General features: G+C 43.5%; 3 protein-coding genes across 14 annotated transcripts; 1 reads left to right on the top strand and 2 right to left on the bottom strand.

The window, feature by feature from the left end:
* Nucleotides 1-38424: 38424 nt before the first annotated feature.
* On the bottom strand, nt 38425-65375 carry LOC125331337 (D-threitol dehydrogenase-like). The gene is made up of 8 exons (XM_048315168.1): nt 65155-65375; nt 57977-58213; nt 57261-57338; nt 55819-56035; nt 50951-51159; nt 50358-50430; nt 45042-45159; nt 38425-39027 (listed from the first exon to the last, which is right to left on the bottom strand). The coding sequence occupies exons 1-8, from the start codon at nt 65371-65373 to the stop codon at nt 38832-38834; spliced, it is 1347 nt and encodes a 448-aa protein (XP_048171125.1). The 5' UTR covers nt 65374-65375; the 3' UTR covers nt 38425-38831.
* Nucleotides 65376-74408: 9033 nt separating this feature from the next.
* On the top strand, nt 74409-82336 carry LOC125331416 (2-epi-5-epi-valiolone synthase-like). The gene is made up of 5 exons (XM_048315374.1): nt 74409-74664; nt 76974-77607; nt 79233-79466; nt 80136-80388; nt 81008-82336. The coding sequence occupies exons 1-5, from the start codon at nt 74492-74494 to the stop codon at nt 81145-81147; spliced, it is 1434 nt and encodes a 477-aa protein (XP_048171331.1). The 5' UTR covers nt 74409-74491; the 3' UTR covers nt 81148-82336.
* Nucleotides 82337-87135: 4799 nt separating this feature from the next.
* Nucleotides 87136-188613, bottom strand: MITF (melanocyte inducing transcription factor). 12 transcript variants are annotated; one of them, XM_048315372.1, is made up of 10 exons: nt 188351-188613; nt 132778-133024; nt 106417-106644; nt 105217-105300; nt 103789-103884; nt 98159-98276; nt 95560-95634; nt 94485-94560; nt 93247-93394; nt 87136-91164 (listed from the first exon to the last, which is right to left on the bottom strand). In XM_048315372.1, the coding sequence occupies exons 1-10, from the start codon at nt 188452-188454 to the stop codon at nt 90763-90765; spliced, it is 1578 nt and encodes a 525-aa protein (XP_048171329.1). In that variant the 5' UTR covers nt 188455-188613; the 3' UTR covers nt 87136-90762. The 12 variants fall into 12 exon arrangements, with proteins under 12 accessions (XP_048171329.1, XP_048171318.1, XP_048171325.1 ...); XM_048315361.1 differs by having other exon boundaries at nt 95560-95616; nt 188351-188610; XM_048315368.1 differs by lacking the exon at nt 188351-188613 and adding an exon at nt 180820-180842.
* Nucleotides 188614-232303: the final 43690 nt, after the last annotated feature.

Below are 232303 nucleotides of genomic sequence, written 5' to 3' on the forward strand. Positions count from 1 at the left end.
TTGGCAATCTGAACTTTGCCAAGATCCAAATGCTTGATATTTAACTTAAGATTCCTCCCTCTTAAGGTCAGAAGGCACCAGTAATATTATCTAGCAACACAAAATCAGCATCCACTTGGAGAAAGGAGGTTTTAAATCAGTCATTTCTCCCTCTTACTCGGGTAAGTAAGAGGATTCCAGGTGCCAGTTAATTAAGTCACCACTGACAGATGAGCCAAGTGATAGACCTGCATCCCCATGCTATCACTGCTAGTTTGGTAACCTCAAGGCTGCTGCTGCACAATAGGGATCTACAGCTGCTGGTGTTTGCTAATCAGTCAGGCTCCTTCTGCCACCACCTGATGGAAAAGTCCCAAGGGGACTAGCAGAAATGTAGCTTTTAAGGTTCCAAAGACACTGGTTCATGGAAAAGGACCTGCTCTGGGGTTTCAGACCATAAATACTTTCAGCTGTAAGCCCTGTGGGGTGGTTCAAAGCTTAGGGAACAGCATCAGTGCAGCCCTGCACAATGGAAACTAGCCCAAACCACCTTGCAAGCCACTTCCAAATCTTTGAATCCATGTGGAGAAAGTGGCTTGAGCGGTATGAGAGGAAATGGCATTAAAAGCCCTATGAAAGCCATTGGTAAGGCAAAGCCAGCAGAGCTGCAGGGGAGCTAAAGGAGCATGGCAACAGCCAAAAATTCAGAGACTCCTTCAGCAACCAGGAGAGAGACAAACCACCACCCAGGCGGGTCTGACATCAGGGTTTTGAACAGGAGCCTTCAAAGTTTTATTATGAGGCTCCTTTTCGTGAGGCAGGGCACAGCAAATACTCCATTTAAGGCTTCCATGGAGTAGAACCAGAAATATCCAGCCTTGCAAATATCCTCCCCAGCCAAGCGCGGAGCCGAGACATGCAAAATGAGCGCCCGTCAGCTCCGTGCCAGCGCAACAGAAGGCAGAAGTGCTTCAAGGAACTTGTGACAGGTTCTCTGGATGCACCAATTCGAGATGGGCCAATCCCTGCTTGAAATGTGCAAACTCTCACACTCCCTGGCATGACCGCACAGCCAAAATGCACATTTTTTAAAGGATTCAAAGAAAACACGACCAAAGGGACAGGAACGCAGAAGAATTTGGCAATGGGGAGCAGATGCTTCCTAGGGAGGAGACAGGACTTAGTTCGAAAAAGGTTTGAGGGAAACTTTATATATAGAAGTTGAATGTAGTTGCTGAAATCTGTTTTATGGAAGAATATCTAACTTACAGGGAGGACTGTACCCTAAACAGTCACACCTAGAGGAGCAGCTCTGTGGAGGTTCATTCAGGGGAGTGAGGCAACTTAAATGGTACAAATATCAGAGTTCTGGTTTACCTACAGCAGCTGCTGCTGGCAGCCACCAGCACCATCCATCACAAGCCAGGTTAGCCAGGTTTTGTCATCGTTGCTCTTTAACAACCCCTCTGGAACCCCACGGGTGACGTATCAGGAATGGCTGCAGCCAGAGGGTGAGCTGGTGTGTGGGGTTGGAGTGGGAAAGAGAGGGAATCAAAACACATTTAAGGCACAAAAAGAAAGGGCAGAGACTCCAGATGAACTCCAAAGTTGCTGGCAAGGAAGAGAAGAAACCTGACCAGCAGTCATGAGGAGGGAGGTGGTACAGCCCAGGCTTGTTCCTGGCTAGTGGGATACAGAATTTGGTTGAAATTTGCCTGAGAACTGTAACGGTGCCAAGAACAAAATGGAAAAAAAAGGAAGGACAGGCTGACTTGGGAGAGATGGAGTTTCCTACCCAAGAAAAATAGCAGGTTTGAGGGAAAATGTCCCAGGATAGAATAGAAAGTCCTACAAGCGAAGGAAGAGAAAGAGCATCACTATTCTCCTTTACTGCACTAAAAAAGTGTTTGCATCCATAGGCAAGAATGAAATACTTTATTCCAAATGGACCTCAGTTACATCTTGAGCTGAGCTTTTGCATCCTTTCGTTAAAAAAAATAAGACATTTGAGGTTCTCTGGGGCTCAGCCCTTTTCATACTGGCGTTAATTTTATTTTTCAGGCTGAACAAGATCACTCCTCATTCACATTTTAGGGCCTCCTCATAAAATTAGCCTGGGAAAGCAAGACAATTGGACTGAAAAGTTTTGGACTTGCCTTGGCTTTGGGACACTGTAAAAAAACTTATGTTTCCTTGGAAATGCTCCCCATTTGACCAAACTAAACCTGCTATATTTCCACTAAGTGTCACAAGACCATACCTCCTTCCAGCGGGACCAGAAAATTTCCTTCCTATAAAGCTGGTTTTAAAGACCAGCTGCACTCTTGAGGCTCCAGCACAGCCTGCAGCCTCCAGCACACCCCATGCCAGAAACCAGCCTCTCTACAGACTCACAAAGGCTGTAAAATATCTTGTGCAGCATGGAGAAAAAAAACCTAAAAACCTAAAAAATGCCAAGGAGCTTTGCCAAACACTTTCTGCTTCCTCACACCTATGCAAAATGCTTTGCAGTCTTTTTGGGGGGGACATCAGACCCTCATGGGTCAGCCCAGATCTGTCCTTTGCAGAGAACAACTGATTTTGAGTTAGCTGTGCCTCACCCTCAGCTCCTGCAAACTGGCATCTTCAGGCTGGAGTGAGGGTTCCTGCCAGTGACTGCCAGGGAGGACGTGCTCCTCTGCATCAGCAGGTGATACAGAGGATGGACAAGCATCCTGAAGGCACAGGATGGATGGTCCCAGCCATCCCACAGCCAAAGGGTTATCCCTTCCCAGGTCCTGCCTCATCCCTTGCATCGCCTCCTGCACCTTGTGCAGGCGTCAGTGCAGGATCTGCCCTGATAAAGGGATCCAGAACCACCACATCTGATGTGGGCCTGACTTTTGTCAAAACCTATCATTACAGCTCTGTTTCCCTGCTGTTTTGAACCTTTGTACCTACAACATTGAAGCCTCAGATTTGTCAAAACACGCAAAGGTGCTGCCAGAGGCTGAGCAACTCATTTTAGTCCCTTTACAAAGCCATTTTAAGGAAAGAAACAACATGTCAGGGCAATGCCAACAACTGACTGTACCAACAAGGAGAGATTTGACGTACCTTTCTCTGCTGCAGTGACTGTTATAATAAAAGACAGCAGTGCATTAGTGAAAGATTTATGCTCGTATTTCAACAATGGAAAACATGAGCTTTGCTGTATTCTCATTCACACCGAGACAGGCAGCGAGGGCATGTCATGTAACACTATTTCCAGGAAAGATGTTACAATTGAAGAAATGCTGATTTGCTGGTACAGTAAGACAATTCCTGGAAGCAGGACAGGCTCTTGTGTTATTATCATTGCAGAGGGAGAATTTGACTGAACAGCCTCTTCTCCTGAGCTGTTTAGGAGGGGCGGCTCTCCTGCTCCTGGAGGGTAGGGAGAAAAGGTGAGCCAGGAAGGCTGGGAGAGCTGCCGTGGCCCCCTCTGCGCAGCACCAGCCTCCCTGGCACCGTCAGAGCCCTCCATGCCAGCAGGCACAAGTGCCAGCTAATTGAATTTGCTAATGATACATTCTCTCGAAACCCTTCGCACTGATCCCACCATTTTGCACTTGCAATTAAATTACAAGCACAAAAAAAAAAAAAAAAGGAAAAAATGCCATGTGGTGTCATTTGACATTTAGATGTCAAAGTAACTGATTGACAGGGAAAAAAATCAACAGCAAAAGGCCCGTTCCTGCCAAAGCCAGTGGGGAGGTTGCCAGCGGCGTTGGGAAGAGCAGGATTGGGGCCCTTACAGGCCAAAGGGATGAGGCAAAGCATGGGGTGAGCAGACAAGCCCCGTGCCAGGCTATCCTGGCCCTGGGAGATGCAGGAGGAAGGAATCAGCCACCTCCTGGAGCATGCTTCCCCATCCCTAGCCCTCCAGCACAGCGGTTGGGACCTTCTGGGGGAGCATACTCCAATACCTTCATGGGAGGATTGCTCTGGGAAGTTGGGGTTCTCCCACCTTGTCAGAGGTTTTGACCTCACAGTGGTTTTTTTTCTCTCCCTGTTTGGGATGAAGAAAGGAGGGATTGTTTAAAAAAAAGTATTTATGGGCTGACCACTGGGGAAAAAAATGCAGAGTTAAACAAATCACTAATTTTGGTAATTTTGAAACCCTTTCTTCAATTTTTTTACCTTACAAATTCTTACTGGTTTTAACCTAAAAAGGAAAGTAATGACTATTTCAAAGAAAAAAAATTTAACAGTCAAAACATGGACAGGTTCCATATTTTGAAAAAAGCATTTTTTCACCACAAACCTTTTCAAACAGAAAAAATTCATCAAAATAGGCCCCATCCTGCAAAAAGACTCACAATGTTTAATACAACATTTTTCCAATGGGATTAAAGGTTTAGACACGGAGATTCCTGGTGAACGAGGGAGACCTGCCTTAGGGGCGTTGAGGTGGGAAGGGAACTGCATCCATGTCCCAACAGCCTCCATCAGCATCTGGATGTGGTCCAGGAGTGCAAAAGAGCATTTGGGTTGGGAAAGGGAAAAGAGAGGGGGAAAAAAGGGAGTTGCAGGTGCACGTTTCCTCATTCACAGCTCTCACATGGATGTTGGGTAAGTAAAGGAGATTTTGGGTCACCACTGCAGGCAGCCCCAGCTCCAACCACACAGTGCCCTGCCTCTGGAGGCGTGCAAGTTCCTATAAGAGAAGAAGAAAAAACAAAATTTATAAGACAAAAATAGAAGCTCTCTCCCCTGCAGGCTCACTTACACACTGTCCGTAGCAAACACAGCACATCAGTGAGCCTCCCTGCCTGTCCCCTTCCTGCCTGCAGCAGTAAAGTCCCACAGATCTTCAGGATGTGGTTTTGGTGGGTTCCCACTTCTCCCCCCAGACCAGCACTGGACAGGCAGAGGGTGCTGACGTTTGTGTGTTTTAATGGAATAGACAAGGTATGTACGTGGAGTTAAAAGTAAAGCTTTGGGGCTTTTTTCCTGCTTTAGATGCAGGTGGGGCTATAAAACCCTGTTAGCATGAGTCAGAGAGCCAGACTTGGCAAAGCTTGGCTTGCCACTTTAAAAACAGAGCACTAATTAAATCAAGTAACAACAAGGGAAAAAAATATCTCTTTTTTTCCAATAACTAATCCAGCCTGAAATGAATTAAAAATATTTTACCTGGACGCTATTCATGTACAGAATAAAGCAAAAAAACATGCCTGAAAAAAAAAATCACTTGGCAAAAACCTAATGCAAATTGATCTAGCATGAAAGTGCAGACTCTTTTTTAAGCAGTTTAGATAGACTTAATCATGAAGCTGAAAGCCTCCTCCTTCTCTAAGGAGAGGTCAGATGAGTAGCCCTCCACTAGGTGTTCTTTGCAAAGGAGAGAGGGTGAGACTGTCAGAGTCATTCCAAGTATCCCATTACAATCTGACAGGAAAAAATGTATCCTTTATCTTCCAGTGTATAGTTTGCACCCCAATACTGCTGTGAGTGGGTTCATTAAGGTGAGGTTATGGCAGAAGTTTAGAATTTGGGCTGGTCCTGTATCCCCTGTGTAGAGGTCAGCCTTCACTGGGCGACACTCGTTTGCCTCAGAATTGTCCCTGACACAGAGATGCTGGACTGGTCCTTGCAGTACATCATACAGGCACAACCAACCTGGAAGATTTTAATAGTCATTACAGTGATTTCTTTCCCCAAGTGTTCCAGATTCACACAAACTTCAGGAAAATTAGATCCATTTTCAACCCACATCAGTGCAGAAAAACATTCATTCTTCCAGCACTTCACAGTTCCTTGGCACTATCCTTACAGATTTTTTTCCAGGGTTGTTTTTTTCTTTCCCCTAATAATATGCTGTTTATAAAAAAAAAAAAACCAAAAAACCTTCAGAAATGTCAGTATCAGTGAGACACAGAAAATCAGTGTGAAAAACACTCAGTAAAAATACTGGGATGTGACAGGAAGTAATCTATTTTTAAAACCAGCTAATTCCTCCTGAGCACACCGCACTTGCAGAATTAGTTAGCAACAGCCAGGCTTCACACAGGAGTCATGGGACAAAGCTGTACAGTTGTGCAGGACATCTGATCAGCTCATCATAGGATGCACTTGCCTATAAAATTACTTGGGGCAAAACCCTGTGCAAATCCAGCTCAGTGTACATGACAGCCGTGCCATTAACTCCAATAGAAACCTGCTCGCCCGAATAAAACGGGAAAGACTTGCCGGGGAATTTCTCCCAGCACAGCGAGAGGTAATAGGTACAAAGCACACAGCCTGCAGTTATTCGCTCTGGAAATTTATTTTTATTGGGAGCTATTTACAGAGGTAGCTGCAGCTGCACACTTGTGGATGCATGGGCCAGCCTGGACCGTGGAGTGCGATCCCGAGGGCCACCAAGTCACACAGGCTCCTCTCCCCAGGGTTTACTGCTGCAGGCTGTGTTCTTGTGCTCTGTGTGCACCCAAACCTGCCAGTTTGGGACAAATCTGGCTGCCAAGGAAGGTGATGTCGGGTCTGCTCAGCTGAGTGGGTAGAGGGCACACCATGGGCTGCATCACCCATGAAGCCTAAGCATCAATCCCATTAATGGTCATTAAAATTCCCAGCTGGCTGGAAGGAAAACAGACATTGGTTGGCATGCAGAGAGTTCAGGAGAGGGAGGAGGGAGCACTCCCATGTTTCTCCAGGTCAAACCTGGTTTGGGTACGGGTCACCAAAGCATGGGGACACACAGCCACAGCAGCTCAGTGGGCACCGTGCCGAGCCCCCTCACAATTTGTCCCCTCACTGTCCCAAGCACCTCACGTGAACCTGGCTCCCTGATATTTCTGCAAGGAAAAGAAAACTCAAGGACCATACCTGAAATTACAGAGGAAAGTAGTGTCACCTGAGACTTTCCAAGTCCCATCCTGGAGTCTTTCCACTAAAGGCTTCTTTGGGTTTTTTTCCAAGTGCTCATTTAAATTACATTTAATAACATAGGCACGTCACATTTTGTTTATAGAAGTTTACTCTTCAAGTCAGTAGGGAAAATAAAAATCTATCGACTGTGGGTTTTAAACAATAAGAACACAGATTTTTTTTTATTAGCACTTCATTTCAGTGCAGACAGAAACATCTCTGACTATCACTGTTGTTTACTGTTAAAGGCACAGCTCCTATTGCCTTTCCACACATAGAATATTCCCATGGCAATCAATGGAGGTTTAGCATAAAGAGCAAAATATACTCCATCATGTTGTCTCTCTATGTAGTAAATGCTAATTTCTTGCCAAATACAAACCTGAAAATTTCTTGCAGTACATTGCAACACAAACCTCTTCTCAGTGTGTAATTTAGATTTTCAGGATGTGTACATTCCCAGAGGAGAGTCATTTGTGTGTGTGCGTGAGCACATGTATAGAAGAAATGAAATGTTAATGATTTCTCCATCTCTGTTTCTTTACTTTTTAGCTTTTCCTATGAGTTTTCTTCTGCCCTTCAGAGTGCTAATTGTGCCTGTAAAAGTCCAGGAAATTTGTGTCATAAATAGTTTCTGCTTATTATAGCCAATGAAATACATACTGAGACAAATATATGGGACTGAATCACAAGTTATTTCACTGAAGTCAGTGGGGTTACTCTGCATTTTGACTTCGATTTGGCAAAGCATGTGGTCTAAAGTTGGTCTTGGAGACAGGAATAAAATTAAGCACATGCATACATTCTTGTCTGGGGCTTTTTTTAAAAATTGATTCCATACAGGGAGCAGAATTTAGCTAAATATATTGAATATTGCTTCCTTCTGATTTTCATCACTATAGATAATAGCTTGTATTAGGAAAAGTGTGCCATAAGTATCAGGCATTTGCCAGAGAGTGGGCAAATAGGAAATAATGATGCTGCTTTTGAATCAGTAGTAGTGCTGATTTATGATGGCCAGGTTACTGCCATCTGGCCATTAATTTTTCTGGTATGTTGGAAAATAATTTGCTGTTCTGTGTTAACTAATTAATTTTTTACTCAGGAACAACAAAAAATTCTTTGGATTCTCAGGAGCTCAGAAGTATTACTGTTTCTTTGCCTGTTCCCTGGTTTTCAGGGTGTGTCACTCTCTCTGGTGGGTCTATTCAGCTCTTAAAACTAAGTTGTTCTCTTTTTTTCATGTGGTACAGAACGGTGTGCATGTGTGTTTTTAAACAAGGGCACCTGCATAAAAAATGTCTATCCTCATTAGATCCATTTTCTCAATTAAATTCAAGTTTCTATGTCCAAAAGGCATAAATCTGGGTATCGATTTAGCCATAAAATAATGAAACTCCCAGCAGTCTTCTAAACCCATTTTACTTGGATGAGCGTATAAGCTTTTAAAATATCGAGTTATTCCAGTATTTAATACACATAACTGCTTCCAGAGGTCTGAAGGCAATAAGGCATATCTTCCCCACTCCATTTGAAGCACTGCAGTGAGAGCCAGCCAGTCCCTCACTACTGGTTTTAAGGCTTTTGACAATTTTACTCAGTGTGAGTTTGATACTTTCTCAACAGGGGCTATATCCCCCGAAGCCAAAATCAATAACCTATCAAATCAAATCTCTATAAAATACCAATGGGCTCTTGGTGGTTTGGTCCCATAAATACAATTCAGCCTAACTCTACACTTTCAAAACAGGCTGATTCTAGATTTTCTGACCTCTTCCAACAAGTTAACTGTGCCAGCAACAGGCACTTCCAAAAACTTCTTTCTAGGCAACAAATAATGATCTGTTCCTCGTAAAGTAAAGAATTAAAACCAATTCCACTCACTTGTATTCAGGGATAACTCTGTGTCTGGTTTCTTTTTTTTTCCAAATGGGACAGAACTTTGCTCCTCCAGTGCCTTCTTTGCTGGTTCAAAGGACATCCACAGCTGAGCAAGTGCAACCTTTGTGGGGATAGCAGGAGCCTGGTAAGAGACTTATAGTCCTCTTTCAGGTTAAACTGGATTTCACAGTGCACAGATAAATGTTGCTAAACAAGAAGGTACATTGGCCTCTTACTCAGCCCTATCTATGCTCAGGGCAGTTTGAAAATATAGAAAGAACAGTAAATTGAAGCAAAATTTTTTAAATGCCACTTTGTTTTATTTGAATCTTCTCCACTCCTCACACACATGTTGAAGTTGCTGCTTGATAAAGCAGAATCTCACAGAGATGAGCATTTTATGAGCAAAGAAACCTCCTCTCCTACTGCAAAGTTTAGCAGTGCAAGGAGTAACTTACCTTGCTAAATAAAAGCAAATTCTCATGTGGTGTTTTTCCCCAGCTGACAGAGTTTAGCAAACAAGTCTGACCTGCCTAATGTAACAAATATTCTTCTAATAACTAGGAGCAACATCTCAAACTCAGTGGGGTTGGAAGGTGTTCACTCTGTTGATGGAAGCTGTGGTTCCTTTGCTTTCCTCACCTTTAGCACCACGAGCTCGGTCCACTGCCACTATCCTGTTATTCCAGGATTTGCACTGATGCACAACTGGGGCAAAGCACCTGTACTGGAGGTTTTCAAGTTATTTCAAAAGAAATTAACTCTCAAGTTTCACTGAAATTACACACACCAAACACTGAAGTAACACAGCAATGAATTAACCTCCAAATACAAGTGTTCTGATTATTAATGAACATGAAATATGCTTATTCCTAGAAGTTCCTTGTATACCACCTTGAGTTCTGCTCAGCAGCAAGATTGGCTTCTAAATATAGCCTTGAGGTCAGCATGTAAAAACTGTAAAGTGTGGCCACATTTCAAATGTGGTTGTATATCATAAATCAAAATTAATACCTACAACTTTCATTCAAATTAGTGTCTTTTGGCTCTGCCTCTCCTTTCTTCTCTCTGATTAATGCTTTTCACATAAATATAGCAAGGTAGTTGCTCTTTTTTTCTCGGAATGGCATTTACATAGTTCCCTTACAGCAAACATCACAGGATCTTATTTATGTGTTGATCTCTGGTGTCCTGCAAAAAACCAGTTCCCTAATGCAGCACTATTCCAAATGGGTTCTTACATTCTTGACTCTGTTCTGCAGAATTAATAAACATGTTTTCTTTTATGTTAATAATAAAAAAGTTAGAGTGGTTGTTCAGATCGACTGATATTATCTGGAGTATTTCCTTCCACTACTAATTCCATCTCTGCAGCTAGCAAGGACGATGGTCAGATTTGGAGGGCTGAACAGCTGCCGAGCAGGACCACAACCTTTGTTTCATGCCATCTCTTGTTTTGACCCCTGCTTTCTGGTCACCGGAGAGATGATTGACTAAGTACACAGCAAAGTCCTTTTTTAGTGTGGAGGACTGGAGCACGGCATGACAAACTGTGATGTCTGAGTTTTGTGTTACACCATCTGGCCTGCCACTTCCAGAGCCTCACATCAGAGTCCTGATGATGTATGTTTAAGCCTGGCACTATCATTTATCTCGTATCTTGTGTTTAAACAGATGCAAGCTGAATATAACAGGAAAGGAGACCTTGGTGCAGGAGTTGCTGAAGAAAGCGATGCTGTTGAGCTGTCTACAGACTCCAAGATTAAGTGTAAAATCTGACAGGGAAGATATGTATTAAAAAATATGTGTTGACAGAATGATTTAGCTAATATTTTAAAGGCAAAACATCAACTGAATTTCCATATCACTTATAATGTTAGTGAACAAGGTACTACAAAGCAGGCTGTCCCCTTCTGTCACCAGCATCTTATTCACAACTTTATTTTACAGATCAAGAATGTTTTAATAAAAGGAAGCTCTGGAGCTTGATTTTCAGCTGTTGTACATCAACCCAGCTACACTGATAGCACCGGAGTAGCCACATTAATGAAGTGACACAATTTACATCAGCTGAGAATCTGTTTCGTAGTTCTAATACAAGTTTTTGTACACAGGGATAACCTGCTGCATTGCCAAGAATAAAAGACCTCCATGATCAAAATGAGCCCATAAAATGCTGTGGGTGGGAATGCATTCAGCCCAGGAGGAGGAGAGGAAAGGAGAGGGGTCTGCCCTGTGCCACAAGGCCGTGTGGTGGTGCTGGGTGTAGGGTTCCCACTGTCCCAATTTTGCTCAGCTCTTTTTTAACTCCATCCCACATTAAAACTATAGAATCAGAGAATGTTTTGCGTTGGAAGAGACCCTAAAGACTATCTTGTTCCACTCCCCTGGCATGGGTAGGGACAGCTTTCACTAGACCAGGTTTCTCCAAGCCCTGTCCAACCTGGCCTAGAACACTTCCAGGAATGGGGCAGCCACAGCTTCTCTGGGCATCCTGTGCCAGGGCCCCACCACAAAACACTTCTCCTCCTGGATCTAGCTTACATGAATCAGCAAATCCAATAGAGGAAAGACATTTCACACCAGCTTTGGAGTCATCCTCTGAAGCCTACACAATGTTCAACAAACTGTAGAAATTCAACTAATGGCAATACTTAAATTGGCAGTCCAGGTCTGCACTCCTAATCCACAGAACGAGGAAGACCTAACCAGATGGGTATTCAGCCCTTTTTAGGAAATGAAAAATTAATTGAGGGGTGAAAATCTAATTTCACTGACAGCAAAGGGAGTGCTGAGTAACTGCACTGTATCTTGGATAGCTCTGACCCAACACCCAAAAGAGAAAGTATCCCAGGGCAAACAAGCTAATTGATGCAGGAAAATGGGAACTCTGGAGGAGAAACTGGAAGTTGGAAGGGGAAGAAAATGTGGTGAATTGAATAAAAGAAGTAGGTAATTGAGACGTGAGCAGTTTGGGATGACTGAACTGCACAAAACCTGGATATCCCTCTTATTCCCCCAACACTGCTGTAAGTGACAACAGCACTTCCGTGATGTCCATGGCACATCCCAGTGCTGAAACTGGACAAAGAGCAGCCCCAGTGCCAGGGGAAGGAGGCAGCAGTCCCTGAGTGACATACACCCTGCAGCAGCTCCTGAGCAGACAATTTTCAGCCCTTATTAAAATGTTAGCAGTTTATTTTGTGAATGGAGCAGTACTTTCATTGCATGCACAATTAGCCTTTTCGTATTAGCAACTTCCTAGCAACTCTGTTTCTTAAAATAGGGACTTACAGTGCAAGCTTTTATCTTATATAATCCCTTAGAAAAAGATAGCTCAGACACCTTTTGGGGGTTTTATACATCAAACCTTCAGCTTGAGACCTGTCTTTATCAAAGGAACTAGCAGCTCTATCTAGGGTTTATGTTCTTTAGAGGAATTCCAAATTGCCTGTTTTTTATAGACTACCTACATAACAACCTCCTACAGTATTTAAATTTTTGTAATTTTCTACTCCTAATGTGATCTTCACATTTAAATGCACACAGATTATTTTACATTTATCTATTTAATATCATAGTTATGCCTTTCTTTAAATGCCTGTTATTCAACAACTTATTAATAGCGAGCTGGTTTTTTTGAACAGAAGCCATTTAAATTTAGTTAGTTTATGGTGATTTCTTGTATCTTTTCAGCCAGGAGAAAAGCCTTAATAGCCTAGAAGACTATATTTATAAAACATATTTGTCTATTTAACCCCAGATATATCATGATTATGAGAGGACTAAAGTATTTTTCCTGACTTTTCTCTATACAGATATTCCATGGTGGTGCATTAATAAATGGGTCTCCTCTGAAACAGGCTTGCTGGCTATTACCAATCCATACAAAGAGTTTTGGTATTAAAATAGTCCTTCACAGAGTGTTTAAGCTGTCTTCAGAGACAAAGGTCACAACTAGAGACAAAAATCACAGCAAAGCTGGGCTTACCTTGGCTGTCGCATTATGGGGTCCAAGTGAAACTGTCCCTCAGCCATCAGCTGCCAGATGTGACCCCACCCATGGTGACACAGAGCACCCCAAGGCCTGGGCTGTGCACGGGGGTGAGCGGCTTAAAGAAACATCACCTTGTCTGTGGAGGGTATCTACCATCTCCTGGGCAGGAAAAGATAAGGCAGGAGAAGCGATGTGGGGTCATTTTGCTCCACACTCAGCCCTGCAACCTTCTGACTCATGTGGACTTCATTTTGATGCACAGGTGGGCTGCGGTCTGGAGCAAAGCCTTGGCATGGGCTGTATGTGATGAGCAGAAAAACTCACAGGGTCTCAAGGGTGCCTTTGGCCACTGTTCTGCATGAGTGGAATGTGTGTTTTCCCGGCTCTGTAACACATGGACAGGAAGAGAGGAGGGTTGAGGGAGAAATGGGATCAGCTGAAGTGGCATTTGTAATGACCTGCACAGGACCATCAGTGGTAGCTCCAGCTGACAGTGTCGCTGACTTCACCCACACAGTTGACTCCAGAGCATCTCCCAGGCAGGAGGGAGGTGACCCCCTCACTTCTGATGGGTATCTGAACATCATTCCTCTGGAACAGGCTGAACAGGAGGAAATGAAGGGTTTCACAAAGATGGGAACAGCCCTGCGCCCTACATTCCCACCAGATGATTGTGAGAAAGATTTGGCTGTAGGGGTGGCTCTGAATGCAGGAAGGGCCTTGGACAGGGAGCATCTCACCCACCTCCTCCCTGCAGGACCTGATCTGCTTGCAGATCATGCAGCTCCTGGATCCTCCCCTGCTGTGGGTACCTAACAGAGAAGCTTCAAGGAAGTCCTTTTTCTCCTTTTTATTTATCCACTGAGCATACTTTGCAAGAGCTAATTTATATTTGAGCAGCAGAGTGTATGAAGGTCCACACAAGGCAGCTCAGCCACCAGAAAAGTTAATATGTGCTTTGCATTTGCGGTCTCTAATTACAGAAGGGAAGGAGTGGAGGTGCAGCCATGGCTCTGCACAAGCCACTTTGCCTATTCGAGAGCTAATTAAATATGTCTCCTGTATATAAAATATATCATCTCCAGATAACAGCATACTGTTAAATTCTTCATCTTATTAAAAGCTTGCATTAATGCTTTTCCAACATAAATTTTAACTGTGGACAGGTACTATTTGAGGAGCCTGACAATAGGACTGACCTAGATTAGGCTGACAGTGCCAAAAGATATATCACCTCTAGCTGTCTGGGGGAGAAAAAGGATGAGGAATACATTCCCCATTATTGCCTAATGCTGATGTGCCAGCATTATCTCCAGAAACCCAGTGCTGCTTCTCCTCCTGCTCCCTTGGTGTGGTAGGTGGCTGTACCATACTGAGGAATGATATTCTCTGCTTGCTGCCTCTTATTTCCCATCTTATAATTCAGCTTCAGGGAGATTTAATGGGGCATTGGGTAATGATTTTAAAGCCATTGGTAAGTCCCCCTACAGTTTACAGAATTACAGGAGGAGTCAGATAATTCCAGGTGGTTGGGTTTGTGCAGTGAGTTCTTGTAGGCATTTGGGTCAGGGCTGTCTGCAGAGGGGCAGAAGGAAGCCTGACTCAACACTCAAGCCTTCACAAATTAAATTCTTCTCTAAAGTTGCTTGGATTCTTGCTTGCAAGGGGCAGTGATGGCAGGTTTAGAGACCTCAGGGTGTTTCACCACACAGGGAACATTTTTTTTTCTTTTAGCATATGTGCACAGAGCTGAGCAGAGATCTTTTCAAGGCATCCTTGTAAAAAAAGGAGACAGCAAGTGGGCTTATAAAAAAACCTTTACTGTCACACAACTTCTAATGCAGAAAACAAGACTGCTGAAGAGCAGCAATATTTCTCACATGCATTACTGAATATTCAAGAGATATGAAAATAGCTTTAAGAGTCTAAGAAAATAGAAATTCCAAATATTAATAGGAACTCTGCCATTGATTTTAGCACAGAGCTTGCACTGACACTGTGAGATTGCTCTGTGTTAGACACTTGATTGACACAGTGATGGCTCATTCAAAGTGTATGCAAAGTCAGTGCAACTGTATTAGGCTTTTCTCTTGACTTTGGATTTTTTAACTTTTACCACTGACATCCCAAGGGCCATTGTATTGACAGAATAATGCTTCTTTCACAAAGCTGCTGTATGAGACACTTTCCATTTTGGGAAGGGGGAAGGGAAGACTTTTCACTGCTGTCCTCCCATATGAAGAGCTCAAGATAGAGTGAATGAGGTGCAGCTGCAGAATCTTCAGCCCACGAAATTCTTTTTGGACTAATTGGTGGGTTGCACATGCAAAAATTCAGTGAAACCCAATGTGAGCTCCCTCTACAAACCAGCACCTCTGAACATGAGAGCTGATACCTACTCTGCTATGTGGACAATAAGGACAAGGATCAGTTTTGGAGCCACACCTCTTTAAGAGCTGACTGGGCTGTTTCCCAGAGCTGGCTCAAACCTCCTCAGCAGGAGAGCAGAAAACCAGCATTGTCACATTCCAAAAGAGGACAAAACTGCTTCCCAGGACAAGAATGCCATTTGGCATGTTCCTTCCCCATGTACCCAGCCAGTCATCTGCTGAAAGGGATCCATCCCTTCCCCAGGCAGTGAGCACACGGTCCCTCAGTCATTGACCAAGATACCAGTGCAGGCAAAAGTGGCCTACAGAGGGGAAAAACATCCCATTGCCATCTGCTTGTGCTGTACAAGTGAGTGAAAAAGAAAAGGAAGGGAGAAAAACTGATGGAGGGAAGGCCTCTCTGGGGGAAAAGTTATTCCTCGAGCACAAGGACAATAAAGAAAAATTTATTGCATCTAGGGATTCTGTCTGATAAAAAGAAAATTCAGTGCAAAGCAAAACTGAGGATTGGAAACACAAGAAGTAGAGGGTCTCAGGATCACTTCCTAAGCAGTAGTAAATGGCTATAAATGCACTGGATTTAATACCAAACAAGAATATTTCAGGGATCTATCAGTAATATCCTACAGAAACAGATGTTTCCACCTACTCAGAGATATGGACAAGAGTCTCGGTTACCCTAAATCCTTCTCATGCTCTTCTAAATATATACCCATCATATGCCCCTTAGAGTGTGAGAATGATGCAAGACAGACTTCACGTGTATGAAAATTTTATCCTGGATTTTTACAGGGAAAAGCATAGTTTACCATTAAACTTTTTTCTAACAGTTCCAGTGGCTGTGGAAATTCACCTCCTCATTTTGGAAGGTGCATACAAAAATATGTCCAACTCAAGGTAGAAAAATGAAAAGTAACAATGAACTATTACAATCTGCTTGATCAGCTGGAGCACAGAAATAAAAAAATGCTACCTCTTAAAAGAGTAGTTGGAATTATCTTGATTTTTACATAGAAATAAGTGACAACAACCTCCAGATAGCACCACTTCCCACCCGCATATTTAACTTAAAAGTCAAGATTGAGTGAAAAAATATTGCTGCCTTGAAAGATAAATATATTACTTATATTAGCTATATCAGGAATATGTGCTAGAGTATAAATATTTAAATTCAGGTTTGGAAACCATATATTTTGAAGAAACCTAGGCCAATAAATATTGGATTACAAATTCATATTCACAATTTTCTTTAAAAAAAAGTTACAATTTCTGTTTCAGTAAAATGGGGTGATATTAATTTATCTGTGTTGTACAAATGCTTTATTTGCGCTCTGTTCTCCAAGCTAACATTTCCTAATGCCTTTTAACTACTAGAAAAAGTGAAAACATTGCCCTAGAATATTTCCATTCAAATTTCTTAGATTAAATGATATGCTTTTAAAGCTCACTCTGTGATCAAGACTGCTCCTGCAGCACTGCAACCCAGCTAGTTGAGAGGCATGAAAAGCAATAGAGTTGCTTTAACAGAGCAGTACTAGTTTGGAATAGATAAAACAGGAAGGTTTCACAGTCAGCAGCTTACGAAGCCCATAGCCAACAGAAAGATCCTCTTGAAAGGAAGATCTTTGCAAATTTTTGAAAATGAAGAGGTGGGAGGAAGAGACTATTGTACATAATTAGAGCAGAAAGGGCTTGAAATGTCTTAAAATATAAGACGTGCCAGCCTGTAAAGAACATGAGCAAGGAGGAGGCATTTCCTTTGGCCTCCTCTTTCATTCTGACCTACTGTAAAGATTACTGCATTTAGCTCCAGGGCAGCTCTTATGGGTCATTTTTACCTACAAAATTATGCCTCCATAGCCTGGGGTCTCATATGATCTGATGGTTTCTGCATTAATTACTGAAGAGCAGGTTCCTCCCTTCTTGCTCGGATAAGCTGCTGTTGGTCTCTGATGGTGCAGGCTTTGAATCAGAGGATTTGTAGCTGTGTCATGGCAGGAGCTGGGAAATGATAAACCAGGAGTAACAAAGAAAAGACTGAAAATTAACTTGTCTAAAAGCACTAAAAGTTTAAAGTATGCAAAGGACGTTTTTATAAAGTTTAGGAAGAATATAGACTGCAGTCACATAGATTGCATGGAATGAAATGCTTGAGTGGTGCTAACAGTAAAACAGTGAAGGAAGAAAATTATCTGATTGTCCCATCCTGCAAATCAACAGCTGCAATTGTTCATGCTAGGTGAGATCCCAGGGGCTGAAATATCATGTCACTGAAGTTAGACTACTGTCCCCTGGGGCTGGACCCCCATTTCATCTCAGGACGGAAGGCAGCACCTCCAGGCAGGCATCCCAGGAATGCTGAAATCCTCCCCAGAACAGCTGACGGTACAAAGAACAGTACATCACTCTGGATTTCAGAACGAGATTGCTGGGTTTAGTTGCTCTTTTTGGGTGGCTGCCCAAGAGAATTGATTGCCAGAGAGCAAAGGCTTGGGCTGACTGTGAATCAGGAGCTAATAAAACGTCCCAAGGGACAGGTGAAGGCATGCCAATTGTTTTGGAAAGCGTAGGCTTTTAAACATGACATGACTACCAAGAAAACCCAAAAAAAAAGAGAAAGAACCCAAGAAAAAAAGAGAAAAAAGAAACTAGTTTTTGTCATAACTAGCACAATAAAACATATTATTTCAAGGGAAAAAAAGAAAATAAGGGGTTTTTAATGCAAAATCTGACTAGAAAACCATTCAATATTTGAGCATCCACAATGCTGACTCAAATAGGTAAGACTTTTTTTCCTCTGGGAAAACCTCATTATCTTTTACATTCCCCTCCTTTTCTGTCTAGAACTGACTGCTGTGACAATGCAGTGTAACTCTTGTCCATTACTGGACCAATGACAGTAGCAAAGAAAATGCTGTGTACAGTTAGTGCCTTGATCCAGAGGGAAACACTCATGACAAAGGAGTTCAAAGAAGCGTTGGGATAAATTCAGTTTCACTAATTTAAGTTACTTTACCACTCTTTCCACCAAGTTTACCTCAGCACTGATCACCCACTGCATTCACATGGAGTGTGGCCATTATGTAAAATTAATTTTGACAATTCATCTCTCTCTCTCTGGGACAGAGCAGGCTGACCACTGTGTTTCCAAACCCTCCCCTTCTTGGGAAGTTTTAGCACTTGTTCATTAATACTTAGCTTAAAGGGCAATTTGCTGCCCACTAGAGTGTGGCCAGCATTTTTAATAAATAATGCATACTGTGTAATGAGGACAATAAAAGCCAAGGTAAAAAATGTAAAACATTTTAAAGGGATGTCTTGATAAAATCTTCCCATCACCTTCTCTAAATACTTTACTAATGATCTAGCTTGGGGAGATTTTTTTTCCCTTAGGAAAAAGTTCATAATGTACTAATGATACGCTGTTAATTGTTGATGTAGCAAAGTTCAGATGTGTTATTCCAGCTTTTATCACTGAGAAAATGTGTTTGTGTCACACACCAAAATGTTCAGGAGGGTGTAAGAGTTACATATCTGGGATCCTCTGCAGCTCTGCACTGTCTGGGACAACTTCAGCCTCTCAGCACCAGGGTGGATTCCAGTTTTCAGTGGTGGAATATGGAATAATGAAGTGAAATAATAGCATTAACCAATACCTAATTAACACACCATCTATTTAATTTCTAGCTCCACCATTAGGTTACTATTAAAGTATATTTAGTCGGCCTGTGTAAAACCACATTATGGCAGCTTTTCAGAGTCAGGCTATTCACAGGCCATTTACAATGTTCATTTCTCTTCTCTTTAATGTCATAGATTTAACTTCATGAAGGTCTAGTGCAGGTTAGTGCAGAAGATGGACGATTACAGCCTAATAGGTTTTCCTCTTGGCCCCTCCAGAGGGTGTATTAGAAACCTGCACAGATTCAGAGCAGCAATGTGTCTGTCTCCTCCTGGCCTTCCAAACTGAGGGGGAGCTGCATTTTTAGGTAAGAGGAACTGGGATTTTGGACAGAGCTGTATGTTTCTCTGCTGGGCAGCAAAGCATTTAATACTTTTGGAAACTCAGGCATGTAAACACAGCCAGTGCCTGAAAGAAGACTCTACATCCAATGAAATGCACAATGTGTAAGGTCTGGGTCTGCACATTCACAGTTAAACTGTTCTGTCTGCCTCAAGCCTGACTGTGGTCACAGGTATTATGGTCAGCAGCTGAGACCTCGGGGAGTCACAGTCCCATGTTCTTCCCTGCCAAGACACCCTGCAGTGATGGTCCATATCCTCAGCTGGTAACTTCAGTAAATCATTCAAAATACTGCCTAGCCCACAACATAAAGGACAGCTGTGATTTAGTAAGGCTGCAGAGCAGTCTGTCTGTGTTACCTCAACCTAGAAAAGGATGAGTTTTCAACAGACCTCCTCAGGATATTTTAATTTGTGTAAGTGCATTCAAAGCATGAAAGCAGACGGACAATATGTGAATTATGAACTAATTGGGGGAAGATGAAAATGAGAAGGTAAATTTCATTTACATTATCTCCCTTTTTATGCTTGCTAAGGTCTAAGGTAAAGGCATGGTCTCTTTCTGGTCCATAAAATATGGATTGCTATTTTCAAACTACATCAACACTGCTAATAGCCATTCCCATTAGTCAGCCGTATAATAGCATTATGATGCTATGAAATATTGACATGATAAAACAATGTAGCCAGAGGTTACTGACAGTGCACACCCTGATATTGACAAATAAATGCTGATTTTTAATGCACTCCTTTTGCCACCTTTCTACCTGGCTGGCAGTGTATAAAAAACATTTTTCCAGATCCTTCACTCACTACTGTTAATAACGCCAGCTGATGGCAGAGGACCACTGAAATTAATGGGGCTATTCGCCTGGTGTTTTTCAGGGTGGGAAAAAGATTCAGAACTTTGGTTAAAATGGGGCCAGCACTGCAGATTTTATATCCCAGCCAATGTAGTGAGAAAAAAAATCCTGTTTGTGGAGGCAAAACAGGGGTGGAGGTTCAAGGAACCAACAAAGGAGTTGCAAACTTGGTGGACAATGTCCAGCTTTTGGGAAATGTAAGCACACAGAAACGATGAAGGGAGGAAAAAGTGACAGACCTGGTTGCTCCAGCACCTCTTTCTTGCATCCACATGTCTTCTCTGGAAGGGATCTGCCCTATACTCTGTCTTCTTCAGCTACTCGTTGGATATCTCCTTCAGCTACCTGCAAAGTCATCTTTGTGCAAGACAAATATATATAAACACATATCCAGCTACCCCAAGGGAGTCTTCTGCTGGGAATTTTTAAATATTAAAATCAATTATATCATCAGTTCAATGCCTAATTTTATACCCTAAATCATATCTGCAGTAGTATTTATTTAGTGTTTAGGCAAATTTCATGTAACATTTGATAATACAGTATAGATGAGAGGGAGAAGCCCAGTTTCCAGAAATAATGATTACTAGTCACCTACTAGAATGTATTCCAGAAACATTGAGCCTGAAATTATATCTTTAATTAAATACATATCCTCTGGACCAGAGGCACTGTACCATTCATTAGTGTTTTCTCCTCCTCTTGTTTTTAATTTTACCCAGTTTCACTGTGTTGACTCTTCCTTTATAACCAAAACATGTCTACATAAAATTTCAGATGTGGCCATCTTTCTCTGTCAGTCATTTAAGTGTTGTTTCTTCATTTACAGCTTTATGTCCCATCAGAATTTGGAATAAAGACTCTTGCTAGGCAATGGTGCTTCACTCACTGATGTTTGTAGAGCAATCGGATGTACCAAGTTCTAAGGTGCAGAGGACCTCTCCTGCATGTATTTCTGCTTCCTTTACACCCGAGAGGAGCCCAGAACAGTTTTTTGTGTCTCCTGGATGATGTGTCTGCTGGACTCACTCCCCTCCTCCCAGGACTCTACCCTCTCATCCCTCCAAACCCATCTGGTTTAATGATGACTAATTTCCACTGCACATAAATCACCAGCTCCCCCTGGTTTTCCTGGATGAATCCTTATTCTGTGGTACATACCTCCTTATCTGTTTCTGTAACCAGCTGTCCTTCCTTTGATGGTTTCTTCCAGAACTGCTACACAAATCCCCAGACTATATAAATCCCATCCTGTGGAAATGTGGTGGTTTTGCCACCGGGGTGTCCAGCCCACTCCTGAGATGATAGGACCCGAGGAAGGGTCTGTAACAAGCACTGGCTTTGATGTTGTCTTCCCACACACTCTGTCGCCTCATGTCTGAGGCTGTTTGTCCCGCAGGAGGGTACAACAAGGGCAGCCTGAGGAGAGCTTGTCTGGTGGGGCTCGTTCCAGGAAGATTCGTGTTTCTGGTCTCCATTATCTGCAGGAGTCAAACAGAGGACATGTCAGAGCGAGTTGCTGGGGAGTGCTGAGCTAGGGAGAACACAGCTGCCTCTGAACAAACACAGCTCCTGTGTGCCTTTAACAACTTACACTTCACAGGCAAGGTCTGGCTAAGACAGGAAATTTCCCCACCAGATGCTGCAGCCCCTACCTGCATCACAGACCACACAAGGGAGCGGAGCAGCGCGGGGTGAAGAACAGAGGGAGGGAAGGATGGGGTCACTGCTCACCTCCTGTGGTCTGGCACTGGTGGGACAATGAGATCTCCTCTTGCTTCCCACCAACGTGTGACACACATCTTGCTTAAGATACAAAGAGCGGCTTTTGAGTACAAAGGCACAAGGATGCTCCTAACTTCTGCACAATAAAAACAAGGATGAAAGGAGAAACAGGAGAAATAGGAGAAAAAGGAGAATAGAAGCAATTAAGAGTTTGCAACTGTCACTGTTGTAGTGCCATAGGGCTGACAGAAATCCTGGAGGAAGCTTACATCCCTGCAAATCCCAACTGCTTTCTCTGGTTTTATTCAGGAGACAACTCATGAGAACAGGAGCTCAAAACCAGACCTTCCTGTACGATATACCATTACCAGATTTTAGCACAGGTCTGAAACCTTTCTCAGACTAGGACTGGATCCTTGGAATATCTCCTCCTGAGTTAGCACTTTCTCTGCTGATCTGGCTCCTTACCTGAGCAATACTTAATAGCTATGAAGTAGCAGGGAGCATCCCAAGTTTTGTGCTACACTGCTGAGCTGGTGGGTGAAGCATGGGCAACTAAAAATGCAGTCAGAAATAATTTTTCAGTCACAATAGATAAGTGATATGCAAAGCAGTTGCTTGTCCTTACTACTTACCTTGGTTTAGAAGCTGATGGCAACCCTCCAAAGAAATAAGTTTAAACTGAACACTGAACTCAGTTTAATTAGTTTTAAGGTATTGACACCACAGCAAGAGCCATCAGACAAAACTTCAGTGCTGGATCAAACATACGGCTTTATCTACGTCCGATGTGAGGCTTTTGCAGCCTAAACCCAAAAAACTTCTTATCACTTAATGGCTTGGCTCAAAGGAAAGCTGATTTGGGATGGTAAGTGGATTGACTCACCAGTTTGTGTTTTAAGACTAATCCACATGTGCTGCACTTCACAGTGCTCCTTGGTGAACTACTCACCCTGTTCTGAAGCTTTCAGTATAAGCTATCTTCTGTGACAAGTGCAGGGAGATGCAGTGAAGAGTTAAAAGTGAATCTCCTGCCTCTTTGAACTGTTTTCTCAGTACTTCATGTACACAGATACACTTTTGATGTGTTAACTAGAAAATCTGACTGAAAAAGAACAAAGCAGCTGTCACTGAAAGGAAGACACTGACGAAGAACCACACAGCCTTTTATTGAAGAACTGTCAAGATTGATCCTACAGCACTCAGTTTGTCTGTAGTATTTATCAAAGACCTAGATCAGATGAAGGAAATTAAAAAAAAATAATAAAATTCTATCCACTGGACATTTATAAATGGTATCTGAAAATGCATTACACTTAAAACACCTATGAGAATGGTTTTTTTAACAGTTCAGGGACTGGAATATAAGCACACTGGCATTTTTCACAGGTTTTGGAGAATAATAATTTGCCGTTGTTGAGAAACCCCCTTAACTGCTTGCAAAGTTTTAAAATCATTATTAAATGATTAAAAATCATTCTGTGCTAGTAAATAAATAAACTCATAGAAAGTTCAAAATCTCTTGAAAAGAGAAGCAAAGCATTCAATGCACTCTTCTAAGCACTGATATTCACGTCATGGTTGCACTGCAAGAGCTGAAAACAAGATCAAGGCACAAGAGCACCAGAACCTCCCCAAATATCTGGGCAGGGTGCAGATGGCCACATGAGCAGAGGCATTAAGGTGTTTGGCCAAGGTCACACCAGGAGGCCTTTGGACAGTCAAACCTGCATCCCTGAGGGTTTCAATCCAATACTCCACCACAAGGCCAGCTGCTAATTGAACATCCTTGCTGGCCTAGGGATGAAGCGTGTGATGCATTTCTCACAGGACGGTCAATGAATGGCATTGAAAGGATATTGAAAGCCAAAACCCTCTCTGGATCAATACCACAAGTCCTGATCCTGAGCTCCTGGAGAAACCAGTGCTCCATGGTGGGTAGCACAGCAAAACCTGTGGTTACTGCGTGGTGTCTCTTGGCAAATGCTGACAGTTAAGTGGTGTCAGCTCTGAAGTTGTCTCCAACACAGAGACAGTAAGACCTCTACTTAAAAGTAATAAAAATACCTTCCTTTTTTCCAGAAAAAGCAGTTTCTGCACAAGGTGCTCTGAAGTATTATTCAAATGTTAATTAACATTCAGATTCTACTCATCTACACACACATATGCTTCAGGAGAGGAGGACAGGTTAGGGTTTCTGTCAGCCATGGACAGAAATTGCACTAAATGGAAATTGCACTAAGGAGACATGGAAAGCTTCATTTAAAAAAGTGCTTTGTGCCATTGCCCTTTGTGAAATGTACCAGTAACTCCTGGAAATTCTGGTGTGGAATTCTGCTTCCTGGGTCTTCTCTGGCACTGTTTCACATGGACTACAAGGGGGGTTGCTGGCCTTTTTTAGCCAAGCCTCGCCTGAAGAAATTGGAAAAAATCTGCACCTCATTGAGTCCAGGTCTTTACACCACCCTCACAGATCTTCACTCATGATGGTTAACACCTCCTAGCTCCCAAGGCTGCCAGCATTCCCACCTCTCCTCCAGAACAGTAAACCCACATCCCTGAGCAGGGTAGGGCGTATGGCCAAGAGAGGCAGATACATGGTGCATCTGAGAGCTGTCCATAGGGGGGTCAGGCACTCTCCTTGCACTGCCAAGAGGAATGTTTGCTAATAAGGTAGTCAGGCCTTCATCAGTAATTCATGTGCCTATGGATGAGCACAGCTCTGGCCTGCCTCTCCCATGAGAAACGGCCCTGGGAGACGTGGCAGTGGGTTAGGCAAAGCAGGGGTTAAGGAGTTGGATTGGGAATAGACGTGTGTCTCAGTTTGACAGTCATACGCTAACTGGGGATGGGTGAACAGATGCTCTCCGAATGCTAATGTCACTCATGGTGTTCTACTTTGGGCAGACTTTCTCCACCAGTACAAGTCATTTGGGAAGCAGCTGAGCTTGGAGGAGCTGGTGGCCATTCTCCTGGGGCACTGGGGCTCTGCCCAGCCAGAGCTCACCCCAGCACTCGTGGCCAGGCTAAAACACTTTGCTCAAACATTGCTTAAGTGCCTTAAGCCAGCATTGCCTTTTTTTGCCAGCCCTTAGCAGGGGGTGTAATTTCTCTAAGTCACTTGGGAATGAGGCCTTAGCCATTCAGATACTCTTGGAGGAATTAAAAAAGTACATTGGACTCGCCATGTATACTGTAAAAAACATTTACAAGTCCTTAGCCAGCATATCTTCATCGATTTAGACACCAGTTCTGTATTCAGACCGGCTCCTACTCAGACTCCACTTCTGAAGCAACTTTTGAAGCTGAAGTGTCTGTGCTATCAAAGCCAGTGCACGGTCAAGACCTCGAATAACGGGCTGCTCAGATCGAGGATGTACCACAGGGACCTGCGACACTGTATAGTGATCATTAACGAGGCTGACTTAAACTGCACTGGGAGAAAATAGAGATTTATATAAACTTTGAGCAGAAGACCCTGAAATTTTAAAATCACATTGGAGCTGTCCATAATAAACAAAATAGCAGAGCCCTTCCCTAGCTCTACCCAAGCGAGAAGCAGGCAGAGGCTTGCTCACATATGATGCTGTCAGTGCAGTAACACTGATTTACACCACTGAGAATCTGTCCCAGAGATTTGACTTTTTCTGAAAAACACTTCCCGCTGTGGCAGACATAACGCCATATCAAAGGCATGTGCTGTAATACACAATAAAGATATAGCTTTCATAATTTTCAATTACACTTCCTCTGCAATGATGTTAGTGAATCTCACCCAAAAGTAAATTATTCAGTGCAGATGATATAGAAATCGTTTGATGAGTGTCACTTTTCCATTTAAAGTTTTACCAAGATCTTCTTGGATAAGGGTCTCGGGTTTTTTTTTTCACATGACACATTTTATATTTTGTTTCTCTCCCTTACCTTCATTCAGCAGGCTTTTTCAACTTTTTAATATACTTTTCTTACAAAACATTGAGTAGCCATTCAAATAGGTCTATTCAGGAGAAGTGCTCTTTCATTCTGCCAGAAATACCAGTATATATGTTTTATTTAGTTTTAAGAATACTATTTTTTTTCATTTTGAGATCTTTGAAAGCTGGAGCCAAATATGAAAAGGCAACCTTCTTTCAAAGTAGGCTTGGAGGGAGAAGTATTGTGGGCTGCACTGGAAATCCTTTTCTTTCATGTAAATAAATAGTTCATTTACAAGAGCTTTTTAAATGGAAAAAACATATCCAATACACCAATACATTTAAACTCACTCATATGGTAAAATATAGCAAACTGAAAAGCTGAATTCCAGAATGTTTTTATCTTTCTTTTCATGAAGTTACAGTTACATTGAAATCTAATTCCAAACAAATTCAATGTCCCTTCAACTTCACAGGGTTTTTTCCTACTTGCTGTGCTTCAGAGATGTACAACAATTAATCATTTCATTTTTCAGTCTGGTCTTTCTCTTCTACCAAGCTATTCAGAATCCTGCCCATGTGACATGGCCAATAAAGGATGTCCAAGTTAACTTTTTATATGATGCAAACTCTTACTTTTATGTCTGGATGACTAATACATTCCTTATTACCTCAGTCATACTGGTCAAGAAACACCAGGTACTAGTCCTATAAGGGTTCTGTCAATTATTCCTGGTTGGAAATGGGTGGGTACCCTTAACTCCAGCCATAACTATTTTTTCACTCATGGAAGCAAGGGAAGGAGCTGGAGGAAGAAAAGGAAGCTTGTACTTTATTACAGTGTTTAACCAACAGACAAGGAAGCCTCTGTACCACTGTATTAAGTCAGCAAAAAAAGACCCATCTTTATCTACTGATGGAATGGTGGAATTCCGCTGATGAGCACATAGGTCAAGAGAGACCAATAAGAGCCTTGAACAGGAAAAGCAGCAGCTTGTGTCTGACACTAAAAGGGGCAATTGCAAAGGAGATGAAAGGTGATGGAAGCCTGGACAAAAGAGATTTAGCGTGTGTTGATGTACAGGAAAGGTTGCATCAGCCATGAGGGGAGGAGAGATGACTTTTTTCACTGTTTTCCTCCTTCTGCCTTGAGCACTGTGCCTGCCTGCATTTCCCTGACTCTAAAAAGGGCCTGGATCTATCTGCAGCTCATGACAGGTGACACATACCCATGAAAACCTCCAGGCTGCAGCATCTGTCACTGAACACATCCAAAGCTTAGCAAAGTATACCTGTTCATCCTGGCTTTTATCCTGCACTTGCCTTATTTTTGTACTGCTCAGGCAGTGCAATGCAAGTCAGGTTCCAGCTTCTTGTAAATAGCCCACAAGCAAAGGTCAAAGACAGACTTCAATCTTGTGCCTTATACTAATGGTGTTTTCCTTGATGCTCTAGAAAAAGCTTCCTGAAGATTAAGAATTCTCACTAGTGCACAGACATGGACAAGATTTTGTCCTCTACAATGATAATCTGGCAGCAGAGACATGCAACGCCTTTTGAAAAAAATCGGGGAGTTTTTCAGTTAGAAAATATGCCACTAACGTCTGTAAGTCCAACTGAAGTTCTGCATACGCAAATGATGCACAACTTTGGCAGAAGAAGCCAAAAAAGTAATTTATAGGTGAGTGATAAAGTAATCAAACCTGCGCAATCTTTATGGGAAGAGCTGGAAATGAGTTGGTTTACCTTAAAGGAAGGGATGTACAAGAGAAGCAGGTAATAGAGATCAGCCAGGACTTTTGGTCTCCCTGAGTCAAAACATAAAGGGAACATTAAAAATGGGAAATTGAAAACTGATGGTTACTTGTATTTTCCCAATTTCTTCAAGTGCAACAGAAAGCCCTCAAAGCCTACAACCTTGTGAGAGTCAAGAAGGGACTGGACATCTGAACAGACTTCACTATCCAGAGAAGTTTTAGCTCTCTTAGCAGCCCTCTGGTAAGCACAATGTGCCACCATTTTATCCGTTCTTAGACTGTAAATGGCAGACCAGTCTCCTTGCTGCTGGACTTTCCAATACAAATGTGAGAGTTCCCAGACTTCTGGGGCTCATGGACCACCATAAAACCACTGATGCCCCCGCAGATTGCCACCCTAGCAATGGAGAACTGATAGACTTGCTGGTGTTGCCATCCAACACAGATCCATACATCAGCTACAGATCACATCCCCTTGCCATACAACCAGATTGACAGCCCATGCTGGGAAAGCCAGTACAAACTTTGACTACTGTTGGCATGCTCCTTGTGCAGACTTCAACTCAAATGTGCACAGTACTCAAAGAAACAAGGCCACAGCCCAAAAGACAACGGGACACCCCTTTCCGCAAGCCGGCTTATCTCCCTAAGCCAGTGATCTATCAGGAACGTGATTCCTCCCTACCACAACCCCTCATCTCTGAAAGAGGATTTGTAATTCCCATTCTTGATTTCCTTTCAACCTGTTTCTCTAAAACAATCTTCCCCTCAGGCAACGTGAGTCTCCAGCCTTTGTTTGGCTGAAGATGTAAATATTTGGGCACTCACTGATTTGATATATATACATATTTGTTGGAACATTTACCACCTGCTATTCAAAGTTAAATCCATAGATTACAGAAAACAAGTTCTTTATCACTTTTTGTCTAATGTAAAATTAAAGACAGCTGAAAGCCTACAAGCTTTCTCTTGCTTGTGAATCACTTGTAGCATAATTACCCCTCCAAGGCTTGAATAGCAGTGAAGAGCCAGACCTCTGCAAAGGCCCATCATCCCAGCAAGAGCTTCAGGAGTTTCTCTGCTCCTGAGGACATTAAATCAGAGGTCATTAAAGCTGAGGTCCCAAACTAATGAAAACTCCTCGGCTGTACTCTGTGTGAGCTCTCATCTGCCAGTGCTAAAAGCTCCCTTGTCTCCTGAAGCAGGGAGACCCAGGATCTCCATAAAGCATCATGTGCCTCCTTCTGAGACCAGTGCTGATACCACTGTAGTGTTGCTTTGCACAGGGTTTTCTCAGCCCCATTCTCAAAGCTGAAAGAAATTTATGGAGGTCCATTAGATCTTTAAACAGCCAAACCCTTCCTACGTGTGAGGTCAGGTCTACCAAACTGGCATTGATTTCCCAGGGTGGCTTTTCTTCCATAAGGCACTGAAGCCATTCTAGGAACAAGATCTATCCCTTGCTATGGGCAGGTTTCTCCTCTCTCCAGGTGTTTTGGAAACTGCCTCTAACTCAAAATTAGCTGAAGCATCTGGAGGCAGTGCAGTGAGTTTCTGCCAATGCTCAAAACCAAACTAACAAAACACCACCAACCAAAAATCCAAGAAGATGTGTTTTCCAGGAAAATTGTGCTGTGTTCTTGTGGTTATTGTTTACAGCAGGTTTTCAGATGGTGATCTGGGGTGGTATGAGCAGAAGAGAGCAAATTACATAGGAGCAGGACATGTGTGTGGAGTGTAGGGTAAACTGATACAAACTGCAGCAATGCCATGACTTCCAGTATCAAACTTGGCTTGATGGTCAGCGCTACACACAGGCCTCTTTAGGCTTATTTCACTCTGGAACGTTTCAAAATATGCTTGAATAAAAAAATTACATCCCTAAAAGACTTACCAGGCTTACTTCAGTCCCTTGTGACTCCTCCCAGCAAAGAGGTACCAGCTCAGTTTCAACACTCACACCATCCATACTCTAAGCACAAAACCAAACTCATCACCTGGTAACTGCTGTTTTGCACTTAACTGTATGTGTACCAAGATTTTGGAATACCCGGCTGTGTGTATGGGACTGACACGACACACACCTAACAGGACACACAGCAGCACAAGCAATATCCTTCAACCTGGAAGGTTTAGAAATCTGAGAAGCAGAAGAGCTGATGGCTGGTCATTAAACTGACTGCTATAGGAGAAGAAGAGTATGTCTCTGCTCCCTAATGAAAAGGATAGACAGATATTGAAGAGGAGTAAGTTGGACTTTAATTAGTTTTTGATGTCTGATCTATAACTCCCTAAAAGTTTTGTACGGGAGTAATAGGGAAGCATCAGAAAATTCCACTGGGATATAGATGAGGTCCAGTTTGCAAAAATATCCTCTTCATAAAGAAGCTCAATGCCCTCTTTTACTTGGCAAACCATCATGAATTTATGATGCATTACATTTGGAAGGCAACACGGCGCACAGCTGAGGCAAGTAACTGAAACGCCGGGAGAGTAAAAGCAAAATGTTCTGAGAGTGAGGGTGCATATGGGGATGTATTTGAAAAAAATTATATCTGTATAAATATACACACACATTTGCTAGAGAAAATGTATATGTATTTATAAAAAATCTAAACTTCTCACCAGTCAAAAGTTAGAAATGATGCAAAACGCATCTGCTTTGATAAGTCTGTTATAAATCTCTTAGCTTGAAGCTTTTAACTGACCCTTTCCAGTTCATGAATATTTTAAGGGAACCCAGTTTAATTTAAAACAACCCTGGATCAATATATGCATTTATTCTGGCACTGTCCAAATTCCAGATCCTTGTATTATCAAAAATTGTATCATACATCTCTAGTTTGGCTCCAAATATAGGGTTCATTCAAGGCTGGAGCTCAAATTAGGGGTAAACCTAATTGGACTGAAACCTAAAAATGTTTGTATGGAACCTGGACAAGGAAGACAATTTGCCAAACTATATCTAGAGCAATCCCATGACAAAGTCTCCCCTATCGCCCGATGCTGATGTTCAGAGAAGCACAGAAATGTCCAGGGGAATGGGTGGCTTCCATCATCGCTTTGGGATGGCGTTCAGCTTGGGATAGCAGCACTTCTGCATGCAGAGGAAGGCCATGCTCCCCAGCTTCAGAAACTTGCCTGCTTGTTCCCCAGAGCACTAATGGGGAGAAGAGGTGCCTGCGCCACCAAGAACTGGCACCTCCAACCTCACTGGGAGCACCCTCCATGTGAAAATAATTTCAACAGCCCCAAACTGCAACTGCCCTGAACACCCTTTGGGAGAAGCCCTCCTGCCTGACATCAAGAACTGCAAGAAAGAGGATGAGAACTGCAAGGCTGACAAATAATTCTTTGAAGATTTTTAGAGTCTTGGAGCACTGGCATGACTTTGCAAAGCTTGCAAAAAGCAGCTATTTATAAGAAGAACTCCAAACGTACTGTCCACTTTAAATATTAATGGCATTAACAACTCTTCACTGTCCCACAGATCAGTGTTCTCCACTTCTCATCTTCACAATAAGAGGCCTTTCTTAATAACTACAGTGAAAATTAAATCCTGCCTTCCTCTAAAAGTCAATGAGAGTTTTGCTCTGACTCATGATTTATTGTGTACTTATGTTTTTCCTTCCTAGTGCTGTTCATTTTTTTAAAAAAGTTCTCTTGAAAGACACTAGCATATATCCTACTGCAATAAATATGTTTTTCATTTTAGAACCTCTCTTTCCACACATCTCTATCCACTGCAAAATTCATTTGGTGCCACTAACACAACACAGATCCTGTATTAATCCAAGCAGGATTCTGTTATCACCATTAGGTTTTGTAGCAGCGATGGCTGCCTGGCAGTCATCCTCTCACCTGGTGCCAGATCCTGCACTGGGACACCCTTCTGGACACAGCACCCTTCAGAGACTTCCCAAAAGCATGGACACAGATTTACAGGTGTCTCTGGGGAGGGCTGTGGTGTTTTTTTCTTCTCAGGCATCATTTTGATGCCTGAAAAACAATTTCCATAGGAAGGAGAGCCTGAATCAGCTTCCAGATGCCTTGGTTAAAAGGAAAGCTACTGGTCATTTTAAATCCAATTAATAACAGCTATTAAGTCAAGACTGCATCACAGCACCAACACCTCCAGCCTGATCACACATGCTACTGGTGATAAAAAGGCAGAATGGATTGATTTTGCATTTGAGGTGTATCTATGGGGATTTATTCTGTGCACAGATTGTGTAACCAACCTCTAAGGAAATACCTACATAAACATCCAGCCTGTGACTTCATTAAGCTGCTCCCTGACTCCATGGGAAGTCCGGAATAATCTCTATAGAAAGAGCACGATCAATATGTTATCGAGAAGATAAGTCAGTGTCAACGCTAATGTTTAAATATTCATCTACTTGTACCAACATCTTGTCTGTTACTGAAACAACAGGAATATTCAAAGATTAACTCTACATAAAAGACTCGGTAATTTTTTTCTCCAATTCCTTGTTTTTCTCTCGTCAGTTCTACGAACAGTTGTTAAGTAGAACAGGTTGGCATTTTTTCATCAAAACGTTACTTATTTGAAAAATGGGTCTTGGAACAAACCAAGACTTTTGCAGGAAATTTTCATTTGGGGAAATTTTTCAGCTTGTTGTCAAGAAAAGTGAAAACTGAAAAGAATTCCTTTTCCAGGATACACAATAGTTCTGAATATATAATCAAAAGAGCTAAAAGAACCAGACGGTATTTGTTTTAATCCAAAGAATTTGAAGGGAGAGAATATAAAAGGACTCATATTAACTGCAAGCACATTTATGAGGAGCTTCGGAAGAGAGAAGATTTGCTTCTTCATTCAGGACTACTTAAACTAACTCTAGAAAGTACCAGAGGAGAGAAGGAGGGAGGATGACTCCCGAGCATCTGCGACCCACTCAAGCCATTTCTAGCACTGAGAAGAGACTTTCCAATATTTCTGCAGTGAAAGATGTGTTTAAAATTAGAAATTAAAAAAAAAAAAATCTTTGTAGACGACTCAGAAGCCTGTGAAATGCTTGGACAGAAAGATGCTGAAGTTCATTGAAGCTTGTGTTCTGCGTGGTGCTGCTTGGAGGATCTAAATATAACCAATGTTTCTGCCACCAGAGGCAACAGTCCCCTGCAAAGGAGGAGAAAAGTGGTCTCCCAGATGATCATCACACTGTCTTGAGAATTCCTGCTGAAAGGCATTGACGTGGTTTCATGCAAGATGCTGAGCACATCTACCTGAGGTCTGGCAAAAGTAATATATAATGGTGAACCCAGTCCTACATCCAATTCCTCTGTTACAGCATAGGCACTTTGCAGCGTGTCAAAAGTAAACCAACACTTCCAACACCTTATTCACAGGTAAGCATTAAAGTAGAGCCTGTTACCATTTCTTAGGTGAGATTTGAACATCAGAATTGTAAGAGTGAAATGACAATAAGAGGCGTAACAGAGACAAACCACACTCCCCACAAGGGAGGCTTGTAATGGAACAGCATAGCTTTTGCCATTTTGTTGCTTACCAAAAGCCTTGTTTCAATCAGGGCTGTAATTAAAGCCCTTAATTGTTCTGAACAGTTTCAAGTGAATGGCTTCTCTCATGTGTTAACATATCATGTGTGCAACAACTGTACACGTAAGATAGTGTCAGGAGTCTGTCTGGACATTGGAAGTAGCCTATGAAAACATAAATCTATTTCTCAGTATTTTAATATAAATCTGAAAATGCCAGTTTACACATCTAAGAAGCTGTTACAAGCTGTTAAGAAAAAAAAATATGTATCTTGTGAATTAATGAGGCTTCCTAAAGACACAAAATGTGTCTGTACACAGCATGCTACGCCGGAGAGAGGGGAGCAAATAGAGCATGGCAGAGAGTACTGGCAGCTGCAGTGTGGGGTTGTGTCCCAAAGGACATCTTCCAGGCGAGGGAATATCATCCCCACACCCAGCATATATTCAAGAACATCTTCATGTCTTCAAACAGGAAGGAACTGAGGTAGGAGTTACTTGTACTCAGCCATTGACAAGAGCCTTCCTGCTTTTGCTCTGGCCGATGCAGTCCTGGTACCAGAAGCTACATGGATTGTGATGGAGTCATTTGGGCAAGTAAATGAAGCTTAAATCCAAGCCTTGGCATTGAGAGGCATTTCTGGGCAACCCGCACTCTGCTTTGTCCTTCTCCAGTGTTCTTCTTTTACCTCGTGCAATGAGGCAGCAGAAGGAGCACTGGCAGCAGAGCAGGGAAAAGAGGTCAGGTAGGACAGGTGGGGAAAGGAGAGCTCTAGAGAAAGAGAAAAGAGGTGTGAATGGAGAAAAGACACCAAATGAGTGAGAATCGAGCAGCAAACACTCACTGTTATTCAAGAGTTTTGAAGAATTCCAATCTATTGTGGTGAGAAGGCATATGCTGTAAGACTGCATTGGAGTTCTCCAAGGAAGAGCATGTACTTTCTTTCCCTGCTTTAAAGAATTGAAACAGCATGGAAATTAGTATATAATCAGACTATATATATTATGATTACAGTGTAAAACACTTATGATATTAGGCAAAAGTTATCTAATTTTCAGTCCTCAGCTTGCATTTCCCCTCCCAACACCGGTTTAACTCTCTTGAAAGTTCATATCTTTCTTGTACCTCGTACTACTGCTCCATTTTTTTTCCTCTGAAAAGTTGCAGGAAAGGCAACAAGAGCCTCTCAGATTTTCCTGCTCCCTAAAGCAGTGAGAAGGGCAATCCCTTTCTAACTTGTTAGCCAAAGATGTGGGAATTTGCCAAAAAACCTTCTGCCCTAATAAGGGCTAATTTCTTTAAGAAAATGTTCCAAAATAAGTTTTGCTGAACTTCCAGTAAAATACTGGCATGTTTCTGAGGAAGAACTGGTAGACTCACAGTGCTGTGATGGACTTCACAGGGAAGTGCTGGCAATGGGATGGACTCTGCAAGCTGGGCATGTCAGAGCCTGGGCCTCCCAAAAAGCAGAAAACCATGAGAATTTGTGTCCTCACAGCACCTGGTAGGTCCAGTTTCCTTCACAAGCAGCAGCGAGCCCTGAGAGCCACATCTCGCAGTGCAATGTCTCCTCTCCTGCTTCACACTGAAAATTTGAATGGTTCCCAGCACGTGTGCTGCAGTTCTATGCTGGAACAGAAATGTAAAATGCACCTGGATGAAACACTTCACTGACCTGCTGCCCTTGGCCTTGCACACCCACATCCTTGAGACACCTGTCTCCCAGACATCTTCCAGCACCAGAAACATTATGTTGCACTCCAGGGCGGGGGGTACAATCAGCAGGTACTGCAGGTCACTGTCCTTGGGTCACCAGATGCCACCCACAGCACCTCTGCTTTCAGAGGTGCAACCTTCAAACCTTTCTTTCTGGGTGAGCAATGACGGATGGATGAGCTAAAGGTGTAACATCCCCCTTTTTCTCTCAGACAACAGTAACATTCAGCCCCACTTCCATGTCAAGCTCAGGTCTGCATTTTAACATATACATCGAGGAGACTGTGTAAAAAAACCCCCTGATATTATGCTTTTGAATAAAGAATTTACCTAAGTAAATAATTATTTTTAAACCCAAGATTTAAGCAGCTTTAGTATTCCACATTATGCTAATGTTTGACAATTACTAAGTGTGGGTATCAGCCAGCATTTTTTTTTAAAGTTTAATTTAAAGCAATTTGACATGGAAAGGTTATTACTTTAGTTGCCAATAAAAGCTGTACTTTTAACATAAGTGTACACCAAGCCCTAGGGTATGTGACTATTATCTTTTCTGCAATTATGTGGTGTTCTACATAAATGTTTAAAAAAAAAAAAAACTTAGAAATATCAAAAGTACTAACTTAGCTGCAATATAAAAGTTGAATAGCAGAGCCGGGAAGCCCGGCTCCCGCAGACACAACACAGGTTGAGGTTTCCTCCTAGAGGTACCACCGGGAACGGCGCCTCCGCCTGCACAGCATCGCATCCCCCGCACCGCATCCCCCACACCACATCCCCCGAACTGCTCCTCCTTGCTCTGCATCCCCCCCCAGACCGCATCCCCTGCACCACATCCCCCGCAGGTCTTCCATGCTAGGAGGCGAGAAGGCTTTTCTCACATTCGTCACAGAATCACAGAATGGTTCTGGCTGGAAGGGGCCACAGAGTGTCTCCTGGTCCCACCTCTATGCTCAAGCAGGGTTATCCTCAAATACATAGCACAGGATTGCAGCCAGACAGTTCTGGAATAGCCCCAGTGAGGGAATCTCCACACTCTCTCTGTGCAATCTGTTCCCATGGTCGGTCACTGCACAGCGATGAAGTTCTTCCTCATGTTTGGGTGGAACTTCCTGGGAATCAGTTTCTGCCCATTGCTTCTTGTCCTAATGCTCAGCATCACCACCATCCTCTCGACACCTTCCTTTTGGATACTTCTAGTCATTGAGTTAAACCTCTTGAACTTTGTTTTTCCCTTTAAAGTGGAAATCGGTGCTTCCACTTGGCTTTAGGGCTGTGTCTCCAGAAGAGACCCCATGGCCGTAGCAATGAGCCTCCCCCTCGGCACAAGGCAGGGTGTGGGGAGCCCCATGCCCAGGGAGCAGCCACCCCACAGCTCCCAACCCAAATGCCAAGTTTGGCGCTATCAGACAGAAGCAGCACTGCATGGTCACAGCCCTGCCTTTGAGTGGAAATCCATCACTTCCCTCAGGAAATCCTGTAGGATAGGATGAAGGGCCACAATGCCATTGCCAGAGGTCCCAAATGGATGAAGCCCTGGGTTCAAGGCCAGGTTGGATGGGGTTTTGAGCAACCTGGTCTAGGGCAAGGTGTCTCTGTCCATGGCAGGGCGTTGGAACTAGTAGGTCTTTAAGGTGTCTTCCAACCCAAACCATTTTACGACTCAACAGGTGTGGAGGAGATTAAAGTGTTTCCTTAGGAAGAGACAGGCCAGCTCACACATACAGGGGCAAAGACATTCCCCTTCTGACACATGGTCTCCTCCAGGATGTTTCTCTGGCCAAAATGAGGATGCCATGAAAAACAAAAGTGCTATGACAGTATTTGCCAATTAGCTTGGGAACTTGGCACCATCTCTGTGTTCCCTTGGGCTGCTTAGTTTTGGGCCCCTCCTGTGTCATGGAGTGAGAGACAGCCCCTTCCACCAGCCTCACTGGGCCAACATGGGGCAGGGCCAGGGCCCACATGGGCACACAGCAATGTCCCCAAACAGGAGCCAAGCCCCACATCAGCCTGTGCAGGTAAACTCACTCCTCTGCTCTGCCCACTCAGCCCTTCAAAGGCAGAGCCTGGGGGCAAACAGAGCAGGCGAGACAAGCTCTCGTCCAAACACCAGAGGCTGCTTAGTTAAGAGATCATTTTGATTGTTTTTTAAGTCTAGGTGAGGTTTTTTTTAATGTCTGGGTTTTGTTTTTAACTTGAAACTTGTGAAAATAACAGCATGACCTTTGCTGGCTGAAAGTCTTCCCAAAACCAGCCAGCACTAGGGCAGTGAAGTTCAGCTTCCTGCAGTGCCCTGCCAGTGCCTTTTGGTGCTGAACTGCAACCATCTCCAGGAAAGGAACAGGGGTTCAGATTCAGCAGTCTGTTCAGCCCCAGCAGCCCGTTCAGCCCTTTGTCTTTCTGCTGAGAAAGTGAAAACACTGCTCGTAGTTGCAGTGCCAACTGCAGTTCGTGTTTCAAATTAACTAAAGTTCATTATTTTACACTTTAGGTAGAAGCTGCAACAAACCATTCACCAGCAGTCCAAGCAACAGTATACAAGCCCCTCTAGGATCCCTTGGAAAAGCTCCTGATGAGTTCACCAATGTTTGCACATTAACCTCTGGGTGAAAAGCCAGCCAGAGGGATGTGAGAACTCTGCCGAGCCCTCCAGAGCATGACACAAAATGATGCAAGTGTGGGAGCTAGGAGAGAAAAGGTTTTGTGAGCCCAGAAAAATAATAAAACGTTTAAATCCTTAATTGTTTTTCTTGAAGATTTATCCAAAATCAAGCTCTACTTAAGCCTGTGAGTTTGCAGAGCATTGTCAATAAATTAGATCATGCACACAAGGCAAGGATTTCAAGCCAAAAAGCTCTAGCCCTGAGTCGCTTAACAGCAACACTCCCCAGAAAAACGGCTCGAGATGAAACATGAGATATGTATTAATTATCAATGGTCTAATAGAAAATTTAATGAAGACAAGTATCTTCTTGCACTTTATCCACGATAACGATGATAGTACGTCAGCGAGGCGCATACCTTACAACGTAGCAGTGAATGTCAAGTCTGAAGCCATTATAGCAATTCCCCACAATAATGGCCAGCCAATGCATGGGCTTGTAGCACTTAATCAAAGTAATGACATCCATCCACAATTATTTATGTTATGGTAACAAAGAGCTGCCAAATGGAAAACAAATGACATGAGGATTTGTGAGCGAATTTCTTCCCGTAAATTCTCCTTAGGTTATGCTTAAGGGCCCTCAGGATGGAAGTCTGTGTATATCCAGAGCAGTATCAGAACCGTGTGGTTATTGTGCCACATTTTACTGCCTATAAGCAATGAACCCAATGCTATCACCAAAATGAGCTCTTCAGCCAACAGAACTGTATCAATATCATTTGAGCTGGCCTTGGTTTACATCCAACAGTTGTCTTCAGAATGTTACAAGAGGAAAAAAAATTATTTGGAAGACGACCTTTGCTTACTTCTGTCTATCAAGGAAAACAAAGACCCAGTTGTATCAACACTTAAACATGCATTTAACTTAAAGTATATGAGCAGTCCCTGCTTACCTCAATGGGTTTGGATTAGAGCCATTATAATTACCAACCATGAATCTCTATTAAGTGCAGCACTGTTCTTTCAGGGGCATTTACGTGGGTGTTTGTATAAAAACACTGTCAAAAACTAAAGAACACCAGTAAATATAAAATGGCAACACTCAGGTTCAAATGTAATGAACTAATTTATTTTTTTTAACACTACATCCAACTGTTTTTCACCACTCACAGATGTCACTGGAACAACTTGAATACAAAAAAATTGCCTAAGAACAATAAACTACACAGACCAGCTAATATTGCTTTAAAAATGCCCCCTGTTAAACTTAAATAATAGCCAAATCTCACTGCAGTAAATGTACTTTTATATCATTAAATACTAATTTAACAGAAATGTGACTGCGCAGTGAAAAACACGAAAATGCTGGGAGTGAAAGATTGCCCCTTTTTTGCCTTATTTTTCCTGTGCATTATACAAGTGTCCAAATTAACACCCAAAAGAAAAAAACCAATATTTTCATATTAGCTGGCCACATAGTAGCACAAGCCAAAGCTGGGACTAAACTAAACTCTAATATGACCTTTCCAAAGCTCCTGAGGGGGAGAGACTGGCAGACACCCCTCACCACAGGCTCTGGCCACCCTCGATGACCAGGTTATGGCCCGTCATGTAGTCTGAGGCTTCGGAGGCCAGGTAGACGACGGCAGCCTGCAGGTCGGTGGGCTGGGCCAGCCTCCCGGCGGGAATGTCGGCCAGCCAGCGCTGCACCAGCGGCCGCAGCTCCTGCGAGCGGATGAGCGGCGTGTCAACGATGCCCCTGCAGCGAGCACACGGACCAAGGGTTTAGCAATGGGTCCTGCCCAGAAGGAAAGGCAGCACCTAGAGGTGTTTGAGATGTTAATTCAGAAGGAAAACAGTGTAATAGCACAAAGGAGATGAGCACATCCAGCCTGCCGTGCCCTTGCTGAAAGTCATGGTGCGAACTTCCATGACGCTCTTTTCCCATCATCACCTTTCGCTGCTGATGGGCAGCTCAGAGGTTTCCTTTCAAGTAAACACACACAGACACAATCTTCTTAGCTAATAGCACAATCCCCTTACTTTTAGGTTGCTCATAATCACCAGTTTGAATTTTTTTTCTAGAAAAGAAGCACAGCATTGGAAGCAAAAGTGCCTTGAATCGGGTCTGTCGTGGCTCTTGGGAACTGTTGAACTTCTACCAATTTCTCATCACTCTACAACTGTCACACACCGTGTTTGTGTACAGCCCAGAGACTGAAAACAGACCAACTCCTCATTGTCAGAAAACAAGCGTAACAAAGGCCAGTGCCCTTCTGGGCACCTGACCCTTTCCACACAAAAAAAGGAGAGGCAGAAATAAGCACAACATGCTCAGTGTGATCTCCCCTAAACCAACACCTGACAAATCACACTGATTTACTTGTCTTGCCTCTTTTACACTAATGAGTGACTCCACCATTTACTAAAACTCTGGTAAGTTTGGTTTTTTTCAGGTGCCCTAAAAAATGATGCTGCAGGAAACACAATGCAGGGTGAAGATTTGGCTGGCTTTTATGACTTTAACTGCAACTGATTTGTCATACTCCTCCTTAACAACATATTTGTATTTTGTGAAATGTATAATTTTTTCAGCCCCTGAACAAATATATTTACATAACTGTGTCTAACAAGAAATTACATTTAACTTCTCAGAAATGACAATAACTAAAACCTGAACTGCCAATTCCACTTCATTAGTGTGGTAGAAATGCATTCCAAATGTTAATAAAAATTCCAACATGCTGATAAATTAGCGCTTCTAAGGAGCATGTGACACCTTGGTTAACATATTCAACCTCAATTATATTTCTCTTCAGCACCCTGTTATCTGGAACCTTTGCTGGCAATCAGAGGTGCTGTTTTTCAGCGGCCAATTTTCTAGATAATGTAGCTTATCAACACTGTGGGTAAACTTGCCAATGAAATCAGGCTGCACTGAACCACACACACGCTAATTGCATCTCTTTTTTATGCATATTTACAGACTGTCACTTCAAAGAAATCAGTGGCCCATTGAGGCAGCCAGTTAGCTGGAAGAATTGCCTCTTGCAAATGAAAATTAGCAAACAAGCTAGTGATAAATATGAAATGAACAAAGTATAAAAATACCCGTTTTGTTCTGAAACTTCATCGGCATCCCAATTTAGACTTCCAAGGAAATAATTTTTTGAGACAGACTGGATTCTGGGTATGAGATTTACCTTTTGTTTTAAATGAAGGCTGAAATCCACTATTTACTCTGTTATGAAGTGGAACTAATTCAAATTTTCCCCCAAATATTTCTGTTTGCACTAATCAGGCAGGATTTAAATATCAGCTTTATATTTTATTGTAATTGTCAATAAAGAGCAGAGCAGTTCAGAAACAGAGCGATGCAGCTCACTTAAGTTCTGGCAATGTAACAAAATCAAGCACATTCCAGTATAGGACTGCGAATGGTTTATTTATTTCCTTCAAGCACAGCCCCCTGCTCTCCCTCCTTGCATTCCCAAACTCTTCAAGAACTGGTTTTCTTCAGAGAGAAACGTGCTTTGAGCAGCAGACATGAAATACATTGAACTCCTTTCCCTTACATGCCTCTCACTGCGCTTACAAAACCATCACCATCATCATCATTCTGGCTTTACACTATCCAAGAGCAGAACAAGATCCATATGATTTTCTTATTTTTTTCATTTACAGATATATTTTAACCCTGAGGGAATGCAGATTAGGGAATAAAACACACAGTCCTCCATCACAACAGATTTTGCTAAAAAGAGGACGTTTTTCAATCTGTTCAGAAAAATGATCTTTGGTCTGATCACTGCAGCCTGCGAATCACCACGCTGTGCCTCTTGCTGGACCTTTCTTTAGGTTCACTCCATGTAGCAAAAATTTAAACATATAACCAAACTTCACTGCAAATTTTTGTTATAGAAATGAGAAAAAAATATAAGGCAAAACTTAAAAGTTGCAAACACACATACTGATGGCACTATAAATATTAGGCATGTCATTGATACTACACATCTTCTGGGAAAGCTTTGGTGCCAAGTTGGGCAATTTAATGTTGTCGAACCCTTTTAGGCAGATTTTAGTTGGCTCCTAACCAGTTCCAGCAAAGACAACTGCCAATGCATTAATTCCCTACCTCATCTCGTATGCAGTGCTGAGCCTATCAGTACTTTCTGTTGCATGTCAATGTAATATCAAACTGCTGGTTCCTCAACATTAGAGATGAGCATCAATATTTCATTATTGATACCCAGGACAATTTGAGACATGACGGTAAAAAAAAGACCGCAAAAAAAAAAAAAAAAAGAGAGGAAAAACAATTGCCTAAAACATTTCCACTTCGAGAGACACATTAGGAAAAATATCACTTACCAGATACTTAACTGGAATTGTTACGTGCACTCAATCCCCAAATGAGAGCAAAAAAAGATTCCATCTGTGTGTAACTTGATTTCTTTCAGATGAGTTATTAATTTGAATGAGTTAAGTACACTCCACTTAATCAGGAAGTGTTTAATCACAAGATCCACTTAATTGGGACATCTCCCAAGGAATTAAGATTTAAGTCCAAAGATACTTACCAGCAACGACTGCTGCTTAATGGGGATAGTAATGCTGCTTAATTGGGATGCCTTCAGGTGATGCTGGGGTGCTCCTTCTCCTGCCAGCTCTGCCTCTCCTTCCCCTTTATGGGTTGTTCCCCAAACCTGCAGTGATCCTGCCCTGCCTGCTTTCTGGGTCCACAAGCCTGGTGCTGTACTGTGTGGCTACCTTCATGCTGCCCCAGAGGAGCAGGGCAGGATGCAGGGCACACAAAACCTCTTTGTTCATCAGCCCAAACCCAAATCCCTGCAGCCCATCAGTGGGGAACGTGGTTTATCCCCCAGGGCTGCTGGCCTGGCTGCAAGTTGACCTTAATACCAACTTCCAGCTGCCCATCCCAAAGGTCATCACATTATGGCATTTCATGTCTTGCTAATCAAGAAGAAGGCAGTAATTAGCCAAAAAAATGAAGATTGATTCAGTGTAATGGCTGCAAAAATGACGTGTTCTAATGCTGCACATGCCAAAAACCAGACACCTTCCAGAATCCCCTCTTCCATCACACCCAACACTCTTCCATGTCCTGGGACCAACAAAGAGACTAAACCCTGTGGGCAGCTGGGCATCAGCCACCAGTCAATATTCTGTAAAAGTCCCTGTCCACATCCCGGTCCCCTCTGCAGTTCAACCCCCCTATCCCTTTCAGGAAGACTCCAGGACCTTCTTCATTCTTTTGGCATCTGTTGTGCAGCAGGCTGTGAGGTGATGGCACTGGACGGTGGCACAAGGACTGAGCACAGTTTCCACGATAGCAACAGCCTAAGCCATCCAAAACACCCAGGGAATCTCTTCTCTCCCTGGGCATCAGGTTTGCCTGGCCAGCAAGAGAAGCCTGCATGTTCAATTTTATAAATGCAATAAATCATCCTAAGAACTCTGTCATAATATTTTACGCATTGCTAACTTTTATGCATTGCTCTGCATAAGTTTTATGCACTCATTAAGAAATTAAGTTGATAAAAAGTGACCAGATAGGAAGAGGGGGAAAAGGCCAAAAGGTTTGCATGGTGAAATAATGTTTAAGGCCAGACTGGAGCATTTGGAGCTTCAGACAGAGGCATGCTGAGAGTGCCTTAAAGCTTTAATGCAGCCACGAATGGGAGGGGCAAAGTACTTAAGGACACAGTTATTTTACTTATCCAGAGCTGATCTTGGGTACCATCATACCCCATATCTACATCTGTGCTCCTCAGACTCCTTAAAATCCCATCCTGTTATGACACTGAGGCTCCTGTTGGTGTTGGGTACTCAGATCAAGTGGGTTGAAGGTGTCCCTGGTCCTCGGTGAGTCCCATCAAGAGACAGTGACACTGGTGGGGTCCACAGTTCGGGGGATGGGTCCAAATGTGCACTGAAATGCAGGTTCACATCTCACACAGACAGAAGTGCAAATGTGAATAGCTATTCACTCAGAATATTTTGCTCATGTGATGAGGGATCTGAGCTCTATGAGCTACTGCAGGCTCCTTCCTCCTGCCCAGAGCTCCCTGGGCAGCCCCACCACAAGGCGCTCAGCCAGAGCTTGGAATCTCTGTGAGGGAAGTTCTGCTGGTCTCCAGAGCAGCTCAGTCCAGGCTCCCACCTGCATTAGGGAAAACTGCTCTGTCCAGAACAGGGAACATAAAAGACAGCAAAATATTTGTTCTCCATGCGCCCTTGTTGGCTGTTTCTCCAAAAAAGCAACACATCACCCCTTCCTGTTGTAGGATTTTAAGCTCAGAGCTAGAGTTTAAGACAGGTAGAGATTATCAAAATGCAACCCTGTGTTGCTTTGAAAAGTAGAAAGAGAAGCTGTCTATTTTTTCTCCGTGCTCTGACAACTGTCTCCAGGAACATAACTTCTCTAGATGTGAGTGCTTGCTTCCAGCTTGTACAAAACAGTGAGTTTTGATCATTCGGTGCCTGTTTATTAAATTTATGTAAGCCCCTAAGAAACAGGTAATTCCTCCTCTAAGAGCCTTCTCATCCATAATTGCTGTGAATTTGGCAAAACCATCCCACCTCTGTTGGTGCAGATTACCCGTATGTTTTCAGATACAATTTCTGCCAGGTCCTGCTGAGCTTCCCTAATTCCCTTCATCTCCCCAGCTCCTGAAAGCCAGTGTAAATTCACTAGCACTAGTTGTGGGAACACCATTACCGTGCTGCTAGCATTGGCATGGGGAAAATCCCATTAGGAAGTAAGATGCTGTTGAAAGAATCTGTGGATCACATAGAGCGACGGCTGGAGTCACTGGTATAATTAGTAATAAATAGTCATAAGGAAGACAGCTAGCACAAGCACGGGGAGAGCAGACCAGCAGTAAAAACAGAGGCACTTGCCATTAAGCTCTGTGATTTTTTTTTTCCCTCCACTTCGTGGATTAAAATATGTGATTTGTTTTCCCTAATTTGATGTACATTATTATCTTCGTTATTACAATTTAACTCCTGGGTTAAAATCCTGCCCTTCTTACTTACTCTGATTGACTTCAATGGTCTACAGAATTTGACCGCTTCCAATTAACGCTATCCACTTGGGTTTCTACTCAGCACTATCATGCACTGCTAATTGTTTAATAAAATGACTGGTTGGGCATGTGTGTGAGAAACAGGGAGAGACAAAGTGGATCTGGTAGGAAAACTTTTCTTTGTGAATAAGTACCCAAAACATAGAGCTTGAAGTCTCTAAAAATAAGGAAAATGTAATTTGTAATAAATATATATATATATTTACAAAACTGCACCTGGCCTCCTGTGACTGTCAGAGCTGAACAGCAGCTCAATAACAGCAATAAAATGTAGCTTTTAAAGTGCCTATATATTTGTCTCAAGTAAAAAGGGAAAAGAAGTATTGTCTATTAAGTGTCAAAACCCTTTCTTTAACCACAGAAGGCTTGGACAGACTAAGGAAATATTTCATCTGGAAGGGAAATGCTAAAAACTACCCTTCACATTATTGGAAAACCTATTATCAAATGCTAAAACCTCTCCTTAAATCCCTGAGTATACACAGCAACAGAACAGGCTTGGTTCTAAGTATTTAAACCTTTGTTAAGGAAAAGACAACATAAAAAGGGATGCAATCCACCTGCTAATTAGAAACTTTATTTGCTGAGATAGTGTTCATTTGAGCTTTGTAGAACATTTCATTCCCTTTGTACTTTCAAAATGAGACTACATTTTACTTACGGGGAAATGCAGTTGACTTTTACTCCTCTGTCAATCCACTCGGTTCCCAATGTCTGTGTTAATTTTACGACCCCGGCTTTGGAGGCGTTGTACGCCAACTGCTTCTGTGGGTGAGGGACTACAAGGGATTCAGAAGGAGAAAATTATTTATTCTTCCCAAATTAAGATACCTTAGGCACTACACAGACAACTCCCTGCATTGAGATGAGCTATTTGCCCTTTCCCCAGGTACCAGGCAGGGAGCAGCAAGAATTCAGCCACCTACAACACAAATCCCTAAGTAGTATTTTGCCATCTAACAATTTTGTCTCAGCAGATGAGCTATTTGAAAACAGCGGTGAAAAAAAAATAAAGACACTTGAAAGTTACCTTATTTGGGCAAAGACAAAACCAATGTATTGAAGGTATATATTTAAAGATGATATAAATATAAGATATTAAAGATTATTTATTATAAAGATATATATTATAATACAATATTTGACTCCTCTGAAGAAAGATAAATAATCATATACACATATGCACATTCATATATTATACACATATGTATGTTTATATACTTGTACACTGTAATACTAATAAAATATGCTACCATAAAATTATAAAATATTATATAATTAACAATATAATCTCTATTATAGATTATGTATTCCAAGTTATGTAATATATTAATATTATTTAAAATATGATATATAATAGATAATATATGATGTGATAACTGAGTGTAACAGTAAATTGTTTGATATGACATTATATGATAAAATATGATATAAGTGCATAACAGATTTTATATAACATATTATATATAGCTTCTTGGAACAAATTATTCTCCCTAATTTTTAAATTATCCCTACTCTGAAGCAAACACATCTTATTATCTAACGGGTGTTTGTGTGCATGTGAACACAGGTGCATCCCAAAAATTCAGAACACCCACCACTTTCAAAATCTGAAGCTTTTGAAAATGTTTCAGAGATGTCACATGTCAGTCAGAGACAGAAAATGATCAGCTTGCTAATTACAATGTTCAAGCTTGTTAGTGCTGTGTGCTCGGGTGGCTCTGCCCCTCTCCAGCTCAGTGAAAGCTACTTAAGGACAAATCCCCTGTGGGTGTAAAGTGCTTTAAACCCACGGGAGTCAATCCAAGTCAGTCCAGGTGTTGGGATTTACACCCACAAAGTGTCTCTCCTTGGACTTTTCTGGCTGCCATTCGGACTTCATTAATAAACCCAGTGCAAAGCATCAATCCGTAATTAGCTCTGTATCAGCACCGAGCCTCACTGAACTGCTCACTCTGGTGGAGGGAGAGTGGGGAACATCAGGGCTAAATATCAGCAGCCACAAAGACAGGCAATTCCAGCCTGTGGGGTTGGATAATGCTGAACCCTGGAAGAAAGGGAATCACAGGGTTTGCGCAAGGCTCAGCAGCAAAACCCCAACTCCCAGCATTTTGATAAAAGCACATAAGCAGCACTGGTAGCTGGCATTAAACTGGTCTTAATAAATTAAGCTGATGCATCAGTTCTATATCACTCCCACCCATGACATCCCAACGCACCCACTACTGATTTTATTGACTTAAAATCTTGGGTTTGAATATATCAATGTAAGGGGTGTAAAGGAGGTGATAACTGAGTTCCCCAACCTCTGAAAGAGCCAAAAGCCGTGCTATGAATTACTGAACATGTGAACAAGGACCTTTGCCTTGAACAGAGATGTTTGTGAATAGATTTAAAGCACACACTTGATGGGAGCAACAATTAGAGGGGTTTTTTTCTGCATGTGCTGCAGGTTTGCTCAGAATTCAGCGGTCTCTTCCTTGCTACAAAGAGCATTTCATACCATGGCCCTCCTCTGCCAGCATTTATTCTGTGCTCTTTTTTGTTCAATATGAAATGATTTGCATTTTGACCAGCAGAACTGCTTTGCCCTCAGTGTGTGCCTGTTGCCCCCTGACGCAGCACGCCATGGGGGCTCTCAGAAATATGTGGAACGTAATTTCTTGATTAATTGCCATGCATCAGCTCCAAGTTACATACAACTTCGGTAGTTAACCTTGTAACCTCCCAAAAGCAGTTCTTTGCTAAACTTTCCAAACATGTCTGTCTGTGATAAATCATTTTAGTGATCACTTGCTAAGAGGAGACGAGTTCTGGCACTGGCTCTGCACCTACAGTGCATATGGGTGAGAACAAGTTGCTGCAAGCAACGAGAATCAGCTTCTAACGTGGGGTGGGTGATGAGACAGAGTTATCAAAAGTCCTTCCATGGACTTTTGTCTTTATAAGAGTATCTAAGGAAGGTAATTAGGAGGATGAACTTTTTCCCTGCTGAGACACTCAGCCCCTCTCAATAGGAAGAACTCAAGAAGAAGTTAACGGGTGCTGTGAAGCTCTGGCTCTGGATGGGATTTCTGCAGCAAAGCACCCCACGCCACTTCCTCTTCCCTTACCTAAGGCGGTCTCTTACAGAGAGAAGAGTGAGTCTGGAACCCTCCAAACTCATACAAAATGGGGCTCGTGAATAAATCTATGCCTCCAGCAGTGTCACCAAAAAATCTGCATTGCTAAGGCTTGAGGGCAGCAAGGACACTCACTCCTGTTCAGGACGGAGATGATAGAAGAAAGCAGATCAAAATTCTGCCAAGATTAGCTGCATTATGTTTTAAACAGTTCTGACTTTGGCTGGGACAGTTGGTTTTTTTCCCAGTAACTGTTACAGTGCTGTGTTTTGGATTTAGGACAGGAATAACGTTAACACATTGATGGTTTAGTTGTTGCTGAGTGGGTCTTACTTTAAACCAAAGACTTTTCAGGGCATCATGCTGCCCTGCTAGCGAGGAGGCTGGAGGCACAAGAACCTGGAAGGGGACACAGCCAGGACAGCTGACTCCAGCTGGCCAGAAGGATATTCCAAATCACATGGCATCATGCTGAAAAATAAGACTGGAGTGAGCTGGGAGACTGACTGGACATGGGTCAGTGGGTAGTGAGAAACTGCACCGTGCACCACTTGCTTTGCATGTTGTTTTATCCTTATTATTATTTGCCCTTCCTTTTCTGTCATAATAAGCTGTCTTTATCTCAACCCACAAGTTTTACCTTTTTTCCTAGATCCTCTCCTCAGTCCCAGGGGGGAGGGAGGGAAGGGCTGTGGGGTGTTCACTGCTGCTGTGGTTATACCACAACAACCTGGCACTCTGCTTTTGCACCCTTGTTTGGTACATCGGGCTCCCAGCCTGACCTTGAAGCAGCCACACAATGTTAATGAGAGGTGCACACAGACAGAGCAGAGCAGACCACTTCCCACTGAAGATATTCCCTGTAAAAATTACAGCTCTGAGTTACACCTGTGTGAACCACCGAGCCGCAGCAGCCGAGCCACCGCTGCTGGAGCGTACGCCTGGAATAATTCCAGTGGAATACCAGAATCAAAATGCACATATGCAAAATGTATGCAGCTTATCTTCAATTAATTAAAGCTGATTCTGAGCAGTGTATCTGGAAAAATCACAAACAAAAACCTCCCTATCCTGCTAAGTGTCTCCTCATTTTCCTGTATCTCTGAGGAAGGACTCAACCTACAACAACAACAAAAAAAATATCCCCTAACTATTTCTAGAAACATTTCATACTATGCCAGTTGGCCAACATACTTAAATAACCAACCAACCAACATATTTATTTAACATTCAGCAGATGGACATGATATGAACATCGTGGTTTTCAGTCGTAGTTTCATAACTACTAGATTTTTTCAATGCCAAGATTCAAACAGGTTCAGAAGGTAAACACATCTCTCCATCTCTTAACTTCTGGCCTAGCATGCACTAACTTTCACTGACATTTAAATGCATCTTGGGATGACCCTTCCAGGCTGCTCTCAGGGCTGCTTTCCAATGTTCCTTCCTGTTCTAGGACTGGTACTGCCCTCAAATGTGATCTCCAGGTGGAGCTCTGGACCTGGCCCGCCAGCCAAGGAGGTGCAGCTCCAAGCTGGGGCTGGGATGGATGCTGTGTTGGAATGGCATCACAACCCAGCTCAGCAGAGCTGTGCCAAGCCCCAGTGGAAAAGTTGGAAAATACCTCTCCTTAAGCAGAGCACACCACTGCTGGGCTGCAGCAAGGCTGAGAGTTCTGTGCCAAACCAGCAGATCCCCTGTTTCTGCCAATTCCGAGAGCTTCCTAACTTTCTCCAGGATGGACCACCTCCCAGGAAATTTTGCTTTGTGACAATGATGTGGATAGTGACAGCCCAAGCATAGACCAGAGCCTGACTGCTTAGAGCAGAGCAGAAAAGCCTGAGGTATTTGAAATTTAAAGCCTCACAGTCTTTCCAGAACTACTTTTCTTTGGGGGATTTTGTAACTTTACAAAGCTGGGATGGAGGGATGGTGCCTGTGTTTAAGCATAAGTAAAACAGCTGGTAAAGACACTTCAAAAAAATATTAACAACAACATTATAAATGGATTTTTGAAGAACCATTTAAAGTTACTGTGCAATAAACTGAGTAGAATGTCATAGAATGTCAAACTGGGCACAGTAAAAATAAACATTATTCAGAAGGAAAATAAAAAGACTGCATATTTATGTAACATTCAGCAGATGGACATGATATTAATACAGGGGTTTTCAGTTGTACTTTTATAGCTACTAGATTTTCTTGCCTAACTTGGCAACCCAAGGCACCATTTGATTTTTGGATTTGGACAATACTGCAACAGATGTCCAGACCAATAAAATAAATTCCTAAAGGGCTATGCTTAATTTGTGTAATTGATCAATTTTTGTTACATGGGCTTCAGCTCAGCAGCCTTCCAGATTAGCTCAGCAGTAGGGATTGCATTCCATATGTTACAATGGTTTATTGGTGCTTTTGATGACACTGCTGATTCAGCAGCATTGGTGCAGGCACCTGTTGGCGATGAAAATGTTATAAAACCCATGGGTACCAGGGCAAATATTGGCACAAAATCTTTTGGGTGGCTTGTAAGCATCTTGTGGGCTCAGCTTCCCACATGCCAAGGAGTTTGCCAGGAACAGCATGGAGGGAAGCAGCACTTCTCCTGTGGTATCCATGCACTGGAGTCAGAGAATGCGACTCCACCTTTTCAATAAAAAGTAATAAGTGCTCTAAAACATTGAGGACAGATAAATGTTGAAAAATGATATCAATAAAAATTTTGTAGTACATTTCCTCTAATATGAAATGTCAGTGATTTACTCCTTCCCAATACAGGTTTAATTGATTCAAATAGCATCGGTAGTAATTAAAATATGGATTCTGAAGCACAACTGTTAGCTCTCATCACTCACCTATTAAACTTGCCATAGATGCTGTGTTAATTATCTTCCCATATCCTTGATTCAGCATAATGCGGCCTGCAGCCTGTGACAGAAATTAAAGGAAAGACCAGTGACCCTTTCTGTGATTGTGCTAATAATGACATGATAATAAATTAGTCTTCACTTTTCAGAAGAGTTGATGTGCTAACACATTTTTTTAAGCACTTGATATAAAAACTTGGTATAAAAATGGCTGATGCAGGAAAAAATTCCATTGCCATTTCACACCTCTTCACTGTTGGCAATATTTTTTCAAAATAATCACTAATGTTGGGATTTCCCCCCTCCAAGCCTTCTGGTTTTCAAATAACCACCCTTCAAAAAAATTTTGGCCATTCTTTAATGCCTGGGCTTGGGTAGCCAACAAGTACCAGCTGCTTTTGAATGTATTGACCGAAATCTGTAATTCATATAAAGCAAATCTCACCTAAACTCCACCAAAACTAGGACCAATTTTATTGTGATAATTATTAATAAAATGTTATTAGATCTTGAGATAAAGTAAATACTTAGAATGTTAATATCCTCTTGCAAAACTAACCAGTGCAGTATTTCACACTTACTTGGCAGCACAAAAATAATCCTCGTAAATTAACATTGAAAGTTTTGTCCCATTCCTCCAGGGAAGTCTCTTCACTTGCAGAGTTGAGATTGATTCCTGCATTGTTGCATGCAATGTGGACTGTGCCCCAGTGAGCCACAATTGCATCCACCATCCTTTGCACATCCTCAGGCTTGCTTACATCTGCTGCCAGGGCAAGGCTTTTAATGCCTGCATTGAAACGAGAGTGATGGAGTCAGTACAGGAATTCACAGGGAAAGAAAAAATTCTATTTTATGATTATTTTTTTAATTCATATATATAGAGAGAGATTTTTTACATGGCTGTATTTTAAACATATAATTATATTTTATATGTATATTCCACCTTAATTCATTGCTCCACAAGCAGTAGCAAAACGTGTGTTTGTTGCTGCAGTACCGTTATAAAGTTGCTGACTGGTGCGAGGTTTGCTTGCTGGAGCCCAAGCTGGAGCCCAGGTGTGGGAGCGAAGGCTGCCACTCCGGCAGGACGAAGCTTGGAACACTGCACCATCTTCTGTCCAAACCCTCAACTGCAGCTCCCCCAGCCACCGCCAGCTCTACAGATGCTTTTCCTACGCCAGGTCCCCCCCAAGATGCTACAGAAACCAAATTAATTTATCCCAAAATGCTCTCTGGATGGATTACAGCGCCCAGAGAGCTGGGAGGCTGACAAAACCGAACCAGTTTTAGGTGGGAGTTAAGTGGTAATACCTGCAGCTGCACAGGTATGGTACTCACAGTGCCTTATTAATTGCTAATCACACTGCCAGAATAATGCAAACATTTGGAAGTGAAGAGATTTACGAAATTTGAAACATGCAGAAGTTTTGCTTTTTTCCTAAAATTATCCAGCCAGTGACTTCCGCACCAGTGCTGATTCGTAAATAACTTCATTTAATTTATTATGAAAATCAGCTTTAAATACCCTTATTATTATACAACTTAAGAAGCCTGCTGAGGCACCCAATGCCACTGGGATTATGCCCATCCTGAAAGCCAAACAAGGCTGCACCAATAAAGGCTGTGGTGAAATGGGTCTTAAGGAAGGAAGGAGGGAGGCAGCCACTGGGGTTGGATCATGGATCAGCAGACTGGGTAGGAAGTTGCAGCTGTTAAAGCAAGATTTTTTTACTTCTGTATAAATGACAAATTTGTTCCACACTGGTCCCTCTTTCAGATCATTCTGATAAAACATTTTAAAAAAGGGATAAGCCTATTCTAGGAGGAGACTCTCCCAAAATGAAGCTGAGATGGAGGCTTCCAGGAAAGCAAGACAAAGCAGGAATTGCCCAGTGGTGTGTGAAGAAAATGGCAGGAAAGAGGCTTTTGCATGGAAAAGCTCCTCCTCATCTGCAGTGCCTTCAGGAGCCTGTCAGAGTGCACAGCCCGAGGTGATGCTGCTTTGGGGTGCCAGGGCGTGGGAGCTCCTGTCCCCTTCAGCGATGACACTGTTCTCTTGATTTCCATGGCAGAGAAAAAATACAGACAACTAAAAAATGGATGCACGCTCTGCCACAAAACAAGATCTCTTCTTTTATTGCAGGTTTTATGCTAAATATGCTGAAAGAATAAAAACAGCCAGACGGCCCCTGTTGGTCCTCCTAATTGTTATCAAGACATGTAACGCACAGGGAGTTGCTGCAATCTTTCAATTTACAGACAAAATGGGTGCAAGCCTGTTACTAATGGTAACAGAAAGACTCTTCACCTGCCCTCCAACTCTCACCCCATTTAGAGCTTCATCTTATAGGTCAGTTCATAAAAACAAGACAAAAGGTGCCACGTGTGAGTGTCTAGCGAAGAAGCAGTGAAGCCATGCTCGCTTCAAACCAGAGTCCCACACTCGACCTTAATCAATTCAGCTGATATCCCTGCACTCTGACAGGGGGGAGGAAACCACTTTCTGTGTCTTCACAGTCCCCACAACCCACCTGTTAAAAATAATAAATAAAACAAACTGTGGAAAAATAGCTTCAAATCTACAGACAAGACCAGAGGCAAGACACCCAGCACAGGACGGCTCTGCTGGGTGCATGATGGGGCCAGCGCATCTCCACAGCACTCAGTTGGGTTTTGTGGGGCTCGTGGAGGCAGGTTTGTGACGAGAGGGGCAGGAGAGTAGCCCAGGGGCTCTGTGATGGAGGGAATCACTGTGCCAGATCCTCCTGAGGTGTCCTTCTGCAGGGACACACACGTCCCCCTGCCACGGGCTTCATCTCTGGTCTCTCGGTATAAATGGAAGTAACACGTTGCATATAGGCAAGGAGATCAGGAGTGACATTGCACAAGGCATTTGCATAGTTTACAGTGAAAATGCACATTTTAAAAATCCCATCAGACTAATTCTTCCCTTAGGGTAGAGGCAGTGATTCCCCCTGAAGACAGAGGTGTGTGTAGTGGAAGGTAACCCTTAGGATTTTTTGGTTATGTTTCATCATTTTTGGTTCTTCTGTCAGGATCCATTAGCAACTGTTGAAAAAGGTATTCACACAGGATCTAAAAACAAAGACCCCTGTAGACAAGGGATGTACACCCGAGCTGTCTAACAAAGCTAAAACTGAGATCACAGGCGTTCTGATGTTTAAAACTTGTCATGAAATGATGGCACCATCCCAAAAGGCAGGAAAGGGCTCCTTGGTATGAGAAGCAGAGTGGCTCTAAGCAAGCTAAGCAAAATGTTTTGAAAAAGTATCAGTATAGGAATGACTTGGAGCACTGAGCTTCCAACTTTGAGTTAGAGATCTACAGCCATAGAGGAAATATTACAGCCTCTTTGTCCTTATTACAGCAGGAAAAATACGTATTAATGTTATGATTGCTTCAATTTACTCAAGTGAATATTTTGAGAGTAAAGCTAGCTGAACCTTTTTGTCAAAATTTATTTCCAACAGAGCATGATACTTCTTTGAAGCCAAAATGTTTCGTGGAAACATTGATTTCAACAAAAAGTTTTCAAGGGAAAGCTTCTGAGGTCCAGGCTAGACTCTCTAGTTACCTCTGGAGAGAAAGAGATTGAAAACCTGACCTTTTAGATCCTTTCCGAAAACGGGCATTTGGATATAATTCCCTTTCACAAAAGCTTTACAAAGTTTGGGGGTTGTTCCAACAGGGAATGACAATAAATTTGAAACCTCAAAACCCATCATGAGATGGAAGAGATGTGCCCTGACCAGCTGCACTGGTCAAATTGATAGATAATATTTGACCTCAAAGGATAAAGATGTGTAAAGAGTGAGAAGTGAGATTTTCTTTACTTTAGACTGCAATAATATTTGCTATGCCTCATGACCTCTCCAACTGCATTTTGGAACAATCTCCCACCTCCTCCAGGCTGGCAGCCCACAGCTGAAGGAGCAGAGATGTAGGGCAGCCATTGAAGGGTGGATGATCAAACACCTACTGAAAATGCCCTGGAGATGTGCTAAGTTTGTTTCCCAATAGGCTGTTGGCATCCAAAGTCTCATGGCTCTATCAAGTAGCCTACTTCTATCCAAATAGCTCTGCTTGATATGCAGGATGTTTCAGGGAAAAAATGTCCAAAAGGCGAGTTAAGGTGATGGGCACAGCTACTTTGTGCCAAAACCATATGGCTCCGGTGCATGAGAGAGAAAAGCTTCAGGGAAGGAGTGACTGGATGACCCAAGAATTTGTAATAGGAACTGGACTCTTCCTTCTCGGTCGCTATTTGGGATCAGAGCTTTAATCCTTGCACCGACACTCGAAGTGTCTCCTGCTTGCTGGAGCTGGGATTGTGGAGACAGGGATGTTTTGTTTCAAATGTTCTCTGGAGAGGCTCAGGACAGGATTCAAACCAGAATGACACCATTCCTTGCCCCTTCCTGAGACTGGGTGAGATAAATACATCTGCAGGGGCTGGTTTTGCTGGAGAGTATATGGTTTCTATGGCCCAATCCCTTGCAGAAGTCAGAGTGGAAACAAATACTGGTGACTTTATCCAGATGGTAAAGTGAAAATTTCCTACGTAAATGTCCATCTTTAGAGAGAATGAAGTACTAAACTTTGAAGAAGGCTCAGGAGCAATCTCACAGAAGGAATTATAAAATGAGTAATACATCCTTTCTTTTATCATTAAAATTATATTTCCAGTTTTCTTTTTCCCCTTTACAATTGCAGTTTAGCACGGCTCGAGGGGGAAATTCAATTTTATGTTACATTTTCTGGTTTTACTGCTAAAACAGGAGTGGCTTGTAGAGGATTTTACCTCTTATTTGGGATTTTAGTTATTATTTCTATTAGTTATTTTGTTCCTATATCTGACCTTGTATACATGTTTGAAAGAGGACTTGAAAAATGACTTTTCTTCAGTTTAAAGGGCACAATGGGACATCCAGACTGGCACTACAACTACCTTGTTTTGGTGTTTTGGCTCATGACACAGACATTAGGTCTGGAAGAATGGGTAGGTGAGTTTGTAGGCCATATTCACCCATAGTGAAGCCTGAGGTGCTGCACGATTTACTTTGAGCAGCACCATCTCTGTTCAGTGCTGGTTATACAGATCTCACTTGTACAAGGTGACCCTTCTCTGTTCCTGTCAGCCATGGCTCACCACTTTGGGCACTTTTGGAGAGGAATTTTGTTTGGATCACTTTGCCTCTCTAATAGAGTTTATATTGATAAATAGCTCTCTCAGATAGTGTGGTATGAATGACTGCTGGGACAACACCAACAGGGCAGGAGAAGCTTTGTGCCCATGGCATGAAAATCCTCTGCTCCTCCTCAGTTCCCTACCAGGGCTTGATAAGAGGAGATTGCACGGCAGAGTAGGGTCAGGTTTGAAGAAGGAAAGCCACCCATTACAGTGCCCATCACACTCAGTGCTTACCTTTGAGGCTGAGCTCACACACCACCGCTTCTGCCTTGGCAAGGACCAGATCCACGACAGCTACTTTAGCTCCAGCTTCCCCCAGTGCATGAGCAAAGGCTCTCCCAATTCCCTGCCCTCCTCCTGTGACGTAGGCAACCCTGCCATCCAAACGCAGCCGCTCCAGGATGCGACGCCGGTTGCAGCCCCAGAAGACGTCATCTCTCACCACTTCTTTCTGAAACAAGAACATAAACGCCTTGCACAGCAAAGGGCAGAGCTCACCGACCGCTCTGAAGGACTCTGCTGGTGAGAACAAGGTGGGAGCATGAACAGGGATCCATGTCTTCTTGGCCCATTAATTAATATAAAAACTATCACTAATTCAAGCCAAAAAGCCCCCTTATCCATACAGATATTAATCTCAGGTATAGCACTAAGGTGCCAGGCAATGGAGCAGAAGGGCTGTGCTTTGGGGAGATGCTCCAAACACTCCGCTTTCAGGAGAGTAGGGTATGGCATTTCCTTGCCTGGCTCCCCATGGGAGATGGATTGGAAACAAAGTCTTAAAAGCTGACTGGTTAAGTCTTCCCGTTATTTCATCCTCAGGGCCCAATCTTGCCCTTAGGCTCAGCTAAGAGACTAAGAACAAGGTTCCAAAGGCAGGATTTGGGTCAAGCATAGTGCAATAAAAATATCTTCACAAGGCTGGTGCACAAATAAAGATACCAGCCAATAACTTAAACCAAGCTGTCATCTGATCAGCTGCCATACATCATTTCCCCCTGACGGGAATCGAAATGCAAAATACAAGATGTTTAAAATATTGAGTTTGAAATGCCAGGAACTACCAGTGGGTGTAGCTTGGGGAGTGCTCAGAAACCACAAAACAACCGGGTTGTTTGGTTCTGGGTTTACTGAGTTAGGCCATTATGATTCCAGATGGGAATTTCATTACAGCTGGATGACGCCCACGACAGAAAACAGAGAAAGATACAAGCACCGTTTTTTCCAGGACAAGCAAAATGTAAGGCCATGAAAATATCCAGCTCAGAGAGCACAGGAGGGCATCCTGTGCTGCCTTTGGGAAAAAAAATAACTACTTCGGAAATATTGTATTGGTTCATTACAGCTGGTCCTCAGCTCCATCTTCCCACACTCCTCTGCATGGGAAGGATAGGAGAGCACCAGGCACTGACACCTGGTGAGCAGCATACCAGTGACTCCAGAGATTCATCACAGGACCAGCTGATCTGGAAGACTTTGAAAGGAATCAGGATTTAACATCTTTAGTGTAACTCTGGACTAGTGAGGCTAAAAGGTGGCAAGCCCTAAGCTGCTAAGTCCATGATCACAGCAGGAAATGTTTGGGTTCTTGCCACCAAACCCCTGAAAATTATTTTGTCCTTGTCCTTGGCAGGACAAAATTTTCCCAGAAATGCTCATAGAGAGGAAATACCCACCTTGGATTCAATCACTGCATCTGGAGGCACAGGGCTCCTTCGAATGAGGCTCAGTCCACTCTGCACAGGTAAAATCACCTGCAAATATAACACAGTTCTCAGCTGCTTTGTACCTGGCTTTCTGTCACCCAAATTCCAGTGATGTGAAGGATAGTTCTCAGGCCACAGTAGCTTTTTCCCTACTCCTATTCTTTAGCTGAAGTTCCCTCCAACACAAACATGTCAGGCATTTGTATTTGCTCACATTCCTCTTCCAAACTCATTGCTTACACAAATGCCAGGGGGAAAATTGCAATCTTGTCTCTCCAGTTTCTAAAATCACAACATATTGTTTGTGCATCCTATTACTTCTTTTATTTCTCTTCTGCTGGAGTAGGATTTTGCTGACTCCTGTTGTGCTGGTGATGCCCTACAGCCCCCAGAGCCTTTAAAGCAGAGTGGTGATTCTTTAGTTGTGCTGTAGAGCTGATTATTCACTCATAAGTGCTCTCCTTTTATCTTGCCTTTAACACTCCATAAGATGTAGACAGAGTAGGGACCACTCCTGAATATAGAAACTCATACCTGGAGCTCAAGTGAGGTGAATTATAATAAAATCTGAGTTCATTTTAGGTCCTTTGGATAATGGCACTGACAAAAGAAACATTTTGAAGAGTACTTTGCAAAATCCATAGATACAGCGCCATGGGCACCTTAACCAATGGCATTGCACTAACCTGCTCAACACGAGGATCTGAATTAATCACTGAATTTAATTTTCTGACAGCTAGTACATTTTCATCTGATACGTTCTCCAGGTAGACTTGTCCTTTCATGAGTGTATTCTCTACACAGATCACTGCATCCATGCTCAGCAAGTGGTTATCCATGACAAAGCTGTAGTACTGAACAGCATTCCTTTGATCAGCATCAATAAAGACTATATCAAAGTGCTCATCCTCAGCATGTAATGCCTGGGGAAAAAAAATGGTGTTGGAGAAAACACTAATTATTTACCTGAAAGTTTAACATGTTGCCATTAATTTGTCCTTTATATAAACCCCAAACCAGAGGGAAACTTGTTCAAGCTAGACTTGCTTGTTCTGGGAGTTTTCCATGCTTTGCAAACAATTCTTCAGCAGTGAATCTCTGAACTTCTCAAGGAAAATGAGGATATAAAAGAGGATGGATAATCCCAGCTTGTGGTGTTGAGAGTCACAGCAGAAACATCTGCATACCTTGAGTCAAAGCAAATTGATCCATCAGGGTAAGACTGGCATCAAACCCTGCCACTGAGGTGCTGCAATAAGTTCTCTCTTCTCAAAAGAGAAACTATCAACAAATAGAAGAGTGGCAATTATATCAGTCTGGGGAAAAAAGAGGCATAAGGCAGATCTGGGAATTGCAAACTAGTGTGTCCCACTTCAGTAGCAGGAAAAGGGTTGAAATCCCAATTAATAATAGAATTATAAAGCACATGAAAGAACAGGTCATGATAGAGATAAAGCAGCACAGCCCCTGTGAAGGAAAATGATGTTTCTTTAATCTAAAAAAATGCTTTGGATGGCTCAGCAACAGAGAGGATAAAAGAGAACTAGCTGCTATCATCTAATTGGATTTTCAGAAATGTGGCACACCTTCCCTCCAAGCAGGCTGCTGATGATAATGTATAAAAGTGTTGATGGATGACCAGATGGGAGCCTTTACAGCCTTCTCCTGTGGCAGTTAATGCACTCGCTGCCCAAGAGGCTGCTATGGAATATTTCAGATTCCATCTGGGACTATTTAACTGCATCTGTGTGCATTGCAATGAAACAACAGCTCATCCACCTATCTCAGCGAGCAGAAATGCTTTCAAGTCTTTGCATTTCAAGGGAAACGAGAAGCAGTTCTGTTTTCTACCACAACTTTTAACTGTACTTCTTGCATCCAGATTTTCGTTTTGTGTTTGAAGATATTGTGCACAACAAGTGATAAGCCATCCCTTGGGATGTACCAGCAAAAGCATCAACAATGGCAACAGAATGTGAAAAACTAATTTGGTTTTGGGAGTAAGGTTAATGGCTCCCAAAGAGAGATTTCAGGAGCCTTTCTGAGGCAGGGACTGTGTGGATCAGACAAGGAAATGGAGGAAAGCAGATCATTGAAGCTCTGCACTCCTCTGTTGTGCAAACTGGTGCCATTGTGAGCTTGTTACTGGTGAGGGAATTCAGCTTGGACAGTCATATTTAACTGCAGATGCTTGATAGCGCAGAAGCTCTGCCAAAAGCATTCATGAGTCCACATTTAGGATGCTTTTTGATACTACACTATAATGAAAGAAGACCTTAAGGCCAAATATATGCTGGTTTATAATAAATGTAGAAGAAACTGGGACATCTGGATTCCTGGAATTCATCTTTTCATTGCATGGCCAATAAGAAAACCTTGCCCTGGTTCCCTCTTGAGCCACATTGGTTGAAAGCAGCAGGAACATTTCTGCTACTGTGGAAGAGTATCTTATGTCATGTTGCACCTCAGTTGGTCTGTCCAATGTAGATACTTCAGGAAGGGTCAGAAGATGAAAGCTGGGCAGAGGAGCCCATCAAGAAGAGAGATTAGAGGTCTTATTCCCCAGGGAGAAGAGCCAAAGCCAAATTCAAGTAATTATCATGACTTATCACTACTTTCTGACTTGTAACCTTCCTGGGTGGAGGAGGTGGGGGGCAGACATCCAGAAACAGATGTGGCCATCGCTGAACATATGCTCCTCCTGCTCCGTGGGATGGCTCCCTAATGAAAAAGAATCTCACTTTTATGCATTAACTTCATTAGGTCCATATGGAGTTGTGCAGCTCTCTGGATATTAGCTGGATTTCTCATTTCAGCCCTCTTTCTGTACCGCCTACCTGCTGACAGCTTATCTCTTTCTTATCTGTCTTCTGACACAGATAAACCACCTTTCAACATCCCAGCATCCATCCCAGGAGGGTGCCTGGGTTGGATGTGTAACTAGTGCACACCTGGCTTGTCCTTGCACTGCCAGGCCATGGTTTCTAAGGCATTTCTCTTCTGCCACTTCACTGAGTCCTGAATGGCCAACCAGGAAGGTCACTTAGGCACCTTTCCTGTCTTCCAGATACCCAGTGCCTGACACAGGTAAGGAATAGCCTGAGTTTGTACTGGGACCTGCCATCATTTAAGCTTCTTGTTCCCACAGCTTCCTAATTGCTGCTGGGTTTTCCATATTTAGCTAGAAACAGCTCCAGGGCTATAAGAGGAATCCACGAAATTCCTTGAACCAGCCTTGCCTCTAGAGCAGCCTCTACATAGCAGGATAACAGCCACACGGAGAGGAAACTTCCCTGTTTCCTGGAGCCCCTTGGCTAGCAAAACACAGGTCACCCAGACAGGTGGTCCCCATGGCCAGGGCACCACACAGGAGAGGGTTTCCTCACTGCCAGCACCTGCTACTGAACCAAGACAGCCAGAAAGGGAAAAATCCGCTCTAACTGCAGAGCCAAGCACTGGAAAGATGGGTGCAGAGGACAATTCCAAGCTGTCCAGCATGGATGAGGAGATTTAAAATGAGGGACTGACCTCCCTGGCCCTCCCAGCACAGACTGGGCCAGGCCCTGCCTGGGACCTCACAGCACTGTGGAGATGCCATTGTCCTTTGCTTGGAGAGGCAAACCCCAAATGCCTCCAACTGTGAGGAAAGCTGAGATCCAGAAGGAAATAATCTGCCTGCAAAATATCCTGCTGAAACTAATTTCCTGAGTGTTTACAGTGCAATCCCTGCTCCTTGCTAAAGAGTCATCATAGATGGTAACATATGGCAATAAGAGTTTTAATTCAGAGCAAACTTGGCTAAAATTAATGCTTTTTCTTACAGTGAGTCATTAACTTCCTTTTGGATTAAAAAAAAAAGAAGTGTAACACTGCATTCCACTGAGGAGATGTACCAAAAGTGACCATGAGAAAGGGATCAGGGAGAGGACATCTCGAATAAAAACATGAATGAATCTTCTGTCAAAGCTCAGAGAAAACCTGATTGGAGTCCTAATCAGAGACAACACTCTCATAAGGCACATACAAACTCAATCAGAAAAAAAATGACTGCCCAGTTCCTTTGATATGTATCATACAGTCACCATATTTGTAATAAAGATGTACTCAAAACTTATTACCTTTCCTGTGCCTTGTTCTTGACCTAAATGTAATAGCAATCCATCCTTGGGGTGCACAGAATACATGAAAAAGTACAGTCTCCTTTTAAAACACCATTAGAATATTTTACTGTGTGTAGACATACACTCTTGTTACTCCTAAATGCTATTCTATTGAGTACAGTTTATATTCACCGGCAAAGCGAAATCTCTAGGGAAGCCAGAGAGGGAATGCAATTTCTAGTAATAACAGCTCACAACAGTGAATACTATCCACTTATCCCCACAATTTCCAGCTATTTTGGACTCCTTTCTGAATTAACCTTTCATATCAAAAGGAGCAATTCTAGAGCACACTAGAGACTCCGACACAATTTCATGCATAATTTATTCACTCAGTTCAACATTAAACGCAGAGTCCTTGACTTTGTCAAGGTGGATTCTGTTGGCAGACTTCACAAGCAGCAAAACAGGAGAAATGAGATCTGCAGCTCAACCTCTTCACCTATTCTGTCTGCTAAAAGGAGGGAAAAAAGAAGAAAGCAAACCCTGACATGCTTCCACAATGCCCTACAATCAACAGAATCGGCTGCAAACACCATGTTATTTTTTGTGTTGCATTTTCAATTTTAAAATAGAAGGATCAAAATAATGGATGGGAATAATTTCCTGATAGTTTGCATTCCCTCCAGACTCAATCCTGCATCCATTGTTCATCAAAAGCCCACTGGGAATTGAAGGAAGCTCTTTGTGCAAGATCAGGCTCTTGCTGGCAGCAGATCCACAGCAAGGCACATTATCCAGGCATGGCTCAACAGAGCTTAGACTTAAGGGAAGATTTGTTGGGAAATGTTTTTAAACGATGGCCCAGGACATGTTGAATAGATAGCTAATTCCCACTGAAGACACCTGTACCTGAGAAGAACCCCAAGAAAGGCTTCGCCTCAGCCCACATTTCAAAATGTTAGGTAAAATTCCTGAGGCCCTTGGGCACAGAGCGTGCTGTGGTTCATGTGGGCTCTGTGCTCTGGTGGGGACCTCCCCCAGCTTGACAGTGTCTGTCCCTCTTGTGGGGGGAAGGTGGGAGTTTATCATCATGCCCTCAGATACCAAATGAACCCTACTGTGTATTTGAGCTCTCTGGCTCCTGTCAGACACTTAGCATCTCTTGGCAGGTCAAAATCCCAGATGTTTTGCGCTGGCTGTGATCTGGGACAGGAGGGAAGGAAACAGGCCAACCCCACCAGTGCTGTGTGATAACACAAGGGAGCATCCAGAGGCGTCAGAGAGCCTGGTCAAGGTGCTGCCATGGACTGGTGTGCTGCCTTTGCACTGCCCTCCACTCACTCTCAGCCCTGATGAGCCGTGGATTTAGGAGGAAGAGCCAAAGCCACAGGGGTGACATAATGGCCCCACTGTCTGTGGTGCGCTGGCACCAATGTGTTGCATCCTTGTGGTAAAGCTGCAAGATCTGGCAGCTTCCTTGTAAAGGGCAGCAGCCAAAGATGTGGGGGCAGCACTGGACACATCCTGCAGCACCTGGATGACATCCCAGGGGCTGGGATGCAACTCCTGAGTAGACTGGTTTTACACCAGAAGGGAGAGATCATACACCTTCTGACAGTTGGGACATGCTGAATCACAGCTTCATGCAGCAGAAGAGGAATTCCCTGACAGGTAGTTAATCTATGGATCATAGGACATTTTCTTGCTTCGAAAGGGCCAGGGCAGTGAGGCAAATCCTACTTCCAGGAGTTGTATTACTGCAAAAACTTGAGGAGCAGCAGATAAGCAGAAATCCTGCCCTGTTGCACTCAGCTTAGAAGCAGAATTCAGCCACTATCACCAAGCAAGGAAACTGCATCAGACAAAGACCAATTGGTGGGTGACCATCTCCGCCCTCTAATATCTCCAAAGGGACAAGAATAACACCTAAGGATGTAGACACTGTAGGCAACAAGGAAGATCCTTGCCAGAGCTTGTTCCAGCTCTTCTAAACCTCACTGTGCTCTTTAACAAGTGTTAGACTGCTCTGCTCTAGACCAGCCTCCCCACAGACCGCGGGGGACAGAAATGTTCTCCACTTCCTCTGTGAAGCTGAGCTGTGAGAGCCCTGCTGTGCCATCCCTCACCCATCTCCTGCCTCTGACTGCCTTGTCCTCCTGCCTCTCTTTGGGCAGTAAAGGAAGCCTGCTTAGTCTCCAACCTACACTGGTCATCTGGGAAGGAAAAGGCAGCACACTGTCCACAGCCTGAGCCTCTTCCACACACCCAGGCATCCCATGCAGCTGCCACACTCCAGCTGGGCAAGCCTCAAGGAGCCCAAAATGCAAAGCCACCAGAGAGGCCACCGAATTCATTGCTTCAGCATTTACAGCCATTGTGGATTAAACCTGTAGGACAATCCTGATTGTCCTGATACCAATGACAAAACATCTGCCACACTGAATAGCAAAAGTTCAGAGCCCAGTGCAGAAATCATGCACAGAGAGGTGTCCCCATGCTGGGATCTCTCCTGCCAAACACGAGCATCTCTGTTCCCAACAGCTCCAAGAGGTATTTGAAGTTCTGAGCACCTGCAGAACTGGGGTCAGGATGTGCCTTCATGTTGCAATTGGAGGATATAAAATCAATTGCAACATTCTGTTTTAAGGATTTAATTTTCATGTCTTTGCTCCCTTCTTTAATCTCTACACAGCATGTACTCTGCCTGCCTCTAGATATTTTAATTCAGTCACAGTAAGTCAGTTGCACAGAATGGGCACTAGAGAGCAACAGCAATTCAATTAATTTCACACTCACTGCGGGGAGCTGGGATTTTAAATGCTGCACATTGCAGGTGATCTGTAACATTTCGTTTATTCATATACTTGCAAAGCTCTTTGTTTCTTTCTTATCAAACTTGGAGGTCATGAAAACCAGAGGTCAGAAAGCTCCTGGCCATTTCATTTTAGAAATAAATATGGTACCTGCTAATGCAAATAAAGTTACAATTGAGCTCACACTGACACATCCAGATTGAAAATGAAATCAGATCAAATTGATTTGTATTAATAATAGAAAGGCTTTTAAATGAACCTGCTATGGGCACCACCTGTCTCATGCTGGACCAGCAGCAATGTCCTGGAGATCCATAAACTGGAATTAAATGTGAACTGCTGGCAATCATAAGATTTCTCTTTCTTGGGACAAAGGCACCAGTCAGAATGAAACAAGTACAGCTAAGGCATTATTTGTCTGAGGCTTATCACATTGCTCTGGAAGTGAGAAAGCAGGGTCTAATTCCTCTAAGAGTTTGCAGTGGGGAAAAATAGTAAGAGGTTTTGGTAGAATTACAAACTTCTCCAGGACTTTCCCAATTCTTGTGAACATTGGGAGCAAGCTGTCCTTCTCAAAAGCTGGCTCAGCAGGGTACAGATACACTCTTCCTGTTTGTTATACTTGGAATTAGGGATCCGCAGCAAAGCCAACCCATGTTGAGTTAAACTGCCATTGAAGCCTATCGACCTACACTGAGAGCCTGTGATCCCTCTGATCAAAAAGCTGCAGGATTTTAGTTAAAAGGGAGAAAAACTCTCTTGTGTGACAGAGCTGCCCCATCATACATCGGAAATAAGAAATAACCTCAGTGTAAGAGTGTGTTCACACATTTGCAAGCACTCCAGGGCCACCATCCAGCATCTTGTGGGCAGGAAATAGGACCTGTCTGAAATCCTTTAATGTGCTCTGCACAAGAGATCCCAAACTCCCCTTCCAGCTGACTTTACCTCCAAGGTGTCTGCCACTGGTCCCACTCGCATGCTTATCTTTTTGCCATCTGAGGAATAATCAAATGCTTCCTGGCTGTTCACTCCGAGATACGGCGCTTCTGCACAGGCAAAGATTTTGCCATTGTCTGGCAATTCTTCTGCAATTGCAAGGATACTGTAACCTTTAAGCTTGCCAATTAATAAAATCTTACTGGCTCTGGTCATATGAACAAACATCCTAAAAATTTGGCCTGTGGAAAGACAAGAATGAAAATTCAAAAATAAGACCATGAGAAAGACTATACTTTGTTCACAATGAAAATTAGATGTGCCTTTTAAGTGATCACTAAAAAAAAAAAAAAAACCTAATCTTAAAACACTCTCAAATAAAGGTTTAACAACAGAATCTGACAAAATTTCATCTAAAATGCAGCTAAAAGACAACAGAATAAAAGGACTGGTTTTAAATGTAGAACCTTTATCATCAATGCTGCTATTGTTCAAGTGCTTGTTAAATAGTGCTTGAAATATTGCATATTTTAACATTCCCCCCATATGAAAATGGCTTTGAGATGGTTCCATATTCTTTCTGGAATCCAGTATTAAAAAAAAAAGTCACTACATTACCTTGCATTTGCTCTTAGAGTCATTATCCCTAGACAGCACCATCATTTAAGAAATTTATCATCAGTGGTGTCCTTCGAACAATGTATTAGTGTAATAGATTATAAGAGTACTTCACTGAGATGATATATTACTCCAAAGATGACAACATCTGGGAAGAATGAATCTGGGAATAGATTTAGTGTAATAGGCTTAATAAGGGGATACAAGCCTGGGTATTGCTACTTGTAAAGGTGCAGGGCTTGGCCACAGCCACCTCCACCACAAAAAGCACATAAACCCCTATCAGACACCCCGAACCCAAACCAAAAGTATTTCTCCATCCCTTTTCCTTCCAAGAAGGGTGATGATCTCTGCTGCTCACTAAGGGATGGGGCTGGCTCTGTGAATTACAGCACCTGGGTGCATGGCCATGTGTGGGTGAATACAAGGGCACAAGAGGCAGGATACAGGGAAAACTCGTGCCAAAGGAAGATTAAAGCCTACAGGAAGCTCATCTGTTTCTTTTTAAGTAATTTTCCACATTTTCTGAGCATTTCCATGGCACTCATCCTACCCTTACTCAAGACAAAGTAGAGAATGATAACTTAAACTTCAGTGGCAACCTTTACACCAATCTGGTGCAATTTTACCCTCTTGGCTGACCAACTTGCCATTCAAAGAGCCAGAGGAATGTGTTTCCTGCAGCCTGACTCTGCTTTCGGCTCCTTCAGCATCCCCGGGGATGTGGTCAGGTGAAGTTTTTCTGGAAAAAAAAAGACATTTTGATGTTATGATAACAACCAAAATCTGAGAGCCGAACATAAAAAGCAGCAACCAAGAGGGAACTCCTGGAAAAGCTCCATCGGTGCGTGACCACGAAAAATTAGCCCAGAAGCATTGCAAGTATCCTAAATTCCAATCCTAAGGGGGCCTGCCTTGGCAAAAAGCACATCTCAGTGCTGGGAGCCACCCCAGCCATAGGGGCTTGGGAAGAATGGGGCATGGAACTAAAGGAAAGAATTCCACACTGTTCAACCCCCAAATTTTCCCATTTTCAGCTGGTCCCAGACAGGTACTCTATCTATCTGCTGGTTTGGAGTAAATTACTCTAGTTACCCTGGCCAGGTTTTGTTCAGTTCTACAATGATTATTTTCTTTCAGCCAAAAATAAGGTTTTGTTTAAGAATAGGGAAAAAGATATAAAATCTAAATTTTTTTACAAGACAGGAAAAAGAAATGTTTTTCCTCACAAAGTGCTCAGAAAAGCAGGATGCCTCCAGATGCTATTTCACAGAAGCCAGGCCTGTGACAATGTCCCTGGATGAAGTGAGATGCTACCTATTACATAGAGAAGGCAATAGATGACTGGAAGAAGTCCATAGCCTCCAGACAGGTTAGATTAGCCTATCTGAAGAAAGTAACAACCAGAAATGAATGGTGATCATTCTTCAGGCCAGAATTTAGAGCCATTTCAGTGGGTTTTTTTCCTCCAGCTCCCCCCTCCACTCCTCAGTAAAATGAGAAAGAATTCATAACCCGTGTCAGCCACACTCAGATAATCCAAGACTTAAAGAGTAGAACATTTCGTATAACCTCTTTTCTGCCCCTCACAAATGCTTTAACAACTTTAATAAGATAATGTATAGCTATTATCCTACAGCAAGTGTAAGTCAAACAACTATCAGCTATTATTTCAGCAACAGAGCGAACGCTCAGCGTTCCCATAATCCACAGCCTGGAACAGTTTACACATTGTCAATTTTAGACAGAACTGGCTTTTTCCACATATCAAAATGTACACTGATAAATGGGAATTGCTTAGCAGACCCCACATGGCTGGGTAATATACTGTAGCTCAAAAAAGAATAATGAGGACTTCTGAATTAATGATACCTTAAATTAGTTTAATTAATTAGTTTAGTTACTAGAGTAATTTAGGTAGCAGATTAATTAATGTTTGTTGAGTGCTTGGAGATAAAAGCCACATGTAAAGCTGTTATTAGAGGGTGGATCCTGAGGTGCAGGTTTTCCTCACTCTTTATTTATCCCAGCACCAACTGGATCCAGGGGCTCGCTCTTCAAGCCTTCCAGCAGGCACTGTGTGGAGGTTGGTGTTCCCCAGGATATGCTCCAGCTCAGACACTGCCATAGACAACAGGCAATTGGGAGAATATCTTCCAAAATTTAGAGCTAAAGCTTTTTGTTCTCACGTCCTCTCCTCCAGGCTGTGGTCTCTCACACACATCCATGCACGCTTTGCTACATGTTTGGGTGCAGTTAAGTCTCACTCCTCTTCCTCCTTCCTCCCCCACATTTCTGGCATGTTCTGGACAGAAAATCTAACAACATATTCATCCAACCACCAACAAAAGCACAAGGCTACAAAGGAGAATCTGTACCTCTTGGAAGTTGCCATTGCATCCAGGTAAGGGTCTAGTCCAAGAGCAACATCAAGAGCTTTTTGTAAGTAATTCCTGAGCTGCTCAGGTACACGAGAGTCATTGAGGGCTATTTCTTTGGCTTTGAGAAGGTTCTCAGCAATGTGCCCAGAGAGGGTTTCTGAAATGGAAATTAAAAGGAAGAATAATGATTTTGTAACTGCTGAAATCAGTGGAAGTGGAATTTAGAGTACATAAACACAAGTGTGCATTTTTTTATACAAAATACAGGATTTTGAAGGACTATGAAAACAATTGTGAAAACCTTTTCAAATTGAAAAAAATTGTATACTTCTAATAGATTTTTGTCACATGTATTCTACCTTTTCCCCCTCAGTGCTGATCAAGCATAAGAATATTTTAAACACATTAATTTTGCTTTTAAAGCTCCAAGACAAACATCAAACACCAAACAACTGCATACAACCCCCACTCCTCCAGGTACAATTTTCCTTAGAGGAAAGAGAATGCTTCTGAAACTGCTCCTGCCAAACCCGGCAGGAGATGCAGGCAGTGGGTGACACTTTGTTAAAAGGAGGATCTGTGTCAGTGGGGTGCAGAAGTGTCCCCGAGATGTGTCTGTGCCAGGGAGGCTGCTGTGCACCACACAACGTCAGGGTTTCACAGGCTGTGGAAACACCTCCAGGATCTAAATCACCCTGCTCTGGGGGCCAAAGCAATGCCGCCCATGGCACTGAACCTGCCCTGAGATCCCAGAAAATCCTTATGGCAGCAATCCACCATGGATCACAGCCAGCCATGACCCCAGAGAGCAGGCGTGGTTCAGAGAAAGTCCCCCATGCCTCAGGTGTAAGAGCACGTGCTGGGTTATGAAAGCACCTGTGAGACACAGGCCAAGAGGCTGTGAGGGTAACTGGGGTGGAGCAGATCGCCCCTGGCAGGGTTTTATCACCTGTGATAGAAAAGCTGCAGAGAACTAAGTGGAGTGAAGGAAAGGAGGGTTTCCAGTGGCTTTCCCGTACCTGAAGGGAGCCTATACGAAGGATGAAGAGAGGCTGTTTAAAAGGTATGTAGTGACAGGACAAGGGGGAATGGCTTCAGGCTGAAAGAGGATAGGTTAAAATTAGCTATAGGAAGAAATTCTACACTGAGAGGGTGGAGACACCCCAGCACAGGTTGCCCAAAGAAACTGTGGCTGCCCCATCCCTGGAAGTGTCCAATGCCAGGCTGGACAGGGCTTGGAACACCCTGGGATGGTGGAAGGTGTCCCTACCCATGGCAGGAGGTTGGAACGAGATGAATTTAAGGTCCCTTCCAACCCAAACCGTTCAGTGATTCTGTGATACGATGCTATGATTTACTTCTCATCCCAGTCTCCAGCCATCAGGGGCAGGTTGTATCCCTTCCAGCAGTAATACAAATAATTGCAATTGCAGGAATAACCACCCCCTTCCCAAACCGTGTTGGTTTGCTGACCTCAGCCCAGCTACATTTCGAGTGGAGAGGACATACACTCTTCTTGCAGCATTTTCACCACTACATGAGGGAGCATCCCGGGGTTTCCACTGCACAGCTGCAGAATGCTGGAGGTTGGGATCTGCTTATCCTCCCTGCCAAGCACTCTGAGGCTTTTTGTTAATTTAGGGGGAAAAACATATTTATAATCCATGTCGGCTTTTAGTAATCATCACGTTATGCTTCTGGGTAAGTGACAGACAGGGATTGCCTGTCACACAAGGGGAAGGAAACAAGACTTAACTGCAGCTGTTTCGTAACCTGTGTTGTAACACCAAAGGTGAGAGCCAAGAGGTGCTGTGGGGAGAGGGCGCGGGCAGGGCATGTCAGGAGCAACCCTCCATCCCAGATTACACAACCTTTGCAGAGAGTGCTGCATTTTTGCAGCCTGGTGATGCTTTGGGCCAACAGCAGAGGTCAGAATTGCCCTCATTTGTGCAAGCACCAGACAAGTCAGAGCACAGCTCAGGGCTGGCTGCCCAGCCCAAGGCTCTGAGCACTAAGGTGAGCTAAACTTTATGTAACTACACCTTTTTTTAAGGTTATTCCAGGAAAAAGTGCTTCATTTCAGTGCTCAGTTTTACACAACCCCAGCAAAACTGCTGGACTATATTAAGAACTAAACTAGATTGCCTGATTGCTTCCTTATGGCTCTATGCATGCACAGACATCTCTTTCCTTTCCCATCTAGTTGTGCATTATCAACGGGAAAAAAGAAAAAGGGCTTGCTCTGAGGAAGAAAATGCTGAAAATAGCCCTACCATGAAGGAGCAGGAAAGGGCTGCTTTAAGTCTCCAGCAGCTTGAAAAAGAAAGATAAGGTGAGAATTCTTAAAATGGACCATTCTTGCCAGCAGGATGGTTCCCAGCACCTTCCTGGGCAGGTGCTGAGAGCACAGCCACCCTGTTTTACAACCAAGCTGAATAATAAATTGCAGCTTCTGCTCCCTCTGAAATCAGGCACTTTTGATTCACACCAAAGTCAGGAGCCAGGATTGCAAGGTTGAATGCGTGGGATATCAGTGACCCCTGAGCAGAAAGGCAGTGCAGTGCCATGGAGGGACCTGCTGCTCCAGAATCAAAATTAAACTCTGCAGTTTGTGCTCAGATGGCACTTTTTAGGTGGGGAAAAGAGGAGGACACTTTACTGTTTGCAGGGGGCTACCCAGAAGGAGGCACGGAGACAAGACAGTCTGGATTTGGCAAAAACAAAGCAAAGACATGACACCAAAAAGACCAAATCTTTGGTTCCCATTTCTGAGCTATCCTCATTTCTCCTTCCAGCCTCTAGATCTGTTTTTCAGCCCCAGCAATGCCTTCCAAAAGAGCCCCCCTTCCCAGCCAGGGCAGAGCACTGAACCTGATCCACCTGAACACTTTGCTGCCAGACTGGTGCTCCTGTGCCAAGCACTTTGGCAGGAGCTGCTCCATGCTAAGCACTTGGAAATCCAGTCTGCTAAAATCGTCCTGAACAGTTCCAATCATCATATTCAGCAAGGCACCTCAGGCACTGACAGCCTATCCCAACCCTCACCTCTTTGCCTTAGTGTGTAAATACATGTCGGGGCACAGGGCACGTCATGGCCCATGGGGGGACAAGGGTGGGCTGGGAGTGTGGCCAAAACCTGAATGCATGGCCATCAAACATTGCAGGGGTCCCGAGGAGAGCTCAGCCTGCTCAGCATCCACAGTGCCAGAGCCTGCAGCAAAGCCAGCAGCAATAGCCTGGGGACAGGGAGCAGCTTAGGGATGGAGTGGAAGCATGAGGAGAAAGAGTGGGAGGAAGCAGCCAGAGAGGGGAAGCTGCTGCTCATGGCAGGAAACAAGGATCTAAATTCTGAACTTCAGGGGAAAGCAAGGAAAACATACACTAGCTGATGTGTTTTCTACAGGTTCTACTGCTAGAAAATAAGTAGAAAAGCTGAATCTCCCCATTAGGGAGAGAAATTATTTATAACAAAAGCATCACAATCCATCAGATATTAGTCACAGCCAAAGCTCTCTCGACATTGCAAGTGTCCACCACTCCACCATTCCTTTCTCCTGGGACTGTCCTGCTCCCTCCACTCCAGGTTCCTGCAGACCCATCTCCTGTGCTCGCCTCTCTCCTCCTCCTGACAAACTCACCCTCTGCTCCTTGCTGCCAGAGTCTGCAGGTCCCATCTCCATGGGGAAGGTGGGGACCCAGGACTGCGGCATCACAGTGTTCCCTCCTGTCACACCACTCTCCTGGAGCTCCCCACCCCACACAGGGAGTTTACCTGAAGGGTAATGCATGTTCCTTCTTGTCTCCTGGCCTCAGAGGATGCTGTGGTGAGTCTGCTGCCTCTGAAGAGCAGGAGGTCAGTGCTTGGGTGCCCGGCAAAGGGGCAAAATCTCCTCCCTCAATCACTGGGCAGAGTCCCAGTGCTGGGGAGAGGCTGCACAGGGAGGATGGCCCTGGGCTGGGGCTGCACCCACCTGTCCCACCCAGACACAGGAAGCAGGTGAGATTCAACAGCATCTGACATGAAAAAGCACAACAAAAGAGCCGACTTTCAATGCCTTTGCTTTACATAAGAGTAAGTTCACATCCTGACCATGGGAAGCTGCTGGCTCTCAAGGAAGTAATTGGCAGTTTCATAACCTTCTAGTTACATATCACAGACATGCCCCAGCTAAACCACCAGGTGTGGGGCCAAAAATATCCCAGGACTCTGAACCCCAGGTTATCTATTAGTGGTCCTTAGCCATAACGTCACCACTGCCCCGACAAGCCAAACACTGGGGTAACCCCTGCTCTGGGGTCCGGGCCTCTGCACGGGCTGGGGCAGGTGGTGTCACTTGGGTACCAATTGATCTGCACCCCAAGGAAGGGTCCCAGGAATGAACTGGCTGAGGGAGGCACCAGGAGCAAGCAGTGGGAACATCCAAACTATCCAAAAGCCTAAGGTGGCCTGCAGCAGATCTGGGCAGAAAGGGCTGGTGAGGAATTAAAGCAGAGTCCTTAAAGAACACGTGATGGAGCTGAGGTGGGCTGGCCAGCTCCTTTTCACTCAGATGAAACACGAACTGAAGCTCATGAGGAAATATGGGCTCTCCCATAACCAGAACAGCATCTTTCACCTCTGGGATGAACCACCTGGGCTCATTCACTCAAGGACCCACTTGATGTACCTGCAAAGTGTGCAGAGAGAGCCCAGGGCTGGGCAGGGGAGGTGAGCAGGCTCGGGGAGCTCACACAGGGCTCTTGGCAGCCCCTCTGCAGGATGGAAGGTACAGAGACATGGCAAGCAGCTGGACTGTGGAAAGTTAGTTTGTCAACTTCTCAAATGTAACAGAAGATATTTCAGTGCCCCCAGAATAGCACAGGGAAGTATAAATAGAAGATAAGTAAATGCACACGATGAAAGGGTAAAAGAAAAGCAAATAAAAGAAGTCTCAATGCTGAGTGTATTGCTATTAATTAAAACAAATAAACAAGATGAGAAAAACAGACTTCCTGGCATACCTAAGATTATTCTGTTTTATGATTTAGCAAACAACAAACTGCAGTAGAATTGCAGTTCCTGCAGAAAGCAATAAAAATTGTGTTTAGATTGGGAGTTAAAATTTCAGATGAGTATTTGGTAAACAGGCTACAAGCTTTTGTATGCCATCTAATCCACACCCACCACCTTTAAGGTGACTTTGGGCAAGTTGTTTAACTTCTGGGACTCTATTTTCTGCTTCTACAAAATGGGGTTAACAGCCTGTCCTCTTTAAAAAGCACTTTGCCATCTGGAGATGAAGCCCACAGTGAGGACTGGAGTCAGGAGTTAGATACTTCCTGGAGCACAGCTACATGGTTTTGGAGATTGCTCCTGTAGCTCTTTCCCAATATTAATTTTGAGATAGATGGAGGTTCCAAAGTGAGTTTGGCTGCAATTAAGCCTTCAAAGCAATGACACAGTCTTGTCCAGTGGGTTCTTTAAGACCCACTTTTTCCTGCCTCTGCTTTTACGTCTGCATTTGATTTTCTTGATCTTTGTTTCAGAACAAGGACAGCTTTCAGAAACACAGCTGAGAAGGTGGCAAAGACGGGTTTGTGCCTTCAGGCACTGCTGGTGAAATCAAAGGAAGATCTTCCTGTGCTCAGCATACAGAGCTGTATGCCAAGGGAATGCTTCGCCTGGCAACCTGAGCCTGGGGCCCTCCAAAATCCCCAGCTGGAAGATCATATGGAAAAGTGAACTGTGCATCCCCCAGTCACGTGGGGATCAAAAATCAGCTCATGCCCCAAACAGCCCTTCAGGAGATAAATGCTCTCTGATAATTTTTTTAAACCCACCATAAAAGCTAAAATATGTATTATATATATAGTTTTGTTCCTCAATGCAAGAGAATCCCAGGAATGTGAGCTCAAGAGAGGTTCAACCAGCTGGTATTGATCCCCATGCTTCTGCTCCTGTCTCATCCTATAAGAGCAGCTTAGAGCTGCAGCCATATCAGAGGTTCTGCTCAGTAAAGGAGGTTCCTGAATGATGTGAAGAATCACACAAACTGCCTTTCATAACTTCAAATTTGCTGTAGGGCATCATGTTGGAAGTTAACGTATGCACTCCCATTGTACTACTTAAGCATTATAAAACCAGCTGATTACACAACCCCATCCTGGTAGTCGCACGTGTCTTCAAACGTTCCTGCCACCCCAAATGTGCATCCCAGATTAGGTAATCTCAGTTTTGTAATTAGTCTCTCACATGGAGACGAGACTTCCCCTCCCAATGCCTGGTCACCCTGGAGCCTTTAAAAAGCACCTCAAAGGCACCCAGTGATGGGAGATCTCTGGATAGGGAGATTTCAGCTTCTGGAAGCATGCTGGTGTCAGAGGAGGCTGGTGCTCCAGCAGTCCCAGGAGCCACCATGCCCCAGGAGCTCCAGCAGACGGACTTCCAGCTGGTGCGAGTCAAGAGCACGTGGTGCCGCATCAAGAAAGGAGAAGCCCTTTCCAATGATGAGGACGAGATCACTCTCTCTGAGGCAAAAATGTGAGTATAGGAAGGAGCCCATGTTGCTCTGGCCAGCCAAAGTGGGCAGTCTTCTTGGTGGGATGGAAAAAGCATCTCAGGTGCCATGGCGGCTTCAACCCACAATGACAGAATTGCAGAATAGTTCAGGTGGGAAGGGGTCTTTGAAGGTCAAGTCCAAACCCCTGTGATGGGCAGGGACACCTTCCACTAGACCAGGCTGCTCCAAGCCCCATCCAACCTGACCTGTGGGTACAAACCTGTCAGCATGTCCTTGGGAACACGTTCAGTATGGCAGCATGGGGGGTTGCTGTGCTCCTTGGCACAGCTCGGAGTTGCAGAGGGAATTTTATCAACAGCCTCCATTTTTGTAGATGAGAATTTTCTTTAAACTTCTGAAAAGCTTATGCAGGGACATCTGTGTGCTGCACTTGGGCTCTTTTCCTCCTCTTCTGTGAAACTGCAATCTGTGTGTGCAAAATCTCACATGGAGGCATGGTGGACGGATGGGTTTATGGAGGTGGTTGCAGACAAACGAAATGGGTAGGTGGGAAAAATAAACTGTCACTGACAGGAACAAAACCCTTAACACATCTCTCAAACTGCAGAAGTCACCTAATGCTACTTCAGACAGAGCAGAGACACAAATTTCCCCCAGGGATACATACAGCTCTTTGCTGTTAGTACATCTCTCCAGTTAATTATCTTTTAATTACAGGATACTCCTTTTCACGAGCACATGGAGCCCCATTCATGATGCAGATCTTTCTTAATACAGCTCTCTTTTGCATGTCAGAGTTTTTCTAGCCTTTGTCATACTCAGATTTTAATGGCACAAGTATAATCCTTTTCTCAGTCAGGTCAGAGGGACCTTCACCAGCGCTGGCAGTGGGCAGTGACCGGGCACGAGCATCACCCAGGCAGAGCTGCAGCAGGAAGAGCAGGACTTTGGCAGACCCAAAAACAGCCTGCCGGACCTCAGTCAATACAAAGATGAGCCTAGGGCCCAAGAACACCCAGAAAAATCCTCAGCTGACGTATTGTCCTACAAGGGAATGTTCAGCCCCAAATCCACTGATTTTCATGCAGCAGAGGGGTGGCAATGGGTACTGGTTGTACCATCCAGCACCCAAAGCTGATTCCACCAAATAATATTCCAAACCATCCTGTCTCTTAGAAGGGTCACACACCAGAGATGGATGCACATGGAGTTAAGTGCAGCTATAAGATGGTGCATTAAAATGTACACAATGATGCTTTTTTGCAATACCACATTTGAAAAGACCAGAAGAAATTTTCTGGAAGATATAAATCCTCACTGTTTTTTTTTAACAGCTATGAAGGTTAAGGGCAGACTTAGAGACAATTTGGTAAAGAAAGCAGAGAAACATCTATTTCGACCTCTAAGTGAATGTTCAGGCATGTGAAAAGAAATTGGGCATGTAGGGAAATCTGATTATCCAATGAGCCAGCTGCTCACTCAAAAAAAAACAAAACAAAGGCTCACAGAAACTTTCATTTTTTCCCCAACTGCAGCTCAAGAAACAGTCTTATATAAAATACATTTTGCTCTTTTCTTCTGCCTGTTTTTTTTTTTCCTTTTTTGATTCCCAACTTGTTTTTCCCCTGGCTCACCCATCCCACAGAAGGAAGGCATTGTAGGGCTGTGTTTCTCACTGCTTTAGACAGATAATTAGTTTTGGCTTTTATCTACCCTTGAAAACTCCAGTACAGAAATGTTTCCCAACCCCCGAATAATTTTCTTTCCCTCTCCAGGAGCACTTCCTATTTCTATCACACCTGTTTCAAGGTAGAGATTCACTAATTTGACTAAAGCACTGTAGAAATACTGGTCGGAATGGAGATGAGTGGCTGTATATAGATTGACAAGAATAAATTAACTCATATCACCCCGATATACCATCAGAGGATGCGTCTTCCATAAATATGGAAAATTTTGTCAACCTCTTCTCTTCCCCACTCCCTTTTTGGAAGCTGAAATGATTGGGCTGGGTCTTTTTTTATGGGTTTTCAACTTCCAGCATGAAAAACATGTTCCAGCCCTTCCTGGTCCGTATATTTTCAGTGCTATGTAGGAATTCAGACATTTAACTCTTCACTAAGACCTTGGAGAGCTTCTCCATTAATAAAATTGCTGACCCCTGACACCTGGGAGGGTGTCCCACCCTCACAGCCCCACATTTCTGCAGTGCATGGGCAAGAGACTCCACATTCTTCACCTCCCAGCTACATTCTTAAACTAGTTCAGACACGCAAAGGTCAAAATAGGAATATAGTGATTTCAAATCATGTTTTCTGATCCTTGCCAGAGGTGAGTGCATCTCCAAAGGAGGGATTTCCTGGATAATTGAAGCTCCCATCTATTTTTGCTACAAGGTGGTAGAAACATACAACATTCTGGAACCCTCTAACACCACCCTGCTCTGGGGTCACATCACTGACCCCCAGCAAATAGAGCTCACCACCGCCAGCAAGAGGAAACTGCGGCGCTTTATCGTCATAGACGAAGTTGTCGACAAACTTTACGGCTCCAAAGTCAGAGAATACTTTGAAGAGAACAACGTCCAGCACAAAATCCTCTCCCTGCCAACCACTGAAGAAACAAAATCCATGGACTTGGTCTTGAACATCTTGCACGAGGTCCAGAACTTCAGCCTTGACCGGCGAACGGAGCCCATCATCGCCATCGGCGGGGGCGTGTGCCTGGACATCGTTGGCCTGGCCGCGTCGCTCTACAGGAGACGCACCCCCTACATTCGGGTCCCCACCACCCTCCTGTCCTATGTGGATGCCAGCGTGGGGGCGAAGAATGGGGTGAACTTTCTGCAGTGTAAGAACAAGCTCGGGGGCTACACCCCCCCCGTGGCAAGTTTCCTGGATAGATCCTTCATCCAGAGCATCCCTCGGCGACACATCTCCAATGGCCTCGGGGAAATTTTAAAGGTATGAACTTTCGCAACTGCAGTTTTCAGAACTGAAATCATGCAATGGTTTGGGTGGGAAGGGACCTTTGGAGGTCATCAAATCCAATCCCTCTGCAATGAGCAGGGACACCTTTCACTAGATCAGGTTGCTCAAAGCCCCATCCAACAAGTTCTTGAGTATTTCCAGGAATGGGGCACCTACCAGTCCTGGGTTTCACCACCCCCATTGTAAAAAATTTCTTCCTCACAACTAGCCTGAATCTATCTTCTTTCAGTTCAAACCACTATCCCTTGTTCTATCACAACAGGCCCTACTAAAAAGTCTGTCCTCATCTTTCTTATAAGCCCCTTTAAAGTATTGAAAAGTAAAATGTCCCAGAGTATCCATGGCATTGTATAAACAACTTAGAGAAATCAAGGTGGGCCATCAAGGGTGCATGGGGACTTTCAACTCTCATTGAGTCTATATATATATATTTATTTTACAGCTGCTAAATTTGTTAGAACACCCCTTACACTTAGTGTCCAGTGCTAACCCTGTGGAGGAAACTCCAAAACTCACAGTCAGAAGGAGACAGAGGAAAACCAGGGAAGAAAAGCCTCATCTTTTCATTGAGACTGATCCATAGCACTCTGTAATGAACTCCTGGCAGAGAATCTGAGGCTCATTTTACTGGGGATTAATAATCTGCAAGATCATTTGCACCTACCTCACTGGGTATGTCGAGTGTGCTCAATCAATCTCCTGCGAGGCAAATACTTCTAAAATTACCTGGAAAGTGCACAGTAAATGGCTTTATGTCTGGAGAGCTTTGGAAACTTTTGATAAAGCAGAGTTCAAGCTATTAAAGTGTATTAGAGATGAGTTCATCAGCAGCAATTTTCAGTGCTTGCATAGTGAGAAATCCCCAGGATATATGGAGGTTTCTGGCAGGCACTCTGAAACCCTCAGGTCACCATTCCCCACTGCATGGGGGGATAATGCCTGACTCAGAGAGGGAAAAAATATGTACTTTTAACAAGCAAATCACTTCTAAACCCTCATATTCTCTATACTGCAGTGTTTTCCCACCTTCCATTGCCTGAAGAGCAACCCCAAGGATTAAATGAGACTTGTCCTGGGATTGGCCACCACCCAGTCCCGGTCCTGGGGATGGCCACCATCCAGTCTCGAGTTTCCTTTCAGGCACACAAATAACCAAAGCTCGTTACAAGCCACCTGCTGGGCTATGGGAGCACACAACAAAATCCCAGCACAGGCAGAGCTGCCCAGTAGTGGGGGAACTTGCACACCAGTGCTCCCATCATCCCTGCCATTTTACCAGAGTCACACTGGGCATTTCCACGCTGCCTTTTGCACACACCTTCACTCAGCACAGCTGACAATGTGTGACACAACCAGGTCACATTCCACAGACACCTGTTAAACATACCTCAAATACATTTGTGCTAACCAGGAGCTGCGTCTACAGAGACACCTTTTCAGGTTACAGAGGTACAACTTGTCCATGTACCACATGTGCAGGTGTTTCTTTGCTAGTGTACAACATGTTATTGCAGTCCAATCCACTGAAACACTCAAGTTTCCAACAGCACATAAAAGTATCAATTATCCTTAATTACCTCTTCTATTCTTTGTCCCAGATGGCCCTCATGAAACACAAAGGGCTGTTTGACTTGCTCAAGAACCATGGAAAATACCTGCTGGACACCAAGTTCCAGTCCTGCAACGGCTTTGCTGACCACAGGGACGCTGCACTGCAGACTACCAGGATTGCCATCGAAACCATGCTGGAAGAGCTGGCTCCCAACCTCTGGGAGGATGATCTGGACAGACTGGTTGACTTTGGCCACCTTATTAGCCCAGAGCTGGAAATGGTGAGTGACAGACTTTATATTGCAACATCCACTTTCAATATAAAATAAAAAAATTCAATAGGCTGCATGAAAACCTTGTGAAAAGGAGCTGAGAAACTCCAGATTTGGACGTGCTATCCCAGGTCACCCAACACACCAGCCTGGTCTTGTTGAAAAAAGGGACCCCTTCCCCTGCCTCATTTCCCCCACACCTCCACTGATTTCCAATCCAGACCTCACTCCAGTTGTTGCTTCTTACTGGGCACTTACTGAAACTCAAAGACAACCAGATTTCAGTGAAGCCACTAGAAATCACCAACATGAACTGTAACAGCACAAAGGCATGGAGACCATAGCCCATATTACTGGGGAGAAATTGCAGTTGAGGAATGAGAGGCAGACACCTACACTTTATCCAATATTCAGAGTTCATCCCTCCATCTCATGGTGTTTTTTCAGTGATTTAGATGGGAGGAGAATTAGATCCTAGATCCTTGTGGGATATTTTAGCTGCAATTAATCATGTGTAAAACGGATCATCCTAGCAACCCGTAAATCACGAGATGCCAACATCCAGCAACCGCAGTGAGTCAAATGTCGATTTTCAGGGACACTTTTAGAAAGAAACCCTACTTATTTCCTATTTGCCACCCCAAACCTTTTCTGCCACCCACCTTTGCTGTGTTCCAGAGGGTTTTGCCGTCGCTGATGCACGGGGAGGCTGTGAACGTCGACATGGCATTCATGACGTACGTGGCCCACGCGCGCGGGCTCCTCGCTGCCGAGGAGAAGGAGCAGATCCTCCAGTGCATGCGGGGCCTGGAGCTGCCGGTCTGGCACAGCGGCTGCAGCTGGGCCCTCATCCAGAGAGCCCTGCGGGAGCGCCTCAAGCACAGCGGGGGACAGCTCCGGATGCCCCTGCCCACCGGCCTCGGCATGGCAGGTACTGCCTGAGGGACCCCAGGGAACCCCCTCAGAAGGCACTTGGCGGGCAGTGACATCCTGGGAAATGTGCTCTGTGGTTTGCAGTGGTGCATTTCTTGTGCTCTTTTTCACATCTTGATAAACCCATCAAGAGACAGGATCCGTCCTGTGTACAAGCCCCAGAATTCCATTAAGGACTGAGGTCTAATTAATTGCATTATGATTAACCAATTCACCTTGCAAAGGTAAATGCAGTGATCTGGCAGACAAATCAGCAAGGGCAAAAGAGAAAAACAATTCCTTTGCCATACCAGAAAAGATTTGTGAAATAGTCCTTGGCAAAAGAAATTTAATATATTAGTGTGCCTAGAACTAATACTTGCAAACTAAATAATATCTGTTCAATATCTGGGATGAAATACTCATAAGATTTAAAAATAAAAGCCAACCAACCCCTAACACAGAAGCAGGTTGTGGTCTCTGGCATCTGTTTCCTTTTCACACCACTTCCACGAAGCTCAGTCTCTACACACAAGGCAACAGGCTCCCACAAGCTGGAGGGGCTCTGCCACAGTCAGTGTGTGCAGGCAAGAAGAGCTCCTCTGGATGTCCTATTAACTACAACTCTTATTTTCCAGAGATATTCAATGACACCAGTGAAGAGACCCTGGAGAGAGCATACAAGCTGTGGGTCAGGGACTGCAAGACTGTGCTGGAGGAAGAGCTGCAAGCCCAAGGTGGTGGTCCTGCCCCAAGCCTGACCTATTTGCCACTGTAAGTCGGTGGGCAGAACTGAATTTTGAACAAGATAAATCCAGAACCACCCGTGAAAATGCATATGCCCCAGAGCAGTGTGGGTCAAGCAGAATATTGGCATCTGACATGATTTACCTTTTTCAATTGCTTTGTTTGAAAGGGAATCTATTATTGTTCAAGAAGTGATTGCTCACAAGTGAAACCACCAAGTGCCTGTAGTGTAGCTCATAATAAACTATCTTCTTTCAGGGAAAGTGAGCAGGTTTATTCATTTATTTAGTTAATCCAAGCTGGGAACTGCCATGGCCCTTCCCACTGTAATGCACCATTGCTTGTGCTTGGATCCCTGACATGAGCAGGTGTAGCTGAGTCATAGACCATGGTATGGCACCATGCAAAGTTTCTATGCTGCATAAAATATTTGAAGTGGGTTGTTTCCTTCACTGGTTATTCTTTTCTTCTTGTTTTCTCTCATTCAAAAGAGAGAAAAAAAGAAGCTCATCTGCCAGCCTTTGCACTCAGTGTAAGGGAATGACACACTGATTAGAGGCACCATCACAAGTCACAGATCAGTAAATATCACTGCTGTGAAGCACGTGGGGGCTGTCTCTTGGCAGCATGGCAGCCCTTTGTCTTGGGACTCTCAGATACTGAGGACATGCTGGCAAGTCTCCTCTTGCTGCCCAAATGTATGTGGTGGTTTCACTGTGTAACCCCTGCAAGCCACCAGTGTGACAAACAGGGCACAATTTGCAGCACTGCTGCCTAAGAACAAAGTTGGCCTCCTGGCAATATTGCAGAACCCCCTGGTGTCCCCATATTTGCCACAGGGCTGCTTGTACCTGTCAGTCCCTGGCTCCTTTCCCATCTCGTCCCTTTCTGGTTAGATACTAGGCCAGCTGGGGAAAACCAAGAGAAATTAGAGAACTCCAAGCAAGTTCATAATCTTCAAGCAGCCTCAGTGTCATGTCTCGGGATCCTGGCAGACTCAGAGCAGATTATATAATGGATGTTGATGGTGAAAAATGTAAAAGTAATGCCATCCTTCTCCCTGGAGGTCCAATCAAAGGAATTGCAATCAACAAACAGCCTTTGAATTATTTACAACGTTATTTGTTTTTTCCCCTGGTGCTTACTTTTCCTACACCAGTTTGTGCTGATGTGCTGGCTTCTGTTTTGCTAAAGTAATAAAAGCTACCAAAATTGAAAAACTTTTGAAATAATGATTGCATTGCTGCCCGCAGTGTGTGCCTGAGTACATTTGCACATGCTTGAGAGACAGAAAGAGACTGCGGAAGCGAGGCATACAGCTGACATAATAAATCCCTTTTCCTCTTGAGCCTGGAGAAGATGTGCTTAAAACTATAGAGAAGGCCCTCCTCAGCCTTCTCCAGAGCAGTGCACCTCTCCAGTTTCAGGACAGGGTTTCACAGAGGTGGTACCATCTTACCAAGAAGCTTTAGAGCACATCCTCAGAGCCACAGCTTCTTAGAAATAAACCCATAATTCCCAGAGTTAAATAAGCCTGGGACTGAGGATATCAGTGAACTTGTCTCCTTTTTCCAGACCATCAAACACAGGCTCATTCAGTGGGTTTCTGACAGTAGCTACTGTGTGGGGAGAGTATCACTGCTTCTCTCAGGGATCCACCAGCACCACCAGCTTTGCTAGAACTAACGGGGACAGTGCAACAGGAGAGCAGGTGAGGGCCCATGAGTGTCTGAAGGGAGGGTCAGAGGATGGACCAGGCTCTGCTCAGTGGTGCCCAGCAATAGGACAAGAGGACAGAGGCAGAAACTGATGCACAGAAAGTTCCACCTGAACTTAAGGACGAACTTTGTTGTGCAGTGACTGAGCACTTGAACAGACTGTCCAGAGAGGGTGTGGAATCCCCTCACTGGGGATATTCCAGGACTGTCTGGACACGATCCTGTGCCCTGTGCTCTGGGATGACCCTGCTCGAGCAGGGAGGTTGGACCAGATGACCCACTGTGGTCTCTTCCAGCCAGAAACATCCTGTGACCCCAGCTCTTTAAGAGCATGAGAGAGCCCTAAGGACAGCAGTGTGAAGGGCAAAGGTGTTGAGAGTCATTTAATGTGCTTACAGTGATCACCTGGGCACACTCACACACAAATGGTCCTCCTCCTCTCCAGCAGCTGTGTGGGCCATTTTTCACACCAGATAACCTAGAAATGAATGAAGCACAACAAGGATTATCATCTGCCCAACAGTCGGTGTCCTGCAGCACAGTGTCTTATTCCCATCTACCTCTGAGGAGGAGGTACAATACCAACATCAACTTGAGTTGCTTGTTTTAAATGTCCACAGACAGACCCTCAGGAGCCCAAAGGCATTTAGCACTCCATTTCCAGGGAAAGCCAAGGTGCAGCTTTAGCAGAGTCCAGGTGAACTGAACTAAACAGAGTCACAAAACCACACATGCACATTAAAAGCCCAGCATCCAGCACCAGTGTGTTACTGGTGACAGTGACCTGGCTGTGGGTCACCTGCCAGCCATTCCCCCATGCTGGCTTTGCCTCTGCCTCCAGAAGCCAGTGGTTGTGTCTGTGACAACATATCCAAGGAGCGGCTGCACAATTAGGACTGAAAAGTGAACACATGATTATTATTATTTTTTGCCCTCCCTTCAAGCTGTGGGTGACAGAACACAATCAGCCCCTGACGAGCTTGGTTGCTTGGTAGCAGACAGGCACATTTTTAATTATATACTAAAATATGCTACAGAACATAAAACGGCTGTGTGACTAATATGTGTGTATCAAGAAAGGCACATGACAGCAGCAAAATTGCTTCAGTGTCTGATAAAAAGTGCCTCTGCCAGGCTTGTCATCAAAAGATCAAGGGAAAGGGGTGGAAAGTATTATTAATAAAACAGTGACTTTTTAAAATACCCCTCATTGTTTGAGGTGCATTTTTTTTTTTATGTCTAGCATGAATTTAATTCTTTTCCATTTATTCAGCTTTGATTTCGTTCCTGCTTTTTCAAACAGAACTATTATATTAGACCTAAAATCTTTGCTTAGTCTCTCATGACGCATTGCTCCAAAGAGAAAAGCGGAAAGTCCCAGCTGGGTCCTTGCAGTGCAGGTTCTTCATGGATTTGTTTGAATAAAACTACTTTAGTGGTCAGAGAATAAGAAATTATTTTATTATTTACAAGTGCTGAAGTAATTTCTTTTGCAACAACCTGCTCTATAAACTGCTTTTCAGCAGGGAAAAAAGAAGAGAAATATTAATAAAGTCCCTTCCAACCCAAACCAGTCTATGATTCTGTGGTTCTGGAATTGATAAAGGAATATCTAAGCAGTAATTAGTCATGCCCTGTGAACAGTAGCATTCAGTGTACTCAGTGTAAAATGGGAATCATTTTACAAGGCCAGAGGTCTTGAAGACATTAAAAGATTTTGACTAAACGTATTTAAAGTGGCTAAAGAAACAGCAACTGCCCCGTTCCTCATAAAACACAGCGCCTGCTCCCCTGCTCTGCGCCTGCCCCTCTGGAGCCGACACCTCTGGTGTGAATTACACGCTGCACTCAGAGAAAACAATCTACAAACGACTTAATTAAATCTCAACTCGCCTTGGAGCAGGATGGGTTTGCTGGGCCGTGCCGGGCACCACGGGGAGATGGTGCCGGGTCTGTGCTGGGAAGGACACAGCCCCACAAGAGTGTGCTGTTCCCCACTCTTTTAATTCAAGTCTAACTCCTGCTGCTGTCACAGGCACACAGGAGGAAAGCCAGCGGGAGCAGGGAGCTCTGGAGAGGCACTGCTGAACAGCAAGAGAGCAGGCAAAGCGTTTGAGCAAGACCAGAGCCCCCAGAACCGCATGCCCCATCCACCAAACCCTGCCTTGAGGCAGCTTCCACAATAGGTACATCACCCCCACGGTGACATTTATATACATATTAGAGAACAATCAATATTTAGATACTTTGCATATAAATATTTTTGTGCCCTGGTCCTTCCTGCTGACCACAGCAAGCCTTCTTCTTGCCTTGCACAGCTCTTGGACAGCACTAACACAAAAGGGTCTGTCACATGAACTATCGCTTCCCTCTATGGTTCCAGAGCACAGCTCCTGTTAAGAGATTCACTCCCAAAAACTGAGCTGGAAAAGGAGCAGTTTCAAGGAAGGGTGTGTTGGAGGGACACAAGGGTGAACCTCAGGTCACAGGCAAAGACAACAGCGTTGCTCAGAGCACACGCATTGATCTGTGAGCCAGCATCCTGTAAAGCCTTGTTGGTTTTAATAAGTCAGGAACACTTTTTCAAGCCATTCCCCTGCAATTTTAAAGAAGTGTATGTCAAAGGAGATGGAGCAAGAGTGTAGGACAACTTTCAGTGCTGGGACCACCCCCAGATGTGAGAGCAAAAGGAGCAGCACTGCTGAGCCCAGCGAGGGAGAGCAATCACCACCTGCCTCCCAGCATCGGGAGCTGCCGGGCTCCCAGGTCTCCTGGGAAGGAAAGCACAACGAGGTGACACGGTGGCAGTGTCCTGCTGTGCCACCATGCCACACAGCCGAGCCCTGCAGCGTCCCCCAGCCCGGCCACAGGGCTTCCCAGCAAAACAGACCACACCGGGCACAGCTGGACTTACTTTTAATATCCACTTTCTTACCCTGCACTGAATTTTTCAGGCTTGTCCAGCACAACTGGAAAAGATTCTAAGCAGAGCTGCCACCAACTCTTTACTGTCACAGAGCTACTGCCTACAGCCAATACCCCCATGATGGGTGTTCTGTTCCTTCTGGGTTCTCCAACACAGACAAAACTTTTAGGTGCTGCCACCCACAGCAAGAAATTCACTCCAAGCTGACCACAAGAAAAACAACTGACCAACAAAAGCAAAGTCAAAATACATCTAAGAACTCAAACTTAAAATAGAAATTATATCCTAGGCTGCTGATAAATAGACTTTTTAATGCAGTACTTCTACATTCTAATATTATGCTTACCTTCTAAAGAAATTACATTACAAAACCTGCTGGAAACACTCATGAGCTTTTACTCAAGTATTTTCTACAAAGAGGGAGTGGGGCTGTTCAGCTGTAGTCCTAGTAGAGTCAGGCATTTTTTGTTGGGTTGGTTTTTAAATTGAGCTAGTAATATTTAATTCAACTGAATTAGGTATTTTCTACTCCAAATAGGTATCAGACTTTCAAGTCACAGGTCAAATTCAATACTTCTGTTTGTACTCAGGGCTCAAGCCCCCTGAGATAACACTCAATAACCCCCAATGCTGCTGCAGCAAGGTCCACAGAGAGCGGGAACTCAATGCTGTGAGCACAGGAAGCAAAAGGCTGTTGAAGAACAAGACCAGAAGGGATGAGAGCACAGAGACAGAGAGAAATAATGAAGATGGGAAGACACAACAAGACCACAGCTGGTTCCTCACCAGCAGAAGCCAGGAGCAGCTGTTTGCATGTTGGGTGAGAGGAGGTTTGGGAGGAGTGGGCAGAGAGAGGACGGGGATCCTGCCATGCACAGGTCAGCTGGAGAAGGGGGTGAGGTGCTCCTGTGCAGGACTGCTGGGGACAGGTGACCCTGCAGGAGTGAGAGCAGGGCAAAGGGGGCAGGTACCCTGAGGCCTCACAGAGCCCATGACCTCACAGGGCAGCTGATGGGCTGCAAGGACAGGGAGGGAGGGAGGCAGGCAAATGACAAGAGCCCATGGGAGGGGACAAAGGCAATGACATTTTTCCACATCCAGCTGTTTTATTCCTTACTCTGGACCATAAGCCCTGGGTCTTTCTACCTTGGGGTGTATTTGCAAAGCCCAGGTGGAGTCTGGCTTCATTCTCCTGTGTGACTGCCACACAAACACAACTGGACAGCTCTGGTGGAACCAAGGATGCCAACCAACACCAGGTCAGGGACATGGACACATCCATGGCCAAGTCACAGACACGGAAGCACTGCAGGGACTTCAAACACACAGGAAAACAAGATCCACTCACATGGAAAACGAGTGACTTACACAGATGTATGTGAAAAACCAAATGCTTTAATCCATCTATCAAGAACAACAGTTCAAATTATTTCATTGGATACATTAATATTGATCCATAATTTACAGTGCTATGGACCATACACAAATTATTGCTGCAGTCAACAGCAGATGAATATCAACATTACAGTACCAAGCATCATAGCAAGAGGCAGTAATTAATGTCACTTTTTCAAGAAATATAGGTATTTATACTATTATCAACATCAGCTTCCCCCCCAGTGCATTTTATATCAAACAACATAAATGTAAGTGCATTATTTTGTGCTTTGTGCTTTCCTTATGTACCTTCTTTTTGCTTTTACAGGTTGTAAGAGTTAAATATTGCTTTATAGGCCAAAAGCAGTAAGGAAGAACTTCATGGTACTCTGCATGTCCCTGCCTGTTGCATGGCTTTGGCAAAGTGAGAATTGGTCAGTTCCCCACCCACCTGCTCAGGGAAGCCACTGCTGCCCAGCGTCACACAAGTCACCATCACCAGAGCGGGCAACACCTTCCGTCCATCTCACTCCACTGAGCCCATGCCAAACCCTGCCTGTGACTGCTGTCTGTCCTCTGCCACCAACCCCTGCAAAATGTCACAGCCACACCCTCCACGGTGCTCAAACGGGCAAAAGCACCCCCCCATTAGCACCCACTGGGGTCTGTGTCTCCTGGAAGCGTCCCCACTGCAGTGTCACCATTTCAAGGGTGGGCACACTCAGAGGAGGGCTGTAACCTAAGGAAACATGGGGGGAAGAGTGAGCAGGGCATGGCCAGGTTCTGTTATCCCAGAAAATACAAGGTATAGAAGCACACAGCACAGCTGCTGTGGCCACAGAGACTTCTGCCAAGGAATCCAGCTCTTGATGGAATGGTTGGCCTTGAATCCTAACTCACCTCCACACAGCATGTAGCAAAAAAATCAGAAGTCATGGCTGTCAGTGAGTACCAGTGGTTTCACATAAGCTTGAAAAATATTCATATACCACAGTCTAGAGTTGAATTTCTGAATGCCCAGGGCAGGCACCAAACCAAAAGCCTCACTCAATACATTCAGTGGTTCTCAGTTACTACACTCCAGCATGCACACCCCGATTTGTTGTACCAATGCTGCAGAGCTGTCCCATTTTCTGAGGAAGGGCAACACAGCCCCATGTTACAGCTCAAACATTTTCTACAGCCCTGATTTTCCTACCTGTCACCCCAGCCAAACAGCAGCACCAGAAGCCTGCACCCCCATACTCGACTCGGAGCTATGGCACAGCTGCCTTGCTGGGAGCATTCTCTGCCACAGGACCACGGTGACCACAGCACATCCTGCAGCCTCCTGGGTCCTGCCTGGGCCAGAGCTTCTCTATCCTAGGAAAGACACATTCCCAAAAGCTGTCTGGGGTGGGGGGGAGAGGTATCATTACAACCCAACTCCAGCTCCTCCTTCAAAAACTATAAAAGAAAGAAAAAAAGCCACAACCCGGTGGTTGCATCAACGCTAACACATTGCTGGCCGCTCAAGCGGGAAGCGAGGGCCGGACACAGCCACGGGAAGAGTGACAGGAACACAGACCCCGAGTTCCACAGCTGCCACTGCAGCCCTGCTGAGACTGAGCCCCCTGTGCTGGGAGCAGCGGTGCCAGGCAGGGCACACCAGGAGCAGCAGTGCCAGGCAGGGAACACCAGGAAGCCTTCCCCCGGGGAAATGGCCAGGAGAGGGCTCAGCAAGCTGCACCGTGGGAACTCCCATCACTACCCCCTGGCCACCCCATCCTACCCAGTTCACATTTGGTTTCTGAACACTATCTGCTGAGCCCAAGGTTTCCTTGGAAAGCCGGCCAAACTGGCACTCAAGTTACTCACCGTTGCACTCATCCTATGTAATTTCCAGTGTAGCACAAAGGAGACCGGGAAGCTCTGGTTTTCTACATGTAGGCACCATGCTACACCTCAGCGCCCTATACACCACCACCCTAAAGCTCTGTCTATGCCACACTTCAGTCAGTGCTAGTCGAGGAAGACTACAACTAGAGTTTAAGGCACTTCATTCTGAACGAGCTACGCCTGCCAGGCAGCTGTAGGCTGCTGTGGAGAATTCCATTCCCTCCGTCTAGCTCGGAACACCACCTGTCACCTCCGTGGAACACCTAGGCTGGATATAATACAAGGAAAACTACCGTTATTGCATAGGACTACACTTGAGTAGATAATGCACCGAACTACTTTTACAACATGGTTGCATGTTAAAAATTAATAACATTGTTATCAAGTAACAGTTATTTGCAGATACAGTAATTTACTCTTTTTTTTTTTTTGTTGTTTTTTTTTTCTCTTACATCAGCCCCAGTGCTGAAATAGAACACAAATTGCTCTAACGGGTATATTAACTACATAGTTATGTTTCCAAGCATATTACTACTTTTTTTCTGTATCACTAAAAATAAATATGTAAGTTCAGTTTCTCTACAGAGTTGTTTTATTACCTAATCTAAATTTTTACTCTACCTTAAATGCGTTTAAAAACATTTTCAAAGTGAGACTGTAATATACAAAATATTCTCAAAATCTCTCTTAAAACACAGAACCCTGCATAAAAGCTTCCTTTCAAGTGTTTACAAAGAACGCAGAAAACTTCCAATGAGTTTTAAAAATGTCAAAAAATCGCTGCAATATTAAGAGGCAAAAATCTTACAAATGAAATACAAATAAATTTAAAACAAAAAGTTGAGGATAACTAAGGAATCCATGCAAATCAAAAGAAACTGTACAATGCAATTTAAAAAAAATAAAGCCAATTAGATATGTACAACATAATGTGCCCAGCTCATAATATGCATCTTTTTTTTTTGTCCGAAGAGTGTATCCCAACTTACAGTGCTCCTGCTTGGTTTGCCATTGGCAAAGCCATCCATGTGTGTTACGAAACAAAATAAAAATTTAAGAGGAAAAACTTGAACCATGATCAAAAGGAAAACCCAAATCAGCTCAGAGTAAAATTTATACTCTGAGACACTCACATCTCCCTGGAGTTTCAGCAACAGCATTTTATATCACAATCAACACAATCAGGATGTCTTAACACTTGGGTTTAGTTTGTTTTCTGAGTGAAGTCGGGTGGGTATTTTCCCTAAACACTTGTCATGTAAGACCAACATTTGAGGGACACTGTATCTTTAAGGCAGCACTATTCAATTAATACAATTACAAATTGGACTTTTTGTTGTTGTTGTTTCTTTACATTCATTAACTTTACATTTTGTTTCCAAGTAAATAGGTTGCATTTACAATCCTACAATTGCCCCCTCCCCCCCCAGTAGAAACAGACTCTTCATCTGTAATTCTATTGCTTTGAGTAGATTTGACCAGTTCAAAGTTCTTGGCGAATCCAGTTCACAGATTCTGTACATATGCTGTACAATATTTTGGAGGCATTGGTAGTTTAAAATAGAATATACAAGTTTCTTCACAAAAATTCTAAAAAAAATCCTATATATATAATATATACACACACGCACACACACTGATGAAGCACAAGGGGGAAAAAAAAAATCAAAAAATTCTACAAAAGGTAAATTATTTTCATCTACTGATCAAGAACCAAAGCAGTTTATGAAAGGTGTGCCAACAGATGCTAACAAGCATGGTCAGTGTCCTCCATGCTCACACTGCTCCGCCTGCTACTCGTCTTTGACGCCCCAGGAGACACGGAGGAGAGTAGTGGGTCAGTCACTCCCACGGGGGAGAGGGTATCGTCCATCAGGATATCTTCCAGTTTGGATCCCATTTTGGCAGGAACACTGTAAGTGCCAGCTGGTTCAGTCACGTTTCCCAGGTTGTCACTGAAGGTGATGGTGCCGTCAGTGAGGTCCAGGGTGGTGGTGCAGGACAGGTCTGTGTGGTGTGACATCATGTCTTGGGTGCAGTTGTCCAGCACAGGCTCCTGTTTGATGACCCTGTTGACCATGTCAGGGGAGCAAAGGCCTGTAGATGGGACAAGGGACAGTCCATGTGCCCGGGCTTGCATCTCAAGTTCCTGTGAGGGAGAATAAAGAGCAAATGAAAATCTGGAAGTAAAATCCCTCATCTTATGCTCGTCTTGCAGCTTCCAGTTTCCTTCTCCCGTACACATTTCCTCCCTTTCCCATAGTGACAAGTGCTTGTACCTTGCACACTCCAGCCCTGCAGATTTTCTCCAAAGGTGGGTGAACACCACCCCACACAGGCCCTTCACACTCCTCCTCAGCACCTATACCAGGAGCCAAAACCCAGCACCTCGCAGCACAGACATGATCCCCTCAGGCTTCTTCTCAAACCAGTGCCAGGATAGGCAGGTTTGGCATCAGGTAGAGTGAGGAAAACATTTAAAAATAGGGGAAAAAAACGAAATAGCAGAAGCATGTGTTTAGTACTTTTTAAAAAGTCGTATGTGAAGGCACAGCATGTCTACATGATCCTTGTCAATCCCCACTGACACAGGAGGGGACATTTCTCACTCTTCAAGTCTGGCAGAGCTGGAAGAGGTCAATCAAAACTGAGCAACAACACTATTCCTGTGCAGATAAAGTACAAGGAAGTCACAGGAAGGCTTCAGACTTCACACAGAGCCAGGATTCTTCATATCTCCATGGAAAGTTTAAATCCCACCTTCACATTTAATCATACAGATGTACTTGACTGAAGACAGATAATAGAAGAATTCATTTAAATGCCCTCTCACAAATACATCAGTAAAAGAGATGTTTTGCTTCTACTTCGCCATTATATTAGGCAATCACGATCTCTGTTGTGATTGTGCTGTTTCTGGATATTCCTCTCACTGAGGTTGATTAATACCCTCTTCCATCATTTCCAGGCTAAAACAAGCTTGTAATGGCACACTGCAAGATCAGAAGAGAAGGTGGAATGAGCAAGCACTTCTTCCATGAGCTAACGTGCCAGAATCAGGAGTTCCTTATTCCATGCTTAATCAGAATCAACACAAAAAGGGAAAATACACACTTGAGGTTATTTGCTGCCAGATGTATTGCCTGTTACTCAAAGATCTGGGTTTTATGGTATTTTGATTGAAGGAGCCAGAGCAGATGCAATACAAAGCAAGATAAAAGATGTTTAAAAAGTGATCTCACCTAGCTTTGAAACACCACTGCTTGGTGTCACTCTGCAGAAGAGTTGTGTGTTTTTATCATCTCATTCTAGCAGCAGATTGCTCAACTAAGTACAAAACTGTGCTGAGGCTCAACCCGGCCTGTTCTATTTTAAAGCTGTTTACTTCCACACTTGACTCTCAGGTATTTGCAGCTTCATTATCTCCCTGGTGGATTAGCTGGGCTGTTGAGAGGTCTCCTGGCAGGCCACAGCTGCATGCAGAGCTCAGCTGTTTGTGCTGCAGGGCAGCAGCAACACAAGGATATCTGGGATATCACTGTCTCCATGTTAGGTGTTCTTACACCCAGTTCTGGCACAGTTCTTTAATTACCCTTCTATGGAGAGGGGTGGCTATCCAGAAAAAAAACCTGTGTAGGCTTCAGGGTTAAGGTTTCCCATCCAGCTTGAGGTGAAGACAAAGGAATTCATTGGAGAAATGGAGTTTTCACCCTTAAATTTCTATGTAGCTCAGAACATTGGGAACCTGGGTGAATTTAACAAGGCAACAACCCACGGAGAAAACATATTCATGCCACCTACTGCTTTTCAGTGCTGAAGAGAACTGTTGTACAGTCCTACAGACTTCAAGGAGAAGGGAAGACTCCCAAACAGCTGAACCTAATTTCCTGACTATCAACAAATATGTGATATGTGAAGTCCCAGTTCCTTAGCCCTGGCAAACAGAAGAATGTATCACCATATAAAATCTTTTTTATGGTATGGTTTGGGCCTGGTAGAACAAAAACAGACCACTCTTAATTGCTTTTACTGGGGTGTTACGATTCTATTTTACCTTTTTTTTAAACTAAGATATCTTTGGCTCTTTCTGGAAAAATCTCTGCAGGCATCTCAGCACTGGCCACCGTTAATTTAAACGCTGCTTCCTTCTAACCCACACCCCACAAGTCACCACTATTTGCAATCACACGCTGCAACACCAAGAGCATTTGCAGCACGTTTCTCAGCAAACCTGTATTCTGAGCAGCAGGTGCCTGTTGGCATGTTCCAGCTTCTTCTGCCTGTTCTCCAGCTCCTTGGTGCGCTGCTGTTCCCTCTGCAGCTTGCGGATGTAATCCACCGACGCCTTCAGGATCGTTCCCTTGTTCCAGCGCATATCCCTTTGGGATCAACACAAAAGGACAAGGTAAGGCTCTGTTTCATAGCTGCTCCCTTCACACCTGTACCTGTGATTGCACCTTCTCTAGACGTGACACCCAGCTACTATTTATTCCAAGTTTGTGGATACAGAAGGCATTTGCAGTGCACTAGAGGGGGCTGGAGCACAGCCCTTGGTTAGCGCATTTGCTTCACAAAGAGAGGCTGCTGCATCACCATCGCCTCACATCATCTTACTTTCTCTAAATAAGCAAAAAAAAAAAATCTTACTACAGACTGTCAGAGCAAAGATCCACCTGTCCTGTAGGTTGATACTGAGAGATATTGTCTTGCTGGCCTTGGAGGAGGCTGCAGAGCCTCTCTGCAAAGTAGCTGTAAAGTTGCTCCACAAGCAACTGCCTCAAAACACTGGAAAATCTCCCCAAAAGCATCACAGGGCATTGATGCAGATTTAAGTGGACTTTCAAACTCCAGAGCAAGAAGGTTCCTTGCTAGCAAGTCACCATTGGGAAAGTGCAAATACAAGCTAAAAGCAGTAAAATCAGTGTAGAATTATCATAAAGAACATCTGGGAAATTACAACAAACACTTGCAAACAACAGGCACACAGTTACACTCTTTATTTTCCTTCTTTTTTTTCCCTTGGAGGGAATGGGAATGTGATGGCTTCCCAGAGAAACTGCCTTCCATTTTCACTGAAAGATGGACCAGTTCTGTCTTGTCAAGCTGTAACATCTAATTAATTAAAAGAATCATTTAGCAAGACATGCAACCATCTAAGCAGCCAGACCAGTACAAGGGTTCCCATCCCCACAACTCGGCCTCTGGTATGGCAGTCAGTCACTCCCAGCACCAAACCCAGCTTGAGACAAAAATCATCGAATTAATACAAACACAAGCAGGTTCCAAAAGGGGAAAAATGGACCCCCCCAAAAAATCTTCAAAAAATGTAACAGCATTTCTACAGTCACAGAGCCCTCAGAGTAAGAAGAAAACATTGAAATTTGGGGGGTTTTTTTGTAAGTTCTGGTTCTTCCCTAGGATTTTTTTACCTCCTCCCTCCCACACTCTCCCTGGGCATGTTATACTTACGGATCATTTGACTTGGGTATCAAGGTGCCCAGTTCTTTTATACGGTCATTAATATTAAATCTTCTTCTTCGTTCAACTTTAGGAAAAACAGCATGAATGTTACAAGCAATATTCACACTTAATTACAACTTATTAAGTGTTTCATCAAAGATTTCTTTAAGCACCATTGAAATGTCTGCCTGAAGCTTAAAATCCAGTGATAATTTATTTTGCTCTCCTACACATAGGCACACTAAGACAGAAGTTCTGTCTATACTGTAAATTTTGGGACTGCGGAAATCAGAGAGTTTAAAACTAAGACTAAAAATCAGGATGACTGAGAAGCAAACATTTTTCTAGCGAAAAGCATCACAGATAAATTCAGAGACAAATACTTGGATGCTCAAGGAAATCCCAAGACAGAAAAAGGGATAAAAGGCACAGTGTCTTTTTTAAAGTACTCTTCCATGTGCAACACTTTGAGGATCCTAAAGTCAGATTTAAATACCAATTTTCCTGCATTACCTTTTCAAGCTATGGAAAAGGCTTCTGAGCGGCTCAAGGCACGAAACAGTTTCTATTTTCTACTACTATAATGTATAAAAAGATAAGTTATGGATCCTTTAAGTCATAAGATGATCATTATTTTAAAATGCTTTTTTTTTCCAACTTGGAAATGCAAATTCCTTTCAAAAAATGAAATTTATAAAATTGCCACACTCAGGACCCACAGTGTTGTTTAAAGTCACAAATTGACCACATATCTAATACAAAACCAAATTAAAATTAAAAGAGCAAAATCGTGCAAGGTGGATTTGTTAAAAGCAATTGGGCCACATATTGCACACAGCAATTCCATTGATAACAACCACTTGGTTTATTGAAAAAAAAATTAAAATAGAATTAAAATTCAATAGCAGATTTAAGCACACTTTTCATAAGAATTTGAGGTATTTGATCTGTGGGCATAACACAATGATCTAGTGCTTCATACTATGTGCAGTACCTCATTCAGATTTAAAACATCAGTATTTGAACACTTAATGCCCAAAATCATTCCAAGAATCAGTGCAAAATGTGAGGAACCAAAACTTACTCAAGTTGTGATTGTCTTTCTTTTGCCTCTCCTTAGCCAACGCTCTTGCTTCTGACTCTGTAGGAAAAATACATGCTGTGCATGTGAATGAAGTAATTAGAATTAAAATAATTCAATCACAACGTTTCAGCCTGTGAAATATCTGCACAGGAAGCCTGACGGATATTTGTCACACCAATTATTACCCCCATTCCAAGGAGCAAGAAGGGCCTCTGGATGCCAAAACACATCGCTGGGACTGAGCTTCACCTCTGCACCTGTGGAGCATCTCTTCCCACACTTCCCAGAGTGACTTCCACAATGGGAACGTTTCCCACGGAGGCCCTGACTCAGCAAGGTGTTTGAGGACAACAACTGCTGAAATCCAACATACCTTCTCCTACGTCTGCACACGTATCCCACGGGAGCTGAACCTGAGGAACAGCATGCTTATGGCATTGCTGCCTGCTCGGGACGTGACACAGGCAGGAGTCAGAGCCTCTGCTCACCCAAACTAAGGCTACATCCTTCTGTGGCACGTGCACACACATCACCACAACACTCAAGGGATAACTTAAGTGACCTGTTAAAAACAGTGTATTTTCCAGCTACACTAACTGTTCCTACGACATGAACAAAAAAAAAAGGGTGAAAAATTCAACACCTTTCTTAGCAATAAAGTTGGAAAACAATGGTTCTTGCTTCAGGAAAAGCAAAAAGGAAAGTAATGGCAGCCATGCCGCACAGAACTTGTCTCCTCAGCTCGGAACTGCCCTTCACTTGGCTCCACACACTTATTATCTATTTTTGATTATTCTATTACTGTTGCTATTAAATCCATATAATTATTAACTATATATAATTATTAACTTCAGCATGCAATAGTATGGGAAACAGCACAACTAAATTTCTTCTTTTCAGTTCTTATTTGATTCTAAGCTTCTCAAGCAATTTAAAATATTTTTCATTTTTTGAAAGGTGAGGTCATTAATCCTTGCCCTGTTGCATTCAAATCCCCAAACCAGCAAGCACTTTGCAGTTCCACAGTAGGAGCAATGAGTGTATCATGTTTTATCACATGTTCCATTGTGGAAACAATCCCTCGCTGTCTCCAATAAGTTTCTTTCCTGTATTATTTTATTTCGATCAGAAAAAGACTCACCTAAATGAATTCTGTGTACAGGTGAGCCTAGCATATAAACATTAAACTTATTTCAGTTCTGTTTTGATGTATTTGATAGATTGAGGACTTCCATAAGACCACTTCACTCACAACTTCCCTTCTCTTTCTGCCTTCTTGGCCTGAAGCCTTAACACAAGCACCTGCAGCAAATCCACCAGTCTGCACATCCAAGCTGGGCTGAGTTTGCAGTCTACAGCCCCTGAAACTTTCTAAACTTGGGGCAATGAAACTGCCTGTAATGCCAAGACTTTGAGCAGCTCTCCTCCCTTCCCACCCTCCTCTTCCACAGTTCCATCTCTGTACAAACTCTGCTATTTTCTAGTAGCCACAAATCATTGTGTGCTCCGTGTGTCTTCTTCCGGTGCCGAGCTCAAATTCTGCACAGTCTTATAAATGCAAATATCTGCCAGCTCAGAGAGGTGGCATTTCCTCCTGGCCTATTAAAATTGCTCTGCTTAAACTAATTCCTGCCCAGAACCTGCTTTGCAGCTGAGTCAGCCTGTGAGTTTTCACAACAGAAACCCAGAAAGATGACAGACAAGAAAGAAACCAGGCCCCTACCCTACTGCATAGTCAGTGACTCTGCTGGGCTTAAGAACAGGCATTTCTGGCCATTAATACGATTTTGCCATCAGTTCTAGAGTGGATCTCCATCTGTTCAGCTGATTCATCTCTTCAACCTTACCTTGTACATGTACCCTATGTGTGGTTATATCCTTCCAAGCAAGCAGAAATAAAACATGCAAGAATATGAAACTTTGCTTCAAACTATCTCACTCCTGTACACATGTGCTTGAGAGAAAGAGGCTTTAGTGTCCCACTCTCCTTCCCCTGCCTCCCACAGCTTGTTCTGAGCATTGCTGCAGGAACCAGCATAAAAAAATTTAAGGAACACATCATTTTCATCTTAATTTAGTGATGCATATTCATAGAATCATAGAATGGCTTGGGTAGGAAGAGACCTTAAAGATCATCAAATTCCAATCCCCCAAGTGCCTAATTTTACATTTTAAAGGATTTACATGTCCAGATTTCACATTATAACAGGTTGTTTGTTCACTACTGCCCACCCCTACTGAAGTAAAGCCCCAGTGTGTATCATTCCTTGACATGAATCCCACAGAGACTCCAGATGTGAAGTTTAGTTAAAGTTTGGTGTTGACAGAGCAAACAGTGACCCCAAACTAGAAAACAGCTCTGGAAGAGATGCATGGAAGCTTCCTGGAACACAGTATTTTCAACGTGCAGGCGGGACGATAACAATTAAGGACTTTTCTGAATTTTTGACAGTGAACACACACATGCCCACACATGAACACAGGCTAAAAGTAATTATTCACCCATATATTCTTTCTCTTAACAGAAATTATGTCCAGTATCACCTGAATTCAAACCAATGATATTATTACTCCAAGGTGGTATTTTAGATGTATTTACCTGTGAGCTCCCTTTTTATATTAGGAAGATTAGCTGGACATGAGTTGCTGATGTTTAGTCCTGGAGGAGGCATGCTTTGGTTGCCATAAAGGTCAATCAAATTGCCAGACACAGGCAACTGGAAAAGATAAACAAGGAAAAGGATCATTTGGTTTGCCTTTATGAATGCCTTTGTACAGAAGAATAGAGTCAAGATGTGCTAAGAAATCTGTGCTCTTTTCCATGTGCAAACAGAGCCTGCAAGAAGGTCAGCAAAATTCACAGATACGCACAGGCATGAGGGATAAAACATCTACACTGGGAAAATTCTGTTCTCTCTCCTCAAAAGTATGCAGACTTAAAATATTAAGAGGTAACAGAAGAGGTAAAATGCTGATGATATTGCTGGATTGTTGCTCCTTATTTTTCACTAAAACTATTACATCTATATCCCCAAAACTTCTCTGGTATCTGAAAGAGCCTACAGAACTCTCCCAGAGAAACCCTCCTCTTTTTCCAGGGATACGTGAGTGGAAGTACTTTGCAAGTTGTCACATGCTGGAGGAAGAACACTGTATTAATTAATCACATTTTTCATGTGATTTGAAAGCTACCTACACAGAAAACATTTCAGTTTACTTTGTTTTTCGGCTTACATAACAAGAACGCGCATCAGTAGGAGGAAGATTATTTTTACAGTAAGTTTCCTCAATTACTTGATCACTCTGCTGTATTTTTTTAGGTATTTAAGCAAGAAGCTTTATACAGAAATAAGACAGTATTTCAACAAGACCTATCAAACCTACCCCTTTATATTGAAACATATTTAAAGAAGCTTGCAATTATCCTGAGTGGATTATTTTACCTTTATCTCATCTCTTACTTGTTTTTGAAAAGACAGGTATAAAACACTCTGGTATCTTATCTGAGTGGCAACACTTCTTATCATCACTGCTGCAAAGAAAACCAATCCCTCCAAGACACTGATCCTGCAGAGATTAGAGTAAGTATTAACTTTACACCCATGTAAATAATGCTGGTGAATACAATGCAGTGAGTCACAGCCAGGACTATTAAACTCCTACTGATGGGCCTTGCCAGACTGGGACCTAAGAAAATTTCTCTGCCATATGGAAGCAGATGAAATAGGAGTTGATATGTAAAGTACCACCAGCTAGAAGCCATGCTGATAGTTGTTGAGAACAGATAGTGGCCCACGACAACACAAAAGTCCCCTGACTCAATCTTTAAGAGACAGAGGAAAAAATGTAAGTGAATTCTCACTGAGAGTTAGCAAAGAAAGAAAGAAAGAAAGAAAGAAAAAGAAAAAAAAAAAAAGAGTATCTAATAATGCTGCTCAGATCACAGCTGTCCTGGTTGTGACCTGCCCACATCAGTGTCAGGGTGACCACTCAAACTCACGGCTCTACAAGGCTGACCCTTGTCTCTTTGGGTCCCCCAAACACATCCCTGACACCGGCACAGCGAGAGCGTTACACACCCTTCTGACTTGGATGTGCTCATCCTATTCATGCTCCTAAGCATGGGGAAAGCACAAAGACCTTGTTTGTAGCCCAAGGACTTGAAGTTCATAACCAGACATGTGAAATGTAATTAGGAATTTCAGGGAATTTAGAAAAAAAAAAAAAAAGGAGATTTTTTGTTAGAAAACTAGAAACTGGCATCTCAAAGCCTGGGTAAAGCAGCCAGGCTGTAAAGAAACATGGAGAACACCATGCTGCTTTCTTTACTGCAAGATGGACCCTGATGGCTACAACAGTTTGTGATTGATTTTTTTCCCCAAAGGTGTCCAACACTATGCCAGATTTCCATGTCAATAAACAGGACCAGTGTGAGCAATGACCACAAAAGGGGACAGTGAAGGCAGGCAGCAACTGCTGAATGTGCACATGTGCATGGCTGCTAAAGGCTGTCCACAGGAATGCTCATCAGGGAAATTCACATTTGGGGGAGGGAGATGCCAACAGTCTCCACTTGAATCAGTGATCCACGAGCAAAGAGACTGATCAGCTTCTTTCTTTGACTGCTTTCCCCAGCATCCAAACTCCACAGGTCAAAGCTTCAATTGTAACGTTTTCCTACACATGGTCCATGCTTGGTATGAGTCTCTGAGAGGCCTCTTCTCCAGGACGGCTGCAAGTCACATCTTTGGGACTAACTCATATTAATTCCTTCCAAATGAAAACATAAAGTACATGCAACACTCTGGGTCACCTCACATAAAATACCTGCAGCTAAAGGTAAGTTAAAATCAAGGCACATCCTCAGTTCACAATTACATAACAGTTCCCAGAGGAATAAAATCAGTTGACTAAGGTAAACCCAATAATCATTAGTGCAGGGTTTAGGGAACTGGCAAAGGGGAGAGGACCCCTGTGCTGAGGGCACTGGCTTGAGATGTACAAGACAGCAGTGTGGTGAGCACACAGAAGCAGCCACTAGACTTAAATGGGGCAAAAAAAAATCCCTAAAGGGGTTTATTATGTGCCCATTGCAGTGACACCCGGGCATTTATTTCAAATTATTCTTACTGGAAGAAACTGGAAAAAATTACACATTGTCTGCAAACATTTCAGATCTAGGACCCTCGAGCCTTTCACCACCATGCTCAAGTACAAGATAGGAAAATGTCAAAACTTCCACAGCCATTTCATAGGGAAGATGGCATCTCACACTTTGAGAAAGACATGGAATTTTCTGGAGCTAAGGATGCTCCTTCCCTGTCTTCTCCAAATTCTAGCATGTTTCCAACCTCAATATAGTTTTCCTTACAGCTTTCTTAGCTATTTCTGGCTAAGAAGAAATTTAAATACAGCATCAGCCAGATCATCCACCTTTATTCTTCCAAAAAGCAAATGAAGGAAGAGTGGCTTACGCCAGGCTTAGTGTGTTATCTTCATTGAAACAGCATGGTTGAAAATGCTTTCACTTGTGAGATTTCATATTTCAAGGTCTTGGTATCACAAATTGCACAAACACACTAAGTAAAACAAATTTCAATCTTCCTTTCACTTTGCATCTGCTTCTTTTTTTTCTAATAATGGCTTTTATATAACAGAAATTTGAAATATGGTAATTATGACTGCAGATTCATCATAGTGTACATTCATGGGAGTCTGAGGCTTTCATTTCTCCTCCACTACTCCAACAAAACAAGCACCCACATTCTGTCTAAAATCACTGAGACATCATCTGTGTGATCAACAAGGCTGTTTCTAAGGTCCCAGTACACACTGGAATGGATTCTGCATCCCAGCTTGCGCAGCCCACAATGTATTGTGATGTTCCCTGACCTACAAGAACATGTTCAGCAGCACTCCCTGTAACAAAACTCCTCTACAGTGGAGTTTGAATTCCAGAAGAAAGCCACATTTAGACAGAGCTTTCTATGCCAGGCTCTGGCTGCCGCTGATTAGCTGGATGAATTAATTGCCATCTCCACAAGAGCACTTTACACAGTACTCATTAATTCAATTACCAGGTCATATCTAGGCAGAAAACCTTCTCTATAAATTAGTCACCATTCTGTGATACTTTCCACCACAGATCTTATTCCACCAAATACCAAAGCTGACAAACACTCTGACAAGCAGTTGGTTGCAATGGGCCATTTTCAACTTGAGGTACTTGGAAACTTCCTTAGATTGCTCTGCACAGAAATCTCTGATTTTGCTTATCAATTAAGTACTGTTATCAACTGTAACAAACTGGTCCTTTTGTTCTTTGTTGGTTATGGAACAACAACTGCCTTTGTCACAGTCTCAGCACAGCTATTTATAGGTTGTGTCTCTTCAGAGACCATTTCCTCCCTTGATTTCTCCCACCTCGATTTAGCTCAGTCTGTAGGCACTAATTCCTTATTAATAAAATGCTGTGTGTTTTAAGAGCTAAGCTCTGTCCCAAAAGAAAAGTGCATGGTTCATTTTTTTCCCTAAACCAATTGTTGAGAAACATGGTTCAATCTCCATCTCTTCAGGATTGGTACCAGGCTGATTCAGAGACTGAAATATGCTTTTTTCCCTCCAGTTATTTAAATGTATTAATAAAGAAGTCCTAATTTGTTTCATATCCTTATTTTTCAAACTTCACCACACAGAGTGGGAAAACTTTGAAATTCCACAGTAAATGTGGATCAGGCAGCCTTTACAAGGCTTCTTGCCAGGCAGTGAGCAGGAGGGATGCAGACTACCCTGAACACTGACTACAGGCACTCCTTGCACCAAAAGAGTGCAGAGTATCCTTCTGTCCCTGTCTGGAAGCAAAGAGCCATGCTGGGGTCCCTGTGAAACAAGAGAAAAAGAAAAGCACAAAGATATCCAAGTCCCTTCTGAATTAATCGTCCCAACCCAATGGAACTTCAGAGAAAGGACTCCAGAAGAACCTCATCCTTCAACGAAGAAAAAAAAAAAATTGAAAAACAGATTAACTTTTTGAAAGCTATCTTCTGACCGTTTCTTGAGGTTTTCTCTCAAATTCCAGGACAGCTGCACTTTGCAAGTCAGATTAAAGAAAAATTTATTCTCTCTAGCAGGACAGTGCAGCTATTTCCCTGCGTACCCAAAGGGCACTATTTAGAAAGGGAAGCGGGTGGGCCGCTTCCTGCGTCATCCACCACGTCTCTGAGAGGGCTGTGGGAATCTGTGGGAGCACAGGACTAGGTTAACATGACACCAGACAACTACTGTCAGCAAATGTAAACCTATGCCACAAAATCAATGCTCTGTGGTAAGCTGTAAATTTTGGCACTAGATAAAACAGAAGCAGACGCCAGCACTGGCAGACATCTACTCAGCCAGATCTAACAGCATTTAAGCCTAAGGCAAAAAATTCACCAGAGCTACCCTCCACAGAAGATCAAAATCAGATTATGCCAGAAGTACGATCATATTAATTCTCAAAGCAATGTGAACCAAACCAAAAGAGCCACTTGGAGGAAACCTGTGCCTTCCCTCAGTGCTTTCTGCACTTCTGTGTTCTTGGCTTTTATCACAGGCTTCCCATGTCCCCTGCCTTGTTCAGTTTTCAACCTTCTGTATTCCTTCCCCTTTTGTTTGTTTCGAAGATTGCTTTTTAATTTATTTTTTCTCCTGCTAAATTCTGTAACATCTTTGCTGTCATCTAGCTGGGGACTTCTCTCCAATTGAGCACAGGCTGAGCTAAAGCTGTGATGTTAGAGATAACAGAGAGTGTCTCTGGATAGGGATGCTAACACATAGCATACAATTTCTTAGTCAAATATGACAACATTCAGGAACCTGGGATGCCAGAGGTTCCTTCTTTTCTGAAGCCAAGTATAAAGTCCATGGCAATATTTAATATCAGTGGGAATGAACTACTCCTGGTAGCAGTTTACTCCTCTGTTGCAATCCTCCCACCACTAACCTGGAAATAAGAAAAGCAAAATTGTCCTTTGTAGTCTCTCAACCTGACTCCAACTCGTATTTTTAAATGCATGTTTTTCATTGGAACTGTATTACCTTAAGATCTTCAAAGAAAAACCAATTACACTCCATGGAACAATGCAATAACTACTTAATTGCAAGGAAGAAAAGTTCTGCTGCAGTTTTGCTTCCTCTCAAGGAGAAACAATTAGACTTAACAGGGAAACCAGAAGGAAAGGACCATTGTACCGTGTTTGCCATTTGCAGGGCTGGGTCCACTAAGCCGAGGATTTCTTCATTATAACTGGACTCCAAACTGATTATGTCATCAATCACATCATCCATCTGTAGCAGAAAAGGTGGACAAAGAAACAGAACAGTTTTCAGCATCACTGGGACACAGGAGCCTGACAAAGCACTTCAGCCCCACAGCAGAGGCGCCTGTGCAGTTGTGCAACCCCTCAGCCATGACTTCTGCTATCCAGGCAGCATACCGGGGTCATGGCAGAGCTGATGCTTCATGGTCCAACTCCCTCCTCCCACCAGCAGTTACCCTGCACTATCTGCCCACGGACACACTGTTTCTTCCAGCAACAGCAGAGGAGGAAGCTGCCCGTGGAATAAGTGACTGTAAGGACACGTCTCCCTCTCCCCACTGCAGCATCGCTGCCTCTCCTCCACTTCTTCCCTGCATGGGACCAAAACCTGGGCACAGACAGGAACAGCCCTGGACACCTGCAGGGAAGGAGAGGGAGCAAAGATTTGCTGCTGGCCCTCAACAGCAGAATCCATTGGATTTGTGTCCCTCATACACCCTCCTGGGAAGCACCACTCAGGGGCAGCTCAGAGCTGATTTTAGGTGGTACAAAACATCTTCTTTCAGAGGCTGGGCTGGAAGGTGCCTCCACAAGCTCCTGCACAGGCAGGAGGAAACAGCCCTTCACAGCACCCACGCACGTGCTCCAAATTGTCCTGCAGAATTGACTATTTCAGGGCAGGACTGACTATTTCCTTTTTGCTCATTATAAAAAAGGAGCTTAAATGACAGAGATCTACAAAATCAATGCATAATGGTGATGGTAAAAGTAGCAGTACATGGGATTTTTTTATCAGCTCCAGAAAGTGTGATCACAACAAATTACATCAACTGGAAGTGAGGGCAAGAAAGGAACTAACAGTTACAGCCCATACCCAAAGTCTTGTTACTGATTCTGGTAAGAATAAAAACCCCTTAGTTTTAAGAAAAATAATGAAAATACAAAAGGGTCCACCTTTTTCCACCTGAGGATGAGTTACCACAGATGGATTAAAGCCTTCTCATAAAATTTTTTAAAACGCAAGTGTGATCTGCACAGAAATGTGGACTTAGAGGTTATCAGGGCAAAGCCACATCCATGCAGTCTTGGAAAATCCAGTTAGAAAAGATTTCCTGATACAAGACCTTAAAGCATGGTTGATGTGCTCTTCTGCTGTGGCGTGACAGTGCTAGAACAGCACGAGCCTTTTCCAGGTATCTTCAAGCAACTTTTAACATCAATGCTAATAAACAACATTAAATATGTCCTATATTCAACTTCTTAAAGACACTGTGGGGCAAGTTTATTTTTCAACATATCATGAAAGAAACATGCTCATGAGAAAGGGGAACTGTGCTCCACCTCCTGTGTCATCCAGTACCTGCATGCATGATGCTCGTGAGTGTGTATTCAGAGCCGGGCACTCACTCTCAACCCTGCTTTGCTCTTCAAATTTATAAAATCCCTGCAGAAATAAGGGAAAAAAAAAAACAAAAGAAAAGAAAAAAAAAGAAAAAAAAAAAAAAAGAAGAAGAAGAAAAAGCAAAGCATGGATCCGAGTTCATGGCACAGTCTCAGTCCCAAAAAGAGCACGAATTAGATAGTGTCATGCACACATGTTCCCGATGACACAGCAAAGTGAAGCTGTAAATATCCTCAAGAAAAAATTGTCTGGGTACACTGGGACAATAGGATGGAAATATCTGATTTTCATTTTTTTTGAAACTATGGAGCACAAGTATTTCCCTTGCATGTGCAAAATACGTTCTGTGATAACTGTTTCTCCGAGCTGTGCAACATTTTGCTCACGGAACGCATCTGTACTAAAAATCTGGCACAAAGGCTTGAAGGAGGGAATGAGGGGACAAGAGGAACTCTACAGTTGCCTCCTACTTTTCATGTTACAAAAATTCGGACATGATTCTTATACTTGTTAATATCTTCCCAACCATTTTCCTTTGAAGCCTGAGCACACATGTAACACCTAACTCAGTTTTTGCCAGCAAAGATTAAGACAAGATTGCAAAGGACTTCTAGGCATAGGCTATTGAAGTCCTGTATTTGCAGCACTGGAACAGCAGTCAGTAACATTTTAGGGCATATTAGCTAGGATAATCTGGCCTTCCAGCTACGCAGGAGACTTACTCAAATTTTACCATAAAAATACCTAAAATATCTCAAAATAGCTTTGTGCAGTTATTTTTGCTATACTCTTTGCACTTTCTAGACGAATGAGCCATAAATAACATTATTGCAGAAAGCTACATCTTACAAAGCTGCTTTGTATTCTCCAAAGGTCAATTATTCACTGTGTGCATCAAGGAATAGGATGGGGAAAAAGAAAAGTAGTTTTAGTAAGTATAAACTAGCTAAAATAATTCAAACAAGAGGAAGCTAGAGGGACATGGGTTTTTTGCCAAAAATATCTATTAATCAGGTGGACACAGAAGTAGCAGTTACATTTCCACAATGAACAGAAAAGATAAACAGAACATACAGTGAGCAAATATGGTTTAAAACAACTTAATTAAAGCAGATTACAACTCCATTTTACTGGAAACACCAACAGGAGAGTTCTTACCTCTTTCTCACAGTTGGAGTTGAGGGTGAGCATAGCCATGGGGCTGTTGGGTGCGCTGCTCCCCGTTCCAGGTGGCATGACATGATCCCCAGGCTGGTTTGGACATGGCAAGCTCAGGGCTTGGTTGGCATGTTTATTTGCTAGAGTGGTAGACAGGTACTGCTTTACCTGCTGCCGCTGGGCCTGCTGAATGTGGTACTTGGTTGGATTCTCAAGGTGAGTCTGCACCTGTACAACACAATTTAAAAAGGATTTTATTGTTTTACGACATCATTGCAGGTGCTATGGACCTGAGCTATACATTTGTGACATAAGGACCAGCTATTTGACAAAGCACAAACCTGTGAAGCTCCAAGAAGTCCACAGTGCTTCACAAACTGGCATTTGGTAGCAAGGAATCAGTTTACGATTCGGTCTTTCAACAACTGACTTATTGTCGCTACACCAAGAAGTTCCAGCTATTTTTCTACAACGTGAGATTTCTCACTTAAGACCAACGCTCGGGTTTTCAGTTCCTACAGACACTCCAGAACAGTCAGTTCTGAGTTCAGACCTTCAGCTATGTGACATTTAGTTTTCACTAAAATATGGAGAAACGAGTAGTATTGCAGGACTCATTTTACTTGTTAGTAGCTAACAATTAAAACCAAGAAGTATGGATTGCTATCCTTAATCCACTGTCAAATAACAGAGAGATAACAGGTTTGTTATCAGTGGTTTAGGTTTTGAATGTTTGGGGTTTTTTTAAATTCATACCTTGGTTAAAATAAAAGAAGAAAGGAAGACACCTTTTTCTGCCTACAGATTATTTATATCTCAGATATACAGCATAAATCATACACAAATAAGACAGCCTGTTTATAAACACATCATGCAAATAAGATGCAAGAAAAGAAGTGTTTCAGTTCAGATCAATCACTGTCGTCAGCAACAGCTATTTTTGTGTTTAAGATAAGCTTCTCAGTACTTAGAAATTTTTTACATACAAAATATGAAAATCCTCATACTGAACAACTGTTGCACACCCTAAATAAGCAAGAGAAGAAAGGCCATTTTTTTTCCCCATTAAAATTTTCCACCATATCCTGGAAACTCTTTGTTACCATTCATTGATCATTAACGTTGCTTTCGGAAGGTAGAAATCAACCCAAAATATAGCAATACACTGAGAAGTTATTTTGTTTTAAAACAGTTCCATTAGAGCGAACTTTTGCTGTTACAAGAGACCATGCATGGCCCTCACTTACTGGTGTGAAAGAAATTAAATAAAGAACCCAAGACACCAGAGGAAAAGGGTTTCCTGTACACTGCACACCTTCTTAGCAACAGGTTTTACAACAAGTCTCCAATAACTCACCTGATAATGGTTATACTCAAGCATTTCCAGCATGCTACCTAGAGGTTGCAAGAGAAGAGACTGCAATATCCTTTGTCTATGCTACTCCAGTTTGAGGGATCCACATATGGAAGCACAACAAAACCCAGAAGAGCAGAAGAAACTTGATGGCCACTGCTCAGACTTTTAGTAACCTACACTAATTAGCATGCAAGTGGAGAAACAAACAGTTCACACAAGGCCTCTTCTTGGAAGTTATGCAAGTTTAAGTTAAGCTTTAAGTATTGGTATCTTTTTTTTCCCCCAGCTTTGATGTCATGCTTTTTCATAAACATAAAAGGACCTTTTAAGCAATGTGCTATCAAAGTCAGATTGACAGTTCGCTCAAGGCTAATTCACTATTCAGCTTTCGTTCCAGTCGTACTAACACACAATGGTAGTTTTCTTTAGCAGGAAGGTTAAAAGTTTTTAAGTACAGAGTAAGAAATAACTGAATAAATGCCCTGTGAGCCTAACACATATTCCCTGGCAGTGGCTGCCCTGGATAAACCCACAGGGCTCTGCAGTCCTGTCCTCAGCTTTTGCAGCACAACCCAGGACTGGCAGCAGAATGTGAAGCACCTGAAAAGGCTCTACCCCATCTTCAGCTTCCCTGGCGCTTCAAAGCCATTAATTCTATCTCAACCTAGAGTTGCAAGAAGTTTTCCAGTTCAGGAATGGCTGACAAAGAGCTAATGCATGTTCCAAGTGCACTTATCTGCACTTGGGCACAGTCCCTACACCTTCCAGAACTGATATTTTCATTCTATCCAACTCCTTGACAGAAGTCTGTACTCAAACACAGGTATAAAAAGTGCCCAACTGGCATTATCTTCTGAAGCCTCAGCTCCCAGGGAAGCACATTAAGATAGCATTTCTAGAGAGTTTAATCTGCTTTGTTGCACTGTATCAATAGACAACACTGTGCTGTGATAAGTACAGCACTTACTTTGTCAGTCCCAAACTGCATTACCAATTTTCCTATCATCAGTGCTAAGAGCTACACTACCCAGATAAGTCTGGTTTTTACTAAATTTTCCTCTTCCAAGTAGATAAAGTCGGCAGTAAACAAGCTATTTATGTAACCCTTATCTTTGAATATGTTATTTTAAAGAACAAGCCCTCCTCGCCTGACAAAATCTGCACACTCCTTTTCCTCCACAGGCATCAGGTGTCACTGCTGTTCTCCATCTCGGGATGGGGCAAAGTCCCTCCTTTCTGCACCCGCCACCTGTCCACTCTGCACACTCCAAGGAGAGAGACCAACAAAGCTCCAAGATCCACATCTCAACACTGTATCATCAAATACTACATTATTTATAACATAAACCAAAACACTTAACTGAATCCACTACGTGTCAAGTCTTGAAACACACACTGCCTAACTGACAGGATTTTTGTTGGCAAAACACAAACTTACTTCACAAGGACATACTCCCCCTCTGACTTTGTTGTGCTATTCTACACTAAAATATTTTATTTTGCTACTCAATTATTAATTTAGGGGTTTTTTTAATGGCCTGTGCTGCTTTCAGCATGCCAGGGAAGGCAAGTGCTGAGTTCACATGCCACAAGCTCACACAAGTCCAGTAGTGAACCAAAGAACACAGAGAACTGCCTTTTCTGTCATTAAGTTGCTCCAAAATGACACAAAGATGATATTCAAGGACTAAATATTTCTTTTAATCCACAGCTGCTCAAGCACACTTCCACATTCAAATACAAGCACATACAATTATTCTCCAAATGGAGGAGCACGTGATAACAATTCCCACAAGAACAGGAGCTCCCACAGGACTGAAGCAGCTTTAAACGTGCTTCTTCTTGGACAGATGTACCAGTTTGAACTGCTCCTGCTCTGACTGAGTGTGAGGCCCAACTGGCTACACAGAGAAAACTTGAGTTTGATTCGCTGTTTTGTCACTGGCTGCCCTCTTGAGCTGCCTTAAGAGTTCCATCACGGAAATCTGGTGGGGACTACCTTAATGAACTCCATGCTGTTTGTTGAGACTGCCTTTAGCCTAGAGCATCCTATTCTGCAGACTCTACAGCAAAGGCAACCCAAATGTGCCTTCTTGGGCAAATGTCCCAAGATGCCCCAGAGTCACCCTGCAGATAAGCCATAAAGCATTCTTCCTTTTTGACAACATATCTCATGAGCAAAGAGTAGCAAACAAACCCCCCCCCACAATGAAATTCCACTACCCTGAACTTGAAACCGTAAATAAAAGCTTTGACTTAAGATCTAATTTTGGTTCTCAGCCCCTTCTAGCATTTTGGGTGAAGAATAGTTCTTGTTGTTCATTCAAATTCATGAGACACAAAGTGCAAGATGGCAAATTATTGGTTTGGATACACTTCCTAAGAAATGTGACTGAATGAGAACATGAAAGGAAAAATAAATCAACTTGAAACCAAATCCTCTGGATCTCCAAACCTCTATCTCCAGCAATCTCAACCAAAGTTTTGGCGCACAGTTACTCAATTGAGTAGAACACTGGTTTTTGGGCATTTTGGTATTGACAAACAAGAAGTAATGTAACAATTATTATCATCACCTGCAGAACTTCAGAAATGAGCTAAGACAAGATGGCAAAAACGCTAAATTTATCACAGGAGGGTAACACAAGACTTTGGCTACAAGAGTAAAGCACTGCCTTAGAAGTAGAGCCCCAAAACTGGTTCAGTTCCACAAGAGCCTTCAATGCCACCTCAGCAGCATCTCCACGGTCTCCATGGGCTGCCCCCAGTATCAGGCACTCCTGCACTATGAGTCTCTCTGTCAGCCTTTCAAGTTTCATCTGCCCTTGCCATGCTGACACTGAGAAGGATCTTTTTTCCTCAGATGAAGCACAGAGAAAGACAGCAGAAAGAAATTAACTTGACTGCACCCATGTGTAACCCAGCTCAGGCCCTACAAGGCTGAGCTGGGCTAGAAAAGGGTTGGATGGAGCCACCCTGATTACTTGGCACTCATCCCTCACACTTAGAAGTACCCTGGAGAACACCATTATCTGAAGCAGGGGAAAGGCTTTCTCATACCTTCCACTCATCTTGACATCTACTGCTAACTCCAGTGCATACATCCAGTTCAAGTATCTGAGTAGCTGCCCGTCTTCTTGCACATCACAGAAAGAACAGTAATAACCCATATAAACAGAGCAGATTCCCAGCCCTTGGGTTTGGTATCAATCAAGCAAACATTTCACCAATGGCTTTCACTAGCTTTAAGCACACACATCATATCAGTGGGAATTTTAGGTGTACTTCAGACTACATTCTTCAAAATCTGCATTATATTACACAGTGACAGAACCTCTGAGTAGACCCACACTTCCTTCAATTTCCAAAAGTAAAAATATTTCCCATTAAGTGATCGGGGGCTCAGGAATTTAAACACAAAGCACACGGCTCAAGTAGTTCCTCTGCATGAAGCCAACACAAACAACTGAAACAATACTGCTGATACTTGCTCCTTCTGTCAAGTCTTGCTGGGAATCACTCAGACTTAATTTGCTAACGACTTGCTAATGATGGCAAGAACTTGGAACAGTGCTTCGAGGCAGCAGAGCAATGCACCACCACTTCCAGTGGGTATGCACCGACCAAATTCCTTCTGGAGAGGCACCCAGGAGAGCTCACTCTTGGGCAGGCAGAGACCAGGGCAGTCTAATGGCTTGGTAAATGTGTTTTGCACAGCGTAATCCAGAAACTAAACGGCTAACAATAAAACTAACAGGGAATTTACACCAGAATAAAAATATTTAATGAACTGTGGCGTTTACTACCAATCATCCTCTAGGAAAACTTCAAGGTCAGAGAACCACAGAAATACTGAGGTTGGAAAAAACCTTTATGATCATCAAGCTCAACCATAGCTGGAAGTCAATTAATTGCTGTAGGATCAAGCTCTGAGCCACTGGTACATCTGGATGAAGGTAACCAGGCTCAGTGAATTGGTCTGGGTTACTCATACACTGCTGAAATTTGTCCTTGCACAGGTTTGATTTCTTTGCAATGGGTAACTTCTGGAAGCAAGCACAAACCCAGCAGGTCTTGTGCTGAGAGTATTTCTTCAAGGTGGAACACCAAGTGTTGGTTTTCCCATGTCAGTTACTACTTCAAATCACAATATCTTACTTATCACATCTCCAAGTACTGCTGCTTTCAAAGCAAAGCTGAAGATGCCCCAAAATCCTCTCTTGGTGCAACACAAGTGACCAAAGGCCATCACAATGCCAGCAGCTCCAGGCTGCCCCACTGTTCTGGCCCCCACGAGCTGGAAAGGAGCATATTCCTGTTCCCAAAACCACACAGAAGATTTTTCTCACCAAAAACATCACTGAAGCTTCCTGTGACAGTAAAGCTGGAGCACTCAATGCTCTATTTAAGTAGAGATAGGCTCGGGCACAGGGACATACCAGAGATGTTCAGAGGACAATGAACCAAGGGGGAGGAAGACTCTTCTCCCCTCCCCACCCCCCCCCCCCTTTTTTTTTTTTTTTTTTAATTAAAAAGACCATTTGTTTCAAGCAAATTGCCTAAGGAGTTACAGTTTACAATTACAAGTAAAATACTTTTTGGTCAGTTTTCTCGGTTCAATAGAACTTTTTGTTGCCTAGACAGCTAAATGTCATGGGATTTTTAAGAAAAGTTAGAATTCTGTGTCATTTAACAATTAATGGTACCCAAAGAAAAATGATACAAAACCACATCCACTGACTGATGTGTTCTTCAAGGGCTCCAGGCTTCAGCTGTGTCCACTGCACATCCATGCCTGTTAACCACGCTAGTCCTGGGCTTCAAAGCTGTTTCAACCCATCACTTCCAAGTACAAAAACCCTGCAACAGCAGGAACAAGTTCTTTTCTAGGACTTTGAACAAAAATAGGGAGCTGTATAAATAACCGTTCTTTGTGACTAGGGGAAAAAAAACTGAGGAGGATGACACATGAGAAAGATAATCAATTAGTGCCACTTACAGTAAGAGTGATTTACTCTTCTGAAGTTTTCCAGTACAGGTTCAAGATTCTATTAATCATATTCACCACAGTTTGGTCACCAAGACTGAAAATCCTAAAGACCATAAAGCCCCTTCAATTAACTTCATTAACTATTGACCGTGGGTTTCACTGCAATGACAGGAAGTACACTCCTACCACCCAACTCGGAGCAATCCAAATAACCAGACAATGGTTTAACTCATTCTCAAAGACATCTTCTCACATGCTGCATTCAAACATTAAAAACAACATCACATTTTCCCCCCTACAGACGTCAGCGGCCTGAAGTAGCTTCACACGAGAAGTTGAGTCCTCTTGCTTGCTGAGACCTTCCCAGTTCTCCAAGATGGAACAGCCACCTCATTTATAATGCCATCAAAATTGATTCCCCATAGGGCCACTGTGAATTTGGTAAAAGATAAATCTTTTCAGTAACTTCTCCAGCTGCCATTCTCCCCTTAATGCCAAATTCTCTAGAGTACATTTGTTCCCCTTTCTTTTAGCACATTACCCAGGAAAAATGGCCAGAACAACACTGACCAGAAAGCCCAAGAGCAAGAAAAAGATGAAAAGTAACTTATACTGACTGGGGAATGACAACTATGCTGAGCTTATTCCATCATTTTACCTCAGGACACAGCAAACACAAGGAAACTACATCAGTTAGCACAACAAAACTCTCTGGTTACCTAATTCACCCCAAACCCCTCTGCACTTGAAAACCAAAGCAGATAGGACAAAGTTATTTAAGATCTAGCATTATGATTGCAGTCCAAGTAAGTGGATCCAACAGTCATCTTCAAGCACAAAGTTATGAAAAAGAAAAGGCACATTGTACAGAATTATCATCATTTACACAATCAGGGATTGTTTAGTCCATCACCAAAAATTCCTCTGCGTAATGTGACTTTTCATCCAAGGGAAAGACATGAAGCAAACAAGAATAAAGTTTTTGTAGATTAGTATTTAAAAACTGTGCTTTAGCTATAGAAGCACATGACAATGGTATCTAAGGAAATTAAAGAAAGGTTAGCCAAATGTATTCTAGGAGATCGGAACTGATGTAATTTGCAAGTTAGTGGCCTGCTGGCTGCCATTCTATGAGTGTGGCTTTCAGTCAGGACTAGGTCCTTTGAAGTCCTGCTACTTTTCTGTTAGGAAACCAACATTTCAGCTGTTTACTTCCCAACACACATGCCACAAATTTTTATTTTATACAATTTCTGAGACAATACCAAAAACCACTGCAACATTTTAGGACAGACAAGGAACTGACTCCATAAAACGTCAGGCACAAATCTTTTGCAATGATTTTACCTACCCCAGGCGCTTCAGAGCGTAAATATTTTGACTTCACAGGGAACAACAGCAGCCACACAACTGCATCTGACACACAAGTTTGAGTTATGGTACTACCACAGTGAAAAGCTTAATTCAAGCACCACATATTTAGGTCCACTTCTGCCACCCTTCTCTCTCTGAAGGAAGCTGAGAAGCACTTGCATCAGCACGAGAGGGTTTCAGATTGCTCACAGTACGACACCAATGACTCCTCCTCACAGCAATTGTCAAAGATAGACATAAAGTTGCTTCCAAAATGTCTTGCAAGACTTGGCATAGAGATGTGAATTCAAGAGGGAGCACAGTCACAGGACTACAGATATTTCAGCTGCCTGAAAGCCCAAAACCAGTTCAGGCAGATGGTCTGAAGCCACCTCTTCTCCCTTGCAAAGCCTTCCATAGCACAAGCACAATTCCCCACCCTTCCTACAGCCCAAGCAGCCCCAACACAAGATTCACCAGACCACTCTAACACAGATCCCTACTGGCTTATAAGAGTCACATTAGCGGGGTAAAATAACTTGTCCAACCTTATCTTCCTCTGGGGGTTGCCAAGCACAGCGTCAGCCAGCGCCAGCTTGGAGTGGCAGTCACGTACTGGCAGCCTGGGCAGGACTGTCAGTGACATTTCCCAGGGGTCACTGACCCTGCCACTGTTCCAGCCCTCAGTAACCCCTGCTAAACCTGAGGGACAGAGCATGGAGCTCCCAGGTCTCTGCTGCACTGTAAGACAGCTGGAAAAATGGGTGTTTTAATGAGCTCACTGCATTTGCCATGGCATGGAAGAGGTGCAGAATACCCATCCTCTGCCCAGAAGGGCCCTGACAGGTCGGACTGCAGCTTAAATCACATCAGCCTTCACATGTGCACAGGGTTTGGAGATTCTGGGTATATTTCTGGAGCTGAAACCCAAGACAGAATGCACTCTGCTATACAAAAGGAGAAACATGAGTTTTCCCTCAGCTGCTGAGAAGCCCTGAGGATGCAGTTTCCACAGGTGAGAAGAGGCATCCTTCTCCTCACCTGGTTTTGCTCAGGTTGCTCATCCATCACTCATTTGTCAAATGTGAAGAACACAAATGGGGCTGGGTAAAAATAATGGCACCTTTCATAGAAAATGAATAATGGAGAAAACGGAAATCAGTTTTATAAAAGATGTTGGGTAAAAAGCAACCAGAGCTAAGCTTAAAACAGTAGGAGAGACAGCACATGCTGAATTTTAAATAAAATTCCTGAGTATCGACTTCCTAGAGATGTAAAGTTACCCATGTGCAGAATGGCACAGGTTGTTTGCTTGTCCAGACTTTAAGAAATGAAATTCAAGTAGATTCAAGATTTTAATGCAGTAAATCTACTTTGCCCCTGCATGAGCTTCTCTTAATGTGCTATGCAATACTGATTTTCACAGGTGAAAATTAACTTAAAATTAGCTATTTTGCCCAAACTGTAAATAAAAAGTGCAAGAGTGGGAAAAGCACCCAACCTGTTGCTTTCATAAATCTTAAAACCTCATACCCTCAAACCTGGTCTCATTTGTCACTATAAGGTTTGTGAAGGGTTGCTCAAATATATAGCATATGGACACAGACCTGTGCCGAGATAACTTCCAGTGCTGAGGAGTGCAATTGTTGGCATTTTGGGGCTAAGCAAGAAGGGAGTTTGATTTACAAGTCTTTCAAATCCTCAGCATTAGCCTGTGAAAACGAATTGGTGTTCAGAATACTGCCTGTGGGTCACTGAAGCATTTATTTACAAAACTTCAACATCCAGCACTGAAACACAAGAGACATAAAGATGGCATGAGATCAAAATCTATCAAACACCCAAATGCCACACACAGAAACAGTTGTATCCTTCTCTTCTTTAAATAAAAGCCATTTGTAAACTCAAACACAACTCTTGGGTTATTACAGAAAAAAATCTCCTCTTTTTGGGGGCACACTGTACATCAGCAGGATGTCATAGAATAGTTCGGGTTGAAGGGACCTTTAAAGGTCATCAAGCCCAACCTCTACATCTTATTGCTAACTTGTCCAAAGACATCTACACTTCTGACCTACTTGTCTGGAAAAGATCAAGTGAAAGACTGCTCCATTCATCAGTCACATAATTCCACAGGACATGTTGGGCCGCTCTCAAGGTCACTTACAGAGCGCACACCAAGAGCATGCCACCAATCATGATCCGAATGTGAAAATACAAACCCAACCTTTGCATGCTGGAACAGCTTTTAGCATTGACTGGAAAGTCTTCCTACCAAAGCTTTCAAAGAAGCATCCCAAAAATAAGAGTGAAAATAGTTTTGGAAGGACCATTTATTTTAACAAAGCACTTGGCAAGACACTGGCTACAGCACAAAGGACACTTGTCCTGGAACACACCTGTTTGGAGGGGATCTGCTTTACAGCAAACACACAAAGCCACCCAGAAGACAGCAAGAAAATGAAAACTGTGTCAATTCAAACCAGTTTTACACTGCTAACATGCTCTGAGCTTCTACATGTCACAGCAAATAAATAATTTGAAGGACTTAGCTGGGCTCTATACCACTTTGCCTACAGCTGATGATGTCTCATGTCAGCCCCAATATGGAAGGCTTGAGTAAGCAGAAGAATAAAGCACTCCAGATACATCCATTTTATTCACACCCCTAATATGATCATTAGACACAGCCTAAAATAATAATAAATCGCTGACTTCACTTACATAAAGGAAATGCAAGCTGGCTTACCACTGAACTCCTTGATTTTTATCCTTCTGCTCAACGAGCTGTGCTGTTATTTATGACTGTATTAAAACCTACTGAGTTACAATAAAAGAGTTTTGGTACCTCAGAGGGCTTGATCATCATGTCCGCTAAGGTAAGATAATCCAAGTCACCTTCATGCAAACCCAACTGGTTTTGATTTGAAGCATTGTGCTAAATACCAGAACAGCGGTTTTTTTGAGGACTTTGGCAAGCCACAAAGGTAGGTCACTCCTTGTGTGAAGTGGCATGACACCGCTCTGGAGGAGAATTAACCCAGGGAGCCAAATTGATGCCACACAGAGCATTCAAACTGCAAGCCAACACTGTCAGGGTTACTTTTGAATGATGGTGGCTCTTCCTTGGGAGTAGAGTACTGAAATCCAACACTTTCCCATAAAGCAACATCACATCTTTTCTTTCCTGACATGTCACTCACAAAGTAGATACCAGAGCAGACACCACAGCAGCCACAAGAGATGAAAAGTAACAAGAGTAAGAAATTAAGTATGCTTATTCCCCTCTAATTTTAAACCCAGAAACCACAATGGAATTTAGTGTTTTAGTTATTTCTTAGCTAAAGGCATGTTACCATAATAATTCTGCAACGGAAAGACATATTTAGGACAAATAGCCATTAGGCTGCATGACCTCACCTCTGCACCCCATGATCTTATTCCCGTAGCAGTCAGACAGTAGCGACCGTCTGGCTCCCAGAAAAAATAAGAGTAACATGGGCTCATTTATTAAACAAGGATGCCAACACTTCAGCCCTTTAAGATCTCAAGCTTTACATGCATGGAGTCATGACATCACAATCTATTTTATACCTACACAAACAAGATACAGCCCCTTGGCTGATTTTGTAATCTTCCCCACACCTGCCCCTTCATGTCTTCCTGGGATAAGCTATTGAAAATCCTCCTCCTTATGTTATTTCACATTTGCAAGCAAATAATTATTTACACTGTGAAATGAGAAGTTGCTGTCCACACAAGTAACTCTTGATGAGGCCAAAGGATGGGGCACTGGCAGGACCATCAACTGAACAAGTGAAATCTTTTGACAAAACCCCAGTCAGCTGTCAGGAGCCCTGTTTATATTGCAGTTGTAATAAAGAACTGCACTCAGGTTCATTACTTCAACAGATGTTGCACAAGCATGTTCCTTACCACAAAAACTTTAAAACTGAAAAATAGGTTATATAAAGAGACAGTTGCAATTCTCCCATGATGTTTTTCCAGCATATGCACAAACTGTCACAGCAGCACTTGCAGCACGTGAGCAAATATAAAACCTCCAGCCAGCAAGGGACTACAAGCTCTTGATTCTCTCCTGTGTGAAGTCCTGTCAAGGTAAGGGTTAGGGCTCTTTCTGCAAGACTGGAAGCACATTTTATTACATAACACCAGAAAAATTTCACCTTTCCAAACATCTTACAGAAAACTCTTTTTAATGATTTCATCTGAACTTCAAAAAAGCACAAGCCATCGACTCACCAGGGGAGGCACACTCACAAAACACAAAGGAGAGTGCGTGTTATATCATTCCAGTTCTCCAAAGGTTAGCTGCAAATACGAAGCACCGAGAAATTCAGAAGTAATAGTTTGTCAGAAGATCAAAATGTCTTTTGAGAAAGAAATTCAGGGCTTCCAGGCTTGTCTCAGAAGAATCCTGTTTTAAACCACACTTGACCCACACTAACGTAACCCTTGAAGTGCTATTGCAAGAACAGAATGACGTTCACAAGGGGAAAGAGGCAAAGTATCTTTCACTAAAGCTGTATTTATGCAAAAAATCATGCATCTCCTTTTAATGCTGAAAAATACAAACATGACAAATTATGACATGTATTTCACAACATACCTCTCAGCACTGATGGACAACACACACAAGGTTTTAGCTGCTCAAGAAACTGTATAGGAACATAACACAATTCAAGGCAACCAGATGCTAGAGTTAGGGATGTAATTAGAGACTAGATGGGGATTAACTAGATCTTAACTCAGACTTCCCCACCTCCCTTGCCCTTTTTTAAACCTCAAGTATAAACCCATTTTAGCATGTCACTACTTTACATGATGGAATAAATTTTTTTAGAGATCTTACTGCTTAAAAAATGCAAATTAGCTCACACTGTAGAGTTTATTTTAAATCAAGTTTGAACAGATGAAAAGTAGAAGTTTAGGGTATTTGAACATCTGCTGGAGCCAAGGAGATGCCAATACATCCACCATAGCCAACAATGTGGTCTGAGATGTGGGACCCACAGGGGAGTGGTTCAGAACACGATGATGCATTTCATGCCATTGGTTTCAGACCAGCTCTGGTCTGCTCTCTCACACTGGACTCCCAGGAGTGGCTGGATGACTCATGGTCTCCTCATTTAATTTCCTCTAACAAGAATCTAATTAATACTCATCAACAGCACTGGGCAAAAATAAGCTAATATGCAATATGTAAGGGCAACTGGGAATTTACTTCAAAATCATGTTGCTGCTCCACACTGAAGGCAGAGCCAACCCCAGAAGGTGCCAGGGCTGACGTCCAACTGCTTGTTCTTGCCCTGCCACAGCAGCTCCCTGTGACACAGGTACAGATGTTTGCAGGACTACACCAACCCATACAATCAAAACCACTAAACTGATTTCTAAGAAGTCACCTTCCCACAGCATGGGGGTTAGACTAGATGATGTTTAAGGTCCCTTCCAACCCACATTATTCTAGGGTTCCATGACTGAGTAACAGCTAAAGCTGCTTCTGACTTACTCCATCAAGTTGCCTATCGATTATGTAAAGCTGGCAGCAATAGCTATCTGGGCATTTTTTCTGGAATTGCAGCTACCAGAGAAGAAAATGCAAAGTTGAACTGTGTTCCTCTAACATTTATCTGTCATTGTTCCCTGGGTCCAGTGGCAGTCAGCACATTCCTCACTCTGCATCCAGAGAGGAGAATCCAGATACTGTGTTCAGATCATGCAGAGCCACTGAGACCCAACTCAGTCCTTGCAGCCTTTAACCAAAGCAGACAAACGGAATTAATACATTTCCTTGGGGAAGGTGCAAGTTCAGAGAGAAGGCTTTTCTAAGGATAATCCTGCAGAAGCCCTGGCTGGAAGCTTTTTCCTCATTTCTTAGATGCAGGGAAAGGCAGAAGGCAATTCAGAACAGTGACCCACAGAGAAAGTGGCACTTTGCACAGAGTGACCACTGATTGCATAAGCAGCACTCCAGAGCAGAAGGCACCACTTTTCTTCCCTCAAAAAGCCAGTGTACAAAAAGGATAAACTCTTTTGAAAAGCCACAGTAGCATGATTAAATAGTAATTTTCCTTTTACACAGCAAACCGTACAGGGCTGAACCCTTAAGGAATATATGAACTTTCATGTGAATGGAGACCATTAAGTGCCCGGCAATGAATGGTGCCTGTGGTCCAGAATTCATTTCCTTTTAGAAAGCAAAGAGGATGGAAGGCTTATGATTGCTACACACAACTGCTGACTCATTCAAGGTCATTTTATTCCCTCCCTAAGCAAACTGTTTCTTTGAGACACAGGTATTTCAGCAGAGTATGGTTTTGGTGGCAGTCAGGAAGCAGAATTGTATAATAGACAAATTAATACTACAGAAAAATGCTTTCAGACAGCTCAATGGACAACTTTTCAGTCAGTAACTTATGATAATATACATGACTGCCAGTTTTTTAAATAGACGTCTCACTTCCCAGAATTTTCTGCTTAACAAGACAGAAATTAACTTTAAAGCACTATTTTAATAAAGCAGGAATTAATTTTAAAGAAGTTTCTGAAATGTTAACGTTGGTCAAAGGGACAGCCCTACTTCACCTGAGGCTGTAGCAGAACTAGCAGCAGGTCTTCCCCTCAGTAAAAACAAGCTGTCTCACCAAAAGCAGGTTCATCACTTAGGTGCTATCAGGACACAGATGCTGGTTAAGGGCAACAGCACTCTGGATCACTGATATTGGTAACCTGGAATAAGTTTTTCCTGACAATATCACTCCCAGGGCTGCCCAAACCCAAAAGGGAAAAAAAAAAAAAAAATCCACACACCTATAGAAAAAACACAAGCAGAGAAGTCACAGCCTGAGGAACTTAAAAGTAGTCTTAAAAATGTAAGTTTAGTGTGTTGCCTGCAGGTCCTTGGCACAACCTTTATCAAGACCTGAGACAGGCAGAGAGGCTGTTTGCTACACCTCAGCCTTCAAATGTCTTCCTTTCAAGGAAGGGACTATTTCCGAGAAGAGAATTTCCATTAGTTGCTTGTTTATATCGTCCTCTGAAAGAACAGAAAGATTTAATTCACAGCCAACCGTTACATCCACAAACTAAAGTTTGATGGTTTCAACCAGGAACTTCTTGGTGACTTTTAGGCAGGCAGCCTGAAGTACAAGCTTTGATTCAGCTTGCTTGACACACAAGCTTCCTCACAGATTAATGGACTGGTTTTGATTCTAGGTCAGGATAACTTCAGGCACCTGATTGCTGCTGGTGCCCTGAGCTTCCAGCACTGCCCGACGCTCCGGATCTGCGGCGCGTGCGTGGCCTGTGATGCTCCCTGGTGAGCAGATCCGCCCCTCTCTGCACTCAGAAGGAGAGGATGGACACACAGATAGATACAAGAAGCACATTGTTCCAAGACAGAACACCAGTTCTTTGAAACTTTGGTTTCCTTAGACACACAAGACACACTCCTGCTGATGTCAGTGTGTCTGTTGGGAGATAGGACACGGATTCCAGGCAGGTCAGTAACAAAAACATTGTCAGAAGTCACGGATTCATAGAGGTGGGGTGCCCGAAAACAGCTGATGCCTTCTATGCTCTGCAAGCCACAGTTATTTAGAAATACACTAATATTTGCTACTGTTTCCTCAACGGCATCAAATACTGCTCCAAATTATTTTCCTTTACTAGCTGACATTTTCTACAAAATCCAGGATTTGCAGCACAAAGCAGGAAGGGGGTAGAACTCAATGCAGTGTGTCTCACACAGCTTTGAGGATTGGAAATGTTCAATGGAAAACGTTGCCTCTTAACATTTTTTTAATGCTCTAGTCTTACATGCTGAAAAAGTTTATTACTTCTGCTGGACACCAGTAGCAGTTTTATTTTAAAAAGGCAGCCTGCCTTAGTTTTTGAATGCAATAGCTATCACATACAGCATTTTTCCTGGTTAATGGCTTAAAGGCACCTCTGGGAAAATAAATACAATAACACAACCAAACAACACGATTAGAATAATGTGTCAAAACAGGGTTTAACATCTGAGTATTAGCCTTCATCAGTGAAAGGAATAGTCAAGAATGATGAATTCCCTGGCAGCTGAGAGCTTTCCCAATGAATACACAGTCTTGGAAACCATAATGCCATCTGCTGAGAAATGACGGAAGTGCAGCACCATGAATTCCTGTTTCATTACTGCAACGCTGATGTGGAAGTGCCTGCTGCTGGGGATCAACTCGAAAACAACCTGTTTGGGCTATAAAACTTACACAAGAATTTTCAAACAACTGACTGGAACTTCAACTACTGATATTCAGTAAGTCTAGGACACGAAGTCACAGAGGTCCATAATAAATATTCTTCCAGTACATTAAGATAAGAATATGATGTGTGAAACCCAAACTATTAATTTGGCATGGACATTCCAACTTTACAAAATCTGGTGTTAAATAGTTTTGTTTGTTGGGGGTCATTTCAGGGTTTAAAAGATACTCGATTTTCTGTTCCATATTGTTACAAGCTGGAAAAAAACAAACCTAGTTTAAAATCAATTTAAGCTATCTGAGTTTATTAACAGGACTCAAAATAATAAGCTAGCAGGTAACTGGCATCCAGTGGCAGCACTTCCAGTGACAACCTGTGGGGCTGAGCTGTTATCCCAACACCCCAGAGGCCTCCCTGTGAGTGTTCGCAGGAGCAAGTTATTTTCATCATCAGTGACAAAAGAATTACTGGCAGCGTTATATTTCCACAGAGGCCATCACATGTAATTTCTTTTTTAATTTACTAATCTGCCAAGCGTATAAAAGCAGACACGTGGGTTTTGCTGGGTCACCAAAGCACCCGTGGAACACAAGATCCCCCAGAACAAGCACTACCCCAGGGGATGGAAGAGGAGCAGGAGGATGTTTTTTCTTATGTGCACTGAAACACTATATCCAATTCTGCTTCAAATGATAGCGAGGAGTTCGATGTTCAAGTCTTGTAGAGGATTCCAGACCTGACAAGCCTACCATCAGCAGAAGGCCAGCACAGCCTGCTTTTCCTCTAGCCCACAACAGTTCCAGAATTGTTGCTACCAAAGACTAACATTAATTACTAAAGGAAGAATTATAGTAAGTTCATTCTTCAATTCAGGCAGACTGACCCAACCAGATCTACTGGCCAGCAACTGTTGCTGTAACAAACTCAAACTGAACACTGAGATGCTCTCCCAGACAGTGCAAAGGCAGCAGTGTTGATCCAGTGTTAGCCTGATCCTACCATTTAATTTCCAAGTAATGGTAATCCCATCTATGAAGAAAAAGAGAGACTGCTGCATGGTTTCCTAAGCAAATACAAACTAGACAAGTTCTGTCCTCAGCTCGGGAAAAATTTTCCACTACAAGCACTAAAGAGATAGGTTAATAAAATGGATCATTTTACTCCAAGAACAAGGCCTGTACCTGGCACTCACTTCTGAGAGACAAAGGGTTAAAACAGTTACCCATTTCCTCAACTGGACAACTACTACTATTGTAAAGTCCTTATTCAGCTGAATTCCATCAGGCCATGCTTTCTTAACACAATCTGACACGTACCTCTTCAAGATCTTGGATTTTTTTTTCCTCTTCTCTGCCTCTCAGCAGTAGACATCAGAAATAAATACATCCAAAAAGCCAAATGCTAATCCAAACAAAGTAATATTTAATTATCAAGTTGGGGAGACGGATGACCAGACAGAACAATTTCTTTTTATAAAAAACAAAACAAAACACACTTGCCAGGTCCTTTGCAGACTACACAATACTGGGTTTTGTTTCAAGTTCATAACTTGGCTCTTAAAGTAGTTGATAATGAACCAGCAGGCATTATTTTAAATGAACCAGTTTTATTAAATGAGCCAGAAAGGAAAGAGGCAGGGCTAATTACCAACATTCCTTGATGAATTACCTAGCGGTGTGTGGTAAATCTCCAGGCGTCTTTGTCTTTATCCCCAAATTTATCCCTTACTTATTTCTCAAGAGGTTAAAGGACATGGGGCTAATTAAGGAACCAATCCAATGACAGACAGAATCATTCAAGGTAAGGCTGGTTTTCACTCTTTCAAGCTTTTGCATCTCTGCCTGGTACTTCTTAATCTAAATTTTTTTTTTTTTAAATTACTGCTGGGGAGGGGGAGGAAAAGTGCTAATCTTGTCACGGTCAGGCAGGTTGAAATTGCCATGCAGTGCTGGGCAAAATGCTACATATTTGTAATTTAGCCAATAAGAAATTCCTTAAGCCTCTCTTGAATGGCAGGAATGTCTCCAGCTTGTCACTTTGAATTCATTCACTGCACAGGTTCAGCATCTCAGAGAATAATGCTGCCAAACCGGCTGCAGAACTGAAATATTTGTGAGTATACCTAATACCCAAAGATTACTTTAAGCAGATCTGAGTTTTCACATTTAAAATCTAACGCCTATCAAAGGTGTCAGCAGAGGCCCCCCTGGATGTCCCCCGAGCCCCCACATTTTCCAGCACTGTGTGTGGCTCTGGGCACTATTTTCTGCTAAATTAAGCCATGGCTTCAGCAAACACAACTGCAGTGACCAGCACTCACCCCGTTCTTACAGCCTTGGCTCCAGGACTAAGGTGGTTATTAAATTCATGTTGCCTGACAAAGGACTTGGTACAAGCTGCTCAAACCTGTTAGCTGGGGGCTCTGGAGCCTCATCAATGCTCTTAATACCCACAACTATGGGCACCTACAAATCTTAATCTGCAGAAGATTAACTCATCTTCTGCAGGTCCAAAACAGCCACTGACACGTGGTGAACCACCATTTTCCCAAGGTCTGGTAACTCAGCCAGCAGATAATATGTCTAGACCATAAAAAAAAGAGTTCTTTGAAGCTGTAACAGACCGAACTTAGCAAGCTCTTCTTAATTTTGTGGATGTTACCCTGCCAGCGGGAAGACAGCAAATCCTCAAGACCACCAACTAGGATACAAACCACCAAGAATTTCCAAAAAGCAATCAGAGCTTGGACCTCCAGATGTCTGTATCATTTTGTCTGAGTACATCCTGATTTCCTTTGTGCCAGAAATATTATTTCAAACTTCCAGGTAACTACTGTGAACCTACAAGGGCAAGAGCTCTGTGATGAGGAGCAGTTTCTCAGCTATTTTCCCAATCTGCTCACAACATCGTTTTCCCAGGAAACGCCCCCATCCCCAGCAGCACAATCCAGCAGCAGCACAGTTTGTCTCACAGCTCTGGGAGCTGCATTTTTATGTCACAGTGACCACAGCTGAAGAAACAAGATGGAAAGATCAGACATCTTCATCAGCAACAACCATTTCTCTCAAGAGCCCAGCAACACACGTGTTTGCATGCACAGGAAAAGGGCATTTGGGACGAAGGGTGAGAGCAGTGTTTTGCACTAGCAGTCAACCATCAGATACTTGTTCACAGAAGTATGTTGCCCCCTCGAATTCCATGCATTTTTAATGTCTAATACCCTGGGTGTTAAGCAAGAGTTTACATTTTACCTCTATTACTGACTGCAGATCTCAAGGACCAGTGCTTGTTTTTTAAAACAGCTGTCAACCCACTGAGCAAGCAAAAGGTTTAAGGCCTGAGACACACTTTTACTTACATGAAGGCTGAAGACACAAGGCACACTTCAGTGTTTCTGTAGTTATATGCAACTTCTTCTTTGAAGAAGTTCTATGAAGAATTTGCTGATGGCTTAAAGGTATGTCACCATAACCTTAGTTTAAATGTTTTATCTGCAGCTCACCAAGACTCAGTCTGGCAAATCACTTGTCTAAGTTCTTGATTGCAAATACACATCACGCTTACCTAACACACCAGCACACACTACTATCTACCATTGTCAGGTGAGATTAAATTAACTTTTAATCAGATAAGTGTGTCCACAAACACACATTTGCTGGGGCAGGCACTACCACGCATTTATCTTGCCATCCCATTGTTCCTGCTCTTCAGAACTGTGAGATAAGTCCTCTACACAATGAAGTTTTATGGTAATTATTACACCAAGAACACTACTGCCAGCTGCTGAGCCTTCCCTGCCAGGCAGAGCTTCCACAGGTCGCTCTCTGGAATAAGCACACTGGAAAAAGAATAGGAGGAGGTATTTTTTGGATATATGTCCAATAGTCATTAATATCAAATGGAAGAAATGCTGGGCATTTCAAAAATGAAGAAATGCAGGGTTTCTGATGCAAAGAGCTTATTGTGGTGGCACATTTGAGGTCTGAATGAATAATGACATAAAGGTGAAGGAGAGAGGCTGTGCTGGTGCATTCACTCATTCGTGACAGAGGCAAGGCTGGCTGCCTGCTCTCCTGTCCACTCAGAAGAAGTGGGGATGTGGAAACATGAGCACAAACTGCAGCAATGGGATGGCACTGAGTAAAAGACAACCACACCCACTCTGGTATCAGCAGTGATCAGTCCACAATACTGCCATGAGGCGGGCAAAACATGTTGGAATAATAAAGCAAGAGATTGAAATCAGTAAACAGTATCTGGCTGTAGGCTTTGAAAAGGTTCCACCTCGCTTAGGACAAGAAAGAAGGGCCACAATGAAATTCTGGCACCAAAAGAGCAATTAACATCTAACATGAAGACACCAACCCAGGCAGTGTAGCAGGGGAAATCCTAATTGAGGGCTTTAGTGGCAGACAATTTAAAAAATATTTAGCATATTATAAGCATTGTTGTATGGAAATGGACTATTAAAATGTCTTAATTACAAACATTAAAAATGGGTTTGTGGCCTATGCTTCCATACATATGCTTTTATATACAAATAAAATAAACACTTAGATATTTTGGGGTGAATAGCAGTATGTGCACAAGTAGAGATTCTTGTTCAGAGGGCAGAGACCTCAACATGTAGATCCCCAAAGCAGGACCACCTTCTCCAGATCCCCTGGAGCAAGGGAACTGCTTTCTTATTCTCCAAAAACAAGCCAGAAGGGGATGAAATGGACCTTTTACATCATCTGCTGGTGAGGAGACCTGCTTTTACCTTATTACCTGCAAAGAGTTTATGCGGTGCTCAGAAGATACCACTGCAGGTTCTCACTGCAGCCCTCGAGGCTGTTCTTTGCAGTAGTATCACGCATCTCCCATCTGTGCCAAAGAGAAGTTACATTCTTCAAACCCCAATGGCAGACAAAGAAGGAGGAAGGGGTGTGGTAAGTCCAGCAGTTCTCTATGGTGCTATGCATTTGGTGTGACAACACTCAGGAGGAAGGGGACGTGCAGCAGCCTCATCCCTGGGAGCATTTGCATCCAGCAGCAGGGACACACAGCACATCCTCATTTTAGGTTCCACCAATCCATGACCTCGTACAGCACATTGAAAACATGACAGCAAGTGTCACATCCACGCACCAACTGAGAAATGCCAACAAGTAACATGGAGGGACAGAGGGAAGAAATGTTCACCCTCGATTTTCCACCTCCCATCTGCTTAGTGAAACATGCAGAGGGCTGGGTGTCAGCTGCCCACCAGTAATGTTTTCAATCCTGCAAGAGCTGGTAATGTTTTCAGTGGAACTGATTTGCAATTCTGTGGGCCGGTGCTGGCCCTGAGCCTCCCTTGCTGCCTCCTGAGGATGCTCCTGTGCTGCTTCTCCCATGGAGGACACAAGCCAGCCACAGTTTCTGCAATGCCACACTGGGCAGGCGGGTCCAAAGGACTTAAGGGATTGTGTCATACTTGTTCTATACAGAAAATGTGATCCAGAAATAAGGCAAAGCAATGCAAGACACACGGCATAGCTACAATTCAGTTTTTGTTATGTCTCTACATGAGCAGACAGATGAGTCCCTACTCCTCTGGATTTCTGCAGCTCACCTTCAGGATCACCGCCAATTCTGTACAGGAGACACATGGACTTACAAAACTAAATAGAAGAGAGGAATCTTCAAAGGAGAGCTTTAATCAACATGTTGGTTCTACTTCTATTAGCAGAACTTCTCAAAGACTAAATCAAAAATCAAGCAGAGCATCCTGCAGTCTTTCTTGTGGTAATAAGGCCTGATGGCTGGTCATTTCAGCCTGTAGAGTCATTCCTTGGTTTTTTACTCCTGGGTATTACAGATGTTTTAGAAAAGGAAACCCCTTTTCCTTTTGTGTCTCTTGAAAGCACATAAAGGGTGGTGTGCTCCAAACCCAGACTGCTACAGTGCAGCTTTGGTGAAGACGCCAGAGGGACATCACGTAAAACTCTGGTCATACAAGTCAGTGTTTCTGTCTGCTGAACAATAAAATTCTAAGATCAGCTACCTGGATTGACATAGAAGACTGAAAACTATCCTATAGGTGAGGCCAGGGTACCACAACCTATCCCAAAGGCAGGGAGTTGTCCTGCTGCCGCCAGGAACTCGCCAGTAATCTCCAGCAGGAGATTACTCAGTTTACAAGAACCCTGAAAGTTGCTTCGTAGGAAAGGAGCAGGGAATGGGCGAGGAGGAGGGCATGAACAACATGAAAAGGAGAGCCCAGCAACTCCATCACGTCAGCAGGAGATGCTCCCTAAATAACTGCTCAGACTACAGGAGAAACACTAATTCAGTGATTTCTAGTAGGAAGACAGGAAACGATGAAGTCCAAGACAGCTCTGGGGAAGCTGATCAAGAGACCAACCTCACTAGAGACCCAAGAGCATATTCTCTAAAAGCCACGGATTTCACAAACAAACCCATCTCCACAAGGTATGGGATCAATAGCAGCACTGTTTTGCAAAGGAATGATTGAGGAACACCAGGTCTAACCTGTCACCAGGCCTCGGTGATTGCAAGCAGGGACCTGAGCATGACCTCCTCAATTCCTGGGCTAACCCTGCCCACAGAAATGCAGCAACCAGTTCCCAGAGACCAGCTCTAGAATTCTGAAACTCAGATCTGACATGGTGCTTCTGCTCCAGCAGATAAGGACTCCCACCAGACAAGAGAATAACTTCAGTCACCAACAAAAAGAACAGCTCCGTAATATTAATTAGGTGTACAAAACTAAAATACACCTGGATGGAAGAAGTAGTATGAGGACATCTTAAGATGAACTCTTTGCAAAGATGCTAATCCTTTTAAATTAAAAAAATTAAATAAAATAAAAACATAAGCTTAGTTTGTACCTCAGGAATGGGCCCTGATTTTTTAGGGCTTGAAACTACTCCAATAAATAACTTTTTATGTTATATCCCTATGCCCAAGGCAGAGAAAGAAGCTGAATTACAGAAGAAGCAAAGAATTCCTGGTGACATCCCTCTGTAGTGCTGCAGATGGATGAAAAGGTGCTTAAAGACAAACCAGCCCATGAAGCCAACCCCAGCTCTGCAGAAGGTTAACCAAAAGCTGTAACAAATCTTCCTTTTGCTATTAGAGTTGAAGAGATACTGTTCTGAAAGCATCAAACCTACTCCCAGTCCATCTCTTAATTAGGCAGCACAAAGCAATGCAAAATTTGAATTCCAGCAGGTCATCTCCTACCTTGCCAAGCTACATTACTTGGCAGAGAAGTGATGCAATGAGAAGTCATTACTGAAGAAAATGAAATCCCATTTATTCACATGGCCTTGAGCATACTATGTTATGCAATTTGGAGATTCCTATGCAATGTGACATAGATTAGTACATATTTCTCTTTCTAAATGGACATCTTGAAAACAAATACAAAATCCAAGCTCATTAACACCTCTGGCTTCTTTTTAAACCAGTCATTCTGAATTACCATCCTCAGATATACAAGTATTATTCTCCTTCTCACACTGTGAGATATGGGTGAAAGGGCAAGTCACACAACATAATTAAAAGCACAAAACACTGGCAAATTCAACAGGCTTAGAGTGGGATTTTTTGATGCAAAGTACCAAAACAAACAAACAAAAACAACAACAAAACCAGCTGCTAGATTTGGTCTTGTTTGTGAAGTAACATTGAAAAAGATCACTTTTAAACAAAGCTGCCTTGCAGAGCAACGTTTCTGAAAGTGTAAAAATCCCCTTTTTGTCTATCTCATTCTTTAAGGTCACTAAATCCAGACCATCTGGATAATGAAGTTAGCAACTTAGTTCCCTATTTATCTATTAAAACTTCTGTACAGCTCATATGGAAAATTTGTCTGCAGCTAAAAAACAACTGAAGTGTAAAAAGCAGCTGCAGGGAAATGATGTCACTGCAGGCAGAGCTGGCTGTCAGCACACTGGCACCAGGAAGATCCTGAGTTATTGTTAATCTCAGCTTTTGAGCCAAATATCCTATCTGGAAAAACAAAACAAAAAAAAACAAAAAAAAAAAAAAACACCCAAAACAATCCCCCAAAACCACGAAGAAAATTATATGGATCTTTCAGCCAAGTCCTACTCTCACTGAAGCTTCGGTGGTAATTTTCAGGAAGATCATGACTTCAAACCTGACATTTCGTACTATATCTTTCTTGTACAGAACTGGTCCACTGTTATGAGTAAGGATAAAAAGGTGAATCTTTCACTGCTCTCCTCCACCAAAAACATAAGCAGCAAAACTCTGCAAAGCAGTCTCTCTCCTCTCACAGGCACAGAGCAAGAGGACTTGTTTTTGCTAACTTTGACTGTTACTTATGTAAATGTGGGTGACGAGAAGACAGACAATTTTGGTCCAGCAGGTTGCTCATATTTCCACACCTATCACCTTCAAAATGCAATTCCATTGCCAAAAGGTACCTGTTGCCAGTTGTAAAATTTTTATTTTACAAGCTTCTTAAGGACACATTCTCTTAATTTTTTATTCTACAGGGTAATGCACTCTTATTTGGGCTAAAGATGAGTGTAGGAGAGGTGTCCTACCTCCTTCCAGGAGATCCTTCTCCATCCATCAGAGGGAAACAGGGGACAAACACCCCTTTTGGAATCCTAAAGGACGAGGGTTCAGGTTCAAGTCCTTCGGGTGAAGTTCCCTAGCAATGCTCCAGCAGGTTACAGCTTTGCACACAGACCCTGTGACAAGCCAGGTCCCAGGAAGCCCATTTGCAATAACTGAGCATCACCTTTTGGCTGCAGAGATTTCAGAAGTTTGTCCCTCAGAAAACAAGGGCTACCTTCGCTCCTCTCCCATAGAAAGAGGCATTTGCAAAATGAACAACAAAGACAACAGCTAATGCTTCTTCAAGATGTTACACTCGTTCCTTATCAGTAAAACATCATCAAAACATAAATGCTTTCCTACAAGTTTTCACAGAGGTTTAAAAAATACCCTAAAATTCATGTTGTAACACGTTAGGATGAAAGGATGTAGAAAATGTAATATATGCTTATATAGCTAGGTGTATTACAAAAAAACTCTAATTCATAGCACCTACACATCTGCTGGATCTGAATTATAACTACAGTCATAACATGGAAACAAGCTTAAGAAATTGTTATATACAAACATTGTGAGTAATACACAAACATTAGACAAAACAGTTCTTTCCAGACAATTTCAGACTCCTTACTATAGACACATGCTCACATCCTCAAAGAATATTATACTTAATTTTCAATGGAAAAGAGTGTGTGTATGGAGAGAGAGAGAATTCAAAATTCAACTGCTGCCTTTTTGCTTCTAGATCACATACTGGACTATGACTCTACTGTCCCAAATCAGTGTTAGTTTTAGCGCTGACAACACAACACAACACCATAATGCAGATTCAATAAATAAAATTACCCTGTGTTTTCCCCATAGACCTGTCACACAGACCACCTCGAAATCTTGAGCTGGCAAGTCTATTTTAAAATTGAATCTTTGACTGCATATCATTGGCATACAACAGCAGCAAGCAAAACATGAGCAGTTTGTCACCAAGCTCAACTAACTTATGTGGTAAGAATATGCTTGCTGACTAAACAACAAACTGTAATAAAAAGATCCAGCAATAATGCAGAACAAACTCTTCAAAACTGGTGAAAATCATATTTTCATGAAATATGTCAGCAAACTTCTCCAAAACATTTGACATTGTTTTACTCACACATTTCACGTTGCTTCAGCCTACTTGAATTTAAGCAGTGCGTGAAATTATCTCTTTTCTTATAGCTGTTCACGTTTTCCCCCAAGTAATTAGCAAGCTACATCCCCTTTGACAGAGGGACACTAACAAGCTCCTACAGTTTCCAGTGGGACAAGGAATCCAAAGCTACTAATAGCAAACAAGTCATTTAAACAAAAAAAGGATTACAAAGACTCGTTGCAAGTAGCTGGAAACTCACCCATATTTCAGATTAAGGCTTTCTGAGGAGCTCTTTTGTAAAGAGTTTTGACTCCATCTTACAAAACCATTTCATTGTTTTCCTTTAAAAACCAAAACACCGATTTGTTATCTACTAATAATTTCTTCATATTTAAAGTAATTAAGTGCTAGAAAGATGGGGAAGCATTTTCCAAAGAGAAAATGACGGAAACCTTAGTTCTGTTACAAAACCGCCCTCCGGAGATCTCAAAGTTGAAAGGAAACAAAAGTTACACAAACTTTTCAAAAAGTTCTTCCATTCTTCACTCCCAGGCCACCAAAACAAGCTGCAAACCAAGCCAGAGTGCAGCTTATTTGCAAAACTCCGTTCCCAAAAATGCCTAGAACCACATCCCTGTTAAATAGAGCGGGTTTTGAGGAGCTCCTGAGCGGAAAGGTGCGTACCTTGAGGACCTCCATGGGCACCTGGGTGGCGGGGGGCAGGCTGGTGGGGACGCTGACGTTGATAGCAGGTGTCTGGCTCACGGGCACTCGCTGCTGCATGAACTGGGCTGCCTGCTGCTTCTGCTGCTGCTCCCGACGCTCCTGCTCCTGCATCTGCTCACGCATGAGCTGCTGTCGGAGCAGGATTCGTGAGGTCATGCTGGAGGAGCTTAAGGGAGGCTTGGAAGCGCCAGGATGCTCGGAATTGCTGTGGGAAGACCAGAGAAAGACAGCTCAGCTTCCACAAAGCGGGGTGGAGGCTCCAGCGGCACCGCGAGAGGGGAATCCGGAGCCGACCTACTTCAGGTACTTAGTGGCCACATTAGGCTGCCTTAACTTGACTGCAGCCAAACCATTCCCAAACACCAACATCCAGCTGTAAAGAGCCATTTGCTCTTTCAAATCTTACAGCAACCACCCACGAGAAAAACAAATGCTTTTACAGATAGTAGTAGGCACAAATATTCCTTTTTTTAAAAAAGAAAAATAATAAAGATCTGTAGCAAGTCTAATGATTGGTATGGATAACACTCCAATCCAATGATCTAGCTCAAAGTAAAGTAAATCTACCTCTCCCATGGAAACAAAACACAACATAGTTCACTTATTTCCTGCAAAATCCTACCTTAGGGTTGGACTTGCTGGCAGTGACTTTTCAGAGTTAGAGAACAGACCTCCACAAAAAACCCAGCTCCCACCCAGGCCTACCAGCATCTTCTGAGCACCATCAGATACAAAACCAGGCAAAATAAACAACAGTAACAGCTTTATTCCAGTCATACTTCACAGAGAGCAACAGTCTGGCCCAAGTCAGCACATAGCACAGCTTCACCACCTAAGAGATACTTCCAAGACACTGGCAAGCAGAGCATGGGACTTTGCTATGGACTGCAAGGACACTTTCTGGAGCAACTCATCATTTTCTTAGCCTGCAGAACCAAAATCCATGGGCTATGCCTTGGGAAGCCAGCAGTAACCCTCCTGGCTGTAGGAGGAGGCTGCTCTTGAAACCCCCACCTCTGGCTCCAGTGCTGTTACCTGTGGGATGCTGGCAGGAGACAGGAGTCTGGGAGCCAGCATCCCTTCCAGGTCTTGCTCGGAAGCTGCGGGCACCGAGTGCTGCTTGTGATCGGACAACCAGAGCCAGCACTGCTGGAAGTTTTCTGTCTTTGTTTAGGACTGATGTTGAACACAGTTCAGGGCAGAAACAAAAAAAAGGAGAACCCACACTTACTGCCCCAAGAGATCAAACTGCTCTTCCAGAGCACACATTTTGGGGGCAGGGAGGCAGGGGACCATCTTGCTATTTAAGACCTGTCATGTTGAAACATTCACAGAGACACTGATCCTTTTGATAAAACAAGAGAAAACCTTTGTGGTGAAACTAATGCAGCTGCGGAATAATCGTACTAATTAGCTGCTCAAGACAAGTCATTGACTGTGATACTTGTAAAAAACACTCCCTTTTCAATTAAGGGTGAAGCATTCTCACATCTAAATCCAGCAGCTTGTTTTCTGGCTGCACATCTGAACCACTCTCACATTCCCAAACCGAAGAGATGCTTTATTTCCATGACCAGGATAGTTATAGATCAGTGGTCTCTCCATTGTTTTGATTACACATTCCTACCAGGAATGTTTGAACATGCACCCCCAAAATGTTTACTTACTTATTTATGAACTATATACATGTATTACTGAAGTGCTCATGTTTTCTTTCTGCCCACCAATAATAACACTGTGCATCCCACCTCAGAGACCACTGCAATACATGAGAAAACAAAAGGCACCCAAATGCTGCTTTCAAGGAAGGATTCATTCTCCTCCTGTTGGAAAAAGGCCAATTTTGTACCACACTTGTCAGCATTCTCCTTTGTGTGCTACTGGCAATTTTTAGATACCTAATGCTGCAAAATTGGTAACCCAGCAGTTCCTCCTACCTTCTTTCATTTTGAACTGTTTCTCCACCTACCAAAGCCAAGTGTGATGGAAACCATCTCAGAAGAACCTTCCCATATAAAAAAATGGTTGAGGGAAGAGAGCAAGCAGGAAGGACAAATTATTTCCACAGCATTTCAAACAGCTCCTGTCAGGAACCTCATCTTGCCCACGCAATTATTTTACCTACTCGCACCAAGTGTCCTTCCAGCTTCCTGCAGGTGATTCAGGGCTCTACTGTTAATCAAAAATTGCAAACAAAGCTTCAAGTATTGTGTCTTTTAATGAGACAACAGTCCTAGAAAATGCTGTTCTTCCAAATTCTTCCCCAAAGAGCAAAGATGCTCCCAGGCTTCATTTCTTCTGCAATTCTGCTCAGTATTTTACATGGCAAATAGGCAGATGAGCCCTGAATGCAGGCAGTGCGGACAGCCACGTGCTGCCAGACTGCAGCTACTGCCACAGAATCATGGAATTGTTTAGGTTGGAAGACATCTCCAGGATCATCAGGCCCAACCATTAACCCAGCACTGCCAAGCCTACCACTAAACCACGTCCCCAAGTGCCACATCCACGTCTTTTAAATACCTCCAGAGATGGTGACTCAACCATCTCCCTGACAGGCTGTTCCAGTGCTTGACAACTCTTTCAGTGAAGAAATTCTTCCTAATGTTCAATCTAAACTTCCTCTGGCACAACTTGAGGCCATCTCCTCTTATCCTATCCATTATAAACTGGGAAAGGCAGATGGGCACCCAACCATCACACCATCAGTGCAGGTGAGTTAAAATAATGCTTATGCTGGGATAAAAGCAGCTGCACAACACCTGCCTACCTAACCAGATGCTTCTGTCACAAGCACTGGGAAGGAACACGGACAGACTTCCCGTTATTTATTCCCAGAGGGCTGTAAAGCTCCTCCTGTGTGCACAACAGTCTCCCCACACCAGCATTCCTTCCACTCGCCATGAGCAGCACTGATCAAACATGGAAAACTCTGAAACTTTGGTATCTCATCCTCTAAGTCTGCCCATGCACCACACAGCTCATCCCCTCATCCAGCTTCCCTTCTCCACCATGTCTGCTCATCTCCCCAAGCACAGAATAGAAGGAACAGAAGATGGTTTGGGTTTCACGACCATAGACCTCCACAGAGCAAACAGGAGGTCTGCCAGAAACTCACTTTTGCAACCTAAGAAGCAATTAAAAACTTGTTATTTCAAAAGCTTCATCCAGACAGTTTTGAAAACGGTTATTTTTAAAGCTTCTTGACCTTTATGCGCTGGTGCACAGACAGATCTCCCATGACCAAGCTCGGTGCCATGTACCACAGAACAACCCAGCAGGGGACACGTGGATCCAAAACTCCCCTACACGAACTGATTCACCCCCAGATTACGTGGAGCCAGGAGCAGAGCCCACACACAGCTAATACAGATGCAATTCAGATACTTCCTGCAAACAGTTTATGGAAACCATCTAATTGCAATAAATGAACCCGACTCATCCTTTTAATTGACACATGATTAAACCAGTTATCCATTAGCACTCTAATAAGCACAGCGTAATACAGACTGGGAGTTATTAGTTATGTGTCATGTGCTGATCCAATTAATCACGAAGTGATAACGCTTTATTAAATAAGTTTAAATTACATATCCTTTGCACAGATGCCTGGGAAATGTTAGTTACTGCATACATGAGTTATTATGCAGGTGGCCATTGCATAATAAAAGGCAACTGATCACATTAAAATCAAGTTTGATTTTGATGCCATCAACCCACAGAGACCATAATCTTCCCAGATGTTTACTGATTATTTTATCTCTCTCCTTAGGCAAAAAGACAAACTCGTCTTTTGTTGGACAGTTTTGTTTTCAGATTCTATAAATTGATCAAACAAATGCTCTGGGTCAGATGCATTAGTTATGAGTTATCTGATGCACAAGCATTATTTTGCACTACCTATGCATTGAATAAGAAACTTCCCTGGAGACTTTGAACTGGAAAAAAAACTAACTTTGCTTTTTAGCTACTTTAGAAACTTTTACTATTTTTGAATTTTTTTTAAGAAAAAAATGTCTCCAATGTAATGTTTCTTAGACAAATTGGACAAAGAGCCTTCAAAGCCACTTGTTCTGGGCAGGATGCTCTAAATTGAGAAATGGCACATAAGACGGAAGCTGCTGCTCTCCTCCCTCCATTCATGCCAACTGTTTGTTAATGGGTTAGTCCACGGAGAAATCAGCCAAGAAAAGCAGATTTAGCACCTCAAGAAATCCACTGAGCTGCACCAGATCTCAGAGGTAAGAAATAACACCGGATTTAAATGCTTTTGTTTATGTCTTACCCTTATCCCAGTCATAATTAGTCATAGAGAAAATAAAGGCATCCACATTTGAGTTGTAATGTTGGCAATCTCTCATCTCCTTGCTTTAAAGATTAAGATTGTTCTATGCTAATGGTGGCTACTTAAATACTTGACCTCCAGGAAGACATTTTCAGAGACCACCACACAGCTCCCAACACCCCTCGTAGAAAATCACTAGAGTTTCTTCAAAATTAAAGTTGATTTGTACAAATTCTGTTTTCCATCTCTCTACCAAGCAGTAAAACCTCACGAAACTTTTTGTTCCCTGTATTGTATATGTGGCTGAAGCAACAACACCTGTACGAGCTTCTAACCTGCCAGCCAGCAATGCTGTTTGCCTCAGAAAGGGGTGACAGAAAAGCGAAGAATAGCAAAAGAAAAAAAATAAATGCAAGGAGAAGCCAGATTACACACACCACCACCCCCACCCCCCAAAAAAAGTCTAATACGAAACGCAAAAAGTCCACAAACAACAAAAAAACCCCCACACAGTCTCTTTTCCCCCATCTTCAGCCAAGGTAAAGGATTCCAACTACTACAGCATTTTCCCTGGAGCACTTTGTACTTCATTCCTAACATTTAATAATTGACTGTGGGTTACAGCGACGCTCCGCTCACCGCGCCAACTGCCTGGTGCTGCTTGAAGTATCAATGCACAAAAAACAAGCCCAAGATCTGGCACCCTCCTATGCCCTGACTTGCCAAGGACAGAGCAGTTACAAAAACGGTGTGGAGACCTTTATCAGCCTTTATAATAAAGCCAGGACTATGTTTCAGGCTCCTACATGAAAGGTTTCCGGACTTGAAGGTTACATGTTTAAAGAGACAGGCTGCCTGCCCCTGCTCCATCATCGAGTTAAATGTTTTCTGTGCCTCCTGTGCTTTTGTATCCTGACCTGCACTGTCCTACACCATGGGCTGCACCCACAGAACAGCCCACAGCCCAAAAGGCACCCAGCCATCTGCCGGATTGCATTGAGTGCACCTGGTTGGGTAAGGAAGGAAAAACCCTGCAACATCCACCATGCACACCAACTACAGCAAGGAGCTAAGGGTTGAATTTCAAATCAAATTAATTCGGTGGACCAACCTGCTTGGAAAAAAAACCCAAAAAACAAAAAAACCACACATGCACACACAAAAACCCTCTCCAACAAAACCCAACCTCACAAACAAAAATATTCAATCCTCAGCTAAGAATTTTTTTAAGTTGTTGTACACCATGTAGTAGTTTTCCATTTTTCTTCCTGTCTTTAAAACACACCTTCACAAGTGGCTGAACATAATGCTTTCTGAACTTAATGAAAACCTCTCTCATGACCCAGGAGCACTCAGTAAATAATTATTAAGCTCCGGAGGCGGCTTTTGCATGAGTGTTGACTTAATAAAATGCCGTAAGTTGATCTGCTTGAATGCCCATTTAGTTGGGGACACAGCTTGCAGTATAGCCTGGAAAGCTTGATCTTGACCAGATTAAGGAACAAGGTAAAATTAAGAGGTTCAATCCAGAAACAACAAAGGTCACATTTTACAATCCTTTACTACCACTGCTGATAGAAGGGAGATGAATAATTGCAAACCTAAAGTATCCTCAAAGACTTCCATATTATAATAGTGACAGTGCACCAAGTCTTTTTACACCGAAACTGAATCTGTTAGCCCAGAGCTGTGTTTTTGCCACGAAGTTTCAGAAGAAGAGACATATATATGTATATATATTTAAACACAGTATTATGTGTCTTCCCCTCTTGAAACCCACCATCATTAGCTGAGCTGGTCAGCCCAGCTGCTGGGGCTCTGTAGAGGACAGTGGCCAGTCCCAAGCACGGTATCTTTAATTCCCAGAACACAACCTCCACCACACCAAATCAATCCCGCAATAATCTGCTCACGGTGCCCCGGGAAAGCATCACTCACAGACAGAGGCTGTCAAAGGAGCAGGGCATGAACATCTGAACAGCTTCCATCTTTCCCCCCAATTTTGTGTCCAAGGGCTTTTGCTGAGCACCCCCGGGAGAAAGTCAAGCGGCGTCCGGGCCGGCTGTGTCTCCAGGGGAGGCTCCAGATAAGGACCTGGCAACTCCAATCCCCACGGAGCAGCAAGGCGGGCAGCGGCTCCCGGCACTGCAGACCTGCGCAATCCAGCACCTACCGAGGAGAAAACAACGGGCTTGAGGCAGCACGTTCAGGGGTATCATGAAAGGACTCCAAAACAGCCGAGGAGTTTGGAGTCAGCACCTCGCTACATCCCGTCTCACCTGCATAGGAGCGCCGCACAGCCTCCTGGTGGGCACGGATCCGCAGGATCTGCGATGAATTCCCGGCACAGCCGTGGGCTGAGCAGATCCCAGGGGCTGCACCACCCTCACCACCCCGCGAGGAATGGGAGAAACCGAAGACACGGGCTGGCATTGAAAGCACTTCTGCCATTCATTAATTAAAAGGGGTGTGATCAGGCCATTAACACCATCAGTGGATAAGGGCTGTCTGTTAATAGCACCGTTTTCTCACGATCCTTATCACCAAAAAGATGAAGGGAAAGGGTGGGTGCAAGACAAATTTGTTTTCTGGGATGTAACTTCTTCACATTCAAAGCTCACCCAGGCAAACCTCCACCTAGGAGCCACTGGACACGCATCTCTCAAGAGCTTGAACCGCATCTGTAAAGGTACAGAGTCGATACGACAGTGCACACACCATTTCCTCAGCTCCACCTCTGCTCAAACAGGCTGAAACCTTCACAAAAGCAGCATGCAGGGTACACAAATACCTCAAAAATTGTTCCAAAAAATTGTCCAAAATTGTTCCATGAAGGGCTAAAGGAATTTAAAATATAGCTGACTGTGTTACCCAATACTGGTTTAATGCTTTTTCTCAAACTTTCAAAGTTTCCCTCACAAATTTAGAGAAAATATTACCAAAATATAAAAGAGAAAAAAAATGCATGAAGCAGATTTGTCTTTCACTTAAAAGTCTGACCTTGTTAAAGACTTTTTGAACCATTTTTCAGACACCACATCTATGGGCACTTCCCTCTCTAAAGGGCTCTACACAAATTTGCAAAACAAAAAGCCAGGTTGCTAAAACAACCAAGAGGTGATAAAAGAAAAAGCGAGGAGATAACACTCCACTAGCAATCTCTGTAGTTTTTGTAATGCAAAATTTACCTTTTTTTATCTGGGTCAATAGAGCCGATAACACCGTCGCTGAGAGGGAAGATGACGTATAACCACCACACTTTTTGATACTTTACAACTACATAGTGCCCAGGTCTGGCTTCACAGCACCTTTCTGTCATATCTTGGCTTAGAAATTATCACTTCCACAGCTGGATAGCAAGTTTATCCACAGAGGCAGTTTTCAGCAGAAGACAAGGCTCAACCATATTGTGTCCATAGCTTGTATCCATAATTCACATGACCAGACTCCTTCCCAGCTAAAAAGCCACCATGCTCCTCAAGGCTTACCAGGACCAGCAATTCCCAGCCTAAACCCTTCATCCAAGGTTTTCTGCTTATTGACTCCACTGTTACAGCACTATTCATTGCTTTCCAAAGAGGATGAGGCAGCTGGAAGCCTCATCTCCTGCAGATGACATCCTCGCTCTGGCATGCTGAGCAAACAGGATCTTGAGGAGCAAAAGGGAAAGTTGTTTATGGAAGATTTGCTTTAAATGATTAAGAACCCCAAAGAGTCATGATGAAAACCACGCAGTGAATTCTGTGCTTGGTATGCTGACATTATCAGCATGTAGGACTTGCTCACAACAAGGGAGTACGACGTGCAAGGGAAAAAACAACCCCTAACACATCACTGCAGTAACTTCAACATTAAACCAGTCTTGGACAGATGTTATGCAAACTCTCGCTTCAATCTCTAGCCACAGCACTAGCTGTCCATTATGGGACCTGATCAGATCAGTGTCTTTAGCAACTCTTCTTTCTAACAAATCAACTCTCCAGGCTGCAGAAACCAATGCCTCAGCACACCCATGCTTGAAACGAACTTCAATGTTGAGTCCTTAAGCATTGCTCATAGTTCTACATTTTTGTCTATTTGTGGAAGAGTTTATTGGGGCAAAGAGGATTGTGTGACTGTGCAAGCTGAACAGCTGGGGGTGGGGGTAAAAAACCCCTTATTCAGCAACAAGTTACTCTACCAACCATTTGGATATTTACACTTCAATTACAATTTGCAATTGCAGGACAGATGTGCCAGACTTGCTGCCTTGGGTTTTCACAGCACAGACAGGAAGGTGGGATAATCTCCAGCCATCCATGTAAGAGAGCATTAGCGATGTTTACAAACTCACTAATTGAGGCCAAGCAAAATGGAGGAGTTGCCCAACTGCAAACAACTAAAGACAGGTGGCCTTCAATTCTCTTGCTTAGGCCACTCAATGCCCCCCACAACATCCCTGACAATGAGATAGTCCCAAACCAAGGCTCCTAGAGGAAGCAAACCTCTTCAGTCCATCGGTATCACCAGCAGCATCCCCAGCATCCTCAGGCACATCCAGCAAACAGCCCTTCTGTCATCAGGTACCTCTCCCAAATCCCAAGTTCAGGGATTCCCCAAATTGGTTACAGTTTCTGTGTTCTTACAACCTCGGGGTGTGCACTGTGTGTCAGGATGGCTGGGGCAGGACAGTGCAAATGCCAACAGCTGTAAATCCTATTTTAAATTTGTCACATTTGCAGGAACTGCAATCTTTCACAGAAATATTTAGCCTTGATTTAAAGCCTTCAGCAGTAGGGAACTGCATCTCCAAGGATTGTTATGGTAATTCCTCCTCTTCCCTCATCAAAATAATTCTGCATCTTGTTTCAAACCAGAAACTGCTCAGGAACATTAGAGAGAGGATGAGGAAAATAATTACTTAAACGTAGTATAACTTAAACATGTAAATAAAAGAAATACCAAATGAAAACCATGGTACAGAATGAAGTCTCATTCAAAATAGAAACATGCAAGCAACATTTATACTTCTTGATTTCACAGAGTCAAAATACATACAAAAAGATCCTCCTTAATCTATTTATAGGTCTTTCAACACCTCAAATATGGCCCTGATAATACACAGCCTTAATTTAATTTTGCAATCACCCTTCTGCTCTGCACGTCTTATGTTGCATCTAAAATGCACAAGCACATCTCAAAGACGAGACATCAGGAAAAATCCTCAGAAATAACTTTATGCAACCAAATACAATCTTAAAAATTAACACAACTGCTGGGTTTCTAGAAAATGGGATTTTCTCAAGTAAAACTGTTCAGCACAGCCCATGTTTTGCACGCTTTAGTGACACCTGAGCCATGCTGTCTGTGTCACTTGCTGCAGGAACACCACTTCTTACTTTTCAAAAGATATTACAGCCTTTGGTTTACTTTTGAAAAAAAGCAGCCAACTCAAAACTATTTACAAGCCTTTCTGTTAGACCCTCCTAATCTGTTCTGCGCTGCCAGAAGCACAGCACTTGAATGGCTATTTCTGTTCAAAGCTATATTTGTTGTGGAACTACTGCAGACTCCTGAATCATGTAAACAGAGGCCAGAGCCAAAAAATGTTTCACTGGACTTGAAGTTCACATCTGCCTTAGTTACTAAGACAAAAAAAAATAAAGGCAGGGCTTAGGCTATAACCAATAAATCCTGCAAAGACTAGGGTTAATAATGAATTCCTGCAACAGAGCTTTGTTTAATCTGGTTTACTTAGCATTTGCGACCTTGGCAAAGTACCTGTGTGAGCACCCGCCATTGTTGTGGAGCAGCGTTTCACACCTTCTGTTATTTTAGGCTCCAGCAGGCGACTGTACAGTGCTACATTAGTCAGGCAGGTTCATAAACACGCAGCAAAGTCACCTGGAAATGATGTGCAGTTCCAGACTTGCTGGAGCCCAGGAGCCAACTGTATTGCTGTCCCTAAAAAGCAGTATTGTAGCAGCTCTCAGTCAGGACCTGCAGCTGCACCTTTCGGCAAAACAAATGCTTGGCAAATGTGTTGCTGGAGCAAAGTGACCCTGTCATTTCCTCAGCTTCTTGGCTCAGAAAAGTTAATGCTACAAACCATGCCCTCACCTCAGCTTGCCCATGTGGATGAAAACTTCACCTGAGCACTCACCACCTTCTATTCCTCATGATCCTTCTCCAGCAGGAACAATCTCCAATATTCTCAACATGCTGGAAACAAAAGGCAGCCCAATATTCCCAATAAACTGGAAACCATGAAAACCCCCAGAACAACAACGAAAACCCACACAGATGTTTGATCCAACTTCCCACAGATTACACAGACCTACCACTTCAGGCAGGGACACATTCTGCCCAGTGGTCTTTGGCACTGAGCTGCAGCAGAGGTACTACAGGCAGGAGGACAAGCAGCATGTGTTTGGGTAAGAGTGGGACATCACAGGTGGATCAAGGAGAACAAAAAAAATGTTTCTGTCATAACCCACATAAGAAATCTGGATTTAAGTGTAGTAACCTTTTTTTTTTGGTCATACAAGCATTTGCTGAATTCAGAAGTTTAGTAGCTGCCTGATACTTAGTTGCCAATATATGTCTAATACAATGAAAATATTTTTCCCATCAGAGAGGTTGATACAAAGCCACATTCAGGAACTGTAACTGGCTTTCCACTTACTCAGGGGGAAAAAAAAAATCTTTTTTTTTACAAACTCCAGAACAAACAAGATGATTTTCTATTTTCTTGCTTTTAAAAGCTGACAATGCAAGTACAAATGGATAATACATTTTATCATCTATGTTACTGTAGTTTATTTTTGTACAAATCTTGACCTTCATCTTTAACTAAGATATTCTACCTTAAAAGTGTTATACTTCTGTGTCTCTTCCCTTCATACAGCTACAACCTGGATATGGAATTCCTAATCTTAATAGAAGGATATATATTTAATTTTGCCTTGAATTGACACTACAGACTATTTAAAGTTGCATTAAAGCTGGTATTATCCTGTAAACACTTCCAGAGTACCAAAAATGAACATCAGCTGTCAGGATGCCAGTTACTCAATTAACACTTGCACAGCCAAAGCACTTTGCAATCCTATTCACAAGCTACCAAAAAAAACCTCCCCAAAACAAAAACAGCTAAAAAAGCAACTCCCATGCCTGGGCTAGCGAAAGACAGCTTCTGCAGGATTTCTCATTTGGCCAGCTCCCAGACATCTCCCTTTCCACACTAGATGGAGCTTTGTCCCCTCTTCCCCAGCTGTCTGGCAGTGCCCTGAGCTGGGATAAAAACGGTAAAGAGGCAAAGGGTGAAACAGCAGCAGCGCCACCCCAAACAAACAGCCCGCAGCAGTGACCTCAGGAACAGCGGGACACCAGCGAGGACCTGGGCTCTCACCGTGCCCTGCTGGCTCCCTGATTTTAACACAGCACTGGTTTGCCATTTTCGAGGAATGAAAGATTTCAGCAATTCCAAATCCCTATCCATGCTGAGCTCCTACCAGCGTTTAACACGACTGCAAGGCACTGCCTGAGCTCACACCACAGTAAAACTACACTTCTTTTCCTTCCCTTATAGAGGGACAGCATTTAAGCTTATTCCCAGATTACACACTTGAGTTGCTCACTGGCTTTCCTGTATCCCTCTTCATACTCCCAGTTATTATCTTTCAAAATATGCTCTTCAGTCTCTTCTCTGTTAACCTGAAACATCTGTCCCAAATGCCTCTGCTCAGGCTCCAGCCTTGGATTCACTGACACTTAGGGGAAGCAACTAATGGATAAAATTCCCCTTGATTTGTATCTGCTGGATTTGGTCTGTATTGTTTCAGATCACAGGTCAAGAGAAACAGCTCATCCTTCTGGTGAGCTGCCACAACTCCATTAGGATCTTTCAAAGCACAACAGGATATGGTACATCATCAGTACTTCTCTGATGAATTTAAACTCAATGGGACTGAGAGAAGCCCAGGAGAATGAGTCACTCCCTATGTCACAAGTGGCCTGCACTGCAAATCACAAAAAGCAGCAGCCTCAGGCTGTATCAGACAAGGCAATGCCAGAGAGGATGGAGAAGCACCGGTGTTCAAAGTGCAAAACCTCTGTGTGCCTTGTGGGCAAGGGCTCCTGCTTAGGCAATGTGCTCAAGAACAAGGAGCTAAAATTGAGGGGACAAGGAAAACAAGCCCACATTATAGTGGGAAGCTAAAGAAAAGTTTGGAGGTTGACAGGGGTGAGTGTTGCTGTCTATAAATATAGCAGAAAAACAAACACCCAGGAGAGAACAACCCTGGCACGTCACCAAAGTGATATAAACCAGCTATGAACAAGATTAAATTGGTATCAACAGTCTCATTCTGAGAAGTTCAGACCTGAAACCATTTCCAGCTAGAGGACTGACGAAGGAACAACGTGCTCCTTTGCAAATAAAGACTGGTTGCCTAATCAAAGTAGGTCACTGTGGAATGAAGCAGCCAGTAACAAATTACGGGACACAGAATCACAGAATCAATTAGGTTGGAAAAGACCTTTATGATCCTCAAGTCCAACCTTTGACCAACCACCACCTTATGAACCAAAGCAGAGCACTGAGTGCCATGTCCAGTCATTTCCTGAGCACAGAAGATGCCTGGCAGCCAGAGGCTCCAAAGGGCAGATGCAGAGCAAAGCAACTCTTTGGCAGAGCAGATGGATCTGAAGTAGTACTGGAATATTGCACACAACAGGAGCTCTTGCCTTCACATAGACCATGCTGAGCTAAAGCAGTAAATAATACCTCAAAAATGCAACCCCTCCTTTCTAAATTAAAGATTAGAGGTTCCCCAAAACGAACATAAAATCAAGAAATACCTACTACAAAAAGAGACATCCTAAAGTAGATAGAAGGCATGCAGAGCAGGTTTCATCCTGAGCAGATTTAAGAGGGATACCTTTTGAGGACAAGACAGCAGCTGGAGGGTCCAACAGCCACACATCGCCTGGCCAAGATAGCATCACCCATCATGACTTCCAACACAAGGCTGTAGAGCAGAGCCTCTTGGGGACACACAGCCTGGGCAGTACAGACAGGAGCTGAAACCACATCTCTAAATCCCAGTATCCTCCATCCTCTGTAGCCAACATCCATGTCCTGTTATCCTACCCAGCACTGACAAGCAACACAAGACATAACTGAAGGTGAACCTGCCAGGCTCTTACAACTCCTACTCATATGTTTAGTAGAGAAGAACCTTCAGTTCACTACAGCAACATGAAAATCCAACCCCTTGACACTCTGTAATTGTTCAACATCCTGGACATGCCATCCAAAATTTCCACTGAAGTTCAGGAGCGCAACATAATGAAAACACCCTCACTGACCATGTTATTTACAGCCTGGGAACAAAGAACTCCAGCCTCCAGTGCGCTTTTAATACAGACTAATTTATTCTGAAAAAAGTAATAATTAAGTACACAAAACCAAAGTATGGAACCTGAAAAACACCTTCCTGTCTGGCAGAGCAAGTGCTTTCTAAGGACACTTACAGTAGCTCCTGCTGCTAAAATCGTTTATTAAAAATAACTGGGGGAAAGCAAAGATGATCTTGAAAATACACAGCAATGCTAAGCTGAAAAAGTTACACTGAAAAAACCCCAAAGCAGGTCAAATGCATTAATATATTCTTGTGATTAAGTCCATATCCAAGTAGTTTGAAACTGAAGTCTTCAATATTTGAATGATTATGCACATTTTTAAAAATCTTACAAGTGTTTAGTACTACTAAAAAGCCAGCACATTAAATCTTTATATGGGATTGAGAAATTCCCTGAAACAAGAGGAAAAAAGCCCTAGGCAAAAAACCATAATAATCAATTTTCTCCACCCATCCTACCACATGCCTCTGCAGAACCAGCATCAGGTAAATTGGGGATTGCAGAGTCAGCCAGCATAATGTAGTTCCCAGGCCAAAGGGCTTGTGCTTTCCAACAGGTCCAAGACCTCGGTACTGTGGTGGCCCAGGACAGAAAATGCAGATGAAGCATTAGCAAGTGCCAGGAGGGAGGTACTGACACCAAAACCAGCCTGACAGTTACTGCTTCAGGTAAATTGTACCACTCCTTACTTAAGGGAAACCTCAGGATACTGCCATTAAAAATAAAAAGGTAATAAAAGGCTACTGTGATCCCAGTATATGTAAAAGGTGATTGTTTGAGAGGGTGAAAAGCCCTTTCCACGTCCACATAGAAATAACAGCTGGAGTTGGCAGGGATGGGCTGAATCACTTCAGCCTGGTGAAAAAACAGGTTTTAGGAAGAAAAAAACCCTGATTTATCATTTTCTCATTGCATTATTCAACAGCAGCATCATTTTATCAACTTCTCAAATACTACCCCTCCAAGAGGCAATAGATAAGGCTTTTTCTATAAAGTCTTCCATAATCACTACAGCACACAAAAAAAAAAATTATGTTGGCAGAAAATTGCTAGGTTTTCTACAGCAAAGTCCATCTATAATTTTTCATTTGAGATTAAATGCAATAAAATTCCTTAGAACTAAAAAACCAAATATGCAAATCTAAGGTGGATCCCAACCTGCAGGCATTTTTGTACCAGTTAACATTTCACATGCAAAAAAATGTAAACAATAAAATTGAAGCCAGAATGAAGTTCTTTCCTCACTTCAATTAAAAACATGAATATAACTATTTATCTTAAAATAGTTTGAGCAACCTGGTCTAGTGGAAGGTGTCCCTGCCCATGGCAGGGGAGTTGGAACTGGATAATCTTTTAAGGCCCCTTCCAGTCCAATCCAATCTATTAGTCTATGATTCCCAGTGGTGTTGGGGAGCTATAGATGCATGGGAAGACGACAAGGAAATGAAAACCAAAATGAAGCGCCTACAGAAAACATTTAAAACTGCATTTCCACATGGCAACAAAGAAACGTGCAGCTTGGAAACACCCTTCCATTTCTGTTTAACACAATGGTGGTGGGAATTCCTGCCAAAGTAAACTTCAAAAATTTGTTTGCCATGGAGGAAAACCAAGCAAACTGGAGTTCTGTGTGCAGAATCCTTGTTCAATAAGGTGAAGGTCTCTTTGTTCCCTTTAGTGCCTGGTCATTTCAAACTTTTGTACCTACGTTGTTTTCTGTGCTTGCAAAACCTTCAAAACAATTAAAAGAAATAAAACTGGAAGGTGAAAAATTTTAATAACCCACTCCTAAAAATCAAAAGAGCCTTCCAACATGCCATGTGTAAAAATATCACCAAGTGTGACAACTTTCTTATTGTATCAGTCTACTTCCAAAAGTCTGGCATCTTTGAAAGCAAAGTATTATTTCACACAGTGCAGAGAGAGAAGGTTTGTTTTTTTTTAAGAAAATGTTTGCATAAAATCCAGGAAAAAAAGATGTATTTACAACGTTAATGCAAATTACATAATCTGTCCTCTTAGATGGCAGTTTCTGACCATTAACAACCGTAAATACAGATAAAACCTGTCATTCAATTATCGTGCTAAATGTCACATTTCTGTAAGCAGCACGATAAAGCAGCTCAATCACTCCTCCCTTGCTGATCTGTTATCTGAAAACCACAGACAGTATCATTTCTGACACTAGAAAAATAATTGCAACCTTCTAGGCTGTAGCTCAATTGTCTCAAGAGATCCTCTATGCACTAGCAAGAGTTTTCGTTTCACATCTCTCCTTTCCATTTAGGTCTTCTGAAATTCCATGGGTTTAAGTTTCTATCTTTGGCACACAGACATCTGGGCAAACAGCAATTCCTGAAATTTGTTACTCATTCAAGATATTTCTCGAGGTATTTGTCATAGCAACCTCAGGATGTAAACTCAAATTGCAAATCAGACTTTTAACTGCTGCAGGATTGGGGAGAAAAAGAGGCTGATTGCGATTATTAGACAGCAACTCTCACTGAGCATTTAATTCCAACATTAAATTCAGTCATGTATTCAGCACATCACAATAGAACTCAGGTGGGACATGGTCCCAAACCCAAGGAAATCAATAGGAGTATTTCATTCTGATTTCCCATAGAATCTTTGGGCATGCCACAGCATTTTGAGCCAGAAACCTGCCTGCCCTTGCTGCACCTGAGGAAACTGCCCCTGCAGGCAGCATGGATCCCACCACGCACAGAGTCAGCTCTGCAGTCCACGGCATCTGCCATGGAGCAAACCCTGACCCAGCTGGCTGCACATGAAGGCACATGCAAAAGGTCTTGTGCATGCTTGTTCAGCTGGTTTGAAAAAGAAAAAAGAAGTGAGCAAGAAAATATTGGAGTTTTTGTGGTTCCAAGCCAGGTAATTTCTCCATTTTATTCCTACCTGGACCAGAAGAAGAGAGGGAAAACTAAACCAAAATGATCACATAGCACTGCTTGCTCTCCATCTCTGCCAGCCAGCTGCAGGAGCTGATGTGCAGGCACAACACCGGCTGGCACCAGGAGAAACAACTGCTCTGTGGAGTTCTGCTGCAGCTCAGAGAAGAAAAAGGACCAAGGACTTACCCAGGGGATTCATCCTTTCACGTTTCAATCCAAGGCAAGGCAAGTGCTCCCTGGGACCTGAGCTCCTGATGGCCCCAGAATCAAGACTAGACAGAAAGGTCTTAGTAAGCACTGGCTTCCAGAAACTGCACTTCCACTCCTACCATCCACCTCCTAACCCCGCTGCTGCATTTGTGGCTGCCTTTGTTAGAACACTTCTGCAAATGAAAACAGATGAGTAACTATTGCTGCTTTAGCAAACTCCCAAGCCCATGGTCACTAATAATAGCTTTGTTCCTTTTATTACTAAACAAAACCAAAAAAAAAAAAAAAAAAAAGTTTAAATGCTTGCATAAAATGCACATTGCTGAATGTTTTCTTTCATTGATCCAGGGCTGTTTCCCCATATGAGCTTAGGCCCAGGACTCTCGAACAATTTCTGTGATAGATACAATGTGAAGCAACCTCAGGCTGTTTGAAGGGGCTTCCCTCACAAAAAAAGTTTAAAAATCACATTTGGTGCTCTTTCATTGCGACATTGAGAGTTCAGTTAAAAAAATAAAACTGGACAGAGACACTGTTGCACAAACTGGAAGGCAGAGGCAGGTCTGAGCTCCCTGGCAGGAGACAGCCCGGAGCTGATGGATCCAGGGAGGCAGAGGTGCTCTGCCAGCTCCTGGGCACGGCGCCGGCCCCGACTGCGCCAGCAGCAAACAGGTGGGACAGAGGGAAAGGGCAGCATGTGGGGAAGAGAAAGTGGAGAAGGGCAACAAGAGAGGAAGAAAATGGAGAAGGTATGAAGCCATTGCTGTGAAGAGAATGACCGCAGGAAAGCCTCCCCTTGTGCAAGAAAAAAGAAACAAGAGAAAAGCTACCAGAACTACTTTTTGGTACAAAATTCTGCTTTTCCTCTCTACAATCAAATCAATTACAAGAACTTCTGAAAGCAATAAAAATAACTGGGTCCCAAATCACCCCAAGTCTGCCATGCCGTATTTGATGGAGCCTCCCACTGCACACCCCCTGTGGTCTGGGATCTGCTGTAGCCTCCTGCTCCTCTGATGCTCATGCCCACGGCCAAGAAGAGGCCATGTCTCTCCCCTTCCTTCTTTTGGGTGGTTTCATATCAATCTTGGATTGAACTGCAGCACAACTAAGCCCAGGGCCTCTGTTATCCTGCACAATGGTGCAGGAAAATGACTCAGAGCTGCCGGGCTTTGGCTGCCCATGCTGGAAGGTGAGTAGAATCAAGAACACAAAAAAAAAAAAAAAAGATGCTGAATATTCAAAAGTCAGGCCACAGCATTTTCACATTTTTCACATCCTAAAGCTTCTAGGGGTTTTTAGCTTATTAATTTCTATTACTGGTCTGACTGCTGCTGAATGATCCCAAGCATCGCATGGCAGATGTTTCTTTTCACAGGAAGTAACCAAGCTAAAAGCAGCGAAAGCATCCTCTTGTTCTTGTGTGAGCCCTTTTTTATTTTTTTTTCCTTAGTTTATTTGAACAATAGCACCATGAAACAGCCTACAATAATGACTGTTACAAAATAGGAAGCTGAATTATTAGGCAAGCTCTGTCTGCATAACTCAATCAGCCTAGGGAGGATATGACAGGCACGACCAGGACAAAGGACTGGACTCTGTGACCCCAGGCATCTTTCAGGACTCTGTTTCTGAATTACTAAGAGCTGAAGTTTACTTTTACTCCTTGATTAGAGGCACCATTCCTATAACTGCAGCAGCAAAGCACAGGCATGTCCCAAGGAAGTGGATCACCAAGTGTGCATGCAGAAAGCAAACACTTTAGACAGGCTGGGATGAGAACTTCACCTGAAAATAAGGTTCAAAATGGAAATTCAAAGTTTAGTATTTAACCTTTTGAGCATTCTAGGGGGACAGGTAAATCATAAGGTAGTCTTTAAGCAAATACCCATCAACAGTTTTTGCAAACTAACAAAAAAATAACGGGTAAAAGATGTCTCTAAGCAGCTGCAAGGTTCAACAGCACAGAAGTTCTACAATCCTGCCAAGAGCATCATCAGGACCAGCTCTGGAGGGATATATTTTGGACCAGACGACCAGTAACCAAAGGCAGCCACCCACCATCCTGTCATTACAACAACCCTACTGAAACTATGAAGAGCAGGTCTAAGTGCTTGGCTGAGCAACACTTTGGAGCCAACAGCAACACCAGTGACTGAGCAAGAGCAATACAGGAACCTGCAAGTGAATCATTAACGAGCAATGATTTCTCCATTACTCACTGTGGATATAGAGTTACTGCGGGTAAGATTTGTTTCTAAAAAAAGGGAACAGCCACCAACATGAGCACCAACACATTCATCAAAGCCCAGAACAATGCGGGAAGAAAAGAGGAAGGCACAGCTATGGGTCAGGCTTTGTCCAAAAGAGCTGCTCATCGAGGAAGGCTCTGTGGAGCAGAGCAGACGTGCTGGGAGCAGCATCTCACACCATCCCCTGCCACGGGGGTCACACTCGGGGGCTCGGGTCAATTGGGCGTTGATTTTGCATCACACCAAGAAATTATTAACTCATTCTACAAAAGCCATACAACTGTCAAGCTGCTGATAGAGATCAATAACCAACTACTAAAACATCAACAGTTTGACCTCTAGGCAAGTGTTTCCATACTTCGTCACCTATGTTCTACAGTAAATGCTCCCAGTACATTTTCCCCAAGCATTTGCAGTCTGTGCTACTGAGAATAAGCAACAGGAGAACTGAGCTGACATTCTCAGCCAGTCTTTAGGCAAGATTAGCAAGCAATTAAAGCTGTTGTATGAGGAATTTTAAGTGCTCTACAACTTCATGCCAAACAAGAGCTAGTCAAGCACTGGAATTTATTTTTTGCAATTCTGTTCTACACAGAAACAGAGACAAATTTAAAGAAAAGATTTTTTGAAGCAAGGATTCAACCAATTACCAAAACATCTATTATAGTTTAAATACTAATATATGCTGAAAGAAAATCTGCATCAAAAAGGGACGTGCAAAGCATTATGATTGCTTCCTACCAGAACATTTCAATTTCAACTGAACTCGGGGGGGGGGTGGGGGGGCCTTAATCACTTTTTGTTCTTTTGTTGGTAAAACATAATTAATGGTAATGCTAATTGCACCCTAGCCACTTTGGGTGCAGCACATCCTGGGAACACTTTTGAAGGCCAGAACTGAATCTCAGCCCCAAAAGCAAATGAGAGCTTTGCCATCCCTTACATACAACCAGATCTCCCAGGACAGGGAGCAGAGCATACAGCTTTTGTCCCAAGAGCAGATCATTTAGTCCCAGCTAAAAAGTGTTTGTTAAGTTGCCAGGAAGACAAGACAGAGCAACAGAGAAAGCCACACATTTCATCAGGATAAGAGTTACAAGATGTTCAAGAGGAAAAGCTTGGTTTTAAGTACAACAGAAAATAAGGCAGATTTGGGGAACTGTCACCCCCAGCAACAATTGCACAGCTCGCATGGGTCTGACAATAAGGACTGAAAATAATGATTTTCATAAACACGCTAACTAGAGCAGAAAAAAATGTTACAATGAACAAAGCAAGTAAGCAAAGTTAAATAAGGTAAGTGAAGCCTGAGGTACAGTTTCAGACTGATCTGTTCACATAAAGAATGCTCTAGTTGAAGATTAGGGGTGAGAAATAAGAAGTCATTAACTCTTCTTCAAGGTTCATGATTCAAATCTGACAAAACACACACTTCAGTGTTTCCAAGCTTAAAGAAAATTCCAGCAGGGTCACAGAAGAAGCTATTTTTAGCTGGCTTAATCTCTGTGCACTCAAACACAGCTTTTGTACATGCACATATTTTGTCAGCACTTAAATAAAGAAAAAAAAAAAATCTCTGCTACCAAAAACTTAATCATCCACAAGTTCTGAAAATGCAAATGAGCTTTCCTCTTAATATTAGCTGCTTTTGACTGAACAGCACTGAAAAACAGCCTATAGCTTTTCCAGCCAAAACTGCCACCGGAAAAAAACCCCCAGGTCCTGGAAAATATTCAGTGACAAAACCGAGAAAGAAGAATGTGGGAAGTTACCAGCAATTAATTTCTTCAATAGGAAACAAACTCTTCCCACCCACAATGTACCTATCAGTACAGCTGAGAATGTTCTGAAACCCAGAACATCCAGGCAGTGAAGTGCATTGGGAAGTGCCCGGCGCTGGCAGCCGGAAGGAAAGGCAGCAGCCCCGCAGCCCTGGCACTGCTAAGCCCTCTGACAGAAAGGAAATACATTAGAAATCAGTGGGCCTGCCTTGGTTCCTGGCTGGCTGCTCAGTGCCAAGACAGTTTAGATCTGGGGCTGTTAGAAGGGCAAAGTGACGGGGTCAGATATCTGTGTACACTAAGCCAAGGGGTTGGTCAGACGACCTTCAGGGGTCCCTTCCAACCTATTCCAAATTATTTCTGGTCCAGAAACAGTGACATTTAATCCTTGTCTCTTAATTTACTTACCATATACTTTAAAATGTTTTGTTCATCCATGTTAGAAAGGTTTCAGCTACAGGACCAAGAATGACGTGGCCCAGGCACTGCATCACCCACTGGAAAGATCAATAAGAACATTTATAGTTGCAACAAGACTCTTGCTACTCTTCAGTAACTCCTCTGTGCATGTATTGCTACACAGGCTCTACACAAGTCATTTATTCTCTGGGCCCTTGTTGTTAAATTCTTTATCAATCCTTGTAAATTTGTCTGTTGACCTATTGTAATTTTAAGAGATTGAACATTTATACCAGCCAAACTCTTTTAACAGAATTAACTAGAGGTATCATGTAAGCTTTTAATAATGTTGACAACTACTAAAATTCAGTTAGCTAAGCCAACAAGGAACCACTGAAACCTTACACATGTTCTCCTCTCCTCATCAAGCACAGAACTTCATGTGGAGGCAGCAAATTTCCTGACTGCTTCCTTAAACACTAATGGATCAAATCTGACTGCAAAGGAACACTAAGTGGCTGAACTCCCCTTCTTCCCCCTGAAACAAGAGTCAACCTTCAGCATTTCTCCTGCTCAAACCCAAAACATGCACACACACACAGGTTGTTCAGCATATTCCACAACAGTGTCAGTGTCCCAGAACAATTTTATCACCTTTAAGCAAGTTTAGGAAAAGATTATGGCTTGGAGAAGCACCTTCTTTACTGAACATCAGTATCAGTGACAAATCCGCAATACTGAGTTAATAGTTACTCAGACCTGAAAACAGAAGTACTTGACTAGTGTAAATGCATTGGAAAAAATTCACCAGACTCAGTCAGAATCTCTCCTTGTTAGTTTTCTGTAAGTGACAGAAATCTTCAAGCAGTCATAATTCATAACTAGCCATCATTTCTCTTAAGGTATGCCCCAAGGAAACTTGATGTACATCCAAACTTCTGCAAGCTTGCTCCTTTCTGTTGGATGCATCTTTCATTTTCCCTAAGAGTGAAAATCATGTTCTGGAAAGGCTACAGCATGCCAGGGATTCTTAAAATAGAAAGGCTGTAGCTGGTGATACTGCAAATATAAATACAGCTATTAGTATAGCAGAGGAAATAATTGCAGTGACATGGACCCAGAGCAGCCCAGTGGCCAAACTCTGCTGGCAAGCTATCCATGGCTTCCCAAAACACAAGCAGGAGAAAGAGAACTGCCATTTAACAGTCTGAATGGGCATAATGCACACCAAATGAGTTGTGGCAAATTCACAGCACAATCTTGGGCTTCAAGGTTTCTAAATTTAGGTGTTTCAGTGCAGGAAGGGAGGTAGGAGAGCTACAAAAATGCTTTAGTAATGTAGCAGAGTGAGCTGATTGCAGGTCTGTGTAATTTTGACCTTGCCGTACCAAAAAAAAGTTGGCAGCTGGGGCATTGTGTCCAAGTGCCACCTTGGCATGAGCAGGGAAAAGCACAACCCTGGCTTTCTGTAACTGCAGCCTTCAGAGAAGGATACAAACACCAAAACAAGAACATCAAAGAAGAAAATGGACTGAGAAAGGCTTATCCACCAAACTACCAAAGCCTGTGAACCTTAAAGTCTGCTTAAAAATCTTAGATGTCAACGTTATCAAAGCACACCACCAGTCAGAACTGTGGCCAAGTCTAATATAATAATGTCATGTTTATTTTTATCCCTGACTCCAGACTAGGTGCTCCAGCTATATTTGTGGTTCTTGTAGCATTTCTTAGGAAACACACACACACTGACTGAGCAGAGCAGTAGAGGGTATATTAGACAATCTATTCCAGACAGCAGCCTTGCTGTATCACCAAGCTAATAAGCAATTTCAGTCAACAGAAATACCAGAGCATATCTTGAGAAACACTTTCTCCAAGCATTTTTAAGTAACTGTTTCTATTGGACTAAGGACAAACAATATTGCATAGGTTTTGGAATAATTTAGTGAGCCTTGTTTGATTAACTAAAAGAAAACAAAAATATTTCATAAACTTCATTTAATAGGTGACTAAGCCCCCAGACATGCAGTGGTCTGGCCAGTGGTCAGAGCCACTCAAGCACAGAGTCCATGTGGCAGTGTCACTCAAGCCATCAGACCCTGCACAGACATCGGCACAGACATCTTGACACAGCAAGTCTTCCCAAAACTTCTGAAGAAAACACTCATGAGCTCTCCAGTTTCTGCACAGCACAGAGCACTGGTCACTGGTGGGGAGAGGGGAGACTCCAGTGCCCCAGCACTTGCCTCTGATTTCAGCTGCATTGTCACTCACTACAGCACAAGTATTAATTTCTATGTAGAAAATAGACATGCCAGCAAATCCTACAGAAGCCCCCACTTCTCACATCACCTCACTAAGTCAGGCTTTGAGCTTCAAGATAAAGTTGCCTGCCTGTCTCTATCCTCTCTTTTCCTCCTTCCAGCTTGGTCTTTTTTATCCCTCACCCCACACTCAGGATGACAGGCTGCAGATACCATGAGCTGGACTCAGGTACCCACACAGAAAAATCATTGTTTAAAGATCTTGGGCCAGAACTCCGAGACTCAAAGGACACGGCTCAGACCACCCTTGGTCAGTCTTGACAGTATTCTGTACAGCTCCTTTGCCTTGCCTAAATATAAAGAAAACCAGGACAGATGACTGCAGGATACATCCACAAAGTACTTGTTAAGAGCACCTGATGAACAAACACACTCAGCCGAGACAGCAGAAGTTATATTCTTATAATAACAAAAAGCGATGTGCTCGCAGCCACAACGATCACGGGGGCATGAGCAATTCAAGAGTTTGCAAGGAGACTGCTTCATTAAATCAACAGCAACACTTGGAGGGGAAAGCATAAGCTTTTAGCAGACAAATTCTTCATTAGGCTTCCCAGTGCTCACAGCACACACACCACCACCAGGCTCCAAAATACACCTTTTTGGTTTTGGTGCTTCTCACACAAGACAGAAGCAGGGCACTGGACAAAGCTATTTCTCTCCTGTGAGCTCTGCATGGTAATATTCCAGTTCCTGCATCTACAATCTCACGTGATTCAGGAAAACTGCCAAACTATCAGAAAACACTCTGCTTGATGGCTGACCAAATCTAAAATAACATGAAGTGTACTGCTGTTCCAGAAGCATGTCAACATATGGATCACCTTTAGAAACACAGAGTTTTGTCATATGCTACTGGTTGCATAAACCAAGAAAAATGCTGCTATTGTGGAACAACTGAGATGTTGCTATGATTAAGTTCATAAGGCATTAATTGATTCATTTCCACCGCATTTTTCAGAAGCCCAGCTCTTAGATGCAAAGCCAACTCCGCTTAAATTCAATTCGTTTTGGGGAGGGAGGGGGTGGGTGGACAGGAAATAATAATTTATGAACAGAATAGAAAAATGCAATCAAGCCTCAACTTCCAATTCAGTTTTCCTTTGCTGTATGATGGGAACATGCAAATTCAAGTCACCACATCTGAATTCCTCCTCTTCCATGACAGAGGCACAGCAAGGCTTTAACATCACTGGCATCATGCAGTACAGCCTTCATGCTAAATCCTGGTTATCCCACTTCTAGCCACAGAAGCAAACAGTTCTGAGCAAATAGGCAGAAATAAATCACAGTGAGATGACAGCTACAAAGCACACATTATGGTTAGTTTGGGTCATGGACATAAGGATTAATGGATAGCAAACAGAGAATAAAACAAAAAAACTGGCAAAGAGGTCAGAATCACTTGTCACCCTACCTTGAACACAAAACAAACTCATGTCCTGCCACAAGTGCTTGCTCTCCCATCCTAACCTGGTCTCAAAAGTGGACAGTTAGCAAAATCTTTACAATTTCCACTTGTTAACAAAAAGTTCTTAATACAGAAAGCAGCCTCTCCTTGTCCTGCAAGCTGAATTTGTAACTATCACTACCATACTTTGCTTCTGTATTATTTTCCTATCCTTTGCACCACAAATTAAGTAAGTTCACAAAACAAGCGTTGTGGGGATCATCCTCAGGTTTGTGCTGTACAAAAGACTATAGAGAGGTACAGCTGGGATTCCTTTATACTGTGAAAAAACAAAGAATCAAGATCTGGCTATTAGGCATAAAGCCACAGAAATTTCATTTCTTCAACAGTACAAGGAGAGGACAGCGAATAAAGTGAAAAGAAGAAAATGTAGCACAAAAGGAAGAAGGTAGCACAAGAGGCCTTCTCCTTCAGGAGAGAAGGGCACAGGAAAATGCAAGAAAAGAAACAGATACAGAAAAGAAGCTGCCAGGACACAGGCGGTGTATGAGGAACAATCCCAAGGGATGTGGCACAGGGGGAGTCTGAAGCATCAGCAGCATGAAAAAGACAGGGCAGGTGAGGTAAGAGGCAAAGAAAGACAGGACCAGAAAAGTGTGGAGAGCACAACAGAGTATCACTGTAGTAAAGGTGGAAGAATACTTGTCAGGGTGTATGCAGAGATAGATGGGACAAGAGATGAATATTTATGAACCCAGGAAGAACTTAACCATCAGATCTTAAAGAAAGGGAAGTAATGTAGAAAAAGAAAGCACTGAAGAATTGAGAAAGTAAGAACAAGAAACCCCAAAGGCTTTTGGGTTTTTTCTGTTCAAGGAAAGGACAAGTGTTGCATAACAAAATCTAAATGGCAGCTTCATGGAGTGAGCTGTCAGAGTTCACTCTCTGTGCATGGGACCGTGAGAAGAGCACTTCCCAGACCCAGACATGAGCAGACAGTACAGAAACTTCCCTTCCCAGGAACCTGAAGGATGAGATGCAGCCTGCTGTTGCTGGTGTTGTCTGCCAGGTCTCTCCAGCTCAAAGCTCCAGCACTATTGAGCTATCCCTACCTGTCAGAGTATCACTGCCAGTACCTTAAGGCCACGATTACCAGTAATTGCAACTAATCCAGCTCTAGCTGCATGGAGGGAAAGGTTGTTCATGTTCTGAAATATTTTACAATAAACTCACATTTTACAAGCTCACAGGAGAGTTTTACTTGATGGCACTAACATCAGATGAAATAACTACAGGACTTGTCGAGGACAAGGATTCTGTTCCTCACTGCTGCTCGTCTCCATCACCTGAGGGTAAGCTGCTCCCTTCTCTCTTATTTCCCCATTTGCAAAGCAGGAATGATGATAAAGGCCTCTTCTATAAGGCATTTTTCGAATTAGAAAACACAGCCACTGTTGTCCAAGCGCAAACAATGGTCCCTGTTTGAAAAGAAATGGAGAGGGGCCAAATGCTTGGCTGTATAATCCAAGCAGAGCTGCACCGAGGGAGTGCAGTCTGGCAGAAGGTACATGGCAGGCCCAGAGATGCTCAGCAGCACTGGCACAAAGCAGAGGAAGCACACCCTGCTCCCTGACCGCTGTCCCCCTTCCTCCCTGCACCACCCACAGCAACACTCCACGCACGCAACGTTGCACCACTCAAGCAGCTCAGTGCTGACCGTGTTTAAGCTCCAGACATGTATATAAAAATAATTACGAAAAATGCTGGGATGCTGGAAAATTTGCTTTCATATTCACAGCATGTTCCTTTTGCCTCTGCAGTTGTCTTCTGACGCCTCTGCCCAGATGCAAACCGAAACTGGTTAAGTAACAGTGCAGTTCACCCTTGATGATGCAGAGTTTCTAATGAGGGACTTCCCAAGAAAATAATACCCAGACTTTGAGTAATAATTATTCATACATGTTATAAATAAACACAGCTCCTAATACTTTTAATTAGATGGTTTCCACCGACAAGTTATGTTCCCTTTAAATATTTACATTGTGAAAAGAAACCATACAGCATTTATCCAGTGATGGAGGAGTTGAAGAGTGGACTTACGTCAAAATGGACTTGCTGGAGACCCTATTACAGCTTTCTCTTTCTGACTAGGTAAAAAACTGATGAGGACCAAAAGCATTAATACACTCTATTGTACACATTTGAATAAAATTAATTGTTTAAATGAGTAAAAGTTTGCCCATCTGCATTAAAAGTTACAATAACATTTCAAAATATTAAACAAAGCAGCTGCTGAATGACTTGCAATTCCTGACAGCTCCCCGTACTCAGAGGCTTCTATTTTGCCACATTCCCTTGAGCACATTGGGTATTTTACCCACTGTCCCACTACCTAAAACCAGTTTATTTATCAAAGTCACAAAACCTAAGGCTCTGTCTGTATTTCCCCTTCCATATCAGTATATCAGGGGGGTTATGCATATTCACTCATATATACACCAAATCTCTATCTGCTACTTAATTATTTGTTTGCACTGCCACAGTGCACAGGGGCAGTCAACATCAATCAGCATCTTGTACAAACAGCACCACACAAATAGCAAACATGACCACTCATGTCCTGAAAAACTTTAATTATAGAAGACAGACAACATAAGAAACATGAGAGGAGACAGAAGAGTGCCAGGAGACAGTAGCAGTCCTTACAATAGATGCTAGCCAAAGGGTTTGTCTTTTTTAATAATGATAAAAAAACCCCAACCACTTCCTACTGTGGATCTCTTCTTCCCTTCGAAGGAAGGAGAAATATCTTTTCCGTATGAAATGGTCGATTCATTTTGATGCAACAAGGCCAAGACGAAGTTTGACTTGAAACAGCATTGTATCTGGGAGTCCTCCCTCTCCTTCCTCCCCAGGTGCAGCTCTGCTGATCCTTTCCCCTCATTTTCTTGGAATGAAACTGATTTTATGCCATACTGCCATAGAAGTGTTGCAGCACAAAGTATCTCAAGATCATCTTTACCTGCCAGTTTATCCCCTGCACTGCAAGCTAAAGATCTCGAGGGAAAGAATGGAAGACAGATGGCAAAAAGTAAGCTAACAAGTCTCTTTCTATAAGAGCCCCTTGTTAAACAACAACCCAAAGAAACTGGAGAAATGGGGCAGGAAAGGACTGTGAGTTAAGAAAGGTGGGTAAGCAGATTCAGCCAGACACCTGCTGCAAAAGCTTTGTGAGATGACTCACGCAGTGTTCTGCTCCCCTCTCCAGCTTAGCTCACCACTGGATCAGAGGGATGTGCTACATATCAGGAAAGAAAGGGTGGAGTTGACAGAACATTTCCTGGGCAATCACAGGAGCAATAAGCAGCCTGTTTGTCCACCCAGTGCAATTACAGGAACATCAACACTGCTCAAACACACTCAGCATGCAAGAGAGCCCTGAGAACTGCTCCATCAGCCTCAGCTGCAAGAGGCTGGATAGAATCTGTTCCTGGAACAGCAAGCTCCGGAGTACCTGGCATCCACCGGGAACAGTGAAGAGGCTCCTGTGTGCCACCAAGAGCTGTAAAAACACAACACCCACTCCCTGCCATCTCTCAACTTACAGCACAGTTCCCTAATAAAATCATTTGAAGTGGTTCACAAACATAACAATCATGGAATGCGGTCTGTTGGACACAGCAAAAGCTTTGGGAAGGTGAAGCAGATGTGCTATAACACAAGACAAATCTGGAATAATGACTTCCGAGGTGGGAAGGGAGAAGGCTAAGAACATGTAGGAAATTATGGCAGCCAGCTCACTTTACTAACAGACAAAACCAGCTCCATGTTTCAAGAGCAAGTATGGGAAGAAAGGGATGGGAAGCATCCTGGGGAGAGAAGATGGACATGGAAGGATAAAGAAAGTTCTCACAGCTACAGATATATTTGACATACTTAATTTCAAGCCAGAAAGAATGAGCAACAGACAGATTCTAAAGGCTTTGAGTTCCTCTTTGTGCTGCATAAAAAACCTAAGGATCTTGTAGGGATGTAGTCCCACTTATACCACCAGAAGAGCCAAAGGCACATACACAACAAAGAGAGGGACTGAAGCCAGAGAGAGGAGATTAAGCAGAAACTCACCTTGACATCAGCTCCCAGCCAGCTGCTGACGCCTGCCCCAGAAACCCTCCCGAAAAAGCTTCCTCCAGGCCGGAATGTCTCACGCTCCCCTGCTGTCTTGTACCCCGTGGAACAAGACTCCCAATACCCCATCACCTCCCCTCACACATCCAGCCAATACCTCCACATCCTGTGCTATTCATCTTTCTCATCTTCTCTTCATCCTCATAGCAGAGCTATTACCTACAACACTCCTAATCACAGTTAATTGGGTGCCTGCTATATGGAAGAGATCCATAATCTTCAAAGCATCTCCCAAACAAACTGGAGCAGAAGAGATTTCCCCCTCTGCTCAAGGCATTTGGCAAGAGCACAACAGCAGATATTACACCAAGTAGCCTTTTTGTTTCCAGTCCCTGAGTCACAACCCTATGCATCAAAGATTGATTTCACACCTATCTGGGATGAATGAGCTTTCCTAAACGTTTATGACATGCTTAAGAAAAAAAAAAAAAAAAAAAAGGAAGGGGAAGATATGACTCACCAAGTATTTGCTAATCTATAGCTGATCTTCAGAAGTTATTACATTTCTATCGTGTTTCAGAAACAAACATGCAGATTTCAACACTTATCTCAGACCTACAGCACAGCACTCTAGAGTTAAGGGTTACCACAGCTGCTGGATGGACAAACCACACACAGTAGCCTTTTCCAGGAGACAAAAAAAAACATCAAGGCACACAGATCAGTCAGAAATAAAAGGCTTCCTTAAAATTACATACTCATAGATTCAAGGCTTTTTTCTTGAACTCTGCTGTAATCCCTACTCTCTTCTATTAGTGCAAATGGCAGCACAGACTCAGCAGATTCAAGTTTATTTTATTTCTTTTTAACCACCAAAATTCTTCTCAGGTTTCCAGAAGGACCATGTTGTCTCTTCCCATCCTCGAAGGTATTTGGCAAAAGAAGAGGCAACGCCTGTACCAGAGCTGAACAGATAAACTGTCTCCCTTGGCTGCCTGAATCACCGTCTTAAATTAAGCTCAAGAATATGGAAAATCCCAAGCTTTCCTCTGCCTCCCCATATTCCTACTCCCTGTTTCAAGGGGGAAGTCCTACACAACTTCAGGAATCAGTTTTGCCCCCAGGTACAGACAAGTGAAGTACATGACAGCAGGCTCCAGATTCCTTGGCCCAGCTATGTTTTTTTCTCCCAACAGCTGACCCTAAAGTTACCTTAGGAGATGAATCCACACAGAATCCAACCACACAGGTGGTCTTTATGCAAGGAAAGGGACTGCAACACTTAGAGCCAGACTCAGAGCAGTAGTTCCTTGTTTAGGGAATCCTGCAAATAGCCCAGCACAGATTTTTTGCACCACAAATGTTGAAGCCTGTAAAAGCAGAGCAGAAAGAAATGCCACCTATGGAAAAAGTTTTAAATTGCTGAAAAATCGATTTTTCTATGAAACCAGCAGGGTGGGGAAGGGACAACTCCCAGGGAGGTTGGACCTACCACAGCCAGTAGTGCCAACGAACTGAACTCCGAATTTGGAAGATGAGAATTGACACTACAGACCACACCACCAATCCCAGCAACCTTCACAACAGCTATTATCAAGGTCAATAAAAGAAAGTACAAAACTCAGTTACTAGGGAAGCTTATCCCCTGCTATTCCCAAAGCACAGAGCTGTGTCCACTCTAGCAGATGCTCACTTGCCTCAGAGTTATCCAAGCACATCCAGCTCTGCCTATAGCTCAGCAACAACGCACCAGCAGTGATGTTCACAGGACACAGGCAAAGGGTTCCCTCTCCCAAGCTAAGCCATGCACATTGTTCCACATGCTTTCACAGAAACTCTTTTTTTCCCTTGATCGTCCAAAGATTTAGGACTGTGCTGTCCCACATACAAGAAACAATGCAATCTTAACAACAGAACTTAAGACATGCACAAAAATAGAGATGCAAAACCTCACCACCATTTCTCTAAAATTGTAACTTATTATACATAAGTTACTGGACACCAAAGCAGACAGAAGACAAGTAATTCTGCAGCGTTCACACCTGATGCAGAACCTCCATGTTCCACTGCCGCCTGTCAGATGTGGTGGGACACAGAATGGACATCATGGCAATCAAGCTGTGTTCCTTAACCTCCACCAAAACAAGGTGGGGTTTTTGTTTGGTGGAGGGTTTTCTTGTTTGTTTTGGTTGGTTGGTTTGGGGTTTTTTTTATACTTTCCCTCATTTTTTCCCCTTTACTTCAGCAGACCCAAAGCCTTTTTGCTAGTTTTGACACTTTCTTTTCCCCAGCCATATTTTTACTGTGTGTGGGCACTTGAATTCTCTTTGATTACAAAAGAATTAAGCACTCGACTACCTTAAAAACCGTGTTTCTTTTCAGTATGTTGTTCCTATTGTATTTCTTTTATGTTCCACTTCAATGGCTACTAACATACCAAGCCCAGGTCTTTGTTTTTTTTAAATGAAGCAGATCTCCTGACAGCACTGGCAACAGAAGCATTGCTTGAACAGAGGAACCAACAGTTGCTCTTAACAGTGTATGGTAATGAACGAGACAATCCCCATTAACCCTGGCTAATAACCACAGTTTCACACCCTACGAAAGTCCTGCTGCTTAGCAAAAGAGGAACAGGCAACCTTCAATTAACTCTTTCTTTCTTGTTTAAATATAGTTTCCTGAGTTTACTGGTGACCAAATCCTTTGCTTAACTCGTGAGAGTTTCATTTTAGTGGGAAAACTCCAAGAATTCTGCTTTCATTCAAATAAAATCTGAAATTGACTTCGGGTTCTCTTATGGGCTTAATGTCGCTAGGGAAGAGTCTGCATCTTTTGCCAAGACATTAAATCTTCCTCCCCACCAGGTAAATTCTCACTGGCTAACAGCTGGAAAAGAGCTGGATCACTGACACACACAACAATCCGACAACTGAAAATAAGCAGATTGATCTGTTATTCCCATTCTTGCCAGCAAGTGTTGCTGTTTACCAAGTGAAAGCAAGAATGGGGAAAAAAACCACAAGCAAGAAAAAAGTATTGCTAAATTTTCTTATTGTGTTTGTACCCAAATCTTTCCATGCAGAATTCTGATTCATCAATTGAAACTCAGTGTGGCTTCAGAAGAACGTGCTTTCAATAGCTTCTGAAAGCAGAAAGCTTGCAGACTATTTTCTGAAAAAAAAAAAAGAACATGCATGTGATCTTCTGCAGTGTTGATAAGCACATAGCAAATGCCCAGGGAGAAAATTTGTGTGGGGAGATAACTGTAGAAACTATTCTTAGTAACAGAGTTCTGCATCTGTTAAACTAACTCTGTTGGCACTGCGCTGAAAATTTATATTCACGAACACGTGTTCCAAATGTTGTGAAAAAGATACTATTTTAAATCCTGGTTTATGTAACCTGAAACATCTCTGAGAGCTCATGGAGGTATTTTCATTGCGTACCAAGGAGGAGCAGAGCCTGGTGGTCCCTAGCACAGGGGGGATTCAAACAAGAGCCACTGGTGTGAGGGCAGCAGAAGCCCTCACGTTAAAATCACCGCAAAAGACAGAGCAAAGCCCCACCACCCACAGAAACAGGTTATACAATCACAGGCCTAAACGTGGATGAAAACTAAAGGCTTTAAAACTGGGGTTTTGCTGTTTGAACCACAGTCACAGCACGGGGAACTCATCTTTAGCAAAACATTTAAGCAAATCCTCGATGTTCAGTATACCATGACATTACAGTCTCTGATCATGCACCAACATAGGATTCCCAGGCAAGCAATAAAGCCCTTAAGAGGCCTGCAGATGAAAAGAATATAGTGCAAGCCTCGTGCATGAATAAGATGGCAAATTCATCTGAAGACAATGATTAGATCCCCAGTTTTAACAGACAATTTTATTGATCAAATTTCAATACTTGTTTTAGCCATCTTATTTCACGCCGCAAACTACTTTTGGTAGGAGAAAAGTTCATTACAGACTTTTTATTCCCTTCTAGCATCAGCCATTTTTTCAAGTCCTCCCATAGCGTTTTATTTTTGGACACTCTGGGAAGCTGGGGTAGAAGGTTCCTCTCTCCCCAATACGACAGTGCCTCCAAAGGTAGAACAAGCAGAAACCGTGGCAAACTACGCATTTTCAGTAACTCCTTTGTGGTTGTGCCTCTAAGTACCAAACAGAGCTGGACCCCTGGATGTAGCTGTAAATAACTGCTGTCAAATGGAGTAAGACCATTCACCTCTAAACCTCATCAAATGGCTGAGAATGGTCTCTGTGTTTGACAGCACCTGAAGACCACTGTGACACCTTCCTGCAATTTTAAGTGAACATGAGAGACTCAAAGTCTGAAAGATTTTGGAGAAAGAAAGACAGAGAAAAAAAATAAAGCCTGAAAGTTGCAGGGACTCCAGCAAAACTGATTTTTATTCGGTTAAACAGCCAAAAGCAGTATTAGATTGTACCACCCACACCAGACTTGCTCATAACCCCTTCCTCCTGGCTCTCAGGGGCCATATTCTGGTACCCATTTTGAAAAGCAGCCTCCTTCTTTAACCACCTTCTATTAAAATGCTTTTTCATAAAACTGATGGTACAGACAGGCCCTACAGTAGTTGCAGAGAAGGTATTTTTTCCTGCTAAGCCATCCTCATGGCAACAGCCAGAAATACCCTTCAGTAACCCCTACATGTCAACAAGCTCCATTCCAGCCCAGGCTGTTTGGTATAGCAGTTCTTTCACAAGTCTCTGGTGGGACTGTAAATTCTGGCAGTGTCAAATGCATTTCCTTTTATTACAAAACCATTTTGAAGCCATCAGAAAGATTTCTCATTTGTAAACTAGCACTTCTATATTTAGGATGTTACTTGGATTACAGATTTATTTTTTTCTTCCTGACACTGCAGAAATGGAGGAAAATAAAAGGCAGGAACACTAGCAGAGGCGAGCAGGCAACTTTTCAAATACTGGAAAAGGGTTTAAGTTCTTGGAGAAGGGGACTGTTCCTCTGGATTAGAAGGAAAGCCTGATTCCCAGCTTCCAGATGAAACACTGTCCCTGATTTCACCCCCCTGTAAAACAGAAACTCTTCCTCTGGCCAGGCTCACCTGCAGTGTGACTTGTGGTCTGCTGCTGAAAGCAAAGGGTCAAGGTGTTACAGGGATGTGGGGTGAAAAACCAAAGATTCATTGAGTGCCCAGTAAGGAGAAGACCATACACTTCCATAACTCCCTATTTCTTCTCTGTTGAAAGCACAAATGCAACCTACTGAGCCCTCAGCCAAACCAAGGGAAGCAGATCCCCCTCACAAGGCATCTGCTCCCCAGAGACAGCAGCCTTTTAGAAGTACTGGGCTAAGTTGTTTTAACATGTATACTGAACTACATCATGATATGGACTTTGTGAGTCAAATAAAATATGACAAATAGCTGATGAAAGTACAGATTTCAGTTTTTCATCTAAACTAAGACACTGGGAAAAGAAACAAGTCACCTGTACCTGCAAAAATAAATACAGAACACAGCTTGGCATGAGAGACTGCTAAATAAGTTCTAGATCAAACTAACAAACATGACTGACAGCATAATGACTAATACCCCACGTAAAGCAAAACTCTTTCTTATGGACTTGGGAGATTTTGGTGTCTTGGACTGGATTCTCCCAACTCAGATGAGTTTGTTTTCATCAATTCTGGAATAGCTGGCTCAATTACCTTCTCAGAGTTAAGTATATCCAAGATTTTGATTCCTTGACTAAAACCTGCTCTGTAGCTAAAACTAACACCAAGGCCTACCCAAATGGCTTGGTACAAATAAACTGGGGGAGGGCTGCATACATTACTTCCCAGATCTCTGGATAGACTTTTTTTGGGGGAGGAGGGCACTGTTCCAATAGTTTCTTAAAATTACGGCAGCAGAACAGAGTGTGAAGCTGGGTGGCAAGGAGCTGCCAACACATCAAGCACTTGCAATGATTCATTAGTCCACACTTTGACGAGTTGTTCCTGGGTTTGAAACGACGAGAGAAAGAAAGAACGAGACATCCAACCTGCCAGAGCTCGGCTGAGTGGTTCTCACCAGAACCCAGGTGCTGGAGAATGCATGGGAGAGGCAGAGTCACATCCTGTCCTGTTCAGCACCCTGTCTCCAGTGGGAAAGGACACAAGCCCAGCTACTCTCTGTGGTCTGTTCCCCTCCAGCATCCATAGTCATTAACTGAGGGATAGAGCAACCCCAGTCCACCTGCCCTCAGTGTCTGGTTTGTCCATTAAACTGCCCAATCTTTTTGAGACTTCCAGTACAATCTACCTCCACAGCCTCCTGAGCAACCAAATCCACGTGTTAACTACCTGCTTAAGCTTATTACTTTCCCTACAAACCCACATTATTTAATTTCATGTGTTTACTTTTATTTTAATCCAGGTAGCTATCTTGTGAAATGATGGAAAAGTGGTTTGCATCTTGAAGTCATATACATTAACTGGTAGAAAAAAGAATAAACCAAGAGAACAGCCACTGGCAAGGGACCACTTTGATGGTTCAGCATTTGTGTTCAATTATCATCTAACATCTCTGCCTGTGCATTTTCTTTGAATGAAAACATTACCATAATTTCCGATTTATTGAACCCTAATCTGTCTGTTTTTCCTATTAAAGCTTTTTCCAGGTTTCCATCCTCCCTTTTCCCACAGAAAGGGTCTTTGAAAAGTTTTTATCAAATGTAATTTAGCCTGCTTCAGCTATTTCCAGATGGCCTGCAGTGTGTTGAAGTTACACGCTCATGATTTTCCAATGGAGAAGAAATAAATGGAAGTAAGACAGGATTTCCAAAGCAAGAACCTCGCAAGTACCTCAGGAATTACAATACTTCATTTCTTCTAATAAAATCACACTGAATTGGATTCAGTTCACAGAGATACCAAACACTCCCAATGACTTTACCGTTGTCTCCAACCCAAACAGCTTTTTCATGGAAAGAGGGCCGCGGCACATGCAGGTATTCAGACTGTTGGCACATCTTACTGGAATCTCTTGCCTGAAAATCCAGCCATTAACATATGGAAGAATTGGAGCAAGTGCTTCTATTTTTATCATACACCATCTTTTCTGAGTTATAATGTTCTCTGCATTAAAGGTATTCGGCAAAAGACAAAAAAAAGACAAAAAATTGTGAATTGAGATCAAGAATTACAGCACAGAGCTTAGCGTGGCCATCAGTATGATGGCACTGTTTTCTCTGTAGAATCCTCATTCAAGTTTTGTGCTGCACAGTACAAATACTCCCGCAAAAGGAGCTCCTGAATAGCATTGTCAGGCAGCTCTTATAGGAGGACAGCCTGGAAGATCAGGAGACAAATGTGTCTCCACATTCCTGTCTTATACCACAAGCATCAGTAAAGCAAATATTCTGCTTTCGTTACAACAGGTTTTGTCACTTCACCACAGGCATTACTTCCTTGCCATGTCACATCTTACCTGAGACCCTACACCTGTCCAAGGCCCTGCTGCCATGAATCTCTGGGCCATACTGAGCCACCACAAATACCCAAGGGGACAGGGCTGGGATCCAGAGCCACAGTTTCCTGATGCTCGAGAAGGAAAGCTGGATGATGGTCACCAACAATGCCACATTTCTCCCAACAACTTTCCAGCACTGCTCAGTGCTTTACCCCACTTGCAAAGGAAGATCCTCAGAGGAACCTCCAGGTGTACCTGCCCCGACCAAGTCCATCAAGAGCTCGCTCCTGGGCAGGACAAGGAGCAGGGTTCTGCCAACAGCAAGGCAGTGGGTGTGCTAGGACTCCATCCCATCATGCTGACAGCTCTGCCTCATTGTTTCCCCCTGCAGCCATCTGCTTCTCGTGTCTTATTCTCAGATGGCTGAGCTGCTGTGAAGCAGCCCACCACCTCCCCTCATGCTCACACAGCACCTACCAGCAGCACGGGACGCTATGTCCCGAGCAGGGACCTGAAGTGTTACAGTAGAGTAAGTCATAACACATAGAAAAAAAGCTTTTTACAGAAGATGGTGTTGTTGGAGCTTCCCAGATATACTGCTGACAAAATAATGTCACGTTTCATCACCATTTCCCTGATGTGTGTCAACAACAGGGGAGCCCTCTTCAACCAGTACAGCTGAAAGCACCCTGTATCAAAGTTGTAGGTCTATATTCAAAGCTGCTGAGGAGAAACAAGGTTTATATTCTGATTAATTGTTCAGGACGAAAATATGAGCTCTGACATAATGTAATAGCTATTTTGGCACAACTTTTGAGGAGCATGAGTAAGCAGCCTCTCCTAATTGATGTGCAGATCCTGGAGTGGGTAGTAACTGCATAATAGCTTCATGTTGTCTTCTGAAAGTTAACACAGATGTGAACCCTGTCAAACTAGTCCACAGTTACCAGCAGCAGCTACTCACTGGAAGAACTTAACCCCATTTCATCCTTTATCTACATTTTCTGTCTTCCATGGAAAATGGATTAACACAGGATGACTTGGCCATCACAGCCTCAGTCAACACAAACGGTTCCAGGCCTCAGTGGTGGCAGGAGGACTCCAGCAGTCCCTCAAAATCTCTTGGCTAAAGACGTTACCATCCAGCAGCGGAGCAGACAGAGCAGCCACGTGTGCTGTTAGACAACAGCCAACCTGTTCTAAGACAGTTTAGCTTAGTCTATAGTCAGAGGGGTTAGTGTTAACCTGCATTACGTGGTATTTGCTGTGAACCAGGACTTTGCACACAGATAACTCTTGCTGTAGAGCTGACAGCAGTAAATTATTACACAGAATTAACTAAACTATGCTTGAGCTGTAAGATGATTAGCTCAGTGAGCCTGTATTTTTGGGTCATGGTTCCTATGGAGTAAGCATAAAGCTGAAGAAGAGAGCCCTGGCAGGTTAACAGACCACAGGCATATGCTTCTCCTTCATGTCAAAAATATCAAGAATCAGTCACAAAGTCCTCAAACTGCACTCATTGGTAAAGGTGTCACTGGCTGTAAGCATGGTACTTGTCACACTTTCTGCTGGAATGCTGGTTTTAAGACAGTGAAGTTCAACTGCACACAAAGAAACAACCACAGGCCAGCAACCGTGCAACTCACACATGACTTCTACCATGTTTTTATAAGGTCAGCAGCATGATTTTAAGTTCCATCCAACCCAGCATAACTGCAAGCTGCCACAGCAGGAGGAGTCTGGCCCACAGTCTGCTTCTCAGTCCTCCCCTGAGTTGGGTCTTGTAACTGTGTGGCTGTAGCACAAGTCGGTTCTGTCAGCAGATGGAAAACTTTTTATTTTGAGCATGTGTGGTCCTTTCCCATTGAATCAGCAAGATAAACCAACTCTACTTACAACTGTTTAAGAGCCCAGATCCTTCTCAGCACTGGGCACAGCCATACCTTGCAGACATCAGGTGTAGCACAAAACCACACCCACGTAGTGCAGAGTCCTTCTGACACTCGTGAGGTGAACTTTTACCCCATGTTACTGCCTTGGAAATCAAGCAGCTAAGTAAGTGATAAGAAGCTATTTTTTACCTTAAATCACTCAAATGATAACAAAGAAGAAGCCTCTGATTTCACATACCTAAGTTAGAGAGGTGGTGACTGGAAAAACGCTGAGCCTTCTGCATCTTCGCCTTCAACATTTTCTGAAGTAGACAATGACAAATAATTGGTAAAAGTGCACTTTAACGTGAGAACACACATTACAGGGCAAAAGAATAAGACAGCATTGCTCTGCAAATGTTCATGTTCTAAACTGGAGTTGTTACACAGCATCTGGTTCACAGACCAAAAAAAGATGTGTAATCAGCATTTTGTGCATGCAGTGTCCAGTATAAAAAGGGAAGGCTGTCCCTTATCCCTGCAGTCACCCAAAACTCCTGGGCAGCAGAAACTGGTGCAGTTTTCCAGGCTGTTTGAGAACCTGTACCTTATATCTAAAGGCAAGTCAGCCTGTATGAACTGGTGTGATGCCAGCAGCCCAGTCCTGAAAAGCACAGGACTTACCAGCTGGCACATACCCCACACATACACGCAATAAACTGACACTTTCTGAGGAAAATTAAACCCATCTGTATGCAGTGCCGGGAGTAGTTAAACAGTCCCCTTGCCAGAGGAGCTGGGGACTTGACTTTATAACACTAATGGCTATGGTAGGATGTAAAATACAGGCACAGCAGCATGAAGAGCTCTACTAACTAAATCACAAAGACCAGGCCAATTTTTGTGAAGCAACTCTGCTGCCTGCAGGTGTAATTCTCCTTCATGTACCACCTTCTGTGCCTCTCTCCAACAATAAACTCTGCAGAATATGCTGGAGTTGGAACAGAAAACTTCCATTAGAACAGAAAAGGGCATCTTCATCTTTATACACCCCTCCCAGCCCCTGCACATGCCTCGCACCTTTTGGTAGTTGTACAGTCACAGCCATCCCACGTCCAGACTTCAGAAAAAGCTGTACAATAAACCTCAGTGCAACAAAAACTCAGTGTGCAACATGACAAATACCAGCTCCATTACTAACTCCCAATTTAATTCAGAACATCCCTTAACCTTGCAAGTGCAGAGGCAAGACTGTGCCTTTAACACACTTCTCATTAAGAACGCAGCTTCTAGCACAGCTCTCTGTAAACTGCATATAATCAAATTTCTGCACTACCCTGTTTCAGTTTCTCATTACTGCATATCTTTCATGTTTTAATTCACATGACATTAGATTTGCTGCACTAAATGAGCACCTTCTGAACTCCAGAATAAAATGGAGGTTAATTACTAAACCAGATTTTTAAGTGAGAGTAAAACTCTATTAATGCCTAAAGCAATGCTAAACTTGACAACTTAATTGAAGTTAAGCATTGCACAGTTAAACTGCCCCAACAGCTTTATTCAAGCTGCAGCCCACACATAAAGACCTCCCAGGATCCCACGTTTTACCCAGATGACAGAGGACAGGACTCCTCCTGCTCCAGAATCTTGCATTTGCAGTGAGCCACTCAACAGGCATTTTGTGATGGCCTTGTAAGCAGATATCCAGACCTCTCCCCCACCTGCTTCTCACCTGCCTCGTCCACACCACTGAGCCTCGGGATAAACGTGGGGAGACAAACAAAAGCAATGGGTAAAAAGAGCTCCCACTTCATGAATTACAGGTAGAGGCAAAAACTGCTATCAAGATCTGCCAACATTCATCACTCACATGGTGTTAATTCTGTCACCAAAGCACCAAACAGCTAACTATGCCATAGGCACCTGGAGAGAGCAGCCATTGCTGTTCACTGTTAACCATCCACAGCCACTCTAATTTACACAAGAAAAGCCCCAAAGGACTGCCTAAATGCTAATATCATCCTCATCTAAAATCATGAAGTAAGAAGGACCACTAAGTCCACTGGGTCTCAGGTTCCTTTGGAGCTTCTAGAAGGCATTAAGAAATCTAATCTCTTCCCCAAAAAATGCTGCTTTGGGAAATCACCCTTAACTTTCTGCTTATTTCTCAACAGTTATTGGAAATGCAAAAGGAACAAAGTCTGGAACAGTAAACATGGCTTATTTTCTATACTTGGTGTTTTGTTGTTGCCAGTCAACTCCAATTATCCAAACATGTCAGAGCTTGAGAATACAGAGAAATTAAGGCAGCCTCAGAAAACAAACTGGAGACTGTACATGGTCACCTCGATGGCTGACACCAAGTAAATCAAGTAAGACTGCTATGGCAGGGCATAGCACTGTACTCTTGCTTGTTATTGACAGTACCCTTAAAGATTTTTATTTAATTGCTACACTTCATTTTACCCTGGAAGACAGCTCTGAAAGAAACTTTTCCAGTAACTCCAACAAAATTATCATGCTACAGAATGCAGTCTTTAAAATCTCCAGTTTGTTGGCCCTTGAAGCTGCCAAAAACAATCTGCACAAAACTGAAGTGCACTCCTAGACAGTCAAGACAAGATCAGCCCCAACTGAAGATTAGATGCTCAATTCCATGTCATATTTGTTTAATATAGCTTGGCCAAAGTGCACTGTGTGCTGTCCTGATGAACAGAAACAGCTACAGGTTACAGAAAGCCACTTTGTGCACACCAAGGAACCGATTCTAGAATTATCCCAGAGCAAGAAATGGCCAAAGTTCATGTTTACTATTTTAGAAGTAATTTCAACTTCAGTGTGTGAATTCATAGCAGACAAGTTAGAGCTGGTGCATCAAAGAACAGGAATATTTTAGTCAACAGCCTGGTGGAATTATTAGACATGTTAAACAGCCCAGATAACATCGCAAGTGATGAGCATCTGTCAAATGCTCTGCACAAACAACACCAAGGCACAGTTCTGCAGCACTGGACACAACCTCTGCTCTGAAGCTGAAGTGCTTATTAAATGCAAGGGTTATGCTGTAGGGTGCTTTGCATCCATCCACAACAGGCAATGGCAGAGTGAAAAACTAATCTGTGTCACACAGGACTGAATCAAAATGAGGAAGAAAACTTGGTGGCCCTTGAGTCACACTGAAAAGGATGCAGAAGTTTTGCCCACCAGGTCTTTAGCTTGACCTGTAACAGTCCATTGTTTTTAGGGCAAAACCCAATAGTGCAGTCCCTTGTTTTACTTCAAAAAGCAAAGCTGAGGGAGTGCAGCTTGGGGAGGAGACGTGCAGCCTCCTGCACAGTCCGTCGTCCGTCCTGTGTGCACTGTGACACAGGAGTCAGGAAACAGTTTATGTATAACTCAAAAAATAACCCAAAACACAAAAAAAAGCCCCACACCTTTTTCCACTGTGAGGATCATCAATACTGGAAGAGGTCATCCAGAGAAGCTGTGAAGCCTCTGTCTTTGGAGATACTCAAAACCCAACATGACATGGCTCTGAGCAATGGAGCTGGACAAGATGATCTGCAGAGGTGTCACCTCAGTGACACTGTGAGTCTGTACAGCCATTGGGAAAAGCTTCAGACTGTTGGAAATAACTGTATTCCAAACTTTCAGATCCTGTCCATGTGACACCCAGCTTCAGACTTGACAACACTGAGGTTGGCTTTGAGAACAACCCAGTTTTGGATCCAGAAAGCTGTGGTCATATCCAGCTCCTTTTCCAGGGAAGCCACACGAGCACTCACTGTCACAGTAGGCAAATACACATGTGGGGGGCTGAAGGAACTGTTCTGTCTGATATAAGCATGTGCAGCTCTAAATACTCATCTCAAAAACTATCATCAGGACATCAGAAACTAAATGGGCAGTTAAATCTTTTGGGGGAAAAAAAGAAAAAAATAAAAACCAGTTGATAGTGCTCATCCTCTACTAAACAGACTATACCATAATTCAGTTAATTCTGCATCTCATGTTGAAAAGATTATGAATTTATCTTTTTCTAGTGGGATTTTTTACTTTTCTAAGTAGTATTTCAATGAAAGTGGAACATATTAAAATCACAGTGTCAGGCTCAAAAGTACATCAGATTTAGGATTTTGCCATATGCTGAACACTGTTCTCCCAATCCAACAACACAGATTTCAGCTCAAACCATGAGCTGAAACTGAAGCACAAATAGTCCTGAGCAGCACAGCTCACACACTTAAGGTTTGGTGGATCACTCCTGTGTTTGCTACAGGCCTGGGTCTGCAACAAGATGAAATCTACGAGTACAAAACCAATTGAATTATTTAGGATTCTGAAATAAAGACTACGCATAAGTGTTGCACTGAACAAAGGCCTGATTAAGGCAGATCTTTAAACATATGCTTAACTTCAGCTGGCATTTAAGCCTGATTTCTTTCAAAGAAGCCTCATCCTGAACACTGGATGCTTTCTTAGCTTGCAGCTCCAACTACGCCAAGGATTTAAAGTACATTTAGGGGGGAGCACAGTCCATGCAGGCATTTGCTCAGGAATAATGCTTTTGGGAGACACTATACATCATTTTAATATTTCAATTACTTCTACAACCTCAAACAAGACCAAATTGTTTCTAAAATTCCAGCACATAGACACCTCCCTGAATTTTAACTCAAATTCTCATCTTCTTCTAACAAGATGCCAGGAAACAGAAAAGAGCCTGTTCCCAAAAACTTTGATAAAATTCAGTTAAATTATCCAGATGGTTTTCATTCCACAGAAAATACTAAACCAGCAGTCTGCAGAGCATAGCATTTTCTAAATACACAAAATAAGGAGAAAACAATGCACAAATGGAAAGTGCAAATGCTGAGCCCATTATATTTTTGTTCCAGCAGAAATGCAGCACAATCAATACAATCTTGCAGTTCTAGAGGACCCATCTTTCTGCTGCCAGGGGTGCTCTGCAGCTGTAAGCACCACCAAATAAACTGCATGCAGCTCAACCACCTAATTTTTCCTGTGCTACATGCAGAAAGGAGGAACTGCATTCCCACCCACTTAACCTCCAAAACCCAGCATTCCTTAGAGCACGAGAAGCCAAAGAGCACCTGCTGAACAACTTGTGTACTTTGAATGACTCTGCAAGCAGCCAAATTTAGCAAATTTGCTATTTTCTCCAAAGCACAGCCTGATTCTGTGGCTCTTAAATACAGGGAAAACTGTCTTAGATTAAATAGTGATTACAGATTTAGAATTTCAAGAGCTGTGAAAGTCCTTGCCACAGAAAATAAAACCACTGAGAAGAGATGAGGACAGATACTGCAATTTTCTGTGCTGTGCTATTTAATAAATCTCAATGCAAAGGAATTAAATTACAGATGGGGAAACAAGCATCTGTATAATTATATGACAACACCTGGAATCATTCAAATCCACCACCCGCAGAATCAGAAAACTGATCAGCAAGAGATGAGCCATGAAAAAAAATCTCTCTGCAGTTACAGATGGATATTCCTCCCTTTTACCTGGCATCTCACTAAAATGTTTCATAGCAACAGAGCAGGAGTTATCCCACAACAGAGGACAGGACTGGTTATCACACAAAGCAGCACCATCCTGCACAGTACATCCCAAAAATGAGAGGAGAAAACAGGCCAGTGAGCAAACTCAGTGCTTAAACTGAGTTTCTTAAACAGTAAGAAATCCCTGAAGGATTTCTTCTTTAGATCATTAGTATGTTTTCTCGTGCAGTGCTGCTGGTTGTCCTCATCACCCAGCCAGGAAGGCACAGACAAGAGCATCCCCAGCCCTGCTGAGCACTGCAGCACAGTGATGGCACAGTGATGCTCTCGCAGTCCTTGGAGACAGCAGGACCCTTCAGCTCCCCTGAGCCTCCATCTCTGTGCCTTCCTAAAACAGCTCTTCAGGCTACCCAGGGAAAGCTCTGAGGATGGAAATGGTGGGATCACCAGCTGATAAAGCCACCATCAGGTGCCCCAGGTGGAAGCTCACTGCAAGAGCCACCTTTTCTCAGTGGCCTTCTTTTCACGGACCCAGCACAACTCTCAGCACAGCAGAGAGCATTCAGGAACACAGGATCACTGGACCTGTTCCTGTGCAGGTCTATTTATAGTCTCAAGTGGTGCTGCAAGGCAAAATGCCAAATGGTCCCCAGTTTCAAAGAGCAAGTCCCTGAAGTGCTCCACCTGAGAACCAAGAACACGTGCCCCAGACTGGGGCAAGAGACCACTGCAGGCACAGTGACTTGTGCCTGCAGTGGCAGGGAAACTTTGCCTTATGGACATCTTTGCACCCCAGCACAACTCTTACAAGCACCTTCATTAGAAAGGCTAAGTGAGGGATAATTATGACTCCTCCACAAAGGAGGACTGCTTTGGAAAGACAGCAGTTACTGCCTGCTCAGAGGGATCTCTCCCAGAAAGCAGGAGGCTGCCATAAAGGTAGGGTGGCCAATTCCTTGGGAAATACCAAAAAAAGCTGCAAGGAAGACCCTCCCCAGCTCTGAAAATGCCCAGCAGCAACACCAGGCTGCTTCCAGCCAATGCTGGTTTTGTTGCAGGGGCAGCTCCAGCACCTCTGAGAGCCTCGTAACAGGCAGATCCATTTCACACTTTTCTACGTTCCTTGACACACTTGAAAAACACAAAGTCCTTGCTGGCCCACAGCATCTTCAGGGCTAACAGCCCCTACAGCACAGCTTTGTACAGTATCAAAAGTTGCATTAGCTGGGAACCAAATTATCACTTGCAGAGCAGTTTTGCAATTAGATTGAAACTGTAAATTGTGCAACAAGCTAAATTAAAAACAAGTTTGTGATACAGACATAATCTTAGTTCAACTCCTCTTACTCACCTTACTCCTTTTTAACTCGTTTCTACACAGATTCAAGCTCCTTTTGCTGGACCACAAATGACTTTGCATTCCTAAAAAATTAAGCACTCCTAAGAACTAACGTATGTTTGTCGTCACTCTTAATATCCACCTTTGCCTGAAGCTTCTTCACCAACACTCACCACTCTGAGAGGCCTTTTGGGCATCAGAGTCCATACCACCCTTCAACTTCCTTGCCTTCCTGCAACATTTCAGGACTCCTTCCCTTCATTCAACTCTCTCTGCCCCAAATATCACCACTCTTACTTTGAGCAGGTCCCCATATTTCATGCTGTGACCTCAATTACAGAGGTTTGGACAACTACCTTTCAGATGGGGCTGAAAGCCATTTAATTTCTGAGCACATCTTACTTGCTTCCTGGTAGAGCTGTTCCACTTCATACAAGTAACTATTTTCTGGAGCAAAGTGAGAACCATCCCATGCAAATACTCTTTCCCTTGTGTTACATCAAGTCACTCCTGCCCCTACCAGGTTCAAACAACACTATATAAAGGCAAAACCGAGTAGCTTCTGCAAAAAAAGACCCCGGTTTATTGGTTTGGGCACTCCCAAGGACAGTGGGCACTTTCAATCCTATGTCTTGAGTCATAGTGAGGACTGGAACTCAAAACTTCTATGTGCTGAGTGGATAAAGCTGGGGCAGGGGGATGTCATCCTACCTGCTCTTCCTCATTTCTCTAAGAGCACACCTGCCTTGGGCACGTCACTCTGAGGAAGGTTTAGCAACAGCTCCCCTGGACCTGACACCCAAATCTTTGAGGGACAGCATTCAGCACCACCAGCAGCCTCTTGCAGCCTTCCCTGGCCGACTTGGGCATTCCCAAACTCCACAGGCCAGTGTTCACCAGCCTGCTTTGAAGCCACCCCGAGTTCTTTAAGGAACCCAGACACCCACCTCATGGGTTTTTTTTAAATTCCACTAGGCAACAGAACACATAAAAATGAGATGACGCAAGGCTAACCCAAAGCTCCCCTAATGAACATAGCCCCAAGTGTCCAACAGGATGTGACAGGTGGAGGGGCAGGCGAGCCCAGCCGAGGATGAGGTCACAAAATGAGCAGTTTGCACAGTACACTACTAATCTTAAATTCCAAACTCATTATGCACAAGCCTAACAAACAAAGGAGCAGCTTAGCAGATTTACAATGTACCTTCTCTGAGGGTGGAATAATTATTTACCTGATAGCAACCATCGTCATACAACAGCAATAAATAAATAAATAAATAAATAATCCCAGCAACTCTTGTGAACCGTGGCTTCACTAGACAGACTGACAGCTGGAACGTGCCTTTAGCTAGCTGAGCTCAGGCAGAGTTGTAAATATTTGCAACAAATAAAATAAAGCTTGCTAGACTGAGCAGAAACCCAAACATAGTAGTTAATGGCATCCAGGGAGACACTGCAAGAGACCCACACCCCCCTCAACTCCTTCCAGCTTCCAATGAACAGGGTTTTTTTCTCTTTGCTTTTCTCTAAGATCATTCCTTCCTGCACATATACACATGTCAATACCATTCTGATTTCATTCTCTCAGGTTGCAACTGTTATTTGTCCAGGCTGAAGTTAATAAACATTACAGAAAAGGTTTGTATTCCTAATTCAGCTTTACAGCAGCATATTACCATGCAGTGACACATCCAGAAAAAGCATTTCCAAAGTCATACTTCATACAGGATCTCTCCTTTATTTAGATAAAAACCCAAAGAATCCTGAAAGGAAATAGTACATGTGCACAAAACATGCTCAGCTAGGCTCTCCCACTCAGATCTCTCAATGATCCTTTTCCACTTCTATGGCATTATTCCGACCTCCCAGTTTGAAGCGCCAGAACCACATGTTCCCCTTGCCCATATTCCCAATTTCTCACCATCTGACAGTTTCCAAAGTCTGCTCCCAACTTCTCACCCTGAAACAGTACCTCCGGCCCAAGTTTTTTAGCTGGCTGCTTCTCCTCCAGAAAGGATCACAGTAGGTCCTGTTTTCTTTATGCATTTATATGTCACAACAGGATGGCTGGCAGCAAGATTAGTAGCAAGCATTGATTGCTCCTGTCTCCATCCTACAAAGTATCCTTCACCTAGGACATTCCAGTTGTTTCCACATCTTGTTACTTTTCTCCGACCTCCAGACCCCAATGCCCTTGCCCTACTTGTTTCCCCCATTCCTGCAGCAGCTTGTGTTGTCACATATTTGCAAAGAAAAGAGACAGCATCTCAGAATTTGGGTTACAGGCAAGCTTTAACAATATACTATGTTATCATCGTGCTGCTTTAAACACATTAAAACTGGCAAGCTTCCAGCACCTAAGTATCTTAGAGATTATCAACATCTTTCCAGGAACCCAAAATAACAATATTCACCCGGATTTTCTCAGAATTCACCCCAAATAAATTATTTAATGTGACAGTACGCCAAACCAGGCACTTAATCCTTGCACAGAGACAACGATTGCCTTTGCAGGTTTGAACAGACACAAACCTCCTTCCAACTCTCCAGAACTTCAGTGCTCTCTTCACAAGCAGCCTCACAGGGTGGTCTCAGAAGACCAGACCCCCAACACGCTCCCCCTGGCCACACCAGCCCAAACAGCAGGTTCAGGTGGGTTTATGCCCATTTTGTGCCAGAAGAGCAGCACAAAGGAAGGTGCAACATACCTGTGAATCTAGATCAGTGTTTTTTGGGGAGCAGTTAAGGAGGATGAATCCAGGTCTTCCCAGAGGTGGCAGCTGCACCATCATCTCCAGTGCAACTCTTTCCCTGAGCTGTAATATCCCTATGAAATACCACCTGCAGGACTGGGCTCCAGCCACCTGACACTGCACCTGAGGTGCTCTAGAGTAAAACAGTCTGCAAAATAGGCACTTGCTTGTTCTTGATGCTCATTTCTGCAAGGAACACAGAATTCATAAACTCCACATCTGCAAATGTATGTCTGCCTGCACTGTAAAGGAATAATCTTCATGGGAACTGATTTAAAAAAAAACTTGTTTACGGTTAGAGGCTGCTAATTACAACATTAAAATACTAGCCCGAACCCCACATTACACTTGCATTGTGTTTTACATAGCAGTATACGTAACAATCATCACAGCAAGCTGCTCTGTTGGCTCATGCTGGAAGAAATAATTATATATCACAGCAACACAATTTTGCCCTTCAACCTGCCAGTCCAGTCCATGCAGCAGCTGTGAGCAGCAGGTCAGGGTGGGGGGAGCCTACAGAGTGTTTCTACATAATCACTTACCACTGAAGAAAAAAAAGCTAAAAACCATCAGCCCCTGGTTTGCATGCTTGGCAGAAAGCTGCTAACACAAACATAACAGCAGCCCTTGCAGCAGGGATGTTACCAGAAAAAATGAGCTCGATCCAAAGGCATTATTGGTGTTGAAGTACTAGCTGGAAGTTGTAGTGCAAGCCTTCCTTAGTAACTGTCACCATTCTTGTGCTTGTACCAGTGATACCAACACTGTCCTGTTTCACCTGGACACTACTGTGACCTCTCTGAAACATATTCTCACATGAAGCCCACAGACAACAGTGACTAAGGCCTATGCAAGTCCCAAGCTGAATTTCTGGGCAAAGATACTGAGACAGAGCCTTTCAAAAGGCACCCCAAAACTGTTAGTGCCCACCCACAGCAAACAGAGCCTTAGGGTGCCTAACACTGAAAACTACACTTAACTTCTGCCTCAGATGGGCCAGAGAACAGGCTGACCTCTCCCAAGACTTTGGTTCCAGTGAATCAGAATATTTCAATCTTGACACTCAAAGCAGCATCAGGTTTTTTACAGCTGTTGTGGATAAAGCAGTGGCATTGTTATATTATGAATATGCAATAAAATCAGTTTTCCTGTGCTGTTTTTTTCCCCCGTATGAAGTGTAAAAACTACACATAAGCCACTAGTTGTGCTGTTACTGTTTAACTAGAGATTATTAAAAATAAATCATCACAGTTCTCGTATAATGTGATAGTGATGCAACAGTTAACTGTCCAGCAAAATCTGCCATGCCAGGCTGCTTAATCATGTTGTCTTTGTTACAGCAAAAAATTATATTAAAAGACACTGAATTTTTCCAAACAAAAACATTACAGCCTGTGTATTTCAAAAACTTTTTGATTCCAAAATAGAACGAGACAGACAATAATGGCCAAGAGCCTGACCAGCTTAATGGAAGTTGGACTCTCATTTTGTTCCCAGCACTGAAACAGCAGATTGTTCACAAAAGACAATTAAAAGCCAACAATTTCAATTTTTTTAGCAGAAAAGTAAACAGAAAATTACTCCTTCTGTTTCATTTTCAAAGTCTTAAAGCATGTTGCTTTGAAAAGCAAACATAGAAACACAAGGGCATCATTAAAGTGTCAGAACAGGTTTCTCTTGTACCCTCATTTTTAAGCAGCTGTACTGATTTCTTCCCAATCAACTTTTAATCAGAGAACATGGTTAAGAAGCTGAATTTGCTTGTAAAATCTCTTCTGCAAATCTCTTCTGCTCTTGCTTCCCAGTTTTCTTTTAGCTCCTGACCAGACTGTACAGCAGGAATTAGTCATGTTGCCTGCCACCATGCTGGAAAGGACCTCTGATACATTGCCCTAAGTGCCAAATAAAAACACACACAGTGCACAAGAGCCTCTGCAATGACTTCTAAATGACAATGGGTAAGTTCACAGCAGCCCCACAAATTTTAGACCAGAAGGTTATGAAATGACCTCCACTCTACATGGGGTAATGAGCAGTACCAGGGCCAGTCCAGCTTTCCATCAGCAGGGCTGCACGGGCTTATTTCCAGCCTTTTAAGAGACAGAATATATTGATTCAAATTATCACCTGGAATCTGTAAATCAACAGTAGCTAGCTAGGGAAGTTTCCTTCTCACCAGAAAAGTACAGATTTATTTCAAGCAGAATGCACATGTACTTACACAAAACTAACGCAGCCAGCAGTCTGATAAATAAAAAGCAAACACATGTGCTTGCTAAAAGATGCACAGTCGGTGCAGCCAGCTCGGCCTCAAAATATCTGTGCCCTCTCTGATCAGCTTGGCAGTCACACAAAACCCTCCCGAGGAAAGCAGGCCAGGGAAGCAAAAAGGTGATGCTCAATAGTTCGTATCAAAGCAAATGCTGAACTGAATTTCATGGGCTATTTCTGTTTCCTTGCTAAATAGCAAAGGCCTACTGCAAATAACAGAGTGAGAGTTTTGCAGGAGAGAAAAGGTCACCCAGGATCTCTCACCATGGAAAATGCTGTGCTACAGACAGGGAGCAGCACTGTCTCCCTGTGTAAAGAAATATACAGAAATACTACTTATTGTCTCCACATGTTTATACAATAGACACTCCAACTGCAGCCTTTCCTTTTAAGACTGTTTTCAAAAATAAAAAAGTACAAAAAGATGTGGTGAGGGTTTCCTTCCCAGTGCAGCAAATTTGAGGTGCAGAATAAACATGGAATTATTGAGTCACTCACAAAAATGTTACCGGAGAGATTTCAGAGACATACTTCTGGCTTAGCTCTACTCCCACTGACGTCGGTTCAGACTTTTACCACTGATTTCAGGCAGTGCTGGCCTACGTAGCACTTCCAGCTCAGCTATTATTACCTTTTAGTTTAAAATATGTAATGTTCCTCTGTAACAGACGGAAAAATATTTCAGGAACTTTTTAAATCTGTTCCTCCAAGATACATTTTTATTTTTTTTTAAATCACACTGAGACATGGTTCCTGGATGCAAGAACATGTGACCATGTTCTAAATAAAGGATATTTTCCACTTCTTGCACAACTGGAACAGATATAAGCAGTAGCTTGAACAAACTGCATTGCAGAACCCAACCAGAATATAAAACACTTGAATAAGACCCATAAATAGCAGTAATATGAAAAGACTACCTCCAATAAGGCACAAACTCAATGTTAAGCCTAATGTAATCAAGTTCAAATTCAATCACACTGCAAAGTTCATTTACAAAATTTAATTTGATCATCTGCAGGCTAAGGCACTAGGGCACTTCAGAAGAGTCCTCTTTGGCTCCAGAGTAAGCACACATTTCAAATATGTGTGCCTATTTGGCAAAATTAATATTTCCTCAACAATCATTGTGTATTAAAAGGGAAGCTTTAACTAAATCAAGATTTCCGTGTTGACCACCAGATAAGAGGAAAAAACCAAAAACGAATGCTTTGCAGAGGATCCTAACTGGACAGAGATGGGGCACCAGCTGATACAAGTAAATTATTGAAGGTTTGCACAATGAAAAAGGTCTTTGGGCAGCAGGAATGATGAGAATTTTATAAAGACATCACTGCTTTAATAATGACAAACTCTACATCTCAATGCTATTGCTCATAAAACAAAAATAAGCTTATTAAGAAACTATCAAGCAAATTAAATGCATATTTTTTCCACTTATATATAAATACTTCAGTAACGGCATCATTTGGGTGCTTTTTAACCAGTCTGAAAATATAGGCAACAGAAAAGGGCACAAATGGCAGTAATTTATCTGCAGGTTTTATTAAGAGCATGGCAGTAAATTACAACAGCTGACAGTAATTTGCTGGTGCTTGTGAGGACCATCCAAATGGACACACATTGCAGAGAACAAAAAAATACAGAGAAAATCAATTTAATATAGAAAATTTTGCTGCATTTGCCACACCTGGGTTGGTTCAGATTGCCCTGTGGAGAGGCAGGCTGTACAGCCTTTACCTCCAGATACCAGTTTGACATCCAAAACATTGCCAAATGATTTAAAGAATCCACATTAGAGACATAACTCAAGCCTCCAGCACCCTGCTGACTGCATGCAGACATGTCAGGATCTGTGTTTACTTTTGGTTATAAAACTCCACCAATTTCATTGTACACTGCTTGTACCAGGAAACAAATCTTATTTGCTTGTTCATTACACAAACACATACATATTTAAGTGTATGTACTTGTAGATTAAAACTATTATCCTTTGTGAATATGGCAGGAGAGGAATAAAATATGAGTATGAGGGGGAAAAAAATAGATCTCATTGTCTTACTGGTAGTCTTAAAGCCCATTTTCCTCCCACAGTGAAAAGTGACTCTGAAAAAACCAAAGCAACTGAAACATCATCTCAGTTTTCAAAGACATTCAACCATGGCAAATTCCAGAGACCCCATGAATGTAGAGATTACTTTGCCCAAGGATCTAACTTCTCATGAGTCGGGAGGGTTTGGGAAGTATGGGTTTGACTAATCTATCTCAGCCCCATGTATTCTCTCCACCCCCTGTGATTAAAGCTTTTGCTGGGCTTACATTTTAACTTGGCTTCTAGCAGTCAATTGTGGCTTGGCCAAAGTTAGTACAGTATTTACTGCAAAAAGCTTTTATTATTGGACCCCTTGGAGCTTTGGATTGCAGACTTGAATTATGAAATAAGGATGGAGTAACTGCGAGGGCACACTGGAGAGGAGAAACCTTTAACTGGATGTTACATATTAGAAAACAAGCAATCTGGGAGGAAGCAAATAGAGTTTTGCTGAGAGAAGGACAGCAGTATCAGCAGGGCTTAGTTAAACTGGTCAACAAAACTGTTTCTTCTTGGTTCAGAGCACCGACATTCTTACCTATTTCTGAGCAGGATGGAATTTTCTCTGTACTCACAATTTCAGCTGCTATGAGTAAGCCCAAGATGCTTCTCAACTCTTATGGTTAAAAGATCAGAGAAAGCCCTGAATGTTGCTAGGAAATCAGCAGTTCTCACCAGGGAAAAGAGCAGATTGCTGTTTAGACTCAGCTCCTCACATCAGCTCTGGTTTGCCTGCTCCCCAGGCACCCTTCCAGAGCCAGGCTGCGGAGAGGGTAAGAAAGCAATTCCCATGGCCACAGTCCCACAACTACACCACATTGACCTGCTGCTATTCCACTTACTGCTATGCAATTACTCCTGATTTACATCCACAAGAGAAAGCAGCAGGGTGATGCTGATACCCTCGATTATCATCAGTCAGACGGGTTCCAGGCCTGAGCAAAGCTGAAGGACTACAGAAGTCCTCTGAGATATGATCACGAAACAAACAGGTTTGTGAGCAACTTCTACCTCCTGTTATCATCAAGTTTATCAGCCTGGCTCCAGGGACAGGTTTATATGGACCTGGCAGGGCCCCTGACTCCTTTGCATCTTCATCTCCCACAATACCAGGATGACAACTGAGCACCTCTCCCTCGAGGTACGAGCTGTACGTGAGCTGGGCAGGCTCCACACTGAGGTTAACGTGTCAGTTCACTATCTGCCAGAAAAACCGTGGATTGTTATTCCACCCTCAGGGCTCCCTGTTTTCATACACATGGGTACATGTGGAGCAACACGAGGCAGACAGGGACAAGCTGGTCACTCCTCCAAAAAGCTCCCCTAGAAACATCAGGACACATATTGGTCTGAAGCACCACCAGGATGTCAGGGTGACAGACCCCTTTAAACTCAAAGGGTGGGCAGTGCTGTCTCTGCAGGAATATCAGGTAAGGAGGTACTGGGGAAATTCACTCCAGGGAAGTTTGAAATGGCAACATTTAGAAGACAGTAAAATACTCCAGCGCTTCATTAGAGTTTATTCACTTCTCCCTGAGAGAAGTGAACAATGGAAGGCTGCACTTGGGTTCCAAAACATCAAGTCAAAGGAATTAAAAGCAGTTGCAACATCTGTGCAAGGTCAAATGCAGACCTGCTATCCATGCTCACACCAGGAACGCACAGACAAACTGCTGACTACAAAGAGGACAGCCACAAAGGGACAACTCCTGCACACCAGTTAGGACATGCAGCTGGTACGAACAGGGCAACTGGACCACAGCGAAGTAGTCATGACTGCTGCATTCCACTGTCAACACAAGCACTAAACCCGAAGCCCTGTGTGTCTCTCAGCTGCCTCCATCACAGCTGGAACCCATCAGTGCCAGTGAACCCCATCTGCTCTGCACATTAGCCTGGCTCTCAGATAATTACCTGGGTAATGGCAACTTCCCTGCATAACCTTGGGGAGCAAAGGAGTTCTGGCAACTTCAGTTTGGTTGCATGGCCTGTCAGGCTGCACAGCACCACCATTTACCTGTACCAAGGGTTCAGTGTAAGCAGGGCTGCCGTGAAGACAGGCCACAGGAGGTGGCCCCACATCTGTCAGCCCTTTTGACAACAACAGAATTTTAACACCTTTTACTATAAACTTTCAGTGTTTCTGAAGCATTCAGAGGATGATCAAAAAGTCATTTATTTACTTTGAAGTTTGTCTGACAGGCCGTACAATCTAAACTCATTCTAGCACTTTTTTTTTTTTAAATATTTACATTCTTATTCATTTTTCCACTGCACACAGATGTACAAAGAGCAGTGTTCAAAACTAAAATATGAATATAGAGACAGGCTAACAACAGACTCGATTACAAACATGATACACTCGTAGCAACGACCTTATATTCAGCAGAGTGCTGCTTAGGAGAGTGTTGAGGTGAAATGGAGGGTTCCTTGAATGAAAAAACGGAGGGAGAAACGTGCCATCGCTGCCAAGGTGGATGCCCAAGGTGTGGGAGAGCACTGACTTTCTTTTTCCAGCAGTAGGACGGACAACGGGTCGCTCACAGCCCACAAGGGAGGGAAACACACACAGACCGCCTTATTTCCCTTTACACAGCATATCTACGCGACACAGCCGCTCCAGATAAGCAAACAGGGTCTATCTAAGGGAAAAAACACTCTAGGAAGAAAGTGACCTACCTAGCAAAAGTTTCCAGTCTCCAAGCAACTGCAAGTAGCAAAAAAAAAAAAAAAAAAAAAAAACAAAAAACCAAAACCAAAAAAACCACACAAACGAAAAAACCCCAACCAAAAGCCAAGCAACCAAAAACAACCTTAGATGCTACAACTCCTTGCAACCCCTCCGCGCTGACCCCGCCGGGGGTTCTCGGCCGCGGCCAGCGGCGCTCACCGGGGCAGGTGCGGCCCCGGCCTCGTCCCCCCTCCCGGCGGGGCTGCTCCGGGTGACAGCCGGGCCCGCACGACCAACAATGCCCTTTACATAACGCGGGCCCGGCCCGCCCTCCGCCAACAACGCCGCTATTATGGCAGGGAGCGCTCGGCGGCCGCCCCGCTGCGCAGCAGCGGCCGCGGGGATGCTCCGCGCCCGCGCACGGCGGGGACCCGCGCCCCGCGCCCCACCTGCTCTTGAGGGGCTGGCTCTTCAGCTCGTAGTACGTCTTGGGCTCCTCGTGGAACTCCTCGCCCACCTCGAAGTCCGGCACGATCCCCGACTCCGCCTGCATCGTCGCCGCGGCCGCTGCGAGAGGGAGAGACGGGAGGTTACGGCTGCGGCGCCGAGCGAGCCCCGGCGCGCCGCCCGCCCCGCTCCGCTCCGCTCGGGTGGCTCGGCTCACACACAGCGCCGCCCGCCCCGCCTGGGACTTGTAGTCCGCCCCGGGGCCGGCCCGGCCGCCTCCGCCCGCCGCGCACTACAAGTCCCGCCGCGCCGCGCCGGGAGGGCAGGGCCGGCGCTGTCAGCCGGAGCGCGGGGCCGCCCGCGCCGCCCCGTCCCGTCCATCCCGCCCCGGGCCCGGCCCGGCCCGGCCGTGCGCGCCACCTGCCGCCCCCTCCCTGCCGCCACCCCGCCCCCGCTGTGACGTCACGCGGCTCTGACGCCACAGGTGCCGCGCGTGACGTCACGCTGCCCGCAGCACCCCGGCGGCGGCGGCGGCGGCCGGGGCCTCGCCCTCCGCAAAGCGCTGCAGGTGTCCCTAAAATCACAGAGTCATGGGATGGTTTGGGTTGGAAGGGGCCTCAAAGCCCGTCTGATTTCACCCCCTGCCATGGGCAGGGACACCTTCCACCATCCCAGGTTGCTCCAAGCCCCGTCCTACCTGGCCTTGGACACTTCCAGGGATGGAGCAGCCACAGCTTCTCTGTGCCAGTGTCTCGCCACCCTCACAGCAAAGAGTTTCTTCTTCATATACAATCTAAACCTGCTCTCTCTTAGTTTGAATCCATTCTCCCTTGTCCTGTCACTACAGGCTCTTGTAAGAAGTCCCTCTCTGTCTTTCTCATAGGCTCCCTTCAGGTATCATGAAAGGACCAGCGTGAAGGGCTCTTCATCTCCCCTTGGGAACATCTGGCACAGGCAGCAGGTATCCAGCTGCAAACAACATTCCCATACTGCTGCAGACCCAGGAATCAGCCTAGCCAGGAGTTCAGTTAGAGGGGAGGGTGTGATGGGTTTGAATGCCCACAGCAAAGGTCAGCTGGCGATAGAATGTGGGACATTTATTGTGACTTACTTTGAAAAGCAATGAGTGTTTGCATCCCAGGATTTTGCGCTTTTCCAATTAAGTTCCCAACACAAGAACGGACAGCACTAAGTGGCTTCCTCTGAACTTTACCTGCCTTTTTATAAAGAGTCCAAAGCTCATAAACATGGCAAAGAATGGTTCAGTAAAATGGAACATTTGAAGCCAGCTGGGCTTCAGTTATTTCTAACAGAAAAGTTTTAATGCCACCTCATCTTCCAGTTTGGCTCCTGGCATGTTGGGATACTAAGAACAGATAATCTCAGAACATGGAGGCGCGAAGAGCCTCTGCCACACACCATTGTACCCACAGGTGCCAGCCCCAGGGAGAGCCAAAGAGGGACAGCTGGGTGGAAGGGTGGCAAGGAGGTCTTGGAATGGGAGGGTTTGGATGGTGTCAGGGATTACAGAATTCCTGTGCCTGCTCAGCCCCTGTGAGTGATGGGGTTGGTCCTTCCATGGGTTCAAAGACCCAGGACGTGGAAGGTCCCATTCAGAAGTCATTAAATGATCCTGTTTGGTCTTTGTTGTTTTCTTCAGTTTGGGGGTTGGTGCTGCAGGAAGGTGGATTTCAGGAATGGGGCTCTGTCCCTGTGCTCATGAGGGGCCTTCTATCAGCACTGACTGAGACTCAGGACATCTTTAATTTCTTTAATCTTTACAACACAGAGGGCAAGAAACCTTCCTCAGCTCTGTCTCCTTATCTGCTGTGACAGGGACTTCCCTCAGTACAGAAATTCCATAGAGCATTTCATTCATGGCATTTTCCCAGAGCTTTGACCTCAGTTCATTAAGTCATAGCACAAATCAGAGATCTGGGACATTTGAGCATGCTGTTGATAACTGATGCCTAATAATTCTGGTGCCATCATATCACTCACAGCTAAAATCACACCACTCCTGTTGTGCCAGTGGAACACCAGTAACTCCAACACACCAGATAAGCCAGAAAAAGAGTCTTTTCCATACATCCCTTTCCTCTGTCACAACTGCCAAAGCTGCTCAGTGCTGCGCCGGGGACTGCTCACACCTGGGCAGACAAGACTCCTCCTCATTTAAGGCAATGTGAGATTTGATAAAATAAACCCAAGAATTTTAGCTTGCTTCAGAAATTTAAGTCCCAGATTTTATGCAGCTGCCAAATTCCATGCAATGACTTAATAGCAAGAGTAATTACTTTAATGAATCAGATACAACAAATGGATAAGGCCCTGAAGAATGTTCTTTTGAGCCCACATTGGCAGATGGCTGGGATGGCTCGACAAAGGAGTAGGCTTGCTAACAGTGCTTTGGGGGAAAAAGAAAAAGGCAACCAACAAACAAACAATAACAACTTAGAATAAACCCACTGCTCAGCTACATTTACAGCCTGAGCCTCTGTGGGTTAGGGGGTGTTGCTGAGGAACTGTGTTTTCACAAGTGAGGAATCACTCCATGATTTGATGAAGGCAGTAAACAACAGGACTCACCTCTTTGCAGTGATTTTGCTTCTATTTTTCCAGGTGTAAAAATGAGATATTCTCTTCTGCTCTTCAAAATGTACAGCTTATGAGCCTTCAGCTCTATTTTAATTATAGCAGTAGTTCTAAAGAGCAAAGATCTTTTATGCAAATACGTGTCCCAGGCAATGCTGCTTCACTTGAGATCCCACAGCTTCAGCAGGGCCAGTATGTGCAGCTCCCAGGGAGAAAGGAAGCTGGTTTACTTCTCATCAGACCATGAATCTTTTGATTCCATCTTGCAACCTCTGTGCAATGCAAGGTTTTACCTGGTGTTCAGATCAAGGCAATTTCTCATTGCACCTGGGCTAACCGGGACCTTCACACTGCTTTGCTGAGTCATACAATGTTCTTCTATTCATAATAGATGTCATCCATGTTTATAGTATCTTTCTAGAGTTCATTTTAAGGGTGAAAGAGCAATGCTTCCACTGTGCCTAAGCACGATACTAATAAGTAAGCATGCCCGAAAACAAAAATGATGCTTAAAAATTAATCCTGTTATGCCAATATTGCAGTTAAATTGACGTAAAGAAAACATGCTGCATGGTTTTGATTTCTGTAAAGTTACTCTCTATAGCTGGAATTCAACAGCTCTGGTGATTGTTTTCCAGTTATGAATGTCAAACTGCTTTAGGGAGGTGAGCAAGAACGATTATCCAATTTAGCAAAGTGAAAAACAAAACACAGAAGGGTTATTTGTCAAACATCAAATCAGTGGCAGAACATGAACTTCAATCTAGTGTTCACATCATGGGCATAACCCTACTTAAGCTCTTGCTAGGTAGTATTTCTGTAGAATTGTCACTCCCAAAAAGGGCAATGGCCTAGAAGCAAGTCCCAAACACTCTCAAGGGGGTAAAGTCAGGTTTCAGGAGGGACAGCCTTGTATTCAGATTTAGGGCTCACTGGGAATGCTTGACTTGGTTTTCTATTGCTTTTCAAGCAACTCCTTGCTAAGTCCTTTCCGGAGCTGGAAATTAACACCCAGCAATAAAGGCAGCCTCAGTGCTTATGTGACACTTCTGCCTCATTCTTCACCCAAACTAGCACAACCCCCTCAAAAGCCATGAGCAATTGGGTCTGAGCTCCCCAGTGCCATGTAGACACTGGGTCAGCATTGTTCAGTTATTTTTCAAATGATGCATCTGATTTTGCTAAAACCATTAAAATGTATTCAGCTTATTGGGCAGATTCTCCTTTCCAGAGTGGATTCTCGTCAAGACTGAGAAAGCAGCGCGAAGGTTCAGGAGACTGAAGGACTTTGGTTGTGCAGATCCTGAGAAAGGTTTATCAGGAGACACAGCTCTTCCTCAGTCTGAACCAATATTTCCTGTGATTTCAGCAATGATTTTCAGATACCACAGGGTACACAATGTGATGTGCAGCAAGCACATTGGGTAGAGTTGCTACTTCCCCCCTCAACCCCCCCATTACTCTTTGCAATTTGTAATATCCTCACTTATAATTCTCATAATTTGTATCTTTCTTCTCCTGGCCTACAAGTACCATTTAAAATGATTCTCCCATCAGTAATGTTACTCCAACAATAGTCTGGGGATCTCTAGTTGACAGCAGGGAGCAACAACATAGATTGATATCTCTATAAGTAGGCAAAAATTGACACAAAACTCAGCAGAGTTCCCAGTTTGCAAGAATTCCCCCGCACCAACTATTTGTGCATTCATGTGAAGAGGAAAGGAAGCAGTCAATGCTGCTATTCAAAATAAAAAATAAACAGACATGTGATTTAATTTTGAGGAAAGTTCCCAGACTTTTGCATTCATACTCTGTATTGTACACTGCGAAATTCATGAGGAGAATGCAATTTACCCCTGCAGACTAAAAGACAAGAAGTTGTTATCGCTCTTTATCTCCCCACAAGGCAGAAAACTTGTGTAAAAGCGTTCAGTATTGAGTATGAAAGAAAGGGGGCATTTAAGTGAGAGCTTCCCGTAGCCATGGAGAGATTTTTGTGGAGTCTCACAGGAACATCCCTGTCCCATTTCTTTGCTCCACCAAGCACAAAAAATGCAAGTTAAAATCTCCCATCTCCAATATCTCATTTCTTGTCCCAGTTCCTTTTTCTCCAGCCACACTGTTTCTTTGCAGACCCCCAGCCTATCACCCATCTCCTTCCTTCCCCAGCTGCCATCTCGTCTCTTTGCCCAGCCAAGGCACCTTCTCCCTCTTTTGGACTTCGGCTCCCTCCACCTCCCAGTGATACCCACACACATTTGTTTAATCACAGTTTCTGCCTACCCTGGGTGCTGTTTGAGCTTTTTCTCCAATAAGGTGCAGTTTTCACCCTTTCTGCTTTCAAATCAAGGATTTCCTTTTCCCCACTCAGGAAAAGAAACCAAACAATCTCCTCTCAGCTCCCCACAGGCAGGACCTCAGAAGTGTAACATACGGGAAATCCTGCTCCCATTTAGGGTGGGAAATGCCTGAGAGGGATGAAACCCATGGAAATTCAACTGCTGCTTTGCTGTGCATTTACCAGGTACAGTTTTGCCAAGAATTATCATTTAGCCTGATTGTCGCAAGAGCAGCACGTGACATATCTCTGTCATACATGAAAACCAGCAGCCACATACAGTGAGATAATTTCTCCATGCTTTGTCAGTTTTCATGCAGGGCTTTGCTAGACAGCCAGAAACAACCAGATGGTTTAAGAAGGAATCAAAAAATCATTTTATGAGGGAGAACAACAGGCCAGCTACCCCATGTCTCAGCAGGACAGCCTTGCTCTCCACAGCCTGCCCCATGCAAGATGCTAAATAATTTCACTGCAAAGTTTGCATTTGCTTCTCTTAGAAAAAAGTTTGGAGCTCTCAGATTGAAAATGGGCCCCCTTGTTACATGAATACACCAGGAGAAATGAGGAGAATTCATATTTTAAAATATAGTTTCTAAGAATGTGTCATCAGTTTGGAACAAAGTCTGAAACCCTGTCAGTCCCAGAGTGGTTTTATCAGCAGAACTGAGGGAGATTAATTCTGCAGCTGGGGCTCCTGAACAAATTATGTTACTCTAATGAATCATTCACTAATTCCTAGTCCTCCCTTTCTTCATCTCTGCCATATTTGGATGGGTAATGGAAGAATTCAAGGGGGAACTGGACAATCTCTCTTGTTCAATATCCTTGTTTTGATTTTCACGTGTTCCTCTTTCCAGATGCTAACTCATGACACTGGTTAGCAACAGGAGTAGTGGCGCAAACAGAAGCTGGAAGAGCAATGTCATTCTGACTTGGCTTTAGGGGGAAAAAAAAAGCCTAGACTGGGATTAAGTCATTCCCTTTGGTTCTTCATCAAAAGAATTGCCTTCATGATTTCCTTGCCAGAGACTGAGCCTGGTGCTCGAGGCAGATGTTCCTGGGTTCAAAGAGAGGGTGTGGGGGGATCACAGCTGCCTCTGCAGGGACAAATGGTCAATCCTCCATGGTTTGGGGAGGTATTCAGGGAAGGGATTTGCAGGATGTAGAGGAGAGCCTGGGGAGTCCTGCCTTCAGTCCCTGGTCTGGAGAGCAGGATCTGACAGGATCTGACCTGGGCTTCCAGCCAGTAACACCCAGTCACCTCGGAAGTGGTGACTGTGCATTTACGAGTGGAGAAGTAGGGAGCTAGCCTTTTCTTTGAGTGAAAGCTGAGGTTCTCCTGAGCTAGAATAGCTCTAAGAACTGCTGCCTTGGGAATGACAAATCCAAGGCCAAGAACAGGGTCAGAAGAGCTGGCAGCAGGCTGCGTGTCATCGGCTGCTCCTGGGGACCAGAGGGTTATTCCTGCAGTGGGAAATCATTTGGGTCTTGCTCCTCGAGGAAGGCAGGCTCATCCTGCTGAGCTCTCTGTGGGAGGGAAAGGCAGTGGCAGAAGCAGCCAGAGCTGGGCCCCAGCAGGTATCACTGACTGGCACTTGGACACGGCCATGGACAGGCTGCGAACAACAGCTGGAAACTCGGTAAACGTCTGTGGAATAAAGTTTGCGAGGCCAAACCTCATCTGGCCAACATGGAATTGCAAATCCAGTCAATTAAACTGGTGCAAAGGCCAGAGCACACGTAGATAAACCAGGTTAAACTCTCACTTATGCTGATTTAATGTAATTCAGTACAGCATCAGTGGTAGTTAAACTGATTAGAGAGTTAACTGGTTTAAATATATTTGCCCTAAGTACTGGCACTGGTTTAACTGGACTGCTTTAAAGTGAGAAGCAAACTGTAGACCTCTGCCAATCTTACCCTGTTGTTTTTAAACCAGTCTCTACAACCTGTAGAGACATGTAAGAAACTGCTTTTAACCATGAGCAAAGAGCACTGAGAACAGGGGACTTGGCCCAGCAGCCCTGGTCTTTGGTGCCTTATTCTCCTCAGCTTTCCTGAGAAACTGAGCCATCTTCACATCAACAACACTCAGGTCTAAATTTGCTTCCCAAAAATCCTTTTATTGAGGGAAAATGGATTGAAATCACAGCCCATTTTTAAAATACAAAATCTCATCAATTTAGAGGGAAGGTGTTTGTTTCCCTTCCCACTGTCTAATAATAGTTTTGACTGGAAAAAGCAAAGATTTCTCAGGCTATTTCTATACCATCCCACGAATGATTCCTGTGCTTTATGTGTCTTTTGAGATATTTCATTACAAGCACTATCTGAAGAGAACAAGACTTTTTTCAACATTAGAAATATGAATATTAGGAGGCACAATGTGTTCAAATACCAAGACTTTCATGTTTCTGCTTTACAACAGGCCTTTACACACACATCATGAAATACAAACCCTCCTCAAATGTCTTCAATTACTCACTCACCTGAAATCAGAATATCAAATATTATTCTAATAAATACTAAAATATTCTCCACCTGAAGTCAGAATCCCTTTTTTCCCCTCATCTACTGTATTTCTACATTTCTATGTCACCACCTAAAGGGTTTGTCTTCAAACAAAAGCTACGCCGTGAGAGAATCACAAATCCAAAGCAAAATAAAAGTCTTTAGTACGTAAACCCTGCTGAGACTTGTGGGGTTTTTGAAGCAGAGGATTTAAAGGATAAAGGCTAATTTGCTGAATTTTTTGTGTTACCTTTCACACTTTTGGATGTACAGAAAGGATGCGTTCAGCTAGCAAGATAGTGTGGCAAGTATTTTAAATCCATATTATACAGAGGTAATTGGTAGCATCAAGGGCCAAAACTATGTATAGTTGAGATCAAAACTGCCCATATGAAAAAAAAAAGCTTCCCAAAACTCTTATTGAGTGATCATTAAATGCTTTACTCAGAATGTGGGCCTACTTCAGATCCCCATAGGGATGTAATCCTTTTTTTTCCCTTACTGTCTCAGCAGGGTGCCATTTGATCTGAACAGGCACTGTAAGGCCATGTCATTGCTTCCATCTACCTGGAAAGCATAATTTGCCAGAGGATTCTTTTTCCTTAATGAGGCTTCATTAAGAAAAGGGCAGTAAAAGGCCTGATAGCCCAAACTAATGTACTGAATGTGATTCCATTGAGCCCATGCCCTGCTTGTGAAGAAAGGCCACTCATCAGCCATGAAGAAGGGATGTCCCTTCCCTCACTGCAAATCCAGGGAGGAGTTTAAATGCTTACTTCAAATATGTGTGTACAAGAAGCAGAAAATGAGATAGCTTTCCCAGTAAAATGCCTCTGTGGTTTTGCCCCTCTGTTTGCATCCCTGCATCAACTGTTCCCCCACACTTCCCTTAGTTCTGTGTTCACCCAGCACTCGTTCCCATCAGTGCCAACCTGTGAGGAGGCTGGAGAAATGCTCTGGGGGGAGCATCAGTGTCCCCAAACACACAGCCCAGCCGTGCACAGTGCATGGCCCCAACAGCACAGCTTCAACCACCCACTGCTTCTTTTCATTTTGTCAGTCCTTTGGGAAGCACCAACACGCCTTTCTGTACTGGGGGCTCTGATATAGAATAGCACAGCCTGGACCAAACTGTACAGAGCTAATACATGAACAGACAGACACAGCATTAGGCTTCCACACCCTGCCCAATGCTGTGGTACATGAGAACAGAGTATTCAGACTGCTTCAGATGGTCGCAATTATTTGGCACAGCGGCTTTCATGGATATGGCTGAAGTGAGCTGACTCCTCTCCAAGGAGCTCATCAGTCAGAAAGCCAGACCTGGAGCTCATGTTGTCTGCTTTCCCAGCAGTTAATGCCATTACTGGGGTAAAATGAAATAAAAAGTACACTCTGTACCACTGTGGGAGAATGGAGGAAACACTCTGTGGTGATACCCATGGAAAGTCATTGCACAGCAGGCCTTGAGGCGAAGTTATTTGCAGCACAAAGGCCTTGCTCAGCAGCCAGTCAAATCTGCTTGGAAGGGTTTAGTCCAGAGTAGCCAAAGTTACCTGAAATCCACCTTCCCAAGCTCACCTGGGCTGTCCTTGCTACAGACCTGTTTGCCTGTGTCATCCAAACAGTGCAGAGAAGCCTTGAGTATCAAGGAACCCAGTACTTGCCTCACACCCCTGTCTGCATCCAGCTAATTAGTCTGATTGTTGTCAGAACCTCCGGAAGTCTTTTAAATTTCAATAAAGGCAAAGAGGAGGCTACATGTTGTAGCTCACAGAGGCTGTGATATACACCAGTGGGAGTTCCTGTATCAGTAATACCTGATCCTTATCAGGGGAGAGGTATTACTGAAGTAGTTTATTCTGTCTGGAGCTGATAAAGCCTATCTCACTTAATTTTCCCCAACAGTGGCTGGATTTACTGGAACCAGGGATGTATTGGGGGCTATAAGTACAGCAGAATCAGAGCTCAAGACGTGTGGAAAGCCTGGAGAAGGTGCTATCCAACCCAAGGAACCCAAGTCCTGCTTCTTATAAAGAGCTAAATTTTGCCCTGTTCATGTCAGGTGATTACAAGGCACTTCAATACCTGTCCTTTCATGGAAAATCATCTTCCTCCCCATGAAGAAGGGTTTTTAACCAGCTGCATTTTTCATCCACTCTAAGTGCAAAAGGCGCTACTCAAGCCACTGTGATGTCCTTGCTGAGGACGTCCTTGATGTACCTTGCTGAGATATAATCAAATACATGGTTGAGACCAACTCTCATAACCCCCTCCAGAGCAGTGCACACAAGGTCAGTTATCACCTCTGGAATAAGGGTTTCCTTGGGAAAGGGCGTTCCTGCTTGAGGCATGAAAGCCCTCAGGTTTCTGCTACCAGAAATTGACTCTTGCCAAACCACAGAGCAAGATGCACACAGCCCCCTGTGCCTACCCTGGTGCGAGCATCACAGAGGTCAGGGCTGCTGAATGCTCTTCTGAAAGGCCAAGGAAGGGCCACCCATTGGTGACACTAACTTGCCTCAGGCAGAAGATAAAAGTACGTTATTTATAATTTCTACACATTGTTAGCAGAAGCAGCACAAGGTGCAGTCACTGGCACTTCCCCGTATCCTAAGTGTTCATCAACCTTTCCTTGATGTTAGCAAGTCTATTAATAAAGCACTGCAAGCAATCAGAACTGCTCCACCAGCCTGGGAAGAGGAGAGTTGGTGACACCATGTTCCAGCTGAAAGTCATGTAAAATCCTCTATACCTTTTTCTGAAAGACACTGTCGTCATCAGCAGCAGCAGCAGCAGCAAATGTAAATGTGCAATCACAGCACCTTGTAATTAATGGGAAGTCGCAGGCCCCGTTAGCACTGCAGCTCCTCTTCCACTGGTGGTGAGTGAACAGGATTCTTGCCCAGCTTGGGCATTGTCAGTAAAATTCAGCACATCCAAATGTAAAGAAAAATTATGTCACTGTGTGCTGACCTTCTCAGGTCTGGTGTGTCCCCTTGGCTTGCTGTGTGGCTGAGCATGGGCTGAAGCCACCCTGGTCCTTGGCTCCCTGGGTGATGGAGAGGACTCTGCCCTGTACCTCAGCAGCAGGGTGATGCCTTTGCTGACTGCAGACACATCTGAAACCCCACATCAGCACTCTGGGGAGATGCTGTCTGAGCTCATTGCAGTGTTAATACTGGAAACATCATGTAGGCCTCATTAAGAAATAGTTTTGTTCTTGAGTCTGTCTTATTTTTTAAAGCACCCAGGAGACAACAGAACCACCACATTTCCTCTTACACTCAATTTTCTGATCGGGGGCCTGAAGTACTCACTGCCAGATGTTGCCCTGTTCTCATATGATGCATGTGACATGGGCATCAATGCCAGCAGCTACATTTGCCTGTGATGTCAGTGTGCACAGCAGCCAGGAGAAAGTTCCAGGGGCAGCTAACAGGGGCATATGTGCAGGATCATATATTTTAGATACAGTGTTTTGGTCCTAAACATGTCTTGCCTAAACCACCAAACATCAAGCTGCTTCTGCTCAGCATCACACCACCCCCATGTTTATTCTTTGTCATCATTCTTGCACATGCATCATGCTGTTGGTGATACTTAGGTGTATTATTTTAAGTGAAAAATTGAGTGTGGGAAAAACAAACATCTACTTCATTTATCCAAATTCCAGCCTGGATTTCTATAAGATTTTCTAGAAAATTGCATTATTATTGTGAAGAGAGAAGTATGTTAATGCCATGCCATTGCATATATTTACAGTCTCTCCTACACTCAGCATGAAGAAATAATTTGCCACAAATAATGACATTCTGTTCCCATTCCAGCTTTGCCCACATCCTCAGATCTCCATACAGCTGCAGCACAAGAGATCAGAAACAAGAGACACCCAGAGCAGAGGAGGGCAAGGAGTTCCTGCTGACAGGTCTGGGTGTGCACCCACAGCTTCCCATGCTCCTGACCTATTTGATTGTCCCTTCCTTTGCTGTGTCAATAAAGCCAAGAAAAAACACGCCTGAAAAACACTCCAGCAGCACAACCAGCTGCTGTCAGGTTTTAGACCCATCAAAGGCTTGCAGGGAGCCTTGCAGTACCAAACCAGAACACACCAGCTGAAGAAATATGAGGAGTCTTCAAAGACTCTCGTCTGGGAGACAAAAGGACCTCCTGGTGTGATGTCAATGGATTGAAGATGCTAAGGAAGGAGCTGGTCCTAGGACCTCACTGTGTTCCCTTGGTCAGAAAAAACCCTGGATCTGTTCTCTGCTAGAAAGGGGACATGAAAAATGAGAAGGAAGCAGAAGGGAATTCCAGGGAACTGAGTCGAGCAGCAGAGAAAAAACTGTTTGTTGCATGTCTGGCATGCATCTGACTGACATTTCACTCTTAAAAATGCTCCCAGTAGATAAATTCAGATAAAGGGGCAGAAGTCTTATGATTCAAACACGTGTTGAATAAGAAACCACATAAATGAAAATATCAAGGATTCACTGACTGATGAGGCAATGAGCTCTATTCTGTAAACATATTTTCAAAGGAAAAATCATGTGCCTTGTGTAAAAAAAAGTTACTTTCTTTTGGCAAAGCTCTATGAAAGTTCAGTGAGCCACATCCAGTTACTCTCAGTGGGATCTGAATCTTGCTTCAGGCTGCTTTATATCTTAAGGATCTGTTTAATCTAGCAACATTGTCACATTCTGTCCATTGAGTGTCACCTTGTGACACAGCAGGACACCAGAGGCAACAGGGCACCCAGGCAGAATCGTGTGGTGGCTGGACCATGTGCCACCAGGGAAGCTCTGAACCTGGGCTCCTGTTCCTGCTGGCTCCAAGCTACAGTCAGGAAGTCAGGCAGGAAAGTCCTTCCGAATAGTTGCTCACTCACCAAAATTAGGTCACTAAGGGGGAAGAAATGTCCCTGCAGACTGTAACAGTGAGAAACTTCCTACGTGAATTACGTGGGACTGGCAGCCTCTATGAATGCCACTCAAAGCACCCTCCCACCTCCAGGAGTCTATGGAGAGGGCATAGGCAATGGGATTTTTCCATTCTCTTAACAAGGTTTTTCCTTTCACCCATTCCCAGCTCCTCTGAAACATTTCAGAGTGTGATTTATTGAAATACCTGTGGACTGAGTGCCAGAGGAGCCCAAAATCTGTGGTGTTGGTGTGTGCCTGCAGTTGAGAGTTGCCACACTTGGCTGCCCAACATCTCTGCCGTGGAGGCCATGGGGTTGCATGAACCATTCTGCACAATGGGTCCAAGCTGTCAAGCAGCTCTTTTGTGATGGCTTTCCTACACAGTCAACACAGGAAACCACAAATATACTCCTTAGGATCATCCCCAAAGTGGCAAAACTAAGCACTGCAATGCGCTTGACAACTTTTCCAGTCCTCAAGCTGGTTGCCATGCTCTGAGCTGCCAGTATGGGTACTTCCAAGCAGGAATTCAGGTACCATGAGATCTATAAACACTATTTTTTGCACACACTGCTTCTCCTAACTTCTAAGTTCAGTCAACAGAACCCAGAAAATGACAAGAAGGAAATTGGTTTAGAATAGAGAAGAAGAAACCTTCCCAACTAAAATCACTGAAGCACCCTTGTTTTTTTGGCTCTGCAGAAATGCCAACACAACCTTGAGGGCATTTATCTGGAATTTTGCATTAGTGTGCATGTACTCCTAGACTTGCAAACCAGAGGACTCTGAACAGCCATGTACACCCCATCACACACGTACAGTTGTTTACTCATGTTGAGTATTGGTGCCTGCCATGAGTAGTCCTGCTGTAACCAGTGACTGCTTCCTCCGAGAGGTACTGCTCAACACGAGTAAGAACATTATGGCTTGAGAGAGGTGAAGGTGTGCAATGAAGTCTGGTTGACATCACTGGAAACCAACTTGCTCTCAGTGTGGGGCCAGTTAGGATGTCCCAGTCCTTCTAAGGACACCATTTCTTTCTTTTTCAAGGATCCCCTTGTCCCATTGCAGACACCACTCTCCTTGAAGGGTCTTAAAATCCGTGGAAGGCTTCCTGCAGCAAGGTACCATCACTCCACAGTCTGCATCCACAGACATTTTAAGCCTCTTTTTCCTACAGGTGTAATCCCGAACAGTCCAAAACACAGAGGCACTGGAGCACATCAGCTGACTAAAATCAAAAATGCTGTATCTCAACCATCTGTTAAAAAATGTGGGACCACTGACTCATTAGTTTCATCTAACTCTACCAGCACAATAAAAAAACCACACGCCTTCTGGAGAACAATATCAACATGTGTGGGAGGATATCATCTCTGCAACATAGGGTGGGATGTTGTAGTTAAGAACAACTCTCTGAACTCTGTCAGGTCAGAGCTGCAGTAGATTGGCAGCATTGTCATGGCTTTGTTGGGGTCTGGGTGAGTCCCTTGCCTGGAAATGGGTTTGGGTCCTCTCTTCGACTGGGGATCTGGTGGTACAAAGCCAGGTGGGAGTTTGTCTGCTTTTACCACTCTATTTTAGAGCAGCTTTTAAGCAATTCATTTCTGAGCTGAAATTACGCAAAACTAGCAAAAAGAAGATGTAAGCAGCAACCTCTCCCACCCCCTGTTGGACTGTCCCTGTCTCATCTGGCAAATCCTGATTATCTGGGATTGCAGTAATTCTGGAGGATTACTCACAGGCCGACCACAGCCACTTGCAACAACTTTTCCAGACAAGGAGGAGTGAAAGCTGGTGAATGTGAGTTTAGCAGAGAGTGCCTCAGTTCAGGGGAGCTGCTGAAGAAAACATAAATAACGAGGGAAATCAGCCCTTGGCCGAGTTCAACCTTTGAAAGTTGAAGTCTCCTGCTCATGAGCTCACCATGCTCTGCTGAGCAAGTGGAAGGGAAACATTTTCTCTCTCCAGCGTGACTTGAAGAAAGGAAGTTGTGTGGGCAGAAGCACCGAGGTGACTCTAAATACAGTGATGTCTCCTTCCCTGGCACTCAGGCTTGGGAGCACTTGCTTTCTTCCAGCTGGGGAAATTTCAGTGGCAGGATGTATGGAGGAAAATATTCAATACCTCTTGCTCTGGAGACATTTATTTCTACAGCCAATTTTGACTCCAGCCATGAAGTTTTTATTGCTACCTCTCATGCAGATTATTTATTGTAACTTCCTTTTTTTGAGTAGGCTCTTTATTTTTAAGCAAGTGCTGTTACATTTTTCACTAGATTACTAATAGCCACGTGCTCTGGCTGCTGAAGCTGAATAAGCTGATGTAACTGTAGGTCAGGATCTTAGCTCCTTCCTTAGCCTGTCCCCAAAATAAATATAGAGGATGAACTTGGGGTTTTCTCTAAGAGGCCTATGTACTTCCCACTTGGAGGGTAAGGTAGAGCCCCACTTCCAGCACAGCCATCAGGGGTGGGATGAGATGGGTGGGACTGAGATTGAAGTAAAACTACCCACCACCAACAGGGCTTTGCAAAGTACAGGGTTAAGGCAGAACTTTGCATTTAAAATTACTTTTGCAAGAGCCCCTTATTTATGATGCAGCTCTTTAAGCTAACAGTAATTTAGGAACTTCTCATCCCAGCTTTGGACACTGCTTTCCAAAGGCCCAGCAGAAGGCTGACCACACTCTGGCTCAGCTAGTGGCAAGATATTGTAGTGGACATCCAAGCACTCTCCTGTTACTGGGATGCTTTGGGGGTTTCTTGGCCCGTGTCACACAGGCAAGGACCATCCCAAAGCCCCTCGTCACCAATGTCCTCCACCCACCAGATTTTTATCTCCCTCCTGCTGGGAGTTTCTAACAGCATTTTTGGGTTTTGTTGGGGTTTTTTTGTTTGTGTGTCTAGAAATGAGGAAATAAAATTACTTGGGTTTCCTGAACATGCCTTCCTCTCATGAGAGGAGCTTACTGGAAGCACACATTCCTGGATAGGCCAAACAGCCCTGGGCTACCCTTGCTGGGTGCAGAACAAGCCTTTTTGGAAAACAGATGCAACAGTCAGGCTGTTTGGGGTGTCTCATTACACTCCTCTGTGCTTTGCTCTTGGGCATTGAGCAAGATGGAGCTGGGCCAAGAGCCACAGAGCATGACCAGCTTCAGACCATCTCTTCATGCCCAGGGGAACACCCTGAAAATGCTTCATCTACTCATCAGTCTGCCAAGGACATGGTATTAGACCCCTCCACTCCTCCCAGACAAAAGATTTCAAAGAGACAATATAGACCTACAAGCAGTTTTTAGGTTATTCATGTTTACAGGTCTCTAAGATAAAGTGCCCCTGTTCAGTCAAGAACATAATTTCCACAGTATTTCTAGTTGCTGAGATCAGTTCAAGGTGTGGTACCCAAATTTTCAGATGATTGGTGCATCTGTCTGGCACCTCCTATATGTTTATTGAAAAATGATTTTGTGCTCTACTGTTCCAAGTGAAGATTACTGAGATGAATACACTCTGACTTCCCCTGAAGCTGAAGTTTTGGGATGGGCTTCAAAACCAATATGCTTTGGATCAAGCCTTCAGTACGTTGCTCAATTTTCCATTCTTTGCAGGAAAACAGTTTACCAATTACAGGGTGGAAAAGGGCAGCAGAGAGGTTTCCAAACAGCTCTCACAGCAGTGTCAGTCCTCTCATTTAATGACCTCACTAAGTGCCATTACTGTCCCAAAACTGCTGTGTCCTATAGCTCTCAGACACAGAGATCACAGCTGAACTTCCTCCTTTTCTGGGATTAAATCAGAGGTTTTGACCAACTTCTATAACTAGGAAAGACTTGCTTCCCCTGACTCCTTTCCACTGAAATGCCCCAAAGACTCTGTGGAAACTTGACATTTCTTGTTTTATCTTTATCTCCCATTAAAGGGAGATTTACATTCGAGTTTGTGTTTCTCTTGGAGCACCAGCTGAGCCCATTGCTGTTCACTAAGGAGCACGGGAGCTGTTGCACCGAGCAACTTCGGCTTAATGATTGTGTGATTTACAGCTCGATCTGCAGTCAGCATCGAAGCCCTGAAATCTGTATTTAACTCCCAGTCCTGCCGTTCTGGGCCGTCTGCAGCAGATGGTGCTGCTGACTCGCCGGGAGCCAGCAGCGCTTCCACCCTGCCCGGAGATCCAGGCATCCACTGGGATAGAGTCGTGCTGGGGACAGGGCCCAGAGCACAACACCGCCCACCCTTCTTTGTGTTTGTCACCCATCCAAGGGCTGTCCATCCCTGCAAGACTCCGACTAGAAAGCAGGCTGGGCACAGGGAGGTTTTAGGATGAGTCAATGAAAATATGTGCAACCGTTTATTTGCTCATGTGTAGGATCCATTTTGGGAGTGAAAAAAATTATTTTCTTACATAGGTATAAACATACTTAGAGTCCCACCCTAAGTAAAGTAATTACTTTTTCCTAACTCCACTTCCCAACCAGAGATTTTGCCCTGTGCTTATTTCATTAGCCCAACCCTTTCTCCTCAGTGAAAGCAGAGACTGAGATCTTTCAGAAATGCTACAATGTCTGACACTACCTGAGCTGAATCCCTGCTGCTTGGCAGGAGATGGGGCTGGGTATCCATAATGTCCTGGTTTTGGCTGGGATAGAGTTAATGTTCTTCCAAGTAGTTGGTACAATGCTGTGTTTTGGATTTAGGATGAGAACATCACTGGTAACACACTGGTGGTTTAATTGCTGCTGAGCAGGGCTGACACAGAGTCAGGGATTTTAAGCTTCCCGTGCTTTGCCAGTGAGCAGGAACACAAAGAGCAGGAACGGCTGACCCCAACAGGCCAAAGGGATGTTCCAAAGCAGAGAATGTCACACTCAGTACACAAACTGGGAGCCACTGATCACTGCTCAGGAATGGACTAGTTATTGGTCAGTGGGTGGTGAGCAATTGTAGGTTGAGTAACTGAGTTTTATTCCTCTCTCTCCTTTTCATTACTATTATTATTGTTATTACTGTTATTATTAGAAACATTATTAATATTATTGGCCTGCTCCATCACCCCAAGGTCAGACTATGTCCTGGGGCACCTGCAGCCTCCATGCAGGTGACAATAGCTTGTTTTTCCAAGCTCAAATAGAAATACCCGAAGTGGTCCTATGATTTTTCACCAAATCAATATCTGAGAGCATAAATTCCTCACCACATAAAGCAACATATCAGCTCTAAATAATAAATGAGGTAGAAGGGTACAGCTGGTTTAGAAAGACCAAAGAGATGAAGCATTACATCATTTACTGTCTGCTGCTAAATTCATAAAAAGCCTTACCTTACAATCAATCAGCAAATCCTACTTCTCTGTGGCATAACTCCAAGCTCAGGATGGCTGTCTCATGTTCTCAGAGATCTGCAGCAAACATTTGAAATAGACTCCTTTAAATTAGCCAGCTTCAGTACTCCAGCAACCAAGTCCCACCCCAGGCTGGTCCCCTCCATCAAACTGTCTGGCACAAGGTTAGTTTGGGCAAGTCTCTGAGTGTAATTATGTGTGTGTGTGTGTGTGTGTATTTATATTCACCATCGCATATGGCATCATCTGGTGACATAACACCGTTTAGCTGAGATACCTCTGCCACCCCACTGCATCTTCCAGTTCCAGGAGGAAAGGATGGCTTAAGGGCAGCTTTAGGCAATATTCCCCCACCACTGCCAGGACAGCAGCTTGGGGCCATTGAGTTACTTCACCCTCGAGTTTTCCCAGCAGGCTGCTGGGGGAGCCCTGCAGATGTGGCCAAGCTTCTCTCAGCTGGACCAGGCACAGCATTCCTCCATCTGCTGCCCATCCCCTGCTCTTTTGGGGCAGCAGGCCCTGGGCAGAGAGGCAGGATTTCAGAAACAAGGTTCCTAAGTTATCTAGGTTTCCAGGGAGCAGATAGAGCCTGTAACATGAAGTTTGAAGCTCCCAGAGAGTGAAGGCACTATATGGAGCACTGATTGAATATGCCTCCTGCAGCTTACTGTTTCCAAGCAGATGATTTCTGCATCACTTTCTGGATGGCTTTAAAGCTGTCAGGTGCAGTGTCAATGGTGCTTAGTCTTACAAGCCCCTTTCCCTACCATGGACTCCAAACCAGACCAGTCTACATTTCCAGAGCAATGACAGAATACACAGAGCATGAAAATTCTCATTTGGGGTGAAGATTTGCTGAATTTCTTTCCAGCACAGGAAACCCATCTGTGTTCTGATCCATGCACTGAATAAGGATCTCACTGAAGTGCAGTGAGGCAAAGCACCTTCAACATAGGAGATTCAGTCAGCATTGACTGATGAACAGGTAGTTGCTCTGACATAGCAGGGTCTAGGAAGAATATTTTCCATGCCTGGTGTTATTTTGATCTATGTTACTAAATCACATTCCCCTCTCACCCTCACTGCTCAGATGACAAACCCCAGCAAGGTAGCAGGGAGCACAAAAGCAAAAGACTTGGTGCTGCTGCTCATGCTTGTAGCATTCCTTTTGCAGATAAGTGACTCTGGATTTACAGCCTAAATCAGCAGGATGGATTTGCTACTTCATCAAAATATGCCCACAGAACGGTTTGGATTGGAAAGGACCTTGAAGATCATCTTGTTCTACCCCCCCTGCCACGGGAAGGGACACTTCCCACTATCCCAGGTTGCTCCAAGCCCCATCCAGCCTGGCCTTGAACACTTTCAGGGATGGGGCAGTCACAGCTTCTCTGGGCAACCTGTGCCAGGGCCTCTCCCCCCTCACAGTGAGGAATTTCTTCCTAATATCTAACCTAAACCTCTGCTAGTTTAAACCCATTCCCCTTGCCCTGTCACTCCCTCTACAGTTGTCTTGTAGGCCTGTGCTCTCCTGCACAATTTCTTGTGGCTTAGCAGGTTAGGGATAAGTGATTATCCCTATCTTCCACTGCTCTGTCATTGTTCATCCCACATTAGCACAGTCCTTAGCTGGAAGCAGGCAGGTCTGAGCTCCAGTCTTTAACAAGGTTGTTGGATTTGGGGTCCAGGAGGACAAAACCAGCTCCAGGGCCAGGCACTTCAGCTCTACCAGCCTGGCAGGGGAGGCTTTGGCTCCCCAGCAGGGATGCTGGCTGGATGTGTTTGCTCATATCCTCCCTGAAATGCAGAGGAGCCACACACAGAGAGAGTAAATGTGATCCCTCTGCGAGTGTTATTTGAGAGCAGTGACTTCAATATTTAAAGAATCCCTGGCTGCAGGTGCAGCGCACTGGAGTTATCAACATTTCCCATGTTAGACAGAGAGCTGGTGCTGACCCCAAGGCTTAAATTAGTAACAAGATTACTCAGAGAAAAGTAATGTTCTGAAAACCTTTATGGGATGAGGAAATATGCCAAAAGTAAGCTTGGCCAGTGTACTTAATAGATAGAAACCCATTTGTTTCTTTTTGAGAACTTAATTAAATTTCCCATGAATTCATTTGTAATAACAGTAATAAGCACCATATATGGAAACCTTCAATGAGCCCTTAGCAAGGTAATTTCCTGAATTTAGCTTATATCTTCATAATGTTCAAAGCCAGCTAGGCTCTAAAGTACAGCTGGTGTGCATTATTCCATTCTGAGTAGGAGGGTGTGGATGGACTGGGTAAAATAAATTACTGTGGTGCTTTGACACTGAGTTTTATTGCCTGTAGAATGATGCTTGATCATAATCAGAAAAGCATCAAGTAGAGAGTTAACATGATTTCTTCTATTTAACAAAGCTTTTGGGAGGGAAGTGCATGTACCTTACACACTCCAACACTCTCCTGCAGTGCTCTTTGGACCGCAATCAGTAACCAGGAGGGGACCAAGCCACCTGGAATCAAACAGGACAAGCTGGAAGCTCTCCTGTGCTCTACAGCCTTCCTGGTAAGTCACAAGAGAAGGAAGTCAGAGGGGGAAGAGCCTTCTTCCCATCAAAGGATGCACACACCCAATTACAACCCTACCTGCTTCTCTGGCCTTTTTCTGTGTTTCACATGCACAAATACGGTAAAAATATCATTAGCTAAGTGGCAAAGAAGAAATGGTCATTGCTGACTAAGGCTGATGGCTGAGAGCAAGTCTCCTTCCTCTATACAGAGGATAGAAGGAGCTTTCTCCACGAGCTCCATGTGCATGCCCAAGTTTTTTTTTAATTACAGCAGCTGTAATTAAAACTAGGCCAAAATTTCTAAAACCTTAACCTCCCTTCCATTGATTTTGGATGGCATTTGGTAAATATTCCAGTCCTAACAGAGATAAGGTGAGTCACAGGGGGTATTTTGGGACATGAAGCTGAAATCAAGTGGGTGACAACAGCCATGGCATACCAGGTATGCAGCTGCTCTTTGGAAGTACCACAGGAATTCTGGGGTAGAATGAGAGGAGAGCCCAGAGAGGAAAAACACAGGGATAAACACTGGGCAGGGTGCTGGTGTTCCCCCTCACAGCCCAGGCAGGGCAGGGCACTGTAGCTAACACAGAAACAGAGCTCCTGCTCAGAGCCTGCAGCAGCCCAGGGATAAATTAAAACACATTTAAGTCATTGGACTCGTGCTCATAGGTTTCAGTGAGCTCCAAGTGGAAAGGGTGTCAAGAAATCCTCCCAGGGACTAACTCTGCACTGAACTGAGCCAGCTACCAGAGTTCCCACACCTCAGAAGAAAGTGATGGTATATTTTCCATCATTAATATATGATAACAAACCCTCAGCTCACTGGGAAGCTTCCTAAGCTCCCACAGTGACTCGGCTCAAAAGCTAAAGGCCTGGCAGCACAGCCACTTCATCCATAATCCCTTTTTTACAGTGAAGCCAACACGCCTCATGTGGTAATGCAGCTGCCTCAGGGGGTGGCTTACAGGTCAATACCTCCTTAGAAGAGGGGATCCCAGCTAGATCTTCTCTCTTCTTCCTGACTCATCTGCTCCTCCTGAGGAGCAACACAGCATGCTGAGACTTCCAGAGATGTTTATGCTGCAGGAAACTGCTGCTCTATAGTGAACCCCTCCCAGCCACTGTCAGACAACCCACAGAGACCTCTACCCTCCTCCTACCTGCCTAAATACCCTGCCCTCAGCACCAGCCAGGGAGAAGACACAGCTTCTTCTCATTAACTGTATAATCATTCCATTAGGTTTGATATGTCCCAGCTTTCCAGAGATGCCACAGCCTTGATTATCCCACCTGCTCCAGTAGGATTATTCTGCTGTGAGAAGCCCAGGGAGAACCCTGTGATGATGGTGTGGATCTGCTACATCCCAACATCCTCCTCACTTCACTGGGAGTTTTGCACTTAGTATGAGTTTTGTTATCGTTTTAGAAGTTTTATTGCTGCCCTACTCTTTCATGGACATTTACTCAAGAGTCTTTAAAGTTTCCTTTACCTAAAGTCAATGTGCCCACAGTGATCACCCCTGGTTTTGCTGTGACATCCGTACTGAGATCAGAGCATCCAAGAGTCTCAGCAGTGACAGGTTCAAAGCAGAGTGGGACCCCTGGGATGAACTGAGGATCATTACCAAGTGTAAGTGACTGGCAAACTTGGTATAAAGAATTCCCTAATGAAACAAGACCTGCCCTTGTGCTCAGGGAAAAGCCCCACACGTCCTTGCTGCATCCTCCTCATCCCCCACAGCTCCCTGTCTGTGCCTGTCCCGCTGTGCTGGTGGAAGTGTGCACAGCTTGGATGTCCTGGCTCTCCTCTGGGTGATCTCCTGACTCTCAGTGGTCAGGGGGAGCTGAGCTGCTGCAGGGCCACAGCCAGTCTCAAATTCCTCTTGTTCATCCAAGCCCCACATCCATCAGACCCCCAGACACCTTTGGCAAGCCCTTCTCGAACACAAACCTCATCTCAAGGCCTCTTTGCTGAAGCACTGTCATATATTTCTTGTTTCCTAGATCATCTAGGTCAACCTGGGAGAGATCTTCCACACTGGGAAGCTCTGCTCTGGACTGGTTTCCTTCATCTGTCCCTCCAGGTTGCCCTCCCTGCACATTCCCAAGGAGTGGCAGCTACAAAGAGCTGGCCTTGGGAGAGCTGCCCTTGCTCCAGGGACAATATTCTGTTACACTGAGCACAACCAGGCTCTGAAGAGGAATAATTCATGGACTATTGCTTTGCTTTTATAAGCAAGAAAGAACCAGTAAACTCATGGCATGTAATGGTCAAGAAAATGATCTAAACAAAATTGCTGTGGGATATTGCGGGAGCCCGGCCTCCTCCTGTCCATTTGTTCTTAGAAAGCAGCACACGGAACTGAACAACCACAAAATGAGCAGGAGCTTAGCAAAGACTTTGTGCAAAAGGGACCCTTTGCATTTGACATGCTCTGTCACACTGAATTTTAATTACAGCTCCCCTCTGGAGCTGGCACGGGAGGGGAATGCTAATGACAGGGGAGAGGGAAGGGAGCAGCGATGGCAGTCACCAGCCCAGCACTTCATAAAGTACCTCATGGCAAGGAGAGGTAACCTGGATGTGGACAAGTACAAATTTTGATGGTTTAGTTCCACCTTTAGCTCCTACTGTTTTGCCCCAAGTGTGGGCTGCTGGTTGGAGTAAAACATATTTAAGTGAATTTAATGTGTTAAACCATTGCAAGGTGCAGCCTGTTTGTGACAAGATTGAGAGAAATCAGGTTCAGTTGAACAAATATGACCTCAGATCACTTTTCCAATGATCAGTAAGCCATCACTTATGCATTATTACAATCTAGTGGTGCTGCTTGCTGAGTATTATGTCTATCAGGATCCTGGTTTTTGAGTTTTATAAAAACACTTTTGGGAAATATCACTTAAAAAATGTGTCACCATGGTGGGTCTGTGGATCCAGTAATTCTGGCTGTGGTCACGTGCAGGCTCCTTGCACAGAATAAGCATTATACACACACTTAATGCTCTAAAACAATCACAGGCAGCATCAGGAATATCCCTGCTGTTCCCTACCCAGGGAGAGAAAACATCTTAATCAGAGGGTGATCACTGAATGTGTGACAAGTATGAGTGCAGCGAATATTTGGGATGCTGATACATATCTCAACAAAAGGTAATCAGGACATGGGGGTCCACATAAAGATTCAGCTAAGGACTGAATGGATTTGCAGTATAAAACCCACTTTCAAACCTGTACAGATACTTAGAGGCTACTCTGGATATTACACCTTCTTCAGGTCTAGCTGCAGTCAGTCAGAGACACTCACACTATCCAGCTGGGCATTTCAGACCTCTTGCTTCTTCCTTCAAAAACAAAAGAAAAAAAATTGATATTTCTCAAAATGGTCAAAGCACCTCTTTATTTTATTTTATTTTATTTTATTATTTTATTTTATTTTATTATTTTATTTTTATTTTATCTTATTTTTTTCTGCTATCCAAACAGCAGCCAGCTATCATAGAAATGCAAAGTCTGCTTATCAGAGTGAATGGCTGATCTACATAGATTGTGTGACAATCATAAAATCCTTAGGGACCAGAACAAAGGCTGTCACAAGCTTTTGTTGTAAGAGCTCGATCTATTCCTGCGGGGAAATTCTGTGTTCTGTTGCCGTCTGCTTGCACAATAGAAAGATGTTTTCCCTGCATTATTGGGGTTAGTAATGCAATGTTTGCTATTCCATCACTGGATGCTACTGCCAAAAGAATTTGTATTACCTCACATGCTATTGATAACATGGAGTTGCTTGGGAAAAACTGTTTCACCCAGTGGAATAAATCAGACAGGAGTTTAATAAAATTAAAATATCATTTAAAACTATAAATTATCTATAAACTGCAACACACATTGCTGTGCTTGGTTTTTATAGTTTCTAGAGTTACTTTTCTATTGTTTTTGTAGTTTATTCTCACCTTCTTTTTCTCTTTCCATTCTCCTCTTCTGCAAGTAAAAATTAACTTGTTTAAAATTTCCCAGTGGATAAATGTGTCTGGTTTGTGCCATCTAGCAGTGATACAAGATAAGGTAGGATCTGTACCTTCTACATTGCAGCAACACTTTTAACCACAGCCAGAGCTTCCTTCACTTTGGCATCAAAGGTACAAACTCATTTTCTTCAGTAATACTTCTTTCTGCCTGTTGCCAGAACAGGATGATCTCAACAAAGCAGTAACAGAAGAATGAGCAGCCTTATTCCTGAAGTGTCTAGGAATCCAGGGTGGACAACTAAATTCCTTATTCACCCTAAAATGTCATAATTTCTACATTTCTTTCATAAAACATGGTCAGTCATTTCATGTATTGCAAGACTGGGGGTTTATGGTTTGCCTGAGGAAGTCTAATAGAATCTGAGGGGTTGATACAATCCTTAAATGGAACAGACAGGTCTCACACAGCAAGAAGAAGCTGAAATTAAAAAAAAAATTAATAAATCATTTATTTCTCCTTCACTTGAATTTTTGAGGGTGGTTTTCAATACTCTGATATGAAAGTAGAAGAGCTCCTGGTGTAGTTCAAAGTGTGTCTGCATTGATGTAAAGGCCTGTGGGCCATCTGGGAATGTCTCTGCGTTACAGAAGTACTTTTTAAAGAGATTTTAAGCAAAGAATACTCATCCTTCTAGATGTTTATATATATATATATATATGCTATATTAATGTCTATTTACTTTCCCCAAGCTGCACATCCAGCAGTGTGGCCCCAGGCCAGCCCATGGCTCCAGGCAGGCTGAGATACTCTGGCTCACACCAGGTTTTCACATGAACTCTGCTACTCCTGGGTTACACAGGGAGGGAGGGAGCTGAGCCCCAATGGATGGAGCCACTTCCCCTCAAAATGGCAAAATTAGAAAAGTGTAATTCTCCAGCTGAGTTTGATGCTATTTTCTCCACCAGTATTTCAAGTATATCTGACCAGGCTGAGCATCTACCAGCCATCAGTGGAAGAGGGAAAATCAGCCTTTAAATCAGCACAATTCCCACCAGGCAAACCCCTAATTCTCCCCTAATTAAGCCTGGCAGCTGAAGCTGGATGAAAACCATGTTGTGTTCCATCCAGCCTTTCAAGGGGTCTCTGCTAAATCAGAATGAAGTACTTTAATCTGTGTAAGGAGAGATTTTAAGCACAAAACTGTGTCTGGAAAGTCAAATCCTTTATGCATCCCTCAGGCACATGAAAAGATCCCCCCCCCCGCAGAGCAGGGGAGTGCTGAAATCTCCTGTAGCAACTGGCCACTAGCAACGGGAACAAACAGTCTCTTGTCCCATTATTTCAACTTTCTGAATTATCCAGAAGCAGAGAGGGTGGGAGGCTGATGGTGCATGGGGTTCAGATTCTGCACCCTGAAGGATTCAAGCCAGAGGCAGAGATCATGGATTTGGTACCTTTGTGCCTCAGTTTCCCTTCCCCCAGAAAGGAATAGTTTTGTTTCCTTTCTCACTCCCACATGAGATGCTAAAGTCCAGGCAAGTGGATAAGCCAGGGGCCCCACATGAGTCAAAATTATTGCTTGTACATATTTGTGCTGCATTTGCAAGAAATCCTCTTGGCTTAAGTAGGAATAAAAAGTTGGATGGATATTTCCTGGCATCTTGAGCAAAGGGACTTAATATTCCAGTTGTTTTTTATGTTTTGAAATAAAAAGAGAGGTTGTTTCCACTAAAATGGGCTGACAAAGCCAGGCAGCTTCCCAAGATGAGGATTTTTTGAGCATTATGTTAGAGATAACAGGGGTTTTGCTGTGCTGGTCTCCGCTGGTGCTGGAGACCTGTGTGAACAAAGCATTTCTGCAGCCAGGAAGGGCCAATTCCTTTCAGTCCACACCTTTCTCAGGATTTTCTGTGTGGGGAGTTATCATTTAAAGTACACATATTAAAGCAAAAACCTCCTGCCGCCCTCAAACTTATTATTACCCTTCCCCATTTACTGCATTTTTCCTCCTATTTGGATTCTCTGCTTGGGTTTTCCCCCCGGTGCTGCTTAGAGCAGAGAGAATCCATATCCTTGCACTCCTGGTGCTCCCACCACCCTCTCCCTGGCCAAGGAGGAGGCTTGAAAATCACCACAAAGTGCTCAAGAAGCTGCTTTTGTGCAATAAAAAGATTACAGTAGGAGCAGATAACCTTTTTCCTTGGTGCACATCACACACCACCTCTGGCAACATCATGAGCTGCTGCTTGCAGTGAAGGTTTCCTCTGCAAAAAATAATGGAATTCTGCTACTCAGATGCCTGGAGGGGAATGGACTGTCCTTAATAGCCATTAGATCTGTATAGCCCTTGAAACACCTGGCCTGGTTTACACTCAAATGCCACCAAAATATTCACATTTAATTGGGTAACTGTCAACACAACTGTCAAAATGGCTTACTATAAGAAACAAGGGCAATTTACTTTAAAATTAAGTACTCAATTGGTTTTCATTTAAAAAGCAATGCTCTCACTCCATTGTGACAAGCTTGCTTATTTTTCATCTGCGTTTTATGCAGGATCCCACCACATGTTACCATTTTCTCTCCCCACAGCAAAGCCCAGGGAGCAAAAAAATGCTCTTCTATGCCAGCCTTTTACATGTCAGACTTGTGCAAAAGCCAGAAAGCCAGAATAATGTAAATGTGATAAATAATGCATGGCCAAAGTGGTCATACATAATCTGTGGGGCTGGGAGCTGTGCAGCTCTTCATTGTGCTCCTTTCAGTTTTGTTGGCTTCCTTTGACAAGGTTAAAAATAATCCTGTAGTCCCAAAATACACCTCTTCTTCCCATTGGTTGTTCCTCCTCTGCTGTCCGTGGGTGCTGAGGGTTTGCTGCGAGTGTGGATCCTTTTACTCCACTCTCAGGAGAAAAGCAGGATGCTGACAACCCCAGTCCTGCTGAAAGCCACGGGATGCACAGCCAGGCCATTGGCATTTGCTGCTTCCTCAAGGCCATGAGATGGCTTTGATCTTGCACCCAACGCACTCAGCCACCTTCATGCAGCTCGTGATTTGACCCCAGGATGGGTCTTGCACACCAGAGAATAAAATATCCTGCTAAAAAACATCCTTCTGGGGCTGAAGGGTGAGGGATGTAATGTTTGGATATCTGGATAAGGGTATCCTACTGTCAAGAAAGAGCAAGCATGGGGAAGGAGCCCAGAGGCTTTCCTTGGGGAAAGCAGAGGAAGTGGGAAGTAGTATTTTGAAACGAAAAGTGAAAATGGTTTTAACTAAAACAACTCAGACCTGATTTGAAAATCCAGCTGCAGGAAGCCTAGTGAGCAACCCCAGTTCACAGGAGAGTGAAGTCAGGTGGTGTTCAGGCTCCATCAGGCTTATCACAGTGTTTTAGAATCAAATACTTTGGGGTTTTTTTTGTGTAAATATTGTGGAGAAGTGTCTGTGGGGTTTTTTTTCTGTACCATCTGGTGCAGCCCAAGAGGATTTTTTGTGGTGAAGGAACTGAAGACAACAGGCTAACACACACCTTTTTCCTACAGTGCTGTCAAAAGCAGAGCCCCAAATGCACCAACCTCTTGCCCCAGCAGCCTTGCTATTCTCAAAAACCAGTTTAAGCACATTATAGCCACATCAGTGCCCTCTGAGACAGGCCCCATCTTTCTCTTTGTAATAGAGCAGAAAACAATTCTAATATAGCACATGCTGGCACAGCTGGAGGCCAACCTGTGCCCCACACGCGAGGTCTATTGCTAAGCTTTCTTAGGATGCATAATCTGATACATTAAAAAAAGCGTAACATACTGGGGGAAAAGAAAAAAAAGAAGTCAGTGCTCTTCCCTGAGGATGACAAGAAAAATTCAGAGCGCAGAAGAAAATTACTTCAAGCAAGTGACCTGATCTCAAAAGAATTCAGGTACTTGTGTTCTCTGTCACCTTTGAAAACACAGGAGGAAATCTGATCAAATGAAGAATGGGATTATTGTAATTTGATGGTAACTTGAGGGCTGGCCCCAGCCCATCTCTCTTTGAAGTCAGTGGAGAGATGGCAATTTCATTAAGTCAGTGACAGTTTCATGAAGTTCCAGTGAAAGACTGATACCCGTGGCTTGTTCGCCCCTGGTTTAAGCTGGGGAGTGATCACAGGTCTGTGAGTGATTCCCAGCGTGTGGAAGGAGCTGCTCCTGGGGCAGGTACAGAGGCACCACATAACCCACAGTGACACAGCCCTGCCTCCAGCAGCTGTTTCTTTGCCTGTTTATCACCATTCAACCACCTTCTCAGAACAGGGCTCTCACAGGCATGTACAATCTAAACGAGCCATCATCCCAGCCAGGGCTGCTGTGGGAAGCGAGGAGACCTTCCTGCTGGCTGCACCGTGGAATTCTTGTCAGTGCTCTTCAGTTCACCAAGGAAATTGGATCAGGCTTATTTTACCACAAATCTAAGTCAAGGTTAAGTGCTCCACTGACTGCAATTACATGTGCTTCTCCCCATATGTTTGTCTGGAGGGAAGATGTGGGATGCTGGAGCAAAGCACCTGCCACCTGAAAACCCCTCAGTGCAGGCTGTGACTGGCTCTTCTCCATTCCTGTGTGAAGTCTGCTCCCAGTGGCTTCTCAGCACAGCTACATGGAGATCACACCAGGACAACACACTGTTCTGTTTGAAAGGAGAATTATGAATACATTAAAAAAAAGAGCCCTTCATCACAAGTAAATATTTCCCACAACTGACTACATTTGTTTTGACCCTTTTATATAATAGTGTTCCTAACCTACAGTGTACTAAAAATAAAGAGATATGCATGAAAATAGGCGAAGAAGGCAACAAAACTAATATTTTGACTATGATGAAATCAGGATTTGAGAAAATATTCCTGAAGAGTGCTGGGAAAAAAGCACGATATTGCCTTGATACAAAAGGAAAAAGGATTCTGGAGTCCAGGACTATTTACAGCTTAGTGCTGGAACTTAGACATGTTTTTAATGACACCTTTTTCAAAGCAGCCCATTGAGTTATGATTTCGAATAAGCCAAGAGCTAGGACCTGAATTTCAGGTAAGATTTTTACAGTCTTAAAACAGCAAAACCAATAAAGCAGTGACCAGTGTGGGCAATGGTAACCCCTGTCCCTGCTCAGAGGTGTATCCATAGCACTTAACTGGACTGCAGTGATGCCTTCAGAATTAATGTGTGGAAAGGATTTGACAGATTTTTTGGAGCCTAGTGTTATGCACAAACTGAGGACAGGAAATGTAGATAAATCGTAAAGAAAATAATGAGGTTCCTTCAGGAGTGTTCCTGTTGCTCATTCTTTGATTTAATTATTTGCCTGATTCCAGAACACAACCCAGAAACCACTTCTGATGTAAGCTGTTCCCTAAGCACAGGAATTGTGCATGATTTTGATGTATTGATTGAACTGCCACTGAATGATTTGAGATGAAGATTGAATACACTGAAAGTAATAAGATATGATTGAAGCTGAGCCCTTCCATGGATTAGAATGGACGGCTTTTTCTGCCACACTGCTCTCGTTTATCAGAACACTAATAATGTTTATTACTTTAAGAGTTACAGCTCACTGGTTAGATTCAGACAAAACTAAAGCTGCATGGGCTCAGCAAACCCATTTGCTATGAGACATTTAAAGCTGGAGAAGGCAAAGGGTATGAAAAATGCAAGAAAGAAAATCAGTGCTACAGAGATAACTCTAAAAGTGCAGACACCAGTGCAGGGGCAGCAGGTCCCTTCTGGACCAGCTAATCCCAAACTGGGGTACATGTCCTTCAGACCCACCTGCCAGTCCATCTGCCACATCCCAGCCTTTGCACCCATGCACAGGGAGCATCTTCGCAGCACTGGACAGGGAAGTCCCAGTTCCCTCAAGACTTGTATTTCCTATAGAGGGCCAGAGAGAGATGGAGATTTGTGTTGCTAAAGCATCTGACAGCTAAAATTCACAGAAGGAGTCATGAGCTGCAACCAAGGCTCATTTTTTTCTCTGAAAATGTGGGGGGAGTTATCTGAAAATATGCCAGGTTTAAATTTTCTGTGCTCTTTTGCTTCCTCCTGTGAAGTCTTCCTGACAACCTTCACTCTGATTTCAGAAGATCCCCACAACCCCAATTCTGAGCACTCTTTCAACTAATTACGCAGCTCCTCTCTCAATAATGTAATCTTCGTTAATAATTTATGAAATATGTTTGAGTCATTAGACCAAAGAGGTCATACAAAGATACTGGCTGTGAAATGGAAAATGTGTTGCTCAGTTGCTTAAGGAATTGCAGATGCATGCTCATAACTTGGAAAAACTGAAGCACATCACATTTTGGGGGACAATAAAGCCTTGACGTGCATGATGGATTTATGACCACAGGCAAAGCTATAGCAAAAAAAAAAAAATTGTCATTACCTAAATATGCAAATATTCCAAGTATTCAGTATGCAAGAGGAAATGTCTACTCTTACAAGCTATTTGCAAACTAATGAAAATGAACTTTTCTGCATTATATGATCATGGAGCATGCAAAGAGCAATTTGTACTTCAGTGGGGATACTGTGGATTTCTGATGTCAGGGTCTGTTTTATCAGCCCCGCTGGCTCTGCCAGGGTTCACTAGCCCTGTATCAATTGCAGAATGCATGTTTAGTCCCACCCTGAGCTGTGCTGCCCCTGGCGAAGAGATAAATGAATAGATGGAGGTTTCTGGAGGGAGGCTGCATTTTTAGTCAGTCCCAAAGGAATTTTAAAGGTAGCATTCCCTTCCATAGCTGAACTATCTACATTAATAAGCTGTCCCTATTTCTTAGCAAGTGCAAGTCTGTCTGTCTCTGAGGATGCTGAGCACACACCTTGTGTGTTTCTTTGCTGTCCAGCACCACCAGCTGAGGACAGGGATGTGAACCAGGAGGTTCTCAGCTTGTTCACCTCTGGGTAAATTGCTCCAACCATACACCCTTTTTAGTCATGCCAGGTGATCAGGTAGCAAATCTGGCTTTATCACAGTGCTGTTCTGCTTATTGGAGAGTGAAGGGGAAAGCAGGACCCCTGTGCTGGGATTCGAGGATGAGCAGTCTCATGGAGTGCTGAGTCTTCTGGGTGCCCTCCCAGGGACAGAGTTTCCATCCATCTGGATGAATAAAGCTCTAAGGACACAACTTCATGTTGTGTAGCATCAAAACTAAACATTGTCTGTGTTACAGGGCTGTAATTTATTTAAATTTCTCACCGAAGCATTACACTATAAAAGTCATAAATACTGAAAGCCCCATCTGCTGAGGCACTCAGGTGTGTGGAAGGGAGATAGCCACCAGCATGCTCAGGTGGTAGCTGATAAACCATGCCTGGTTTTTGGGGAGAAATCACAGGTTTTCCTGTGTTACTCTTTGCTGTGAGCAAAACCCACTCCCTGTTTCCATCAGTGAAGGAATTTCTACCTCCTAAAGCTGTAAAGGGACATAATAGGAAAAGAATGAAGAGGGCAGCACAGGTTTGTGCCATCTCTAACAACTTCGGTGTCTACAGAGCCGTGCTACAAAAGCCGCGCTGGCGTTTGCTGGTGACGCCCAGCAGGAGCATCCTGGCAGGAGCAGCTCTGCCCTCTGAGACAGAGCTTCGATCATTTGGGATGAGCATTTGTCACGCACCCACAGACCCCACTGCTCCGTGCGGGGTTTGCTTCTTAGAGGTCCCCAGGCAACGCTGTCTGACTTCACGGCTGTTAATTACTTGCGTCTACTGTTAATTAGCTGTCTGCAGCCGGTGATGCCGGAGCGGTGCCCCACAGCACAGCCCATGGGCTTTGTTCCCCTGCCCTCCCGTCTCCCCCTCCTCAGCTCCCAGCCAGAACATTTCATTTTAGTCACGGTGCCAGAGGCCAGGCCCCCGAGGACCTTTGAAATGAAACACTGTATGAAGTACAGTGGGGAGAAGAGGGAGGAGAAAGGGGCAATTTCAGCTCCTCAAGCATGCAAGCCGAGAGCTTTTGTGGTGCCTCTCAAAGTATTTTTTTCAGCCGGCCACAAATCATGTCCTTGGCTGTCCAAGGGAACCTGTCTCTGTGATGGAAATTTCCACACTTGCCTTGGTTTCTTTCTTGATCTTTATTGTTGCTATGCTGCCTTCAAGACATTGTAAATAATTGAATTTTTACAGAAAGAAAGGGAGGGTTTTTTGTTGCAGAAAAATAAATTCATCCCTGATTTGCTAAGCTTAGAAACACAACATCCAGAATAAATTCTCCTCTTGATATTTGCAGTTGCTGGGAAGCAAAAGTTCTTCCAAAGACTCCGTGATTGAAGACACATTACATGATTTTCGGCAACAGAGGTTCATCACAGGACACATTTCCTAGGGGCATTAAGCCTGAATTATATTTCTTTTGTTAGGATGTTAAACAAAAATAAGTGGTTTGGAATTTCGGCTAACAGCTGTGAAATAGTCTGGGCAAAAAAAAGTCACAGGGAATAATTTATTCATCCCTTTCCACCTGCAAATTGCCTGACAACAGGTTGAATTCTTACCCAAATGTTACAGTGATTGTTAAAACATTACAAAATTATTTTCACAAATGTTTCTTGCTTAGTAATTTCCTGGTGACCCAGTCACTGTAGACATTTGACATTTGAAATTCAAATTCCAAGCCTTTCTGAGGGGATACACAGATGGCAGGAGCAGACCTGCGCTCTGTTGGCTGAGCGTACCTCGGGTCTCTGCTGCAGTTACCCTGATGGAACCTTAACCCTAACCATTCCATAGGAATCCAGGTGATGCTGTAGGCATGCACACTCCTGGCCCTCTCCAAATTAGGCAGTTCTGGCCCTGAATGATTCTATGCTTTATGAATAAGACTTCTGTTCCTATGAGGCTTAAATGAACTCTTTCTGCAACAGCTTTTCTTTTGCCCTCTCCCAGATTTTCCATCACTGCTTCTTAAAGCAAAGCAGGTCCACAGTGTTTCTTGTGCCTTCCACACCTCAGAGTTCCTTGTCCTCTGTCACTTAATGTGTCTGCTTCCTCCTGTGTGTAGGCTGGAGTGTTTAGGTGTCATTTACAGGCTATGTGAGGTTTAGAAACTTGGATATCCAAGTGTGTGATGTTTGAAGTGCAGGGGCAATCCCTGCTCCATGAGAAATGGTACAAATAGGATTTTTAGGGCTCCTTGGGATGAGAAACGACAGCATGACCCAACATCATGCTTCCCTTTGCAGTGTAGGGGCAGAAGTTCTTTCAGTCAGCTCCTAAATCACCACTTTTGAGACAGCCCAAACGCTGCTGACGCACCCCGAAGTGCTGTGTTGTGTTATCAGCCACAGCCCCTCAGGAGCTGGTTCACAAGCAGCCTGCAGCAGGGTGACACTGGGAGGCTGCAGAGGTGACCTGGCAATGAATCAGAGACATTCCCTGGTGACAAATGTGAGGATGTAAAAACACCTTTACTATCTGCAGAGCCAAGTGAGAGGGGAGAGCAGGGACTCGTATCTCTGCAGCTGTGTGCTGAATGAATTACAGGAGAGAGTGAGGGAATAACATTGGAATTAAAAGGCTTTAAGATAAGATGGAAAGTGGCAGCTGAGCCAGGAAAGCAGGATGGAAGTGGAAGGGTGTTTACATGAGCCAGCAAAGCTTGGGGGGTGCCGGGGGCAGGAGGGCTCAATGCCATCAAAAACTGCTCTGCGGAGGAAAGAGAGCAGCAGAGCAGTGGGGATTCCTGCAGGAATGCTTTCCTGAGGAGCTGTGGGAGAAACACAGAGATGTAGCCTAATTCCAATGTTTTTAGTGGAGTTGTGCTGTAAGATTCAGCCTGCTGCCACTGGGCCAGTGTCAGCGCTGGAGCAGGAGGAGGGAGATGCTGCAGCTCAGTGGCAGCAAGTTCCCTGCACAGGCAGGGACATCAGCAGCTCTGGTCTGACTAGTTTGGTTCAAACATTGGAAGGTGCAGAAATACCAACCTGCTTCAGTCTGAAAAAACTCCTAGCACAGCTGGATGGCACAACTGTCCTGGCTGTTGCCTCAGCAGGTGTTGAGGGTGCCTGGCCTGCCTGCCATCCGCATCAGAGACGATTTAAGTAAGTTAATGGATTGAACTGGATTGTGCTGATCTCTTTATTATTGGCATTGGGGACCATCAGCTGTCAACAGAGGAAAATCTTAACGATGTATTTAAGGTGCTTTGATTTTGTGGATAGAGCTGTCAACAGCACTAAAAAAACACCTTCTGTCACAAAATTAGAAAATTGTGTCCCAGGAAACAAAATGCTCAAAGGCCATAATATGCATTCCAAACCTCCCAGTTTGGGCTTAGTACTTACTTATTTCAGGAGGGAGGGGAGAGGTAAGAGGGCAAAAGTAATGAGGAAAGGGTGCTGCATGTGTTAATCTTGCATGGAGGGGCAAGGGGATGGCAGAAGAGATGCCCAGTCCTGGAAGGAACTGAGAGTGGACATCCCCTGGGACCCAGGGGTTAAGGCAGGAGCGGGTGCAGGGACCTGCACTGACATCTGAACACAGCACGAAAAACGACCTCTTGCAGAACCTGGCAAGTGGCTGGGGAAGCGTGGCTGTGCGAGCCAGTTTGAGCTCAATCAGTCTGTAAGAAATTGAAAGATAAATCAACACAATAGAACACAGTGCAATAAACCTGGGGGCTGTTGTGGCATTGGATCATTTGGCACATTGTGCTCTGCTGGCACTACTGGAGCCAGTGAGGGTGTGCAGTACAAGGAGCTGTGGAGAGTGGCTCCCAAGAATGGGAAATACTGAGTGACCAGATGAATATATCCCACATTAAACCTTTCTATGTTGCCTTAAATGAGGCAGCTCTTCCCCACATGGAATTATTTACAGCACTGCTGTTTCCACTCTGCTGGTACCTCTCAGAATGCCCCAGGAGCATCTGAAACACAAAAACAAGGAGCACCCTCATCTCCCAGCAAATACAGAGCTGGCCTGTGGCAGGACAGGAAATTACAAAATTCACTTTGTCATCTTCCAAGTGTGACATGACCTCTGCATCATGGGAAGAAATCTACCCCATAAGGTTAAATCACTGCTTATCTACTTAATGTCAATCAGACATTAAGCAGATTGACTGGGAGAGTCAATTTATTTATTTTTAAATGAGAACCCAAACAACTTAATACTCCTTCTTGACTTAATCTGCTGGCAGGCTGGGTATCCAATTTATTGTGTTTGTGTTTGTTTATGCCTCTCTTGGCCTGTTGGTTCCTGTGGATGTTCTGTAACTGGGCTATTATGGCCATGGATGAAACCCACCCAGAGATTATCCTTGCTCTGTAGCCATCTGCATTGGCTGCCCTGACTTTAGCAATGATTTTTAAGCATAGGCTCCTGTGGATTATCCACTTGCTCTGGTGAATACAAATCAAGGTGCAGTTAAGATTAAGATACAACAATTTCCATATCTAGAAAAATCTCTACTATTAAGGGGGGAAAAGGAGCAAAGTGGCACAGGGGTGGCAAGGGCAGTCAGTGATTTGAATAAATGGCTGTGTGTGAAGAACACTGGATTTGGGAACCTTTTATGGCTTAAGTAAGCAGGAAATGTAGTTCTAAGATGGCCTTCACTAAACACAACCCAAACTGTTCTAATGCTTTCACATGAAATTGTCATTTTCTAAGCTGTAACATGTTACATGCACCTAAGAAATAAAACTGATTTGATACAACTATACCCCTGAAATGCTGGACAGTGGGTCACTACCTCACTTGTAGTCCTTTGATCCAGGTTCCTTACTAGATGGGTACAGATAAAGGAGGTTAAAGAGGAACTAGCAAAGAATTGATGACAATTTAATCACTGTGGTGATTACCAGTTGGTAATTAAAGGCTTGCTGCTATGAGATCCCATGTACTTTCTGTGCCTTCCCAGGCAAATTTTCTTCTGGTAGTGGATAATATTTTCTGAATTGCAGGGTGGGATTTATAAAATTTACAATTTACAGGTGTAGAAGCCCAGGTAACTCAAGTTTTAATGAGGCAGATGCTTGTGGATAATTTCTGGATGCCCTGACATGTTGTGGTCTAATCACAGATTTTGTTTGTTTGTTTATGCAGTATAAACAGGTGTAAATGCAGCTCCTCTTCCAGACATAAAAATCTATCAAACCCAGCCTTCTGTGCTAGCTTGCATGAGCAAGAAAACAACAAAAACTTTCTTCTGGCTTTAAACACAATTCTCAAGTGCAAGAAGAGATGAAAAGAAGCCTGACTGTGACTCAAGTGGTCTCCTTGCAATGCCTCCCAGCTCTGTGAAGTGCTCACAGTGCCCTCGAGTCAGCGGTTAAGAATCAGAGCTGGCTTTAAGGTTTTTGCCTGATGCAGTCTCCTGTCCCCCTGCCTTTCCCATACACACACACCTCCTGTATTATCTAAATCTTCCCTGCCAAGCACTTTTCTGACCTCTTCTGTCATCCTGCGGGAAGTGGGGATGTCTGCACTGTCATGAAGTGGAGATGAATATTTGCAGAAAAGTGCAGACTTTATTCCCACTGTGCAACAAGCTCTAAACTCCCGGTAGGAAGTCATTCAGAACCAGTTTGAAAGGGTCTCTGACACGGCCCTGATTAGCTTTAACCACCCTGAGTACCCCCAATAAGTGCTCCACCAATTCCCATGGGCCAGGAGCCCATTTAAACTCAACCAGGGGCATTTAGCCCCTCTCCTTAGTCATGTTGGAGAAGCACAGCTGTGCTTGGCTATGGAGTCTGCCACAGGGACCACATTCCCTGCTTGACCTTGGTTCCATATCCTCTGTGAATTTGCTTCCTGATCTGCACTCCCACCTGGACCTGAGCTCCAGCTGTGGCCCTGCCTTGCTCAGATACCCAAGGGGAGCCTTGGCTGGCAGGATCCCTGCTCCTGTGGTGCGATGTTCTGTGCCATCCTTAGGGACCTGCTGGCCCTCTCTGCTCCCTGATGTTCTCTTCGCCAAAGGTGAGATCACCTATACCATATTCTTCCATGGCAAACACTTTCCTAATTTGTTCTTTAACCTCTGTGGAGTGTTTTTACCACCACTGCACTGCAGAAATGAGATTTTGACTATGTCGTGCTGGTGCAATGTCTGGAGACATCAAGGAGCTCAGCTCCTTTGGTAAGCCTCGTTTTTTTTTATTGAGGTTGTGTGGATTACGTGGGTGGGATTTGAATCATAGGGTAAACGTGCTGCTGAAGTGTGGCTTAAGGGAGCTTTGCCATAGTAATTTTCACTGTTTTTTCAGGGGGGAACACTAAATGTATGGGTTTATCTTCATGGAGCTGCATGACATAGAGTCATTGAATCACTCCCCTTTGAGTCACAGCTGAGCTGCATGATGGACACGTTTGTAGGCTCTGTCCCCTGATATGTGGAGAGGCCGAGACTCTGTGTGAGAGTAATTGCATAGTTCACTCATTCACCAGAAGTCATTTCAGAGTACCCCTGAAGAGCACTCCAGAGGCTGGGAGAGCTGATGGAAGGTCAGCAAGTCATTTTCAATGGGTCACAGTCTGAGCTAGGTTGCATTACTGAAGAGACAGAGCAAATCTCATGGGCTCAATGTCATTATTTCTCCTTGAGACCACTGTAACAAAACCCTTTGGAACAGTTTCAGCTCTTATGATCAAATAAACAGGATCCAACAAGCAGGAGTCTGTTTGTCAGAATTATGTCCATTGACCTCTGGTAATATTTTTAGCTGGTTAAATGCCTCTAGTGTTATGCTGTTTTCCATCTTAATGTGTCTTCCTAGACTGGCTGGTGGAAAGGCAAAACAAAAAGCCCTCACATAAACCTTCCATGCAGCCATCAAGATATGTCTGACACTCAGCAGAGTGGCTGTGCTTCTGGTTTATGGCTGGCAAGTGTGCCTGGAGATAGAAGTTCAAATGTGCCTTCTGTAGAAGCCTTGAGCTCTGGCTCTGATACATGAAAGCCAAAATAAGGGTAAAACAATTCTTTTTTTGAAGCATCAGAGAAAAACCTGACAGCCCTTCCCTAGTGATCAAAAAAAATCACAGGACAATAAAGTGGTGGAGAACAGGCCCTGGGCACATTGTAAAATATTCTTCAGGAAGAGAGACCAAGAGATGAAGTGCTAAGGGCATAAACAGCATCTTGCAAGGAGCCTTTCTGGCCTGCATCCCAGAACCAACCCTGGGCCTGTGTACAGTGGCTGTCCTTGCATCTTGCCCTGCCCATCCATGGAAGCTGAGCCTCCAGGAAACTGATGCTTCAGGACTGATGAAGGAGCCCACCAGACTCTTATTTTATGAGCCTCCTCTACTGCTGTAGTCCACAGTGAAGGCGATTGATGCTTGGGTCTAAGCTGAAGTTCACAATATGTAGCTTAGCAAGGACTGAAAAGGAAAGTAAGTGAAGTTCTGGAGGTATTTTGGGCTTGAGATACACAGAGGGGATCTGTGTGGGAGGATGGATTTGTGAGGACTGGGACTCAGGAGTGTAGCTTTTGGGCTGGTCAGACTCTCCCCCTTTTTTACCCTTGGCTATATCCATTTATAAAAAATAAAGGAAGCTGCTAATACTTATGTATAATGTTAGTAATGCGCCTTTGGATCTCCTGAGGAGACAAGGAATAGTGATTTTTTTCAATACATGGTGATGTCTCTAGATCCCCTTGGCACTAGAAGGCCAGATTTTAAACTGTTTGGATATGGAACAAATTGGGGAATTGTTTTTTACGTGTCTCTTTAAAAAACTAATGAATGCAGGGGTTTATCAGGACTATGAGTGTAAAATCTTTCTACCATTTAGACATAAATACACAGAGATGCAGAGAAATGCTCAGAAGCACAATCTCTTCTGGCATCACTGGTGCTGCAGATGTAGGAGGGGGTCCTCTAGAAAGACACATTCTTGCTCAGCAGGGCCCAGGAGACCTTCACAAACTGCTGGATGCCATGCTGTGGAGGGTGGAGTGCAGGGTGGTTGGACTGAAGTGCTGCAACGAGCCACTTTGTGTTTCTTTCTCTTTCATAATCTGCCTTTAATTCTATGAAAACAGGAATAGGATTGCTGAATAATGAAGTGGGAGAAATGCAAGAAAAGCCCAGTAGATTGTGCTGTCAGCCATCAGAATAAGCATCATTTCTGTGAGAATATTTTAGTTGTAACAGGAGTAAGACCCGTGCCTCCAGCTTCTGTTGCTATTACTTGAGCATGGGTAAAAGTCTGTGAGAGCATGTGTAGGACCTGGCTGTGTTTCTTGTCCTGCTATTCTCCTCAAGAACTGCCTGTTGTTGAGAAACACTATAAAAATTTTTGGCCTAAAAATCTAAACTTTGGAAAATTCTTTGGCTCCTTCTGTAGCGTTTATCTGCAGTCTCTGAGTTCAGCTATTCTCAATTCTGCATGTAGGAGACAGGATCTCATTTGCAATACAAGCAGACAAAATGGGGAGATGGAATAGGTTATGGAAAGCTCAAAGAATGGAGGTGCAGGGTGATGGCATGGGTAAAGCTTATGTTCACTCAGATAATTTTCCTAGAATCATAGAAAGGTTTGGTTGGAAGGGAGCTGAAAGTTCAACTCATTCCACCCCCCTGCTGTGGGCAGGGACACCTTTCTCTAGACCAGGTTACTCAGAGCTCCATCCAGCCTGGCCTTGAAATTTTAGGCCCCTAAAGTTGGGTGAAAGCCAGAAAAGACCATCACAAGTCTCTCTGAAATGTGGGAGACTAAAACTGGCAGTGGCAGCACATCGGGTGTGTCAGGCTTGTAGGAAAGAGCAAATTACCAGGACTAATGGTGTTTACAGTCATTACCAATTCTAATTGCCTTTATAGTATTTGAGAAGAATATCTGTGAACAGAGCCCCGTTTAAATGAAAAAGAAAGATTGTGCAGCAATATTTAAGAGGTTTACTGTTGGACATAATTAGCAATGCTGGTTTTTTCCCCATTTAAGTAATGTATTTATATATTTTAGTACATTAGAATGACATCAGTGTATCTAAATTTAAGGCAAAGGATAACCCAAAAATAATTTGGTATCAGGCAAGTTTGACCAAGCAGCTTTTTAAAGCACTGAAAGGAAATGAACAGGAAAATGTGGTTAATTATTGTGGACAATACACAAAAACCCACGCCTGAAAACAGAGCAGGAGTTGTGTCATGGTGCAGATGTAGAGGAAGACGCTTCAGCCGTGCCAGGCTTTGTAAACCTGGCTGGTGCAAATATCAGGAGTGCACTGGTGCTTCAGTGATACCCCAGGAGCCCAAATGAAAGCTGAGCTTAAGCATCTACAAATGTGTTTGCTGAATTTGAACCTTGGACTTGAATCACAACATCTAAAGTTGGCTTTACAAAGAGTTTCTCAGGACTCGGGACTGCTGGTGTATTTTTATAACAACACTTTGTGTGCTTTGGCAGTTAAGGTAAATGACATCATTTTACTCTATCTTTCTGCATTTGATTTACCTCATTTCCTTTTCTAAGAATACACAAAAGTTGACTACTCAGTGATATGAATCTGAAAACAGAGAAAAGCCAGCAATCCCTTGTCTTCCACAATGTTCACTTAAACCACATCACACCCTACAAATAGATTCTGCTTGCAAAAGGTCTTGATGAGGAACAGACCCAAGGACATTTTAGAGAAGCAGAGGAAACACCCTCCCATCCTTCCTCCTTTCCTTCAACTTCCTTTTGCCATGGAAGAGGGTTGTGCCCAGAAGTGACCGGGCTGTCATCCTCTCTGAGCACTGTACAGACACCTGGAGCTCTTACCTGTCCTGCAGGCTCCAGCCCTCTGGAGCAGAAAAATGAGAAATCAGTTTACACAAGTGGAATGTGTGGAGCTAAGACTTTGCCTACCAGCTCAGCAGACCTGTTCTGAAAAGGGGGAGAAAACCTTATAACTGGAAAAACATCTTCGATGAGAGCATCCAAGTTTATTAGGATTGAGCATCTTTTAGAATCTTCACATTCTGGTTTAGATTTGTGGTGGCTTGTGGCATTCCTGGAGATCCTGTGAGGTGGCTGTGGGAATTTGGAGCTGACCATAGTCTGCCTTGAATTGTTTCTGACATGTTTGTGCCCATACTGTAAAGGTTTATGAACATATTTGAAATGCCACCACTTGGATCCCATTTCCCATCCAAGCTGTTTTCTCTCATTTTCTTCTGGAGGTTTGTGCTCCACCTCGGGTGCGCAGCACCAGCCATGTGAGTGCTCATCTTGGTGTTAGGATAAAATCATTCAACTTAGCTGAAATCAGCAATAAAAGCATTTGGAGCTAAGCAGGATGATTTTGTGTAAGAATGTATTCAGTTGGGCTGCAAAGAGGGGCCTCCAAGCATGGGAAGTGGTTTATCCCTGGAGCAATTATCATCTTTTTCCAGCTCCAGAGGAACCTGAGAGATGATTTTCGGTGTCAGCCAAACAGCAATTCTTCCCCCTACATCCCCCAAAAGCTGGGTACCTGGTGCTAGCACCTGCTGGGTGAATGTTGGCTGTGAAGAGGCCATGAAATACAGCAAGTCTGTGCCTCACTATTCCTCAAGTGATTCCTCACTTTAGGATCTGTATATGTCAGTGCCAAGCTACATAAACAGCTTGTCTTTACTGGGGTGTCCCAGAAGAGTGCTGTGACGGGTTGGACTAGCTGTTCATTTAGCCTGGCATTGCACTGTTCATCCTAAATAATAAATGATACCCACTCTGGCAGTTTGTACAGATTAGCAGCAGTGGAGGACCTCAGCAGAGAGGAAAAGTACCTTTTAAAACATTAATAATCCTTCCTTGCTTTAAAGGGATTTTGGAAAGAGCTATGGTCAGAGCTGGATCTGCCTTTCACATAAGGAAAGTAGCATAAATTCAGCCATTTTCCCCAATCTGACTCATGTGCATAGCCTTTAGAGATTTACTTAAGGAGTTGATATCCAAAAAAATAATTTTGCAGGGCTAGGAATGCAGGAATTCTGTTTCAGACTGCAAACCCTCAGGAAACAGATACATACATGTGTTGACTAATTGTGTTGCAATGCATTTATCTCTGGAGTTTTGAGCTGTGTAAATAGCTGTTGGACAAGGAAAGCAAAAAGGCTTTGTTGTTGAGTCTTACTTTGAGTTCTGCTGCCCATTACGGACCAGAAGTGGAATTTCTCACCAAACCTGAGGCATATATTGTGAGCTGTAGTCTAAGCTAGCTTAGTTGAAAGTGGAAGAAATTCTTTGTGCCTTGCTGTGAGACCCCAGGAAAACCATGTCTTCAGGTTACTCTCTCTGTCCTTCATGTCTCTGGCTCTCTGCTCCAGAAGACAAGAGCTGCTGCAGATTTGTCAGACACCTCCCACAGTGGGGTCCTGGTGTGGGTTGGTGTCTCAGGGTCAAGTGCAAAGCCAGCAGAGGTTACTCAACTGAAGAATTTTGCCCTGCATCCCTTCATCAATCACACTGGAAGGTCTTCTCTGCTGTTGTGCACTGCTATCATTCATTTTCTGCACACACTTTGTTCAGGTGCAGCAGCAGTATTTTCTACAACCTCTTGATTTTATTATAATACAGCTATAAACCAGATAAAGAGCATTTATATCAGCCATTATAAATATTGGCTGACCTTTTCTGCTCAGAGGAAGCTCACTCCTCTGCCTCTAGATTTTGATTTAGGATTATTTGTGGAGGGCAAATGGATGCATACATCACATCAAAATATCTGTCAGTGTAATTTCCCCTAATGAAGTATTATATGCAGGAAGGAGGGTATGACTGAAGTGGTAGGCAGTGATTTCTTGTGATATAGAACAATCTTTTTAGGGATATTGCTTAGTAGTTGTTCATCTTCTGCGGTACAGAGCTCACTGGGAGTTGGTGGTTGATGGTATCTGGAAATCAGACAGGAATGAGACTACTGCTACAGTGGTATACATAGCTAAAATAATCTATTTAGTATTTCCAGGGAGCAGATAAACTTGCTATCACATGAATGCAGGAAACTTGTAGTAAAACAGGCAGAAAGGAGCTGCAGTATGCAGAGCATACAGAAGAAAGTTATGGGGCGTGATGTACAATACCTGATGACCTGAAACTGTTCCTGCAGTGCTCTTGACTTGTGCCAGTTTGGAGCCGAAGAGGCAAACGTTGCCACCTTCCTGGCAGCAGGAAATACCTGGGAGCACTTTTCAGTGCCCAAACCACAACCCCAGAGGAACTTAAGGAAAGGAAAACCCCAGAAAAGTCAGATGCCAGCAAAAACCAGGCATGGGGGACCTGAGGTGAAGGCAGCGATGCGGGAGGAGAGGCAAGAGGATGAGCATCATTAGCATGATTGATGCAGCAAATATCAGGAGAGCATGAAGAGATCATTGCTATAAAATGGCATGGGTGAGACACAGCCAGGGAATGCTGTGCAGTGGAGATGGAGATGAATGCAAAATACATGAGGGAGTCAAGCTGTGTTTATTGCTCTGCTTTCAGAAAAGCACCAGGTAGTCTGGCACTGCAGTCTGTAGATGTGATAAATACGAAGACCCTGCATTTCTGGGGCTAATAACCATTATTTGATATGATTCTATTGCCAAAAAAAAAAAAAGAACCTCATTTTCCTAGGAGGCTCTTGTAAGCCTCTTAATTTTGGTCAAATGAATGAACAAAGATTGTGTGATTTCTCCAAGAACAGTAACATACTCATTCATTGCAAAATGTTAGAGTGAATTTCTTCACTACACAAGTGCTGTTTTAGCTGCAG

This window comes from Corvus hawaiiensis, chromosome 11, assembly GCF_020740725.1.
Source record: "Corvus hawaiiensis isolate bCorHaw1 chromosome 11, bCorHaw1.pri.cur, whole genome shotgun sequence".
NCBI classification, from domain to species: Eukaryota; Metazoa; Chordata; class Aves; order Passeriformes; family Corvidae; genus Corvus; species Corvus hawaiiensis.

What these genes read in the sequence shown, in the direction of transcription:
- LOC125331416 (XM_048315374.1), top strand. Translation starts at nt 74,492, where the DNA reads ATGCTGGTGTCAGAGGAGGCTGGTGCTCCAGCAGTCCCAGGAGCCACC. An exon ending in GCCTCGGGGAAATTTTAAAG is followed by an intron (nt 77,608 to 79,232) that starts GTATGAACTTTC and finishes TCTTTGTCCCAG; the next exon opens with ATGGCCCTCATGAAACACAA. An exon ending in CACCGGCCTCGGCATGGCAG is followed by an intron (nt 80,389 to 81,007) that starts GTACTGCCTGAG and finishes CTTATTTTCCAG; the next exon opens with AGATATTCAATGACACCAGT.
- MITF (XM_048315372.1), bottom strand. Translation starts at nt 188,454, where the DNA reads ATGCAGGCGGAGTCGGGGATCGTGCCGGACTTCGAGGTGGGCGAGGAG. An exon ending in TGCCCATGGAGGTCCTCAAG is followed by an intron (nt 106,645 to 132,777) that starts GTACGCACCTTT and finishes TGTGTTGTACAG; the next exon opens with GTGCAGACTCACCTTGAGAA. An exon ending in GAAAGACAATCACAACTTGA is followed by an intron (nt 94,561 to 95,559) that starts GTAAGTTTTGGT and finishes TTTTTCCTAAAG; the next exon opens with TTGAACGAAGAAGAAGATTT.
- LOC125331337 (XM_048315168.1), bottom strand. Translation starts at nt 65,373, where the DNA reads ATGTTTGTTCATATGACCAGAGCCAGTAAGATTTTATTAATTGGCAAG. An exon ending in GTGTGAGCTCAGCCTCAAAG is followed by an intron (nt 51,160 to 55,818) that starts GTAAGCACTGAG and finishes GTTTCAATGCAG; the next exon opens with GCATTAAAAGCCTTGCCCTG. An exon ending in GATTATTTTTGTGCTGCCAA is followed by an intron (nt 50,431 to 50,950) that starts GTAAGTGTGAAA and finishes TTTCTGTCACAG; the next exon opens with GCTGCAGGCCGCATTATGCT.